General features: G+C 43.3%; 1 protein-coding gene across 1 annotated transcript; it reads left to right on the top strand.

The window, feature by feature from the left end:
- The first annotated feature begins 79,701 nt into the window (after positions 1–79,701).
- Positions 79,702–232,614, top strand: LOC121004184 (heparan sulfate glucosamine 3-O-sulfotransferase 1-like). The gene is made up of 2 exons (XM_040436327.1): positions 79,702–79,857; positions 231,310–232,614. The coding sequence occupies exon 2, from the start codon at positions 231,423–231,425 to the stop codon at positions 232,365–232,367; it is 945 nt and encodes a 314-aa protein (XP_040292261.1). The 5' UTR covers positions 79,702–79,857; positions 231,310–231,422; the 3' UTR covers positions 232,368–232,614.
- Positions 232,615–245,902: the final 13,288 nt, after the last annotated feature.

Genomic DNA, 245,902 nt, shown 5'->3' with positions numbered 1-245,902 from the left:
TTGGATCCCAGACTTCTTCTCAAGCTTTAGGCAGTAAAGCCAGGGCAGTAAAGCCAGTAGCCAGGGCAGTATAAATACCCAACATGTGACCCCATTTTAGAAAGAAGACACCCCAAGGTATTCAATGAGGGGCATGGCGAGTTCATAGAATTTTTTTTTTTTTTTGGCACAAGTTAGCGGAAATTGATTTTATTTATTTTTTTTCTCACAAAGTCTCCCTTTCCGCTAACAAAAATTTCATTCTTTCATGGACTCATGGACTCAATATGCCCCTCACGGAATACCTTGGGGTTTCTTCTTTCCGAAATGGGGTCACATGTGGGGTATTTATACTGCCCTGGCATTCTAGGGGCCCTAAAGCGTGAGAAGAAGTCTGGAATATAAATGTCTAAAAAATTTTACGCATTTGGATTCCGTGAGGGGTATGATGAGTTCATGTGAGATTTTATTTTTTGACACAAGTTAGTGGAATATGAGACTTTGTAAGAAAAAAAATAATAATTTCCGCTAACTTGGGCCAAAAAAATGTCTGAATGGAGCCTTACAGGGGGGGTGATCAATGACAGGGGGTGATCAATGACAGGGGGGTGATCAGGGAGTCTATATGGGGTGATCACCCCCCTGTCATTGATCACCCCCCTATAAGGCTCCATTCAGATGTCCGTATGTGTTTTGCGGATCCGATCCCTGTATCCGTGGATCCGTAAAAAACATACGGTCATCTGAATGGAGCCTTACAAGGGGGTGATCAATGACAGGGGGGTGATCAATGACAGGGGGGTGATCAGGGAGTCTATATGGGGTGATCACCCCCTTGTCATTGATCACCCCCCTATAAGGCTCCATTCAGATGTCCGTATGTGTTTTGCGGATCCGATCCATGTATCCGTGGATCCATAAAAAACATACGGACGTCTGAATGGAGACTTACAGGGGGGTGATCAATGACAGGGGGGTGATCAATGACAGGGGAGTGATCAGGGAGTCTATATGGGGTGATCACCCCCCTGTCATTGATCACCCCCCTATAAGGCTCCATTCAGATGTCCGTATGTGTTTTGCGGATCCGATCCATGTATCCGTGGACCCGTAAAAAACATATGGACATCTGAATGGAGCCTTACAGGGGGGTGATCAATGACAGGGGGTGATCAGGGAGTCTATATGGGGTGATCACCACCCTGTCATTGATCACCCCCCTATAAGGCTCCATTCAGATGTCCGTATGTGTTTTGCGGATCCGATCCATGTATCCGTGGATCCGTAAAAAACATACGGACATCTGAATGGAGCCTTACAGGGGGGTGATCAATGACAGGGGGGTGATCAATGACAGGGGGGTGATCAGGGAGTCTATATGGGGTGATCACCCCCCTGTCATTGATCACCCCTGTCACGAACTATGGATCCGATCGCTCCGGATCCCACAGCTGTGACGTAGTGGTCTGTGACGGAGTCTGCGCACACACAGAGACCTCACGTGACCGGGGTATTACCATTCGGCTAACACCCCCACACTAAACTTCGGTAACTGCCACCACGTGGGTTCCCGGTCCACGAGCCGACTATCCTGGTCATTCACTATCACACAGATCAGTGGATGAACCGGATATCACTTACTGACCAACCGCAGTCAATCACCCCCAGCTACAATTCCTAAATGCAATTTAACTAACTACCTGGTAACGTCTCTTCAAAGGCAAGGTACGTTGTTCAGCAGCTTAGAATATGGAAGACTTGGCCACTTAGATTTTATAATCTTTAATAAGAGGTAAAAAGCAGTGCATACAAATCTAATGAAAATGACTATAAATCTACAGAATAATAATAACAATATAAATAATCACGACAGTTCAAATGAAAGGGAAAAAGATGAAAGAATACTTAGTTTCTCTGGAGGGTTTCAGATGGTCGTTCATATGTACTTTTTGAATCCTTGCAAACCCAGTTCAGTATGTATCAGGGGAGACCCTCAAAGTTCTTCTGATACAGGGATATGCCATCAATGTCCAATTAAGTGTCTGGTGATGTTCCATGGGTCTCTCTCTCCGTCCTTGTGCACAGATCTTTATGAACTCTCCCATGGGCAGGAGACTTACTCTTGTCAGCCAATGGCAGCAGAGTGACTGTGAAGCCTAGGGATTGGCCTCCAAGTGTTTTATTACCCCATCAAAGTTCAGTTCCTACAATGAGGATTATACTTAAGCCTGTATCTCCCTGATACATCGGCATATTTTTATATAGAATACATATTTGCGATCCTTATTTATTTACATACAGAATGAGACCACACACGGTAATGCTGGGACCTGTAGTTCTTCTACAGAATCACATCCTCTGGTCATATTTGATACCCAATTAACCACAATACTCTGTAGAGCCTGGATCTGGTGTCAGAAAGGGCATAAGTTGATTCATAAATGAAATATGAAAGTGGACTGGTTTTATGCCCAGAGCTAATTAAGGGCTATTAGCTCTCCTCAAACCAGACCTGGAAATTAATGACGTCACGCTCCAGCCAGGCTTGACAGAAAGCTGATCTTTATCTTATAGGACAGGATGAGCTGGGCCTGGTATAGCCTTTATGACCTTTTATAGCCGGCCTCACAGAGTAGTGGTAATAAAAGTGTCCATCTATATCATACTTGACCCAGGCTTCAGGAAGATGAGAGTTCACTGTTCTTTTACATAGGCCAGAAGCATACAAAATGGCTACCCAGAGGAATTATGTATGTATGCCGGCACACCTCCCTCTTTTAAAAGGTTGCCTGGGGAAATGGCCACAAGCCTATTCTACAGCAACCCAGCCGTCTCCGGCCGATTCTCCCTGCCGCGACAACCCGTCGGCATTTCCATGTAAACTACCTTTTCTGTGCTGCACGGTGAAGTTGTACTGCTGCAAAATCAGGCTCCATCTCAGCAGTTTCGCATTGTCTCCTGCGAGACGTGCCAACCAGCTGAGGGGATTGTGATCGGTGATCACTGTGAAATTGCGTCCATACAGGTAGTGTTGTAGCTTTTGCAGGGACCACACAATAGCTAAACACTCCTTCTCTATTGTGGAGTAGCTGGTCTCCCTGGCCAGTAACTTACGGCTCAGGTATAGTACAGGATGCTCCTCCCCGGCCTGGTTCACCTGACTCAGGACTGCACCCAGACCAAAGGCGGAAGCATCCGTGTGGACCACAAACTTCTGAGTGAAATCTGGGGCCTGAAGCACAGGAGAACTGGCTAGTGCATCCTTCAGGGCCTGGAAGCCTTGCTCGCATTCCGGCGTCCATGACACCATCCTGGGCAGCTTCTTCTTGGTCAAGTCTGTCAGAGGCTTGGCCAGGGCGCTATAGTTCGGGATGAACTTCCTATCGTACCCGGCCGTTCCCAAGAAAGACATGACCTGTTTCTTGGTGAGAGGTGTTGGCCATCTCGTAATGGCTTCCACCTTCTCTATTTCAGGCCTCAGTGTGCCTCCTCCTACTCTGTGGCCTAAGTAAGTGACCTCATTCATGCCCAGCTGGCACTTGCTAGGCTTAACAGTTAGTCCAGCCGCAGCAAGTTTGTCCAGTACTTGCGACAGGTGCACCAGGTGCTCCTTCCACGTGGGGCTATACACGGCAATGTCGTCTAAATAGGCGACAGCACATTCTTCTAGTCCTTCCAGCAAGTCATTCACAAGCCTTTGAAAGGTGGCTGGCGCATTCTTCATCCCAAACGGCATTACAGTAAATTCGTATAAGCCGAATGGGGTGATGAAGGCTGACTTCTCCTGAGCCTCCGAGGTCAGGGGAATCTGCCAATACCCCCTGCTCAGGTCCATGATTGTCAGGTAGCTGGCTCCTGCCAACTTATCTAACAGTTCATCAATCCTGGGCATGGGGTAAGCATCCGAGGTTGTGATGGCATTCAGTTTCCGATAATCCACACAGAACCTGGTTGTCTGATCTTTCTTCGGGACCAGAACCACCGGTGAGGCCCAAGCACTGTGGGATTTCTGAATGACCCCGAGCTGCTTTATCTCCTCGATCTCCCTCCTGAGGTCTGCCTGGACCTCCATTGAGACGCGGTAGGTGGACTGCTTTGTGGGGGCATGTGTACCTGTGTCCACATGATGGACTGCAAGGTGTGTTCTCCCGGGTTTCCCTGTAAAAGTGTCACGGTGAGCCGTCAACACTTCTAAGAGCTGAGATCTCTGCTGGGACGAGAGTTGAGGGTTGAGGGTTAAGTCCACCTCCAACTCTCGAGTGTCAGCTAGCAGATCTAGTAGGGGGTCGGCCTCCTCCCTTTCGGGCAGGCTGCAAACCGGCATAACATGTGGCGTTCTCTCGTGATGCTCCTTGAGCATGTTGACGTGAAACGTCTTCTGTCTCCTACCTCCCTCTCCAAGGCCCACCACATAATTTACCTTACTCAGACGTTTGACAATGGGGTACGGCCCTTCCCATGCAGCTTGCAGTTTGTTTTGCCGCATCGGCAGCAGGACATAGACCTTCTGCCCCTCCTGGTAGATTCTCTCTCGGACAGTGCGGTTATACCACTGCTTCTGTTTGCTTTGGGCCTGCACCATATTCTCCTGTACCAGACCTACAAGCGACTCCATTTTGTCTCGGAACCTGAGGACATAGTCTACTACAGAGACTTCCTTTCCGGCAACCTTGCCTTCCCAAGACTCTCTGATTAGGTCTAGGGGACCTCTTACTCGTCGACCATACAGGAGTTCGAAGGGCGAAAACCCGGTTGACTCCTGGGGAACCTCTCTGTAGGCAAATAGCAGGTGAGGTAGATATCGTTCCCAGTCCTTCCCTTGCTCCTCCACGAACGTCTTCAGCATCTGCTTCAACGTCCCGTTGAAGCGCTCACAGAGGCCGTTTGTTTGTGGGTGGTAAAGGCTGGCTACGATATGGTTCACCTGTATTTTCCTACAGAGCCCCTGCATTAGTTCAGACATGAACTGAGGTCCTTGGTCGCTGAGAAGCTCAGCTGGGAACCCCACTCTCGTGAAGATCCCCAGCAGGGCATCCGAAACCTTGTCAGCCCTAATGGAGGATAACGCCACTGCTTCCGGGTAGCGCGTCACGTAATCCACCAGGGTTAATATGAACCGTTTACCCGAACTGCTGGGGATGGCCAGTGGACCAATGATGTCACGGCCACCCTCCTGAAGGGTTCATCAATTATCGGTAAGGGATTCAATGGAGCTCGGTGACGGTCTCCTGCTTTGCCAACTCGCTGACAGGTGTCGCAGGACCTGCAGTACTTGGCGACATCTGCCCCGAGGCCAGGCCAGAAAAAATTCTGCATCACCCGGGACTTTGTTTTGGTTATTCCCAGGTGACCAGCTAAGGGGATCTCATGAGCCACTTGCAGTAATTGTTCCCTGAACTGCACAGGTACAATGAGCTGCCTCTTGAGTGGCCCCACCCTACTGTCACTGTGGGAGATGTCCTCCTTATACAGTTTCCCATTGTCCCAACACACTCGGTATTTGTCTCCCTCAGTGGGAGGGCTGGCAGCTAACCCTCTTAGCTGCTCCAAGGTAGGGTCATCTCACAGGGCCTGCTCAAAGGCGGCACTACAAGTCCCAGCCAGCTGTCCTGTGGCGAACAGGGACAGTGGCTGAGGCTCTGACGCGGTTAAGTCCACAGGGTCCGAACCAGTGGAAGGGGACACTTCCACTTGCTCTTCCCCAATGGAGCGTTCCGCTGCGGCTTTTGCAGCCCTGCGAGTGACGGGCAACACAGGCACAATAATGTCATCACATTTAACATTTGCACAACTTGAATCAGTTAAACACATGTCCGCTACCTGTGTACATACACCCGCCATCCCCTCTACATCTCCTGTCGTAGGAGAACTGCTCCCACACACCCCACCTCCCACATCCCGCGGTCCATCCCCAAGGTTTTCTGATGTTACGCAAACCTCCTTGCACAGTACCTCGGTATGTCCAGGGACCTCCATAGGGACGGGTGAGTCCTGTGTGCTTCCAGGGGGCACGTAGCACGAGACCAATCGTCCTAGGTCAGTGCCTAATAAAACATTTGTGGGAATCTCCGCAGAGACTCTCACCTCCCTTACTCCACTCCCAGCCCCCCAATCAAGGAAAACACGAGCTAGGGGAACATTAGGGCTCACCCCCCCAACTCCCGTGATGGTGAGGCTTTTGCCGGGAATAAGGTCTGCGTCATCCACTAGTTCAGGCCGAACTAGTGTGACTTCGGCTCCTGTATCGCGGAAGCCTGTGGTGCACCGGTTGCCCACAGTAACCGACTGTAGGTTGACTGCGGTGTGTCTTGCAGCTCCATTCACCAACAGCACAGATGATGGGTTGCGGGCAAGCTTGCCAGGGAGTGCTGCCTTCTTCTCCGGGCACGAGTGGCTGAGGTGTCCTGGCTTGCCGCACGCATAGCACTTGCGCACGTCTGTCGGTGCTGGCTTGACTCCTTCAGGTCTTTGTGCAGGCCTGTGAAAGGGTCGCTGGACCGGAACAAACAAAGCTGGCCGGGAGGAAGAAGCAGATGAAGAGGTTCCTCCCAGGCGGGACAGAGTGTCTTTGAATGCCCGAGTGCTGGGCATGGCGACGTATTCATCGGCTAGCTCGGCCGCCTCTCGCGCACTCTTCGGCTTGTGCTCACATACATATTTTTGCACATCCGTGGGGCAATTGGAGACAAACTGTTCTCGGACCATCAGATCCGCCAGGGACTGCTTGGTGTCCTCTGTGAGGGGATCAGACCACTGTTGGAAGGTGGTCTGCAACTTGCCCAGATGGTCCATAAAAGTATCTCCGGGCCCTCTCCGCAGGGACCGGAACCGTAAACGGTAATTCTCTGGAGTCAGCTGGTACTTGACCAGAATAGCCTTTTTAATGACCGTGTAACTGGTACGCTCTGCTAATGGTAGTCCGACCAGGGCCTCCATAGCTTTGCCCTTCAGTGCGGACATTAGATGTCCCGCCCACTGCGGCTCTGGTACCTGGTACTGCTGGCATGAGGTTTCAAAAGCATGCAGGAAAAGATCAATGTCACAGTTCTCAGACTCCATCACAGGCAGTTTTGGCTTGACCATCAGGGATGGGCCTGTGGATGTAGCATGCCGGTCGGACCCCTGAAGCTGTACTCGGGCCAGGTCCAGTTCATGCCTGCGGACAGCTTCCCGTTCTCGTTCTGCAGCCTCGCGCTCAGCCTTGCGCTCTGCAGCCTCGAGCTCAGCCTTGCGCTCTGCCCGACGTGCCTCCAGCAGCCGAAAATATAAGTCCGGGTTACTGAGCATTAGTTGGTCCAGACCATTTTGGGATGGCATAGAGACAGAGTTATGTCCAACTAGAGGACTGCAAGCCCCAGCAGGCTGTCCTCCTCCCAGTTCATCATCCTCATTCTGGAAGGGGTCACCTGGCTCAGGGGCCCCTGAATGTCCTCTATTCTCTGAATCCTGCAGGGATGACTCTTGACTCTTCCGTGCACATAACTCCTGGATAAGGACAGTCTTATTTTTCTCATATACTGGGATGCCTTTGTGCTCACACAGAGCTGTGATATCAGACACGCTCATGACGTCATAATTCACGGATTCGGACATTATTGCCAAATAAAAGATAGGACAGGAAACAAGAGAGAGGGGAGGGTACTGTCGTGAATTATTATTCTATCAAAACTAATGCACTGTGCTTCGTCTTCCAGAATTTTTCAATCCTTTAGTACAGAGTTATGGACATAACTTCATGCACTAATATTCTAAGCATACAGAATCCCGTAAGCTGCCACCAGAAAATGTCACGAACTATGGATCCGATCGCTCCGAATCCCACAGCTGTGACGTAGTGGTCTGTGAGGGAGTCTGCGCACACACAGAGACCTCACGTGACCGGGGTATTACCATTCGGCTAACACCCCCACACTACACTTCGGTAACTGCCACCACGTGGGTTCCCGATCCACGAGCCGACTATCCGGGTCATTCACTATCACACAGATCAGTGGATGAACCGGATATCACTTACTGACCAACCGCAGTCAATCACCCCCAGCTACAATTCCTAAATGCAATTTAACTAACTACCTGGTAACGTCTCTTCAAAGGCAAGGTACGTTGTTCAGCAGCTTAGAATATGGAAGACTTGGCCACTTAGATTTTATAATCTTTAATAAGAGGTAAAAAGCAGTGCATACAAATCTAATGAAAATGACTATAAATCTACAGAATAATAATAACAATATAAATAATCACGACAGTTCAAATGAAAGGGAAAAAGATGAAAGAATACTTAGTTTCTCTGGAGGGTTTCAGATGGTCGTTCATATGTCCTTTTTGAATCCTTGCAAACCCAGTTCAGTATGTATCAGAGGAGACCCTCAAAGTTCTTCTGATACAGGGATATGCCGTCAATGTCCAATTAAGTGTCTGGTGATGTTCCATGGGTCTCTCTCTCTGTCCTTGTGCACAGATCTTTATGAACTCTCCCATGGGCAGGAGACTTACTCCTGTCAGCCAATGGCAGCAGAGTGACTGTGAAGCCTAGGGATTGGCCTCCAAGTGTTTTATTACCCCATCAAAGTTCAGTTCCTACAATGAGGATTATACTTAAGCCTGTATCTCCCTGATACATCGGCATATTTTTATACAGAATACATATTTGCGATCCTTATTTATTTACATACAGAATGAGACCACACACGGTAATGCTGGGACCTGTAGTTCTTCTACCACCCATAGGTGAGCTACAGAATCACATCCTCTGGTCATATTTGATACCCAATTAACCACAATACTCTGTAGAGCCTGGATCTGGTGTCAGAAAGGGCATAAGTTGATTCATAAATGAAATATGAAAGTGGACTGGTTTTATGCCCAGAGCTAATTAAGGGCTATTAGCTCTCCTCAAACCAGACCTGGAAATTAATGACGTCACGCTCCAGCCAGGCTTGACAGCGAGCTGATCTTTATCTTATAGGACAGGATGACCTAGGCCTGGTATAGCCTTTATGACCTTTTATAGCCGGCCTCACAGAGTAGTGGTAATAAAAGTGTCCATCTATATCATACTTGACCCAGGCTTCAGGAAGATGAGAGTTCACTGTTCTTTCACATAGGCCAGAAGCATACAAAATGGCTACCCAGAGGAATTATGTATGTATGCCGGCACAACCCCCCTATAAGGCTCTATTCAGATGTCCGTATGTGTTTTGCGGATCCGATCCATGTATCCGTGGATCCGTAAAAAACATACGGACGTCTGAATGGAGCCTTACAGGGGGGTGATCAATGACAGGGGGGTGATCAATGACAGGGGGGTGATCAGGGAGTCTGTATGGGGTGATCACCCCCTGTCATTGATCACCCCCCTGTAAGGCTCCATTCAGACGTCCGTATGTGTTTTGCGGATCCGATCCATGTATCCGTGGATCCGTAAAAATCATACGGATGTCTGAATGGAGCCTTACAAGGGGGTGATCAATGACAGGGGGGTGATCAATGACAGGGGGGTGATCATGGAGTCTATATGGGGTGATCAGGGGTTAATAAGGGGTTAATAAGTGACAGGGGGGATGTAGTGTAGTGGTGTTTCGTGCTACATATTACTGAGCTGCCTGTGTCCTCTGATGGTCGGACCAGGTAGCAGGTATATTAGACGCTGTTATCAAAACAGCGTCTAATATACCTGTTAGGGGTTAAAAAAAATCGCATCTCCAGCCTGCCAGCGAACGATCGCCGCTGGCAGGCTGGAGATCCACTCGATTACCTTCCGATCCTGTGAACGCGCGCGCCTGCGTGCGTGCGTTCACAGGAAATCTCGCGTCTCGCGAGATGACGCATATATGCGTGACTGTGCGCAGGGCTGCCGCCTCCGGAACGCGATCCTGCGTTAGGCGGTCCGGAGGCGGTTAATGCAGTCATTATTTGGTCAGTTATTTTCATCAGTGATTGTGACCCAAAACCAAGTTCGGGTTAAAACACAGAACAGAAGTTACAAATCTTTCCTATACCTTTTCTCTGTGTAGCCCCCACTCCTGGTTTTGGCTCACAATTACTGATGGAAATGACTGAGCTGCCAGCTTGAAATAAATCTAGACAAGCAATTGAAGCAATGAATGGGGGAACTTTGGATCCCTGTGATATACAAGACTGGTTCCAGCTTTGTTAAAAATACAACTTTGTTACAAAGTGTTATGTACTATATGATGTCTGATTTACATTTCTTACATTGATCATGAGAAAGGCTGCATGACAGAAAAAGCTAACCTGAATTCATGGAAATCTTATATCATAATGGACTTCAATGTGTTGTTGTTGTTGTTGTTGAAAAGCTACATATCTTATGCTGAGAGTTATGGATTCAAAGACTGGAGAATATTGCTTTATAGCATAGAGTTTGAGAATAGAGATGGCCTTGAGATTCACTGAGGGCTGCGATATACCTTCTTCCACAAAATCCTGGTTGAGGGGTGCTATATACCTGTTTCCACCAAATACTGATTGAGGGGTGCTATAAACCAGTTTCGCCCAAATACTGATTGAGGGGTGCTTTATACTTGTTTCCGCCAAATACTGATTGTGGAGTGCCATATACCTTCTTCCACAAAATACTGATTGAGGGGTGCGATACACTTGCTTTCTCAAAATATTGATTGAGGGGAGCCATATACCTGTTTCCACCAAATACTGATTGAGGGGTGCTATTGCTATATACCTTTTTCCACAAAATACTGATTGAGGGCTGCGATACACCTGCTTCCACAAAATACTGATTGAGGGGAGCCATATACCTGTTTTCGCCAAATACTGATTGAGGGGTGCTATATACCAGTTTCAGCCAAATACTGATTGAGGGGTGCTATATACCTTCTTCCACAAAATACTGATTGAGGGGTGCTATTGCTATATACCTTCTTCCATCAAATACTGATTGAGGGGTGCCATAAACCTGTTTCCTCCAAATACTGATTGAGGGGTGCTGTATTCTTGTTGCTGTCAAATATTGATTGAGGGGTGCCATATACCTTCTTCCACAAAATACTGATCGAGGGGTGCTATAGCTATATACCTGCTTCCACAAAATACTGATCGAGGGGTGCTATAGCTATATACCGGCTTCCACAAAATACTGATTGAGGAGTGCCATATACCTGTTTCCACCAAATACTGATTGAGGGGTGACATATACCTTCTTCCACAAAATTCTGATTGAGGGGTGATATATTCCTGTTTCTGCCAAATACTGATTAAGGGATTCTATATACCAGTTTCCGCCAAATACTAATTGTGGGGTGCTATATACTTTCTTCCAGCAAATACTGATTGAAGGCTGCGATACACCTGCTTTCACAAAATACTGATTGAGTGGTGCCATAACTGTTTACACCAAATACTGATTGAGGGGTGCCATATACCTTCTTCCACAAAATACTGATTGAGGGGTGCTATTCCTATATACCTTCTTTCACCAATACTGATTGAGGACTGCGATACACCTTCTTCCACAAAATACTGATTGAGGGGTGCTATATACCTTCTTCCACAAAATACTGATTGAGGGGTGCTATTGCTATATACCATCTTCCACCAAATACTGATTGAGGGCTGTGATACACCTGCTTTCAGAAAATACTGATTGAGGGGTGCTATATACCTGTTTCCCCCAAATATTGATTGAGGGGTGCCATATACCTTCTTCCACAAAATACTGATTGAGGGGTGCTATTGCTATATGCCTTCTTTCACCAATACTGATTGAGGGCTGCAATACACCTGCTTCCACAAAATACTGATTGAGGGGTGCTATATACCTTCTTCCACAAAATACTGATTGAGGGGTGCTATTGCTATATACCATCTTCCACCAAATACTGAATGAGTGCTGCGATACACCTGATTCCACAAAATACTGATTGAGGGGTGCCATATACATGTCTGTATGTGGGTAAGTAACTGGCTTAGGGCTCTTTCACACTTGCGTTCTTGTCTTCCGGCATAGAGTTCCGTCGTCGGGGCTCTATGCCGGAAGAATCCTGATCAGGATTATCCTAATGCATTCTGAATGGAGAGAAATCCGTTCAGGATGCATCAGGATGTCTTCAGTTCCAGAACGGAACGTTTTTTGGCCGGAGAAAATACTGCAGCATGCTGCGCTTTTTGCTCCGGCCAAAAATCCGGAACACTTGCCGCAAGGCCGGATCCGGAATTAATGCCCATTGAAAGGCATTGATCCGGATCCGGCCTTAAGCTAAACGTCGTTTCGGCGCATTGCCGGAGCCGACATTTAGCTTTTTCAGAGTGGTTACCATGGCTGCCGGGACGCTAAAGTCCTGGCAGCCATGGTAAAGTGTAGTGGGGAGCGGGGGAGCAGCATACTTACCGTCCGTGCGGCTCCCGGGGCGCTCCAGAGTGACGTCAGGGCGCCCCAAGCGCATGGATCATGTGATCACATGGATCACGTCATCCATGCGCATGGGGCGCTCTGACGTCATTCTGGAGCGCCCCGGGAGCCGCACGGACTGTAAGTATACCGCTCCCCCGCTCCCCACTACTACTATGGCAACCAGGACTTTAATAGCGTCCTGGGTGCCATAGTAACACTGAACGCATTTGGAAGACGGTTCCGTCTTCAAATGCTTTCAGTACACTTGCGTTTTTCCGGATCCAGAGTGTAATTCCGGCAAGTGGAGTACACGCCGGATCCGGACAACGCAAGTGTGAAAGAGGCCTAAGTCATAGAAAACAGAGGGTGGTTATTAACAGTACACACTCAGATTGGGTCAATGTCACTAGTGGAGTACCTCAGGGGTCAGTATTGGGCCCTATTCTCTTCAATATATTTATTAATGATCTTGTAGAAGGCTTGCATAGTAAAATATCAATTTTCGCAGATGACACTAAACTGTGTAAAGTAATTAACACTGAAGAGGACATTATACTACTACAGAGGGATCAGGATAGATTGGAGGCTTGGACAGATAAGTGGCAGATGAGATTTAACACTGACAAATGTAAAGTTATGTACATGGGAAGGAATAATGCAAGTCACCCGTACATAATTAATGGTAAAACACTCGGTAACACTGACATTGAAAAGGATCTAGGAATTTTAATAAACAGAAAACTAAGCTGCAAAAACAAGTGTCAGGCAGCTGCTGCCAAGGCCAATAAGATAATGGGTTGCATCAAAAGGGGCATAGATGCCCGTGATAAGAACATAGTCCTACCACTTTACAAATCGCTAGTCAGACGACACATGGAGTACTGTGTACAGTTCTGGGCTCCTGTGAACAAGGCAGACATAGCAGAGCTGGAGAGGGTCCAGAGGAGGGCACCTAAAGTAATAACTGGAATGGGGCAACTACAGTACCCTGAAAGATTATCAAAATTAGGGTTATTCACTTTAGAAAAAAGACAACTGAGGGGAGATCTAATTACTATGTATAAATATATCAGGGGTCAGTACAGAGATCTATCCCATCATCTATTTATCCCTAGGACTGTGACTGTGACGAGGGGACATCCTCTGCTTCTGGAGGAAAGAAGGTTTGTACACAAACATAGAAGAGGATTCTTTACGGTAAGAGCAGTGAGACTATGGAACTCTCTGCCTGAGGAGGTGGTGATGGTGAGTACAATAAAGGAATCCAAGAGGGGCCTGGATGTATTTCTGGAGCGTAATAATATTACAGGCTATGGCTACTAGAGAGGGGTCGTTGATCCAGGGAGTTATTCTGATTGCCTGATTAGAGTCGGGAAGGAATTTTTTTATTCCCCTAAAAAGGGGAAAATTGGCTTCTACCTCACAGTTGTTTTTTTTTGCCTTCCTCTGGATCAACTTGCAGGATGACAGACCGACCTGGATGGACAAATGTCTTTTTTAGGCCTTATATACAATGTTACTATGAGGGGTGCCATATACCTTCTTCCACAAAATAATGATTAAAGGGTGCTATTGCTATATACCTTCTTCCACCAAATACTGACTGAGGGGTGCCATATACCTGTTTCCGGCAAATACTGATTGAAGGGTACTACATACCTGTTTCCGCCAAATACTGATTGAGGGGTGCCATATACCTTCTTCCACCAAATACTGATTGAGGGCTGTGATACACCTGCTTCCACAAAATACTGATTAAGGGGTGCTATATACCTGTTTCCGCCAAATACTGATTGAGGGGTGCTATTTCTATATACCTTCTTCCACCAAAAACTGATCGAGGGCTGCAATACATCTGCTTCCACAAAATACTGATTGAGGGGTGCCATATACATGTTTCCGCCAAATACTGATTGAGGGGTGCTATATACTTTTTTCCACAAAATCCATATTGAGGGGTGCTATATACCTGTTTCCACCAAATACTGATTGAGGGGTGCTATATATACCAGTTTCCGTCAAATCCTGATTGAGGGGTGCCATATATCTGTTTCCGCCAAATACTGATTGAGGGGTGCTATATACCTTCTTCCACAAAATCCTGATTGAGGGATGCTATATACCTGTTTCCACGCACCAGAGTTGGTTGAGTGGCTCACTCAGCCTTCCACTTCTGCACCCTCCTCATCCTCTGTATTTGCACCCTCCTCACTCTCTGCTCTGTATACCCCCAAAGATACCACCACCACCATAGCCCCTCCTCTCGAGTCAGGAATTATTTTTCCATCCATTCCCAGACCAGACTTTCTTGGCATCGCATTAGGAAGAGGAAGTAGCAACGGCCGCCACCCAGCTGTCTGACGACAGTACCCAGATCAGCCCAAGGAGAGTGGTCCCCGCTGTTGCTACTCCGAGATCTCTAATGTCAGTGGTGGGGAAGGTTACGATGATGAAATATTGATGGATGTCATGTGTGTGCCCACAAGAGAGGAAGAGGAGGGAAGTTCAGAGGGAGAGATGGAGCAGCACATAGGGAGGAGAAGCAGGCAGAACTCGCAGTGCACAGGAGGCAAAAAGCAGACTGCAAATATATCTGGAGCAAGCCATCCACCATGCACGGTCACATCTTGCGCTTCCAGGATGCTGGCACATGGCTCCGCAGTGTGGGCTTTTTTTATTGTGTCAGCTGCTGACAATAATGTTGCCACCTGCAGCCTGTGCTGTCAACGCATAAGTCGCGGTAAGCCCAACACTCACCTAGGGACGACCGCCTTAATAAGGAACCTGGCCTCCCATCACTGAGCCCAGTGGGAGCAACGCTGTCAGAACCCACAAAGCCACACTCTCGGCGCTCCATGTCCTGCCTCTTATCCTACTCCGTGCCGTCGTCGCGTTCATCTGGCAAAAGGCAGGCTTCCGTGTCCCAAATGTTCGAACGTAAAAAGTTGATGACGCCGGATAACCCTCTTGCCCAACAGCCGACCGCTGGCTTGTCGCAACTGCTAGCCTGCCAACTAATGCCATATATACTGGTGGACTCGGAGGCCTTTAGAAAATTTGTGCCAATTGGCACACCGCAATGGAAGGTCCCCGCAAGGAAATATTTTCCCAGAAGGGCATTCCAGAGCTATATGGCCATGTTCGGCGCAAGTTAATATATCTCTGGCACACAGTGTCGGTACCAAGATACATCTGACCACAGACACGTGTTCTAGTAAACACGGTCAGCGAAGGTACATAACTTTTACTGCCCATTGGGTGAACCTTCTGACGGCTGTCTAGCATGTAACCAGTGGCACCTGTGTGGATTTGGTATTACCGCTATGGCCTGCCTCTTCTTCTGCTCCTCCTACTCCATCCTTCCGTCTCCTCCTCAGCTGACTCCTCCTTTTCCACTGCTACCGCCTCTTCCGCTGCACCCCCCAAGCTCCCCAGAACATATTTGACATGCCAGGTGAGACGTTGCCATGCTGTGCTGCGGCTGTTGTGCCTGGAAGCAAAGAGCCACACCGGTCCTACACTGCTTTCAGCTCTGCGGTCACAGGCTGATCAGTGGCTAACCACGCTCAATTTGACAGTTGTTAAAGTGGTGTGCGACAACGGTGCCAATCTGCTGAGCTCGCTGAAACAGGGCAAAATACATGGCACATGTCCTGAACTTAGTCGTGCAGCGATTCGTTGCCAAATACCCCGGGGTCCAGGCAAGGAAAATCTCTGACCATTTTAGAATGCTTGATAGGCTGCTCCAGCAGAAACGTGCCGTTAACGACTACCTGTACGAACTCTGCGTCAGGACTGGTTCTGGGGAGCTTGTTTTTTTTTCACCGCGCCAGTGGCTGCTCATGCACGACACATGCAGACTTCTGCGGCCATTTGATGAGATCACCAAACTGGTCAGTCGCAGCCAGGGTGCCATCAGTGACATTGTTCCTTACGTATTCTTTCTGGAGCGTGCATTGCGTCGTGTCATTGATCAAGACGTCGAGGAGCAGGAGCTGAAAGATGAGGAAGTCGCAATTCTGAATGAATTCCCAGGGAGGACTACTCCATCTGAGCAGGAGTCTGAAGAGGAGTCAGAGGAGGATGGTGGCTGGGGGGAGGAGGAGGAGGAGCAAGAAGAGCAGGCTTAAACTTTTCTGTGATCCCAGGTGTTGTCCGTGGCTGGGGGGAGGAGACGACATTCTCCTGGGCGATGAGCAGGAGCCAGGGCGCTCCAACGCATCCAATTTAGTGCAAATGGGGGCCTTCATGCTCCAGTGTTTGAAGAGGGACCCCCGTATAAAAAGCATAAAGGTCATGACCTGTACTGGGTGGCAACGTACTTAGACCCCCGGTACAAACACAAAATGGCGGACATGTTACCAGCATCACAGAGGGCTGGCAGAATGCAGCATTTCCAGGCCTTGATGCGAGAGATTCTGCATTCTGCTGTTGCGGGCGCTGGCAAAGGAATTTTCACCCAAAGCAAATCAGGTGCGGGTACCAATCATACCGCGCCTGAAAAAGAGGGCGGTTTGAAGATGTTTTGGTCACCTCGGATATGAGATCATTCTTGCATACAACCCTTCCACAGCCGCCCTCCGGATACAGCCTCAGGGAACGCCTAGACAGACACGTGTCCGACTACATCAGGTTAACGGCCGATGTGGATGCTCTGAGAAGGACATTCAGCGCAGCATGAGGAATCGTGACCAATAAGCGCATTCGCCTAGCTTATGATAGTGTGGACTACCTCACGTTTCTAAAAATGAATGAGGCATGGATCTCGGAAGAATTCAAATCCTGTGATGACCACGTTTAATTGAATTTTACCTATTATCATTTGGGGTTTATTCAAGAGGGGGGGATTTCGTTAGCCATGTTTTTAATCCAATTTTATATCTTTAGTTATTTTAAACCTATGTATTTGACATGTATTTGTACTGGCTTACATTAATTTTTTTATCCTGTGACTGCCTAATGTACCTCCAGCCACATAATCCAAAGTTCTTTGCTGTCAGGTGAATGCCTATTGCCTAATTTTTGGGGCCTATATTGACCGGCAGTTAAATTTTTTATTTCTAGCCACATAATCACACCCTTGTCTCTCCTCTGCCTCTCATTATGGTGGCATATGAACCGCATTCACCATAAGGACCTTCTAATGTCACAGGGTCATGTGACTGTGCCCCCCCACCCTGTACTGTGCCCCTCTCCTCATACTGTGCCCTCTTATACCTTGCATTGTGCCTTCTTACCACACCCTGTGCAGTGCCCCTAGTCATTCCCTGTACTGTGCCCTCTTATACCCTTTTATCTGGACACGGTATGGCGGTGTTATCCTGTCACTGTGCAGAGGTGTTATCCGGTCAATGTATGGCGGTGGTATCTAATATCTGGATGTCCATAATTGTATCCCTTTCCCTGCCCACGCCATTCTTTTTTAGACCTGGCATGAATGGGAAAAATATGCAGATTGCGGTGCTAAGGACCTTTGCGCCACAATCTGTGTCAGAAATATGCCTAACATAGACGTATTTCTTTATAATAAATGACCACATATTGTAATATTATTCGGGGGTAGGCCTAATATCTTTATATTATATAGATTCTAGTGTATTATATTGTGCCCTGTATTTCCCAGTAGAAAATGATCCTTTGGAAACACAGTCCTCATCCCTGACCACCAGGACCAGGTAGCGCTCTGTCAGTACATGGCGGCCTCCCCTCTCCGTCACGCTGCTCCGCTGTGTACTGGTGCTTATTCTGACACTAGGGCTGGGTTCACATCCTATTTTTGCCATCCATTTAATGCATACCAAAAATGTATGTGTTAATAGATGCCTCAGACTGATGCCGTACAGTTTTATTATAAGAAAAGATTCCCAGCAGTCGTGTCTTGATGCAAATCAGGTATCTTTTTATTCCATTAACGGAAATAGTCCTATAACCAGGACAAGTTTCGGCGATGTGCCTTCATCAACAGGTATATCCAAAAGTAATTCTAACAAGCTATATATACTATAGTCACCACCCACAGGGGCAGGAGGTCTATCCCATAAAGGGAGTGGCCCCAAAAAGACAGGTGCAATCAATATTAAGTGAACAGACCAAAAAGCAAAAAACACTTGGATACATATTCTATCTTACATATTGTAGACAATTTTCTTATGCATGTTCAGATATTCGACGTCTGAAAAATAAATGATACATATATTGTAAACACGTAACATAATTATTTCTTTACAAATGCATGACCTCATATTCCCTATTGAGGCCTCTAGGGTGTAATGTGTCCAACGTGTGGATCCAAAAGGCTTCCCTCCGTAACAGAATTTTCTTGATGTCACCCCCCCTCCGTGGTCTAGTCACCTGTTCTAGAACCTGAAGTTTCAGCTGGGCAATAGAGTGTCTACATTTTTCAAAATGGCTTGGTATGGGTAATAACAGATTTTTGGTTCTAATAGTTGATTTGTGTTTATTAATTCTGTCCCTCACTGCCTGCATTGTCTCACCAATGTACAGCAGACCACAAGGGCATTTGATAAGATAAATGACATTTGAGGACTCACATGTAAAAAAAACTTTTACTTCAAATGGATGTCCAGTATGTGGATGATGAAATGTAGGGCCCTTTATGATATGCGAACATTGGAGACAATGCAGGCAGGGGAACGTACCTCTACGTGGTGTCGATAGTACACTTTGGCGCAATCGATGTTTGGTACCCCCTATGTCTGCTTTAACTAACATGTCCCTATTACTAGGATTCTTCCTATTGCAGATTAGGGGTGGACTTTTAAATTCCAAGACCTCTGGATAGGCCTTACCCAACAAATGCCAGTGTTTTCTGACAATATTATCGATCTGTATATTGAAAGGGTGAAATTTATGTATAAATGCTACTCTAGCATCATCCCTTTTCTGGGGTTTTACTCTCACAGTCGATTGGTCAGCACCACTATTAGATAATATATCTAAAGGGTATCCTCGTTCTTTAAATCTATTAGTCATTTCCCACCAGCCTCATACAGAATCAAAGCGGATCCGAAACAATCCGCTTCACCCGCTAGTATTGGGATTTAGGTATTGATCTTTTTAAAGATGGGGGGTGTGCACTTGAATAGTGTAAAATGCTATTTCGATCCGTTTCCTTCCTATAGAGGTCAGTGGATAATTGACCATCCTGTTTTTTTATGACCAGTGTATCCAAAAAGCTAACTTTGTCTCTATCGCATGACATGGTAAACCGCAGACCCTCACATGTTACATTTAAATGATCCATAAACGCCAGTAGGGTCTCACGTGGCCCCGCCCATATGCAAAAAATATCATCAATAAATCTTTTCCAAATTAGGATATTCTCACCGTATAACTCATTAGTATAAACGTATGCTTCCTCGAATGCAGCCATGAATATATTTGCATAGGGCGGGGCCACGTTTGACCCCATCGCGGTCCCACGCTTCTGAAGATAATAACTATCCCCAAATAAAAAATAAATATCCCTCAGAACGATGTCCAACAGATGTAAAAGAAAATCACGTATAGAAGATGTATATTCGCTAGTTTCTAGAATCTTAGAAACTGCCTGAATCCCCTCCCTGTGACCAATCGACGTGTAAAGACTAACAACGTCGATGGTCACAAGGAGGCTGTCTTCAGGAACATGACCCAAATCATAAATCATTCTTAGAAAGTGAGGTGTATGTAAAAAAAGGACTTAGTATCTTTAACCAGTGGCGTCAGGGCTTTTTCTAATACCATGACCAATGGACTAAAGATAGAATCTACTGAGGACACAATAGGACGTCCTGGAGGGTCTTTAAGGGTCTTATGCACTTTTGGCAAAATATATAATACCGGGGTGATGGGGGATTGCTTAATCAAGAATCTACTCATATCTGAGTCAATAGTCCCAGCTGTTTCAAAACGCTTGACCAGGGTGATGATTTTCTCTTTGATTCTCCAAACCGGATCTCTGTCAAGCAATTCATATGTTTGAAAGTCAGACAGCTGTCTCATGACCTCATTAATGTATTTCTCCCTATCCATCACCACAATCGAGCCCCCCCTTATCAGCAGGTTTTATTATGAGAGTATTGTCCTCCATAAGAGCCCTGATCGCTCCTTTCTCTTCTCCAGTAATGTTTGGAGTCATGTACAGTCCACCATGCTTTATCTTGTCACAATGCTCTCTTATCTCTTTAAGTATCAATTGTGCATACGTTTCCACCGGATGATATACTTTCGGGGGCATGAATGTGGACTTATTACTGAGTCCCAGATCCTTCAAATGTAAGCATGTTTTATCTGATACGATATCAATATGTTGGACAGACAGGGCCGGTTGTGCAAAGTGTTCTTTTAGCCTCACCTTGCAAAGAAATTGTTGTATGTCTATGTCCATTTGAAAACTATCAAATCTAGGTGAGGGGCTAAACGACAGGCCTTTCTGCAGTGCTTCAACCTGCTGGCTGCTGAGGCACTGGGACGATAAATTTATAATCAGAGACTGACTCTTACCTGAGACCGAGTCTGTACTTGGTGCAGTCCCGTCTCCGATGCGATGCCGGCGATGTTTGCGGCCTGCTCGCCTATGCCTCCTCCGCTGCGTGGACGCCGTCTGCCTCTCTGAAAAGGGCGCGCCTCTCGTGCGCCTGTTGATTCGTTGCCAGAGCTTGACGTGAAAGATCCCGATCTCGCGGGTCTTCTGAATCCTGGTCGCTGACGGAATGACGTGTCTTGCCATCTGTAGACCTTGTTCAGGTGATAGTCCTCGCAATCTCGTAGGAACTTGGATCGTTTCTGTCCTCTGTCTCTCTCTTGTAAGTTGCAATATGGGTGTCTACAGTTTCTTTCAGTTTCTTAAACTCGTCGGGAGTTAATGAATCCTGTCGTTACCACTTGCTCTTTAATGTCACCAATCGCTTTTTGGATACGATTAATCGTGAGTAAGATCAGGTCATATGAACATTTGTTAATGATACGTTCAAAATCCTTACAATATTCACTGTCCTCAGCAAAGAAGGTAGGACATAAATGCACTCTGAGACCTCTTGGAATTCTATTCACTTTATAATATTCGGCTAGTGTAGTCGCATGAAGTTCATACGAGGTCAGTCTCCTTAATTCTCTTTCCAGGTGACGCTTTTTCAATTCACTTGTAGGAATATTGAGAAATTCCGATGTTGATGTTACCTGTGAGAGGATCCTGTCTGCTTCTGCAGTATTAAAACTCAGTGTAGAAGCCGCAGTACTCATTTGGAAATGGCGGTGCACGGTTCCAAAAAATCGAATGATGGATGTGGAAAAACCAGCACTCACTCAGGTGCACGCTGCCCGGGAGAGGACGTCAATCCACAGCAATATTATAAGAAAGGATTCCCAGCAGTCGTGTCTTGATGCAAATCAGGTATCTTTTTATTCCATAAACGGAAATAGTCCTATAACCAGGACGCGTTTCGGCGATATGCCTTCATCAACAGGTATATCCAAAAGTAACAAGCTATATATACTATAGTCACCACCCACAGGGGCAGGAGGTCTATCCCATAAAGGAAGTGGCCACAAAAAGACAGGTGCAATCAAGACAGGTTCACATCCTATTTTTGCCATCCATTTAATGCATACCAAAAATGTATGTGTTAATAGATGCCTCAGACTGATGCCGTACAGTTTTATTATAAGAAAAGATTCCCAGCAGTCGTGTCTTGATGCAAATCAGGTATCTTTTTATTCCATAAACGGAAATAGTCCTATAACCAGGACGCGTTTCAGCGATGTGCCTTCATCAACAGGTATATCCAAAAGTAATTCTAACAAGCTATATATACTATAGTCACCACCCACAGGGTCAGGAGGTCTATCCCAAAAAGGGAGTGGCCCCAAAAAGACAGGTGCAATCAATATTAAGTGAACAGACCAAAAAGCAAAAAACACTTCGATACATATTCTATCTTACATATTGTAGACAATTTTCTTATGCATGTTCAGATATTCGACGTCTGAAAAATAAATGATACATATATTGTAAACACGTAACAGAATTATTTCTTTACAAATGCATGACCTCATATTCCTTATTGAGGCCTCTTGGGTGTAATGTGTCCAACGTGTGGATCCAAAAGGCTTCCCTCCGTAACAGAATTTTCTTGATGTCACCCCCCCTCCGTGGTCTAGTCACCTGTTCTAGAACCTGAAATTTCAGCTGGGCAATAGAGTGTCTACATTTTTCAAAATGGCTTGGTATGGGTAATAACAGATTTTTGGTCCTAATAGTTGATTTATGTTTATTAATTCTGTCCCTCACTGCCTGCATTGTCTCACCAATGTACAGCAGACCACAAGGGAATTTGATAAGATAAATGACATTTGAGGACTCACATGTAAAAAAAACTTTTACTTCAAATGGATGTCCAGTATGTGGATGATGAAATGTAGGTGACATCAAGAAAATTCTGTTACGGAGGGAAGCCTTTTGGATCCACACGTTGGACACATTACACCCTAGAGGCCTCAATAGGGAATATGAGGTCATGCATTTGTAAAGAAATAATTCTGTTACGTGTTTTTTGTATCCAAGTGTTTTTTGCTTTTTGGTCTGTTCACTTAATATTGATTGCACCTGTCTTTTTGTGGCCACTCCCTTTATAAGATAGACCTCCTGCCCCTGTGGGTGGTGACTATAGTATGTATAGCTTGTTAGAATTACTTTTGGATATACCTGTTGATGAAGGCATATTGCCGAAACGCGTCCTGGTTATAGGACTATTTCCGTTTATGGAATAAAAAGATACCTGATTTGCATCAAGACACGACTGCTGGGAATCCTTGCTTATAATATTGCTGTGGATTGACGTCCTCTCCCGAGTGAGTGCTGGTTTTTTCACATCCATGATGCCGTACAGTGGCGTCCGTTCACCATATAGTTCCATGGTAGAGAAAAAAAATTACGTTAACGTATGCATTTTTTTTATGGACTCTGCAGGATACAAAAACGTGGAGTGCTGCACATTTGTATACATCAAACCGATAGGAAATAAAAATTTTCTAGGCTCCAGCAGGGCACATTTTTGAGCGTTTCCCTTTAAAACGCATTAAAATACATATGTTTTGTGGGAATTTTTGCCAATGATCCCCCTCTGGTAAATCACTGTCCATGTTGTGGGACTATTTGTGTACTTCTAGTAAGTGTTTGCTGGCTGCAAATATGACCTGAATCGCCTGCCATTAAAGTAAATGGGACCCGGCGCGAACGTGCGGTTCGCGAACATTTGATGGCGAACGCGCATTCGCGAATCGTCCCAGCCGATGTTCGTCCATCACTATTTGAGAAACCTCTGGGGTCAAGTCATCCTTGACAATATGACTACAGTGCAAGACCATATTCAACGACAATGCTGAACGAGTGAAGCTATGACGACAGCAGTTTTCGACTCTTGACTAGAGTGGACATTGATTACAAAGAGCATATCTTCTTCTGGAGGACCTGTTCTGTCCTGCATTAAACAGAGACCCATTGGTTTGAATGAGCACTGTGTAATTTGTCATTTCTCTAGTGGTGGGACTGTAGTGAAATTGAACACTTAGTGCCAGGTTTCCTTACAGATAGCAGCTGATTGCTGGGTGTCCCAGGAGCAGAACTACAAGTGATCAGCTTGCGATCAAGGAAATCTAACAAGTCAGAAATGCCCAACGAGAACTAACTTTTTTAAGAACATTTACTAAATTTAAGCACACCATGGAAAATGTATTTGTGTGAGGGAAGCTTAGGTGTCACCGAGCACAGCAATATAGAGCACTATTTTTATGCAATTAATTAACACCAGTAGATAATGGTAACAATGATCTCTTTAAATACATATCTGTAAATGTTGAGTCAGAGATTCTAGCACTTTTTCCCTCTGACTGCAGGTTAATAAATGACTAGAGAACAGCTTAAAGTGTGAAATAACATCAACACATATAAAATAGGATGTCGTTTGCATAACCACAATAGCTTCCGAGACACAGCACAATTCGGAATGATCCATAGATGTGTACCAGGTATCACTTAGAAGACAATGCCGTCATGGAAACAACAAAACATAAAAGAGCGTAGGAAAATATGAAAATGGTTTAATAGAAAACTGAATTACACTCCTTACAATTTAATTTGCTTTTAAATTTTTCCATTTTTTTCATACTTTTTTTAAACTTTTTTTCTCAAAAGAATAAGAAAAAAATTAAAATAAATAGTACAAAGAACAAGATAAGAAAAGGATGTAGTTATAAAGGTGATTAATGGTAAAATGTGGGAAGGAGGGGGATAGCAATCAGGGGGCAACACCATATGATCACACTAGGCACTCAGAGCAAGGATTCGTTTTATTACATCCAATATTTTTATATGTTACATTGACTTGGCCAAAGTTTCGATCTAAATGAGATGAATATACAGTGAGGAACAGAAGTACAGTATATATATATATTTATATACATACAGTCAAGTCCATAAATATTGGGACATCGACACAATTCTAACATTTTTGGCTCTATACACCACCACATTGGATTTAAAATGAAACGAACAAGATGCGCTTTAACTGCAGACTGTCAGCTTTAATTTCAGGGTATTTACATCCAAATCAAGTGAACGTTGTAGGAATTACAACAGTTTGCATATGTGCCTCCCACTTGTTAAGGAACCAAAAGTAATGGGACAATTGGCTTCTCAGCTCTTCCATGGTCAGGTGTGTGTTATTCCCTCATTATCCCAATTACAATGAGCAGATAAAAGGTCCAGAGTTCATTTCCAGTGTGCTATTTGCATTTGGAATCTGTTGCTGTCAACTCTCAAGATGAGATCCAAAGAGCTGTCACTATCAGTGAAGCAAGCCATCATTAGGCTGAAAAAACAAAACAAACCCATCAGAGAGATGGCAAAAACATTAGGTGTGGCCAAAACAACTATTTGGAACATTCTTAAAAAGAAGGAACGCACCGGTGAGCTCAGCAACAGCAAAAGATCCGGAAGACCACGGAAAACAACTGTGGTGGATGACCGAAGAATTCTTTCCCTGGTGAAGAAAACACCCTTCACAACAGTTTGCCAGGTCAAGTATACTCTCCAGGAGGTAGGTGTATGTGTGTCAAAGTCAACAATCAAGAGAAGACTTCACCAGAGTGAATACAGAGGGTTCACCACAAGATGTAAACCATTGGTGAGCCTCAAAAACAGGAAGGCCAGATTAGAGTTTGCCAAACGACATCTAAAAAAAGCCTTCACAGTTCTGGAACAACATCTTATGGACAGATGAGACCAAGATCAACTTGTATCAGAGTGATGGAAGAGAAGAGTATGGAGAAGGAAAGGAACTGCTCATGATCCTAAGCATACCACCTCATCAGTGAAGCATGGTGGTGGTAGTGTCATGGCGTGGGCATTTATGGCTGCCAATGGAACTGGTTCTCTTGTATTTATTGATGATGTAACTGCTGACAAAAGCAGCAGGATGAATTCTGAAGTGTTTCGGGCAATATTATCTGCTCATATTCAGCCAAATGCTTCAGAACTCATTGGCCGGCGCTTCACAGTGCAGATGGACAATAACCCAAAGCATACTGCCAAAGAGTTTTTTTAAGGGAAAGAAGTGGAATGCTATGCAATGGCCAAGTCAATCACCTGACCTGAATCCGATTGAACAAACATTTCACTTGCTGAAGACAAAACTGAAGGGAAAATGCCCCAAGAACAAGCAGGAACTGAAGACAGTTACAGTAGAGGCCTGGCAGAGCATCACCAGGGATGAAACCCAGCGTCTGGTGATGTCTATGCGTTCCAGACTTCAGGCTGTAATTGAGTCAAGTATTAAAAAGTGAAAGTTTAATTTATGATTATTATTCTGTCCCATTACTTTTGGTTCCTTAACAAGTGGGAGGCACATATGCAAACTGTTGTAATTCCTGCACCGTTCACCTGATTTGGATGTAAATACCCTCAAATTAAAGCTGACAGTCTGCAGGTAAAGCACATCTTGTTCATTTCATTTTAAATCCATTGTGGTGGTGTATAGAGCCAAAAATCTTAGAATTGTGTCGATGTCCCAATATTTATGGACCTGACTGTATATACATACATAAATGAGTCACGCAGGACTCTATAAGCATAGATACAAGTCAATAACTAAGTCAAAATAACATAAATGTCAGTCATAGGTAATATGTCATAAACACAGAGATATTCAAAAGCCCATCTGTCTTGTCACTATGCGGCAGCTAAAAACATATATTAGATTCCCATATAGTGCCTAGATTTTAATCCGAGTAAAGGAGAGGTCAGGGGCGGACTGACAACTCATGGGGTCCCCGGGCAATAGGAGATTATGGGGCGCCTGTGTCCCCGCCCACCCTCAAGCCACACCCACACACAGTCCCACCCACATATCGCATCGCCCACATCACCTACACTTGGTACAAAATTTCTCTTTACTATGTTCAAAATAATCTTTTAGCCATCTCTCATCTCTGCAGAGTTTGACAAACAGATATCTTAGTGTCCTACTTTTCCTCCCACCTTCTCAACATCCCATCATGCACCCCCAATACTGAGACGCTGTGCCCCCCAAAACTATACTGTAGAAACAGATAAACCCCCTGAGAATACTAGTTACACACAGATAGCGCCCCCTTCAATAATTATTGGAACACAATGCTCTAAAAAACACAGCACCCAGCAAATAGTGCCCCTGACACTAATAGTGTAACCATAATGTCCCCCAAAACTAACTGTGCTAAGCTGATACTGTGCCAGGGTGCCCTCACAGTAATAGTGTTCCCCAAAATCCCAGCAATAGCAATAATTCTGTGCCAGAGTGCACTTAGTAGTAATAGTGCTCCTACAGTGCCCCCAACAGTAATTGTGTCCCAGAAGTAATAATGCTCCCATAGTCCCCCAGTTGTAATAAAGCCCCCATATAATGTACAAAAAATGCCCTGTTGTGTGGCAGTAAAAAAAAAAAAAAAAAGATCCTCTTAGTGCCACCATTTGAGCCAATGTCCCCAGAGTGCCCTCATGTGATCAAATGACCCGTACTGTGTGCCACTACAAAAAACACTTAGTGCCCCCAGTTGAGCTAAGGTGCCCGTAGTGCCCCTATAATTTGTGCCAGTATAAAATACTCCTATATAGTGCCCCCAGAAGATGATCCCATAGTGCTCCTCCCCGTCCTACATTGTGCGCCCAGAAGATTCCCCCATAGTGCTCATCCCCCTGTCCCCATAGTGACCTTCATAATGTGCCAGTATAAAATGCCCCTATAGACTGCCCCACATAGATGCCCCCGTAATGCTACCTCTCCCCCCTTCCCCATAGTGGCACCAAAATGGGTGCCAGTATTAAATGCCCCTATATAATGCCCCCATAGTGCTCTTCACCATAGTGCCCCCCCATAATGCATGCCAGTATATATGGCCCCCGGTAGATGCCCCCATAGTGCTCCTTTCCCCCACACTTCTCCATAGTGCACCCCATAATGTGTGTCAGTATATAGGGCCCCCAGTAGAAGCCCCCATAGTGCCCCCCATAATATTTGCCAGTATATAGGCCCCCAGTAGATGCCCCCATTGTAATCCTTCTCCCCCGTCTCCATAGTGCCCCCATAATGTGCCATTATATAGAACCACCAGTAGATGCCCCGATAGTGCTCCTCCCCCCTTCTCCATAGTGCCCCCCCATAATGTGCCAGTATATAAGGCCCTCATTAGATGCCCCCATAGTGCTCAGTTTCCCTTTCTCCATAGTGCCCCCCCATAATGTGCCAATATATAGGGACCCCCAATAGATGCCCCCATAGTGCCCCTCCCATAATGTGCCAATATATAGGGGCCCCCATTTGATACCCCCATAGTGTTCCTTTTCCCCTTCTCCATAGGGCCCCCCCATAATGTGTCAATATATAGGGGCCCCCAATAGATGCCCCTATAGTGCTCCTTCCTCTTCTTCTCCATAGTGCCCCCCCATAATGTGCCAGTATATAGGTGCCCCCAATATATTGGGGGTGCATGATGGAAGTGGCGTTGCTAGGGCTGGTGTCACCCGGTGCGGTAGAAAATGCTATGGTGGTGCTACTGCCATAGGGGGCATCCGTTAGCTCAGCAGACCCCCCCTAGCAGTCAGAGCCTGGTCTCGGGAGCGGCACTTCCAGATTATTTTCTGTCTGCCGCCATAAAACAATGGTGCTTATAGAACAGACTACACATTGTAGAGGTATACTGTATATTGTGTGGCACAGTGTACGCTCACCTAAAGAATTATTAGGAACACCTGTTCTATTTCTCATTAATGCAAATATCTAGTCAACCAATCACATGGCAGTTGCTTCAATGCATTTAGGGGTGTGCTCCTGGTCAAGACAATCTCCTGAACTCCAAACTGAATGTCAGAATGGGAAAGAAAGGTGATTTAAGCAATTTTGAGCATGGCATGGTTGTTGGTGCCAGACGGGCCGGTCTGAGTATTTCACAATCTGCTCAGTTACTGGGATTTTCACGCGCAACCATTTCTAGGGTTTACAAAGAATGGTGTGAAAAGGTAAAAACATCCAGTATGCGGCAGTCCTGTGGGCAAAAATGCCTTGTGGATGCTAGAGGTCAGAGGAGAATGGGCCGACTGATTTAAGCTGATAGAAGAGCAACATTGACTGAAATAACCACTCGTTACAACCGAGGTATGCAGCAAAGCATTTGTGAAGCCACAACACGCACAACCTTGAGGCGGATGGGCTACAACAGCAGAAGACCCCACCGGGTACCACTCATCTCCACTACAAATAGGAAAGAGGCTACAATTTGCACGAGCTCACCAAAATTGGACTGTTGAAGACTGGAAAAATGTTGCCTGGTCTGATGTGTTTTTTAGAGCATTGTGTTCCAATAATTATTGAAGGGGGCGCTATCTGTGTGTAACTAGTATTCTCAGGGGGTTTATCTGTTTCTACAGTATAGTTTTGGGGGGCACAGCGTCTCAGTATTGGGGGTGCATGATGGGATGTTGAGAAGGTGGGAGGAAAAGTAGGAAACTAAGATGTTTGTCTGTCAAACTCTGCAGAGATGAGAGATGGCTGAAAGAAATCATCATGGTGGTCTAGTCTGAATGGAGAAGATGAAGAAAGAAAACATCTACATCAAAGGAGACGTCACTGGATGTTAGAGGTATGTGGTGCTGTATTAGGCTGCCTTCACATATGCGTCAGTGATTCTGGCAGGCTGTTCCAGCTGAGAACAGCCTGCAGGAATTTACTGTGTGTCATGGATGTGGAGAGCGGATGGCGTGCTGCAATGCTTCCTGCGCTATTTAAACCAGTGGGGTAATATTGGGTGGTGACATATTGCCAGCTCAAAGCATGTGTCTTTTAAACTTATGAGGCCCGAGAGTGAGAGAGGGGCTCATAAATTTTTGAGTATGTCATAGAGGCATGTCTAGCAGTCAACGATCTCTCACCAAGAGGTACATTACCCAAAAGTAGCCCCTGAGAGCCTTTTTTGTGCAGTACTTTTGTGGAAGTACTTGTGCCAACTTGCTGCAAGACTGAGTGATTAATTAAAGGGTTTCTATCACTTCGTTTCACCTATTTAGCTTTCAGACACTAGCGATCCGCTAGTGTCTGCTTTATCTAACCATCCTAATATAAGAGCTTATTGTCCTGCCGTTTAGCTAAAAAAATAACTTATATAGATATGCAAATGAGCCTCTAGGTGCTATGGGGGCGTGATTAGCACCTAGAGGCTCCATCTACCTTAACAAACTGCCGCCGCCCAGCGCGTCCCTCCAGCCCGCCCATCTCCTCCGGAATGCGATGCTCCTCGTATTCGGCGCATGCGCAGTGAATGTCTGATCGCTTCCCTGCTCAGACATCTCCACTGCGCCTGCGCCGATGACGTCATAGTGCTCCGAGGAACAGGCGCAGTGGAGATGTCTGAGCAGGGAAGCGGTCAGACATTCACTGCGCATGCGCCGAATACAGACGCGCACAAGGAGCATCGCATTCCGGAGGAGATGGGCGGGCTGGAGGGACGCGCTGGGCGGCGGCAGTTTGTTAAGGTAGACGGAGCCTCTAGGTGCTAATCACGCCCCCATAGCACCTAGAGGCTCATTTGCATATCTATATAAGTTATTTTTTTAGCTAAACGGCAGGACAATAAGCTCTTATATTAGGATGGTTAGATAAAGCAGACACTGGCGGATCGCTAGTGTCTGAAAGCTAAATAGGTGAAACGAAGTGATAGAAACCCTTTAAACCACATGAGATATCACTACATGCCAGGTTATGCAGCAATCCAGTATTTATTTTTTGGAAGCATTTGTTTTTGTCAATGAGTGTATTTTATGTGCAAAAATACAGAATAGTATTGGTTAATATTTGGAGGTCAGTCTTATATAATGAGACTTGGGCAATAATGCATATCAGGAATCTGTTGCTTCTGTGGTTCTTGAGCAACATGTTTCATTCGTATCATAATCATATTTGGTAATAGAGTAGCCTTACAGTGGATGACACCTCAGGGGTGAAAAGTGTATTCATAAATATTTTACCTTTGAAGAAGTTATGAACTTTTCAACTCTCCCTGTTAAATATTTAATCAATGAACATTAATATAGTGGGATTTCCTACACACTTTTTGGAACATTTTCTTTGTTTTTGACATGAAGGCTATTGAACTTTGGATAGTGCTCTGACCCATGGTTGCACTGGAGATGATGATACAACACATTGACCAACATGGAGAACGAGTTGTGTTTCCACTTTCTCTGACTTGATATTTTCAAAGTTATGGTTCTTCAGCTGAAAAATTGGCCCCTTCTGCCCAAACTAATTTATTTTATTTTTTACACAGCGCTGACATATTCCACTGTGCTTTACATACATAATACTCACTCACTGTGGGGCTCACAATCTAGATTCCCTATCAGTATATCTTTAGAGGGTGGGAGGAAACCAGAGTACTCGGAAGAAACCAATACAAACACAGGGAGAACATAAAACACCATACAGATGTTGTCCTTGCATGATTACTAACCACTGAGCTACATATTCATAAACAAGTCACTTATGTCTAAATTTGCGATTCCTTAATGATTCACATTGCTAAGTTTTATATATGACCATTCTGTTATGTAGGATGGAACAATATTTTAATTATTTTATCTATCTATCCTTATATATAAAATTCTGTTGGATTCCCATTAACAGAAAATTCACACAGTGCCCCACCTCCTTAAAATGGGACCTCCACAGCAGCCCACCCCCTTAACCTTGACCTTTACAGCAGTCTGCCCCTTTACCAGTGAGTTCCACAGCACCCACCCCCATGACAGTGACCTCCACAGGGGCCCGCCCCTTAACAGTGGCCTACAGCACCTTACTGCCCCTTTAATAGTGGCCTCCACAGTCCCCTCTTCTCTTAACAGTGACTTCCACAGTGCCCGCACCTTTAACAATGACCTTCACAGCGGCCTGCCCCTTTACCAGTGAGTTCCACAGCACCCACCCCCATGACAGTGACCTCCACAGGGGCCCGCCCCTTAACAGTGGCCTACAGCACCTTACTGCACCTTTAATAGTGGCCTCCACAGTCCCCTCTTCTCTTAACAGTGACTTCCACAGTGCCCGCACCTTTAACAATGACCTTCACAGCGGCCTGCCCCCTTAACAGTAACATCCACAGCGCCCTCCCCTTTAACAGTGACCTCCACAAAAGCTTACGCTTTATTAGTGACCTCCACAGTACCCAGTCTCCTTAACAGTGATTTCCACAATAACCAGCCCCCTTAACAGTGATCTCTACAGAAGATGCCCCTTTAATAGTGACCTCCACAGTCCCCCACCCACTTAACAGTAACCTCCACAGCACCCACCCCTTTAACAGTGAACTCCACGGCGGCTGGCCCTTTATTTGAGACCTCCACAGTGCCCCTTCTCGTTAACAGTGATTTCCACAATAACCTGCCCCCTCAACAGTGACCTCTACAGCACCCCGCCCCTTAACACTGACCTCCATAGCGAACCGTCCCCTAACTGTGACCTCCACCATTCCCTTCCCCCTTTATTAGTGATCTCCACAGTACCCCATCTCCTTAACAGTGATTTACACAACACCCCGCCCGCTTAACAGTGGCCTCTACAGCAATCTGCCCCTTAACACTGACCTCCATAGCGGACCCTCCCCTTAACTGTGACCTCCACAGCACTCCGCACCCTTAACAGTGTCATCCACAGCACCCTGCCCTTTTAAAACTGACCTACAGCCGTGAAGAAAAATGGCTGGGTGGTTATAGAAACCTGGTGTAAAACTGTGTGTACAGTAAGCGAATAATAAGGGCCTGCGAGCTTCTATTGGCTTATAATGGTCAAGTGACCGTGTGTAAGGCAGTTGGGATATGAGGAGAAAAACCTGCAGGCTTCTTTTGGCTAATGTAGGTCATGTGATGGTGCCATATTTGCATTTTTTTGGAATATGTCAGGAACGGTACGTGCTAGAGAGCTGAGACCCAGTCTAAAACCTTCCTGGACACCTGGTGTACCAAATTTCATGATTGTAAATGCGACGGTGCAGATTCCTTTAGCGGACATACATACACTCAGCTTAATAGATTAGATAGCTGTCTGTGACAATCAAAGCACACGTTCAGTGATCTACTTTAAAATTGCTTAGAATATGCACCTCAGTGTTTTGTTTAACATTTGTAGTCTAGAATTAACATATTATCACTCAATGGTGTTTGGACGCTTTATTCACTTAAGGGTTACACAATCTATTCATAATAATGGGTAGAGCAGGAGACTAGATTGATGTCAACTACTTATTTCTTCTCTACTTTAGGTTACAAGCTTTGCCTAGAGAAATTGCAAGTTATTTAAGTCCTGTGATTATAGCAGCATGGGCACATAGTTAAGAAAACAGTATCTCTCTTTGCAGTATGAAAGAGGGGATGGGAGGCATGACAAGCTGGTGGCCAGACTGCAGCTCCACTGTATTCGTAAGATGGACAGAGGATGTTTTTTTTTTGGAGGTTCACAAGTTATTTTCAGCGGCCTGATATTAGTGTGTACAATTTTGAGCTGCAATACGAGACACAGCCCATGGTATTGTTTCTTGAAGAAAGTAGCCATGGGTTTTGTCACTTAATGCAGATCTTGATGTTGGCAGACATCGAAGAAAAAGCACCACCTGTCTAATGCAACTTCTTCTCTACATCAGTCTTCATGACACAACTCTTTTAAACAGGACCTAAAACTTCGCTGAAATCATGTAGGTGCAGTATCTCTTCTCAGAGCACATTGCGCCTTTGTGTTTCATCTGCTCTTCTAGGTTTTCCAGAGTGTGAATATGGTATGGTCATATGGAGAGCCATTCTAAATTCACATACTTTAATTCAAGGTCATGGGATTAGGGGCTTTTGTTTTGCAATGAAGAAGCCTGCTTGACATTTTGCGAAGGACGTCCACATCTCAACTAACTGAATGGAAGCCTTACTGGCAAAAGCAATTCTTTGGTTGGAGGTTTTTATGGAAATATACTGTATGCCTTGATAGTCACACCACCTTAGATATTTAATACATGTGAAGAGTCTATGTGAAAATGTATTATCACAATGCCCTTTGTTAAAGTTTAGGGAACATTTTTTAACTTTATCATTAGATGTTACCCATTTTGGGTCTTTAAAAAAAAAAAATGTCAGCAGTTTCTCGTCTACAGCTTTCACTTTCATTGTATCGGAAGACTATTTTGCTTTCTGTTTTACAGAGAATCCATCAGGCAGCTGCTCTGACGGCTGGTGTGTAACCTTTATCTCTGAACTCCTGACAGCTTGTAAACACCCATTATAGCTAAATTCCTATTAAAACTGCTAACAACATGGCTAGAATGAGCTGTCAGGAGTTACGAGAGCAAGCTGCAGCATAAAGGATATACCCCATGAGCTCTGACAGGGAGACAACTGCACCAGAAAGGACACACCTCCCGAGATCTGATAGTGAGTGTGCTGCAGCAGAAAGGAAATGCCCTCAAGAAAGAACGCATCCCCTGAACTGCCAGCTTGAATAAATCTAGCACAGCAATTGGTGCAATGAATGTCGAGCTCTCTGAATCTATGTGCGGTACAGGGCTGGTTCTAGTTTTGTATGAGAGAGATTGTCATGTATTCTATGATTTCTGATTTTTATTTTTTTATGTTAGGCATGGAATACATAGTAACATAGTACATAAGGCCGAAAAAAGACATTTGTCCATCCAGTTCGGCCTGTTATCCTGCAAGTTGATCCAGAGGAAGGCAAAAAAACCCTGTGAGGTAGAAGCCAATTTTCTCCACTTTAGGGGAATAAAAAATTCCTTCCCGACTCCAATCAGGCAATCAGAATAACTCCCTGGATCAACGACCCCTCTCTAGTAGCTATAGCCTGTAATATTATTACACTCCAGAAATACATCCAGGCCCCTCTTGAATTCCTTTATTGTACTCACCATCACCACCTCCTCAGGCAGAGAGTTCCATAGTCTCACTGCTCTTACCGTAAAGAATCCTCTTCTATGTTTGTGTACAAACCTTCTTTCCTCCAGACGCAGAGGATGTCCCCTCGTCACAGTCACAGCCCTGGGGATAAATAGCTGATGGGAGAGATCTCTGTACTGACCCCTGATATATTTATACATAGTAATTAGATCTCCCCTCAGTCGTCTTTTTTCTAAAGTGAATAACCCTAATTTTGATAATCTTTCAGGGTACTGTAGTCCCCCCCATTCCAGTTATTACTTTAGTTGCCCTCCTCTGAACCCTCTCCAGCTCTGCTATGTCTGCCTTGTTTACAGGAGCCCAGAACTGTACACAGTACTCCATGTGTGGTCTGACTAGCGATTTGTAAAGTGGTAGAACTATGTTCTTATCACGGGCATCTATGCCCCTTCTGATGCAACCCATTATCTTATTGGCCTTGGCAGCAGCTGCCTGACACTGGTTTTTGCAGCTTAGTTTGCTGTTTATTAAAATTCCTAGATCCTTTTTCATGTCAGTGTTACCGAGTGTTTTACCATTTAGTATGTACGGGTGACTTGCATTATTCCTTCCCATGTGCATAACTTTACATTTATCAGTGTTAAACCTCATCTGCCACTTCTCTGCCCAAGCCTCCAATCTATCCAGATCCCTCTGTAGTAGTATACTGTCCTCTTCAGTGTTAATTACTTTACACAGTTTAGTGTCATCTGCGAAAATTTATACTTTACTATGCAAGCCTTCTACAAGATCATTAATAAATATATTGAAGAGAATAGGGCCCAATACTGACCCCTGAGGTACCCCACTAGTGACAGTGACCCAATCTGAGTGTGTACCGTTAATAACCACCTTCTGTTTTCGATCACTGAGCCAGTTACTTACCCACATACAGATGTTTTCTCCCAGTCCGAGCATTCTCATTTTATATACTAACCTTTTATGCGGTACAGTGTCAAATGCTTTGGAGAAGTCCAGATATACCGCTTTAAAGGAAAAAATGTCCATTGTACAAGGATAAAGCTGTGCTATGTGATATGTATAAAAGATGTATACAATATTACTAGTGTTCAGCGAATCGTAATGTCAGAAGTGGACTTCGATCTGAATTTCAGGGAAAATTCCTTGTGCTTCATGGAAAAGAACCCTGAAATTGCGTAAAGAAAAAATCATACTCACCTCATCCGTTTGAGCGTGAAGAGCCCACCGCCATCTTGATCGAAGATCCCGTGTGAAATCTCGTGCTCAATGATGCACAACGTCATCACGTACGCTAGACGTCGCACTGGATCTTCAATCAAGATGGCAGCAGCCATATAGACCTTAATATTAATGTCAGATTCCATGATCAGCGATGAACGCAGCATCTGAGGGGTACAATGACGGGTAGCAGCGCAATCGCCGTTCCCTGTCATTGCACCCACTATTTGCAAAGAAATGCGCTTTGTGACAAAGTAATTAGTCACAAAGAAAATTTTCTGGTAAAATTCGGTGAAGCAGCTGAATTTTCAAGAACTTCGGTCAACACTAAATAATACACTGAATTCTAACATCCCCTATGACAGAAATTGTTAGACTGGAAAGTAAAGCTAGTAATTGGAATAAAATTTACTTTGTTCATTTCAACCACACGTGCTGCTGCTACTTTTCACGTGAAAAAGCATTTTTATGTGACACACAATTTACAGTCCTAATTAGAACGCAGTTTATATATAATGTAGCTCACATCCGGGTGAAATATCAGTAATAAAAATTTAGTATCACAATTAGAATACATTGAAATATTATAAATGTAGCCAGACATTTAGTGGAACACACAGGGGCGTACATAGAAATCACTGGGCCCCATAGCAAGAATCTAAATTGGGCCCCCATTCCCCTTTTATAGCCCCTCCCACTACCCATTCCAGGCCTCTCCCTTTGTTCCATGAACTATTCTTGCTGCTGCGTTTTATAATTTATGCCATCAGGGCCGGACTGGGATTACAAAACAGCCCTGGCACACAATAAAGCTATAAATTATGCAGTGTGTACAGATGTATAGTATATACAGCAGTGTACTGATATGTGAGGTACACGGTATAATATATGCAGTTTGTGCAGTTATATAGTATATTCCCTAGTGTTCTGATATGCGAGATACAGGGTATAATATATGTAGTGTGTACAGGTATATAGTATATACAGCAGTGTACTGATATGTGAAGTATGGGGTATAATATATCTAGTGTGTACAGGTATATAGTATATTCCGTAGTGTACTGATATATGAAGTACAGGGTATAATATATGCAGTGTGTACAGGCATATAGTATATACAGCAGTGTACTGATATGTGAGGTATGGGGTATAATATATCTAGTGTGTACATGTATATAGTATATTCCGTAGTGTACTGATATATGAAGTACAGGGTATAATATATGCAGTGTGTACAGGTATATAGTATATACAGCAGTGTACTGATAAGTGAGGTACAGGGTATAATATATGCAGTGTGTACAGGTATATAGTATATACAGTAGTGTAATATGTGTGATACAAGGTATAATGGATGCAGTGTGTACAGATATATTGTATATATAGCCTGTACTGACATTTGAGGTACGAGGTACTGTATAATAGAGGAGGTGTGTACAGGTATATAGTAATTACAGCAGTGTATTGACACCTCGTACCTCACATATCAGTACACTGCTGTATATACAATATATCTGTACACACTTCATCTCTTATACCTCATACCTACCATATCAGTACACTGCTGTAAATAATATATATATGTTACAGATGCAATGATATCAAATATGTCTACTTTCTTTGTTTGTTTGTTTCAGTTTTTCCTAATAAATCATAAAAAAAAAAAAAAAAATGTTTTTGTGTCTCCATTTTCTGAATGCCATATTTTTTTTTGTCGATCATCTTGAGCAGGGGCTCGTTTTTTACAGGAAGAGTTGACGTTTATATTAGTACCATTTTTGAGTACATATGATTTTTTTGATCATTCATCATTATGGGGCTTTACGGGGCAAGGTGACCAAAAAATTGGTTGTTTTAGCACAGTTTTTATTTACTTATTTTTCCAGCATTCACCTGAGGGATTAGGTCATGTGACATTTTTTATAGAGTAGATCGATACCTAATTTGTCTACTTTTTTTATTTATTTCACTTTATCACAATAATAGCATTTTTGAAACAAAAATATGATGTTTTAATGTCTCCATGTTCTGAGAGCTATAGTTTTTTTTTGTTTTTGAGCTATTTTTTTATGTAGGGGCTCATTTTTTGCGGGATGAGGAGACTGTTTTATTGGTATCATTTTGTGGGACATATGCCTTTTTGATCACTTGGAGTTGCACTTTTTGTGAATTATTATTTTACATGTGAAACCTTTTTTTTTTTTCAAAACACTTTATTTTTTTATTTTTTATTTTACACTTTGCATCCCCCATAAGGTCATACAAGACCTCTGGGGGACATTTAGTTTCTTTTTTTTTTTCACTATTGATTTCTCCCATAACTGGGGCTGACATAGTAGCCCCAGTTACAGGGGAAATACAGCCCCCAGAGAGGCTGTACAGCAGAATACAACGCTGTACAACCTCAGTGCAGGGCTGATCGAGGTCTATGGAAGACCCGGCAGCTCCTGCACGCTCCTATCCCTGGGGTCACATGACCACCGGGCCGGGACAGGAAGCGGCATAGCGCTTCCTGATCTGTATACACAGCGCTCGTTGAGCACTGTATACAGCGATCTGGAAAGCAGGGACACCTGGGAACTGTCCCTGCCTTCTCTCTGGGTTGCCCTGCTGTCACTGACAGTAGGCCACCGCTCAGCAGCTGCACGACTAGCGTGCAGCTGCCATCTCTGTATAGACATTCCAGAATTTTCATTCAGAAATAAACATCCACCCATAGGATGTCAAATGGTTAACTTTTATTTTGTTCCATGAGAACGAAAAAGCAAACTGCAATACTGCCATTGTTTTTTTCATTATAAGTTTTGCACCAATCACCATGCGGCATAAATAATATTTTCCCTTTATTTTGCTGGGCATTTCAATTACAGTGATACTAAATGCACGTATGTTGTAAGTATGTTACTATTTTGGAGTACATATGACTTTTTCATCACTTTTTATTCTGTTTTATTGGGAGGCAGAAAGTACAGAAATAACAACTTGGGTGTTTTTTTTGTTTTAGTTTTTTCGTCATTCACCATGGGGGGTTAAATGATGCAATCATTTAGTAGTTCAGATCACCATTGAAGCAGAATTACCAATTATGTGAACTTTTTCTTTTTTCTTTAATAATTAAGCATTATTTAATGGGAAAAAGTATTTTTGTATTTTTATATTTTATTACATCCTACTAGGAGACTTGAATATCTGATGTCTTCGTCACTTTTATACTAGATTACAATAATTCTGTATACCTGAAGTATACTGTACCTGTTCATTACACCTGTCAGTTTTACACTGGGAGGCAGCCTACTGGACCCTCTCTCTGCTAGGGCCTAACAGCCTTCTGCCATTGGCCAACCTGGAGGCCATTGTTACTTTAATTGAAATTAGAGTGCATGTACACAACCAAATTCCAAAGGGCACAAAACCCTGGCTTCAGATCCATGGAATATTTTTGGCATGAATTGAAATGATTATTACAAGGCAGGAACAATATTGTTGTCCACAACACCTGATGCCCTTGTGGCTAAATGGACAAGAATTCCATCAGCCATATTCTAAGATTTAGTGGAAAATCTCCCCAGAAGAGTCGACACTGCTACTTCAGCAGAAGAGGTAGACCAACAATGAATATCCATTGATGATCTATCCATATGGGAGTCCAACCCTCAGACACTCACTATTCAGCAGAACAAAGAGGCGGTAACGGATTAGGTCAATTTATTCTTCTGATTGGTAGAGTCCAAGTGGTTTATAATCTCATTTTTGTTCTGATTGTATATGAGGATTTTATTTTATTTTTTCTGTAAGTAATTATTGGGGGGCATCCATCCTTCTTGAGCTAAAGTTTGGAGATTGGCTTTACAGCATCTGCATAGACATAAAATTCCTCATTAACAGTATTACCTAATAATGTCTATGGGAGAGCGTTGTGGACATGCTCTTTGACATGTGAAGAGATCACTGTGCAGGGAAGGAGAGAAGGTGAACTGTGATCATCAATTATTGTGAATGATGGGAAACTGTAGATCCCCCTTTAGCAGAAGTCTTCTCCCTGAAATGGGCCGTGTAGTCGCAAATAAGGTATGTACAACACCGAGGAGGAATTTATGCCATTTTTCCCTGCAAATGTGTTTCAGTTCATAAATATTTCTGGAATGTCTTGTGTGTACAATCCTCTTCAGGTCATGCCACAGAATCTTCTTTTTCAACTATTGTTTAGATGATTTACCACATTGATGAGGAATATTATGCCATTACTCCCTGCAAATTTTCTTCAGTTCATAAATGGTTCTGAAATGTCCCTCTTCAGGTCATGCCACAGAACAGAATATGTTGTCTTAGATTATTTGCTTGTGTGCTGTGGGTTATTGTTCTTGTTGTATCACCCAACGTCTCTTCAGCTTGAGGTCATGGATGACTGCTCTTAAATTCTCCTTTAAATGTTATTAGAGTTGCCCAACTCAGAATTCGCTGGGGCAACTGTATGAATATTTTTCTTGCAACTGTAAAAACCAAAACTGGCTGCAGCTGTAAGGGGTCATAAATTCTTCTAGTCATATGAATGTATGTAAAACGGAGATGTTTCTTATGTATGTAAAGTCCCGACTTTAGGAGAAAACTAGGAGACGGCAGAAGGTTGTATGGGCAATTTGATGATCTCTCGTCAGGATCACGATCACAAAATCCTTTGGTTCTATATCTCCCTGCTGGCAGTCATGCTGATGCAGAAATCATTGCTATAAACAGTCACTTCAACAAATTTGTGGAGATGTCTCCCTTTAGATCATTACACCGTACATCAAAAGTGTTATTGTAAACCGTGAACCGTGATTCTCTTGGGCAGCTTCAGACTGGGAGGTTGAAGGCTTTAGAAATGTTCAGCTGCATGACATTGTACCCAACAATAAATAAAACCTATACCCAAAGGCTGATTCTGCAGCTCTGATGTGGGAATATGTTTGCAAAACTGACAAAGCAGCTCGATAATGATTCATGTATCTTAATTATATCTCATCTCAGTTTATTTGTGACTATAGCTGTCAATTGTTAAAGAGGACCTGTCACCTCTCCTGACATGTCTGTAAATGATTGTATTCCCCATAAAATAACAATTATGGAGCATATCTTCTTAGAACTCTGTATTGTCCAGTTCCTCTTTTATCCCCACTGGAAATGTGCAAATAAATCGCTGCTGAGTGTTACAGTTGCCCCTGTCAATAAGGGTGTGCTCCCACGTTTTGTCACTGTCAGCACCTCACTGGACAGTGTAGGTAATCTAGTTGTCAGTTAAAAACTAGTTGTCTGTTTATTCATACACTTTCAGGAATAACAGATGAGGCTCACTGCAGAGTTACATGAAAAGTTGCTCCAGAGTTATTATACTTACTGAAATACGCATCTGGAGAGCTGACAGGTGTTCTATAAGTTAAGGGGATTTCACTCTGGTAGATAGGGGAAGCGGGCGCAGTACAGAGGAAAAATACAAGTTCTAAACTCCAAACATCACTGTTTATTCACACTTGAGGCAATTGCACCAAACAACACGTAACTTTGCAGTCTTGGTGTTAATTCACACACAATAGAAAGTTAATATAACATAAGTCACCTTGCTGGCAGTTCTGCCTCCAGTAGTCCACAGCAGGCTTTAGGGGGCCTGTTTCCCCAGCATGTGGCATTCAGCCCACCAGCACAGCACATAGCCTCAGATCCCAAAAACAGAGACATCTCTGCTGAGCCCAGCTGTCTATTTAAGGACAGCTAGGTGCTGTCAAAATCCAAATCGGCACTTAAACTCCGGTCCGGTATTTGACCTCACCTGGCTGGGAACCAGCCCAGCAGCACATGCTGGGAGGAAAATACCTGCCTTGCCAGACACAACCTCTCACTGTGTCACAATATATATATATTTTTATTTGTGGTCACGGCTACCTGTGTGACGAAGGCAACTAGCGATGTGACCATCAACCTGCCTAACTAACTAGATCTAAGCGGCTTGAATTGTGCCATAACTGCATGCGTAAGAGGGACGCCTAAAAGAGGTCATAACCTGTAAGATGTAACATGAAAAAGAAGGACGGGTTGGGAGGGTACACAGCACCGACGCTGAGCCCAGAGGGGAACACCTATGAGGTTAATGAAGGCTGCTGCCGCCCCTCCCACAGATACAGGCCAATAAATCGGCCTTCATACTTGTGGTCATGGCTACCTGTGTAACGAAGGCAACTAGAGATGTGACCATCAACCTGCCTAACTAACTAGATCTAAGCGGATTGAATTGTGCCATAACCGCTGCGTAGGAGGGATGTCTAAAAGAGGGCAAAACACCACAACTCAATGATTAGCAATACTTTATGACAAACCAACACTACATGACCAAATCCTGAAATGCAAGCAACATCTCTTGATTGGGCTGAGGTATATACCTATTAAAACACGAAGAGCGCCAACGACCTAGTTTGCGGATAATATGGGCCGGCACTCTGTTCCTGGAGGCAGCGAATGACCTATCCTGAAAGAGTGACCCGACACGGTTGCCGGGTTTTCAACCCTAAATTGGACACCAGCATACGGACATGACATACAAACTGAGAGGTGGTTCTGTGGGAAACGACAATAGAGGACTGTCTGGGTCTCGGTCTGCTAAGGCTGTCAATAACTGCTGAAAGACCTGAACCGGGCACCATGAATGAGACGTCGGAAAGAAAATGACCTGAGTGGGGGTCCTGTCTGAGATGTCTTGGTGATGGGTAAGGACAGTGTGTAACTGTCGGGGCTCAGGCTCAACTGGTTGAGGCTGACAAATCTTCTATTGGTGGAAGTGCACGTGAACTCGCCCGGCCTCATGAACCCGTAGAATGCTAAGTAGATGGCGGCTTTAAGCACTAAACTGGGGAGTACACAGAAAGGGGCTCTATCCAACGTGTCAGACAGGTCCCAAAAGATCTTACCAGTGATGGCCTGTCTGTGAGGCTGGCCTTCCAGACTACATTTACCCAAACCTCTCAAGGCGGCCTTGACATGAGCAGAAAACAGGGACCCCCGCTCCGGATGACTAATGGCGGAGAAATGTTGTACCCCAGCCAGGTAGGACCGAACAGTGTTGTGGGACAACTTCAATTCCGAGTGGCAGTATTCTATGAACTCCAAAATATAATCTATAACGCTAGTATTTCCCTGGGGGTATCTCTCCTGAAACCTGCCGAACAGATCCTAACCTGTGTTGTAACTCCTAGCCGTGTTAGATGACAGTGACCTGGCTACCAGGCTGTGTGCAGTAACCAGATTGTTTGCTAGTCCAGAACTAACGCTGAGTAAGGAGGAATCGAGGCCCCTGTGACGTCCGCTTCTGGCATGACCTGTGAAAAGAGGGAGAAGTTAGCCCATGACAACGTGTCAGCCGCCACGTTCTGTGTACCTCGGACATGGGAACAACAGTAGTAAAAGTTGTATTGTAACGAGAGCTGCACTAAACGTCTCATGAAAGACATAACATGTGGGGATTTAGATCTACCTTTTGTTAAAATGTCCACTGTAGCCGAATTATCTGAAATGAACACAACCGTGGAATTGGCCCATGAGCTACCCAAACGTATGTGGCAGCCACTATGGGGTACAGTTCAAACAAGGCTGAAGTCTGTAGAAAACCCGGGATCTATCTAACTTCTGCAGGCCATGTCCCGGCCATCCAGTGGGTGCCAAAAATGGCTGCAAAACCAGTGCCAGCGGAAGCATCAGAAAAGAACATGGGAGACGAACTAGAAAAAGCGGGGATGAAAAATGAAATCCCGGTCCACTGACTCAGGAACTGGTCCCATATGAGTAGATCTGCCACTGCCTGGCCATATAGCTGTACTGGGCTATCCTGATGTGGTGCCGCGGGAAGAAGAGCCAACAGACGGGAAATGAATGACCTACCCTGTGGAATAATACGCATAGCAAAGTTTAACATCCCAAATAACGACTGTAAGTCCGCCTTCGTCGCCACCCTCACTACTGTGAACTTGTGGATAACTTCCTTAATCCTCACCAGTTTGTCTTCAGGCAGTCTGTCTAACATGTTCCCTGAATCTAGCACGATGCCCAGGAACGTGATAACAGTGGACGGGCCCTCAACCTTCCTGGGTGACACTGGCACACCTAGCTGGGAGAAAACTGCTCGTAAGGTTTCAAGCGCCTGAGGTGTACATCCCAGACATTCAATCAGCAAAAAATCATCCAGATAGTGGATGACCTGTTCGCAGTGGAACTTGGTTTCCAAAATCCAATGCAGGGCCTGCACAAACTGATCAAACAACCAAGGGCTACTCTTGGAGCCAAACGTTAGCTTCGTGGCAAAATAGTACAGACTCCTCCAAATTATACCATGCGATTGCCAGAGCGCAGGCATGATGGGAAGGAGTTTGAAAGCATCGGATATGTCTGCCTTTGACAAGTAGTTCCCAGGCCCTAACTGCATGATGACTGCTATGGCCTGATCTATCGTAGAATACTTCATGCTGACTTCCTCTGACGGAATGAGGGAATTGAGACTGGCAATGTGAGAAGCATGCGGGGTTGAGAGGTCGTAGATCAGCCTCTCCTTTCTGCTAAATTTACCTGTGACTACCCCTACCGGGCTAACCCTCCAGCAGTCGAATGGAGACACCAAAAAAGGCCCTATGAGAAACCCTTTCTCTAACAACTTATCCACTGAAGTTGAGGCCCTTAAATTTAAATTCTTGCACTCGTATGTAACCTCTGACAGGGCGACCAGCATGGGCGTACTTAGAAATCACTGGGCCCCATAGCAAGAATCTAAATTGGGCCACCCATTCCCCTTTTATAGCCTCTCCCACTACCCATTCCAGGCCTCTCTCTTTGTTCCATGAACTATGTTTGCTGCTGCGTTTTATAATTTATGCCATCAGGGCCGGATTGGGATTACAAAACAGGCCTGGCACACAAAAGAGGTAAAATAGATGCAGTGTGTACAGATGTATAGTGTATACAGCAGTGTACTGATATGTGAGGAACGTGGTATAATATATGCAGTGTGTACAGGTATATAGTATATACAGCAGTGTATTGATATGTGCAGTACAGGGTATATTATATGCAGTCTGTACAGATATATAGTATATACAGTAGTGTAATATGTGAGGTACGAGGTATAATATATGCAGTGTGTACAGGTATATAGTAAATATAGCAGTGTACTGATATGTGAGGTATGAGGTATAAATTACAGCTCGTACCCCACATATCAATCCAATACTGTATATACAATATACCTGTACACACCATCTATTATACCTCGTACCTAACATATCCGTACACTGCTGTATATACAATATATCTATACACACTGCATATATTATACCATGTACCTCACATATCAGTACACTGCAATATATATTATATATCTGTACATATTGCATCTATAATACTGTTTAATATATGCAGGGTGTGTGTGTGTGTGTAGATATATATATATATATATATATATATATAAACGGTGAAAAAGGGGCAGCACTCCAATAGATAAAAATAAAAATAACTTTATTTACCCATAAGGCTGTAGCGACGTTTCGGCTCTAACACAGGAGCCTTCCTCAAGAAGGCAGTATAAATATATCAAGCAGTTCCACTGGAAAGTGCAGTGAAAAGGGGCGTCGTTCTCTTCTCTCAGGATAGTGTAAAGGAACAGGGGGCGCTGACTTGGCACAGCGAATCAAGGATAACCAGGATAGTCCATAATGATAGTCTATAGAAAATGCAGATATGACATAAGTTCCTGGAGGCTCAAAGAACAAAATGAGTCCGTACCCGGGTCTAGTAAATGGTTAAACAGGGGTTTCCCGTGAGGGGCTACCTGGGCCCATAATGTAGTCTCCAAATCTCACAGGTGGGTGCCCCTTGGTAGACCGCGTGGACCTCCTTACTGGCAAAGGTTCTTCCTGCCTTGGCTCAGGAGGGTCAGAGGAACTCACAGGCTCTGGAGCAGTTTCAGGTACGCTCTGGGACACATTGTCCTGGGGTTGAGGACTAGCAGGAACTGGAGCTGGTACCACCAAGTTCAACCAGGTCGTGAGAAACCAATTAAGTGGATCTTTGTCATGTATCAGGTTCTCAACAAACTGCATGGGATCAGCAGGCTGGGCTGGCAACTCGGGTTCAGGAGACTCCGGCTCAATGTCCACTGCTGCAGGTTCTCCTTCTATGCAAGGTTTTAAACGATTTCTATGTATAACTTGGGACCCTTTACCTTCTCTGGAGATTTGATAAATGTGAGCCTCAGTATTAGGGATGGCAGAAATGACATAGGGAATCCTTTCCCACTTACTGTCCAATTTACTGGTTCGATGGTTGTTCTTCAACCACACCATGTCTCCTAAAGCTAGAGGTTCCGCATGAGCAGCCAGGTCATAGTCTTTTTGCTGTCGTTCTCGGGCATTCTCCATGCGCTCTTGAACAATCTCCTTAGCATTGAGGAGATGTCTTTGATGCTCCACCACCCAATCAGTCTTTGGTAGTGGATTGATGACATCAGGCACTTGTACATCCAGGGAATGGTAAGCAGGTAACCTCCCTTGACGGCCGAACATCAGATAGAAGGGTGTGTACCTGGTGGAGCAGTGAATTGTGTTGTTATAGGTATACATGAGTTGTGGCAGCAGAGTAGGCCAATCACCCCTTGTCTTAGGGGGTACTGCTCTCAGCATTTCGATGAGAGTTTCATTCATCTTTTCACAGAGTCCGTTACCTTGCGGATAATAGGCGGTAGTCCGGATTTTCTAGCAATTGTGCAGCACTTGCACATCTCTTGGAACAGCTGTGATTCAAACGCAGACCCTTGGTCGGTGAGGATCCTCTCTGGGCAGCCGTAGGGCATGAGGAAATGCTTCCAGAACGCGTTCGCTGTAGTCTTAGCTGTCAGGTCTTTCACAGGCACTGCTATGACAAACTTAGTGAAGTGATCAATAATGGTCATGGCATAAGTATACCCTGAGCGACTCGGCTCTAACTTCACATGATCAATAGCAACAAGTTCTAAAGGAGTTTTACTCACGATAGGATGGAGAGGCGCCCTCTGGTCATGGCGTTCACTTTGCCCCACGGCACAGGCAGTGCATTCTCGGCACCATTTCTCAATGTCTTCTCTCATCCCTATCCAATAAAATCTCCTGCGAATGGTGGCCTCAGTCTTCTGCACGCCGAAGTGTCCGGACTGGTTGTGATACATTTCTAACACCAGACTGGCATCTCGACGGGGTCTGAGGATCTGATATATCCTATCACAGGACACTGGATCCAGGCTCCTTCTTAGCAACAGGCCTTTTTGAAGGAAGAGTTGGTGGCGATGTCTCCACAGTCTGATTAGTTCTGGGTCTGCACTCTTCCTGCGGACTCTCTCAGGAGTTCTCCCACTGGTAAGGAAGTCGAGCAGTTCACCGAGGACTCTGCTTTATGACTGGAGCTTAATCCAACTTTCTTGGTCGCCCCTGGACTCAGGAATATTTGATGAGGAAGGATCAGCAGCTGAGTGGTTTTCAGTGTGAATATTATCTTGCTGAGCAAATTTGTTGTAAAATGCTGGGATTTCCACTTCTTTCCAGGTATCCTTTGGCTCATCTGGTGCTTCTGTGGTGGGGAGCCGAGACAGGGCATCAGCATTATCATTGGAGCGGCCTGCCCGGTATTTCACAGTGAACTCATAGTTGGCAAGGCGGGAGGCCCATATTTGCTCCAGGGCCCCTAACTTGGCTGTATTCAGATGTGCCAGGGGGTTATTGTCTGTGAAGGCGACAAACGGTGTGGCAGCAAGATAGCAAGGAACTCCAGCTTGAAGGAACTGTAATTCTGATCGTTTTTCTCAGCTCCCCTCAGGGATCTGCTGGTGTAGGCAATCACCCTCTCTTTGTTGTCTTGCACTTGGGCCAACACAGCTCCCAGGCCTCTTTTACTGGCATCCGTGTAGAGGTGGAACGGCTTCTGATAATCCGGGTAACCCAGGACAGGGTCTTTCGGTCAGCTTCTTCTTCAGGAGCTGGAAGGCAATCTCCCGTTCTTCATTCCATTCAATAGGGATAGGAGTCTTTGGACTCTTCTTGGGATGCCCCCTTAGGAGTTCCTGGATCGGATCCGCAATTTTTGCAAAATGCGGGATGAAGCGTCTATAATATCCTGCAAAGCTAAGGAAACTTCTCACCTCTTTCACGGTGGTGGGAGTAGGCCAATTACGGACAGCAGCAAGTTTATCAGGATCAGGCTGGACTCCTTCGGCACTAACAACGTGCCCTAGATACTTTACTGCTGGTTTCAGCAGGTGGCACTTGGACGGCTTGATTTTGAGGCCATACTTAGTAAGCACTTGAAACACTTCGGCCAGGTGTTTTAGATGGTCCTCATACGTCTTGGAGTAGATAATGACGTCATCTAGGTATAACAATACGTTCTCAAAGTTCCTATGACCTAAACAACGCTCCATCAGCCGCTGGAACGTCCCTGGAGCGTTACACAGTCCGAACGCCATATAATTAAATTCAAACAGGCCCATAGGTGTAGTGAAAGCGGTCTTCTCACAATCTTCCGGGGCCATAGGTACCTGCCAGTACCCGCTAGTTCAGTCCAGAGTGTTGAAGTAGGCTGATGAGCCCAGGGCAGTCAAGGACTCCTCAATGCGTGGTAATGGATAAGCATCTTTGTGAGTGATTTGATTGATTTTTCTGTAATCCACGCAGAACCTTATACTGCCATCTTTCTTCCGAACAAGGACTAGGGGCGCAGCCAAGGGACTATGACTGTCCCGGATTATATTAGAGTCTTTCATCTCTTGTATCATCACTTTCACAGACTGATAGGTAGTCCGTGGAGTGCTTGCTAAAGGCCTTGTGGTGCTCTTTCACCAGATTCAGGACTCCCTCTATTTGCTCCTTCGGGGTGGATTCGTTCCCCACATGAAGTTCTTCCCACCAGGATACTGTAGAGGCGCTGGCAGGGGCGCTGCTGCTCTGTGCGGTCTGGAACGTCTCCGTGGCAGGCAGACGGATCACATCCTGGAAAGACACCTGGAAAAGCTGAGCAACGGGGCAGTGCTTAAAAAGAGTAACGGGGTGATCACCAAAATTAATCAAACGGACAGGCACTTTACCTTGGGACACTGTCACAGAGTCTCTTGGCTGTTCGTGCGAAGGGGTAATTCTCAATTTGGATAGGTTCCACTAGGGCTTGATAGTCCTGGCCCTGGATCCCTAACACAGCACGGCACCACAGGATGATCTGAGAATTTGGAGGCAGAATTACCAGCCGGTTATCCTGGATCCGGACAGTGCAGATTTCTCCTTTCCCGTTGGCGAACCTTTGCTGAGCACACAGCACACTGATAGTCTTTTGAATGACTCTTCTGGAAGCAGGTGAGGCCGAAGAGATAGTGGTTCAAAGCTTCAAGCACTTCGGAGTAACAATTTTTAAAGACGTTAGTCCCTAGGATCACAGGGTGTCATCCTTTATCTCCCGCTTGTACCACGATCACACCTTGCTGTGGTAAGGTGGCTTCTCCCACCTGAAGGGTAGGTTCCCAGTACCCATGGACTTTCACTGGCTTACCGTTGCTGGCGATGATATCCAGCCAGGACTCTGGTGGCTGGGTGAGGAGGCTTGAATCCCAGAACTTGTCAAAGGCAGGTCGTTGGATGGTGGTGACCTGAGATCCAGTATCCAGCAGGGCTTCAAAAGGATATCCCGTTGATACATATGTTAATTTTTGGAAGGGATCCTACGTATCTGGGCATCCAGCTTGGATCCTTTGGACCTACTGTTCTACCTCCCGAGGGGTGGTCCTCTGCCTCAGGGGTTGCCCGTTTAACTGCCAGCACATTGATTCAGTATGTCCATATTTTTTACAATAGTGACAGACAGGCTGTTTGCGATTTCTAGACCGGTAACTCGGTCGTCCATCAGGTTCCTTGGGTTATACATCTCTATATGCAGGTGGGAGCCTTGAAGGAAAAGGGCCTTCATCTTCCAGTAACAATGGCCTCTCCCATTCCTCTATCTTCTTGCACACTTTCTCTAGGCTCATAGTGAGATGGTTTACCTGCTCCATTAGTGCCGCTACCACTTCTGTTACTGGAGCCTGCGTGGCTTGACTGACTCCAGCCGGCCCCACATTGACAGTCTTTGGCTGACAGGCCGGGGGTTCAGGGGAGGCTGCTGGACCTGCAGCCGGGTTTTGGCCTAGGATACTGATGGCCAGTTCCTTAAAATCCAAAAATGCACAATTGGGGTGTTGAGCTGACAGCATCCTCAGCTGGCCCTTTAAGTGCTCAGTACTTATACCCGCAATTAACTGCTCTCTAAGAGTCCTGTCCTGGTCCTCGGCCTCCTTGGGGTCCACCTGGACCACAGCCCTCAGGGTCTCTTGCAAGGACAGAGCAAAATCGCGGAGCGACTCCCCAGGCTTTTGCTTTCTGCTGAAAAATCGCATTTTAACTTCGGACTCCGTTCTGGCCTCAAACGTGTTGCCGAGGCGATCAAAAATCTGCTCCTGGCTACTCTTTTCAGAACGGGGCCATGACATGACTTCCCTGCGGGCGGCCTTTTCCAACTAAGCTAGGAGGATCTCCATTTGTTGTTCAGCAGAGATAGGGTAGAGCTGGAATAAGGCCAGGATCTGGTTTCTAAAGTCCTTTAATTTATGGGCTTCCCCGGAATATCGCGGGAACCAGGGGGCCCCAAAATAATACGGCATGGTTAGTGGCATCAGGCTTGATGCTGCCGCGGCGGCAGGTGCCCTATTATCAGCTGCGGGCACTTCAGTAGGCACATCAGGGGCCGCCTGCCCCGCTTCCTCAGGCGCGGACATAGCGTTACTAAGGAGGCGATGGAATGAGTATGGCCCTTTAAGAAACTGCGGAGCGGACCGGAGCTAAGACGGACAGATTTTTCCCCCAGGTACGGACAGATTTTTCCCCCAGGTCAAGTCTCTTTTTGCTAGTGGGGGACCCTCCCCTGGTCTCCTGGCAAGGATCGGGACCTCCCCGGTACAGTTATATGAAGGGGCCGGTGAATGGTAAAGTTTGTACTTACTCCGGCGGTGCTCGCTCCAATTCTTGCGAGATGCGTGGCTACGTCAGATGGGAGTCCCACACACAGCGTCAGAAGGTAGGCGCGGCCTCTTGGAGCTCCGGGATTCCAGGTAGGCGATATCCTCTTTCCAGACAGGGCGGCGTTTCTCCTCCTTACAGGCTGGGCGGTCCCTTCTCTTTGTCTTTTTCGCGCCAAACGGGCACACGAGGTGCACTAATAATCCAGTCAGGTTAAGCAGCCATCTTTGAGCACATCGCTGTCTATTCACTGACAGCAAGCGGTGACTTAAATAAACGGTAAAAAGTCCATGCAATAAAATCTTCACACCACGATTATTACAGTACTTTGGCCCAGCAATTTTTCAAATAAACAATAGGGCTTAGTCACTTTATGGGCATATAAAGGCACACAGTTTTTATATTCCACAATGGCGCAGAAATGATCGAATCCTGTTTGTGACGCCAATTTATGCAGCACGCCAGACCTGCAGGGTATTGCGATTGTGAGGTCACGGTTAAAGGGCAAGCGAGGGTTACTCACAGTTTTGTAGGAGAACCCTGGGAAGGCGTAAAGCAGTGAAGGAGAGGCTGGCACAGGAGTCCTCTGGGGCACACTCTGTATTTAGGGACCAGGCCTGATGGTGGATGAGGTGCCCTGGATGTTGCAGGTGTTTTATGTGCCTAGAGCAAGGTCCCTTTAAGGTTCGTGACGCCAGTGCCTGTAACGGTGGCACACCGATTTCTAGTTGTAGTAAATGAGGAACACGATGGTATGGTGAACCAAACTTTGCTTTACTGAGAAACAGTTCAACTTTGTACAATTCAGGTTCAGTTCCACTACTAGCCACCTGGAATGCACTAACTCTCCCCTGTCTGGGCCTACCTATATATACTCAGGGCTCTCTAGCTCCCTCTAATGTCTAGGAGGCTGAACTACACCCTAATAGGCCTGACACCCAGATAACACAGGGAAATGAACATAACACATCACATTAATGCAATAGACATATTAACCCTTGTGTAGTGCCCACCTTTACCTAGTGGGACACTACATATGTCCTTCTTGATATTCGCGGGAATGAAATGAGCAGGTGTGACGTTGGGCACCGGGGACATTGTACCTGAGCAACCTGTGGCGGATGTGGAGGCGACAGGTACATCTGGTGGAGGGTGAGCGACAACTGCACCCCGAGACTCCACTGTCTCCAACCTCGCCTGAATATTGGTGATTGAGGACGTCAAGTTATTGATCATGACATGCAACTGTGAAAGAGAACTCTGTACTGTGGCCATAGACACCTCCTCTTGGCTAGGACCAGTTGTACCCGCCACGAGCAAGCGGTACAGATCCGCCTGCCTAGCAATGGCCGAGAAAGGGATACCCCTTTTCAACAACTCCGACGTGAGCTTGGGAACAGTCCAGCTTCGGAGCGATGGAACACTGCCACCCTCTGACATCCTTGCGACGTTCTCGCATCCTTGCGAAGCTTCCACTATGTCAAACGCATGTGACATGTTGCAACTGTTGATCACAGACATTTTGTACAACTCGAGTATGCGTGACTGATGAAAACCAACAAGTGCCACTTACCAAAAAGAAAGCTGACCGACGGCAGCAGAGGAAAGCCCTGAAATAACACGAGCTCGACTACTGCGGGCCCCCGTGACCGTTACTCACTGGCTCGGTTTAAACCGTGGAAGTAAGACATGCATAGGCACTGAATATGGTGAGGGTGTAGTGACGAACCAGAGTGACCCCTTGTCTACCACTGAGCATATGCTTTTATATAGAATTTTCTTATTTTTATTTTTCTCTGGGCACAAGTGAGCAAACCTGTGACCAACCATAAGTGAATTACCAACGGTTATCGGAGAGAGCGCAGCGGAGCTGCAGAGAAACATGCAAATGACGAATCCGCAGTGACAGACGTGACAGGTCAAACTCGTGACACCGTAAGTGAAACTAAATGAGACTTACCAGGAACCTGACGTAAATCAACCTGAAGAAAACGGTAAGCAGGTCAGTAACCTAATGAGACAATCCACCCATAAGAAGAAAACGTGTAAGCTAATAACAAACATCCCCCACCCCACCACTTTTTTTTTTTTTCTCTTCTACCTGATCCAAAGGCGTATTTGATAATCAACTGAAAATGGAGCGCTGACCTGAAAATAAAGACGACGTACTATTACCACCTTAGCTCTGGAGCATGCAGACTTCGACAGCAACCATATGGGACCACATAACTTAGGCTACTTTCACACCTGTGTTAGGTGCGGATTTGTCTGGTATCTGCGCAGACGGATCCGCACCTATAATGCAAACGATTGCATCCGTTCAGAACGGATCCGTTTGCATTATGAAGAACAAAGTCAAAATGGATTTGTCCTGACTTACATTAAAAGTCAATGGGGGACGGATCCGTTTTCGATTGCACCATATTGTGTCAGTGAAAACGAATCCGCTCCCATTGACTTACATTGTAAGTCAGGACAGATCCGTTTTCAATTGCACCATATTGTGTCAGTGAAAACGGATCCACTCCCATTGACTTACATTGTAAGTCAGGACGGATCCGTTTGGCTCTGCATCGCCAGACGGACACCAAAACACTGCAAGAGGTGGAACGGAGCCAAACTGATGCTTTCTGAATGGATCCTTATCCATTTAGAATGCATTGGGGCTGAACTGATCCGTTTTGAACCGTTTGTGAGATCCCTGAAACGGATCTCACAAATAGAATTCAAAACGCCAGTGTGAAAGTAGCCTTACATATAAGATGGACCAATGCTGCTGTAGTTGGGTAAGCTATCAGTTCGTATCCTCCAGCAAACGGGTGGGGGGGGGTAGGGCAGCATGGACCATACCGCCATAACCTAAAACAGCTGGTGCCGCTACGTGATGCAGAAAAGGAACCACTGCAACACGGGCTGAAAACCTTCCCTGTCTCAAGTAAAAAAGTTTCAAGGAAAAAAAACGTCATTTTCCCCAAATAAAGTAAAAAAAAATTGGTTAAATATAGGGGGGGAAAAAAAGTATACATATTAGGTATCGGCCACGTTCTTATCGACCGGCTCTATAAACATATCGCATGACCTAACCCCTCAGATGAACACCGTAAAAAATAAAAAATAAAAACTGCGCTAAAGAAACAATTTTTTTGTCACCTTACATAACAAAAAGTACAACAGCAAGCGATCAAAAAGGCGTTTGCCCACCAAAATAGTACCAATCTAACCGTCACTTCATCACGCAAAAATTTAGCCCCTACCTGAGACAATCGCCCAAAAAATAAAAAAACTATCGCTCAGAATATGGAGACACTAAAACATAATTTTTTATTGTTTTAAAAAAGCTGTTATTGTGTAAAACTTACATAAATAAAAAAAAAGTATACATATTAGGTATTGCCGCGTCCGTATTGACCGACTATAAAAATTTCACATGACCTAACCCCTCAGATGAACACCGTAAAAAAATAAATAAAAACTGTGCTAAATAAACAATTTTTTGTCACCTTACATAAAAAGTGTAATAGCAAGCGATCAAAAAGTCATATGCACCCCAAAATAGTGCCAATTAAACCATCATCTCATCCCGCAAAAAATGAGACCCTATCTAAGATAATCGCCCAAAAACTGAAAAAACTATGGCTCCCAGACTATGGAGACACTAAAACATGATTTTGTTTTTGTTTCAAAAATTATATTATTGTGTAAAACTTACATAAATAAAAAAATATACATATTAGGTATCGCTGCGTCCGTATCGACTGTCTCTATAAAAATATCACATGACCTAACCCCTCAGATGAACACCGTAAAAAAAACAAAACTGTGCTAAATAAACCATTGTTTGTCACCTTACATCACAAAAAGTGAAATAGCAAGCGATCAAAAAGTCACACGCACCCCAAAATAGTGCCAATAAAACCGTCATCTCATCCCGCAAAAATCATACCCTACCCAAGGTAATCGCCCAAAAACTGAAAAAATTATGGCTCTCAGACTATGGAAACACTAAAACATGATTTTTTTTGCTTCAAAAAAGAAATCATTGTGTAAAACTTACAAAAAGAAAAAAAAAAGTATACATATTAGGTATCGCCACGTCCGTGACAACCTGGTCTATAAAAATACCACACGATCTAACCTGTCAGATGAATGTTGTAAATAACAAAAAATAAAAACTGTGCCAAAAGAGCTATTTCTTGTTATCTTGCCTCACAAAAGTGTAATATAGAGCAACAAAAAATCATTGTACCCTAAACTAGTACCAAAAAAACTTCCACCCTATCCCGTAGTTTCTAAAATGGGGTCACTTTTTGGGGGTTTCTACTCTAGGGGTGCATCAGGGGGCTTCAAATGGGACATGGTGAAAAAAAAAACAGTCCAGCAAAATCTGCCTTCCAAAAACCGTATGGCAGTTTACGACCACATATGAGATGTTTCTGTAAACTACAGAATGTTGGCAATAAATATTGAGTTTTGTTTGGCTGTTAACCCCTGCTTTGTTACTGGAAAAAATGGATTAAAATGGAAAATGCGCCCAAAAATTTTAATTCTGAAATTTCATCTCCATTTGCCAATAACTCTTGTGGAACACCTAAAGGGTTAACGACGTTTGTAAAATCAGTTTTGAATACCTTGAGGGATGTAGTTTCTTAGATGGGGTCACTTTTTTTTGGAGTTTCTACTCTAGGGTTGCATCAGGGGGGCTTTAAATGGGACATGTTGTCAAAAAAAACAGTCCAGCAAAATCTGCCTTCCAAAAACATTATGGCATTCCTTTCCTTCTGCGCCCTGCCGTGTGCCCGTACAGTAGCTTACGACCACATATGGGGTGTTTCTGTAAACTACAGAATCAGGGCCATAAATATTGAGTCTGGTTTGGCTGTTAACCCTTGCTTTGTAACAGAAAAAAAATTAAAATGGAAAATCTGCCAAAAAAGTGAAATTTGGAAATGATATCTCTATTTTCCATTAACTCTTGTGGAACACCTAAAGGGTTAACAAAGTTTGTAAAATCAGTTTTGAATACCTCGAGGGGTGTAGTTTATAGAATGGGGTCATTTTTGGGTGGTTTCTATTATGTAAGCCTCGCAAAGTGACTTCAGACCTGAACTGGTCCCTAAAAATTGTTTTTTTGAAAATATCTGAAAAATTTCAAGATTTGCTTCTAAACTTCTAAGCCTTGTAACATCCCCAAAAAATAAAATATCATTCACATAATGATCCAAACATGAAGTAGACATATGGGGAATGTAAAGAAATAACTATTTTTGGAGGTATTACTATATATTATAGAAGTAGAGAAATTGAAACTTGGAAATTTGCAATTTAAAAAAAAAAATTGCTAAATTTTGTATTTTTTTATAAATAAAAATGATTTTTTTTTACTTCATTTTACCAGTGTCATGAAGTACAATATGTGACGAAAAATAAATCTCAGAATGGCCTGGATAACTTAAAGTGACACTGGTCAGATTTGCAAAAAATGGCCTGGTCCTAAGGTGAAATAAGGCTGTGTCCTTAAGGGGTTAATCCCTGGTGACCACCAATACAACTTTTTGCAGTGCTAAAATTACAGTAAGATGCTTTTTTCTACAGTGCCAAAGAGTAAGGCTGCGTTCACACGGGCGAGATTTCCGCGCGGGTGCAATGCGGTAGGTGAACGCATTGCACCCGCACTGAATCCGGACCCATTCATTTCAATGGGGCTGTTCAGATGAGCGATGATTTTCACGCATCACTTGTGCGTCGCGTGAAAATCGCAGCATGCTCTATATTCTGCGTTTTTCACGCAACGCAGGCCCCATAGAAGTGAATGGGGTTGCGTGAAAATCGCAAGCATCCGCAAGCAAGTGCGGATGCGGTGCGATTTTCACGCATGGTTGCTAGGTGACAGTCTATTCACTGTATTATTTTCCCTTATAACATGGTTATAAGGGAAAATAATAGCATTCTGAATACAGAATGCTTAGTAAAATAGCGCTGGAGGGGTTAAAAAAAATAAACAAATTAACTCACCTTCTCCTCTTGATCGCAAAGTTCCCGGTCTCTTCTTTACTTCTTTAATGATGAGTTGTGGGCTAAAGGACCTTTGGTGACGTCAGATCACATGCTCCAATCACATGGTCCATCACCGTGGTGATGTACCATGTGATTGGAGCATGTGATTTGACGTCACCAAAGGTCCTTTAGCCCACAACTCATCATACCGGGAACTTCGCGAACAAGAGGAGAAGGTGAGTTATTTTTTTTATTTTTTTTAACCCCTCCGGCGCTATTTTACTAAGCATTCTGTATTCAGAATGCTATTATTTTCCCTTATAACCATGTTATAAGGGAAAATAATACAATCTACACTACAACTAACCCAAACCTGAACTTCTGTGAAGAAGTTCGGGTCTGGGTACCACAGTCGGTTTTTTATCACGCGCGTGCAGAACACATTGCACCCGCGCGATAAAAACTGAACATCGGAACACAATCGCAGTCAAAACTGACTGCAATTGCATTCCTACTCGTGCGGGTTTGCCGCAACACACCGGGACGCATCCGGACCTAATCCGGACACGCCCGTGTGAACCCAGCCTAAGTGCTGCACAGGTAATGGTCTTCCCTGCAGCTGGTGCTAGGCTTGTACCATGCTTTCTGCAGACACTCTAATTCTGCAGACACTCTAATTCTGCAGACACTCTAATTCTGCTGACACTCTAATTCTGCTGACACTCTAATTCTGCTGACACACTAGGTCTCTTTTGCACTCCCGTGAGAAAAATCACGCATGTTTGGTACCCAAACCCGAACTTCTTCACAGAAGTTCGGGCTTGGGTTAGGTGTTGTGTAGATGTTATTATTTTCCCTTATAACATGGTTATAAGGGAAAATAATTGCATTCTGAATACAGAATGCTTAGTAGCTGATCAATTGAGGGTTGAAAAAAATAAAAAAATTAACTCACCTTCTCCTCTTGTTCGCGTCGTTCCCGGTCTCTTCTTTACTTCTTTAATGATGAGCTGTGGGCTAAAGGACCTTTGGTGACGTCAGATCACATGCTCCAATCACATGGTCCATCACCGTGGTGATGGACCATGTGATTGGAGCAAGTGATCTGACGTCACCACAGGTCCTAGCCGGTAGTTCATCATTAAAGTAGTAAAGAAGAGACCGGGAACTACGCGAACAAGAGGAGAAGGTGAGTTAATTTTTTTAATTTTTTTTTAACCCTCAATTGATCACCTACTAAGCATTCTGTATTCAGAATGCTATTATTTTCCCTTATAACCATGTTATAAGGGAAAATAATACAGTGAATAGACTATCACCTAGCAACCATGCGTGAAAATCGCACCGCATCCGCACTTGCGGATGCTTGCGATTTTCACGCAACCCCATTCACTTCTATGGGGCATACGTTGCGTGAAAAACGCAGAACATAGAGCATGCTGCGATTTTTCACGCAACGCACAAGTGATGCGTGAAAATCACCGCTCATGTGAACAGCCCCATAGAACTGAATGGGTCGGTATTCAGTGCGGGTGCAATGCGTTCACCTCACGCATCACATCCGCGCGGAATACTCGCCCGTGTGAAAGGGGCCTTATACTACTATAAAGGCCAGAATTAAAGGAACTCAGGGCAGTCTTCTTCTTGTCTCATGGACCACAAATCTAAAGACTATTGGAGACAATTGTCTCTGGCCAGGTCTGTGGCCTACACAGACATATACACCTCACGTTCATGCATTGCAGCCACAGCGCGGGTGGTTTTTAGTATGGCCGTCTGAATCAGGTGTGATAGTATTACTTTACAATCTGAAAAACAACTCAGGGTCTATACAACGAAAACATAAAATCACACACACAAATCCACAATGATGAAGAACACTAGAACTTCACTTACGCATAACGAGTCAAAATCTGTTTCCTGTACGCTGTCAGCAGATATTGGCAGTCGCCTCTCTACATAACAGACAATGCCGGCCAGATATACAGACAGCTTGCATCATGTTCATCCAACATTCATGCCGTGAAAACCTCACACTCCTGTCCTTGCTTCTGGAAGTTTACAAGCGGACAATATTGCGGGAGCGGTTCTAACGCTGGAGATACATGAAAATGTTACGTATGGAGCATGCTGTGCACTACATCATGTTAAAATCCGACTTACATGAGTAAAGTCATTGAATGAATATGGTACACACATGTAACATGGTTATAAGCGAAAATAATTGCATTCTTAAAACAGAATGCTTAGTACAATAGGGCTGGAGGGGTCAAAAAAAAATAAAAAAATATTTAACTCGCCTTAATCCACTTGTTCGCGCAGCCCGGCTTCTCTTCTGTCTTCATCTTTGCTGTGCAGTAGGAAAAGGACCTGTGATGATGTCACTGCGCTCATCACATGGTCCGTCACATGATCCATCACCATGGTGATGGATCATGTGACAAACCATGTGATGAGTGCAGTGACGTCACCACAGGTCCTTTTCCTCACAGATGAAGACAGAAGAGAAGCTGGGCTGCGCGACCAAGTGGATTAAGGTGAGTTAAATTATATATATTTTTTTTTAACCCCTCCAGCCCTATTGTACTAAGCATTCTGTTTTAAGAATGCTATTATTCTACCTTATAACCATGTTATACGGGAAAATAATACAATCTACACAACACCTAACCCAAACCCAAACTTCTGTAAAGAGGCCTTACTCTTATGGGACATTCACACAGTGGAATTTGATGGTGTCAAGATCCGAAGCACACTCTATGGCAGAAAATCGGTACGTTTCTGCCGTGGTTGAATGCTGTGGTTTAGCTCCATTGGCACAGTCGTGCCTTTATTCTGGCGGCATAAACTGCCATGTGAAAAGGAAAATTCACATTGATCAAAGACTAAAGGGAAGTTACACTTGTAACCATAATGTCCTTTCAGGCTAATATTTTATACTGATTGATTTCTTATCCATTGGATACAAACCTAGGACCCCAACATTGCAAGACACCAGTGCTAACCACTGAGCCACCGTGCTTTAAGTTTTTTGTTATGTTCTGAGACTTTTTCTCAGGTTTTTGGATTTTTTTTATGAGTGTTGAACCAACCTACCGTTTGTCCTTTATTGCCTGGTAATCTACACTAACTGACTTGCCTCTCATGGGCTTAAAGAGGACCTTTCACCGATTATTACCCTATGAACTAACTATACAGACATGGAGAGCGGCGCCCGGGGATCTCACTACACTTACTATTATCCCTGGGCGCCGCTCCGTTCTCCTGCTATGTCCTCCGGTATCTCCGCTCACTAAGTTATGGTAGGCGGAGTCTGCCCTTGTTCTTCTGTAGCGCTGGCCAATCGCATTGCAGAGCTCACAGCCTGGGAGAAAATAACCTCCCAGGCTGTGAGCTCTGCGCTGCGATTGGCCAGCGCTAGAGCAGAACAGGGGGAGACTCCGCCTACCATAACTTAGTGACTGGAATCTCCGCCTACTATAACTTAGTGAGCGGAGATACCGGAGGGCATAGCAGGAGAACGGAGCGGCGCCCAGGGATAACAGTAATGCTACTTTCACACTAGCGTTCGGAGCGGATCCGTCTGATGTTTCATCAGACGGATCCGCTCCGATAATGCAGACGTTCGCATCCGTTCAGAACGGATGCGTCTGCATTAAAACTTAGAAAATTTTCTAAGTGTGAAAGTTGTCTGAGCGGATCCGTTCAGACTTTCCATTGTAAGTCAATGGGGAACGGATCCGCTTGAAGATTGAGCCATATGGTGTCATCTTCAAGCGGATCCGCCCCCATTGACTTACATTGTAAGTCTGGACGGATCCGCTCGCCTCCGCACGGCCAGGCGGACACCCGAACGCTGCAAGCAGCGTTCAGGTGTCCGCTCACTGAGCGGAGCGGAGGCTGAACGCTGGCAGGCGGATGCATTCTCAGTGGATCCGCCTCCACTGAGAATGCATTGGGGCCAGACGGATGCGTTCGGGGCCGCTCGTGAGCCCCTTCAAACGGTGCGCACGAGCGGACACCCGAACGCTAGTGTGAAAGTAGCCTAAGTGCAGTGAGATCCCCGAGCGCCGCTCTCCATGTCTGTATACTTAGTTCATAGTGTAATAATCGGTGAAAGGTCCTCTTTAAGCCTACAAAATTCAGGGCAATGTAGGATCCAGCTATACTATGCTCTAATTAAAAGCCTTGGACCGATGGGTGGGAGTGTACTGTCCATATAGAGGCAGCCACTGCCCAAATGTACAATGCAAAAAACAAAGTTAGACCCTCCAAACAATATGAAATAAAGTACAGATGAAGCAGCACACTGCTCAATATGCTTTCTTGCAATACACCCTTATGAGCATGATTATGGTGTCCTGGGGCTAGCCGGCGACCAAACCGTGTGTAGATCAGTGCACACAACGTCCTGATGTTGGCTGGTGTCAGGACCCTGTGTGCAGTGGCACATGTAAGTAATGAGGACATGAGCCTGGTAAGGCTACTTTCACACTCGCGTTTGGTGTGTATCCGTCATGGATCTGCACAGATGGATCTGTTCAGATAAGACAACCACATGCATCCGTTCAGAACGGATCCGTTTGTATTATCTTTAACATAGCCAAGACGGATCCGTCATGAACACCACTGAAAGTCAATGGAGGACGGATCAGTTTTCTATTATGCCAGATCGTGTCATAGAAAACTGATCCGTCCTCATTGACTTACATTGTGTGTCAGATCGGATCCGTTTGGTTCAGTTTCGTCAGACGGACACCAGCGTTTTGGTGTCCGCCTCCGAACCGGAATGGCGATGGAACGGAGGCATTCTGTGCAGATCCTTTTCCATTCAGAATGCATTGGGACCGCTTGTGAGAGCCCTGAACGGATCTCAAAAACGGAAAGCCAAAACGCCAGTGTGAAAGTAGCCTAAGTAAATACAGGAGCCTGGTCTTGGGTCTGAACTGATTTCTTTATTTTTATCTGTTCTGGGGTCTGAATTAAATTTGGGATCTGATCTGGGAGTCCAAATTTATTTTAGATCTGATGTATGAATTAATTTTTCGATCGTTATCTGCACAGAATATTGGGCACATGTGGCAACATAGTATTCCTTACATATCTCATGGAGGCACAATATATATATATATCGGAGGCCGGAGGGGCACATGTGTTGCACAGGATAACTCTGGGACACATTAGTCTGATTATAGTCAATTGTCAGACCATGCTCAAAGTTTATTTTTTTACTATGACTGGACCTACAAGAGTGCCGTCACTAAAAAGATTTACCTGGAGAGGTATGGGGGGGGAGGACATTCAGAAGTTTGCATGAGACTAGAGTTGAGGGAATCAAAGTTAAAGTGGACTTCGATCCGAATTTCAGGACAAATTTGAGTAATCATGAAGCTAAATTTCCTCTTGCTTCGTGGTAACTAATAATTTTTTCCTGAAATGGCGGTTAAAACTAAAAATTACATGCCTACCTCATCCATTTGCTCTCGGGGAGGCTGTCGCAGCCATCTTGATTGCAGAAAATGCACCAAATCTGTGACGTCAGCGGCATCCTGGCCATCGTGATGACGTCATCACGTCAGTCAGCGTGCAAGAAATTTGGCATGTTTCTTCAATCAAGATGTCCACGACAGCCTCTGAGCGAGCAAATAGATGAGGTGAGTATGTATTTTTTGTTTTTAACGCCCTGATTAATCCCTGAAAGGTCTCAATGTGACTGTCAGATTGCGCGATCAGCTTTGAACACGGCATCTAAGGGGTTCAATGAAAGATAGGTGGCGCAATAGCCTTTCCCCCCCATTGTGCCCGCTACACACAATGGAACAAGATTCTTGATGAAGTAATTCATCATGAATCAAATTTCTTTGTGAACTTTGGCAAAGCAACTGAATCGAATTTTGATAACTTTGCTCATCTCTGCATGAGACCCAGCATTTGTATTATAGCCCCTCCCCAGACCAACGATAGCAGAACTGATAAATCTGCCCCAGGACAGGAGCCATAATCATTTCTTGCTCTGTAACCTAAAGCTCTTGGACTCCAATGCAAAATCTGTAACAGAACCCCACACGTGTCATGTGTCGTTTAGAATTCTGTGGCAGTGGGGTCTATGGGCACAGTCAGACATGAGTTATAGGTAAAGCTGATACCGCTACACCCCCTATAGCTTGGTATCCATCATATTTGCTAAAAAATATGAACCACGTCACAATACAGCCTTGTGAAAATAACTCCATTATGATTATTATTTTTATTTCTCTCTTTATAATGACAAAAAAATGATAAATAATAACCTAAAGGAGTATTCCAGTTGTTAAACCTTAACCCGGATTCATAGGATAGGGGATTAGTATTAGATTGGGGGGGTCCTACCACTGGGACCCTCACCGATCAAGAGAACAGAGACTCCCCAAAATGAACTGCTACTTCATTAATTTCTGTGGGAGTTAAAAAAATATCCGAGCAGTGTACTTACCGTACCGTAGAGATGAATGGAGTGGCAGTGCGCATGCTTAAACTACCTCCGAGGGGTACGGCATCCTCATTATTGTGATCCCATTTTCCACCGATAGGACCCCTACCAATCTAATTCTTATCCCTCATCCTATGGATAGGTGATAACGTTTAACAACCAGAATATCTCTTCAATAGTCCCTGATAGAATAAATAAAAACTATGAGTTTTCCTTGAATTTACAGAATTTTTCTTGAACAAGGCAATGTGATTACAGGAAGATCAGCCTGACATAGATAACTGCATCACTACAAGTGCTCTTACTATAAAGCTACAGAATACATAGCTTCATTTTATATTACAGGTGTCCCCTGTCATCTGCCTTTGTATAGCAGCTGCTTTGTCATATATTATAGGTCTGTCCTATGCAGTGGCGTAGTGTGGGTTGCCAGCACCCGGGGAGAGCCATGTATTGCGCCCCCCCAACCTGTGAACATGCCCCTTTTTACAGATAATATAGCAGTCCTATGTAACACCACAGATAATACAGTGATAATTCTCTGAGTACAGATAATGTAGTAGATGGGTGTGAGGCCCCAGAATTCAGAACACGCACAGTGTGACCTGAAGTCTGGGGCCAGGATGCGGCAGGGTGGGCCATTTTCTTAATCCACCCCCCCAACCCTACCGTGAAACAAATATGTGTTTGGACATTACATACATCACTACAAAATATACAGTATAATACAGCACCACATACCTCATCCATCCAGAGACATCTCCTGTGATGTAGACTTTCCTCAACGTCTTCATTTGGAGATAAGACCGCCATGACACCTTCTTTCAGCCGCATCTCATCTCTGCAGAGTTTTGTATATATAATGACCCCCTCTGTATAATATATAATGGCCCCTCTGTAATATTAGGTTATGTACCGGGCAATTATATATCCTAATAATACGGAGGGGGCCATTATATATTATAATAATACTGGGGGGATCATTATATACAGTGATGGCCAGTGCGCAGTGTTCGCCAACGAACACATGCGGGCTGCCATCTTAACTCACAAGTCCGGCGATGCACAGGTAAGACCTTACCTGTGCCTGTTTCGGGAGCCGGTCTGAAATCAAATGCAGTCACCAGGAGCAGGCAGTTCCAAGAACAGCCGCTGGGGGCCTTCATCGGGCTGTTCTCGGAACTGCCTGATCCCAGTGACCGCATTTGTTTCAGACCGGTTCGCGGCGCAGGCACAGTAAGGGCTTACCTGTGCATCGCCGGACTTGTGAGTTAAGATGGCAGCCCGCATGTGTTCGTTGGCGAACACTGCGAACTGGTCATCACTGATTATCTATACTAATAAAAGTCCTGTGTACGTGCTCAGGGCTGTTGTCCGTGCGTGTGTGCCGATTAGTGAAGTGCGCATGCGCAGCGCACAAACCAATCAGCACACACTCCACACACACAGCAGGGTGAGTGTGTGCCGATTATATACCATCGGATCGGAGTTTTCTCCAATCCGATGGTATTTTTTACCATCACCATGGGAACGCCTCTATGTTAGAATATACCATCGGATTTGAGTTAGATCGTGAAAACTCCGACAGTATACTCTAACACAGAGGCATTCCCATGGTGATGGGGACGCTTCAAGTTAGAATATACTAAGAACTGTGGACATAACGGCACCCTGCTGCCTGGCAGCACCCGATCTCTTACAGGGGGCTGTGATCCGCACAATTAACCCCTCAGGCGCCGCACCTGAGGGGTTAATTGTGCGTATCATAGCCCCCTGTAAGAGATCAGGTGCTGCCAGGCAGCAGGGGCCAGACCCCCCTCCCTCCCCAGGGGAGGGAGGGGGGGGGGGCCGCACTGGCCACCAATGCTTTTTATACTGGGGAGGGAGGGGGGGCCACACTGGCCACCAATGCTTTTTATACTGGGGAGGGAGGGAGGGGGGGACGCACTGTAACAGTGCTATCCACAGATCCCCCATAACAGTGCCATCCACAGATGCCCCCATAACAGTGCTATCCACAGATCCCCCATAACAGTGCCATCCACAGATCCCCCCATAACAGTGCCATCCACAGATCCCCCCATAACAGTGCCATCCACAGATCCCCCATAACAGTGACATTCACAGATCCCCCATAACAGTGTCATCCACAGATCCCCCATAACAGTGTCATCCACAGATCCCCCCATAACAGTGCCATCCACAGATCCCCCATAACAGTGCCATCCACAGATCCCCATCACAGTGCCATCCACAGATCCCCCATAACAGTGCCATACACAGATCCCCTATAACAGTGCCATCCACAGATCCCCCATCACAGTGCCAGCACTACTGTTCTAGCGCCCGTTATTGTAACGGGCTTAATGTCTAGTATATATATAATAATTATTACAGAGGGGCCATTATATATCCTAATATTACAGAGGGGTCATTATATATAATAATTATACATAGGGGCCATTATTATTGGGCGCTCTGTATAATAATAATAATAATATATAATGGTTCCTCTGTATAATATATAATGGCCCCCCTGTATAATTGTTATATATAATGGCCCCTGTGTAATATTAGGTTATATAATGGGCCATTATACACTCACCTAAAGAATTATTAGGAACACCATACTAATACGGTGTTGGACCCCCTTTTGCCTTCAGAACTGCCTTAATTCTACGTGGCATTGATTCAACAAGGTGCTGATAGCATTCTTTAGAAATGTTGGCCCATATTGATAGGATAGCATCTTGCAGTTGATGGAGATTTGAGGGATGCACATCCAGGGCACGAAGCTCCCGTTCCACCACATCCCAAAGATGCTCTATTGGGTTGAGATCTGGTGACTGTGGGGGACATTTTAGTACAGTGAACTCATTGTCATGTTCAAGAAACCATTTTTCCAGTCTTCAACAGTCCAATTTTGGTGAGCTCGTGCAAATTGTAGCTTTTTTTTCCTATTTGTAGTGGAGGTGAGTGGTACCCGGTGGGGTCTTCTGCTGTTGTAGCCCATCCGCCTCAAGGTTGTGCGTGTTGTGGCTTCACAAATGCTTTGCTGCATACCTCGGTTGTAACGAGTGGTTATTTCAGTCAACGTTGCTCTTCTATCAGCTTGAATCAGTCGGCCCATTCTCCTCTGACCTCTAGCATCCACAAGGCATTTTTGCCCACAGGACTGCCGCATACTGGATGTTTTTCCCTTTTCACACCATTCTTTGTAAACCCTAGAAATGGTTGTGCGTGAAAATCCCAGTAACTGAGCAGATTGTGGAATACTCAGACCGGCCCGTCTGGCACCAACAACCATGCCACGCTCAAAATTGCTTAAATCACCTTTCTTTCCCATTCTGACATTCAGTTTGGAGTTCAGGAGATTGTCTTGACCAGGACCACACCCCTAAATGCATTGAAGCAACTGCCATGTGATTGGTTGACTAGATAATTGCATTAATGAGAAATAGAACAGGTGTTCCTAATAATTCTTTAGGTGAGTGTATATCCTAATAATATGGAGGGGGCCATTATATATTATAATAATACTGGGGGGTCATTATATATAATAATTATACAGAGGGGCCATTATTAATGGGCCCTCTGTATAATTATAATATATAATGGCCCCTCTGTATAATATATAATGGCCACCCTGTATAATTATTACATATAATGGACCCTCTGTATAATATATAATGGTCCCTCTTTATAATATATATTGGCCCTTCTGTATAATATATAATGGTCCCTCTTTATAATATATATTAACCCTTCTGTATAATATATAATGGCCCCTCTTTATAACATATATTGGCCCCTCTGTATAATATGTAATAGCCCCCATTCTTTCCCCCACCTCCATAGCGCCCCCAGTATGGCCCCTAGTACTTACATTAAAAAAAAAGATATATATTCACCTGTCTTCATCGCCTCTTGTAGCCTTTGCTCGGGCGTCCCGGCGCAGGCGGTCAGGAACACATCACCCTGCCCATCTGCGCCGTGTCATCACGTCATCTCGCGAGACCAGGCGCAGGAGATCAAGGTGATCTCCTGAGCTATTCTACTGCTTCATAGGCTTCAGGCCTGGCCTGAAGCTTATGAGGCAGAACGGAGGGGATGGGAGCCATAGGCTTCCATCACCCTCATTATACTGCCTGCTGCCTGGTGCCCCCTACAATTTGGTGCCCGGGGCCCCCCCACACGCTACGCCACTGGTCCTATTGTCCAAACTGCTCTCACATTTTTAAACACAACTCGCCTCAAGCATTAGTGGGGACAGGGTTTGGTTTTCACGCCAAATGGTACTGGACTGATTTGCCAAACTCCATGCAGATGTTGTCCTTGGTCGGTTCAAACTTGGGACTGCCAGGCACCAGTGCTAACCACTGAGCCACCGTACTGCCCTAGATGGTATAGAACAGAGATGCCCAACCTTCAGGCCTCCTGCTGTTATAAAACTATAACTCGCACAATGCCCTGCTGTAGACCAATAGCTGTAGGCTGTCCAGGCATGCTGGGAGTTGTAGTTTTGCAACAGCTGGAGGGACGCAGGTTGGGCATCCCTGGTATAGAACATAGGCATGGGTTATGAGCAGGCAGCAGTTCAGAAACCAAAGTAACCAAAGATTGAGGCACTTGCATCATTAGGAACAGACAATAGTCAAGTAGTACGACAAATGCCAGGAACAACTCCTTCACTCCTGTCTGTACACAACATGATGCAGAACCACAGCAACCAGTATCATAACGAGGATCAAATCAACTAGTTTCTGGTGAATCCTTGTTTTGCCACATGTGTCTCCATGGTTACAGACTACAAATAAACCCTGTGTAGTCTGGTCATTCACTCATCTGTCCCCTATTACTTTCTCATTTATATTCTGTAAGTTAGCAAGAAGTAAATGACGAATGGAAGGGAGTGTGACTGCTTGTTTGTAATCTGTAGGCATGGGGCCATGTACAGCAGGTCTGATTTGGAGCTGTATACTCAAAATTTGTTAAATTAGATATGCTGAATCAATAAAGCAATGGTTGGAAAAATGTACATAGCCCATAACAGAATATCTTTGCAATAATTTTTTTTTTTTTAAAAGTCATCTTTGGGTTCCCATCTCCATCATGGGAACAGAACAGTAAAAATGACTGCAGTGTCAGATCTGTCACATGATGGACCTCAACATTCCCCACTGCGTCCCACTGACTGTTATTTATTTATTTATTGGATGGCATAGACACTAAAAATATCAACACATAAAAATGCATAAGCGCATCCATAGACATATACACATGCATAAACTCAACACAGCAAAAAAGGTGACAATGATGAAGCAGAGTGAATATGTAGATGTGGCAGGGTGGAACAAAGCAGGCTTTGCCCGTTTATAGACAAACATACAATTTGTCTAAGTATTCAATCGCTTCAGTGATCGCCTTGACGTTCGGCAGACGGGCTTAGAAGGTTTTGTACAAAATGCATTGTCCAATCATCACGCTTTTAAAATTAAGCGTAGTATTAGCACCATAATTTTTGTAAGCATTGTTGTACTTTGTCTGATTTGCAGAGTGCTGCTGCATTGTCTTTTTTTTTTCCTCAATCGCTTCAGTGGTCGCCATCAGGAAATCTTCTGGGCTGCCATCATAGGACCTTGTCGGACATTCTTCTATGATGTGTTTTATAGTCTGGTTATTTCCGCAATCACAAAGTGGGGATGGTTGTTTGCCCCATTTGTGTAGGAGGTATGCGCACCTCCCATGCTCGGTTCTGATCCTGTTTAGCGTTGACCAGGTTTTGCGTGGCAGGTTGAAACCTGATGTAGTTTGTGTAATGTATGGCATAGGCATGTTGTTTTGATGCATGTTATGTACTTGGATCCATGCATTGGTGAGGTTGTACCCTTCCTTGATGATAATTTTTGCCGTTTTGGTAGGTGATTTACGGGATCGGAGTCAGCCACAATTGGTATCTTCTATGTCCATGTGTATTGGCAGGTTTCTGTTGTCCATTATCTTTTTGTATACTCTCTTTAGAGCATTTTTTCCTCCGCAGATGTGGTGGAGGGATATGGCTTAATGTTGGCAGCCAGTACGTGGGGGTTGATTTGACAGTCCCTGATATCATGCACCTAGTGTTGTTCAGTTGGGTGTCTATTTTTTGTATATGTCGGCTGTTAAGCCATACTGGGGCGCAGTATTCAGCAGGAGAGAATACAAGACCCAGAGCCGAGGAGCGCAGAGTGGAGGCCGATGCTCCCCAGATTGTTCCACACAACTTCTGGATGATATTGTTTCTTGTTTTTAGCTTCTTAGCTGTTTTTGTTAGGTGTTCCTTGTAAGACAGGGTTCTATTTGGGTTACGCCTAGGTATTTGGGTGTTTAGTTGTGCTTTAGAGGTGTTTTTAAATTGTATATTAAGTTCTCTATTAGCTAATTTATTATTAAGGTGGAAACAGGTTACTTCTGTTTTAGTGGCATTTGGTTGGAGTCTCCATTTTTTTAATATTCTCCCAGCACTTTTAGGTCGGCTGTTAGGATTTCTTCTGTTGTTTCCAGTGATGTGCTTCTTGTTGCCGGTACCCAGTCGTCAGCGTATTCCAAACTTCCTCAATCTAGTTTGAGGTATATCCCCGATGTACAGGCTAAAGAGTAGTGGTGCAAGCACTGACCCTTGTGGTAGTTCATTCTTTAGCTTAATTTTGGAGCTGTCGTTTGTTTCTATGATTACTTGAAATCTGCGATCATTGATCATGTTGTCTATTAGGCGGGATATTGATTTGCAGGGGATTACACTGAGAAATTTAAGTATTATTACCTTTCTCCATACTGTATCATAGGCTGCGGACAGGTCTATAAATGCAGCAGAGGTTTTCAGTTTTCTTTGGAATCCCGCCTCGATATATGTAGTGAGTGATAGGACTTGGTCTGCGCAGCTTCTTTTGGGTCGAAATCCGGCTTGTTTGATGGGTATTGCTTCAAGTATTTCCAGGCTGATTCGATTATAGATAGGTCTTTTTAGTAACTTGTACATAGCAGATAGCAGGGAGATCGGCCTGTAACTTTTAGGATTATCTGATGGTTTGCCAGGTTTTAATATGGCTATTATCTTAGATTTTTTGAATTCCTGAGGAATATTTACTGTTTGCATTAAGTTTGTAAAGAAATCTGCCATCCATTTTCTTGTGTACTTGCCACTATTCATATGAAACTCTGGGTGGATGTTGTCAAATCCTGGGGCCTTTCCCAATGTCACGTCTTTAAGAGACTGGGAGATGTCTTCACTTGTAAAGGGAAGTGCGTGTGCAGTTTCTGTGGCTTCCGCCTTTATCGATTTCAGGTCACGCTTCATTTTTATTGTATGAGCCTTGTCTATTGTGCTTTGGAGGTCGCGACTATGTGTAAGGCCACTGAGTTCGGACTTACAGCGGTCTTTTCTCTTTGTATGCTGTGGGGGTTTTAACTCCGTCACTGTGCACACATACACACGCGTCAGTTTAGTCTTCACCACAGGCAGTGTTTATTTCAGAAAACAAAAGTAAACATGTCCAAACTTTGGCTTCAAGCTTTCTTCAGCCCACACATATTGCATAACATAAAGTCCCACATTTTGTGTTCAGTTCAAATCATTTAACAAAACAATATAATCTCACCACTCTCCGGGTCTTTCAGAGACCAATTCCTCCCTCTTAGCTTGTTCAGCTTTCAGTTAGGCCTCCTGCACACGACCGTTGTGTGCACCCGTGGCCGTTGTGCCGTTTTCCGTTTTTTTTCGCGGACCCATTGACTTTCAATGGGTCCGTGGAAAAATCGGAAAATGCACCGTTTTGCAGCCGCATCCGTGATCCGTGTTTCCTGGCCGTGAAAAAAATATGACCTGTCCTATTTTTTTCACGGCCAACGGTTCACGGACCCATTCAAGTCAATGGGTCTGTGAAAAATCACGGATGCACACAAGATTGTCATCCGTGTCCGTGATCCGTGTCCGTGATCCGTTTTTCCTATCATTTCAATGGCAAACTTGACTTAGATTTTTTTTTCATTTTTCATGTCTGTGGATCCTCCAAAAATCAAGGAAGACCCACGGACGAAAAAACGGTCACGGATCACGGACCAACGGAACCCCATTTTGCGGACCGTGAAAAAATACTGTCGTGTGCAGGAGGCCTTAGCCTGTGCACACTTGATCACCCCAGCTGAGATTCCCATAGCCTTTTTAACCACACCGTAGGAAAACCCTTGATGGAGTACGGGAGTGACCTGCAGTGATGGCCAGTTCGCAATGTTCGCCAGCGAACACATGCGAGCTGCCATCTTAACTCACAGGTCCGGCGATGCACAGGTATGTCCTTACCTGTGCGTGTGCGCGAGCCGGTCTGAAACAAATGCAGTCACCGGGAGCAGGCAGTTCCGAGAACAGCCCGATGAAGGCCCCCGGCGGCTGTTCTCGGAACTGCCTGCTCCCGGTGACCGCATTTGTTTTAGACTTACCTGTGAATCGCCGGACTTGTGAGTTAAGATAGCAGCTCGCATGTGTTCGCTGGCAAACACTGCGAATTGGCCATCACTGGTGACCTGTCCCACCCAATCTCTCTGGTCACTCCTAAAACCCGGACCCAAAATCCACTTTAATGAAAACCTCCCAGCAACCTAATGTTACTGATATACTTATTTTCGGGAATTATATCACTGAGGCATACATTCTCAGTGAGACGTACCGACCATCCACGATTCTCCCCTCTAGGTTACTACATACCCTCCCCCTCTGCCTAAAGCCGAGGGGCTGGGCACCTGTTATCATCAAACAACATACCTTCGATAAAGCATCGGCATTCCCATGCAACTTCCCGGGCCTATGTTCTATATAAAAATTGAAATCCTGTAACGTCAGAAACCATCTCGTTACTCTGGCATTACTCACTTTTTTCTCAGACATCCACTTTAGTGGTGCATGAACTGAAACTAATCTGAACCTCCTACCCAGTAGATAATATCTAAGTGAGTCCAGTGCCCACTTTATCGCCAAGCATTCTTTTTCCACAATAGAATAATTTTTTTCGCAGGGGGTAAGTTCTCGGTTCAGGTATAACACAGGGTGTTCTTCCCCCCTAACCTCTTGGGACATCACAGCGCCTAGACCTACCTCTTAGGTATCTGTCTGCACTATGAATTCCTTACCAAAATCTGGGCCCACTAACACTGGCTGCTGGCACAACCGTAGCTTAAGCTCGTTAAATGCCTGTTCTGCTTCCGGGGTATCTGGTTGCAGAGTCTACTACCAAAATATACTGATGACCTCTAGCTGACTTTACTAGGGGTCCTACGAGATCTATTGCAACCCGTTTAAACGAAACTTCAATGATTGGCAGAGGGACCAAAGGACTTTTGAAATGAGGGACAGGGGCTGATACCTGGCAGGTGGGACATGACTGGCAATTGTGGGCTATTTCCTTGTAGCACCCCGGCCAATAAAATCGCTGCAGAATGCGTTCTTGGGTTTTAGCTGCCCCCAAGTGTCCCCCTAAAACATGCGAGTGGGCCATCCTTAAATACCACTTGTCGATAAGAACTGGGTACCAGCAGTTGTTCCACTACTTCATCCCCCCTTTTGGTCACTCTATACAACATATCATTGTTTATGGCAAAGTGGGGAAACTGATTATCAGCCCCTGGACTTTGGGCAACCCCATTCAGAACTGATACATTCTCCCGGGCATATTTCAAGGTAAGATCCCTGAGCTGTGCCTCTCCAAAATTGTCCAGAGACACCTCAAGATCCAGGACATTGGTCTCAAGGGTTAATTCCTCATCCTCCTCACTTAACATCACCGCTAATGAAGACCCTGATACAGCCCCAGGACATTCCAATACCTCTCCCACCACATCACAACTAGAACGCTCAGCACTTGACAGTCTCATCGGGAACTTAGCGTTAGCCCACAGGTCCCAGAACAGCGGGAAGTCTCTTCCGAGTATCATCAGGTGCAGTAAGTCCTTCACAACTCCCGCCTCATGCTGTACAGTACCACACATAGTGTTTATGGACACCTGAGCGACCCGTTAATCCCGGGTGTCTCCATGGATGCACAACACTCCCGCATGCTTTTCAGGGTTTAATACGTGAGGCACCATGGACGTCATCAAAGTAACTAAACTGCCGAAGTCCAGGAGGGCAGTCAATTTAACACTGTTCACGGTCACTTGGCACATCTGGGGTCCTTCCTGGGCTTGGGTAACTGCACTGCACACAGGATGTGCAAAAAGAGATTATGGTTGGCCAACACCCCACTCCATGGGCTCGGTAGACAAAGGGCAGTGCGCTGCTATATGTCCAGGAGCCTGACATCGCCAACAGATAATGGGGCCAGTCTGGACTCGGGTTCCAGTCTCCAACTTTTCCTTGAACTGGGAGTGGGTGGTACAGTAGTCCTTTTTTGGGGAACCCAGTTCCGTTTTTGGAGCCGCGATATGGCCGTCTCAACCCCCCTTATTTTCCAGGAAGTCCTCCACGCTGATATACCTTTCTACAAGGCCCACCAATTCATCCGCAGTCTGGGGGTTTCCCTGGTCAACCCAACATTGTATGGGCTTTGGCAACTTATGGAGGAACGGGTCCATCACCACTTTTTCCATCATTTGAGCTGGGGAGTAGTGTTGATCACGAATATTCGAATTTCGAATTTTTATCGCGAATATAGGTACTTCGAAAATTCGCGAAAATTTTGAATATAGTTATATATATTCGTAATTTTGAATATTCAATTAAAATTTTTATTTTCTATATATATATATATATATATATATATATATATATAATTTTTTTTTTTTTATCATTACACATGATCCCTCACTGCTTCTAGCTTGTGGGCCAATAAGAAGGCTGCAATATACTTGACTTTAGGAGTAGTAGTGTTTGCGAATTTTGCTCTATATTCGTTTTTTTTTTTATATTCGCTATATTGCTATATATTCTTGTTTTAGAATATTACGAATATTCGAAAAAACTAAGTTATAGCAATATAGAGAATATTCGAAAAAAATCGAATAGAGCAATTTAGCTAAAATAGTGCTATAATCTTCTTTGTCTAATAGTTGTAAGTTGAAAAATTCGCAATAAAAAATTTGAATCCGAAAATTCGAATTCCGAAAATTTGCATATTACACAATCATTACCTTTCCAATTTTTCGAGTAAAAAAAAAATCGTGAATTTGCAAATTTTCAACGAATATTCTACAAAATATTCGCGAAATATCGCGAATTCGAATATGATCCCTGCCGCTCATCACTACTGGGGAGGATGATTCTGGCTGTAACCATTTTTGTACCAGGTGGAACAGATCGAACATTTGGGACCTGGGAGGCTTATCTTGGTAAAACTCCAAGCTGTGAACACGCTGCACTCGGACTGCATCAGTCACCCCCTGCCAAGCAAGAATTTCTGCTTCTAGCTTGCCGTATTCTTTAGCATCTTGCAAGGTTAAATCATAATAGGCTTTCTGAGGTTCTCCTGTTAAATAAGGCGCCAACCCTTCTGCCCACTGCTCGGGTGGGAGACTCTCCCTTTCTGCCACCCTTTCAAATACGGACAGATACGCCTCCACGTTGTCCTCAGGTGTCATTTTTTGCAAAGTTTCCCTCACATTTTTTCGGGCTTTAACACTGCCGTTTTGACTGGGAAGGCTCAAGTCACCCCCTCCTGAGATTTGATGGCCTCAGTCAATACAGACATCTGTCGTATCAGGAGCTGATTTGTCTCTTGCTGGGCTTGCATGGCCTCCATATGGGCTTTCTGCTGTTGAGCAGTAGCCTGTTGCTGCAGCAAGTTAGCCTGCACCAATTGCTTTACTAAATCCTCCATGGTTAGATGTTCAGACTGTAATTTCGCTGCAATTTTTACCCAGGACATTTACCTCCTACAACTGCCAGTGGCTGCGATTTCTAGGAGCGTTGTGCCCGCATCCGACCACCAATTGTGAGGGTTTTAACTCCGTCACTGTGCACACATACACACGTGTCAGTTCAGTCTTCACCACAGGCAGTGTTTATTTCAGCCAACAAAAGTAAACATGTCCAAACTTTGGTTTTAAGCTTTCTTCAGCCCACACATATTGCATAACATAAAGTCCCACACTTTGTGTTCAGTCCAAATCGGGTAACAAAACAATATGATCTCACCACTCTCCGGGTCTTTCAGAGACCAATTCCTCCCTCTTAGGCCTCATGCACACGGCCGAGAGCGGTCCGTGGTAACCCGGCCGGGATTCCTTCTGACAGCAGGAGCGCATGGCATCCTTGGTGGCTATGACGCCGTGCGCTTCATGCCGCTGCTGCTGTACAGTGATACACTGGTATGATCTATACCAGTGTATCACTGTACAGCGGCGGCGGCATGAAGCACACGGCGTCATAGCAACCAATGACGCCGTGCGCTCCTGCTGTCAGAAGGAATCCCGGCCGGGTTACCACGGACCGCTCTCGGCCGGGGAACACGGCCGTGTGCATGAGGCCTTAGCTTGTTCAGCTTTCAGTTAGCCTGTGCACACTTGATCTCCTCAGCTGAGATTCCCATAGCCTTTTTAACCACACCGTAGGAAAACCCTGGACGGAGTACGGGAGTGACCTGTCCCACCCAATCTCTCTGGTCACTCCTAAAACCCGGACCCAAAATCCACTTTAATGAAAACCTCCCAGCAACCTAATGTTACTGGTTTACTTATTTCCGGGAATTATATCACTGAGGCATACATTCTCAGTGAGACGTACCGACCATCCACGATTCTCCCCTCTGGGCTGCTACAATGCACACAGCGCTTTCTAGTTTTCTTAGCAGCGACCATGCTTTTCTGCTTGATGTCTGGAAATTTAGCAATTCTACGGTTGCAGTCCATTTTTTCTGTCTCGCGTTATTGAGGCTGTGTAGAAGCTCATCTGCTATACCATGGTTTTCAGTTTTGAGGTAGTTTTGATACAATTGTTCGCTTTCTTGGGACCACCCTGGGATATATTCTTTGCGGTATCCTCTGGGTATGCACTTTGTTGCAGTGCACTTTACAGCGCCGACGAATCTGTAGTAATTCCTGCTTTTGGGGGGTATCCATCCTAGGCATTTGTCCAGTTCTATAGCGAATTCATGCCATTTAGCCTTTTTGAAATTCCATCTTGGTCGAGGGATACAGCTGATAAGGCGTATTTGGATTCCCACCTCAATTATGACGGGCAGTGTTGGCTGTGTGGAGTTTTGTCATGTTTTCCTTCATTTTACCAAAAGTAGCGCTGCAGGCTATGACTTTTTTCCACCACATTTTATGGAATTTGTAGAGGAGGTTCCTAATGGAGCCTCCATGTGAACAGAGCCTTAGGCTACTTTCACATCTGCGTTTTAAATTCAGGTCTTGAGATCCAGCAGAGGATCTCAAAACTGAATTAAAAGGATCCGTTCCATTTATTACATCCTGATGGCTCAGTTTTGGCCACATCCGGTTGTATTAAATCAAAATTGAGCAAACCTGATCAGGCATGAAAATCATTGTAAGGACTCGTGCACATAAATGTATTTTTCTTCAGTTTCCGTTCTGTTTTTTTACAGATCCGTATGCGTAACCATTCATTTCAATGGGGCTTGAAAAAAACTGAAATGACTCTGTGTGTATTCCATTATCGTATGTCTGCATGTCTGTTCTGCAAAGAAATAGAACATCTCCTATTCTTGTCCATTTTGCAGACAAGGACAGGCATTGTTACAATGGATCCGCAAAAAAAAAAAATGGTGCAACACAGGCCTCACATGGATGTCATCCCTTTTTTTTTTTGCGGATCCATGTTTTGCGGACCGCAAAATACATACGGTCGTGTGCATGAGCCTTAAGTCAATGGGTGCCTGATCACCATTGACTTAGGCTACTTTCACATGTCTGATGCAGGAAGTCCGCCTAACCCCATTCACTATAATAGGGAAGGGCAGGAGATTGCGGCCGCAGCACGGCAAACATGCCGAGAGGTGCCCGGACAAAAAAACGCATGTTTGCTATGCTGCTGGATCCGGAAATCCGTGTGCAAATGGATACCATTTATTTCCGGATCCGGGTGCGGATCCGTTTGACAAATGCATTGGAATACCGGATCCGTCTCTCCAGTGTCATCCGGAAAAACGGATCCAGAATTTATTTTTTTCACATTTTTAAAGGTCTGCCCATGCGTTTTTCCGGAACACTTGGTACCGGATCCGGCATTAATACATTTCAATGGAAAATAATGCCAGATCCGGCATTCTGGCAAGTGTTCCGGAATTTTGGCTGGAGAAAATACCGCAGCATGCTGCGGTATTTTCTCCGGCCAAATACCGTAAAAGTGACTGAACTGAAGACATCCTGATGCATCCTGAACGGAATGCTTTCCATTCAGAATACATTAGGACAAAACTGAAGCGTTTTTTTCCGGTATTGAGCCCCTAGGACGGAACTCAATACCGGAGAATTTTCACACTGGCGTCCCTATTATAGTGAATGGGATTGGGTGGACTTCCGGCAGCACACATGTGCAAACGTTAGTACGGATCAAGCAGGCTGTTCCCCTGCCGGACAATCCTAACACCAGTGTGAAAGAAGCCTTTCATTGATTTTCATGCCTGATCAGGTTTGTTCAGTTTTGAAAACCGGACACAAAAACGTTGCTTGCAGTGGTTTTGTGCCCGGCCAACTGAACTGAACTGATGCATCCTGATCAGTTTTGTCCCCATTGACAATGAATGGGGACAAAACTGATCAGTTTAAAGTCTCATTCACACGTCAGGGTTCCACGGACGTGTGCTGTACGTGTTCTCCATGGACAGCACACGTCCCCATTCATTTTAAATGAATCAGTCTTTTACCACGGTCCGTGGGTGAGTGTTTTTAGCACGGAAGCATGCTCTATTTTGTCCATGTTCACGGATCCATCACGCCCATTATAGTCTATGGGTCCGTGAAAACCACAGATGCAACACGGATGCCATCCGTGTCGCATCCATGTTTCATGGATCATTAGGAAAAGATGCTTTGAAAATTATTTTTCAGCTGTTCAGTGTCAGTGAAACACGGACGGCACGCGGACAGCAAAAAATGGACACACGGATCCAACACGGATCCTTCACGGACAGCTTCACGGATGCATCACTGACCCCCTTCTCACGGATTTGAGCACGGACGTGTGAACCAGGCTTAATTCAGGTTTTTGAGATTCTCTGCCGGATCTCAAAACCTGACTTAAAAAAACACAGATGTGACTTGCCAAACGACATTCTTTAGGGTTGGTCGGAAGTAAAGCACAAATGGAAATCAGCGGCGTGACTGCTTGTCTGTAGTGTAAAAACTATGGAGAAAGGTCTACATGGAAAATGTATACATAACAAAGAGGAATGTATATATATTATTGTTTTGTTAACGAAGACTAGTAAAGCAATAAAAAATTGGTTAGGAGAGCGGACATAGAATATATGTGCGCAAAAGCATAAATAAAGGGTAATATGAAAAATGAGGCATGTTTCCATACAGCACTAGATTCTGCTCCAGCTGTGAAGAGAGCCCTGCCATCTAGTAACTCTTGCACTTGACTATCTCGCCATCTGTTATCAAAGTCAAACATTTTGCATCTTCCCCTTTGACAGAACCAAATGTAGATAATGTATCCAGCCCCCCTCCCTGAAACACTGACTATACATCTCTCCTACCTGCAGAGAACTACTGGACTTTCTTCTTCATAAGGCAAGCTTCTACAGAAAGCAAGCGAGTCAGCCAGCTAGCTATCTTGTCACCAATAAGAAAACAATGCTGGCTGGCCAATAGGCAGATCCTGGTCTCTCCAATCAGGCTTTGCATGCATCACAACTCCTGCTGAACTGGTTAACAGCTTCAATTGCCCTGGTAAAACCCAGGAGCTGAGTGTGCAGAGAGTGTGATGCTGCCACTTTCCTCTGTGAGCTTGCAAGAAGCAGAAGGGACGATGAATCCAGAGGAGAGAGAAGCTATAAGTGAACTGGCTGCTGCTGCTGCTGCTGCTTTTTGCATCCTTCCACCCATGGTCTGCCTATCTTCTTTCCTCTTCTACTCTGGTCACTGGGACTGATTAATTAGTCATGAGATGGCTGCTGGTAATGCATATCTGTGGAGCAGGCTCACACTGGAAGAGGACAGTGACTGAGATCCCAACAGTTTGTCTGGCTCCTGGTCTGTTGTCAGATTTCTGCCATCTCTATGGAGACTTTGTACATTGCAGTTCTGCTCCTTTCACATGGTTGTATCCAAGGTACAGTACTTCTATAGAGATGCCCATAACTGCTGATGTGGATACTTTGTATCACTTCTGTATCTCTCTCTCTCTATTCAGATTCATATAAATATTTACTGTTACCTATTAACTTGTTCCATACAACTTGAGGTCCATCTTTGTATTTTGAAGTATATCTCCCCCAGGGTCTAAGTGAGGGACTTTTAGAAGAGGTTTATACCTATAGCATTGTATTGAAATATTCTGTTTTTATACATCATCCATGTATCATAGAAAATCATTATAGTTCTATCGTTAGTGAGATGTGTGATTTATCTGCCCTGAATTCTATGTAGAAATATATAGATCTGGTACAGGTAAACTTCACTCAAGGGCAGATGCTGAAGGGGTTTAATAGCATAGATGTGATGGGGATGATACAATGTATACTACGCTATTTTTATATCTGAATTGTTACTTTTATTGTGTGTCTGTGTGTGTGTCTATATGTCAGACACATGCATGTTAATGGTAGATGACCGAAATGGGACGAAGGGTGTAGGGGGATAACATGTAACCTCCATGCAGATATCCTTCAGATAAGATTTCAGCCAAAAATAAAATTGTTGCAAGTCAGTTATACCCATTGAGACCCCCCCCCCTTCCCCCCAATACATTTTTCATGCAGTTTATGGCTGGTGCTGCTTTTATCGCTGTGACTTTGATATTTTTATATGCAAAGTAGACTGCGTGTGTTTGTGGGGGTCATGTGTAAAACTTGTTTCTATGGCAATTTTTTAAAAGGAGGAACAATCGCCATCGACTCTCTACCATCTGTGCGAGGTAACGTCGCATGGCATAAGGTGGAATACGTCACACGTGGGACACCTTATGGCAATTCCGTGTTTCCTAGAAAAATAACTTTGTCCAGTTTAGAAATGTCACATTATGATTGGGACCTTAGTCATGCCCCCTGCTGGAAAGTGGTTGCTGTTTTCAGGACCACTCAAAAAAGAGGACATTTTGCTCCCTATATTTGGCACACCACTGTGTCATTTTTCATGATGTCTTTCTGTTAATTTGCAGCTCTGATAGGTGATCTATATAATCCTTATACATTGTAATATAAAAGTACTACCATATACAGTGTGGTCATGTAACTCATCTGCATTGATCTGTATATGACTTTCCAAAGTTATTTGCCATCCCACCTTTTAACTTTTTTAACGTTGAACACGCTGCTTGTGTTCAAACCTTATGGTCCAAACCAGAGGGTCCAGTTTCAGGTTGGGGAAACTCTCGATGGTCAGACTACTGTCTATATGATCTGCTGTTATCTGTAGAAGGTGCACGCTAAAGACATTGATCATCCATCCTGCCTGTTGTCAGCAATAAATTCGTTGTGCCCCCCAAACCAAATAGTTGTGGTCTTGGATGATTGAGACCCTTTTTCATCTCAACATGTCATCATATGGTTTCGGTACAGCAGACACCCTTTTAAAGGGGGTTGTCCCAAATTAGAAAAAAAAAAAGATGCTTTTCTTTCATAAAACAGCACCTGTCCTCTCCAGCAGTCGTGTGAATTGGGCTGAGCTGCAGTACCACACACACCACCGTGGGCTTAAAGGCTATGTACACCTTTTGGGGCAATTTTTATTATTATTATTATTATTATTATTATTATTATTGCATTGTAGCAATTATTATTGCATTTTGAGCTAAAAGTCTTTTTCAATCGGTCTTTATTAAAAATGTTGGGCCCCTTTCTCTGTACAGCCTTAAGATTCTGTAGTAGCAGGCTCTGTATTTTTAATGTTTCTCATCAGCCAGCTCAACTGAAGACTCCTTATCTCTGATCTCCCACAGTATAAATACTCCTTGTAGCTCAATTCTTATCTTAATGATAATAATGTGGCTTAAATAAGTGTTTATTATGACCTTTAAGTATTTTTACAGATAAGGGTTATTAGATGACCGGCATAAAGTGAAGATGAAAGTACCCTTCACACAGCGAGACAAACAGTTAACCCTTTGTGACAGAGCAGCTGAATATTTTTTTAGTAAAGAGCAATTAAAAATATAGATTTTTAGCCCAAAATGAATAAAATGCAATCATAAAAAAGGTGAGGAAGAAGGTGAACATAGCCTTTAAGAGTCCAGTAGATGGTACAGTCTGTGATTATGTATGTACAGTCATACAGGGAAGGCTGTAAGTCACTAAAAAGGACTGACTACTGGACTCCTATGCGTAGAAGCAGAGATTTAGATTAATAAATCCCAGGTTATACTGAATCTTTTCCCGTAAAACTAAATACATCCATCTGCTCAGCTCCTCCAGCTCTATATTGTGCTGCCCATTGATAGGACTGTCTTAAAGGTGCCCTTTAAGAAATAATAACATGGGTTTTATTCCTATTTGATTCGAATCGTACATTTCATAGGAGCCCTAATGATTCCATCAGAAATAATAAGCATGAGAGACTTTGTATGCACCAGGGACACGGCTACACGTGCTCGTAGCACACGGAATCTGGTCCATTAATTCCCAGCGGTGAGTCCTGAGCATTTGATGCTATATGTGCATCTGGTCGGTCTGTCTTACCTGAACCGCTGAAGAAGAAGAAGAATGCCCAGTTTGACACAGTCTGTTTAATGTGGTGAAACAAGCTCCTTTCTCTATCCTCCCAGTTTTGCTCATTATGTATCATACAGTGGAGCAGAGACATTTTTCCTCCACAGTATGAAATTGAAATGTCTGTCTGTTGTGTGATGGAATAAAAGCAGGTCAGTACAACAGGGCATCTTTTGTATATTAAGGTAGTAAATGTCAGAGCTGACGAGTTCAGCATAATGGACTTATTATGCCGCTTCTATTCCCTCGTATGCATTATTTGTGGAGCTGTTAATAAAGTAAGCATCCATTAGTATTATATGTCGTTATCATCAGGAAGAGGCTGGGAAACAGTTATTGCAAGCTGCAAATCATTTTCATAAAAGTCCTTGGATTTTTCACTTTTATGGAGCCTCAAACATTTAGCCCATCTATAGGTCTATAAGGTAATAATCGGTAAGTGGCAACCATTAATGGCAGCCATACCCATGCCGATGGGGGTTGTCGAACAACTTTCCACTGATCCTGAATGACACATTCATCTGATAAAAGGTTAGTAAGTCATAAGAGCGGATCTAAACATAGCTGCGTTAACCTATGGAAGTACATTACAAATACCCTTGGAGACCATTAACAGTATATAATGGGGAACTGCCTAAACAGTAAATCCTTTGTACAGTAGTTTTATTGGAATGGCATCTGGGATGACGACAGCTTTCCTGAAGATTTCGGGGGGGGGGGGGGGGGGAGAAGAAAATACATATTTTTCGGCAGTAAAGATATGCCTTCCTTTATCTTTGTTAAGGCTCATTCACATAACTGTAGTAAGGCTGTGTGTGGTAGTTTATTGACCCTCCATATGGGGGCGTACTGAGTGCCCTTGGCTTGTTACCATGTCACTGAAGAACCTTTGCTGCCTCCATACTGGTTCCCTGCACATGGCTCTGGCATGTACTTAGGTCAGTTCTACCATGTGAAAAAAGGCTTGTTAGGCTGGGTTCACACGAGCGTGTCCGGATTAGTTCCGGATGCGTCCCGGTGTGTTGCGGCAAACCCGCGCGAGTAGGAATGCAATTGCAGTCAGTTTTGACTGCGATTGCGTTCCGATGTTCAGTTTTTATTGCGCGGGTGCAATGTGTTTTGCACGCGCGTGATAAAAATCCGACTGTGGTACCCAGACCCGAACTTCTTCACAGAAGTTCAGGTTTGGGTTCGGTGTTGTGTAGATGTTATTATTTTCCCTTATAACATGGTTATAAGGGAAAATAATAGCATTCTGAAAACAGAATGCATAGTAAGTGATCAGTTGAGGGTTAAAAAAAATAAAAAAAATTAACTCACCTTCTCCGTTTGTTCGCGTAAGTCCCGGTCTCTTCTTTACTTCTCAAAAGATGAACTATGGGCTAAAGGACCTTTGGTGACGTCAGATCACATGCTCCAATCACAGGGTCCATCACCGCGGTGATGGACCCTGTGATTGGAGCATGTGATCTGACGTCACCAAAGGTCCTTTAGCCCATAGTTCATCTTTTTAAAGAACTAAAGACCGGGAGAACTACGCGAACAAGAGGACAAGGTGAGTTAATTTTTTTTATTTTTTAACCCTCAATTGATCACCTACTAAGCATTCTGTATTCAGAATGCTATTATTTTCCCTTATAACCATGTTATAAGGGAAAATAATACAGTGTATAGACAGTCACCTAGCAACCGTGCGTGAAAATCGCACCGCATCCGCACTTGCTTGCGGATGCATGCGATTTTCACGCAACCCCATTCACTTCTATGGGGCCTGCGTTGCGTGAAAAACGCAGAATATAGAGCATGCTGCGATTTTCACGCAACGCATAAGTGATGCGTGAAAATCATCGCTCATCTGAACAGCCCCATTGAAATGAATGGGTCCAGATTCAGTGCGGGTGCAATGCGTTCACCTACCGCATTGCACCTGCGCGGAAATCTCGCCCGTGTGAACGCAGCCTTACACACACACACACACACACACACAACCATACACACACACACAACCACACACAATCACTTACACAATCACACACAATCATACACACACGCATAATCACTCACACAACCACACACGCAGCTATTTTGCTGTAAAATGCCATGTTTATGGTGTTTTTTTGCATGACATGGTTGTGCGCAGCCAGGTGTTACATTAAATGCTATAGTTAAGTATAAAACACATAACATTAAAGCGGTTGTGCAAAAATCTCAACATGTCATCATATGGTTAAGGTACAGCAGACTCCTCTTTTAAAGGTGTTGTCCCAGATTAGAAAAAAGGATGCTTTTCTTACATAAAACCGCACCTGTACTGGCCAGCGGTTGAGTCTGACATTGGGATGAATTGGGATGAGCTGAAGTGCTAACAACACTTAAAGGCTATGTGCACCTTTTGGGGGTAATTTTATTATTATTATTATTATTATTATTATTATTATTATTACATTGAAGTCATTTTGAGCTAAAAGTCTTTTTTATTTGGTCTTTATAAAAAATGTTGAGCCCCTTTCTCTGTGCAGCCTTGAGTTTCTGTAGTAGCAGGCTCTGTATTTTTAATGTTTCTCATCCGGCAGCTCAACTGAAGACTCCTTATCTCTGCTCTCTGACCTTGTAAACACTCATTATAGCTCAGTTCTTATCTTACTGATGAGAATGTGGCTTAAATAAGTGTTTATGACCTTTTAGTAATTTACAGATAAGGGTGATTAAATGACCAGCATAAAGTGAAGGTGAAAGTGCGATGCACACAGCGAGACAAAAATTTAACCCTTTGTGGCATAACGCAGAATATTTTTTATAAAGACCAATTGAAAAAAATGATTTTTAGCCTAAAATGAGTGAAATGCACATGGGGGACGGGGAGGGTTGGCAACCCCCCTGACACACTTTTCTGGACCTGCTTTACGGTGTCGGCTCCCCACTAATTCTCCTATAGGCCTGCGATGCACCTCTGGTCTCCCGCGCTATAAACATCCAATTTAACATTGCTGCAGCCAATCACTGGCCGCGGGAGTGACTGGGTGACTGGCTCCCCTTACATCATGAAAAATAGTCACATGACGCAAAGGGATCGGGTCTCCACCATGAGCAGTAATTTGCTGTGGCGATGTCAAACCTGATGTTTACAGCAAGGGAGCCCAACAGAGAATGGCAGGAATGAGGGAGAAGCAAGCAAACAAGTAGCCAGTTCCGGGAAGCATATGAGTAAACTTCCATATACAAATGGGGGGGTCTAGGGTTGTCAAAAACATTCCTCCCCCTCCATCCTTGCACAACATTTTTTCATAGTCTTCTCAAAAAAAAAGACATTACATGTAACAAAATAATAAAATGCCACTCCAAAAGCTTGAAATTGATCTGTGAAAAACCTTATGCCCTTCAATGACATCTATTCTGTATCTGGTTAGGATTTTTTGGGGTGGGGGACTTGACAAACAGCACTGAAGAAGCCTAACAGCCTTCAAATGTTCAATATAAAGTATACATAGTACGCCCTATGCACATGACCATAGTTTCAGTCTGCACACAGACCCATTCATTTCTATGGGTCTGCAAAAAATGCGGACAAAGGATGTCATCCATGTGCTGTCCACACTCCATTCCGCAAATTATAGAACATGTCCCATTCTTGTCCATTTTGCAGACAAGAATCGGCAGGTCTAGTGAAAGTATTGAGAAAACTGTGCATTCACATGACTGGTATCCGTATTTTGCAGATCTGCGGTTTGTGGACCACAAAATGGATACAGTCTTGTGCATGAGGCCTTAGGCTACTTTCATATCTGCATTTTCCTTTCTGGTTTCGAGATCCGGCAGAGGATCTCAAAACCGGATGGAAAACGCATCAGTTTTATCTTCATTCATTGTCAATGAGGCAAAACTGAACAAACTGGAACGGCATGCACCAGAATGTTTTCTGTTCCGTTTTGTTGTGTTCTTATGCCCGACACAAAACCGCTATAAGCAGCGTTTTTGTGTGCATCATGGGATAATGATCAAGATGGATCCGGCATAAAACACAATGTAAGTCAATAGTGCCAGATCCGAATCTTGTTAAGTTTGGAGTTAATACAACCAGATCGGTTCTGAACGGATGCAGACAGTTGTATTATTAACCAGATGCATTTTTTCTGATTCCCTGCGGGAACCAGCAAACACACAGATGTGAAAGTAGCCTTAGAGCGAAAGCCCCTGTGATAGTTTTTTTTTTTTTTTGGATGTGGGACCCCAGCTCAGGTTTTAAGCTCCAGTGTCCGTCCCCAGTCACCCGTTACATGGATTGCTAAGCAAATGAGAGGGAACAGAGATACTGTAAAGAGCCCTCTAAGAATAAAGTAACATGGGTCCACCTGTTCTGTACCAAAAGGGGACCTTTTCTGTTCCTAAAAATATAATTAAACCATCTGAAGCACCCTTGTTCTACCTCATAGTTTTTTGGGTTTTTTTTTGCCTTCCTCTGGATCAACTTGCAGGATAACAGTCTGAACTGGATGGTCTTTTTTCAGTCTTATATACAGTCCTGATCAAAAGTTTAAGACCACTTGAAAAATGGCAAAAAAATCATATTTAGCATGGCTGGATCTTAACAAGGTTCCAAGTAGAGCTTCAACATGCAACAAGAAGAAATGGGAGTGAGACAAAACATTTAATGAAAACATTGAATAAACTGAAACAGGCTGTTTTTCAGCTGATCAAAAGTTTAGGACCACATGCCTTAAAAAGGCCAAATCTGTGCAAAAATGTGGATTCATTGTAATTTTCTGTCAGGTAGTCACACGTTGTGATGGCAAAGGCAAAAAAAACTCTCCCTTTTTGAACGTGGTTGAACTGCATAAGCAGGGTCTCTCACAGCGCGCCATCGCTGCTGAGGTGGGACGCAGTAAGACAGTCATTTGGAATTTCTTAAATTCTAAAATGATCCTGTGGGTTATGGAACAAAAATGTCAAGTGGAAGACCCAAAAAAATGTCATTAGCACTGAGCCGGAGGATCCAATTGGCTGTCCGTCAAGACACTGGACGATCCTCGACCCAAATTAAGGCCCTCACTGGTGCTGACTGCAGCCACATAACCATCAGACGGCATCTGAGACTGAAGGGCTTCAAAAACGTCTTCAAAGACCTCGTCTCCTTGAACGCCACAGAACTGCTCGTTTGGACTTTGCAAGAGAGCACCAAACATGGGACATTCAAAGGTGGACGAAAGTTTTATTCTCTGATGAGAAAAAATTTAACCTTGATGGTCCTGATGGTTTCCAACGTTACTGGCATGACAAGCAGATCCCACCTGAGATGTTTTCTACTCGCCACAGTGGAGGGGGCGCCATAATGTTCTGGAACAATGGCGTTTCAGGAAGTGCAGGGGTGTCAAACGGACGCTGGCTATGTCCAGATGTAGCAGAGAGCATTCCTCATGACTGAGGGCCCTCGTCTGTGTGGTAACGACTGGGTTTTTCAACAGGACAACGCTACAGTACACAATGCCCGCAGGACAAGGGACTTCTTCCAGGAGAATAACATCACTCTTTTGGCCCATCCTGCATATTCCCCTGATCTAAATCCAATTGAGAATCTTTGGGGATGGATGGCAAGGGAAGTTTACAAAAATGGACAACAGTTCCAGACAGTAGATTGCCTTCGTGCGGCCGTCTTCACCACTTGCATCAAGCATGCCGAAATGAATTTTTGAAGTGATAAACAATAACGGCGGAGCTACTCATTACTCAGTTCTTGTTTGGAAGTTGGATTTCTGTTTTGGGGGGGTTTAGTTTTTTTTTTGGAGGTGTGGTCCTAAACTTTTGATCAGCTGAAAAACAGCCTGTTTCAGTTTATTCGTTGTTTTCATTAAATTGAATGCTCAAAAAATGTTTTGTCTCACTCCCATTTCTTCTTGTTGCATGTTGAAGCTCTACTTGGAACCTTGTTAAGATCCAGCCATGTTAAATATGATTTTTTGCCAGTTTTCAAGTGGTCTTAAACTTTTGATCAGGACTGTACTAAGATACTATGTTCAGCACAGACGTACCGCAGACTTCACACTGTGAAAAAAAAACTTTGTAACATTCAAAGTAAATACGATTTATCCAAAAGTGAAGCGGTGGGATCGAAATCCAAAGAAAATAATCATTGATTTGTAATCCCAGTTGGTCAGATCTCTACTTTGTAAAACTGAAATAATCTCCTGAAAAGGCCACTCGCAGGATATGTTAATCTGCGCTCTGTATAAACCTTGCAAACAGCCGTTAAATGTTTAATTCTGTAGTTCTGAGTATGTGAATTACAATACGACATTTACAAAAAGTGCATCAAAGATCCGAAACGTAGAGCTGCAAGGACTGAACCAGCGGGCACATGCAATTAGTAAGAAGCCCTGATGAATGTGCTTTGCTAGAGCGTGACTCATAAGTGCAACATTATGCAGTTGTCATCTCTCTCCCATGTATTTCCAGCGACATGACATGCTACTTTACAGGGACATATTTAAATTTCACACATTTTCATGCTATTTTAAGCATTCATTGCATTGCAGATGGAGTGATCAGTCGGCGATTTTGGCTTAGAACAAAAATATGTTCTTCTTTCGTGAAGTCAGCATAGGTAACTGGGTTATAGAAATTTACAGAAATTTGCAAATTCCAATACAGCAATTGTGCTAAATCTACTGATCATGGTATATCTACATAAATTGGGAGAGCTTCTATTTTCCCATAGTTCATTTTTTTCTGTAAACTTTTGGAGCAGACTATACTAATATACTATAAATGGTGCACGGTGGATCTTACATTTCATTTAATTTTCATTTGATGTGGTCAGAAGAGCTTGCTAATGACAAGGTGGAATCAAGCACAGGTACGGTCATGGATTAGTTTATGCAGCAGTATCGGGAATGGGAGTCTAGCATTTAGGTACCAGCTAATTTTTTGGGGAGGACACAGATAAGGTCATCCCATTCGGAGCAGGTATTTATTTTGATTTGTGACTTTTCAGGGAGGGTGTTCCTCATGGGCAGGTACTTACCACCTGTTAAAATTATAGCTCCAAAATTATACTGGAAATTTTTTTTACTTTTCTAATAAAGGGTTTGTCTGAGATTTCGATATTGATGACTAGAGATAAGCGAAGTATTGCAAAATTCGATTTGGCTGCTTTGCCGAATTTTGCAAAAAAATTTGCTTTGTGACTACTTCAATAAGAATCGCATTTCTTTGTAGTTGGTGGGTGAAATTACAGGAAATGGCAATTGCGCCCCCCCTCCCCCCCGTCATTGTATCCCTCAGATGCCGCATTCATAGCTGATCGCAGCATACTTCGGCCAATACATTCCCTAGGTGCCAGAACATGCTTGATAAAGGCCGATTCCTTTGTTAGCCCGAAACGTTGCTGCTTCATGTATCTAGAAGAATACTGACCCCCGGGTGGAAAAAAGTGGACTTGCACTGAATTAGGGTACTTTCACACTTGCGTTGTTTGGATCCAGCAGGCAGTTCCGTTGCCTGAACTGCCTGCCTGATCAGGCAAACTGTATGCAAACGCATGTCATTTTTCTGACTGATCAGGCATTTTTCAGACTGATCAGGATCCTGATCAGTATGAAAAATGCCTGATCAGTCAGAAAAATGCATTGCAATACCGGATCCGTTTTTCCGGTGCCATCAGGAAAAACGGATCCGGTATTTATTTTTTTCTCATTTTTAAAGGTCTGCGCATGCGCTGACCGGAAGGACGGATCCGGCATTCCGGTATTTTGAATGCCGGATCCGGCACTAATACAGTTTTTTTCGCTGGAGATAAAACCGTAGCATGCTATGGTTTTCTCTTTTGCCTGATCAGTCAAAATGACTGAACTGAAGACATCCTGATGCATCCTGAACCGATTACTCTCCATACAGAATGCATGGCGATAAAACTGATCAGTTCTTTTCCGGTATAGAGCCCCTAGGACGGAACTCTATGCCGGAAAATAAAACCGCTAGTGTGAAAGTACCCTTAGCCAGTTTTGGATGTGTGCTGTGGCCGCTTCTAAATAACCATCTGATAGTAATAGCAGAGTGTACCTCATCCATTTGTTTGCGATGGGCCGGCAGCTGCCATCTTGCTTGAAAATCAGGCTCAAAATCTTGCGCAGCCCATGATGATGTCATCAAATCGAATGTATCCTTATATATTTATTGGTACATTATATTTATCGGTGGACTTTGATTCACTGAACACTACTGATGACCTATCTGGAGGATAGGTCATCAATATCAAAATCTCAGAAAAAGACTTTAAAGAATAAATAAAATACTAGTCCCCCTCTGCCCAACAGAATAGACTACCAGTAAGCACCCACTGCAGCATCCAATCGCTGTAACCAAAGGCCATTTCTTTAATTTCCCCCTTTTCCCTTCACCAACCACAACTGAAGCAGCTATCCTGGAACGGTGCTGCATGGTGCCTATGACACGCCGTCAGCCTGCCAGAGATTCTGCTGCTCCTATCATCCACATTATCCCTACAGTCACAAAAAGGTCAAAGCATTAAAAAGTTTAGTCATCAATTTATTCTCTCTGTGTGTATATTGGTTTGCTGTTCGATTCATTCACTATGTGTAGGATCGGCACAGGGCCCCAAAATGGCACCAAGCTATTATAATATTTTTTTTTTTCCACGAGGCATGATAGTAGCTTGCACGTCTGCTGTGGCCCATTGGTACAAAATGACTGAAAAAAGTCCAGCCTTGCGATTATTGAACGGTACACTACAAGCTACATCCGATACATAGGGATGTGCATTATGACTTTCTTCCGTTGTTCTTCCTGGAAATATGGATGCATGGAATTATGAGTAAATGGACAACTGTATGTTACCATTCCCTTTGTCAACCCATGCTGATGCTGTCCAATCGGTCTTGACAATGTCAGTGTGTAGGGGCACGCCCACTTCAACGTGGGGAATGTATCTAGCTAGCTGTCAATTTTTTATACATTTCCAGGTGGAATAATGGGGGGACACAGGAGAATGCAAAATTCTAAGAAAATATGCTATAGATGTGGTTTTATGTGCAATGTGTTTACTAAAACAGACAAGTCAGGGGTGCAGACAGGCGCTCTTTAAAAAAAATGTATAACTACGAAATACAGTGCAATCTGCAGGCAGCATGTTATAGAGCAGGAGTAGCTGAGCAGAAGAATATATAATTTTGTGGGGGGGGGGGATCAATAAAACTTGTAATTGTTTACATTTAAATGTCAGCTCTTTGTGAGCTCAGTTGTACATGGAGGCATCTTATTAGTGTCTGTATACACACTTACACAGAGAATACTATTGATCACTCATTAGATGTCCCATTCATCTTATGTCAGTGATTAATAGCATTGTGCGTGCAAGTGTGTATACAGAGATAGCTGTCAGTCACTGATAGCTGTACACAGGGGAGGTGTTATCAGTGATTAATAGCATTTTCTTTGTAAGTGTGTATACAGAGATAGCTGTCAGTCACTGATAGCTGTACACAGGGGAGGTGCTATCAGTGATTAATAGCATTCTCTGTGTAAGTGTGTATACAGAGATAGCTGTCAGTCACTGATAGTTGTATATGAGGAGGTGTTATCAGTGATTAATAGCATTGTGCGTGTAAGTGTGTATACAGAGATAGCTGTCAGTCACTGATAGCCGTACACAGGGGAGGTGTTATCAGTGATTAATAGCATTTTCTTTGTAAGTGTGTATACAGAGATAGCTGTCAGTCACTGATAGCTGTACATGGGGAGGTGTTATCAGTCATTGATAGCATTCCCTGTGTAAGTGTGTATACAGAGATAGCTGTCAGTCACTGATAGCCGTACACAGGGGGGTGTTATCAGTGATTGATTCCATTCTCTGTGTAAGTGTGTATACAGAGATAGCTGTCAGTCACTGATAGCTGTACACAGGGGAGGTGCTATCAGTGATTAATAGCATTTTCTGTGTAAGTGTGTATACAGAAATAGCTGTCAGTCACTGATAGCTGTACACAGGGGAGGTGCTATCAGTGATTAATAGCATTTTCTGTGTAAGTGTGTATACAGAGATAGCTGTCAGTCACTGATAGCTGTACACAGGGGAGGTGTTATCAGTCATTGATAGCATTCCCTGTGTAAGTGTGTATACAGAGATAGCTGTCAGTCACTGATAGTTGTATATGAGGAGGTGTTATCAGTGATTGATAGCATTCCCTGTGTAAGTGTGTATACAGAGATAGCTGTCAGTCACTGATAGTTGTATATGAGGAGGTGTTGTCAGTCATTGATAGCATTCCCTGTGTAAGTGTGTATACAGAGATAGCTGTCAGTCACTGATAGCTGTACGCAGGGAGGTGTTATCAGTGATTGATTCCATTCTCTGTGTAAGTGTGTATACAGAGATAGCTGTCAGTCACTGATAGTTGTACACCGAGAAAGTGTTATCAGTGAGCGATAGCATTCTCTGTGTAAGTGTGTATACATAGACAGCTCTCAGTCAATGTCAGTCACTCTCGGCATGTTTGCCCTGCTGCGGCCGGACCTCCAGCCTGCCGGAAAAGGCTGCCGCTAATGTGAAAATAGCCTGTGTGCACATAGAGATAGTCAGTCCCCATGTACAAATGAGCTCAGAAAGAGCAGAGAATTTAATGTATACATTCATGCTCTATAATATGCTGACATTAAGCATTATAAGGCACATTTACCAATTTTATCTAAAATGTAGACAGTGTACAGTTAGTCCAACAGTCTGAAAATCCGTCAGTGGCCCAGGCTGCATTATAAATATTGCGCATCCTCAGACACTTTTGCCTAACTTTGTATCGCCTATAGGTTAGCTTTCTTTATGACAGAATGGTTTACAAAGCTCAGCGGATTCTTCTTTTTCCTCTTACTTGCCTCAAAAATATGTCTAAAATGAGATGTGCCCAATTTTTGGAGCAAATTCCAATAGAATTCAGGTGCAGCCACAGTAGTAAATATGGGCTAATGTTATTTCTTTTGCACACAATGGGTTCTTGAGCAATACATGATTGCTGAATTTAGCAAGCTGCATCTGCCTATTGCTCTTACTATTTCTAGCTGTTTTGATGGAGACCTTTTTCTGCCAAGTTGCTTGGCATGCCATTGATAGATGTTACTCACTTTACATATGTAATTACTCCCTGGAAATCTTTAACCAAAAACTTGTGTAAAGCCTCATGCAGACATCCGTGAAACACGGTCCGTGAAATACCGGACTGGTATTGCAGGAGCGCAAGGCGTCATAGCAACCAATGACACCTTGCGCTCCTGCAATGCCAGTCCGGTATCTCACGGACCGTGTTCCATGGACGTCTGCATGAGGCTTAAGGCTGGAATTACACACTCAGTTTTTGATGCAGTTTTTTGTGCTAATGCCAAAAGTGGATGTACGTAGCTGGAAGGAGAAGTAGAAGTTCTTTCTTTTTATTTCTCATGCTTTTTTTAATACACTTCTCGCTTTGGCTCAAAAAAACTATGTCAAAAACTGCAAGTGTGACTCTAGCGTAATTAAATATGACAGATTGGTGCAGTGGGTTGACGTTTCTAAACAGTTGTGTTCAGTGTAACAGCAATTGCACACGTCCATTGCCGTTTTTACGGTCCGCAAACTGCAGATCCGCAAAACACGGATTCTGGCTGTGTGTGTTCCACATTTTGTACAATGGAACGTCCTGCCCTCTATAGAACTGTCTTATCCTTGTCCGTAAAATGGGTGTGCTTTCCGCATCTTTTGCGGCCCCATTGAAGTGAATAGGTCCACATCTGACCCGCACAAAATGTGGATCAGATGAGGACCAAAAATACATTCATGTTTATGAGCCCTAATAAATAAATTCTGTATTGGAAAATCAATTTCCCATTTTTTATTATTTTTAGGTTTCTCATGTTTTATAGAAGGAACTAACACCAGCTCTGTTATTCTGCAAATGACATATTTTCTGCATATGTCCTGTTAAAATAAGGTTTTTACTTTTACTGAGAGCAGATGGAGTTGTTTCAGACACATTCAAAATATCTGCAGCAACACATTGACAGTTTCAAAAGTGAGGATTTTTAGTCCAATGTTTTTCTAAACAGAATTATTCAAAGTGATCATCCATCCCTAATGATGACCAATCCAGGTTTTGCATATTCGATACAGAAAGGTTGCACGGGATTAAAAAACAAAACAAAAACCATGACCGCTTAAAGGGAGTCTGTCAGCTGCTGACAGCGCTTGATAGGTAAGGTATAACTAAAGCAGTTAAACTACCTAGGTGGATGGTCATACTGTTTGGAGTTTTAATCCATCTCACGTATGACGTCATCACGCCGGCCGGTGTGAGATTTCGCACCAGATCTTCAAGCAAGATGGAGGTGGCTGGCCCGTCGCGAGCACATGTAGGCGCTAAGTATTATTTCATTTTTCTTGTTAATTTTAGGCCTCATGCACACGACCGTTTTTCGGGTCCGCATCCGAGCCGCAGTTTTTGTGGCTCGGGTGCGGACCCATTCACTTCAATGGGGCCGTAAAAGATGCGGACAGCACTCCGTGTGCTGTCCGCATCCGTTGCTCCGTTCCGAGGCCCCGTAAAAAAAATATATAGCATGTTCTATAGCATGTCCTATTCGCAGTGTTCGCCGACGAACACATGCGATCTGCCATCTTCACTCCCAAGTCCGGCGATGCAGAGGTAAGTCCTTACATGTGTCTGCGCCACGAGCCGCTCTGAAAAACATGCGGTCATAGGGAGCAGGCAGTTCCGAAAGCAGCCTTCATCGAGCTGTTCTCGGAACTGTCTGCTCCCGGTGACCGCATGTGTTTCAGAGCGGCTCGCGGCGCAGGCACAGGTAAGGACTTACCTCTGCATCGCTGGGCTTGGGAATAAAGATGGCAGATCGCATGTGTTCGTCGGCGAACACTGCGAACTGGCCATCACTGCTCAGGAGCTAGTCAAAGCTAAAATTGATGATGGATTCAAGAAAGGCTTAGATGATGCCTTAGAACAAAATAACATCAATGCTTATGTAAATGTATAGAAATCTGCTTTGAATGCTCATCTGGTCTCTATTAGGGTAGACTCTTGACTTGAGGGTTTTTCGTCTTCTTCTATATCAGTAGGTGGAAGAGAAGTGATCCTTTTTGATTCCAGAGGGGAAGCAAACCAGGCTGGTGCAGTGAGCTGCATTTATATTAATATAAGCAGATATATAACGCGAGTTTGACCGCGACGCGTGGTTGATTAAGTGTGGTTGTGTAAGTGTGTGACTTTAGATTCAGGGACTTCTGTGGGGGACTGCAATTAGCCTGTATCTTATTACTACATTGTATTGTATTTTTTGCTTTTGTGGTGTAATCCCCATTTAGTATGTGTTGCACAATTGACAACGCAGTCCAGTGCACATCTTGCATGATGTATGCAGTCCTGGAACAGCCGTTCCAGGGTGAATTTCTTTGTTCAAGATGTGAGCAAATTACCCGTTTGGAATCGCTAATCGAGTCTCTAAATGGGCAAGTTGCAACACTGAGAGGCATTGACAATTTGCAAAAAAGTTTGCTTCTCACCGAGCAAGCACTCTTTGGGGTAGATGAGGGAGAGGGTGACAGAGAGGAGGCTGAGGAAAGTGAGGTAGCTAGCTGGGTAACATTTAGAAAGCGGGGTAGAGGGAAGAGTGCCAGGGAGGCTAGCCCTGATCTGACACACCCCAACAAGTTTGCACGTTTGGCAGATGAGGGGGATATCAGTCCAGGGACGGCACTGCCGCAGCCGGACACTTCCTCTGCCAGTCAGGGGAATGTCAGCTCCGGTAAGCAGGGGACCAGGAGAGCAGGGCAGGCCAGACAGGTGCTGGTAGTGGGAGACTCAATTATTAGGGGAACAGATAGGGAAATCTGTCACAAAGACCGTGATCGCCGAACAGTGTGCTGTCTTCCTGGCGCTAGAGTTCGACATATCGCGGATCGGGTTGACAGATTACTGGGAGGGGCTGGAGAAGATCCAGCGGTCATGGTCCATATCGGAACCAATGACAAAGTTAGGGGTAGGTGGAGAGTCCTTAAAAATGATTTCAGGGATTTAGGGCAAAAGCTTAGGGCAAGGACCTCAAAGGTAGTATTTTCCGAAATACTACCGGTACCACGGGCCACACAAGAAAGGCAGCGGGAGATTAGGGAAATTAACAAGTGGCTCAAGAACTGGTGTAGGATGGAGGGGTTTGGGTTCCTGGAGAACTGGGCCGACTTCTCTGTCGGCTACAGCCTCTATCGTAGGGACGGGCTGCACCTCAATGGGGAAGGAGCAGCTGTGTTGGGGAAGAAGATGGCTAGAAGGTTGGAGGAGTGTTTAAACTAGGGACTGGGGGGGAGGGTAATTACACTATAGAAGGGGAAGATAGTGCAGATAGAGACCGGGGGCAAGGTAGTGGGACTGGGGGAGAAATGGAAGGAGGGACAAGAACAGTTCAGAAGGAAAGGTGTAGGGTAAAAAATATACATAAACCTCTCATATGTATGTATACTAATGCCAGAAGCCTGACTAATAAAACTGGTGAACTGGAATTAGTGATGTGTGAGGAGGACTATGACATAGTGGGAATAACTGAGACATGGCTGGATGATAGCTATGACTGGGCAGTTAATGTACAAGGTTACAGTCTGTTCAGAAAGGATCGTCAAAACCGGAGAGGTGGAGGGGTCTGCCTTTATGTAAAATCTTGTCTAAAGCCCACACTCCGTGAAGATATAAGTGAGGGACATGAACATGTGGAGTCACTATGGGCAGAGATACATGGAGCTAAAAACAACAATAAATTACTAATAGGAGTCTACTATAAACCACCTAATATACCAGAGTCCACAGAAAATCTACTACTAAACGAGATAGACAAGGCGGCAAATCATAATGAGGTGGTTATTATGGGGGACTTCAACTACCCAGATATAGACTGGGAAACTGAAACTTGTATATCTCATAAAGGAAACAGATTCTTGGCAATAACCAAAGACAATTATCTCTCCCAACTGGTTCAGGACCCGACTAGAGGGACGGCCATACTGGACTTAATTTTAACCAATAGACCTGACAGAACAACAGACGTGCAGGTTGGGGGACACCTGGGAAATAGTGACCATAAAGTAATAACCTTCCAATTATCATTCAAAAGAGCGTTTCTACAGGGAGAAACAAAAATACCAAACTTCAAAAAAGCTAAATTTAGCCAACTAAGAGAGGCCATAGGCCTAACTAACTGGGACAAAGTCCTCAAAAATAAAAATACAGCCAAAAAATGGGATATCTTTAAAAACATCCTAAAATCTCATTGTGAGAGGTACATACCGTATGGGAATAAAAGGTTAAGGAACAAAAAGAAACCAATGTGGATAAACAGAACTGTAAAGAAAGCAATAAATGACAAAAAGAAAGCATATAAAACCCTAAAACAGGAGGGTGGCACGGAAGCACTGAAAAACTATAAGGAAAAAAACAGAACATGTAAAAAACAAATAAAAGCGGCCAAACTAGAGACCGAGAGATTAATTGCCAAAGAGAGTAAAACTAACCCTAAAATGTTCTTCAATTATATAAATGTTAAAAAGTATAAATCTGAAGGTGTCGGCCCTTTAAAGAGTAATGAGGGGGGAGTCGCAGAGAGCGACGAGGAGAAAACAAAGCTGTTAAATATTTTTTTCTCCAATGTATTCACTGAGGAAAATAAACTGTCAGATGAAATGCTGAATGCTGAAATAAATTCGCCATTAAAAGTGTCCTGTCTGACCCAGGAAGAAGTACAACAGCGACTTAAAAAAATCAAAATAGACAAATCGCCAGGACCGGATGGCATACACCCCCGTATCCTAAGGGAATTAAGTAATGTCATAGCCAGACCCTTATTTCTGATATTTGCGGACTCTGTACTGACAGGGAATGTCCCACAGGATTGGCGCATGGCAAATGTGGTGCCAATATTCAAAAAGGGTCCAAAAACAGAGCCTGGAAACTATAGGCCGGTAAGTTTAACATCTGTTGTGGGTAAACTGTTTGAAGGTTTTCTGAGAGATGCTATGTTAGAGCATCTTATGGGAAATAAGCAAATAACGCCATATCAGCATGGCTTCGTGAGGGATCGGTCATGTCAAACTAATTTAATCAGTTTCTATGAGGAGGTAAGTACTAGACTTGACAGCGGTGAATCAATGGATGTCGTGTATCTGGACTTCTCCAAAGCATTTGACACTGTACCTCATAAAAGGTTAGTATATAAAATGAGAATGCTCGGACGGGGAGAAAACGTCTGTATGTGGGTAAGTAATTGGCTCAATGATAGAAAACAGAGGGTGGTTATTAACGGTACACACTCAGATTGGGTCACTGTCACTAGTGGAGTACCTCAGGGGTCAGTATTGGGCCCTATTCTCTTCAATATATTTATTAATGATCTTGTAGAAGGCTTGCATAGTAAAATATCAATTTTCGCAGATGACACTAAACTGTGTAAAGTAATTAACACTGAAGAGGACAGTATACTACTACAGAGGGATCTGGATAGATTGGAGGCTTGGGCAGATAAGTGGCAGATGAGGTTTAACACTGAGAAATGTAAAGTTATGCACATGGGAAGGAATAATGCAAGTCACCCATACATACTAAATGGTAAAACACTGGGTAACACTGACATGGAAAAGGATCTAGAAATTTTAATAAACAGCAAACTAAGCTGCAAAAAACAGTGTCAGGCAGCGGCTGCCAAGGCCAATAAGATAATGGGTTGCATCAAAAGGGGCATAGATGCCCGTGATGAGAACATATTCCTACTACTTTACAAATCACTGGTCAGACCACACATGGAGTACTGTGTACAGTTCTGGGCTCCTGTAAACAAGGCAGACATAGCAGAGCTGGAGAGGGTCCAGAGGAGGGCAACTAAAGTAATAACTGGAATGGGGCAACTACAGTACCCTGAAAGATTATCAAAATTAGGGTTATTCACGTTAGAAAAAAGACGACTGAGGGGAGATCTAATTACTATGTATAAATATATCAGGGGGCAGTACAGAGATCTATCACATCATCTATTTATCCCCAGAACTGTGACTGTGACGAGGGGACATCCTCTGCGTTTGGAGGAAAGAAGGTTTGTACACAAACATAGAAAAGGGTTCTTTACGGTAAGAGCAGTGAGACTATGGAACTCTCTGCCTGAGGAGGTGGTGATGGTGAGTACAATAAAGGAATTCAAGAGGGGCCTGGATGTATTTCTGGAGTGTAATAATATTACAGGCTATAGCTACTAGAGAGGGGTCGTTGATCCAGGGAGTTATTCTGATTGCCTGATTGGAGTCGGGAAGGAATTTTTTATTCCCCTAAAGTGAGGAAAATTGGCTTCTACCTCACAGGTGTTTTTTTGCCTTCCTCTGGATCAACTTGCAGGATAACAGGCCGAACTGGATGGACAAATGTCTTTTTTCGGCCTTATGTACTATGTTACTATGTTACTATGAATCTTAGAACTTCCTTATTTTATCCACGTCCTCTCCGCCTATATGGTTGAACTTGACTGACATACTACATGTTGTTTTCATCCATTCTGACTACATGTAACTATCTAATGATGAACAGAATAGTCTATTGCAGGAAGTCCGAAAGAGAGGGGACAGTTGCCTCTTCTTCCCAGGTGTATGCCTTTTATCTGTGTATGTTTTCATACTGTACAATAATGTTGGGCGCGAATATGCGAATCACGAATTTTAATCTCGAATATCACCACTTCGAGAATTTGCGAAGATTTAGAATATACGAATATTCTAGATTTTTTTTCATCTGAACCCATGATCCCTCCCTGCTTCTTGCTTGTGGGCCAATGAGAAGGCTGCAATGTCTTTGTCTGAGCTTAGCAACATCCCTAGCAACCAATAGAAAAGTTCCCTACCCCTCACTATATAAGAACCTCCCCAGCAGCCATTTTCTGCAGAGAGTGCATTGCTGTGCTCTGTGCATTGCTGTATCATTACATTAGTTAGTTAGTTAGTTAGTTAGTTAGTTAGCTCATATATATAATACAGATAGTTAGTGGGAGATGTCAGTGTAAGTTACATAGTGATACAGTGTAGCTGACAGGTTCTGCTGTCCATACATACATGTTACATACATAGTGCTGTGATGTCACAAGTTCACAACAATACTTAGTGCATCAATCACTAATAAGTAGTCAGACCTGCTAAAATGTGAAGTTTCACATATTGCGCTAAAATATGCGCATCATTTATTGCCGATTTACGCAATCACTAATATATTGGAGCACTCTATCTGCATATAAAGCTATTGTAATGTTCTGCCATGCCAACCAGTTTCTCCAGTCTCAGGAAACTTCTAGCAGCTCGAAAAATGTAGCAAAAGTGACCCACGCCTGTATTGCGTGCGCAATACGTGCATATTATTTAGCTGATTTTCGCAATCAAGAAAATAATGGCAAATTCTCGAATTTGCAAATTTATGATGAATATTCGCCCAAATATTCGCAAAATATCGCGAATTCGAATATTGCCCCTTCTGCTCATCACTACTGTACAATAAAAAAAAATCTAGAGGTAAATATTTTTTGAGATTTTCTTCCCTGGAACCAAAAATCAAAATATTAAAATAGAACAATACAGAAATTGTAAGGCTCCATTCACACGTCCGTGGTGTGTTGCGGACCCGCAAATTTCGGATCCGCAACACACCCGCCCGGCACCCCTATAGAAATGCCTATTCTTGTCCGCAAGCTGCGGACAAGAATAGGACATGTTCTATCTTTTGCGGAGCTGCGGACCTGAAGATCGGGGCCGCGCTCCGCAAATGCGGATGCTGACAGCACACTGTGCGCTGTCCGCATCCATTCCGTCCCCATAGAAAATGAATGGTTCCGCACCCGTTCCGCAAAATTGCGGAACGGATGCGGACCCATTTGCGGACGTGTGAATGGAGCCTTAGGCTTCAAAACCATCCTCTGCGTACTTGTATGAAAAAGATCTTTTCTGAGCAAGGATAACTCTAAATGGTCCCAGAACTCGCGAGCTACTATTGTATTGCTGTGTTTGTCATGCTGTATATTGAATAACTGTCAGAAATTGTGTTCCAGCAAAATAACGCATTTAAATTTAATAGTAGTTTACATAACCTCTTGTATCACTCGTAACCTGCTTTTATCAAGGTGTTTTCTGCCTTTTGTGTGTGTTTTTTTTTATAGTTTTAATTTTTTTATTTTTATCAAAAACATTTTTGTTTCTGGATGCACCACATTGTTAAGTGAGCTTACATGCAGCACGCAGTCTCCTGTGCTCTTCTAGGGCATTCAGAAGTTCAGCATTTGACATGTTTACTCGAGAATGAAGCAGGAGAAAAGCTTTATTATTTTCATACTCTGCTGAATTCTCACGCTATCTCCAGCATTCTAGCTGCATAGGGAAAGCTAGCAGTGAACTACACAGCAAAATAACTATTTATCCTTTTGAGATGCTTATGTTAAAGGGGTTGTTGCATATTGCTAGGATAGGCCCTCCCAAAGTCAGATAGGTGCAGGTTCCACCTTTGTGACCAGCACCTTTCTCCAGAATGGGACCTCTGAAGTGAGTGGAGAGTAGCTGTGCATGCTTGGCTGCCCTCCATTTATTTCTATGGGGCTGACGAAAATAGCCAAGCACACTCAATTGTCTATTTTTGGAGCTCCCATAAAAATTCATAGAGAGCACGCCACACATGCATGGTGTGATCTCTTCACTTTTGGGGGCCCATTCTGGAGATAGGTGTGGGTATCAGAGGTTTGATTAGTGATGAGCAGCATGGGCAATATTCCTTTTCATGATATTTCGCGAATTTTTGGCCTAATATTCACGATAAATTTTCGAAATTCGCAAAATTCTAGAATTCGTGATCTCCAGTCATATTTTCTTAAATGCGAAAATTGGCTATGTACAGTAATATGCACGTATTGCGCGTGCGTACAGTACAGTAATCCCTATCACATTACCTCACTATCTAACCTACACTGACTATCTCCCACTAACTATCTGTATTTTATATATATATATATATATATATATATATAAAAGGCGAAAAAGTGGGACTGCACTCCTGAGTAGTAGTGAAATCAAAAAACTTTTATTCACCCATGATCTGGCAAAGAAAAAAACCTCCCAGGCTGTGAGCTGTGCCCTGCGATTGGCCAGCGCTGCAGCCTAGGAGAAGGAGACGCCCACAGGACAAGGGAAGACTCCGCCTACTATAACTTACAGAGCGAAGATACCGGAGGGGATAACGGGAGAACGGAGCGGCGCCCGGGGTCAATAGTAAGTGCAGTGAGATCCCCGGGCGCCGCTCTATATGTCAGCATACTTAGTTCACATTGTTTTTACAAGTGAAAGGTCCTCTTTAAAACAGCCGTAACTAAGGAAAAAACTCAAGGAAAACATTGGTACGTGAGGAAACTAAAGATTGGTTTGGACAACAAAACATGACAGTTACACTTTAAGTAAAGTATACTTTTTAGTTTTGTGTAACAGTTTTTTTTTTGTATTGATTTGGGTTTTTGATGCCTTTTTCTGCAGGTCACAGCTCTGGACTGGTATTAAAGAGGATCTGTCATGTATTCTAAATGTGTGCAAAGCAATATCTTTGAATAATTCGCATTGTTGTGCCCATATAGATTTTATCTGTTTTGCCGGCAACATATTTCTTAAAGAAAAAAGTAACACCTAACTTTCTATTTGATCCGCCTATTATTCCAGGATTAGAAAGTTTGATGGCATTTTTCCAAAACTAGTATCACACCTGTTCATAGGTTGTGTGTGGATTTTCAGCTTCTCTCCATTCAATTCGGTGAAGCTGAGCTGCAGTACCACTCATAATCTATGGGCAGGCACGGCACTTTGTGGAAGAGAGCTGCCATTTTTTTCCTAATCCTGGGCTGCCCCTTTAAGGCTCAAAAAGTGTAGAATGAAATTTGAAAAAGCCTAGCATTTCATGTGAGTCATATATGCAATACCGTAAATCCAGCTGCCATTTCTAAAGCATTTTAAAATGTTTTCTTTCTAGCCAGGCTTGGATATGATTGTGGACACATGACTTCTAAGTAAAGAAAAGTCTGTTCAAAAGTTGCTGACATTTTCTGCTGGGGGATGTGGATATATGCTAAGGATATAATAATGTAGAACCCATTCTGTAACAGTGAATACAGGGAGTACACAGCCTTACAATGTACAAATAGAGAGTAAGTATGGTTTACAGATGTAGTAAACATTAACATTACGCTGAACACATCAAATATAGTGATGAGCGGCAGGGGCTATATTCGAATTTTCGATATTTCCCGAATATTTTGTAGAATATTCGTCATACAGTCAGGTCCATAAATATTGGGACTTCGACACAATTGTAACATTTTTGGCTCTATACACCCCCACAATAGATATGAAATGAAACAAACAAGATGTGCTTTAACTGCAGACTGTCAGCTTTAATTTGAGGGTATTTACATCCAAATCAGGTGAACGGTGTAGGAATTACAACAGTTTGCATATGTGCCTCCCACTTGTTAAGGAACCAAAAGTAATGGGACAATTGGCTTCTCAGCTGTTCCATGGCCGGGTGTGAGTTATTCCCTCATTATCCCAATTACAATGAGCAGATAAAAGGTCCAGAGTTAATTTCAAGTGTGCTATTTGCATTTGGAATCTGTTGCTGTCAACTTTTAAGATGAGATCCAAAGAGCTGTCACTATCAGAGAAGCAAGCCATCATTAGGCTGAAAAAACAAAACAAACCCATCAGAGAGATAGCAAAAACTTTAGGTGTAGCCAAAACAACTGTTTGGAACATTCTTAAAAAGAAGCAACGCACCGGTGAGCTCAGCAACACCAAAAGACACGGTAGACCACGGAAAACCACTGTGGTAGATGACCGAAGAATTCTTTCCCTGGTGAAGAAAACACCCTTCACAACAGTTGGCCAGATCAAGAATACTCTCCAGGAGGTAGGTGTATGTGTGTCAAAGTCAACAATCAAGAGAAGACTTCACCAGAGTAAATACAGAGGGCTTACCACAAGATGTAAACCATTGATGAGCCTCAAAAACAGGAAGGGTAGATTAGAGTTTGCCAAACGACATTAAAAAAAAGCATTCACAGTTCTGGAACAACATCCCATGGACCGGTGAGACCAAGATCAACTTGTACCAGAGTGATGGGAAGAGAAGAGTATGGAGAAGGAAAGGAACTGCTTATGATCCTAAGCATACCACATCAGTAAAGCATGGTGGTAGTAGTGTCATGGCGTGTGCATGTATGGCTGCCAATGGAACTGGTTCTCTTGTATTTATTGATGATTTGACTGCTGACAAAAGCAACAGGATGAATTCTGAAGTGTTTCGGGCAATATTATCTGTTAATATTCAGCCAAATGCTTCAGAACTCATTGGACAGCGCTTCACAGTGCAGATGGACAATGACCCAAAGCATACTGCAAAAGCAACCAAAGAGTTTTTTAAGGGAAAGAAGTGGAATGTTGTGCAATGGCCAAGTCAATCACCTGACCTGAATCCAATTGAGCATGCATTTCACTTGCTGAAGACAAAACTGAAGGGAAAATGCCCCAAGAACAAGCAGGAACTGAAGACAGTTGCAGTAGAGGCCTGGCAGAGCATCACCAGGGCTGAAACCCAGCGTCTGGTGATGTCTATGCGTTCCATACTTCAGGCTGTAATTGACTGCAAAGGATTTGCAACCAAGTATTCAAAAGTGAAAGTTTGATTTATGATTATTATTCTGTCCCATTACTTTTGGTTCCTTAACAAGTGGGAGGCACATATGCAAACTGTTGTAATTCCTGCACCGTTCACCTGATTTGGATGTAAATTCCCTTAAATTAAAGCTGACAGTCTGCAGTTAAAGCACATCTTGTTCGTTTCATTTCAAATCCATTGTGGTGGTGTGTAGAGCCAAAAATGTTAGCCAAAAGATCTTATGTACAGGAGGGACCTTTGTATATGCCTTTAATGGAAGAAATAAATATTTTATTTTATTTTATCCGCTGGATCCTATATCTGTTTCTGGAATTACTGCAGGGTGTGAATACCACCCAGATCCATGCTGAATCGGTCAATTGACCTCTCCATCCGAGAGCTGGACACTACTGCTTTCTCTAAAGGCTTATGACATGACTGATTTATCAACACAGCCTTGTATTCAGCAGCAAATGTCTTTGGACATCTTTAGTACCATTTTGGGGGGTTTATGTATAAATGGGCCAAAAATCTGATGCTGATTAATTTCGTAACAAACCTTTGTAGAGGTCAGCGCTAAATTTTTTCAATAAAGAGCTCCAAAATTCCTGGTATAGACTTAGATAAAAAATATAACAAGCTGTCTACATTCAGCCATCACTTGAGGGAGCTTAGGCCCCTTGCAAATGACCGGTTTTATTTTTCCTGAGGGACATCCGTTGTTTGAACTGACGTCAATTGGATAGCAATAGAACCAATGCATTTTAATGGCATATTGTACACTACAGTTATTTTAACTGATCCATGTGTCCATTACGATATTTTTAGAACATGTCCTATTTATGTCCATTTTCATTGATCCGAGCCACCCATTAAAGTTTATTAAAGGCTATTGGATCAGTGAAAAACTGAATACACTCGGTTGGAACTAGAATGCAAAAAAAGATACGGATCGGATGGAAAACTGAAAAAGAAACCATATTGGTCATGTCCAAGAGGCCTTACTAAATACTGTCTATTAAGGATGAGCGAATCAATTTGCTCCGAATTTCTCAAAAAGTTTGGATTCACACAAAGCCGATTTTTTTTTGTGATTCATTTTGGGAGAATGAGAGTGTGAGAGAGAGAATGAGAGATATTTCCCCAGAAATCAAGAGGAGTGTTGCCTAGTCTACAGTTGTCATCACGTATATCAAATTGTCTCCATGATAGAAATAGTACCCACCCAGAGGTTCTTCCCGAGGCCTTACAATTAGAAAAGCTTTCTATCTGCTTTGCTCTGATAAAGAGCTTTTTGTCCTGAAAGAGCTAGTTGCAGTTATGAGGCTGGCTAAGCTATTAGAAAAAGTAGATAGAAACAGATTTTCTAGTTGCAAAGACTTGGGAGAACCTCTAGGTGGGTACTATTTCTTTTTGGGCCTTCTGTATCTTCCTGTGACACAGAATTAAGTCTTGGTTTGTTTTTAAAGGGTTTGTCAACAAATGTTTCAGACCCCCCAGAGTGACTAGACCCTCGGTGGTGATTCCTGGAGCCAGGTTCCAGTTCCATTTCTCCACCTACGGCTCTGCAGCTCCTGAGTGTGCCATAAAAACATTCTGTTTGACACAGGTCATGTGACCACTGCAGCCCATCACTGGCCCCAGCAGTGACCAGCTCCCCTTGGATCATGTCAAATAGTCATGTGATGCAAGGGGAACAAGTCACGTCGGGGTCAGTTATTTTTATATTGGGCAGACTAGATGGGCCAAATGGTTCTTATCTGCCGACACATTCTATGTTTCTATGTTTCTATGTCACCACTACAGCCTGGGATTGACTGTAGCTGCAGCCGCATCAAACAGGATATTTACAATGAGGGAGCCGAGAAAAGCAGTAGAGGCTGGGAGTGAAGGAACCTGGACCCTATGGCGTCTGCTCATGGTGGGGGAAGTTGCCACCCTTCAAGGCTGCACAACCCCTTTAAAGGGATTTGTGCCATGTTTTAATGTTATCTTCTTTACATAACTGATCAGTGCTATCTCTGTCAGTCTCATACAGACTAAATGGAGTTTCAGTATGCATGCCCAACCTGTTACTTCTCCAGGTAACTTAAAATTTACTGCCACATTGAACTGAATGGAAGCGTTGGCCGCAAAAGTCCGGTGCGCGACCATTCATTTCTATGGGGCCAATAGTAATAGCCGAGCCAGCACTGCCCATCTAAAAATTCCGCAGGTAACCCAATAAATGAGTGAAACGCTGGAAGTAGCCATTGATCATCCTCATACTGTGGAGGTGACTGTTGCATGTAAATTCAGCTCTTCACCTCTGCTAACGAGCAGACAGTTGTTGAGAAGAAACATGCCTTTAGTCATTTACAAAGCTCCCCTCAAGGATATTACTTCCTACGTCTTAACCGCCCAATTAACCTCTGCTTTCTATTCCACAAATAAACAATGTCTTCCTCCATTATCACAACTTGTTGCTCCTGTCTAAGACTCTCTCTAGCTGTACTCATAGTATGAAAAGTTTATTTTGGATTGTCAGATTTACTTCTAAAATTCATAGAAAAATATTCCTGGGGGCAGTACAAGAGATCTGTCATTAAATCGTCTGTAAACATGAGTTGACTCTGCTGACCTTGCCTTATTCTACACAGCAGAGCTGATAAAAGGGAGCTGTAGAAAACCAAAAATATCAAAAATATCAATCTATTATATAGTTCTTTTTCCCTCCTTTTCTTTATTTTGTTATCTTTTTTTTCCGCTAAGTTGTGTCATATAATTTACTAAATTTTATGAGACAACCATCTGGCCTTCTGGTTAAATATCATGACACTCATTAGAGCATTTTATTATGGAATTGCCATTTATTTTACTATATATTCTTCAGGGTGGCTCTAGAAATGGAGCTTCATATTAAAAGCTAAATTGAATTAATGTTATGTATGTAGTTCTATGACATATAGGAGAATGTAGGATAAATAGTTACCGCTAAATTGTGTTCCTTTGTAAACAGAACACCTTTCCCTATTATCGCAGAGAGAAGATGAAGTGTCATTCCCTGGGGATGTGTTACTGGCTTCTATAATGAAGCAGATTCCTTTAATCAAGTGAGAACCAATAGGGATAAGAGGGGAACGAACCAGGCGTATTTTGTCTTTAGGGAGATATGTACATTAATGCTGGTGTCCACATATAGTAAATGTGAAAGGAGTTTTTCATGGCCATATGGGATAGGCATTTGCTGTTATTTTTGTAACCTATTGCACCTTGATATATAAATATTTTTTTTGTTATTTTTTTTGTATGTTTAAAGAACATACCCAATACTCAATGGCGACACAGGGACATGCTTTCCAGAGAAAAATTAGTGCAGTTTCTGCACTGATCACATGGCACAAAATATGTTAGGACTTCCTGTTGTGCACAGGTAACTTTTCAGCAACCATCACGTTGTCAGGCAAGATTGAAATGACAGATATCACCACTGTACAGATAACACAAGATCCACAATTCACAATAGGTGATATCCCAGCTAGTGTTGGGCGAGCATGCTCGTCCGAACACCATTTCTACTCGAGCATCGCGATGCCCGGCACATTGCGGTGTTCGGACGAACACCACTTGTGCTCGAGCGCAATGCTCAAGTCTCCTCCCCGCACGTTTGTTAGCTGCTGCGCAGCGCATAAACGTGCAGGGAAGTACTGGCACTCACTGTAATGCCGTAGCCATGTTGGTTTATGGCATTACAGTTATTGAGTGGCCAAAAGGCGTCATCGGGTGCTATATAGCACCCTGTGACACATGGTTTGGCTCAGTCTTAGTCAGGGAGAGCTGCAGTAGAAGGGAGAGATAGTGTAGGGACAGGAATTTTTTAAAATTGTTTTAGGCAGGGTTTATTGTTGAAAGGTGTTAGAGACCCAAAAGTCCTTTTAATGACTATTGTTTTATCTGGCTGCAATATATATAGCGCAACCTGCGCTAAATTGCGTGCAATTGTTTGGCCGCTGCTGACAGTGACACAACCTCTGCTACATCTGTTGTGTTACATTTGCGCATCCTAAATATCTGTGATATTCAGCGCAATTGTTTGGTCACTGCTGACAGCGACATTACCTGCGCTACATCTCCTCTATAATGTTTGCGCATCCTAAATATCAGTGACATTCAGTTTAATTTATTTGCACATACACTTGCAAAACCTGTGCTACTGTACGTGTGACATACTTGCAAGCATATATACCATGTAATATGCTCAAGGCGAGTAGTAAGGTACGGGGAAGTGGCCGTGCTGCTGATGGTGCACGCAAAGGCCGTGGTTCTGGGCACGGTGAAACTGAGCCTGCTGCCAGAGCACAAGAGACACACACACCCACCCACATTACCTATCTTAATTTCTAAGTTTGCAACTGTTCCCCGGAGCACCCCCCTGCGGCAATCTCCCTTGCCAAGTGCTAGGTGTTCCGCAGTTTGACGCTTTTATGAGGAAAGTGCGGACAATAAAAGAATTGTCATTTGCAACCGTACCAAAATGATCCGCCACATGGCATCAAAGCACCCTAATAGGTGAGCCGAATGCCTGGTTCCACAATCAGTGTCTGCGGGTCACACCACTGCCTTGTCTTCCCCTGTCCAAGACCCATACCCGGATGCCTCCCGCCCTGCACCTGGACCTTCGCAAGCACCATCATCTAGCACATCCACTTCTGTGTCCCAGCGCAGCATACACATGTCCATACCCCAGGCCTTTCAATGAAAGCGCAAATACCCACCCACCCACTCACAGGCCATAGCACTAAATGCACACCTTTCCAAAGCCGCCCCGGCCTTACATCACCCGTGCCCTGACCAAAGCAGTTATAGGGAAGGTCCACTTAACGACTGACACATGGACAAGTGCTTTTGGCCAGGGACACTACATTTCCCTGACGGCACACTGTGTGAACGTTGTGGAGGCCGGGAGTGAGTCGTACCCTGGGATGACACAGGTGCTACCGATGCCTAGGATTGCGGGCCCTACTTCCATCAGGATTTCTGCCACCACCTACATTAGTCGCTGCAACCCCCCCCCCCCCTTCTCCTCCTCCACCTCCTCCACTTCCACCTCTGAATTCTCATCTTGCAGCACCAGTCAGCCATCAGTCAGTAGCTGGAAGTAGTGTAGCACTGCAGTGGGGAAGCGGCAACAGGCCGTGCTGAAACCAATTTGCTTAGGTGACAAACAGCACTCCGCCGCAGAGCTTTGGCAGGGTATAAGGGACCAGACTGAGCTGTGGATCTCGCCACTCAACCAAAAACAAGGCATGGTTGTGTCTGATAATGGCCGTAACTTGGTGGCGGTTTTGGAGCTCGGCAAGCTCACACACATACCATGCCTCGTCCACGTGTTCAACTTAGTGCTTCAGTGGTTTCTCAAAATCTACCCCAATTTGCTAATGGTGAAGGTGCGCCTCGTGTGTACCCATTTCCGAAAGTCATCTACAGCTGCCGCCGTCTGACAACACTGCAGCAGTGCTTGCAATTGCCAGATCACCGACTGTTGTGCGACGTGAGCACACGCTGGAACTCCACGTTCCACATGTTGGCCAGGCTTTGTGAGCAGCAAAGGGTAGTAGTGGAATACCGGATGCAACATGGTCGTCGCCTTTCCAGTCAGCTTCCGCTCTTCACAAGCGATGAGTGGGCATGGATGTCTGACCTCTGTGACGCTTTGCATGTAGAAGAGGTGGAAATGGAGGAAGACAGTACACAAGGTGGTAGCCAGACCTCCCTCAGTTCGTCTTCTCAGCGTGAATTGGATGATGATGATGAGGAGGAGGAGGAGCAGGAGACGGTTGCCTCTGCTACAAAGGTTAGTACCCATAGCAGGTTTATTCCATCTATTCAGCGTGGATGGGCCAAAGAGCAGGAAGAGGATGAGGAGATTGAGAGTCATCCTCCTGATGAGGACAGTGAAGTCTTGTCTCTTGGGACTCTGGCACACATGGCTGACTTTATGTTATGCTGCCTTTTTCGTGACCCTCGCGTTGTACGCATTTTGGCCAACACCGATTACTGTTTTTTCACCCGTCTCGACCCCCGCTACAAAGAGAACTTCTCATCTCTCATTCGTGTGGTGGAGAGGACTAGTAAAATGGTGCAATACCAGAAGAAAAATTGCTTAAAAAATTTCCAGCTGACAATGCTGGTGGCAGAGTACGTAGTTCCTTGGGCAACCGAGGAGGGGAGACGAGGGGAACACACAGCAGTTCCAACAGAGGCAGGGCAACACTCTCCAAGGCCTGGGACAGTTTTATGACACCCCGCCAGCACCCTTACCCTGATGAGCGGCCTAGTGTAACAAGGATGGAAAAGTTTTGGAAGATGGTGAAGTAGTACGTAGCAGACCGTGTCAGCTTCCTCAGTGATCCCTCTGTGCCTTACAACTACTGGGTGTCCAAGCTGGACACGTGGCACGAACTGGCGCTCTACGCCCTGGAGGTGATGGCCTGCCCTGCCGCCAGCGTTTTGTCAGAGCGGGTATTTAGTGCTGCTGGGGGCATAATAACCGATAAGAGCATCCGCCTGTCAACTGAAAATGTGGACAGGTTGACTCTTATCAAAGTGAACAAGGCCTGGATTTCCCCTGACTTCTCTACTCCACCAGAGGAAAGCGGCTGAACATAAAGGCACTTTAAATGTGGCTTTTAGGTGTATTGAATACACTGTATTCGCATGCACCCCTTCCACTGCAAAAAAAGGGTATATGGTTCAATCATCCTTTTCTTGTCCTAATCCTCCTGCTCCATCATATCAACATGCTTATTAGGCTGCCCTCACTCCTAATGTTTTAGAGGGTCAACTCATCAGCAGACCCTCACTCCTGATGTTTTAGATGGTCAACAGCAGGCCCTTGCCCATAATGTTTTAGATGGTCAGATCAGTAGCAAGCCCTCACCTCTAATGTTTTAGATGGTCAGATCAACAGCAGGCCCTTGCCCCTAATGTTTTAGATGGTGTGACACAGTGAGGGGTTGTGTCTGGCAAGGCAGGTTTTTTCCTCCAGGTTTTTCAGCCAGGTGAGGTCAAATACCGGACCGGAGTTTAAGTGTCGGTCCGGGTATTGGCAGCACCTGGCTGTACTTAAATAGGTAGTTGGGCTCAGCAGAGAGGTCTTTGTTTTTGGGGATCTGAGGCTTTGTGTCGTGCTGGAGGGCTAAGAGCCGCACGCTGGGGAAACAGGCCCCTTAAAGCCTGCTGTGGAATACAGGAGGCAGAACTGCCAGCAAGGTGACTTATGTTATCTGAACTTTCCATTGTGTGTGAATTAACACCAAGACTGCAAAGTTACGTGCTGTTTTGTGCAATTGCCTCAAGTGTGAATAAACACTGATGTTTTGAGTTAAGAACTTGTATTTTGCCTCTGTACTGTGCCCGCTTACCCTATCTACCAGAGCGAAACACCACAATGGTCAGATCAGCAGCAGACCCTCACCCCTATTGTTTTAGAGGGTCACCAGCAGGCCCTCACCCATAATGTTTTAGATGGTCAGATCAGCAGCAGGCACTCAACCCTAATGTTTTAGATGGTCAGATCAGCAGCAGGCCCTCGCCCCTAATGTTTTAGAGGGTCACCAGCATGTCCTTGTTCCTAATGTTTTAGATGGTCACCAGCAGACCATAAATCATAATTTTTCAAGGGGGTGTATGATGCCCTTATTTATGTGTTATAAAGGGTGCATTAGAGTGTCGGTTCCTTGTAATTTTTGGAAGCCTTTGAACTTAGTGCATAGTAGGGCTGCACGATATATCGCAAAAGTAATCGAATCGCGATAATCGGCAAATGCGATATGGCGATTCGGCCGACCCGAAAATGCCGCAATTATATATGAAGGGGCCCCTATTGATAAAATGTCCTCTGTCTTATTGATAAAATAGCCAGCCTACTTACTTTCACGATAAATGCACTGCAGCGAGCGGGAGCGAGCGAGGCGGCCGGCCGGAGCGAGGCGGCCGGCGCGTGACTGACGTCACTTAGTCATGCTCCTGCTTCCTGAAATAAGTGGGAGGAGCATGACAGTGACGTCAGTCACGCGCCGGCCGGCTCGCTCGCTGCCGCTCTCTGCAGTGCATTCATAGTGAAAGTACAGAGGCTGGCCATTTTATGAATAGGAGAGTTATGTGCGCAGTTTAGGACACATGAGGGGACACATAGGGCCATGAGGGGGACCAGCATAAGATGCTATATGTGTGTCTTATGCTGGCCCCCCTCGTGGCCCCATGTGTCATAGCACACATCCCCTATAACAGTGCCCTCCACAGATCCCCCATAACAGTGCCCTCCGTAAATCCCCCATAACAGTGCCCTCCGCAGATCCCCCATAACAGTGCCCTCCGCAGATCCCCCATAACAGTGCCCTCCGCAGATCCCCCATAACAGTGCCCTCCGCAGATCCCCATAACAGTGCCCTCCGCAGATCCCCCATAACAGTGCCCTCCGCAGATCCCCCATAACAGTGCCCTCCGCAGATCCCCCATAACAGCGCCCTCCGCAGATCCCCATAACAGCGTCCTCCGCAGATCCCCCATAACAGCGTCCTCCGCAGATCCCCCATAACAGCGTCCTCCGCAGATCCCCCATAACAGCGTCCTCCGCAGATCCCCCATAACAGCGTCCTCCGCAGATCCCCCATATAACAGCGTCCTCCGCAGATCCCCCATAACAGCGTCCTCCGCAGATCCCCCACATAACAGCGTCCTCCGCAGATCCCCCACATAACAGCGTCCTCCGCAGATCCCCCACATAACAGCGTCATCCGCAGATCCCCCACATAACAGCCTCATCCGCAGATCCCCCACATAACAGCCTCATCCGCAGATCCCCCACATAACAGCGCCATCCGCAGATCCCCCACATAACAGCGCCATCCGCAGATCCCCCACATAACAGCGTCATCCGCAGATCCCCACATAACAGCGCCATCCGCAGATCCCCCATAACAGCGTCATCCGCAGATCCCCCACATAACAGCGCCATCCGCAGATCCCCCATATAACAGCGTCATCCGCTGATCCCCACATAACAGCCTCATCCGCAGATCCCCCACATAACAGCCTCATCCGCAGATCCCCCACATAACAGCGCCATCCGCAGATCCCCCACATAACAGCGCCATCCGCAGATCCCCCACATAACAGCGCCATCCGCAGATCCCCCACATAACAGCGCCATCCGCAGATCCCCCACATAACAGCTCCATCCGCAGATCCCCCACATAACAGCGCCATCCGCAGATCCCCCACATAACAGCGCCATCCGCAGATCCCCCACATAACAGCGCCATCCCCAGATCCACCACATAACAGCGCCATCCCCAGATCCACCACATAACAGCGCCATCTGCAGATCCCCCACATAACAGCGCCATCCGCAGATCCCCCACATAACAGCGCCATCCGCAGATCCACCACATAACAGCGCCATCCACAGATCCCCCACATAACAGCGCCATCCACATATGGGAAAATCCAAGCAAATAGACCTCTAGCACAATTCCCTTAAAATATCGCATCGCACATCGTTATCGCAATTTTTAGGGCCCTAATCGCAATCGCACAAAATTCCCATATCGTACAGCCCTAGTGCATAGGCTTTATAAGTGTAGGAGTCCCACTAGCTGAACAATTGTACCACAATGTCAATGAGGCCCTCCTTTATGTAATATACAGGTTCTATTGGAGTGCCTCTTTCTTGTAATTTTTGGCAGCACTTGCAAAAGGAAAGAATGTTACCTAACAATTTTTTCTCTAAAATAGATTTTATCTTCGGTTTTGTGCATATTATTGTTAGTCTGTAAAAGTGGTGTACTACTCGGACAACATGGTTCCCAGCAGTGACCTGGGAGTCCAAGATGCATCCAGACATCCTCCCCATGCTGTTCCCGAACCATTTCAGTGGTGTTTCCATCAATTTCTGCCTGGTCTAATGCTCGGGTTCTCCCATTGACTTCCATTGTGCTCGGGTGCTCTAATCACAGCTTGTCTACTCCATCCTGACCTCTGCGCAGGTCACAGAGCATGCATAGAAAACCCCCCCATATAAGTCAATAAGGTTCCCTCCTGTCACTTGTGTCTATGGCTCATATGGCTGCTTCCAAAAAACAGGACATGATAGTCCTAGTGGCTGGTGTGAAAACCACTTTTTTTTACAGATTGTGACGTGGAAAATTTAAAAACAAATTGTAAGGAAAAAAAAGTTTACTATAAAAATTTTATTTAAAGGGAATGCGTCATCTATATATATATATATATATAATTATTTTTTTCCGGCCAGTTAAAACCAAATAGTGACACATATCCGTTTTTATAATCTATTTTTATTTTTTTAATTGTAGATTTATTTATTCTATTCATGAATATGGGGGCGGCCTGAGCTGTTACTAACAGCATTTACAGATATGCTTTATGACAGCCACAATGGGCCACAGACACAATAGACTGGATAGAACTATCCTATGGGAGAGTTTTCTGGGCCTGCTCTGTGACCTGTGCAGAGGTCATTGTACAAGGAAGGAGTAGAAAAGCTTTGAAAATAACCTATTGTGAATGGCACAGCTTATGTTCTATCCATCTATCTAGGTAGTATCTGTCAATGTAATTCTGTCTGTAACGATAAGCAGATAACTGCAGTAAAGTGACCTGTACTGAACAAGAAGTGCCACCTATTATTGGGTTTTGTGGCAAAATTATACACTGCTCAAAAAAATAAAGGGAACACAAAAATAACACATCCTAGATCGGAGTTAATTAAATATTCTTCTGAAATACTTTGTTCTTTACATAGTTGAATGTGCTGACAACAAAATCACACAAAAATTAAAAAATGGAAATCAAATTTTTTAACCCATGGAGGTCTGGATTTGGAGTCACACTCAAAATTAAAGTGGAAAAACACACTACAGGCTGATCCAACTCTGATGTAATGTCCTTAAAACAAGTCAAAATGAGGCTCAGTAGTGTGTGTGGCCTCCACGTGCCTGTATGACCTCCCTACAACGCCTGTGCATGCTCCTGATGAGGTGGTGGACGGTCTCCTGAGGGATCTCCTCCCAGACCTGGACTAAAGCATCTGCCAACTCCTGGACAGGTAGCGCCTCCATGCTCTGGACACTACGCTGACAGACACAGCAAACCTTCTTGCCACAGCTCGCATTGATGTGCCATCCTGGATAAGCGGCACTACCTGAGCCACTTGTTTGGGTTGTAGACTCCGTCTCATGCTACCACTAGAGTGAAAGCACCGCCAGCATTCAAAAGTGACCAAAGCATCAGCCAGGAAGCATAGGAACTGATAAGTGGTCTGTGGTCACCACCTGCAGAACCACTCCTTTATTGGGGGTGTCTTGCTAATTGCCTATAATTTCCACCTGTTGTCTTTCCCATTTGCACAACAGCATGTGAAATTGATTGTCACTCAGTGTTGCTTCCTAAGTGGACAGTTTGATTTCACAGAAGTGTGATTGACTTGGAGTTACATTGTGTTGTTTAAGTGTTCCCTTTATTTTTTTGAGCAGTGTATATAGCATCATCCAAAAATGTTTAATATAAAAAACTTGATTTAAACAATAGGTCATTCTCTTTAACCTTCTCAGGACCGCCGTACGCAGGATTGCGTCTTTGCGGCGGCCCTGCTCTTCTGGGTGGACGCGCCGGCGCGTCCTCTCGCGAGACGCGAGATTTCCTGTGAACGCGCGCACACAGGCGCGCGCGTTCACAGGAACGGAAGGTAAGAGAGTGGATCTCCAGCCTGCCAGCGGCGATCGTTCGCTGGCAGGCTGGAGATGTGATTTTTTTAACCCCTAACAGGTATATTAGACGCTGTTTTGATAACAGCGTCTAATATACCTGCTACCTGGTCCTCTGGTGGTCCCCTTTGTTTGGATCGACCACCAGAGGACACAGGTAGCTCAGTAATATGTTGCACCAAGCACCACTACACTACACACCCCCCCGTCACTTATTAACCCCTTGATCACCCTTGATCACCCCTGATCACCACATATAGACTCCCTGATCACCCCCCTGTCATTGATTACCCCCCTGTCATTGATCACCCCCCTGTAAAGCTCCATTCAGATGTCCGCATGATTTTTACGGATCCACTGATAGATGGATCGGATCCGCAAAACGCATACGGACGTCTGAATGGAGCCTTACAGGGGCGTGATCAATGACTGTGGTGATCACCCCATATAGACTCCCTCATCACCCCCCTGTCATTGATTACCCCCCTGTCATTGATCACACCCCTGTAAAGCTCCATTCAGATGTCCGCATGATTTTTACGGATCCACTGATACATGGATCGGATCCGCAAAACACATACAGGCGTCTCCCTGGAGCCTTCCAGGGGGGGTGATCACCCCATATAGACTCCCTGATCACCCCCCTGTCATTGATCACCCCCCCTGTCATTGATCACCCACCCTGTCATTGATCACCCCCCCCTGTCATTGATCACCCCCCCTGTCAGGCTGCATTCAGATGTCCGTATGATTTTTACGGATCCACTGATACATGGATCGGATCCGCAAAACACATACGGACATCTGAATGGAGCCTTACAGGGGGGTGATCAATGACAGGGGGGTGATCACCTCATATAGACTCTCTGATCACCCCCGTGTCATTGATCACCCCCCTATAAGGCTCCATTCAGACATTTTTTTGGCCCAAGTTAGCGGAAATTATTTATTTTTTTCTTACAAAGTCTCATATTCCACTAACTTGTGTCAAAAAATAAAATCTCACATGAACTCGCCATACCCCTCACGGAATCCAAATGCGTAAAATTTTTTAGACATTTATATTCCAGACTTCTTCTCACGCTTTAGGGCCCCTAGAATGCCAGGGCAGTATAAATACCCCACATGTGACCCCATTTCGGAAAGAAGACACCCCAAGGTATTCCGTGAGGGGCATATTGAGTCCATGAAAGATTGAAATTTTTGTCCCAAGTTAGCGGAAAGGGAGACTTTGTGAGAAAAAAAAAAATCATCAATTTCTGCTAACTTGTGCCAAAAAAAAAAAATTATATGAACTCGCCATGCCCCTCATTGAATACCTTGGGGTGTCTTCTTTCCAAAATGGGGTCACATGTGGGGTATTTATACTGCCCTGGCATTCTAGGGGTCCTAAAGCGTGAGAAGAAGTCTGGGATCCAAATACCTAAAAATGCCCTCATAAAATGAATGTGGGCCCCTTTGCGCATCTAGGCTGCAAAAAAGTGTCACACATGTGGTATCGCCGTATTCAGGAGAAGTTGGGCAATGTGTTTTGGGGTGTCATTTTACATATACCCATGCTGGGTGAGATAAATATCTTGGTCAAATGCCAACTTTGTATAAAAAAATTGGAAAAGTTGTCTTTTGCCGAGATATTTCTTTCACCCAGCATGGGTATATGTAAAAAGACACCCCAAAACACATTGCCCAACTTCTCCTGAATACGGCGATACCACATGTGTGACACTTTTTTGCAGCCTAGGTGGGCAAAGGGGCCCACATTCCAAAGAGCACCTTTAGGATTTCACAGGTCATTTACCTACTTACCACACATTAGGGCCCCTGGAAAATGCCAGGGCAGTATAACTACCCCACAAGTGACCCCATTTTGGAAAGAAGACACCCCAAGGTATTCCGTGAGGGGCATGGCGAGTTCCTAGAATTTTATATTTTTTGTCACAAGTTAGCGGAAAATGATGATTTTTTTATTTTTATTTTTTTCCCTTACAAAGTCTCATATTCCACTAACTTGTGACAAAAAATAAAAACTTCCATGAACTCACTATGCCCATCAGCGAATACCTTGGGGTGTCTTCTTTCCAAAATGGGGTCACTTGTGGGGTAGTTATACTGCCCTGGCATTCTAGGGGCCAAAATGTGTGGTAAGGAGTTTGAAATCAAATTCTGTAAAAAATGACCAGTGAAATCCGAAAGGTGCTCTTTGGAATATGGGCCCCTATGCCCACCTAGGCTGCAAAAAAGTGTCACACATCTGGTATCTCCGTATTCAGGAGAAGTTGGGGAATGTGTTTTGGGGTGTCATTTTACATATACCCATGCTGGGTAAGATAAATATCTTGGTCAAATGCCAACTTTGTATAAAAAAATGGGAAAAGTTGTCTTTTGCCAAGATATTTCTGGTCAATGTGTAGTTGGTAGCTTTCTGTAATTAATATATTGAGGAGCGCCAATTGTGTTTCCTTGGTTTTAAAACTTGCTAAGGCTACTTTCACACTAGCGTTCGGGGCTCCGCTTGTGAGTTCCGTTTGAAGGGGCTCACAAGCGGCCCCGAACGGATCCGTCCAGCCCTAATGCATTCTGAATGGATGCGGATCCGCTCAGAATGCATCAGTCTGGCTCCGTTTGTCCTCCGCTCCGCTCAGCAGGCGGACCCCTGAACGCAGCTTGCAGCGTTCGGGTGTCCGCCTGGCCGTGCGGAGGCAAACGGATCCGTCCAGACTTACAATGTAAGTCAATGGGGACGGATCCGTTTGAAGTTGACACAGTATGGCTCAATTTTCAAACGGATCCGTCCCCCATTGACTTTCAATGTAAAGTCTGGACGGATCCGTTTGCATTATCTGGAGCGCGGCCCCGATCTTCAGATCCGCGGCTCCTGAAAAAAAATACATGTTCTATTCTTGTCCGAAATTGCGGAAAAGAATAGGCAGGTCTATGGGGGTGCCAGCAGGGTGTATTACAGATCCACAATTTGCAAATTCGCAATACACTACGGACGTGTGAATGGACCCTAAAAATGAGAATATGAGGCCCCCAATAACACTGGAGCACTTTGTAAACCGTCCTCCATTCTCACTCTGAGTGCAGCAATGTTTAGAAAAATGTTAAAATATGTTGATAAATGGAAGAACGCTCTGCATAACTCTACGCACTTTCACACTTTTGCACTATTTGTCAAAAAATAATAATAATTATGAGGTTTGGCCTCAATGCCAAATGTTTCCAAATATGTGCATTTTAAAATTATTATTAGATATGAGCGAATTTATGAAAAGTTCGATTCGGCTGATTCGTCGAATTTTACTAAAATATTTGCTTTGTGACAAATTACTTCGATAGCGCCGCCCCCCGTCCTTGTACCCCTCAGATGCCACGTTCATACATGATCCCGGCATCTGAGTGTAAAAACTGTGTGAAATGAACATTAAAAAAAAAATGATTATCAAACTTACTGCCTCCATTTGCTCGCGACGAGCCGGCCGCTGCCATCTTGCTTGAAGATCTGGTGCGTAATTTCACGCGGATCAAGATTACGTCATCACGTCGGCCGGTGTGGTGACGTCATACGTCACCACGCACAGGATTTCAGCCGAGATCTTCAATCAAGATGGCGGCTGGAGGCCCATCGCGAGCAAATGGAGGAGGTAAGTATGAATTATTATTTTTTTACACTATTTCAGGTTAAATTGATTTGCTAACACGAAGCACAAGGAAATTTGGATTTGAGGCAAATCGAATTTATACTGAAATTCAGATCGAATTCCACTTCGTAGGATTCGATTCAATCATCTCTAATTATTATAAATACACTAGCAGAAGGACCCGGCTTTGCACGGGTATATTTAATATACAGGGTGGGCCAATTATATGGATACACCTTAATAAAATGGGAATGGTTGGTGATATTAACTTCCTGTTTGTGGCACATTAGTATATGTGAGGGGGGAAACTTTTCAAAATGGGTGGTGACCATGGCGGCCATTTTGAAGTTGGCCATTTTGAATCCAACTTTTGTTTTTTCAATAGGAAGAGGGTCATGTGACACATCAAACTTATAGCGAATTTCACAAGAAAAACAATGGTGTGTTTGGTTTTAACGTAACTTTATTCTTTCATGAGTTATTTACACGTTTCTGACCACTTATAAAATGTGTTCAATGTGCTGCCCATTGTGTTGGATTGTCAATGCAACCCTCTTCTCCCACTCTTCACACACTGATAGCAACACCACAGGAGAAATGCTAGCACAGGCTTCCAGTATCCGTAGTTTCAGGTGCTGCACATCTCGTATCTTCACAGCATAGACGATTGCCTTCAGATGATATGAGATGTGCAGCACCTGAAACTACGGATACATGGAAGCCTGTGCTAGCAGTTCTCTTGCACCTGGATCTGAATACTTTTGCAATTGCAAGCAATTAAAAATGTATTATAACCACTGAGCTATTCAATAAAAGGTATCTGTATAGCACCACCTGCTGGTTGTTCTTTTCCTATTATCTCCATCCACCTCATGGAGGTGGTCACACACACACTATCTTCTGTTACAGGGAAAGATCTAGAGCAGGGGTCGGCAACCTTTTTTGGATGGAGTGCCGATTTTGTAAAAAATATCAAAGTTGAAGTGCTCAGCGTGCCGGGCAATACAGAAAAGTCATATAACACAAACTGTATGTGACAAAAAAAAAATAATCAGTTTAATTTACCACTCAATGCGACCCTTGTTCCTGAATTTCTTTGCAAAGACGATCCAGCTTTAGTTCATATGAGAAGACTTTTAGGTCCCTCTGGCAGTTACATATAGGCTCACTTTCCTCCACACCCCCTAAAGTTATCAGAAGCTTGCAGGCTCACTGTCCTCCACTCTGCTGTCACCTGTGCCACTACTACTCCTAACCCTCTGCTGTCACCTGTGTCACTACTACTCCTAACCCTCTGCTGTCACCTGTGCCACTACTACTCCTGCAACAAGCAAAACATATGCGGCTGCCATGGAATTGTAGTTTCCCAGGCGGCTGCAACATCCAGTCACACACACTATAATAATGGTACCTGGTGGATGACAGTCCGCTTCCAGGCTGCACATGTGGGCTCAAGTCACTAACAGGAAGTTCCAAGGGGAGACAAAGAGACATCCTGCTGCACGGGAACCAATGTCACAGTCAGAACAGCCCCCTGGAAACAACATACTGTTTCTCTAGTTCCACAGAAAGGAGTTCCCAGTAGCTGGTTGGCACTAGTAGCTAGTCTGGTAGCTGGTTGGCACTGCGGTAAGCATGTGGGGCGGGCCTAGTAGACATACCCTGTGTAACACGTCTGAATTTTAAAAAATTAAAGGTGCAGTGCGTCGCGGTGTGCGTGCCAGTCAAATATGGCCTGGCTGCCGACCCCTGATCTAGGGCATAAAGGACACATCCCTTGAGAAAGGACATTCCCTCGAGCTGCCAGTCTGAAATAAATGTTGTTGAACATTTGGAGCAATGAATTGGAAGATATCTGGTTTCATGTAAGGTATAGGGATGGGTCTAGTTTTGTCAGAAAAAGATTGTCTTGTACTATATAATGTTTGATTATTATTTTTTTTTACATCAATTATGGCACAACCCCTTTAAGAGGGTGTTCTCTTGATGATGTTGTGGAAATTCTATTTTATGGAATTATGCAGACATTTTATCTTAGGATGTGTGTGTGTGTTTTATAGATTGTCATCTGTCTCCGTGTGTCGGATTTAACCAAGGAACGCTCTAGCAGATGGTACTTGGGTTGAATTGGGACCAGCGGTAAAACCGTCAGTAGGAAAACCTTCTCATTGGCTTGGAGACATGTTCTCAGTGTGTAGGGGGGCGTTTGCCGGTTTGTGAGCACTAAGTGCAATGCGCTGGCCTTCTTGCCTTCAAATGTCTATACACATTAGAGAAGTGAAGTCTGCATAACGAGAGATGCATACTATACCTCTACTGCGGCTTCGCTATCCCTTTCTGGATACATATCTGCTTTTAAGACATGCATATCTGCCTTGTCGGTATACTCGTACCATATACTGACAATAGCCGTAGCAATGTCCCGCAGATAGTCCCAAATCTATAAGAACCAGTAGAATAATCTTCACTAGATACTGGTCACTCTGAGCAGTATTGAATGGGGTCCATGCTGACAGTGATGGGGAATGGGCAGCCACCTGGCTGATCAGACAATGGACATGACTCATCCTTCCTTATACAGGGATGGGGTGTGTGCATTGCACTGTTCGGCCATGTTGATGCCCTCCCCTGTCCTTTTGATATGTACCTGCACTTTCTGGGCTGACTGGCTGAAGTTGTAAAGCCATCTCCCACTGGGCGTTGTTCTATTGCCTTAATAAAGAAGGAGTCTGGGGTCTATTGAAAGGCTTTTTACACTGACTCCAGCTTGAACCAGCATTGTGTCTGACTCTTCCTGGGCTAAATAAGTACTTCATCCCTTATACAGAAAGAACTGAATAATAGCTACAGAATTGGTTGTGCTGGGCGCACTTTAATACTGAAGTGTACCTTTTAGTGCACAGGAGATTTGTGCGCAAAGTCCAACCAAATTATCCATATCAATGAGACCTCTGCTTTAAACCAGATTCTTATTTTTATCTAGGAGGAACCTAATTGGTACACTGCATTGTTTTGAAATCCTCATGTATTTTACACTGCAAATTGTAATTATTAAATCTCTTTTGAAGAACCTTTTTATGACTTTTAGTGCCTTTTATGCTTGTGATATTTCTGGTTGACACATAACTTTTGTAAACTGCCCTGTTATAGTAGAGAACGTTATCCTCTGATAAAGTAGGAAAAAATTACCTACCTTATTCCTCACTTTATTGTTTAGTATAATGTGATAAAATGAGATTATATATCTTCAGCTTGTCTCGTTTTGTAGTCCTAAGAAGAGAACAAATAAAAATGATTATATGGGATTTGAATTCTAATGTTCTCGGCTATAATAACACTGATAAAAACTCACAATTTCTGTTCTCAGCTTGAGAACATTTTCTAATAGGTACTGTACACAAATCACTATCATTAACTTGACTCAAATGTAAAGAGTCAACTTATTCCTGGTGACCTTTAACTGCTTCATTCAGCAGAGTTTGATGTCTTTATATTGTTTTTAAAGTATAGTATGATTATTTTGTTTTTTTGCCATTTTTTTTGTCCATCCAGTAACTAAACTACACAAACAAGTTCAGGTCTAGGCTTGCTATGTATTGTTTTAGTACTTGCACTTTTTATTGCTATGAAATGTTTCTGGTAAACCTGTTTTATGTAACTTTTTTGATAAAACAACTTAATCCCTACTGAACACTATGTAGACCTTAGTTCATGTCTACTGTGAGGGGTAGGAATTAAAGGCATGTGCTTAGGATGCCACCGCAGGTGGGCAAAATGTATGGATTAAAAAGTAATTAAATAATAAACTCAGACTTTTGAACTTCTTTGTTCAGCCAGTCTAGCTTCTGATAATGTGGCAGGTATCACTTATGACACAGTCCTCCTTAGTGCATTGACGAAGAAATGGTGGCTATAAATATATATGATTAGTTGGGCAGCGATCCGCATATAGAAGAAATGATGCACTAAGAGGTTAGGAGCAGGTTCAATACTCCTGTTCACACTGTATCAAAAAAAGCAAGGAGGCCTTCTTACCCTCAATCTCTTCTGAGGTGGTGGAGGTGAGTCCCCGAGACCTCTGGGTTACATTTGGAAGAGATGTTTAGAGCCAGAGATACTTTAGCTTTTTGGGAGAAATGGTGCCTGTCACACAAGGTTAGTCTTTAACCACATTGATAACTGGTTCTTCACATTCAGTAAATGTCACTTGATTTTTGACAATTATTGTCAGTGCGTGATCAGACAAGAGTCTACAACAGTAGTATTTATTTTTGGTAAGGAAATTTAGGAGAAGGACACCGATATGTCAAAGGCAAAACATAAACCTTTAAAAAAAAAAAAAAACACAGATTTGGGAGCTCACAGAAAAAATTCTTAAAGTTTTCCTTGGAGACAGAAGTTTAGAGCCACCCTGCTGACAGATATGTGACCTACCACCTAGCTTTTTATCCTCTCAAATCCCACAATGCACTGCTCTCAGGTAACTAAAATAAAAAAAAGAATTACGTTTCGGACCTCAGAATATGGAAAGAAAAAAAATATCCTGTAATTTTGCTTAGAAACCAAGGGTTGGACAGCCATATTACTCAGAGGGCTGTTGATGTGAAGGGGTAAGATGTAGTTAATACTGTTTGAGAAATGAAACAATAAATTACAGAAAACATTTAAATGATATTATATGTTAACCATATTTTTTATTTTATTTTATTTTCCATGTTAATATCTATATATATAAAAAAAAAATAATCTTGATAACCTGTTGTTTTTCCACTGAATTTTGTAATAATCTAACACTTCCTGTTCTGTACAGATCTCTTCTCAGCAGTCATCTAATTATTATCACAGGGAGATTATAATGACAAGTAACACATATATAGATAGCACAGGATTTTCCACTATTTGCAATAGATCGTGGTAACAGTTCGCCCCCCCTTTCCCTCACAATGACCTTTGCACAAATCACAGAGCATGCCCGCTACATTTTACCGTATAAGTCGATGAGTGATTTCCAGACACCAGGTTCCCATGGTCCATATGTAAAGCAGAGCTCTAAATGCTGTTAAAAGCAGATCAAGCAAGATGGCCACATCTCTAATTATGTGCAGAAAACAGAATAAAAAACTGCATTCAGAAAAATATATAAAATATATAGATGCAGAACAAGAGAAAAAAGGAAGAGAGAGGGGACGGCGCCTCATGTGTGGTATTGCTAACAATATTATTATATATGCTTAAAAGATTCGCTTACCAGATGCGAGGTAGTCACAACAGCTGTATAGGCTCCTGCTGGTGTATATCCCGACCAGCAAACGGGGTCTTGGCTGCAGCCTGGGTTCTTGCCTGCGCCCCAAAAAAGTACGGGTGCCGGAGTAGAAGCATGCGTTTTTGTAATGTTTTAATGTCCTGATGAAGGGGGTTATTCACCCTTGAAACGCGTAGACAAATAAAAGCCATTTAAACTATACGCTTCATTTGAATGGTATCCTTGGCAGCGCCCGCAGAAGAGGTTCATCTGTTTTTATCTTATCCACGTCCTAAAATATATAGATGCCACATTCCAAGCCAGGTTTACCTAATATAATAAGGGTTCCAGGAACCAAACATTCTTTAATCGACTTTGAGCGGCCCTTTTTTTATTATTTTAAAAAGGCATTGTTGAAAGTGGACACCCTTTCAAGTAAAAAATATGTGAAAGCTGAGTATTTAAAGGCTTTAGGGCAATTTTTTACGATTGCATTTTACTTACTTTTGGGTAAAAATCATTATTTTTTTCTGCAGGGTTAAGTTTCATTTTATTTGCAGACTGTTCAGGTGAAGAATTTATCTCTGGACTCCTGGTAGCTCATAAAAACTCAATATAGCTAAATTCTTATCAAACTGATAAGAATATGGCTTAAGTGAGCATTTACTAGCTATCAGGAATCCAGAGATAAAGGCTATACATCCAGCCGTCAGAACAGCAACATAACGGGACAGTCTGAAACGTGACCCTGGAGGACAAAAACTGCAGAAACTTTTTGAAATACACCAAAATTTGTAAAACGCAATCATAAAAAAGTGCCCCCCCCCAAAGGTGTTGAAAGCCTTTAATAGGCATGCGTTTTTGTATTCATTGTATTCCTTTATCTTTCACACTTGCTGTGTTTATAACTTTTCATAGATTAGTTTAGTACTTACTAAATTTCCTTTTTAAATTGTTCTAATAAATCTTGCCATGTATCAGCTTAGCGGTTTTATTGTTTGGCTCTATAGGAGGAATACACGCTGCAGATACCCTTGTAAGGCTTTTTCTTTCTTCCTAGTCTATCACTGTCAGTCATGAAATAATGACAGCATATGGTAGAAACTCGCTTCATTATTTCTTAATGATCCATAACAAAATTAAATGTGTATGCGATCTGAAAGCTGCTCTCTTTTCTCTAAGTAGTCGATGGCACAGATATTGTATGAACAACACAAACTGCTGTCACAAGATGTAAATCCGTGTAGATCTCTCGAGGGCTGCTATTTACATAACATATTTTAGACTTCTGATTTCTGTCTGTGATGAAAGCCAAGGTTCATAAATAAATGGCCTGATTGCAAGAGCGCTGCATGGAATTCTGATATTGGAGACGCCAGTGCTCTCGTCCTCATTTATTTTCTTAAGGTTTTCAAGAAAACTTTCATATTCTTCTGTTTGAATGATATCTTTGTATCTGCTCATTGTATATCACGATCAATAAACATTTTTTTAGAACTGTGAAATAAATTGCTTCTATAGGTTTCAAGGCTCCGTTATACATGTAGTGTCAGCGTTGTATCAGCATCCCGTGCAGCCGCCGACCCACTTTCCTGGGCAAGCACAGCTCTGCTCACGTTCACTCCCCTACTAGACTTGCCGAACTTCCTCTGCTCCTTCACAGCAGGCCTGGCTGCCAGCGTTGCTTGAATGTTCTACCTATCAGGCCGAGCCTGCTTCCTGCCATCAAGGCCCCTCTCCTCTGCCCATGGGGAGTGCACACTCACTCCACCCAGCTTAATTCACACCAGCCAGAGGTGGGACTCACACTTACACTGAGAACGGAGCCCTAAAAGTTGTGGAGGGTACACTGCGCATCCTCAGCCATGACAATTAGCTAAATCGCTCTATATTCGTGTTTTTTTTCCCGAATATTCGCTATATTGCTATATATTATTGTTTTAGAATATTACGAATATTCGAAAAAACGAAGTTATAGCAATATAGCGAATATTCGAAAAAAATACGAATATAGAGCAATTTAGCTAATATAGTGCTATAATCTTCTTTGTCTAATAGTTGTAAGTTGAAAAATTTGCATTACAAAAATTTGCATTACGAAAATTCGCAAACAACACTACTCCTAAAGTCAAATATACTGTAGCCTTCTCATTGGCCCACAAGCTAGAAGCAGGAAGGGATCATTTGTACTGATAAAAAAAAAAATCGAATATTCGAGATTTTTTGAAGTACTAATATTCACGATAAAAATTCGAAATTCGAATATTCGTGATCAACACTAGTGTAGAGAAGACAAGCCTGGGAATGCGAGATCACCCATAATGCTGTGCAGCCAGCCAGTCCTCAGATATCCATCCCCTGTCACAGTCCTATAAAACCCTCATCCCGCGTGGTCTTCGCCGGTGTCCTGTGAGCCGAGCATAGGGAGAAACGTGACAAGCGCTCATGCGCTAGGGACAGTTTTACTGAAAACGATTAATAGAAGAATATTGGAAAGGGAGACTGCATTGAGAGTGCAGGGAGACTGCAGGGAGACTTATTCTGCATCAGTTTTATTTATTTATTCCTACATTTACCTATTCCTACATCAGCCGTAAATGTAATTCAATACCAATAAGATGGAAGCCTTTATCATTCCTGTGCCAACAAATACAATCCAGTCTGCCCCCTTAGGAGTACCAGGTCTTAATGATGACCATCCTCATCTTTTGCTGGCTTTACTTCTTCTAAATCATCCTACAAAGGCTCCATGTCCTAGAAAAGTCCGCTGCAGAGAGAGGAGGAGATGGATGTTCCCGATGACATATTCTCATCGATATTAGATGATGTGGAAAAGGAGGAAAAGCAGATGGCAGAAGACGGGCTTCTACCTGTAGGGCAGGAGAGCGCTGGGGTGGAAAAGTGGTTATGGCAGCTTATTGTGCCCACACCTAACCAGCCAAACCCCATACCAGCAACAGCCCATGTTTAAAGTTGCCTTAAAGGTGCCACACACCCATTAACAATGCAGAAGGACTATACAGTGCAGTCTTCATTATTTAATAAAAGGCAGCTGCAGGCTAATATGCTGTGCGTTTCTTCACCGCAGCATGGCTGAAACCCGCCCAAAGTACGCCCGCTCTGTGTGGCCGTACCCTAAGGCAGAGTGGCCTGGGTATACCTGATTTATAGCGATATGCGATATAGCGAACTAATCAGATTTCTTGGCTAACCTCGGCGAAGTTGCAGAATCAAATTTTTAAAAACTTTGATTATCTCTAATTATGATACAGGACCCCATTTAGTGTTATTGAAACATCAATAGTCAGGAATTCATATGAATACACTTCAATTTATTGAATAGTATATTAGATTTTGTAGCATCCCATTTCCAGCCAGTTCAATGCTCTTATAAGTCTTAACACTTCCATCCAAACTGTAAAGGTTATTGCTCAAGTGAATCTACCCTATTGGATGAGGGGTATAGAAATCATCTGTTTGCTGGACTAGCTTTCAATGTAGTTTACACAGTGTTTTGGTCAGTGATTGTGAGCCAAAATTAGGAGAAGATAGATAGATGCATATACTTTTGACCAAAAGTGTTCGCATATACGGTACTTTCAATTAAAATTGATCGTGGTTTTGTGACCAGTAGTTTGGTTGCTATCTTGATTACCTATGTGTTTACTGTTTGTGCGATTTCCTTCTGATCATACATGTAGAACCTTTACGATTTTTCTAGATCGCGTTGACTTCCGATAAAAATTGATAGTACTTTTTTTTTGTTTTGTTGCGTTCCACGATTATTTTGTGATGGAACGCAGGGCACGTCTCGCGAGAAGGGTTCACATGATCGGGAGCTGATTGCGTGACCGGAATTACGGCCGCGCGAGTTGGCTTGCGATCATGTGAATGCGATCATGTGATCGTGTAGCCCGGAAACTTGACGTATCCATTCGAAATACTTGGGGCATGCGCAGTAAGAAACTACACACGCCATTATCCACATGGACCGGATCTTCGCAGAATCTATGGCCGCCCTCTTCAATGTTTTTAATTGTCACACCTGCACTGAGGTACTTTATGAATTTTGTAACAGGTGTCCTGTACTTTGTAATTATGAGGATAATTAGTCAGATATGCACTACTGAGGGATTTTAAATATGAATTATAATATGCACATATTTTTATTGGAAACACAAATGAATTATTGCACTCTGTGATGTATGAATGATATGTAATATCACATTTTGTGTGTACAGTTTTTACTTTGTTGTTTTGGATTGTTTAATTATGTTGATTGATCACTAATTATGTATATCAGTATAAATATGCACATGGCACTATTGCACTTTGTTAATGCTTGAGAAAGGTTCCAGCAAGTGGACCGAAACGTCGCTGTTTAGTGAATAAAAGGAAACCATTCTGCTTTTACGCCTTGGATGTGCCGTGGAATTTTTTCTTCTATTTGATTATTTTGGAGGTGGATCGCCTCCACAGCTACTGGCACTCCACGTTTACAGTTTTGAAACCGCTGTGTTGCCCAGTATCATTATCTATCTAGATAGAGCACATTTTCAAAAATTTGTTTCAGTCCGATTAATCAGAATTGACTTAAAAATTTAATTTGAGTACCAAGCAATTCTATCAGAATCAAAAGTATTTGTAATGCCTGGAAAATCTCTCTCCATCTCAATTTCCTCATCTCTAATATAGATAGATGATAGATATTAGATGGTAGAGATAGATAGATTATATATATATATACATAAAATAAAAATTTCAGTTTTGCAGATTACTATAGAATTGGAGTTAAAGGCCACTTAATTGAGCAGCGTGCAGATTAGCTGGCCTGGTATATATTTTTACCATCTTTTGTGAGTCTTTGATTAACATGAGACTGGTCTAGCATGTTCTCTGAGAAACTGCTATTTGAAAATGAGGGCTTTTAGATCCTTTGCACCAAAGATTGACCTAATTTTCTTCCATTAAGCCAGTTTGAAGGCTGCTTATTAATTCAGCTGAAACACATAGCAGGAGATCTATCACACACTTAATCTGCCATTTAAAAACTTGCATACAGAGTAAAACTGCACTCTGCCATTGTCTGTACTAAATACCTTCAGGTTAAAGGATATTTAACTATATTTACTAAGTATGAGTTTGATTAATAAGCTGAATAAGCGTTCTGGCCGTGAGTCTACGCGCCTCCGTACTATACTGCCATACGCTGCTCTGTAAAGCACTGTATTACAGAGATATGAGCTACAATATGCTTGTCCTAGATCAAAGATGTCCTCACATGCCTGATTAGCAGCCCCCAAAACCTCAATAAATTACCAGATCATACGGTGCCTAATGCTGATCCCTTCCCAGGATAATAATCCTCGAAGGAACCAGTTCAGTACACCGGCCACGAGGTCAGGTTTCCTGATTCAGTTTTGGAAGCCAAAATCAGGAGTGGATCCTAAAAAGAGAAAATATGAAGGACAGATACAACTTCTCCTCTTTTTTGAATTTACTCCTGGTTTTGGTTTCCAAAACTGCATCAGGAAACCTCACAAAGGATTGTACATGTCCTATCTTTTCCCGCATATTGCGGATCACAGACCCATTGAAGTCTATAGGTCTGCACCACAATGCGGAGTTCACATGGCCGGCGGTCCGCAACATGGGCACAGCGACACTATGATCGTGTGAATGGGGCCTTATGCTTAGGATTTATTTATTTGCGTGTTTTCTCCTTTATGTATTTTCTAAAAACAAGAACAGCTCTTGGAATATCTGCTAATTATTCATTTTGCTGACTCCTGAGAAAATGTTGACCAGAAATATAGCTGTATTACAACAAAAAACGTATGCGCCAAAAAGTAGCCATCATTTCTTAGATTTCTACAATGTGCTTATCCCTCTTAGAAAGGTATGAATAAGGCTGGGGTCACATCGCCGTTTAGTTTTCCATTGTTTTCATCCATCAGTAGTACAGAAAATAATAAAATAAAAAAAACGGACTCCTTATTTTGAGCATCGGTTGTGCTTATTTTGCATTATTTCCGTTTGCAATCCGTTATTTTTGACGGGAGGAAAATGACTTTTTCACCAGTATAAATAATGGATCTCAGAAGTAAATGACTAAACCAGAAGCAAAATAAGCACAGCCGATGCCCAAAATAAAGACGTTTCTTTTTGTAATTTTCTGTTGTTCTAGTAGATCAGAAGAATGGAAAACAAAACGGTGATGTGAACCCGGCCCAAATTGACAGCTGGGTGTTACCATTTGAGGGCTCTTACACTTTCCAACACTGTCCAGTCAATGTTGCCGGTATCAAAATGTGTGGGGACATGCACCTTTGACAAGGGGAATGTTAACACCCAGTTTTAAATTTATTCACACATTTCCAGGAAGTATAACAGATGAATGCAGAGATCCAAAAATATGCTGTATAATTATTTTATGAGGAATATTAGCATTTGCTAAAATAGACATGTTGGGAGTCACAGTTCCTCTTTAAGGTCCACAGTTGGGTGGGGGCCGTTATAGTATGTACAGATGACCCCCATAGGGTTGCTGTTTCCGGAGATATTCTCTCCTAGAAGGTCCCAGGGGTGAATACCTTCATCACTTGGCATCCAGTAGAGCTGTACCACAATTTTGTTCTCTGTCTGATATATTACTCTGACAAAAAACAAACCTCTACATGGAGTTTTGAACAACCAAGACATTATAAAAGTAAAAATATCAAAATATTATAAAAGTATAAACAATTAAAAATACTGATTAAATTTGTATGTAACTAGGGATGAGCGAACCAGAACTGTATAGTTCGGGTTCGTACCGAATTTTGGGGTGTCCGTCACACGGACCCGAACCCGAACATTTTCGTAAAAGTCCGGGTTCGGGTTCGGTGTTCGGCGCTTTCTTGGCGCTTTTTGAAAGGCTGCAAAGCAGCCAATCAACAAGCTTCATACTACTTGCCCCAAGAGGCCATCACAGCCATGCCTACTATTGGCATGGCTGTGATTGGCCAGTGCAGCATGTGACCCAGCCTCTATTTAAGCTGGAGTCACGTAGCGCCGCACGTCACTCTGCTATGATCAGTATAGGGAGAGGTTGCAGCTGCGACGTTAGGGCGAGATTAGGCAGATTAACTCCTCCAAAAGACTTCATTCTGTGATCGATCTGCAGCTGTGGATCATTGAAGTACTATTATTGACTTGCTCACTTTTTTGAGGCTGCCCAGAGCGTTTTTAGATCACTTTTTTTTCTGTGGTGATCGGCGGCCATTTTGTGACTTGTGGTGCGCCAGCACAAGCTATCACCAAGTGTATTTAACCATCGATGGTGTGGTTATTTTGTGCTATATCCTAACATCAGCTGCAGGCTGAGCCTGTGTCACCGAAGTGCATTTAACCATCAACAGTCTGGATATTTTTTGGCCATATACTACATCAGCTGCAGGCTGAGCCTGTGTCACCGAAGTGCATTTAACCATCGACAGTCTGATTATTTTTTGGCCATATACTACATCTGGTGCAGGCTGAGCCTGTGTCACCCAAGTGCATTTAACCATCAACAGTGTGGTTATTTTTTGGCCATATATTACATCAGGGGCAAGTTGAGCCTGTCACCCAGCGCCTAAAAAATAGACCTGACATTTCTATTCAACCAAATCTGTACTGTTTTAGCTGGTCAAGTTATTTGTAGTGACCGTAAAAGCACACTTTTTTTTCTGGGTTGAAAAACCATTCCCAAATTTGCCATTCTCAAAATAACTAGTTTCTGGTATTTGAGGCCTACTTGAAATCTATCCCAAAAAGAATATCTTACATTGAAGCTAGTGATAGTGTCATTCAGAAAAACCTAATACACACGCTAGCGTGCTGATAGAAATCTGATTCTGTGATTAAACCTATACCTGTCACACAGCGCAAAAAAAAACAGGCCTCACATCTCTATTTAACCAAATCTCTACTGTTTTAGCTGGTCAAGTTATTTGTAGTGACCGTAAAAGCACACTTTTTTTTCTGGGTTGAAAAACCATTCCCAAATTTGCCATTCTCAAAATTGTGGTGAACGGGAACAATGAGGAAAACATCTAATAAGGGACGTGGACGTGGTGGTGTTAGTGGACCCTCTGGTGCTGGGAGAGGACGTGGCCGTTCTGCCACAGCCACACGTCCTAGTGAACCAACTACCTCAGGTCCCAGTAGCCAGCAGAATTTACAGCGATATTTGGTGGGGCCCAATGCCGTTCTAAGGATTGTAAGGCCTGAGCAGGTGCAGGCATTAGTCAATTGGGTGGCCGACAGTGGATCCAGCACGTTCACATTATGTCCCACCCAGTCTTCTGCAGAAAGCACACAGATGGCGCATGAAAACCAAGCCCATCGGTCTGTCACATCACCCCCATGCATATCAGGGAAACTGTCTGAGCCTCAAGTTATGCAGCAGTTTCTTATGCTGTTTGAAGACTCTGCTGCCAGGGTTTCCCAAGGGCATCCACCTAGCCCTTCCCCAGGGGTGGAAGAGATAGAATGCACTAACGCACAACCACTTATTTTTCCTGCTGATGAGGACATGGGAATACCACCTCAGCACGTCTCTGATGATGACGAAACACAGGTGCCAACTGCTGCGTCTTTCTGCAGTGTGCAGACTGAACAGGAGGTCAGGGATCAAGACTGGGTGGAAGACGATGCAGGGGACGATGAGGTCCTAGACCCCACATGGAATGAAGGTCGTGCCACTGACTTTCACAGTTCGGAGGAAGAGGCAGTGGTGAGACCGAGCCAACAGCGTAGCAAAAGAGGGAGCAGTGGGCAAAATCAGAACACCCGCCGCCAAGAGACTCCGCCTGCTACTGACTGCCGCCATCTGGGACCGAGCACCCCAACGGCAGCTTCAAGGAGTTCCCTGGCATGGCACTTCTTCAAACAATGTGCTGACGACAAGACCTGAGTGGATTGCACGCTGTGCCATCAGAGCCTGAAGCGAGGCATTAACGTTCTGAACCTTAGCACAACCTGCATGACCAGGCACCTGCATGCAAAGCATGAACTGCAGTGGAGTAAACACCTTAAAAACAAAGAAGTCACTCAGGCTCCCCCTGCTACCTCTTCTGCTGCTGCTGCCTCGGCCTCTTCCTCCGCCTCTGGAGGAACGTTGGCACCTGCCGCCCAGCAAACATGGGATGTACCACCAACACCACCACCTGCGTCACAAAGCATCTCAACCATGTCACACGGCAGTGTTCAGCTCTCCATCTCACAAACATTTGAGAGAAAGCGTAAATTCCCACCTAGCCACCCTCGATCCCTGGCCCTGAATGCCAGCATTTCTAAACTACTGGCCTATGAAATGCTGTCATTTAGGCTGGTGGACACACACAGCTTCAAACAGCTCATGTCACTTGCTGTCCCACAGTATGTTGTTCCCAGCCGCCACTACTTCTCCAAGAGAGCCGTGCCTTCCCTGCACAAACAAGTGTCCGATAAAATCAAGTGTGCACTGCGCAACGCCATCTGTGGCAAGGTCCACCTAACCACAGATACGTGGACCAGTAAGCACGGCCAGGGACGCTATATCTCCCTAACTGCACACTGGGTTAATGTAGTGGCGGCTGGGCCCCAGGCGGAGAGCTGTTTGGCGCACGTCCTTCCTCCGCCAAGGATCGCAGGGCAACATTCTTTGCCTCCTGTCTCCTCCTCCTCCTACTCAGCTTCCTCCTCCTCTTCTTCCACCTGCTCATCCAGTCAGCCACACACCTTCACCACCAACTTCAGCACAGCATGGGGTAAACGTCAGCAGGCCATTCTGAAACTCATATGTTTGGGGGACAGGCCCCACACCGCACAGGAGTTGTGGCGGGGTATAGAACAACAGACCGACGAGTGGTTGCTGCCGGTGAGCCTCAAGCCCGGCCTGGTGGTATGCGATAATGGGCGAAATCTCGTTGCAGCTCTGGGACTAGCCGGTTTGACGCACATCCCTTGCCTGGCGCATGTGCTGAATTTGGTGGTGCAGAAATTCATTCACAACTACCCCGAAATGTCAGAGCTGCTGCATAAAGTGCGGGCCGTCTGTTCGCGCTTCCGGCGTTCACACCCTGCCGCTGCTCGCCTGTCTGCGCTACAGCGTAACTTCGGCCTTCCCGCTCACCGCCTCATATGTGACGTACCCACCAGGTGGAACTCCACCTTGCATATGCTGGACAGACTGTGCGAGCAGCAGCAGGCCATAGTGGAGTTTCAGCTGCAGCACGCACGGGTCAGTCGCACTGCGGATCAGACACACTTCACCACCAATGACTGGGCCTCCATGCGAGACCTGTGTGCCCTGTTGCGCTGTTTCGAGTACTCCACCAACATGGCCAGTGGCGATGATGCCGTTATCAGCGTTACAATACCACTTCTATGTCTCCTTGAGAAAACACTTAGGGCGATGATGGAAGAGGAGGTGGCCCAGGAGGAAGAGGAGGAAGAGGGGTCATTTTTAGCACTTTCAGGCCAGTCTCTTCAAAGTGACTCAGAGGGAGGTTTTTTGCAACACCAGAGGCCAGGTACAAATGTGGCCAGACAGGGCCCACTACTGGAGGACGAGGAGGACGAGGATGAGGAGGAGGTGGAGGAGGATGAGGATGAAGCATGTTCACAGCGGGGTGGCACCCAAAGCAGCTCGGGCCCATCACTGGTGCGTGGCTGGGGGGAAACACAGGACGATGACGATACGCCTCCCACAGAGGACAGCTTGTCCTTACCTCTGGGCAGCCTGGCACACATGAGCGACTACATGCTGCAGTGCCTGCGCAACGACAGCAGAGTTGCCCACATTTTAACGTGTGCGGAATACTGGGTTGCCACCCTGCTGGATCCCCGGTACAAAGACAATGTGCCCACCTTACTTCCTACACTGGAGCATGATAGGAAGATGCGCGAGTACAAGCGCACGTTGGTAGACGCGCTACTGAGAGCATTCCCAAATGTCACAGGGGAACCAGTGGAAGCCCAAGGCGAAGGCAGAGGAGGAGCAAGAGGTCGCCAACGCAGCTGTGTCACAGCCAGCTCCTCTGAGGGCAGGGTTAGCATGGCAGAGATGTGGAAAAGTTTTGTCACCACGCCACAGCTAACTGCACCACCACCTGATACGGAACGTGTTAGCAGGAGGCAACATTTCACTAACATGGTGGAACAGTACCTGTGCACACCCCTCCACGTACTGACTGATGGTTCGGCCCCATTCAACTTCTGGGTCTCCAAATTGTCCACGTGGCCAGAGCTAGCCTTTTATGCCTTGGAGGTGCTGGCCTGCCCGGCGGCCAGCGTTTTGTCTGAACGTGTATTCAGCACGGCAGGGGGCGTCATTACAGATAAACACAGCCGCCTGTCTACAGCCAATGTGGACAAGCTGACGTTCATAAAAATGAACCAGGCATGGATCCCACAGGACCTGTCCATCCCTTGTGCAGATTAGATATTAACTACCTCCCCTTAACAATATATTATTCTACTCCAGGGCACTTCCTCATTCAATACTATTTTTAATTTCATTTTACCATTATATTGCGGGGCAACCCAAAGTTGAATGAACCTCTCCTCTGTCTGGGTGCCGGGGCCTAAATGTGTGACAGTGGCCTGTTCCAGTGGTGGGTGACGTGAAGCCTGATTCTCTGCTATGACATGAAGACTTATTCTGTGCTGACATGAAGCCAGATTCTCTGTTACGCGACCTCTCTCCTCTGCCTGGGTGCCTGGGCCTAAATATGTGACAGTGGCCTGTTCCAGTGGTGGGTGACGTGAAGCATGATTCTCTGCTATGACATGAAGACAGATTCTGTGCTGACATCAGGCCAGATTCTCTGTTACGGGACCTCTCTCCTCTGCCTGGGTGCCGGGGCCTAAATGTGTGACAGTGGCCTGTTCCAGTGGTGGGTGACGTGAAGCCTGATTCTCTGCTATGACATGAAGACTGATTCTGCGCTGACATGAAGCCAGATTCTCTGCTATGGCATGAAGAGACTGATTCTCTGCTGACATGAAGCCAGATTCTTTGCTATGGCATGAAGAGACTGATTCTCTGCTGACGTGAAGCCAGATTCTCTGCTATGGGACCTCTGTCCAATTGATATTGGTTCATTTTTATTTTTTTAATTTTTATTTTAATTCATTTCCCTATCCACATTTGTTTGCAGGGGATTTACCTACATGTTGCTGCCTTTTGCAGCCCTCTAGCTCTTTCCTGGGCTGTTTTACAGCCTTTTTAGTGCCCAAAAGTTCGGGTTCCCATTGACTTCAATGGGGTTCGGGACGAAGTTCGAATCGGGTTCGGATCCCGAACTCGAACATTTCCGGGAAGTTCGGCCGAACTTCTCGAACCCGAACATCCAGGTGTTCGCTCAACTCTATATGTAACCTGTAAATACAATACTGTAAAGGAAAGTGCTGTGCTTCCCTTCTTTTGGTTTCATATTCCTTACCAGTAATGAGGCTTTTCCCCCCAGAGTAGAGTATTTATGTAGTCTTATGGCGTCGCCTTGTTATTTGTTCATGTGCATTAGGATTGGCGGGAATTTGGTTCTACATTTGTTTAATGATGACTTTCAGGTTTTCTTTCGAGGACACAAGAAGCCTGTTCCTACGTCAGATGCAATTATCATCAACACTGCTTCATGTAACAACAGACTGGTAGGCACAGTCTTCCTCGTCCACTGCTGTAGTGTCCTTCAAATGCATCTATGGCTAGATGGATGAATAGATTAGATGAAGAAGTAATTACATCTAAGGCTATGGCCACACTGTCAGGTTTCCTGATGCAGTTTTGGAAGCCAAAATCAGGAGTGGATCAGAAAAGGAGAGAAAGTATAAAGGTCAGATATGCCTTCTCCTTTGTGAATTCACACCTGTTTTTGGCTTCCAAAACTGCATCTGGAAACCTGTCCGTGGGGCCATGCCCTAAGAGTTCAGTTTCATAATTATCTTACAGCAGGGATACTCAACCTGTGGCCCTCCAGCTGCAAAACTACAACTCCCAGCATGCCCTAATAGCTGATGGCTGTCTAGGCATGCTGGGAGTTGTAGTTTTGCAACAGCTGGAGGGTTTTAGGTTGGGCATCCCTGTCTTACAGCAATTATCTGGACCAGGACCTTTTCTTTTGGTGGTAATTAGTGATTAGCAAATCGAAGTCCATGAAATTTCAGGCTAAATTTGATTCGCTGCAAAGCCGAATTTCCTCCTGCTTTGCGGTAGTGAATTGATTTAACGGACTGCCCGCCGACATCTTGCTTGATGATCTCGGCCGAAATCTTGTGCACAGTGATATATGACGCGAGCAAATGGATCAGGTAAGTATTTTTTTGTTTTATATTTTTTTTAACTCTGTTATTAATATCAGATACCGCAATCATGTATGACCATGCCATCTGAGGGGTACAATGATGGGGAGCGGCGTAAACCGCCGTTCCCTTTCATTGCACCCACTAATCACAAAGAAATGCGCTTGGTGACAAAGTAATTTGTCACAAAGCTGGTTTTTTTGCTAAAATTCAACGAAGCAGCCAAATCAAATTTTTAAACACTTCTACACAACCACCACTGATGGATTGCAGGGTGGTCGTAGCCATGGAAATGAACAGAGTATAATAATAAATAATAATAATAAATCTAGCCAGCAGAGGAGGCAATATGGACAATCACAGTACATTAGTAACTGCTGTGTGTTAACTTTATAAATGCAATTTGCTGAGGTGAGACAACTCCTTTAAAGGGGTTGTCTCGCATCAGTAAGTGGCATTGATCATGTAGAGAAAGTTAATACAAGCCACTTACTAATATATTGTTATTATCCATATTGCTTCCTTTGCAGGCTGGATACATTTTTTCATCACATTATACACTGGTCACTTCCATGGTTACAGACCACCCTGAAATCCAGCAGCGGTGGTTGTGCTTGCACAATATAGGAAAAAGCACTAGCCTACATGCTGTCCCATGGTCCTGGGCACTAGAGAGGCTGATGCTTTTTCCTATTGTGTGCAAGCACGACCACCACTGATGGATTATATTAACTTTCTCTACATGATAAATACAACTTACTGAAGAGACATAACCCCTTTAATACAGATGGTTGATGCGCAGAGGACAGCAGGCAGGACTGAAAGTGTTAAATAAAAAGAACAGGCCGGACTGGGTGGCAGAGCCTTTAGGGGAGGCCAACATGATGGGGGGTTAGTACAGGGAAAGCCTGGTGGGTGTGGGGATTGGATGATTTAATTTTAGGGGCGGGTGAGCGGGGGGTTTAAGTTGGCAGGAAAGGGAGAAGAAGTTGCCATTTTAGGTTAATCCAGCTAGGAACACTTACCCTTTGAGATGGAGCTGGAAGCAGTAATTGGAGAAATGAGGGCAGCTGCAGGGGTCCAGGGCATCAGGTGGGTGCAGGAGCAGCGTTCAGGAGTTGTTAAGGGGGGAGGCTGAGGCATCTATATCGCCCTCAGCCACTGTCACGCCTCAACCCGGAGCAACTCCCCCCCCCACCCGAGCTCGGTGACGTATTAGTAGCCCCTCTAGGGACCCTTCATACTTGTTGGCGGTGGGGCAGGCTCCTTCCCATGCGCCCAGGTGTGGAAGGAATCCTGCAAGCAGGTGGAGCTCACGAGGTGGCTGGGACAGGTCTACTCATGTGGCAGCGTGGAGTCCGGAGCAGGTAGGCCCCCCAGCGTGACCAAAATGGTGGCCGGGCTGCTGGGAGCCATGTGGCTGGGAGCCATGTGGCTGGCTTCACAGCAACAGGAAGATAGCTCCGCATTGGATATGGAGAGCAGCTTTAACGTCCCGGGCTTGATGGCAGCTGGGGAACAGTTACTGGACATTTCTTCCCCTGGATCTTCAAGGTCGGCGCAGAGGACCAGTCAGCAGGATTCAGGAGCTGCGGCAGATGGGGCCACAGCACCCAGGCAGCCATGTGGGATAATGTGGGGACCTTTTTCATTGTCATTGGCGAGTTCGGGGATTGGGGGGGGTCAGGGGCCCTCTGACGGATTTAGGTGGGGGTTTTGGGCATTTATTAGGAGGCTTAGCTGGCTTATTAACAGGTGGGGGCACGGCGGGGGCATCATGTTGCAGGCGGGGGTTAACGGGGGTGCCCACGGGAGCAGGTGGAGCTACGTTAGGCATAGAAGGTAAAACGGCATCTGTTCAGATGCAGGCGGGGGGTTCGCCCAAGGAGGATATGGTGAGGTTGGATGATAAGGCAAAGGGGGATGTGTACGTCTGTTTTGAAGGCCCCTTTAGGGGCGCATTTAAAACAGAAGGTTAGAGAGCGTATTTGGATAGGGGAGTATGTGGAAATTTTTTTCCTTGCTCCCCTTGGAAAAGTTTAATTTGGATAGAAGTAAAAAGGATGAGGGTAAGAAGAAAGATGAGGAAAAGCGCAGATATTGCTTAATCCCGTGGACTTTTCCGAACTGGTTACAGGCATTTGCGATATTAGCGAGTGTGATGTGGAAGGTGGTGCGTCCAAACATTAGATGGGATCACAAAGATATTGTTTTGTGGTTTAAAGTAACGGCACCAGTTAGGTCGGGTCAGTCCGTTCGGGGGGAATCTGGAAGCGGGGGCTAATCCGGTTTTGCGTCAGCAAAGGGATTGTGCTTCTTATTTAATGAAGGGGGTTGCAAATTTGGAGCAAAGTGCAAGTTCAAGCAAGAGTGCTTCACATGTGGTGGGGCCCACGGAGACATGTGTTGATTTAAGGGTAATAGGCAAAAGGGGGAGAATCCAATAGCAAAAGGGGAGATGCTGGTTCATCTGGAAAAGATGGAACTGTTCTTAAGTAGATACCCAGATAAAGGAGCGGCGGAATTGTTGAGGGAGGGGTTTTTGTTTGGTTTTCGAATTTCGTTTATTCTGTCGGGCGCTGTGTTAGTTAAAAAGAATTTGCTTTCAGCCCTGGAGCATCTGGAGGTGGTGTCTGAGAAATTTGAGAAAGAGGTCAGGTTAGGTGGAATGGCCGCCCGTTTTTTGGAGTCGTCGCTAGCTGATTTGCGTTTGTTTCCATTGGGGGTGGTTCCAAAGAAGGAGTTGAATGAGTTTCGGCTTGTTTGCCACCTGTCCTTTCCGACAGAGTCATCCGTCAATAACGGTATTGATCTGGCTTTATGTTCCGTGTTTTATACCTCATTTGATGCGGCAGTCGAGTGGGTGCGTAAGTTTGGAAAAGGGGCATTGTTAGCCAAGACGACTATTTAGGTGGTGTTTAGGTTATTTCCGGTACATCCAGACAGTTTACACCTGTTGGGGTGTTTTTAGGAAGGTTTTTTTTTCATTGATTGGTGTTTCCCTATCGTGTGCGTATTTTGAGACTTTCAGTTCATTTTTAGAATGGGCGGTGGCGGATGCGTCTGGGTGTAAATCTATAATTCGCTATTTGGATGATTTTCTTTGTATTGGCGGAGTCGCGTGTTACTTGGTGTTACTGCACACGTTGTGCACGTTGTTCAGTAAATTCGGGGTTCTCCTGGCGGCAGAAAAGACAGTGGGTCCGGTGAAGGAGTTCCGTTTTTTTAGGGAGAGTGATTAATATGGTTTGTATGGAGTGTAGGTTGCCCTTAGATAAACTGGAAGATTTGAAGAGAGAAGTGGAGAGGGTGCTGCATTTGCAGAAGATTAGGCTGCGTGAGCTTAAATCACTCCTGGAAAAGCTTAATTTTGCATGCCGGATTATGCCCATGGGGAGGGGTTTTAGTAGGAGGTTAGTGGGGGGACGTCAGGAGTGTCTGCACAGCATCATTATATTCGGTTGGGTCGTGAGTTGAGGGTGGACTTGCATGTTTGGGGTTAATTTTTGGATAATTACAATGGTCGTTCGCTATTCATGGGGAAGGTGTTAGACTGATTTAATTTTGAACTGTTCTCTGATGCAGCAGGGAGGTGTGATTTTGGGGCTTACTGTGGTGGTCAATGGTGTGCGGAAGTTTGGCCGGATAGTTGGGTAGCAAGAGGCTTGGTTACGAATTTGGCTCTGTTGGAACACTTCCTTATTGTTGTGGCGGTTATGCTATTGTGGTTTAAAGTAACGGCACCAGTTAGGTCGGGTCAGTCCGTTCGGGGGGAATCTGGAATTTATTCTTCAAAATAAAAAGGTTCACTTCCACTGTGATAACCTGGGAGTCTTTCAGGCAATTAACGGGTTGTCGGCCTCATCGCCGTCAGTGGTACGGCTGTTACTGCGGCTGGTCTTGGTATGTTTATCACTCAACACGTGGGTGGTGGCGGTGCATGGGGTTGACAATTGTATTACTGATGCTATCTCTCGTTCACAGTGGGAAAGTTTTAGGCAGCTTGCCCCAGGGGCGAAAGAGGCTGGGCTGGCGTGCCCGGGTTGTCTGTGGGATCTACTGGAGGCACCATAGCGGGGCTTATTCGGTCGTCACTAGCGCCCGGTACGTGACGTTGTTGGGAAGAGTGGTGTGGAAGGTTAGGAGTTGGGGGCGACGACTTAGAGGTGCCTTTGCTGTTGTTTGTGGGACACTGCAGAGATGAGGGCTGGTCAGTTTCTAAAATTAATAGTTATGTGGCAGGGCTGGCTTTTGGTTTCAGATTGGAGCCGCAATGGAGGCTGCACACTGGGGGCTGGGAGATAAGGTTATAAAAAGGATTGGGTGTTGGGAATCCATTCATTTTCGGTCTTATGTTCGGCCAGATCGAGTGTGACGTACACGTTTGGTGTTTACCTTGGAAACTTATTTTCTCTGTGTCCCTTGTGTTTTTCTTTTCTTGGTTTGGATTATGGGACATTCATACGTCTTTTGGAGTACCGTGCGAGCTGTGGTTCGGCCTGATGGGCAACAATTCAGCTTTGCTCGATCAGTGGCGGTGGTTAAGTGGTTGGGTCGTCAGGGGATGGTTTGGGGTGGAGGTCATTCCCGAGGTTCATCGTTTTGTTAGGCTAGACAGGGCTCCGGATGTGTTGGTGTTACAGGTAGGGGGCAATTGGGAGTGTGGCCTTTCAGGGAACTAGTTAGGGATGTAAAGTTTGACTTATTAAGGTTGTGGTCCTTGTTCCCAGGGCTGGTTACAGTTTGGTCGGATATTATTCCGCAGCAGGTTTGGCGGGGTGCTCGTTTGGTTGAGGGTCTGAACAGAGCATGTGTGAAGGTCAATTGGGCGTTTTATGGCCCGGAATGGGGCAGTGGCAGTGAGGCACGTTGAGCTGGAGAAGGGTGTTGGGGGGGTTTTAGCGTGAGGATGGGGGTTCATTTGAACGCGATTGGGATAGATATGTGGTGTTTGCCCTGCAGGAGGGTATTGAGACGGCCATCTGGGTGTGGAGGGATGCACAGACTTAAGGTGTCAAGCCTGCATGTTGGTGGCAGTGGGAGGTCCTTGAAGTTGGAAAATTCTCAGGTGGGGATGATGGGAGGGCTCCACAGTTGGGGCTGGACTTCCATGGTTGGCGGTTGGTTGTGGCAGAGTGTGGGGGCCATCAGTGGTGCCTCCGAGCTGGCGCTCATCGGCTGGAGGCAAGATGGCTCACCCCGGATGGGGTAACTAATTATTTGGGGCTTCAAGGACCTCCCCCATAATTAATTATATGTTATACATATGGAAAATTGGTATTGTGCATATGCCTTTGCATATGGGTCTTTGTTATGTTATGCTAATTAAATGGTTTATATTTCATGGTAATAAAACGGCTGCTGTGGCCGATAAAATCCAACCCTGGTGTCCGTGTTTTATTGGGGTCTTAGTTATTTATGGAGGTTTTTGGGTTATGGGGTTTTAGTGGGGAAGGCATCCAAAAGGTCAGGTAAGTAGGGTCGAGCGGAAGGTAACCAATACCTCCGTCATGATGCAATATGTTTGGCACAGAGGGGTCATTTAGAGAATAAGAAAATCAAAGAATTTATTAACATAAAAATCCATATGAGATATTTGAAATCCAGCAGGACGACCCCTTGAGGAGCCTTCCTTCTGAAGAATACTGTACAATAGTTTTGTTTCTTTGATATTCCACAAGTAAATTCTATGTAATGTAATATCTCTCAGTACAGTGTAGCACATGTATGCATGTACACGTGTCTATCTCTCTCTTAGTATACTCTGATAATCAGAAGGGAGTTGTCCTCTCCATGTAAATCGGTAATGGAAACATTATGAAACTTTTTAATATTTTAAATTCAGTACTTCGAAGTTTAGAAGATCTATGATAGGTGTCAGAGAGAAGACTCATTCATGTTTAGATTAAGAAAGTGAAAACTTTCATCCTGATCTGGTTCTGCTGACACAACTGATAAATGTCTAATGGCCGGAGACTCCACCCCTGGGACTCACCAGTCACTAGGAGTCCTGAGCCTACCTACCGTTTCTATTGCACGACTGCAGTAAGGAGGAGTTTGAATTGAGCGGTGGGTGTGCATGCATGCTGCCGCTCCATTCAAAGTCAATTGGACAGATGGAGATGGCCGAGTACAGTGCTTGGCTGTTTTTGGCAGTGCCATAGACTCTGACTAGAGCGGCAGTGTGCATGCATGACCACCGCATCTAAACTCCTCCTTACTATGGTCGCACAGAGAGAAGGAAAGTAGAGGCTCAGGAGCCCTGCTCTAGTGATCGATAGGTAGTCCAGTAGTGGGGCACCTAGCAATCAGACATTTTTCACCTAGTCTGCGGGTAAGTGATGTCATTTTTGGCAACCCCCCCTTAAAGTAGTAGTCTTCATCCTGCGGCTCTCTGACTGTTGTGAAATCACAACTCCCATCATGTCCTGACTGCTGCAGGGTGATATGAGTTGTATTTTGTGCAGAGCCTCAGGTTATATAAGAGCAAGATCTCGAAAAACCCACCAGATCAAAATGAGATCCATGAGATGAATGCTCTTTAGAGGCCTTGTGTTAGCCTGGTTCTGGTGTACTATTTCTATGAAGGTTAGATTGGGGAACATGAATGTTATTACCTGTGATCTGACTACCCCGGAGAACAGTACATGTCCATATGTCCTATGGAGACATGTGTACTCTCATCAGCTTCCATTGAGAGCAGCTGAAAGTTTTAATGAACTGATAACCAGTGGGTTCTCATTTATGAAAGGGGCTGTCAAGATGGGCATTGTAAAGGCATTGTCCCATGAAAAATATAAAATATTTTTTCAAACCAACACCTTGATCTGAACACTTTTGTAACTGTATATGATTAAAAATGTATTGTAGCCAGTGAGTTATACAATTAAATCTGTGGCGCCACCTGCTGTTTGTTCTTTTACTTATGTCTCTGTCCACCTTTGGGTGATTGCACATGCTCATTCCGCCCTTCAAATGCCACGAGCTGTATCTACTTTCAGAAGCTGTTAGGGTTACTGGGAGAGAGCTGCTGCAGAAAGTACACACCACCTGAGAATGGACACAACCCCTGAACTGACAGCCTGAAATAAAGGCGGTATTACACCACACAACGTTACAGGCGATTGTTTCCTTCCCGACAGTTGGCTGCTCGTTCAGTGAATGAGAACGCTGTGATCCCTCGGGATCACTATTGCGATTGCTCGTCCACATACAGCTGAACAGTTTCTGGACAGTTGACCACACGATCTGCTGCCCATAAACGATGATTGATGCGCCTGCATGAACGACAGTATCGCCTGATGAACGAGCATTTTGCTTATTCATCAGGTGATCGGCGGCATATTTAGGTTACTTTCACATCCGCGTTTTTGCTGGATCCAGAAGATCAGCAGAAACACATCCGGTATATAATACAACTGTCTGCATCCGTTCAGAATGGACCCGGTTATATTATCTCCCAAATGAAGAAAACACTGGCACTAAATCCATTGTAAGTCAATGGGCACCAGATCCATTTTTTTGGGTGTCCGAAAAAAATTGATCCTGCACCATTGACTTACATTGTGTTTCATGACATATCTATCTTGCTCAATATCCCATGACGCGCTCAAAAACGCTTACATTGCTTTTGTGTGCGTCAAGGGAACGTAATGGAACAGAATGCATTCTGGTGCACTCCGTTCAAATTCGTTCAGTTTTGTCCCCATTGAAAACGAATAGGGGAAAAACGGAGGTGTTTTTGCTGTGGTTCTGAGATCCCGTGACGGATCTCAATACCGGAAAAGAAAACTCAGATGTGAAAGTAGCCTTAGATGGGCAGATTGTCCGGAACGAGCATTCGCAAGGTCATTCGCAATGATCTGCCTGAAAATCGGGCAGTGTAAAGCCACCTTAAGTCTAACAAAGCAATTGGAGCAATGAATTTGGAGATCCCTGGAGATCGCTGGTTCTAGTTTTGTCAGAAAGAGATAGTCATGTACTATTAGTACTGTACGGATTCTAACTTTTTACATTAATCATGGGGTAAACCCGTGAATAATATTAGTATTGTAACAAAATGCAGCTGTGGGAGCAGGATCATGGGCATAGAAGCAAAACTACTTGGATTGGATTCAGGGGAACTAAAAGTGGCCCTGGAAAAAAACATAAAAGTGGCCCCGTGTTGCAGGTGGGTCCAAATTGACAGAAGGCAAGGCAACATAATTAGGCAGGGCCAGCAATATCATAGTGCAGAGCAATATACCGCCCCAGCAGAACCAAGTACCACAGTGCAGCACAAAATACTGCCACCTGTGCCACAGTATTGAACTGTACTGCTGCCCTGAAGAGGTCAATACAGTTGGATTCAGGAGGGCATCTGCAGCTGCTGGCCAGGTGCATAGGAGAAAATCTCATCACCCAGCTGGCGGCAGTGAAGAGGGCTTGGGTGGCCCTCCTAGGCATCAGCCCACCTGGAAATTTCCCTGGGGGGTCTATGGCCAATCTGCCCCTGATTGAACTGAATTACAATTCTATAACAATCTTCTTCATGACGATGAGTCAAGTGGAGCAAACCAGCACATATACTTTTAGATTTTACCATAGCTGTTCCTCCTATGAGGCTAGGGTCCACTGTGCCCCCAATTCACTATGGAACCCTAAGCCTATGGATGGATATAAAACCTTTTCACCTGTACATCTTTTTGTCAGTGCCTTTTTACAATTTTAAAGTTGGGTAATGGATCAGATTCTAGTACATCACAATGGCTTGACAGGAATATGGGTGACATAAAATTACATTTATAATAAGGCTTCATATTCTCTATACCGTCATCGCTGAAATAAAACTAATAAATAATGTCAGTGCGAAGAACGAACAATCCGGCAATTTCACTCTTGCCTCTGTCCATTCTCCCAAGTACTGTTAATATTTCATTAACCCCAGAGACTATAATGCTCTTTTTTATTTGTAAGTTTGTCTTTTTTAATCCATTTGAGCTGACACATATATAGCATATCAGTTCACATGACCTAGATGTGCAGTGGCCATCTGATTTCAACCCATTTTGCTCCGTCTCGATCTGTGGCCCCATTGCAGAGTTATTTATGTTTTATCTCATGCAAATGAATTCTTTAGCGCAACAAGGGCATCAACTTTGTATCTCCTTGCACCTAAATGGGATAAGATCCCAAGCAGTCTGTATAAAATTAACTACCCTAAACATATAAAAGATATATATATATATCCCCCTGAGGAAGCTGACGCAAAACACGTGTTGGGGTCTGCTTGGAGGTACTACCAACCGGGTCTGTACTTTTACATGTCAATAATTGTAATTGTGCTATTTGGTAGGGTGAACCATATAGCTTGATCATGTATTTTCATGCAACCCTACTTATATTATACTAGTGCTCCCTGCTGCCGTGAACATTTGACCCTTTGGGTTGGTTTGGTTGCCTCCTTGTGTTTGTGTCTGTCGTGCCAATTCATTTTTGTGTCTATGTATTTTATCAATTTTAATACAGATATATTTTATATGTTTTGGGTAGTTTATTTTATACAGTGCTTGGGATCTTATCCCATTTAGGTGTTTGTGTTCTTTAGCTCCTGCTTTTTAAATTTGTTTTATATTTTGGGACCCTATGTAGGCCCTGGTTTTCTTTTCATTTGTATTTTATCTCCTTGCACCTAAAGCTATGCTCTCTTTTCCTAATTGCCACAACCCCACTGCTTGGAGTCACAAGGCCAGGCAACGGCGACGGAATCTCACCTAGTTCTGTATTCTCACCACTGCGTGTTTGCCCCTGGGATCGACACACACACAGAACAGGGCTGATGTTTGCAGGGAAGAAGTAGTCTGTACTGCGCATGCGCTGATGATTTCGCTCTATGCCCAGAAGAGATGGTCTTTGGTCTTTTCTAGGTTGAGAGTTACATCATCAGCACATGTGCAGTACAGACGACTTCTGCCTGGCAAGAATCATGTTTGTACTATAGTTACAAGTTTGAGAATACAAGGCCAGGGATGATGACGTTGCCAATGCCAGGCCCTGTCACTCAAAGCGGAAGAGGGGGGGACATGACCAGCAGGAAAAGTAAGCATAGCTTTAGGTGCAACGAGGTGCAACAGCAATGCCCTCGTTCCACCAAGAAGCTCAATTGCCTAAAATAAAAATGTGACTATCTCTGCAGTGGGTCCACCAATCGAGATGGGCAGACTGCATATCTAAAAAGTAATTTTGATTGATATGCAGGTATGTGGTGACAGATAGCTCTTAAAGACAGTCTCTTACCAGATCGACCTCTGCCAGAAGTTAGTAATGGAGCCCAACAAATTGAGCACCCTAGACTTCAGGATGACATTTAAAAGCCTACACCATACACATTCTTGGCCAAAAGACACCACATCTTACAGGGTTCACTGAATAAAGTCTGAATGATTCCTCTGAGCCAAGGACTTCGTGAAGTACTGTAATCATTACACGCCTTTCAATAGCACCCTGAATTCCTGTTTGGGGCACTATGCTGTGCCCCAAACAGGAATTCAGGGTTTGGGGCACAGCACAGGTGCATATACAGGGTCACAGTTATTTATTCTTGCCAACCTTTAAGTTGTGACATCTAGGAGATGTGTTACGGACCACACACTTTTTTTCACATGCTCTTTTTTCCAAATCACTAGTAGTGTACATGATCTCCATGATCACACCCCAAAATGAATACAGACATCAGTTCATACCTCTGACCTAACAAATATTAGTTATAGGTCCTGTCCATGTAGTGCTTAAACTACAGTATGCTGTAGGGGAAACATAAGCTATGTAACATCTCTGATGGATTTCTATTAAGGCTTCCAGAAATACCTCCTTGCTTGAAAATGGCATTTTACAGGGCATGCTCGGAGTGCTTTTCTACATACCGAAAATTTAGTTTTAAAGCATTTGAACTTCACCATTATAAATGTATAATCTATAAAAATGAATATTAGGCGACTTCACTCAACGCTTGTTACAAACAATTTATAAAATACATCTGCAAGCTCTAAATTGATGGCTGCTCCATAAATATTGATAAGCACTAAAGATGCTGTAAAAAGTAATGCTAACACAAAAAAAGTATTTACATTAGTCTTCTGCTCCATTACCCGGTTAAATGAAGAATTGATTTAGCAATGAAGCTTGAATGAATCATAAAATGAGAGATCTCTATGAAAGTATCCATTAGATGGAAGCAAGGTATTCCTGTAATGTCTCAAACGAAAGATTCAACTGTCTAATCAGATGTGTTTCCAACCAGTAGATGTTACAGTAGCAGCTCTAATAGTCATTGACGTAGAGTAAGGTATGTATAGTAGGGGGTTTCTGTACTCCCATAAAATTTTTGACCGCGGTCAAACCCCTCCTATGGGTGGGTCCACATCAGAGTTATTGATTCCGTTTTTGTTTTCCGTTATAACATGGTTATACTGGAAAATAACAGAATCCATAAGACGGAAAACAAAACGGAAACCGATAAGAGGCATTCCATTTTGATCCGTCATAATAGAAGTCTACGGGAATCATAACGGATCAGTCTGGTTCCCGTTATGCCAGATGGAAAACAAAGTCCTGTCGACATAACGGGAACCAGACAGATCCATTATGATTCCCATAGACTTCCATTATGACGGAAAGCAAAACAGAATGCCTTTTAAAGGAAAACAAAAACAGAAAACAAAAAAACTAAATCCATAACACTGATGTGAATCCACCCTAACAAAGATAAGGGCACATTTGTTGGTATGGGGCACAATTGGATGTAATATTGACATAACAGTGCCAGCCCTGTCTTTGATCTTCCATAATGTTGCCAGTGACCTTCTGAGTTTATTGATAATAGGATGAGCCACTTTCTGTGCTCCCCACTTAACAGTGCTATCCACTATTTCCCCAACCCCCATAATTTGTCCAGAAACTGTTTGTTGCCCACGTAACCTTGCAAAGGCTCAGTATAAGGAACTCACCCTTCCATGCCTCTAGACTCTCCTCTGGAGATACATGCATGTAAGCGCCCAAGGGTAGAGTCCCCCTTCTTTGAGTATATAAAATAGCTTTTTATATAGCTATGTACACATCCAGTGAGTATACTCTGTTATTTGCATCCAGTCAAGGATTTATTAATACCCCTTTAAATTGATATAGACTTTCCAAATTGGCCAACCATGCTTAACCAATGTCAGCATGTCAAAATAATGCATATGGGGTTAATTTGACAGCGGCTTCAACATCTTTATCTTATTATAATTGTATTCAAATGGTTTAGTTTGCTGTTTTACCAAGGTCGGCCATGGGATAGGACTTTCTTGTACTAAGCATTAAATACAGCATTGATGTTATGATCTACTTCGACTTATAAAAAGTCTTACTGAAACTGTTTAGAGGTATGATGCGACTCAAACAGGCACAAGATACGTTTCTTGATTTGTTTCTAAGGCTCAGGCTCGGACTGGGGTTCCTTGGACACACCAGTGGAAATTATTCTCAATGCCCACCACCTATCAATGATGTCTAATAAGTTGGGAATCAAATTCTACCTAGTGGTAGTTGACTGGCTCTAAAGACAGCCAAATGTTGTTGTTTTTTCTTCTCCTGGACCTTTAGGGTCTGGGGCCACGAGGATCCTTTGGTATTCTAGTGGGCCAGTCCAACCCTGGTAAAGCCATACACATTAGATTAATGTTGATCTAACCCTACAATTTTATTTGGAGAGGCCAACCATCTAATCTGTATGGGGCCTTCTTTTTGTCGGCCCATTGGGTTTCAACATGGCTGATCCTTTTGCTTCTGGCAAGATAATAAGACAATGCTGGAGGTATTTAGCAGCAGTTTGTTTCTCCCTTATCTTTCAGATCACCTGCACACACGACAGAACTGAGCATTTCTATGTATAGGGGTGGGAGTCCGGAAGAGTACTGGGGGAACGAGTGACTGACAGCCTTCTGAAATATATAGTCAGCTTATGTATGATAACTTGTAGACTGCAAGAAGTACAATGCAACTAAATGTAAGAATAATCCCTATTGCATGGTAGAAAAATATATCGTAGAATGAAATGAAATAAAATGTTAATAAATTAAAAAAACTAGAGCCAAGTGACCACATTGGCTTGTTGAATCGCATCCTCCATTATTGTCCAAAGGCATTTTCTGGTTTAGAAAATACATATCACACCCCTTTTAGGGCATTCCGAATTAAAAGAGGTGCCCCCTATTCAAACCATTCATCTTTTAGACTGTGGAGATCAGATAGGAAATCTTGTTTTTGAAAGACCCAGCATGATTATGCATGATATGGACTGCATATTGATTTCAATGGGTAAATTATAATGCGGCTTTTCCCCTGTGGTGGCGCTGTAGGACAATTGAGCACTATCTAAGAAATAAAAAAAATAAAAAAATTAAAAAAAACATAATACCATTTTTAATCTTTTTGCATGTTAGAGAAACAAAAATCTCATTGTGCAAATATTTGAATCCCTAATTGACTGGAGTTTCGAAGTCTCCCTTGTAAATATTAACATATATTTCCAATTCTGTGCTCAAGAACAGATTTATCTTGCTAATTGTGCACCTGAAACTCTGGCAGTACAGCTCCGTTCTTCCCATTTTTCCCCCCATCAAAACTCAAACAAACATTAGCAAATGCCTGGAACACATAACGCAACAGATTTATTTACAAAAAATACTTAACCAGCTTCCTCGCTGCCAAAATCCACTCTTGAATGAATAGATAAGACGGCTCAAGCTGCATGCGTGGTGGCGCACAGTTGAACTTAGAGTTCTTTCAAAGGACAAGAAGACCCACTGTCGCTGTAGTATTCTCATTTAACAATAGGCATCTTGGTAGTTTTACAAAGTCAATAAAAAGTCACATCACTACGATGTTAAATCACATCAATATTCTCATGTTTGATCAACGAAGACACGAGGATAAGATGTCACTCCAATGGAAATAATCACACTAGAAAACAACACTTGGCTTTTATCTAACATACTGCATATAAAAGGAAGAGACTTACAGGTTTAGTGCTGCCTAAGGGTACTTTCACACTAGCGTTAAAGTTTACCGGTATTGAATTTCGTCACAGGGGCTTAATACCGGAAAAAAAACGCTTCAGTTCTATCCTAATGCATTCTGAATGGAAAGCATACCGTTCATGTCTTCAGTCCAGTCCCTCTTACGGTATTTGGCCGGAGAAAATACCGCAGCATGCGATAATTCAAGAAGAAAGATACGGGTAAGAAACTTAACAGCACAGCAATTTGCCAAATGTAAATTACAAACCAACCAAACAAACTGGAAACTTTCCCTGAAGTTCATCTATGACTATTAGTATTAATATACAGCTCTGAATCTAAATCTTTCTATATTGTGCTAAAGATCACCTGTCAGCAGGATCAACACTATTAAACTAGGTATAATACTTGTTAGTGTTGACCCTGCTGATACTTGTGAAATGTGTCTGCAGTGTTCACAAGAGAAGCAGCATTTTATTATTTATGCAAACAAGGGCTACCTTGAACCTAGGGGCAAGACCTAGCTACTTGGTGCTCCTCAGCTTCCCTGCACTGATCACACCCTTTGGCTGATTTTCACAAGAAAGTTATAATTTTGATCAGCAGGACCAACCCTACAAGGTACTATGTCTGACAACAACTATATATAAAAGATAACAACATTCCTAATAAAAAGGGGCAAAATATATCACAAATCTGGTCATTTATACAATATCGTTACAACATAATAGCAGTAGATGTAAGTACAAACCAAAATAGTATATAACAATTAGACAGAGCAAAAAGTAAGCGCCTCCCAAACACCCCAACACGTGTTTCGTGTCAGCTTCCTCAGGGGAACAATGAACAATTGGGGAACTATTAACAATGAATAAATGGGGCACTATTAGTAACATAGTAACATAGGCCAAAAAAAAGTCATATGTCCATCTAGTTCGGCCTAGATGGACATATGCAAAAAAAAAAACTGTGGGGTAGAAGCCAATTTTCCCCACTTAAGGGTACTTTCACACTTGCGATGTTGAATTCCGTCAGGCAGTTCCATCGCCGGAACTGCCTGCTGGATCCGGAAATCCATATGCAAACGGATATCATTTGTAGACGGATGCGGATCCGTCTCACAAATGCATTGCGATACCGGATCCATCTCTCTGGTGTCATCGGGAAACCGGATCCGTTTTTCCGGAACACTTGGTGCCGGATCGACCATCGCATTTCAATGAAAAAGTGGCAAGTGTTCCGGAATTTTGGACGGAGAAAATACCACGGCATGCTGCGGTATTTTCTCCGGACAAATGCCGTAAGAGTGACTGAACTGAAGACATCCTGATGCATACTGAACGGATTGCTCTCCATTCAGAATGCATTAGGATAAAACTGATCAGTTTTTTTTCCGGTATTGAGCCCCTAGGACGGAACTCAATACCGGAAAAGAATAACGCTAGTGTGAAAGTACCCTAAGGGGAATAAAATTCCTTCCCGACTCCAATCAGACATCAGAATAACTCCCTGGATTAACGACCCCTCTCTAGTAGCTGTAGCCTGTAATATTATTACACTCCAGAAATACATCCAGGCCCCTCTTGAATTCCTTTATTGTACTCACCATCACCACCTCCTCAGGCAGAAAGTTCCATAGTCTCACTGCTCTTACCATAAAGAATCCTCTTCTATGTTTTTGTACAAACCTTCTTTCCTCCAGACGCAGAGGATGTCCCCTCGTCACAGTCCTGGGGATAAATAGATGATGGGAGAGATCTCTGTACTGACCCCTGATATATTTATACATAGTAATTAGATCTCCCCTCAGTCGTCTTTTTTCTAAAGTGAATAACCCCAATTTTGATAATCTTTCAGGGTACCGTAGTCCATCCATTCCAGTTATTACTTTAGTTGCCCTCCTCTGAACCCTCTCCAGCTCTGCTATGTTTGCCTTGTTCACAGGAGCCCAGAACTGTACACAGTACTCTATGTGTGGTCTGAATAATGATTTGTAAAGTGGCAGGACTATGTTCTTATCACGGGCATCTATGCCCTTTTTGATGCAACCCATTATATTATTGGCCTTGGCAGCAGCTGCCTGACACTGGTTTTTACTGCTTAGTTTGCTGTTTATTAAAATTCCTAGGTCCTTTTCCATGTCAGTGTTACCGAGTGTTTTACCATTTAGTATGTACGGGTGACTTGCATTATTCCTTCCCATGTGCATACCCTTACATTTGTCAGTGTTAAACCTCATCTGCCACTTATCTGCCCAAGCCTCTTATCTATCCAGATCGTAGTATACTGTCCTCTCCAGTGTTAATTACTTTACACAGTTTAGTGTCATCTGCAAAAATTTATATTTTACTGTGCAAGCCTTCTACAAGATCGTTAATAAATATATCGAAAAGAATAGGGCCCAATACTGACCCCTGAGGTACCCCACTAGTGACAGTGACCCAATCTGAGTGTGTACCGTTAATAACCACCCTCAGATTTTTATCACTGAGCCAGTTACTTACCCACTTACAGACATTTTCTCCCAGTCCGAGCATTCTCATTTTATATACTAACCTTTTATTTGGTACAGTGTCAAATGCTTTGGAGAAGTCCAGATATACGACATCCATTGATTCGCCGCTGTCAAGTCTAGAACTTACCTCCTCATAGAAACTGATTTAATTAGTTTGACATGACCGGTCCCTCATGAAGCCATGCTGATATGGCGTTATTTGCTTATTTTCATTGAGGTACTCCAAGATAGTATCTCTTAGAAAACATTCAAACAGTTTACCCATGACAGATGTTAAATAGTGTTAATTAAGCATGCTCGGCTTAGGGCTCTTTCACACTTGCGTTCTTGTCTTCCGGCATAGAGTTCCGTCGTCGGGGCTCTATGCCGGAAGAATCTTGATCAGGATTATCCTAATGCATTCTGAATGGAGTGAAATCCGTTCAGGATGCATCAGGATGTCTTCAGTTCCGGAACGGAACGTTTTTTGGCCGGAGAAAATACCGCAGCATGCTGCGCTTTTTGCTCCGGCCAAAAATCCGGAACACTTGCCGCAATGCCGGATCCGGAATTAATGCCCATTGAAAGGCATTGATCCGGATCCGGCCTTAAGCTAAACGTCGTTTCGGCGCATTGCCGGAGCCGACATTTAGCTTTTTCTGAATGGTTACCATGGCTGCCGGGACGCTAAAGTCCTGGCAGCCATGGTAAAGTGGAGCGGGGAGCGGGAGAGCAGCATACTTACCGTCCGTGCGGCTCCCCAGGCGCTCCAGAGTGACGTCAGGGCGCCCCAAGCGCATGGATCATGTGATCGCATTGGACATGTCATCCATGCGCATGGGGCGCTCTGACGTCATTCTGGAGCGCCCCGGGAGCCGCACGGACTGTAAGTATACCGCTCCCCCGCTCCCCGCTCCTACTATGGCAACCAGGACTTTAATAGCGTCCTGGGTGCCATAGTAACACTGAAAGCATTTTGAAGACGGTTCCGTCTTCAAATGCTTTCAGTACACTTGCGTTTTTCCGGATCCGGAGTGTAATTCCGGCAAGTGGAGTACATGCCGGATCCGGACAACGCAAGTGTGAAAGAGGCCTAAACACCAGTTCTGCTTCAGCATCTCGATGCTCGGCACATGGCGGTATTCGGCGATGCTCGAGTCTCCTCCCCACACGTTTCTTATAGCACCTATATAGCACCCGAAGTCGCATGTTCAGCTCAGTCTTAGTCAGGGAGAGCTGTGCTGAGGAAGGGACAGACAGTGTAGGGAGTGATATAGGAATACTTTTATTAGAAAAACTTTTCAGAGACCCAAAAGTCCTTTTAAGAACTACTGTTGTGTGTGGCAGCAATATCTATTTTTAGCGCATCCAGCGCTAAATAGCGTGCAGTAGTTAGGCTGCTGCAGACAGCGACATTAGCTGCACCATATCTCCTGTGTGACGTTTCCACATCCCAAATACCTTTTTAAATTTGTTTTTCCATACACATCCAAATCCGACGCTACTGTACGTGTGACAGACTTTCAAGCATATTTAACATTTAATATGAAGAAGGCGAGCAGTAAGGGACAGGGAAGTGGCCGTGATGCTGATGGTGCATGCAGAGGCCGTGGCCCTGCGTGCGGTGAAACTGTGCCTGCTGCCAGAGCACAAGAAAAACAATCATCCATGATACCTAGCTTCATATCCCAGTTTGCAGGACGGCACAGGACACCACTGTGGTCGCTTGGATTGCAGTAGATAATGCTTCCAGTCGCTTAAGCACCACCCTGTCTTCCACCAAGTCCAGTCTCAGTAGCCAAGAGTCTGCTCAACACAATCCTCACGCTGATCCTCCTTCTTCCCACCATGGAGAGTCTGGGAAAAGCTCTTTTCATCATCATTTCTTGATTTGGCCCTCTCGTCAACCCCGCTTGAAGAGGGACAGATCTTTCTCCCTGATTCCCAAACTCTTGAGCATCCACAGTCACAAGAAGATGACGGTGGGGAACGGCAATAACTATTAATGAGGTGGATGATGATGAGACACAGTTGCCAATAAGTCAACGGCAATTAATGTCTCAAGAGGTTGATGAACAGGATGAGAAACAGTTGTCAGTCACTGAGGTTATGGTTAGGTCAACAAGTCAGGAGGATGAGCAGAGTGAGGAAGTGGAAGAGGAGGTGCTGGGAATGTGGAAAGCTGAGCGAGGACAGCAGTACAGAGGGGGAGGGATCTGCTGCACCGCAACAGGCTGGAAGAGGCAGTGGGGTGGCAGAAGGGAGAAGGCGGGCCACACCAAACAGGCCCGCAACTGTTCCATGGAGCACCCCATTGCGGAAATCTCCCTTGCCAAGGGGTAGGCGCTTTTTTGAGGAAAGTGAGGACGACAAAATAATAGTAGTTTGCTACCTGTGCCGTACCAAAATGAGCCGGGGCGTGAACACTAGCAACCTCACCACCACCAGCATGATCCGCCACATGGCATCCAAGCACCGTAATAAGTGGGACGAACGCCTAGGTCCACAATCTGTGTCTGCGGGTCACACCACTGCCTCCTCTTCCCCTGTGTTACATGCTGGCCAATCCCCTGTCGAAGGCGCAGGCCTGGATGCCTCCCGCCCTGCATCTGGACCTTCGCAAGCACCATAAGCGACCACATCCACTTCTGTGTCTCAGCGCAGTGCACAAATGTCCTTACCTCAGGCATTTGAACGCAAGCACAAAAATACCCAGCCACCCATCCACAGGCTATAGCACTAAATGGCAACTTTCCAAATTACTGGCCCTGGAAATATTGCCATTTAGGTTTGTGGACACTGCGGCCTTCCGCAGACTGATGTCGGTGGTCGTCCAGCGTCACGCATTCCCCAGCCGCCACTCTTTTTCAAGGTGTGCTGTGCCCGCTTTACACCAACATGTGTTCCATAACATCACACGTGCCCTGACCAACGCAGTTACTGGGAAGGTCCACTTAACCACAGACACATGGACAAGTGCATTCGGCCTGTGACGCAACATTTCCCTGACGGCACACTGGGTGAACGTTGTGGAGGCCGGGAGCGAGTCATACCCTGGCATGGCACAGGTGCTACCGACGCCAAGGATTGCGGGCCCTAATTCCATCAAGGTTTCCGCCACCACCTACGTTAGTAGCTCCAACCCCCACTTCTCTTCCTTCACCTCCTCCTCTACTTTCCCTCCGAATAATCCGCGTGCAGCACCAGTCAGCCATCAGTCGGTAGCTGGAAGCAGTGTAGCACTACAGTGGGGAAGCGGCAACAGGCCGTGCTGGAGCTGATATGCTTAGGGGACAAACAGCACACCACCCACAGAGGTGTGGCAGGGGATAAGAGACCAGACTGAGCTGTGACTCTCGCCACTCAACCTAGAACTTAGGCATGGTTGTGTCTGATAATGGCCGTAACTTGGTGGCAGCTTTGGAATCCCATGCCTAGCCCACTTCTTAAACTTAGTGGTTCAGCGGTTTCTCAAAACCTACCCCAATTTGTCTGAGCTACTAGTGAAGGTGCACCACGTGTGTGCACATTTCCGCAAGTCATCGACAGATTCAGCCAGTCTGTCAACGCGGCAGCTCACCGGCTGTTGCCTTTCCAGTCAACTTCCGCTATTCACAAGCAAGGAGTGGGCATGGATGTCTGACCTCTGTGAGGTTTTAAGAAACTTTGATGAATTAACACAGATGGTGAGCGGCAATAAAGCTATTATCAGCGCAACCATCCCACTTCTGTGTCTAGTCAAACACTCACTGCTCACAATTAAGGACGACGCTTTGCATGTGGAAATGGGGGAAGACATTACACAGGGTGATAGCCAGATCACCCTCCGTTTGTCTTCTCAGCGCGAATTGGACGATGAAGAGGAGGAGGAGGAGCAGGAGACGGTTGCCTCCGCCATATAGGGTAATACCCATGAATGTTTACTTCCATCTGTTCTGCGTGGGTAGGCAGAAGAGGAGGAAGAGGATGAGAAGATTGAGAGTCATTCTCCTGATGACGACAGCGAAGTCTTGCCTGTTGGTACTCTGGCACACATAGCTGATTTCATGTTAGGCTGTCTTACCAGCGACCCGCGCGTTATACACATTTTTGACAACACGAATTACTGGTTGTTCACCCTTCTTGACCCCCGCTACAAGAGAACTTCTCATCTCTCATTCCTCTGGTGGAGAGGACGAGCAAAACGGTGCAATACCAGAAGGTCCGCTGGTGGCAGACTCCGTAGTTCCTTGGGCAACCGAGGAGGGGAGACAAGTGGAACACATAGCAGTTCCAACAGAGACAGGGCAACACTCTCCAAAGCCTGGGACAGTTCATGACACCCCGCCAGCACCCTCACCCTGATGCACGGCCTACTGTCACAAGGAGGAATTTTTTTTGGAAGAAGGCAAAGAAGTACATAGCAGACTGTGTCAGCATCATCAATGATCCCTCAGTGCCTTACATTTACTGGGTGTCCAAGCTGGACACATGGCATGAACTGGCGCTCTACGCCTTGGAGGTGCTGGCCTGCCCTGCTGCCAGTGTTTTGTCTGGGAGGGTATTTAGTGCTGCTGGTGGCATTATAACAGATAAGCATATCCGCCTGTCAATTGAAAATGCTGACAGGTTGACTCTCATCAAAATGAACAAGGCCTGGATTGACCATGACTTCTCTACTCCACCAAAGGAAAAGCTGATAAACATAAAGAGACTTTAAAAGTGTTGTTTATAATGTACTGAAACAGTTTTACCATGCACCCCTTCTACCACAAACAAGGGTATATGGTTTTCCCATCCTCCTCCTCCTCTTCCATCATATCAACATGTTTATTCGTCACATATAATGCCCTCGCATATATGCCCCGCATATAATGTTTTACAGGGTCAGCTCACCTGAAGGTCCTCACATATAATTTTTTAGAGGGTCAGCTCACCTGCAGGCCCTCGCATATAATGTTTTACAGGGTCAGCTCACCTGCAGGTCAGCACATATAATTTTTTAGAGGGTTAGCACACTAGCAGAACCTCACCCAAAATCTTTTACAGGGTCAGATCACCTGCATGCCCTCGCATATAATGTTTAACAGGGTCAGCTCACCTGCAGGCACTTACCTACAATGTTTTAGTGGGTCAGCTCACCAGCAGGCCATGAATCATAATTTTTCAAGGGTGTATGATGCCCTCCTTTATGTGTAATAAAGGGTGTATCGGAGTGCCGATTCCTTGTAATTTTTGGCAGCCCTTTCACTTAGTGCTGTCATGGTAAGTGGGGAAAAGGGAAGAACACCAAATAAAAAAACTACAACAGTAACACAGACTAGGCCCCAAAGCTAGTGAGGAGGGGGATGGTAACCTCCTAGTTATTCCTGAGCCTCTCCCTGACTGCTGACAGTATGAGCAAATCCTAATGGTGGAAGAACTCATACACCAGAAATTAACATCTGCTGAAACTATCACAAACCCTAAATTTATTGAGTGGGAATGAGACTACTGGAACATTCCACCGTGAAGGGACCAGCAGCTCCCAGAGACCAAGCCACAACATACACACAAAGTAGAAACAGGAGGACTTAGCTCGAGATGAGTAAGAAGCAGGAGAACCTCTAACAACCAGCTTAGAACTCCAGAAGGAAATAACAACCGCAAGGTCTGCAGTGAGAGGCGGGCATAAATAGAGCCACTAAACAGTAAATGAGCAGAACCTGAAGAGAGGTGAGATCCTGCCCACAACAACAGAAAGACCTGTCAGATAGACTCACGTGCTACAAGTCTATCTGATCTTCTCAGACCTCTCACAGGGCAGGCAGTGACAAGTGCATAGGCTTTATGAGTGTAGGAGTCCCACTACCTGAACAATTGTACCACAATGTGAATGAGGCTCTCCTTTATGTGATATACAGGTTGTATCGGGGTGCCTCTTCCTTGTAATTTTTGGCAGCACTTGCACTTTATATACAAGTAAATACACAGGAAAGAATGTTTCCTAACAATTTTTCCTTTAAAATCGATTTTATCTTTGGTTTTGTGCGTATTATTGTCAGTCTGTAAAAGTGGCATACTACTCGGACAACATCATTCCGAGCAGTGACCGGGGAGCCCAATATGCATCCAGACATCCTCCCCATGCTGTTCCCGAACCATTTCAGTGGTGTTTCCATCAATTTCTGACCTTTTCATGTGAACCAGACACCCTCCCCTCTTCAGAGCAGGGGGTGCCTGGTTTAATGCTCGGGTTCTCCCATTGACTTCCATTGTGCTCGGGTGCTCGGTAGAGCATCCAAGCTTTGTGAGGTGTTCGGCCCGAGCACCAGAGCACTTTGGTGCTCGATCAACACTAATGTTAAACTTAGAAGTCACAGAAAGCTAGGAATAAAACTTAACTTTTAATCGCCAAATTAATATTGAATCACTTCATATTCATCTAAAAAATAGCCAACATAAATCATAGTGGACCAAATTATAACAAAAAATACAAAAATACAAAAGGGGGAGAGCAGGGATATTGAAAACTAGTTTTCAATATCCCCGCTCTCCCCTCTTTGTATTTTTTGTTATAATTTGGTCCACTATGATTTATGTCGGCTATTTTTTAGATGAATATGATGTTATTCAATATTAATTTGGCAATTAAAAGTTTTGTTTTTTTCCTAGCTTTCTGTGACTTCTTTGAAATACTGCAGGAATTTATGTATGAGTATCTAACTAGTATTGGACTATTCTGTGTTGTTTTTTGCATAATGTTAAACTTACCGGGTTATAGTTTCCGGGCTGTTTTTGAACCTTTTTTGGAGCGCAAGAGAACCAGAAATGCGTTCCATGGTGGAACGCATTGAAACCGGAAGTACGCGCCAAGCTTGGCACGGCACCGGAACTGAGAACCAGCGCACGCTGCCCTTGCCCTGAGCGACGCCCTCTTCGATTTGGCGGCATTTTTTAACAATATATACCAAGGTATGTGTGTTCACCACTATTTTATATATGTATAAGCTCCTGATGAAGGGGTCTCCATCTGTGTACCACAAAACGCGTTGAGCTGAATTCTACAAATAAAGGAATTGATTTGAAGCTACCTGTGAATTGGCTGCCATCAACACCTGTCATTCTACAACCGATTCTGGCTAGGGGGGTTAGGAGGTTCTGCTGGTGTCGTGAGCTTATCCGGCAAACCACCCCCCAGTGAAGTGAGTAATATTATTTTGGATCAATAATTAAACACTTTTTATTTCTTTTTTATTACTTCCTTTTATTTCTGTGTGGACACTGCGACCTACTCTAATCCTCGCTTTAACTCCAATTTTATTGTATTGTGGTCACCCTGAAAAAACCCTTAAGCTTATAGGTGGGCAACATCCAAAATATAATCTCCACCTTTCAGTTTGTGATCCCACCTCTTTTACATGTGTCAACACCTCAATGCTATTTAATTTTGGGGTCTGGCGCTTTCATCTGGGACAAATACTGGCCAGGTCTGCTTCTTGGGTGCATTTTTATTGAATGAATCCACAAGCTACCAACCCTCTCTACACAACCTTTATAGAGTAAAGGCACCGGAGTAGCAGTTGGACAGATGGAGTTTAGTGAGGGTAAGACCAATTAGTTATGAGTTACAGTAATAAAGACAAGAATGAATCAGGGCAAGAATGAGGGTTAAAGCTGTCTGCACAGAAAAGGGTGGATTCTGGACATATTTTAACAAAAAACGATGAAAACTTTATACAAAGCCATTTCATTTTTTATCATAGGTCCGTTGGCGCAATGTTTCTTCACGTGCACTAATCCTTAATAGCTAAACTTATACCACTATCCTATATTTTAATCTTACTAGAAGCTCGCCTTTAAGAGTCTTCGTGTCAAGCATGAAAGAAAATACCTCTTTTGTTGGGCTGTAAAATGTAAAACCTCAGAAGCAGAGATGTTTTCCCCCCCCTGATTCTCTGTTGGCAAGTAAAACACTGAACTATCCTACTCTAATCTGAAGCCACTTTGACAACACATTTGATATTCCATCCTCTTTCTGTGAAATATGCATTGAAATATTTTTACTGAATTGATAACGCCAGGCTTAATTAGAGAGTGCTCCACAAAAAACTGCAAACATCTAGCAACAGAGAGCAGCGGGTGTTGACAAGGATGCCAGGTTTTATATGGCAGGTATGCTTTTAGAAGATGAGGCACCTTCTTCCTGCTTTTGTGTTTTTCTTTCTTTCACCTCTTGATTTTATCAAGTTGAAAAAGATTTGTTATCCTTCAGGATATCAGGAGGCTTCCTGCAATTAATGCTAGAAATATGTATTGAAATGATATTGAATGTCTTTAGGAATATTGCTTTATTTTGTGTGATTGATGTCATTTAGTATTTGAATCATTTAGGTTCCTTTTTTTGGGGGAATGGCTGTGAAGTCAGTATCTGTTTATAGGGAATAAGATTCCAACAGTGCATTACAGTGGTACTGCTGTCAGGGACCCAAGAAAATGAGCTTAATAAAGGGTCCTACCTTCTCCGATCAATTTGCCTGTCAAGCCCATGAGAAGCTGGATTGGAGGATAGGAGTGGAAGCGACTTTAGCTGCAAAGGTCAATAACAGTGGCTCTCCTCAAACCATCACTCCCTAGGGCCATGGTAATGATAGGAGGGTGCCCCGTTTCTTCCCATGGGGCACATCCTGATTGGGGCTCCTGCCTGTAGTTGGGGTGACCATGGCATTAATGTTTTAGTGTGGGTGCTAGGCAGGAGATGTTGGTGCTGTGGCCGGTGGAGACAGTAACCAGGACAGATGTAGCAAAATAATCATCTCTCTTTACTGAAGTGCAAAATTAGGTTTGTAGTACATCCAACAGTATCAGAACACAGTCTCAACAATACACAGTGCAAATCTTCCCAGATGAGTATAGGCTAGGCTTAGGATTGACATACTCCTACCCTCTCTCTTTGCAGAATTTGAGCCTGGAATGTATTACTGTGTACTGTGGCGTACAGGGCTTAATATAAAATGGTCAGATTGTGTTCCAGTGTGGATGGTGTCTTATCAATTTTCCCCTCACAGCAGTAAAGTCTTTAAGCTTTTAGGCTGCAGTGTACCTTACTGACTTAAAATTGCACCAAAGGGTATTTTTTACATTTTACTTTTTACATTTGACTCGGGAAGAATAATAATTCAGCAGCAGGAAGGAAGAAAACAGGGAGACATACTCAGGAAAAGGCAAAAGGGGGAGACATAGTACTTAAAGGGGATTAAGAAATGAGTATAGGGTAAACTAATGTGCTGTTGGTGTTGTCCTTTCAAGCATATTGGTTGACTTGGGCCAGGTGCTCTCTTCTTATTAACATGGTTGTCTTGTTTCATGATGTATTTTTAAAATGTCATCCCGATTTCAAGACCTCCATCTTTCAGCCAGACAAGCAAGCCTGCTACTGAGAACGCTTCTTGCTCTGGAGGACTCAACACAACTGTGCATTACATAGACGGCCCATTGATTTCAATTGGAACAGTGCAATGCTTTATCTAATGTGTGGTGTTGGTGCAACCCCAAGCTTCTAGTGTCCTTATTAAGCTAATAAACCACTAAATTAAAGGCAGCTATTTAAAGTGTAACTATCATTTCAGTTTATTTTTTATGTCGTGTAGGGACAGGAATGTTAAACATTTCACATTATACTTTATTAGGGAATTTTTTTTCTTTGTACTAGTAAACAGTGTAAAGAGTCTTAGCAAAACTTAGTCTGAGCGTTAATAAGAAGAGTCTGTCTTCACTCTTCAGTTCTACTGTCAGATAGGCAGGGTGATGGGCAGTGATAGGACACTGGGGTAGTGACCAGGCTGGAAGCCTCTCTATGTTTCACACATGCAACTTCAGCGCTGAGTAAACCACTGAAGTCTGAAGATACAGTAGACTTTCCATAGAAACACCCAGTTACCACTTTGATAAGAAGACTCTTTACACCATGTTTTCTAGTACAAAGAAACATCTTTCCCTAATAAAGCATGTTACAAAAATGTTTAACAACCCTGTCCTTACATTAAAAATAAACTGAAACGACATTTACAGTTTAACCCCTTAAGGACTTAGGACGTATCGGTACGGCATGGATCCCGAGTCCTTAAGGACCCATGACGTACCGGTACGTCATAACTTGAAATCTGTATTCCGGCGCCCGAGGGGTTAATCGGAACGGGATTTCGGCTGAAATCATTCAGCCGGCATCCCGTAACAATGCAGGGGGGGGTCATTTGACCCCCCCGCATCGGCGATCGCAGAAAACCGCAGGTCAATTCAGACCTGCGGTTTGCTGCGCTTTGTGCAGTTTCTGATCCCCGCGGGCCCTGACCGCGGGGATCAGAAGCTTTAGTGTCCCTAAAATATATATTTTACACCCCCCCCTGCACCCCTGCATGATTTTTTGCCGGCGGGTGGTGCAGGGGGGGAGTTGTGGGCGGTGGGGGCGGTGCGGGAGGCGGGCGGTGCGGCAGGTGGGATCGCTATCCCCCGCCCGCCTCCCCTTGTATAATCGTTGGTCTCTAGTGGGTATACCAGGGTGCCAGCACATTGCTGGCACCCTGGTATAAACGGCTGACATCGATGATGCGATGTCAGCCGTTTAACCCTTTCCATACAGCGGTCCGTACGGACCGCTGTATGGAAAAAGTTAACAGTAAGAGGGAGCTCCCTCCCTCTCCGATCGGGGGGCTGCTGTGCCTTTGCAGCCCCCCGATGGAGAGGGAGAGAGCCCCCAGACAGCCCCCCTCAACCCTGTGCTTACCCTTCCCCGTCTGCGAAGTTCTGACAACTACTGAGCAGACGGGGAAGGTTCCCATGGCAACAGGACGCCTCTCAGGCATCCTGCTGTCCATGGTGCTGAACAGATCTGTGCTAAAGGCAGAGATCTGTTCAGACAAAGTGTAAGTAAAATACAGTACTGTACAATATATATTGTTCTGTACTGTATTATACAGACATCAGACCCACTGGATCTTCAAGAACCAAGTGGGTCTGGGTCAAAAAAAAAGTGAAAAAAAGTGAAAAAAAAGTAAAAATCCAAAAACACATTTATCACTGATTAAAAATGAAAAAAATTAAATTCCCTACACATGTTTGGTATCGCCGCGTCCGTAACGACCTGATCTATAAAACGGTCATGTTACTTTCCCCGCACGGTGAACGCCATAAAAATAAAAAAATAAAAACTATTAGGAAATTGAAATTTTGCCCACCTTACTTCCCAAAAAAGGTAATAAAAGTGATCAAAAAAGTCGCATGTACGCCAAAATAGTACCAATCAAACCGTCATCTCATCCCGCAAAAATCATACCCTACCCAAGATAATCGCCCAAAAACTGAAAAAACTATGGCTCTTAGACTATGGAGACACTAAAACATGATTCTTTTGGTTTCAAAAATGAAATCATTGTGTAAAACTTAAATAAATAAATAAAAAGTATACATATTAGGTATTGCCGCGTCCGTATCGACCGGCTCTATAAAAATATCACATGACCTAACCCCTCAGATGACCACCATAAAAAAATAAAAATAAAAACGGTGTAAAAAAAGCAATTTTTTGTCATCTTACGTCACAAAAAGTGTAATAGCAAGTGATCAAAAAGTCATATGCACTCCAAAATAGTGCCACTCAAACCGTCATCTCATCCCGCAAAAAATGAGACCCTACTTAAGATAATCGCCCAAAAACTGAAAAAACTATGGCTCTTAGACTATGGAGACACTAAAACATTTTTTTTGTTTTAAAAATGAAATCATTGTGTAAAACTTACATAAATAAAAAAAATTGTATACATATTAGGTATCGCCGCGTCCGTGACAACCTGCTCTATAAAATTACCACATGATCTAACCTGTCAGATGAATGTTGTAAATAACAAAAAAAAAAAACGTGCCAAAAAATCTATTTCTTGTTACCTTGCCGCACAAAAAAGTGTAATATAGAGCAACCAAAAATCATATGTACCCTAAACTAGTACCAACAAAACTGCCACCCTATCCCGTAGTTTCTAAAATGGGGTCACTTTTTTGGAGTTTCTACTCTAGGGGTGCATCAGGGGGGCTTCAAATGGGACATGGTGTCAAAAAAACCAGTCCAGCAAAATCTGCCTTCCAAAAACCGTATGGCATTCCTTTCCTTCTGCGCCCTGCCGTGTGCCCGTACAGCGGTTTACGACCACATATGGGGTGTTTCTGTAAACTACAGAATCAGGGCCATAAATTATGAGTTTTGTTTGGCTGTTAACCCTTGCTTTGTAACTGGAAAAAAAAAATTAAAATGGAAAATCTGCCAAAAAAGTGAAATTTTGAAATTGTATCTCTATTTTCCATTAAATCTTGTGCAACACCTAAAGGGTTAACAAAGTTTGTAAAATCAGTTTTGAATACCTTGAGGGGTGTAGTTTCTTAGATGGGGTCACTTTTATGGAGTTTCTACTCTAGGGGTGCATCAGGGGGGCTTCAAATGGGACATGGTGTCAAAAAAACCAGTCCAGCAAAATCTGGCTTCCAAAAACCATACGGCGCACCTTTCCCTCTACGCCCTACTGTGTGCCCGTACAGTAGTTTACAGCCACATATGGGGTGTTTCTGTAAACTACAGAATCAGGGCCATAAATAATGAGTTTTGTTTGGCTGTTAACCCTTGCTTTGTAACTGGAAAAAAAATATTAAAATGGAAAATCTGCCAAAAAAGTGCAATTTTGAAATTGTATCTCTATTTTCCATTAAATCTTGTGCAACACCTAAAGGGTTAACAAAGTTTGTAAAATCAGTTTTGAATACCTTGAGGGGTGTAGTTTCTTAGATGGGGTCACTTTTATGGAGTTTCTACTCTAGGGGTGCATCAGGGGGCTTCAAATGGGACATGGTGTCCAAAAAACCAGTCCAGCAAAATCTGGCTTCCAAAAACCATACGGCGCACCTTTCCCTCTACGCCCTACTGTGTGCCCGTACAGTAGTTTACGGCCACATATGGGGTGTTTCTGTAAACTACAGAATCAGGGCCATAAATAATGAGTTTTGTTTGGCTGTTAACCCTTGCTTTGTAACTGGAAAAAAAATATTAAAATGGAAAATCTGCCAAAAAAGTGAAATTTTGAAATTGTATCTCTATTTTCCATTAAATCTTGTGCAACACCTAAAGGGTTAACAAAGTTTGTAAAATCAGTTTTGAATACCTTGAGGGGTGTAGTTTCTTAGATGGGGTCACTTTTATGGAGTTTCTACTCTAGGGGTGCATCAGGGGGGCTTCAAAAGGGACATGGTGTCAAAAAAACAGTACAGCAAAATCTGGCTTCCAAAAACCATACGGCACACCTTTCACTCTGCGCCCCGCTGTGTGCCCGTACAGTAGTTTACGGTCACATATGGGGTGTTTCTGTAAACGGCAGAGTCAGGGCAATAAAGATACAGTCTTGTTTGGCTGTTAACCCTTGCTTTGTTAGTGGAAAAAATGGGTTAAAATGGAAAATTAGGCAAAAAAAAGAAATTCGCAAATTTCATCCCCATCTGCCAATAACTCTTGTGCAACACCTAAAGTGTTAACGAAGTTTGTAAAATCAGTTTTGAATACCTTGAGGGGTGTAGTTTATAGAATGGGGTCATTTTTGGGCGGTTTCTATTATGTAAGCCTCGCAAAGTGACTTCAGACCTGTAGTGGTCCCTAAAAATTGGGTTTTTGTAAATTTCAGAAAAATTTCAAGATTTGCTTCTAAACTTCTAAGCCTTATAACATCCCCAAAAAATAAAATATCAATCCCAAAATGCTACAAACATGAAGTAGACATATGGGGAATGTAAAGTAATCACAATTTTTGGGGGTATTACTATGTATTACTGAAGTAGAGAAACTGAAAGTTTGAAATTTGCTAATTTTTCTAAATTTTTGGTAAATATGGTATTTTTTTATGCAAAAAAATTAACTTTTTTGACCCAATTTTAGCAGTGTCATGAAGTACAATATGTGACGAAAAAACAATCTCAGAACGGCCTGGATAAGTCAATGCGTTTTAAAGTTATGAGCACTTAAAGTGACACTGGTCAGATTTGCAAAAAATGGCCAAGTCCTTAAGGTGAAATAGGGCTGAGTCCTTAAGGGGTTAAAGGGGTTGTGGGGGTTCAGAGCTGAACCGAGACATGACCAGATTTTTACCGCTCCGGCCCCTCTAACATGAGATCTCCCTTCCCTGCACTGAATCGCGCAGGGCAAGGGCTTCTTTGTTTATATTTTCACATTGCTAGGCAGAGACTTCCGCCTAGCAGTGTCACCGGTGACGTCACCGGCACTGATGGGCAGACTTTAGCGCTGCCCTAACCACTGCTGGGCGAAAGCCTTTGCCTAGCTTACCCATGGAGAACCCAGTACGTCACCGGATCTCCATAAAAAGCCTTCCCCTTGTGCAATTCAGGAGAGCAGGAAATACTCCGATGCTCATATCATGGGGGCTGCCTGGGTGAGAACCCACACAACTCCTTTAAGCTAATATCATAGGTTTTTTATATGAACATAGTTTACGACTATATACAGTATGTGTATACTGGTCTATTCTCAGCTCTACTAAAACCTATCTAAGTCACGTTGCTTCAGAACTTGCCTATTTGCATAGCTTTGCCCGAAGGGACTTTCTTAATCAAATCAAATCTCACCAATTCATAATGTATTAAGGGGTAGGACCATTGTGCAGAGATTGCTTTACTGAAAAATGCAGAGAATGTCTATTCTCAAATAAAGTATTAATAAGATGAAATACATAGACAGGAGTTTGAAGGTTACCTGGTAATAAAAAATAAATTGAATTTAAAAGGAACATTTTTTAGCGGTTACAGATAGGACTTGCAGTGTAATATTCAGCTCCTACTGATTAGCAAGGACCGCGGTGCTCGGCTTCACAACTCTTTATGTCACCGTTACTTGCTTGAACGCTCGATGAAGAGTTAAACTTTCTGCAGCTTTTCCTTTTTGGGTCAAGCCTGCATTTTTCAGCCCACACTATATTCTGATTGCTCGGAAGGTGGTCTGCGGGAGGCCAGATATCCTTTCTTCATTTCCATGTTGATGACCCACTTTAGATTAGCTCTTGCTGTCCTTAATTTTTGGTTTTAGGTTTTGTTCCTTTGCTCTCCTGCACATTTCGGAGGAGACCTATGATTGAGGTGTCAGTTCATAATTAAATGTTCTTTCTCAAGTATGTTTCCTCTTGACAAGATATGTCATTATTGCTCTGCAGGTAGGAGAGCCTTTTGCAAATAGAGGACCAGTCTTGTGATCCTGGCTACAGTATATATCGGTACCAGATTAGAAACAGTAATAAGGAAGATTTCCTTAGGCTACTTTCACACTAGCATTTTTGCTGGATCCGGCAGGGTTCAGCAAAAACGCTTGTTACTGATAATACAACCGTCTGCATCAGTTATGAACGGATCCGGTTGTATTATCTTTAACATAGCCAAGACGGATCCGTCATGAACTCCATTGAAAGTCAATGGGGGACCGATCCGTTTTCTATTGTGTCAGATTATGTCAGAGAAAACGGATCCGTTCGCATTGACTTGCATTGTGGGTCATGATGGATCCGTCTTTCGCCGCATCTCAGGCGGAAAGCAAACCGCAGCATGCTGCGGTTTGCTCTCTGGTATGAGAACGGAATGCATTTTGGAGCATTCCGTTCAGTTACATTTTGTTCCTATTGGCAATGAATGGGGACAAAACGGAAGCGTTTTTTTTCCGGTATTGAGACCCTATGATGGATCTCAATACCGGAAAATACTAACGCTAGTGTGAAAGTAGCCTTAAAGGGGTTGTCCCACAAAAAATATTCTACAGTTTTTAAACCAGCACCTGGATCTGAATACTTTTGTAATTGCATATTCAAAATTTAGCATAGCCACTGAGTTATTCAATAAAATGTCTCTGTATAGCACCACCTGCTGTGTGTTTTTTTTCTTATTTCTTTGTCCGGCTCACTAAGATGGCCGCACATGCTCAGTTTCATCCTTCAACTGCCTCCTGGGTTGTGATAGGGAGAGAGCTGCAGCAGAATGGACACGCCCCCTGAAAAGACACTCCCTTTGAGACACCAGCTTGATATAAATCTAGCAGAGCAATGAATAGGGAGATCTCTGGACCCATGTGAGGTACAGGGCTGGTTCTACCGTCTTTCCCCGAAAATAAGACATCCCCCGAAAATAAGACCTACCTCTAGTTTTGCCTCTTGCTGAAATATAAGGCATCCCCCCGAAAATAAGGCCTCCCCGATAATAAGGCCCCCCGGAATATAAGGTCCCAGAAGTTACTGCAAGGCATCTGACTCCTCCCGATCGTAGCGGCGGGCGCCGCCGCGCAGCTCACTGATTGGCCGCAGCACAGCCAGAGCTGTTCAGGCGGTGCGAGGTCTCTTTAAATCAGAGAGCCCGCGCCACTGCCAGGACAAGCTGCCGCCTGCTGCTCGCTCTGCCCTGACGGAGTCTGGCTGACTCACTGTCTAAATGTGAGTGAGTTGCGCAGGGTAAGAATCAGGCACATTGTGTGGAATCTGGCCGGCACGGACATACAGGGGTGACTGAGGTATGGGGGGGGGGGGGGAATGTCTGATAAAGTGGTGGGGGATGTCTGGTGAAGGTGGGAGGGGGGAGAGACTAAATAATCCACTGTCCGCTGACACAGGGGAGGGGGATTACTTAAAATGACACAGGGGGATCAGAGGGGGGAATCAAAATGACACAGGAGGATAAGAAAGGGTACTAAAATTGTAATCTTCCCTCAGATTCTCCTGTGTCATTTTGATTCTCCCCTCTGATCCCCCTGTGTCATGGAAAAATAAGACATCCCCTGAAAATAAGACCTAGCGCATCTTTGGGAGAAAAAATTAATATAAGACACTGTCTTATTTTCGGGGAAACAGGGTAGTTGTGATAGAATGAGATTGTCATGTATTATATGATGTCTGATTTTCATTTTTTTACATTTGTCATGGGATAACCCCTTTAAATATACCTGCTCTGAAATACTGAACTGGTGCTATGCCTATATCGAAGCGAGTTTCTTATCACGTGTGAGCAGGTATGACATGTGAAGCAGCAGTAGCGGTGATCGTAATTGTTTCTATGTATCATCAATTAATTTATTTCTTTTCTTGGAAACTTTGGGAGAGATTTATTAAAACTGGTGTAAAGGGAAACTGGTTTAGTTTCCCATAGCAAACAATCAGATTCCACCTTTCATTTTTTAGAACTCCTTACCCACGCTAGTGTTTGGCTCTTCAGGATTCTCAATATCTGTATAGGATTCTTGTCCATATTATTGCTGGTCGTTCCCTTCCACTTTCCCCCACAACTTTTCTGAACTGGGTCTTCCTAAAATAAGGTGCTATCTGTCTCTAGTTTAAAAATAAAAAATCACATTAAACGGATTTTCTAAGAGTTTAATATTGATGACCCATCCTCAGTATAGATTATCAATACCTAATCAGCGGGGGTCCAACACACATCACCTACAACAGCTGTTTGAAGAGGCTATGCTGCTGCGTGAGTGGTGCGGCCTCTTCCTAGGCCAGTGATGTCACGTTCATCAGTCACATGACCTAGACACAGCTCAGTCTCATTGAAGTAAAGGGAGCTGAGCTGCAATAACAAGCACAGCCACTTTGCAATGTCAGTGCTGTGCTTGGAAAGAGAAGGCCACTCATTCACTGGAGCAGCGCAGCCTCTTAAAACAGATGCTGGGGTGCTGGGTGTGGCTCCTCCAACGATCAGGTATTTATGACCTATCCTGAGTATAGGCTATCAGTATTAAACACCTAAAAACTCCTTTAAATGGGTTATGCCATAAATAATGTAAAAAATGAAAACCAGACATCATATAGAACATGGTAACCTCTTTATAACAAAGCTAGAACCAGCCCTGTACCTCACATGGATCCAGAGATCTCCCCAGTCATTGCTCTGCTAGATTTATATCAAGCTGACAGCTCATGGGGAGTGTCCTCTCTGCTTCAGCTAAGGGGGCGTGTCTCAGCTCTCCCTATCTAAGCTCAGGGGGCGTGTCTCCGCTCTCCCTATCACAGCCCAGGAGGCAGTTGAAGGATGAAACTGAGCATGTGCGGCCATCTCAGTGAGCAGGTCAAAGAATTAAGAAAAAAACTAACAGCAGGTGGTGCTATACAGAGACATTTCACTGACTAACTCAGTGGCTATGATTATTTTTAATTACATACAATTACAAAAGTATTCAGATTCAGGTGCTGGTTTGAAAACGGTAGAATATTTTTTGTGGGACAACCACTTTAACTGAAAAATGAACAGTACATTTACCTACTGCCTTCCTTTTCATCTTCTCAGCTGCAGATACACCAGTTCCTGGGCTCCTCTTCTGCCATTCAAGATGGCTGCACACCTTCTCAGACTACCTGATTTATACTCTGTATCAGTAAGCCAAGAAACTCTGCTTGTCCAACCCTGCTCTTGTATTAGCAGTGAGCAGTGCTGGCCAATCCGAGGGCTACAGTAAGTGTCTTGGATTACCAAATGCACAGTGAGCACCTGGTAGACTGGGAAGTGATGCAGCCATCTTGGATGGCAGTAGATGAGCCCAGAAATTAGTGGATCTGCTGCTGGAAAAGAGGGTAGTCATTTTTTTCTCAAGCCAGGGGGTCATTTTAAGTGAATTCTCCATAAAAGCAACCCCTGTTCATATGAAGGTGCTGTATATGAAAGTCGTAGAACAGGTCTTCCACACAGGGGACCTCCTTCTCTGTTGACCAAGACAGAGACCCTTATTGTAAGGTTAGCTCTCTCTTGGGAGCTAGTCATGTATTACATGAGGGCCAGTGTTAACTGAATGGACATCATGTAATACTACTACATAGTCCCTACACCATAGCCATGTATTGCATGATGGCCTGTTTAACATAATGAGCATTATTCAACATATTCCCTACAGTTGACAAGAATATTTTTGAGAAAAGCTTGTCTTGGTGAGACAAACCCTAAAGAGTGTGTTGTGAGCGAAGCATATTTTCCTATCCTTGATCGTAGCATCGATAATTGTCACTTTTGTGAGTATACAAAGGGCCCTGCTGGTTGTAACTCTGGTAAGTGGGTCAGATCTAGCTTAGAACTAGATCATTTTAGTTGAGCTCATGAAGAAAGCAAGAGATGGTTTCAGTGGAAGCTGAAGAAATGTACTGATATTTATTTTCATTACTATGCAATAGTAGATTGTATGTATGAAATATCAATGGTGTATTTTCTAGTCATTTTATATTAGTGAATGAACACCAAAAAAACTATTAAAATCCATTGATTAGTGTAATAAAAATAAATTATGTAATAAAATGGCTTGAACAGTCGTATTTCCCAACACCCTGGTTTATTCTCACGAAAACATTGCTCTTTAGCTGATTTTTTTTTTTTTTTGTGCACTTTTTTTGGACATAAAATTTATATTGCATTAAAAGTATGGGATGATTGTAGTGGACACAAGGGCATGTCCATGTGAACAGTTGGCTACCTGTACTAATTGGTACGGTGGTGGTCAGTAACTTGCTGCTGGCAAATCTGCTTGGAATATAGATTTCTGCATAATGAAAAACACAGGTTTGCAATTAAGGGCGAGCATTTCACATAACGAACTGTAACTGAACTTTAATTACTTTTTTAGTGTTATTCCTCCCTGGGTGGAAATCTTCTTGTGGTGGATAACAGAGGTCTCACTAAGAAATGCAATCACAGATATTCCCTTGAAACTAATTAGAGCAAATTTAATTCTACTGAAGTAAGAGAGGCTAGGACTAGAATGAGGATGGTGAAACCTACTGGTCTATGGGTGATGGTGTGCAGTCAGCTTAGTAAAGCACAAGGCTCAGGATAGTAACATGTTTTAAGCCATTACAGAATGGCTTGTGGATAAAACACAGAGATAATTTAAAGTGAATCTCCAACTCCAATATATCTTAAAAGGGTTTTCCGAGATCTTTCTACTAATTGCCTTATTGGCCTATCCTCTTGTTAGGTCTTCAGTATCTGATCGGTGGAGATCCTACACCCAGGACCTCCACCGATCAGCAGTTTGAGATAGCGGCTGTGTTTGGTATCGCAGCTCAGCCCAATTCACTTCAATAGGGGTGAGCTGCACCTAGGCTATGTTACGAATAAACGTAACGTCACGGGGCTTAGGAAAATCTGTAAGAAGGCCTCAGCGCTACTGCATGTGCCGGTGGCTTCTCCAACAGCTGATCGGTGGGAGTTATGAATGTTGGACCCTCACCAATCAGATACTGATTGCTAGCCCAGCGGTCCGTGCCGGCGCTGCTGCCCCTACCCGCGGGCACAGCCGCAGGGCTCCCTCTTTCCCTCCTGCTGCCATGCTCTGTGCTGACAAGCAGGTAACTTAACTGTTGCATCTGTGCTCCATGCCAGAGTTTACTTCCTGCTGGAGACCTCTACTGTTTGTTAGGGCTTGCATGGGTGTGTCTCTCCTCCCTTGTGAGGCAGCATGTACACGCCCTCGGTCTCACCAACCGATGGCTGGATTGCAGGATGAATTTAAAGGCGCTTCCTACCCCAGGAAGATGCCTGAGAAACTCATGGTCACTACCTTGTCTAGTTCCCTGTGTGAAGGTGTTTTAGAAAGTTCTGCTTTGCTGTGTACCGGACCCTGCTTTTGGATTTATTGGATTTTGCTTGTTTGCCACCTGCCTTTGACCCCGGACTTCCTGACCACGTAATTGCCCAAGGTACTTGCAACAGTATCTCTGACCCCCTGGTCAGCTGCCACTGACTCGGAGACTATTCTGAAGTGGCACCTGGCAACTACCCAAACGGCCCAAGCCTATCCTCACCATCAGAGGCTCTAGTAAAGACCAGGTAGTTGCTTAGTCATGGCCCTCCAGAGTATAGCCAGTCAGTGGCGCAGTGGGTCCACACCAGCTTGCATAATACTGATGATCTATCCAGAGAATAGGTCATCAGTAAAAAAGATCTTGGAAAACCCGTTTAATGGTAGAATCACACAGGTTTTTTTATATATAAGATTTTAAGACAGAATTTCCTGCAGGTTTTTCTGCAAAAACCAGGAGTGGATCCTGCGGGAAGGTGAATTATAATTCCTTCATTTATATTTCCGAATCCTTTTAAATTCTCTTCTGGCTTTGGCTGAAAAAACTGCAGAAAAATCTGCCTCCAAAAACTCTTTGATACCTTGATACCTGCATAGGCATAACAAGGACCTTTCATCTCTCCTGACATGTCTGTTTTAGTAAATTATTGTATTCTTCAGGAAATAAGAAATCTGGAATGTCTTTTCTTATATCTCTATGTTGTGCCATTTCTCTGTTATTCCTTTTAAAAATATATAAATAACTGATTGGTAGACTATAGTGTGCATATGTGTGGATAATGATGATTAATTAACAGGGGTGGGGGGGACCATTTTGGCATGGCTTATAGATCCGTGCCTGGAAGAACATAACATTCTGTGTAGCCTGACATATGAATAGAGTAGACCTTTTGTTTTGGCAGATTTCCTGTAATGGACAGTGTCAAAGGTGTTCCATCACATCATAGTTCCCCTTATACATTATAGAAACTGGTTGTCCAACACTACAATCCACCATTGTGATCTTCTTACATGTACGTATCGGAGGATACTTTTATCAGGATTTCGCCTTTAAGTAATTGTTTTTATTTGACTAATGTTTTGCGCCTTGTGGTTATTCTCATTTACAGTGAAACCTCTTAAAAAAACACTTCTTTGAAAAGATCACCCCTTTTTTAGATCATATTGATAGACATTTACTGATCCCAAAACATACTATGCATCTCGGTCATCTTCTTTGAGAGCACCTCCCCTTTCCAGAACCAGTGTTAGTAGCTGTTTCCAAAAGGTTTCATTATACTTTTTAGAGGCTTGTCCAACTTTAGAACTTTAGAATGTAAAATGATCATAAAACACACAAACATTATAGCAATCCCTAATGATAAGATGAATGGTGATAAAACTATGAAAAAAACAAAATTTAGCTTCTATAGGTTCTTAAAAGGTTAAGATGTTGAAGATGAAAGCCCAGGGGAGTAGAGTCCCTGACAAATGGAACGTGACTAGAGATATTACTGATGAAACATGCATACTTTCACCTGGATGAATAATCTTGAGTGCCAGGTGGAAGGCACAGTATCCTAGATGAATGCAAATCAAATGGAGGATTGAAGTGCTGAGAAATGGTTTGTGCTTTAAAATTCGTTCATATAGCGTTTAGATTTACTGTGCCTTTATCAATTTATTCTAAATGCTTCGATTCCGCTGGAATGAAGCCATTTGTGTGCAAATAAGGCAACACTGTACGCGTGTGTTGTAGTGTTGAAAATGCGTTGAAGAAATAGAGTGGTATAGCCAAAATGTTGGTGGGAACCAACAAGTATGATTCTTTTGCAACCATATAGAACATCTGACCAAAATCTTCTTGAATATGCATCTCTTCTGCTGGTTCTCAGTCCCATCCTACAGTTTACCCAGGGTCGCAACTATAGGGGGTGCAGAGGTAGCAGTCGCTACCGGGCCCAGATGCTTAAGGGGGCTCAAAGACCCTTGTGCCGCATAAGAAGACACTGGTATTATAGAAAGTGCATGCTGGTCAAGTTACACCTCTGGCTGGAGGGAAGGGGTTAGGTCAAGAATTTGACATGGGGGGGTGCCGTTTCAATTTTTGCCTCAGGCAACAGGAAGGCAGTGTGCTTCCCTGGCCGCAAACCACTGAGGGAAGGTGGGCCCCAGCTGAACTCTTGCACCAGGGCCCGTGACCGTTTAGCTACATCCCTGAGTTTACCTGTAATGAAAATGAATAAGGGGGCAGAGCCGTATGCAGAGCTAAGCAGAAGCAGCATAGCTGAGCTCCAGCAGCCACAGCCGAGTACAGCATTATAAAGCGCCCCAGAGGTACCCAAACTGCGTTGGAGCAGACCCCTCTCCACCCACTCACCCCCAGAAAGACACTGGAGATGACGAGGATGAAGAAAAACACTGGTTCCCCCAAAAACTTACCTCTTTCTTCATAGCAGCACCTATCCAAGATGGCCCCCGGCACATGCAGGAGGCAGCACAGACACCTCCAGCAACAAGTGCACCACGAGGCAGCAGGTCCATGAAGAGCTGGTAGGACATATTTCCCCTGCAAGTAAAACTAGTCATGTGGGTGGGGGGTCTGCCCAAAGCTCTCCAGCAGGGGCAAAGACTGACTTTAACATGAGCCCTAATACAAGCTCTGAACATGATAGGATCACCCTGTCTGCTATGCAAGATTTAATGGCAGACCTGAAAAGTACTATACACTCAGATATTCATCGCACTGCGTACCTTGAGGAAAAGATGGAGGAATTTAAGGAAGCACACAACTCCCTGGTGGATTCCTATAATGAGACACAGGATGAGGTTGCTGCCATGAAACTTAAATTAGCAGACCTTGAGGATAGGTCTAGAAGGAATAATGTCAGACTGAAGACATTAAAGAGGACTCTCTCCAGGATTTTCTGATAGATCTCTTTACATCAATCCTGTCGGACACCCCAGAGAGGAATTTACTTATAGATAGGGCGCACCGAGTCCCAAAACCCAAATCTATGCCGGCCAGTACGCCAAAGGATGTACTAGCTCGCCTTCACTTCTTCCATTTTAAAAACAAGCTTCTCAGGGAAGCAGGAAGAAAAAAAGACATTCCTGAGCATTTTAAACAAGTTTCTTTCTATGCTGATCTCTCTCCAGCAACTCTAGCCAGGAGGAGGGAGTTTGCTAAATATACCACAATCCTGAGAGAATGGAATCCCATATAGCTGGGGTTTCCCAGTGAAACTTATTGTCAGTAGAAATGGCACTAACTGTATTTTACTTTCTCCATCTCAAGCTGCAAATCTTCTGGAGAGGTGGTCCTTACTCCAGCCACAAGAGAGAGACAGATCTCCAGGGAAACAGAAGCCACCCACGCTGACCCAAGAACGGACTGTGGTGAAATCCACCAAGTGATAACCTTCATAGGTGCCAACCATATAAGGTGCCTCACCTGCCTACACCATTCTACTTTGGGTCTGCTTTCCTCCACTTTTGACCAATCTATATATCTCAAAACACACAAATGTTATAGTCCTTGACTTTCTCATCTACTTCGGAGACTCCCCCATATGCGAACTGTTGGTTACCTGTTGGGACATCCAATAAGTTATATCTTGGTGGTGGCTGTTGGACATCCGCTATTAGATAAAATTCAGATTTTTCGCCACATATTTTTTTTTTCGTTTTTGCCATTTTTGTTCTTCTTTTTCTCAGCCGATGTAGTTGTTTTTACATCGCGAACTGGATCTCCCCCTCTCTCTCCAACCCTACACATGGCAATTGTGACTAGGTTTGGAGATCTACTAGAGACTGTATGGTTTCTTAAAAATTTCACTTTCCTTGTTGTTAATTCAGTTTTTTTTTTTAGGGTGACATGTCATTACCTGCTTCTGATTTACTGACGCATCTTTGCACTCTATTGTTCTATGTAGCATTGTACATTTTTTTTATGGCATTATAGGGGTTTATGGGCATGTTCTTAGGTACCTGATATGGCATTAAAGATCTGATCCGTAAAGGTCAAAGGGTTGAACAGCCCTTTTAATAGAGCATGCTTATGGAAAGAAGTATCTAACTTACATTGTGACATTATAGGTGCCCAGGAAACTCATTTATTGCCTAAAGATAGTTTCAGGATTCAAAATAGGCGCATTCCCCATATTTTTCACTCCCACCCTGAAAAGAAAAAAGCAGGGGTGATGCTAGCCATTAAAGATAAGGTCTCTTTTAAACTTATATCTACTACTACAGACAGCCAGGCCGCTACATTATCATTTTCTGTCTATTTAATAATCAGCTTTACACTATAGCATCCATACATGCACCTAATAAATCACAGCTTCACTTCCTTCACCGCTTCTTCAACAGACACCAATAAGACAGGGGTTTTAATACTCCGCGGCGACTATAATAAAGTTATTGACACTACGATTGACAAGACACCCGTGGACAGAAGTGATGAGCGGCATAGGCAGTATTCGTTTTCGTGATATTTTGCAAATTTTTCGCATAATATTCGCAATAATTTAGCGAATTCTAGAATTCGTGATCTCCAATCTCCAACTTCATATTTTAGGGTACTTTCACACTTGCGTCAGAGGAAAAACTGAAAAACGGAAACGGTATTTTTTTTTTCTCATTTTTAAAGGTCTGCGCATTCTCAGACCGCAAAACCGGATCCATTTTGCCGGAACACTTTAGGACGGATCCGGCATTAATGCATTTCAATGTACATTAATGCCAGATCCGGCATTCCGGCAAGTGTTCACGATTTTTGGCCGGGGAGAAGCGTGTTGCAGTATTTTCTCCGGCCAAAAAACGTAAGAGGGACTGAACTGATGCATACTGAATGGAATGCTCTCTATTCAGAATGCATTAGGCTAAAACTGATCAGTTTTTTTCTGGTATTGAGCCCCTAGGATGGAACTCAAGACTGGAAAAGAATAACGCTAGTATGAAAGTACCCTTATGGACAGCAGAGAAACAGTAATTCCTATCACACTACCTAACACCCTGCACTGGAACGTGCTACACTATATCACTATCTATGCTACACTGACTATCTCCCACTAACTATCTGTATTATATACAGAATATAAGCTACCTAACTATCTAATGTAATTGGATAAGGAATAGGATCCAGATAAAAGCACAGAGCACAGCAATGTCACTGCTCTCTCTCTCAGAACTGCAAAAAAAACAGCAGAAAATGGCTGCTGGGGAGGTTCTTATATAGTAAGGGGTAGGCAACTTTCCTATTGGTTGCTAGGGATGTTGCTAAGCTCAGACAAAGACATTGCAGCCTTCTCATTGGCCCACAAGCAAGAAGGGAGGTTACTGATGAAAAAAAAATCTTGAATATTCATGATTACGAATATATAGCACTATATTCTACATCTTCGCAAATTCTCGAAGTGCCGATATTCGCAATAAAAATTTGCAATCAGCATATTTGCGTTTAACACTAGTGAACAGTAAGGACAGAGACTTCTCATTAAGAGAGTTATTGCACAAGGAAGAGATTTTTAACCCATGGCGCATATTCTATGCGTCTGAAAAAGACTTTACTTTTTTCTCAAGCCCCCATCACTCATACTCCCGCATAGATATGGTATTAGTGGATAAAGACTACTACAAAATATAATTTCATCAGATATCAGTACCATAACTTGGTCCAACCATGCCCCTACCTCTATACTCATTAACCTACAATACTCTCCCTCACGAGCCCCGCATGGAGATTGAATAATTCCATTTTGAATAACCCTGAATACTTACCTCTATTCCACACTGCTCTGCAGGAATATTTTACTCTTAATAACTCATCTGAGGTCTTGTTGTCCACTATCTGGTGCGCTCACAAAGCGGTCATGAGGGGTATCTTTCTAAAATGCTCTGCTTTGGAAAAGAGAAAGAGAAATGAAAAGATCGAGCTACTCATAGGCCAGATTAAACAGGTAGAGCGTGACAACCAAAAATCTCCCAAAATTACCTTCGCAAGATCTAAGGTACATGCATTAATGCAATCAAGATTTGAGTTCTACATCCGCAAATCCAAATCCATGTATTACTATTGCGGAAACAGAGCTAATAAATCTTTAGCAAACAGGATTAAGGCTAAATCTGCCAAATCTAGGATCCCCTTTTTATATGGCAGAGCAGGTAAGAAAATTATGAATCCACAAGAAATAGCTGATGAATTCGCCTCCTACTACTCTAAATTGTATAATCTGGCCCTAGACACCGATACTCCTCAATCTACTGAAGAGATAATTAACACCTTCCTGAATAAAATCTATCTTCCCCAATTATCGTCAGAACAATTAGATATATTAAATGCAGATATCCATATTAATGAAATCACTCAAGTAATAACCTCTCTCAAACTAAACAAATCAACAGGGCCAGATGGGTTAACCAATGATTAATAGGACATTTTCCCCGATCCTCTCTCCATACCTGAAGAGATGTTTCCAGCAATTCTTTTCATTATGGAAGCGCTCACTAGTATGCTTTAGGTGCCGGGAGTAGGGAGTGAAGCGCAGCAATTGCTTGTAAAACTCACCCTCACGGTCTTCATTCCTGGGGCGTACAGCGTCAGGACGTAGTGCAGCGCACTATTACCTGATGCTGCACGCAGTCAGGTGACAGAGCAGCGTAGGCCGGAAAGATAGGGGAGCGCGACTTCTACCGGAGGTGGAGAGGAGCCGCAGCGCAGGACAGGTAAGAGATGGTTTTTATTTTAATCTGATCTTAGGTCTGATAGGGTTCTCACTTTGTGGGCTGATATAAGGTCTAATGGGGGTCTCACTATGTGGGCTGATCTGAGATCTGATGGGGGTCTCACTATGTGAGCTGATCTGAGGTCTGATGGGAGTCTCACAATGTGATGTCCTGATAAGGGGGTCAGATGTGATGTCCTGATATGGGGGCCTGATATTTATGGGGGTCTGATCTGAGGATCTGATATGAGGTCTGATGAAAGATATTTTTTTCTTATTTTATTCCTCTTAAACCTGGGGTGCGTCTTATCATCGTCTTATAAAGCGAAAAATACGGTATATGGGTAACACATAGGGGTGAAAGGGTGAAGAGATCCTGACCCACATGTTCCACTGCCTCCTAGTACAGCTACATCAGAAAGATATATTATTTATTTTTTTCTACAAATAATTGCACATGGAATTTAATTTAAAAAAAGATATTGAATTTGGAATGTCTAAAAATAATGACAGACACGGGAGTATTAAAAGCCTTCACCCATTTTTCTGCTTGGAAATACAGTCCCAAGAAAATAAAATAAATTTTCCTACAGTGCCTCTGCCATAGAAATGCAAATCTGAAATTCTGTATGGTTTACTATATAAAGAATGTTAATAATAGAACATTCCTTTCATCTCGGAAACCTTACAACCTGCTCACTTGCTATGTTCCTGAGCAGATTAAATAATTGGTCTCCCTTGTGGTTTAATCTCATTACTAATCAGATCATTTTTATGGCATTCCAATTTATTATGTTTAATTTTTAGTTGCCAGTAATTAGTTTAATTCCAGTGTTGGTCCAATTTCTGTAGCGCCCACTGATTGTGATCTGAACAAAAACATTCTGGCAGTGGCAGTGTTTAATATAGAGAATTTTTTGTTCCATTTTTTACTTTTGCCTTGTTTTCCGAATGTACATAAGCTACATAGTCTATTATGGTGTATGAAACAAAGAGGTTCCTCATTTGCTAATGACCACTCCAAAAGATGTAATCACCTGTGGCTGTTGTGACATCACAAGTACTAGGCACGCACAGAGGGGAAGGGGTTACATATTTTGTAAAGCTGAAAAACAGTCAACCAGGGGTGTACATAGAAATCATTGGGCCCCATAGCAAGAATCTGAATTGGGCCCCCTAACTCTGCCCATTACCCACGCCTGGCCCATCCCACCACCTGCCCTGGGTCTTTCCCTGCTAAACCCCCGTTGTATTTCTACTGACCCAAAGGATGAAAGGCACATGTCAGTTTTGCCGCAAAGGGAATTCCACCCCATTGGGAATTTTTTGCCCGCTTCCCACTACATTGTATTCCATATTAAAGTACAACTTGTCCCGCAAAAAAATAAGCCCTCATATGGATATGTGAACGGAAAAATAAAAAATTTTATGACTCAAGGAAGATAGGGAAGAAAAATGAAAATGCAAAAAAGAAAAAGCCTCTGGCATCCTAAGGATTAAAGAGGTTATCCAAACCCTATTATGCCCCCCAAAATGCCCGGCCACCGCATACAGGTTATAGTTATGCCCGGGTGGGGGGGGAGGGGCAGTCAATAGCAGGCCACAAAGGAAGTGAGCCTCCCTAGCATCACCCGCGATGATAGAGAGGCTCGTTCCTATTGTGGCCTGCTATTGACTCCCCCTCCCCCCCATGCCGCCAGATGTTTTCATTCACGTGACGGTGGAAGTTTGCAGTGGCGACCGTGCGGGCATCAGCGACGCGGGCTAAGTAGAGGTGTATGGGCATTTTGGGGGGCATTATATTGATTGGATAACCCCTTTAACACCTTGCTGCTGATACTTAGTTTACCATGAGAAAAATTGGCACTTATCATGAATAATGACTTTAGAGTATAAGTTGATACTGCTGTCATAACGTGCAAAAAAAAAAAAGGCGTGAACATCATACGTTATACACAAAAAATATGAGCTATTACACGGTACACACCAATAATGTTGTTAAGCCTTGCACACACCAGTAACTCCACCATATAGTGCTTCTCCTCTGTACTATGCACAAATAATACCATAATATGATAATAATCCTGTTTATACAATGTACACAGATAAAGCCACCATATGTACTGTGGCGATCAGCTCAAATGGTGACTTCATATATAGTTCAAACAATAGTCTTTTTATTTTGTCCAAAATGGATTCAACAAATACTTGCTTACTTCAGCATGCAAACACACAAAAAACACCTGGCTTCCACCACCAGCTTGAGGGGGAAAAGACTTCTCCGGCTTCTCCGCTGAAATACTCCACACAGCAGTACTCCCAGTCTATCACACTTCCAGACTAGGAACCAGCTCTCCTGGACTTCCTAGCTTATATAGGCCAGCCAAAACCTGGTCTGGATACATCGGAGTAGTCATCTCATCCTGCTCTTTGACAACTCCAATGAAACCCAGCCCGGATCAGCTACAGCCAGCAGCTAAACTACTACTAGCAAGTGTCAGTAACCTAGGGTTACTGACAAAACGTTAGCGGTTCATTTCACCGAGGCCAGGCACCTCAGTGACACGTATCTATCGTCTACTATGGCACCTTGTGCTTTCTCACAGTACACAGTGGGACAGGGCAGCTATTAGCAATTTTTTGTCCCATAACTGCCACAGAGTCAGTGCCACGAGGCACTGTTAGAGGAGGCAGATGTCAGGGACACTTAGTGGGTGGGAGACTAGAAGCTGCTAGAGGCTCTATGAGGGGAGTGAACATAAAAGACAAAAGGTGGTGGAGATCTGTTATTAGAGGGAGGATAGCAGCAGCTGGCATGGACTCTTTTATAGGAAAGGGGAAAGAAGCAGGTAGCGCGGACTCTGTTAGATCAGGGGGCAGAAGTTGCCAAGGGCTTTGTGCTAAGGGATTGGGCACATCAAATCCAATAGGTAATAGGGGCTGAAGGATGGACAGAAACAGATGGTAGGAGGAAAGAGGGTTCCATGGGCTTTGTGAGTGGGTGGTGGTGACAAGGAAAACAAAAGGTGACAGGGGCTCTGTTATGAGAAGGGGGCACAGAAAGTAGTACAGGTTCTTTGGGTCACAGAAGGTGGCAAGGAGTCTCTGGGGACTTCAGGGAACATAGAAGATGATAGTGTCTGTAGGCCACAGATGGTTGCAGCTATTCTGTGGGGAGAGTAGTAGAGGGGCATACAAGAGCAGTTATCTGGGGGCCAGGAAGGAGATAATAGGTTACAACAGCAGGATAGAAATCGCGCGAGAGCACAATGCCAGTGCGTTCCACAGCTTTATTCCCAGTAGGAAGCTTGATACGCAATAACGTGCGCATGCGCCACTCGGGAAGACGCGCGCTTTTTAAAGAGACGCTGCTCCAAAACACAAGGGGCTCATTCGTTTGCTATGCAGACGCACGCCTTTCCTTTGAGAGCGCAGACTCCATAACCTACATCTATCTACCCCTATTCCAACAGCGGCACCAGGTATTCCCCTATATTTTAGCATATATTTACATTTGTTACATCTATGTTTTTGACGGCTGTCACCTCTGATTTTACCCTGTCTACTACATGTTCATTGATGAGATCTTCATAACCCCAAAATTTCTTTCATATGTTATTCAGCATCATTAATTTCCATTGCTATTTCTGTGTACGTCATTCAGTGAGTGTCTGAGTGCGTGTCTGTCTGTCAGTGTGTGTGTGTCTGTCAGTGAGTGAGTGACATGAGGGGGCGGCAAAATGGATCTTTGCCTGGGGCAGCAAAAATCCTTGCACCGGCCCTGGGCCTACCCATTGAATAGGTCACCAGTATCTGATTGGTGGGGGCCCAGTGGCTCCCGGCACACCGTTGACCAACTGTTTGAAAAGACACGGACATGGGCAGGTGACAGATGAACATGACGTCAATGGCCTAGGACAGTAGTGGCAAACCTATGGCACGGTTGCCAGAGGTGGCACTCAGAGCACTCTCTCTTTGTGCACCTGTGCCCTTGAAAAAGTCTAAGGTGAACCAATATGCCTTAGAATTGTCCTGCCGTTCATTAGAGTAGGGCGCGCTATGAATGGCACAGGCAGCGCATTTAATGCAAGAAGGCTATTATAGCTAAATGATAAAGTACATGGAAGATATACTCTACTGGACTGTAGCATTCAGGTTAAATTGCCATGTTGGCACTTTGCAATAAATAAGTGGGTTCTGGGTTGCAATTTGGGCACTCGGTCTCTAAAAGGTTCACCATCACTGGCCCAGTAGGAGACTAAAGCGCTTACCAGAAAGCTGTGGCCCCTTCAAACAGCTGATTGACGGGAGTGCCGGGAGTCGGACCTCCACTGATCAAATACTGATGACCTATCCCTTTAAAACAATAATGCCTGGATTTAATTATCAAACATGAAGATCAGGACCGCTACATCTTGCTGTGTAAATTCAATAGGGGAGGAATGCCCCTTTAAAAGTAGAGTTGAAATGGAAGCCAAATGTTTTCATATACTGACAGTATCTATTTTACAGCAGGTAGATTTCAGAAAGATCCTGGAACTGTAGCAGTTCTAATAAAATATTGAAGTGCATCACACTTACTATGGAAGGTTTTAAGAGCATCCGAGTAGCATTAAATGTAACAGTCAGTTAAAAATGGCTGTGTGGAGTACAGCGTCTCATAATGCAGTCTGTTCTGGCCTTTCTCTACTCCCCAAGAATTATAGGCGCATTATCCCATATGCATCATTTATATGTACAAGGATTGTCTCTCTCCTCCTTGTCACGAATGCCCTTATTATCACATATCTTGAAATTTCATTCCAGAACCCTTTTAAACACAACACCTTGTGAAATCCGCCTGAATTTCTAATTAAAGACCGTTTAAGAAGTCTAATAAAAGACACTTACCTTTTTATGAAGTTCTTAAATATTTTATTAAGGAAATTTGAAAGTCCATTTTTAAGTGAAGACTTTTAACTTAGGCTAAACTTTTTCTTTCTTTCCGGCAATAGAAATGATTATGATTATTATAATCGTTTATTACAATATCATCATGTCTTACAAATCAGGGGTAGGACTAATACAAATGCAATTATCACAGCAATTTCAGATCTAATAGTAACAATAAAAAATGGAGCCAAATCTAAATGAGCTTGCAATCTTTAAAAATAAAGATGAGAGATCAGGATTGCTTGTGATTAAATAAGGCTCTGTTCACACCAGCATCATTTTTCCATTTATAACTAAGCTATGCCAGATCCATTTTCATACAGATCCTAATAAAAATTGATGGGCCCATCACATAAGAATGGGGACCCTCACATTTCCACAAGTGATGCGGCCTCTTATTAGTATATGAGGCATAGTGCTATACATTGTATAGTGGCTGTGCTTGGTATTGCAGCTCAGTTTTATTCACTTGAATGAGACTGAGCTGCTTAAAGCCCCTATGACCTATGGACTTGATCTCACAGGCTGAGGAAGAGGCTGTCTGAGTGTTGAAGTTCAAACACCTGATCGGCTGGGTTCCAGGAACGGTCACCAAATTGATTTGATATTGATGATCTATCCTGAGGATGGGTCTTAAATATTTAACTCATGGAAAACCCCTTTAAGTAAGTTGTTTCAATACTTATGAGGGCATATGAATTTCATAGAAGGGGTTAGTTTCTGGCAGACCCAGGCCTACACAGTAGTCCATTCATGTCCAGATTTTAATATGTTTCTCCTGTAGTGGCTGATACAGACAATGTGTGTGGCCCAATGTTCCCCACATGATGTCATCTGATCACTTGGAGTATCAGGAGAAAATCTATTGCAGTCCATTGATCGCCAAGGTGTCTTCCTTTCCTTTATTGAGTCAACCCTTTTATCGGGGTTTGCCCAACTTCATCATTCCATTCACCTATACAGAGTTGTTTTTGGAACTCTTATAGACTATAATAGCCGTTAGCACAGTAGGCAGGAACATACAGACAGTGTGCCTTAACTGGAACACAGCCCACTTTCCCTGCTGACTTGCCGTGCAAACCCTAGGCGGCAAGTCCGCAACTGGTCGACATTTCCTACTCTGCAGTGCAGGATAGATACACATAAAACTACACAAAGACGGAGTCATACAGGAATGCGTTGGAACCGGGCGGACAATACAGTACTAAATCAGATGACAGAGGGTAATCAGAATAGCCAAGCCAAAGTCAGAACCAGATGGTAAACACAGTGCCAAATCATGAGACAGAGAGTGGTCAAAGGCGAGGTCAATACAATAATCAATCCAAATGCACACATAATAGAACCGGGAGTACACCTAGGGTGTAAAAACCTATAACTGGCATGGTATCTGGCCAGGAAGGGATTTAAATAGAGCACAGAGTCCCAGGATCAGAACCTGATAGGTCCATTGACTCGGCCCTGCTAAAACACAAAGGGAAAGAAGCCTGAATTGTGCATGAAGGTCTCAATTCTAGTGATCTGCTGGGATCCTAGTAGTCAGATAAATCTAACATTTATTATAAAACCTATTGAATAAGGAACAAATGTTAAATTTGAGAAAACCCCGTTCAATACTAGGAACATCAAGAAGTAGTCGTTGTAAGAAATTCATAAAAAATAGAGAGGTATAGTAGCTGTCCTGGGGGATGACTATTAGTGGATTGCAAGAGGACATTTGAAGGTTATGGCTAGAGTGGAGATTGCATTTGGGCTTCTATCTAAAGCATAGTGAAGGGATGTAGCTACAAGGATCCAGGTCAGAGAGAGATTTGTATATTGGTGTATGAGTTTTAGATTGTATTCTCTGGACAACGGCTGGATTAATGGATTTGGCCGAGATTGATGAATAGCTGCAGGTAGGAGGATACATTTGAGGGGGTGTTAGTCATATTCTTTCTCCTTTTTTCTTTGTTTACACATGATTTTCCATCTGCCCAATGGAAGTATTTTTAGAACTTGTGTCTCTCACAGTTTAGGTCCATTGTACCACTTCACATTTCCATTACTCATGCATTTGGGATTTTTCAATAAGCCATTTTAGCCTACGCTTATCTGCATTTACCGTAATTACAAATTATTACTTTGAAAACCTGAGTGATCTTGGTGCTGCTGGAACTGACATCCCTATTATTTGCTGTTCCTCCAAAATTACTATAATCTACCAACTTTTATTATTTTAGTTTATTTTTAAAAATGAAAAAGGCCTGTAAGAAACTATTTGGAAGCCTAATTATGAACTAATCTGGGGAGCATAGTGGTGATTTGTATTTTAAGGGTTGTTTGTAAGAGCTGAATATTCTTAGCTCTGTATTAATTGGATTGTTTGACTAAAAGAGGCTTATCACTTTACAAAATTTATTATAGCTCAGGCCTAAAGGGTCACTAACTTTCTACAAAGAGACATCTCAAAAGTTGATTGGTGGGGGTCTGAGTGCAGAGACCTCCACCGATCCCGAGAACAAGGGGAGAGAGAACACACATATTGTGCTCTGTCTCTTCACTGCATGAGACAGGCTCTATAGAAATCTATGGGTCTGTTTTGATTCTGTCCTCGGCAGAGAGGAGAGAGAGTGTAATATATGATCACTTAATTCCCCTCGTTCCAGGGATCGGTGGAGATCTAAGCATTTAGGCCCCACCAGTCGCAACTTTTGACATATCAAAAGTTTAGTGAAAAGTTAGTGACCCTTTAAAAAAAATTGGGATGACACATGGTGGTTAGAGATTACTTGAAATTCTGTACCCATGGTGCCATTTGACAAATAGAAATTGTATTCTAACTGTATAGTGCAGGTGTATATATTTTATTTTATTATTTTAATTTTGCCATTTTTTTTACTTTATATCAACGGGGCTATGTACAGTGCTTTCTCATATTGGAGCATTGAGGTATTTACTAGGAGTAAAGCATGTATCTTAAATCCCAAGCCAGAAAATACGTTAGGCCCTGATTTGTCAAGTCCGGCATCTGCTATGTGATAAATCATAAATGACATGGCTCCTATGGCAGTCCATGCACCAAAACGCAATCTACGGCATCTCCAGTCATTACTTATGCAATTTCTGGCTTAAATAATAAAGAGTGACCCGGGATCCATAGCCGTGCCCATACTCTGCCCTCACAATGCCCTCTTTTCGTAAAATTGTCGAGTCGTGTAAAATGCCAATTATGACCATAAAAGTCACAATGGTATTGAAAAGTAAGTAGTAAAGCTGATGGATTTGCGACTTTTCTACACCAAAAACAGTCATAAGGGGAATAATGAATTTCCCCCACAGTATTTATTTGTATTATTATAAGGGTCCATTCACACGTCCGTTTTTTCTTTCCTGATCTGTTCCGTTTTTATGCGGAACAGATCTGGACCAGTTCTGTACCCATTCATTTTCAATGGGTCCTGGAAAAAATCGGACAGCACAATGTGTGCTGTCCGTTTCCGTTGTTCCGTTCCGCATGTCCGAAAAAATATAAAACTTGTCCTATTCTTTTCCGCAAAAATCGGATCCTGGTACAATACAAAGTCAATGGATCCGCAAAAAACGGAAGACATTCGTATGTCATTACGTATGTCATCCGTTTTATGCGGATTCCGTTCCTGGAAATTAAATTTTTATTTTATAAACTTTTATTCACTTTTTTTTTTTCAATTTTTTTCAAAGAAATCCAAACAACTTTATTTGCTTATTGAAATTTATACATGTTTCCGTTTTTTGCGGATCCGCAAAAAACGGATGTCATACGGATGACATACGGAAACATTTTCAGGAACAATTGATCCGCAAAAAACGGACTTTTCACTAAACTTTTGATATGTCACACTGACGTGTGAATGTAGCCTTATTATTATTATTTGTGATTGCAATTTATTATCTACAGCCACAATTTTTATTTGTACATTGCATATAATGCCCAAAAAGCAACCCTATGATGAAGGTAGAGTCGACTTTAAATATAATTTATCCAAAGGAATAAAAAGCTGAGAACCTTTTAAATTTACTGTAAGGCCCTGGTATCACATGCATATCCAGACTTATTTTTATTTGAGTTCTTTTACATGTCAGTGAATCACGGATGTGTACTGTTTAGATATGTTCTCCACATACCAATCACTTATCCAATGACTTTAAAGTGTATACTTACACATCAGTGATTTTCCACGTACCGTGAGTCTGCAGTGACACGAAGGAAGCATGCCTTATTTTGTCTGTGATTATGGATCCCTCTCGCAAATTATAGTCTATGGGTCTATGAAAACCATGAACACAACATCGATGCCATCCATGTTTGGTCTGTGATAGAGATGAGCGAATCTCCAATTTTTTAGGCACTGAATCAAACCCGAATCTTTTCTGGTTCGATTTGAACGAACCTTGGAAAACGGCGTCCAGTGCATAAGCAATCAATAGCGTTCTGTCACCAACAGGCAAGAGGTAATTGCAGTCAGTTGCGGCCAAGCAATAGCCGCAGTTTGTAGCGGCAACGATAAAAGTAGATACAGTTATGCCTAACGCTGTATCAGACCGAGGGGAAGGGCGAAGGAAAATGAAAAAATTCATTAAAAAATTATGAAACGAGATAGGAGCTTTTCATAAAAAAAATCTGTGTTTTAGAGGATTAGAGGGGGTTATATACCAATTTCCAGGGCAATTGGAGCAACTTTGGTTTGGAACGAAAAAATTCGGACCCGAACTGAACTTTTTGAAAAATGTATTGAATCTGAAACAAACCGAATCTTGGAAGATTCGCTCATCTCTAGTCTGTGGTTTTCACAGATCATTGGTAAATGCTCTGGAAACTAATTTCTAGCCTAGCAGTGTCTGTGGAATATAAATTACATGCAGAGGGCAAAAAGTGGACACATGGAGCAAACACAGATTCTTCACGGACATCTTCATGGGTGTACCGCTGACCATCTTGTCACAGAAGTCATCATGGACTTGTAAAGAGGTCGTAACATGGTTATTAGCCAACTCTCTCCCGATGCCAGATATCAGGGGAAGAAAGGATTGTGAATATTCTATTTTATCCAACCTGGTCTTTTGTAGGCACTCTCCAAATACATAGAGATAGGTTATCTGACATTCTGTTTCCTAGTCCTAGTGTATACTTGTATGGTTGCATTATTTTATAAAATTTCGTGTGTGTGTGGAGTTAAAAACCTTTGAGTCCTGGCACTTACTGAATGAGATGTCTTGCCAGTGTGGTTGTGGCTCTTTACATCTCACCTTGTTATATTTTGCTCTGAGTCTCTTAATTATAGTCTCTAGACATGATTTGTGGTATTCTGGTGGTGACGTTTTTTACGCACCCTCAGAGTCCTCCAGACATTTAGAACTTTTTGGCACAGACTTGGGGCTACACTGGCCTCTTATTATACTGCATCTTTAATTCATGGTGTGAAAATCTTCCTGTAGAAATGGAAGACTCCTTAAGTCGCTAATTATGTTTTTGAATAAAATATTTTCATGTCAAAAGCATAAGCCTTTCTAAAACTCTAAATCCATGCTTCAAAAGAATGACTTGAGGCAATGTATGCAACATATAAATTCTGAACTGATTCACAGGAACCTGTCATAAAATTAGAACATATTCATATGTTAAAAATGACAGGGCCTTCTCTGTACAATTTTTTTAATACATTTTTTTACATAAAGTTTGCAGAATTAATAGAGACCAGTTATCATTGAGGCTGCAGTCTTTAGGTTGATTTAAAATGCATCCACATGGGGCAGAATTTCTACAGCAAAATCAACACATTTTACATGCACATTTTTCAGGGATTTCAGTCCAGATTTGCTAAAGTTGTCACCCTATATATTGCAAAAAGTGGAATTCATCTCACTATGCTATGCAAGAATGTCCAAGATGGGACAACCCCTTTAAACTATGGTGCAAGCAGAAGCATAATTAATGCACTTTATGGATATTTTTGTCATATCCAGAATCTGATCGGTGTAGGTATCTCCTCTAGCTGGTGTAGTCTACCTCATCAAGTGGAAATGAGGTCAGGAGACTCTCATTCTGGAGTCTCCGGGATCTACACCTATCAGACATTTATGACATACAGAGTATACCATTAGAATCTATGGGAATAACCTTTTAAATTTATCATAGGATACAGAAAGAGTTTAAACACAGAGACAGAGCACAATGACTTGCATATATCAAAGCTATTACAAAAACTTCCTTACCTTTCCTCTTGGTGCAATATACAGTTGCAAGAAAAAGTATGTGAACCCTTTGGAATGATATGGATTTCTGCACAAATTGGTCATAAAATGTGATCTGATCTTCATCTAAGTCACAACAATAGACAATCACAGTCTGCTTAAACTAATAACACACAAAGAATAAAATTTTACCATGTTTTTATTGAACACACCATGTAAACATTCACAGTGCAGGTGGAAAAAGTATGCGAACCCTTGGATTTAATAACTGGTTGAACCTCCTTTGGCAGCAATAGCTTCAACCAAACGTTTCCTGTAGTTGCAGATCAGACGTGCACAACGGTCAGGAGTAATTCTTGACCATTCCTCTTTACAGAACAGTTTCAGTTCAGCAATATTTTTGGGATGTCTGGTGTGAATCGCATTCTTGAGGTCATGCCACAGCATCTCAATCGGGTTGAGGTCAGGACTCTGACTGGGGCACTCCAGAAGGCGTATTTTCTTCTGTTCAAGCCATTCTGTTGTTGATTTACTTCTATGCTTTGGGTCGTTGTCCTGTTGCAACACCCATCTTCTGTTGAGATTCAGCTGGTGGACAGATGGCCTTAAGTTCTCCTGCAAAATGTCTTGATAAACTTGGGAATTCATTTTTCCTTCGATGATAGCAATCTGTCCAGGCCCTGATGCAGCAAAGCAGCCCCAAACCATGATGCCCCCAACACCATACTTCACAGTTGGGATGAGGTTTTGATGTTGGTGCGCTATGCCTCTTTTTCTCCACACATAGTGTTATGTGTTTCTTCCAAACAACTCAACTTTAGTTTCATCTGTCCACAGAATATTTTGCCAGTACTGCTGTGGAACATCCAGGTGCTCTTGTGCAAACTGTAAACGTGCATCAATGTTTTTTTGGGACAGCAGTGGCTTCCTCTGTGGTATCATCCCATTAAATCCATTCTTGTTTAGTGTTTTACGTATCGTAGATTCACTAACAGGGATGTTAGCATATTCCAGAGACTTTTTTAAGTCTTTAGCTGACACTCTAGGATTCTGCTTCACCTCATTGAGCAGTCTGTGCTGTGCTCTTGCAATCATCTTTACAGGACAGCCACTCCTAGGGAGAGTAGCAGCAGTGCTGAACTTTCTCCATTTATAGACAATTTGTCTTACCATAGACTAATGAACAGCAAGGCTTTTGGAGATATTTTTATAATCCTTTCCAGCTTTATGCAAGTTAATAATTCTTAATCGTAGGTCTTCTGAGAGCTCTTTTGTGCGAGGCATCATTCACATCAGGCAATGCTTCTTGTGAAAAGCAAACCCAGAACTGGTGTGTTTTTTATAGGGCAGGGCAGCTGTAACCAACACCTCCAATCTCATTTCATTGATTGGACTCCAGTTGGCTGACACCTCACTCCAATTAGCTCTTGGAGATATCATTAGTCTAGGGCAGTGATGGCGAACCTTTTAAAGGCCGAGTGCCCAAACTGCAACCCAAAACCCACTTATTTATTGCAAAGTGCCAACAAAGCAATTTAACCTGAATACTATAGTCCAATATAGTATATCCTCTATGTACTTTATTATTTCGCTATAATAGCCTGCCTACATTCAGTGCGCTGCCTGTGCTGCTCATAGTGCGCCTGCGCTGATGAATGGCAGGAAAAGTCTAAAGCATATTGTACACCATAGACTTTTTCCAGAGTGCGGGTGCCCACAGAGAGGGCTCTGAGTGCCGCCTCTGGCACCCGTGCCATAGGTTCGCCATCACTGGTCTAGGGGTTCACATACTTTTTCTACCTGCACTGTGAATGTTTCCATGGTGTGTTCAATAAAACATAGAAACATAGAATGTGTCGGCAGATAACAACCATTTGGCCCATCTAGTCTGACCAATAAACTGAATACTATGAATAGCCCTTGGCCCTATCTTATATGAAGGATGGCCTTCCATGCCTATCTCATACATGCTTAAACTCCTTCACTGTATTTGCAGCTACCACTTCTGCAGGAAGGCTATTCCATGCATCCACTACTCTCTCAGTAAAGTAATACTTCCTGATATTACTTTTAAACCTTTGCCCCTCTAATTTAAAACTATGTCCTCTTGTAGCAGTTTTTCTTCTTTTAAATATTCTCTCCTCTTTTACCTTGTTGATTCCCTTTATGTATTTAAAAGTTTCTGTCATATTCCCTCTGTCTCGTCTTTCTTCCAAGCTATACATGTTAAGGTCCTTTAATGTTTCCTGGTAAGTTTTATCCTGCAATCCATGTACTAGTTTAGTAGCTCTTCTCTGAACTCTCTCCAAAGTATCAATATCCTTCTGGAGATATGGTCTCCAGTACTGAGCACAATACTCCAAATGAGGTCTCACTAGTGCTCTGTAGAGCGGCAGGAGCACCTCCCTCTTTCTACTGGTAATGCTTCTCCCTATACACCCAAGCATTCTGCTAGCATTTCGTGCTGCTCTATGACATTGTCTGCCTACCTTTAAGTCTTCTGAAATAATGGCCCCTAAATCCCTTTCCTCAGATACTGAGGTTAGTACTGTATCACTGATTTTATATTCTGCTCTTGGGTTTTTACGCCCCAGGTGCATTATCTTGCACTTATCAACATAAAATTTTAGTTGCCAGATTTTTGACCATTCCTCTAGTTTTCCTAAATCCTTTTCCATTTGGTGTATCCCTCCAGGAACATCAACCCTGTTACAAATCCTTGTGTCATCAGCAAAAAGACACACCTTACCATCGAGGCCTTCTGAAATTTCGCTGACAAAGATATTAAACAATATGGGTCCCAGAACAGATCCCTGAGGTACCCCACTGGTAACAAGACCATTGTCTGAATATACTCCATTGACTACAACCCTCTGTTGTCTATCCCTCAGCCGCTGCCTAATCCATTCAACAATATGGGAGTCCAAGCACAAAGACTGCAATTTATTGATAAGCCTTCTATGTGGGACAGTATGAAAAGCCTTACTAAAGTCTAGATAAGCGATGTCTACTGCACCTCCGCCATCTATTATTTTAGTCACCCAATCAAAAAAAATCAATAAGATTAGTTTGGCATGATCTCCCTGAAGTAAACCCATGCTGTTTTTCATCTTTCAATCCATGGGATTTTAGATGTTCCACAATCCTCTCCTTGAGTATGGTTTCCATTAATTTCCCCACTATTGATTTCAGGCTTACTGGCCTATAGTTGCCCGATTCCTCCCTACTACCTTTCTTGTGAATGGGCACAACATTTGCTAATTTCCAATCTTCTGGGACGACTCCTGTTACCAGTGATTGGTTAAATAAATCTGTTATTGGTTTTGCTAGTTCACCGCTGAGCTCTTTTAATAGCTTTGGGTGTATCCCAAATAGCTTTGGGTGTATCCCAAAGCTGGTAACATTTAATTCTTTGTGTGTTATTGGTTTAAGCAGACTGTGATTGTCTATATTGTTGTGACTTACATGAAGATCAGATCAAATTTTATGACCAATTTGTGCAGAAATCCATATCATTCCCAGGGGGTTCACATACTTTTTCTTGCAACTGTATTCTGAGACATGAGACTCGAGATAACCAGCTTTGCAAAAAACAAGATTTTTTAATAATCTGACTGGAGTTGTTTATGCATGGGTATGTGTGCTGCCCTTCCCCAGAGGTTGTGATGTGAATTGTGGCCTTCAAGGGTTTTGCTTACATGTTACTGTTTACAGTAACAGTATAAAAACTAGTCCAAAAGTAGAGTAATTGGAAAACTTTTTCATTGGACTATTACTTATAAAAGTCCATATGTAGTATTCCAGACCTGGGAGTACTACAGTTGTAAATGGTTTTGTATTATAATGTTATATATGGTTTTATATGTATTTGGCTGTTTGTTCTAGCAGGGCAAATGGTTGGCAAAGAACAGGGCTAACCACCCTATTCCTTCTCTCTTGGTAGGAGTGGGCTGGTCCTGCTTTCTGCCAGGAGGGGAATGCCTATCCAGATAGAGAGGAGGAAGGAAGCACACTGCAGAGCTCCTGTTCCTAAAAAGGTAATCTAGTGAAATTAATCTGATGAAGCCCTCAAATGAATCCTTGAGAAGAAAGACAACAGAGTGAGCCGCTATATCAGCATTTACAGACACTGCTGTGAGGTGAGGGACTACAGCTAAGACACCCATCACCAGATTAACACTAGGCCAATGCTACTTAGTGCTAAACTACAGTCATCCAACCTTCCTCCATATTAATTATCGGTGCCTGAGAAGATTGCATTTAAAATCTGCTGCTACTGAATGTATTTGAAGTTTTACATCTAATTAGTTAAAAAAAAGACTTTTAAATGCGTTTAATTCTGGCCTTTTTCTCCAACGCTACATTTTCCACTGCATTGATCCCCAGGGAGCAACAGCCTGTGGGAGTACATCATGACACAACACTTCATCAGGGCCCCTACAATCCCATACTCTGCACTGGCTCTTCGGGGGCTTGAAGCATATACATCAGCTCAATCTCCTCAATGAGAACCTGTAACTCCCCAGAGCAAATGTGATGGTGAAATTGGACTTTTCCATTCATTGGTCCATTTTCTCAAACCATGACTAAAACAATAGACTTTCAATCTTAAAGCTATGCATATTCTATTTCTCCGCATCTCGTCACTTAGCATCACATTTATTAAGACCAACGTTTTAGCCGCCGGTCTTAATAACCCCCTGCGCTGGCGGTGGATCCGCTGGAGTTATGAAGAGGCGTCGGCTTCTACATAACTTCCGTGGATCTACTCCTAATAGATGACCCCCTTAGACTTTTTACACAGAAAATCTAAACAAATGATCCATCGTAGTTTAGGTCGTTCTGACCATGAATGTGCGTTGACACATTCCGTGTTTGCTTCACTAGCGGAACCTTAATGTGAAAGATGGAAAACCGAATTAGCCTAAAAAACAGTTTGAATGCAAATTTTATCTAAAAGACCCTTTTATTATTGCTGCTATAAGACGCATTTGCAAATACATATAATTAATGATCCATCAGGCTTCCAATATTTCAAAAGTACTTTCTGCAGTAAAATTGTCCATGACATCACTCTGAAAGAGTAAACACATTTTTCACGGTGCTTATCTGCAATGTTAATGCACAGGAATTTTGTACCTAACAGCTTACATTAAAATGACAAAATATTGTGGCAAAAAGGGAGAAAATAAAATGGGTTTGTAGGGTGTGATCGATGGCACAGATTTGAAAACAGCCATTTACATGTGCATATATTTCCCATCCATCTTTCCACTGTGAGACATGGCTGAGGTTGCATGAATAACGTCTTCCCATAACTCACAATATATCAGATTTTACAATTACACAGAGAAAATACTATGATCTTTCTCCAACTACATCCATAAATTCCAAGTCTCGCTAACTACTAACTTTGAGCAATTGAATCATTGCAATATTTAAAGAGCCAGTAAAATTGCACATTGACTTTGCACTATCCAGTATTACTATATTACTATGCCCGTGGGCTGCCATTTTGCTGAAACTGGAAGGCAAAGGCATGGAGGGGAGGGGGGGATTGAATGTGGCATGAGCTAGAGTAGGTGCCAACAAGCCACTCTGCCAGCGTATTAAGATAAAGAGTTAGGGAAATGAACTGGAGGCACTATGCATAAATTGTTAGTGATGCACTAAAGGGGTTATCCCTGTGAAAAATGAAAATAAGACATCATATAGTACATGACAATCTACAGGGTGGGCCATTTATATGGATACACCTTAATAAAATGGGAATGGTTGGTGATATTAACTTCCTGTTTGTCGCACATTAGTATATGTGAGGGGGGAAACTTTTCAAGATGGGTGGTGACCATGGCGGCCATTTTGAAGTCGGCCATTTTAAATCCAACTTTTGTTTTTTCAATAGGTAAGGGTCATGTGACACATCAAACTTATTGGGATATTCACAAGAAAAACAATGGTGTGCTTGGTTTTAACGTAACTTTATTCTTTCATGAGTTATTTACAAGTTTCTGACCACTTATAAAATGTGTTCAATGTGCTGCCCATTGTGTTGATTGTCAATGCAACCCTCTTCTCCCACTCTTCACACACTGACAGCAACACCGCAAGAGAAATGCTAGCACAGGCTTACAGTATCCGTAGTTTCAGGTGCTGCATATCTCGTATCTTCACAGCATAGACGATTGCCTTCAGATGATACGAGATGTGCAGCACCTGAAACTACGGATACTGGAAGCCTGTGCTAGCATTTCTCCTGCGGTGTTGCTATCAGTGTGTGAAGAGTGGGAGAAAAGGGTTGCATTGACAATCCAACACAATGGGCAGCACATTGAACACATTTTGTAAGTGGTCAGAAACTTGTAAATAACTCATGAAAGAATAAAGTTACGTTAAAACCAAGCATACCATTGTTTTTCTTGTAAAATTCCCAATAAGTTTGATGTGTCACATGACCCTCTTCCTATTGAAAAAACAAAAGTTGGATTCAAAATGGCCGGCTTCAAAATGGCCACCATGGTCACCACCCATCTTGAAAAGTTTCCCCCCTCACATATACTAATGTGCCACAGACAGGAAGTTAATATCACCAACCATTCCCATTTTATTAAGGTGTATCCATATAAATGGCCCACCATGTATTTCTAAAAACGTTAGAACCAGACCTGTACCTCACATGGGTCCAGAGATCTCCCCATTCATTGCTCTAGTTGCTCTGCTAAGATTTTCTTCAGGCCGGCAGCTAAGTGGTCATCTCCTTTATCAGGCAATATGTTTTTTCACAGCGGCATTTCCTTTCTGTTGCAACTTTTTCTACATCAAAGCTCAGGGGGTGTATCCTTTCTTAGGAGGTGTTTCCCTTCTCAGAGGGTGCGTCTTTTCTGCTGCAGCTCTCGCCCTGTTAGGGCCCATTCGCACGACCATATATTTGTGTCCGCATTGTGGAACGGACGTGGAGCCCTTCATTTCAATGGGGCCAAAAAAAAGATAAAATGTGTCCTATTCTTGTCTGAAATTGGCATTTCTATCATAGGGCTGGCGTTTCTGAAAAATGTGGAGTGCGCACGGCCGGTATCCGTGTTTTGCGGACCGCAAAACACATATGGTCATCTGAATGAGCCCTTACTGTCACAGCTTTTAACAGAAGATCCAGCTGGTGGCAGTTGAAGAATGTAACTGAGCATGTGCGACCAAGTCAGAGATGTTATTGAGGGGGACAGAGAAATAAGGAAAAGAACCAACAGCAGGTGGCACTCTATAGATACATTTTATTGAATAATTCAGGAGCTATACAAAATTTTTAACTACATGCAATTACAAAAGTATTCAGACCGCTTTAATAAAGATATGTCATATACACAAGAAAGAGAGACATCAGTCGTGTTAATATTTTGAGGTATAGAAATGTCTTGTACTTTCTTGCCAATAATAGACTTTTGCCATCAACGACACCAAAAAGTCTCTAGTTGCCTGTTGTATCCTTCATTCCGTACACAAAATTGTCTAAAAGGAAAAGTGTCTTTGTTTTGTTGCCCATAGCAACCAATCACAGTGCAACTTTCATTTTTCAAGACCAAAATTTGAAACTAAAGTGTGATTGCTTGCTTTGAGCAACAAGGACAGTTTTTAGACAGTTTCCTAAATCTTGTCAAAGTGTAGTAATCTTGTCAATATTTCAGTTCTACTATTTTGATGGTTTTAGGGAATCATGTAGCCCTACTATAATCCTGCTTTTTCACTTGACCACAGAGGTTGCAGTTTAGTCTGATCTCTTCCAGTCCTCTGACCACTTGCTGCATGTTGGTTAGATACAGTATGCAGTCCATAAGATATGCCATCAGTGTCTGAACTGTGGTGGTCCGACTGCTGAGATCCTACCAGTACCCATAATAAATGGGCTGTGGCTGCTTTGACTTTTTTCCCCAAAATGGTGTCATTTCTGACATAGCACCATGTCAGAATTGGCATTAGAGACCCATTTGAGTAAAGACTCACCTGACTCACCTCTCATGACTTGTCAGGTCATAAAGCTGGGTGGGGGACAATGTGGGTGTTCGGTTCCGGACTCCGACTAGCATCTGAAGCAACTAGCAACTTGAAGCTCCTGGGCCCCAAAGCACAATCTTCAACGGTCCTCCTCACTTACTATGTGTCTTTTATAATACTTATGTTTTATGTAGCAGAGGGGCTTTTGCGCTGCTGCCTCTGCACCTGTATAGCTATATCCCTAACCTCTACTGAGAAAGAGAAACCCTAAATCCCTGTTCTCAATCGGAGAGTAGAAGGAGCATGCATATGTCCTGTCTATATACAGTAGATGCATAGAATTGTCATCAAATCTCCCTCTTTATGGAATACCATTTTAAAGGGGTTGTCCCATCGCAACAACTTTTCCCCTATCCATAGGATAGGGGATGTGTCTAATTGGCATGGATCTGACCCCTGGGGCTCCACTAATCACAAGAACAAGGTACCCAATTTGAATGGGGTGGCAGGCACACATGTGAGCTGCCGCTCCATTCTTTGTGGTTGCCGGATATAGCCGAGTGCTTGTATCTTCAACAATTCCATAAAACTGAATGGAGCAGCAGACAAGCAGGCCTATCTGCCATTCAAACAGGAATGCAGCCCCCGTTCTTGTGACCGACCAAGACCCCAGTGGTTGTACTCCGCTGATCAGACACATGTCTCTTGTCCTATGGATAGGGGGAAAGTTGTTGCAATGGGATAAGCTCTTTAAGTAATAATATAATAGTAATAATAAATACTTCTAGAATCTCCATTTCCAATTTTCTGCTAGGGTTCACATAACTTTTCTATAGATCTGCCTCTGGTAAAAAAATAAAATAATGCAGAAGCATCTGTAGCTGTTGTCCAAGCAGCTGCTCTAGGGAACTGAATCCCTACCTAGAGTATATAGAAAAGTGTGAGTGCCTTATTTGCTGAACTTATAAATGTAATTTGTAAGTCCCATGGGACCCCTTTCTACCGATATGGAAGGAGGAATACTATACCGCCAGGAAGACTTAATTACGTATTGGCGTTAACAAGCTATTCTATTCTAGCTGAACAAAAGAATATACAAGGTGAATTCAAACACGGCAAATCTTTGCAGAAATTTTTAGACATTTTTGTGATTGTTCGTTTCAGCTAAATAGATCTTGCAGATTTGCTTGCCACTAAAACGGCCACATTAAGATTTTTCATTAGCAGAAATATCTATGTGAATTCAGCCCTATATAGTCATTTTCAGATGGTTATAATGTGGAGTTTGCGTTGTTCATACAGAGCCAAACTTGGGTCATTATTGACAATGGAAGCATGACTTCCAGGTGTTACTCCCAAACTACAGACACTAAAATGTGGCCGTATTAAAGTGTTTTGGAAATGTATGTGACCTTTCTTTACCTTCTGATTTCATATTAGAATGCTAGTTGTACACAGACCGCAGAACTGGGCTTCACCTATAGCAGTCACCTATCCCACGTCCTAAGAGTGACTCATGATACCCCCAGGACCTACAATAGGACTTAATTCCATGACAACAACCAATTTTGCACGAAAACTGTGTAAATGAAGCATGTATAGTATCAGTACTGGCAGAAATCAGGATATTTAAACAAACTGGAAATAAATAGACAATCAGTACTCCACCCTAATCAACAAGACAAGACTAGATGATAACCAAACCCGGCATCAAATATTTAGTAACCAGGTGAAGGTAAAGTAACATGCAGACCCTTGTTGCTTGAAACATTATTGAGGATTGTGTGGCATGTGTAGTGTCCCACTAGATAAAGGTGGGCACTGCACAAAAGGGGTTAATGTGTCTTTATTACCTTTAATGTAAGGCTACTTTCACACCTGCGTTTGGTGTGGATCCGTCTGGTATCTGCACAGACGGATCCGCACCTATAATGCAAACGCTTGGATCCGTTCAGAACGGATCCGTTTGCATTACCATGAACAAAAAAAAAAAAAAAAAAAATTTTTTTTTTTTTTTTTTGTTCATGATAATGCAAACGGATCCGTTCAGACTTTACATTGAAAGTCAATGGGGGACGGATCCGTTTGAAAATTGAGCCATATAGTGTCATCTTCAAACGGATCCGTCCCCATTGACTTACATTGTAAGTCTGGACGGATCCGTTCGCCTCCGCACGGCCAGGCGGACACCCGAACGCGTGGTGTCCGTCTGCTGAGCGGAGCGGAGGACAAACGCTGCCAGACTGAGGCATTCTGAGCGGATCCGCCTCCACTCAGAATGCATTAGGACTGGACGGATCCGTTCGGGGCCGCTTGTGAGAGCCTTCAAACGGAACTCACAAGCGGAGCCCCGAACGCTAGTGTGAAAGTAGCCTTATGTGTATGCATTTCCCTGTGTTAGCTGGTGTCAGGCCTGTTAGGGTGTAGTTTAGCCTCCCAGACGTTAGAGGGAGCTAGAGAGCCCTAGATATATATAGGAAGGCCCAGACAGGGGAGTGGTAGTTCATTCCAGGGGAATAGAGGAGTTACTTCGTCCACCTGAAGCTCCTGAGGCTAGGATTAGCTCAGTAGAGACACCCCAGTTGCAGGATAGAACCTCCTGGGAGAAACCTACAGTCATTATCAAGACAAGTCAGGATACTACAAGCAAAGATAAGTAACACTGATAGGCAGATGCTTTAGGAAGAAAAGCAAGGATTTAATACGAGAGGAAGATATATATATATATACCAAGGATATAAGTCACCATTTAGGCATCCGGGCCTTGGGATTGAAACCAGACAGGAGTTCTAGAAAGAACAGTGTACACTATTTCTGAGGAAAGGTACAACCTGATTCTGAGTGCATTGTGGATTTACCCTCTGAGTATCTTGCATAATTAATACCTGCCATCTTGTGGAGTAAGCCTGCTTGTGAAGTACTTGATCTAAAGGACTGTATTACCATCTGCATGTACAAAGTTGGACTGCTAAGTAAAGCAACGTTTGGTTCACTATACCACCTGTGTACCTCACTTATTCCAACTATAAATCGGTGTGCCACCGTTACAGGCACTGGCGTCACGAATCCAAAAGGGACCTTGCTTCAGGCACTCAAAATACCTGTAACATCCAGGGCACCTCATCCACCATCAGGCCTGGTCCCTACATAGCAAGTGTGCCCCAGAGGAACTGTGTCTACCTCTCCTTCACTGCCGCATGCCTGCCCAGGGTTCTCCAATACAGTGAGCAACCCTCGATTGCCCATAACCGTGACCTCGCTTCGCTATACCCTGCAGGTCTGGCGTGCTGCACATGTTTCATACGTTGTATTACAGAGCTATTATCCTCTATAAGCACCATATGTAGGCTCGAACTGGCCTACAGGGGTACAGGTGAATCCCACGGTGGGCCCCTGAGCAAGGTGAGTCCCTAGTCTCCCTCCCCCTGTACAAGTGGCACATAACACAGTAGACATACTGCACTACATACATATATTCACTGTACAGCCCCTCAACCAGCCTATGTTCATATAAAAAACTTGATAGATTATTAAAGAAACTCCCCAGTTTATTACTATAGACACGATCAGAGCTGAGATGACTTCTAGGTATAGAGGAAAGCTGCCAGTCACCTCCTCTCCCCAGGACCTACCTTCTCAGAGTTGCTGCAGGGACCCTTATATTCAATCATCTGGTAGCGTCTTGCTGCTGTATGAGCAGGTAATATTTAAATGTATCCGTATGGTGGGCCCCCAAAATAAATTTTACTGGTGGGCCCTAGGCACCCCAGTACGACATTGACCATATGGCATTTTGATGAGGACACACATACAAAATGGTTGCTGTGTACAAAATAACTTATCTTTTTCCTTAATTGTCTATACTGTAGCGCACATTTTTAAAGTGTTCCCATCATGTATCAGTGTACTATGGCCCAGATTCTAACTATACCAGCTTGTGGGTGGCTTACTTTTAATTACACCAGAATTGTGGCACAATTTCTGCTCAGAATGTCATCTCAGGCCATGCCCTTTCCTATGATGCCCCGCTGCTTCCCACTAAGCCCTATCCCCTTTTTGAGCAAGTCAGAAAAAGTGTAGAAACCCTAGTTGTGCCACGTTGCGCTACTTTGTAGAGCCATTCAAGTTACAGACACGTTGGTAAATCTGGGCCTATGTTTTTGCGCAGCACTAAGATCAAGGAAGAGTTTGGATTTTTGCAACTTTCCTTAGTGTTTTTTTAGGCAGATAAAATACTTAATGCAGAATATAAATGTGATGTTTGGCGATGCAACTCTGGGCTCTAAAATGCTAATATAATGTACAGTAAGAGCTTTCAGGCTGTCATGGTAACTTATGTTACTGGTTTGTAAAATGACAAAAATTAGCTTTTAGCTTCCTATGCCCGAGGCACATAGCATGACTTTGCTGAGCTGGTAGGGAAGACGAAGAACAGATGGACCAAAGAGCAGGTATCTGATGTTTTGCAGTTGTCTGTAGACTGACGTGTCATGATTGAATAACTTATATATTTAACTTTGTAATATAAAGTATTAGACAAGGCTTTGATGTTCCGTGCACTGGAGACTGCAAAGTGTAATATTTATGCAGAAGGATTCTCATATGGGAGCATATCGTAGAGCTCAAAAGCGGTTTTCTACACATCGATCAAGCGGATCGGGCCAAGCTGTAGTATCAGGACCAGCTGTGTGGATGGAAATTACTATGGGCCCTTCATTATGCAGATTGGTTGGGATCCCAGGGTCAGCTCACCACCAACCATATATTGATGGCCTATGAGTGAGTATTTATAGGGGGGGGGGGGGGGGGTTACAAGAACATGGCTGTTTCCTTTATAAAATTGCCCCAAACCTGTCTATCTTAGGTTTGTGTCTTGTCCCCAGTTTTGAAAGAAAGCAACATGTTTTGTTTTTTGTTTTTTCATATTGTTCAACTCCTTAAAGTGGTTGTCCCACCATAATAACTGATCACTTATCTACATTATAAGTATCTGGTGGGGATCCAACCACTGGAATGCCTACTGATCATGAGAATGGGATCAAAGATTCTCTGTAGTGAATGAAGCAACTGGTACAGTACAGAGTACAGTGTTTGGATCCATAGAGCTGAATGGGGCAACAGGCCATGTGCATGTTACACCATTCACTCTGGAGACTCGGAGACCCCATCCGTTGGACATCTACCCTTTAAATGCTCATCATCTATTCTGTAAAACGTTCTTATAGTGGGAAATCCCCTTTAAGTCCTGTTTGTATAGATATTGTGCCTGAAACCAATGAAACATAAGTATTAGGGCTCATTCAGACGGCCATATGAATGAGTCCGCATCCGTTCTGCAATTTTGTGGAACGGGTGCGGACCCATTAATTTCAATGGGGCCACAAAAGATGCAGATAGCACACTGTGTGCTGTCCGCATCCGTGGTTCTGTTCCACGGCTCAGCGGAAAAGATAGAACATGTACTATTCTTGTCCGCAGACAAAAATATGCATTTTCGATTATTGTTGCGGCCATGTGCTGTCCGCGAATTGTGTAACTCACACGGCCGATATCTGTGTTTTGTGGATCCACAAATTGCAGATCCGTAAAGCACTACGGCCATCTGAATGGGCCTCTAGTAAAATGTGCCTCATGAAAATGGAGACAGACAGTGAATATGTTACAGCAATGGCCCCTGGCCAATGCTGCTCTATTGTGGTGGATCCGCTTTCTGCTCTCCCTGTCCTGACGGGTTCTGTTCCTCCATCCTCCATGCAGGCTGCAGCCTACTTGCTGGCTAGGCCTCTACACCTCTGCCCATTTTTAGCGTGGTCTTTCCTGCTTCTAAAGGACTAGCCCTCCACCCTAATCTGCTCCAGCCTATGGTGAGCAACCTTACTACCTAAGGTACCTTCTCCTCCTGGAAGGGTTCCTGAGCAATATGTTTCTAGTCTGCTAGTATCTTGCAAAGGTATTGTCACAGCCAGACCGTTGAGAAGCTCTGACAGGAGCCTTTCAGATCCTCCTCCTTGAATTTCTTTGTTTTGGTTTAGTTTCTCATCTCGTTAGTCTATCTCAGCTGTCATGCTGTTGGACTGATTGCTGCCCTTTAAGTTCCTCCCCAGAATGCAGTAGTGTGCGGCTTATACAACTTCCTGGAGTGTGTGTGCATGCTGTTCCTTGTTCCCAGTCCACAGTCCCCAGTCGTCTGCAAGATAAGTTCTGTTTATGTATTTATGATTTTCTGTTTTCTGGATCCAGGTGACCCTGACTCCCTCAGTGTCTGTGTAGGGAGCCGGTGGTCGTGTCCCCTCACTATTGTAGGGTCTTCAGGTGTAAGATAGTCGAGGTACGTGGATATGCGCCCATCCACCTTTGGGGTGGTCGCATAGGCTGAGCAATAAGGGAGAGCGGCAGGTCTCTTGCAGGGGTCTCCCCTTTTGTTCCTTAGTTGTGGATCCAGTGAGTCATTGTTTATATTATTGTCTTGTTTCCTGTACACCATCCGTGACAGGTATGTTGTATTGTTGTCTGACCATGTACCAACTTTATGACCACTACCTGGATTATGACTCCCCGCTATCTTACCTTTTCCTAACCTCCATATTCCTAACCATCCTGACCTTGAACCATTTATCATATTGCACAAATTCTGCCTGTCATAATCTTGGTTGGCTTGGTTGTTCCTGACTATGATTCTTCCCGACCCCTCAGTGCCCTGCACCAGTGTCTCTGACTATAGATAAGTGAATCGAAGCTGACGAAGTGGAATTCGATCCGAATTTCAGGAAAAATTTGATTCGCACCGAAGTTGAATTTTCTCACGGTTCGTGAAAACGAATCACATTTTTTCCTAAAATGGCTGCTGCAGGTGTGAGGACATGGAGCAAAGAACTCTGGGAACGAGGGATCATCCACAATGCCATGCATGCAGCCAATCAGAAGCCACCCTGTGATGTCACAGCCCTATAAATAGCCTCAGCCATCTTGGATTCAGCCATTTTTCAGTGTACTTAGTGCAGGGAGAGAAGTCAGCAGGCGCTAGGGACAGTGCTAGTAAAAACCTTATTGTGCTGAAAAAACAATTTATAAGTTCAGGGAAAGATTATTCAAGATGTGGTGAAAGGATAGGGAAGCATCATCTACACTATAAAAGGAGAACGGAGTGCAATAGGGGAGTGTACAGCCTGGGTAATAGGAGCGATTCTATTACACCTTGCTGCACTAATTGTGGAATCGAATTGGTGTTATACTGCTGCTTTTAGGTTGTTTTCAAAAATAAAAAAGCGAACAATATATGTCATAATTGCCGTTCAGTGGTGAAGTTACATTGTACTACAGACATTACTGCATGCATGTTACTACAAGTCACAGTGTTCTACACCACTATACAGGCTCTCTGCTGCCAGGAAGTGGTTAAGTGATTTTTGGAACATTTGAAAAACCGACCAAATCGAATTTTTTAGAAATTCATCTCTATCTCTGACCTCTGTGGATCAGCTGTCAGTCATACATAGACTACTCCAGTAGGTAGTGGCCCGGTGGTTCCACTGCAGCAAAGTCCTGATCCCTTTAAAGGGAGAATACCAAATCTGTTGATTGACACAGTAGTTCCACACCCACTACCATAACAGAATGTTGGTTGTGTACTTACCTATACCTCTGACCCATACCTCAGACAATGCCATAGCCTACATATATGCAAGTTTATCTGCTATAAAATGATATTACAGGTTTGTAAAATGTGGCAACTAACATAGCAATTATTACAGCTCTTCACTGAGCCTTTACCTACTCTTCTACCACTACATACTGCATACCCCACACCTACACAAACAAAGGATAAACTGAGACTAGACGGGTATAGTAGCAAAATATACATATACTTTATTAGACAATACATAAAAAAGTTTATTATATGTGATGTATCACATCAGCTAAAAAGGTGGACTAAACCTGAGGGGACATAACATAGTTGCATAACAATTAAGGGAAGAGGGCAGTGAGGCTACCAAAAAGCTAAGATGTACAACAAATGCACTAACGTATACGGATGTCTCATACAATTGACACAAATGTCCAGAAAAAATGCAGATGTATATCTCCAAACATGTACATATATATACACGCATATAGGACAAGACCTGTTCTATACAGTACAGACCAAAAGTTTGGACACACCTTCTCATTCAAAGAGTTTTCTTTATTTTCATGACTATGAAAATTGTAGATTCACACTGAAGGCATCAAAACTATGAAACTATGTGGAATTATATACATAAACAAGTGTGAAACAACTGAAAATATGTCATATTCTAGGTTCTTCAAAGTAGCCACCTTTTGCTTTGATTACTGCTTTGCACACTCTTGGCATTCTCTTGATGAGCTTCAAGAGGTAGTCCCCTGAAATGGTTTTCACTTCACAGGTGTGCCCTGTCAGGTTTAATAAGTGGGATTTCTTGCCTTATAAATGGGGTTGGGACAATCAGTGGCGTTGAGGAGAAGTCAGGTGGATACACAGCTGATAGTCCTACTGAATAGACTGTTAGAATTTGTATTATGGCAAGAAAAAAGCAGCTAAGTAAAGAAAAACGAGTGGCCATCATTACTTTAAGAAATGAAGGTCAGTCAGTCAGCCGAAAAATTGGGAAAACTTTGAAAGTAAGGGCTATTTGACCATGAAGGAGAGTGATGGGGTGCTGCGCCAGATGACCTGGCCTCCACAGTCACCGGACCTGAACCCAATCGAGATGGCTTGGGGTGAGCTGGACCGCAGAGTGAAGGAAAAAGGGCCAACAAGTGCTAAGCATCTCTGGGAACTCCTTCAAGACTGTTTGAAGACCATTTCAGGGGACTACCTCTTGAAGCTCATCAAGAGAATGCCAAGAGTGTGCAAAGCAGTAATCAAAGCAAAAGGTGGCTACTTTGAAGAACCTAGAATATGACATATTTTCAGTTGTTTCACACTTGTTTGTTATGTATATAATTCCACATGTGTTAATTCATAGTTTTGATGCCTTCATAGTCATTAAAATAAAGAAAACTCTTTGAATGAGAAGGTGTGTCCAAACTTTTGGTCTGTACTGTATGTCAGGGATGTCACAAGTGTCCACAATTGTGCTGGTATACACGTATACCGTATATCTCCACATAAGAAGCTGCCAGTGTGCATAACATTCATTTTTTTTCACCTCTATACTTCCCATGGTCCACAGTGACTGGCATACGAGCAAGAAGAGAAGCTAAATAAATCACTAACTGTCATCCTCCTATTATATGGACTGAACACTACATGGATATATTTCGAGATTCTTGAACTAAGGGATCTCAGAACGATATTTCGCCATTGGGTGATTAATACTATATGGTAAAAGTGATCACAGGCTGATCAATTTGCCACCTATACATCTATATATCCCCATACCTGCAATCACCCATATTAACTATACGTCTGACAGACGAACAGTGAAGATATCTAGATTCTTGATACAGATTCCTGACGCAGGACTGCAAATACAAGGAAACTCCCCTTCCCCTAAAAGGGTGAAAACAAGATACGCATCTCATGCACCCCATGCATGTACATTTTTTCTAACTCTTAATTAATTAATCTTTTTTCTTACACTAACTAATTTACCCCTTTTTCTACAAAATAATTTTTATTTTTACCTGGAATATATCGATTTTTTATATACTTTTTATATATACCTTATACATGTTTTATTATCTTTGCAAATGTATGCACTTTTACAACATACCTCTATAACTATAGTCTAAACAAACAAATAAATATACTATATACCCTATATCGCTCTCAGTGTGGTTAATCAAGTGAAGAGTGCCGGTTTTACTACATTTATTTCTATATTCCACTTTTTCTGATTGGGTGAATCAGCTAAACCTGAGCACCTATACATGGTATTGGTTGGCTGAGCCCCCCGTTACCCACAATTGTCTAACCTCTTTAATGTGATTTATAATTGTTTGCCTTGTAAGCATTTTATGCTTTTTTTTTAACCTTCCTTTTGTCATATGCAGTTCAAATAACACTGCCATACAGAACATAATTACCACTGCCACACAGTACCCAAATAATAAAGCAGTGCGCAGCCCAATTGATACCATCATATAGATACATGAAACAATGAATGCTATCTCTGCTGGGATTGCGTATGAGATGAGTTATAAATAAGTTAATACAAAATGGATCATATTAGATTGGATATTCTCTCTGGCTAAATCACATAAGCAACAGCTCAAACACAAATTGTAGAAGCAATCCTTATTTTTTGTAAACGGGGGAGAGAAAAAAAAACAACCCAAACTGTCATTAGAGTCTAGATGTTGCAGGATGACAGTATTTGCTGGGCTATGGCTGCAGGCTGCTCCTCATTATGAGGATGGTGCCTTGTGTCTAGCAGATCCCAGATAAAAGTACAGATTGCAGATGCAGGTCAGCAGATGTACGCCTCAGGTGCTGCGAGTTCAGTGAGAAGGGAAAATGCACAATACAACATATGACAGAGCTGCAAACGCTGTCCAATTTAGCCCCGGCCAAGTTGTTTTCATATGCAGATGATGTTTTAAAGGGGTATTGTCAAACCTGCAGGACGGCATGTGATACAGGCTTCTTTGATCTGTTTGACATATCCTGCAGGCAACATGCTGGGTTGTTATCCATGCCTGCTGATCGCCTATGTTATACATTAATTTCTTAGTTCTTAGCATTAAACAGTCTGTGGTACAGAAAAACTGTCCAAAAGGTGTTTGGTTCCCATTAGATTTTTTGATACTGACTTATACAGGGTGGGCCATTTATATGGATACACCTTAATAAAATGGGAATGGTTGGTGATATTAACTTCCTGTTTGTGGCACATTAGTATATGTGAGGGGGGAAACTTTTCAAGATGGGTAGTGACCATGGCGGCCATTTTGAAGTCGGCCATTTTGAATCCAACTTTTGTTTTTTCAATAGGAAGAGGGTCATGTGACACATCAAAATTATTGGGAATTTCACAAGAAAAACAATGGTGTGCTTGGTTTTAACTTAACTTTATTCTTTCATGAGTTATTTACACGTTTCTGACCACTTATAAAATGTGTTCAATGTGCTGCCCATTGTGTTGGATTGTCAATGCAACCCTCTTCTCCCACTCTTCACACACTGATAGCAACACCGTAGGAGAAATGCTAGCACAGGCTTCCAGTATCCGTAGTTTCAGGTGCTGCACATCTCGTATCTTCACAGCATAGACGATTGCCTTCAGATGAACCCAAAAATAAAAGTCTAAGGGGGTCAGATCGGGAGACCTTGGGGGCCATTCAACTGGCCCACGATGACCAATCCACTTTCCAGGAAACTGTTCATCTAGGAATGCTCGGACCTGACACCCATAATGTGGTGGTGCACCATCTTGCTGGAAAAACTCAGGGAACGTGCCAGCTTCAGTGCATAAAGAGGGAAACACATCATCATTTAGCAATTTCGCATATCCAGTGTCCTTGGGGTTTCCATTGATGAAGAATGGCCCCACTATCTTTGTACCCCATATACCACACCATACCATAATTTTTTTTTGTGCCAACAGTCTTGGAGGGATCTATCCAATGTGGGTTAGTGTCAGACCAATACCGGTGGTTTTGTTTGCTAACTTCACCATTCACATAAAAGTTTGCCTCATCACTGAACAAAATCTTCTGCGTAAACTGAGGGTCCTGTTCCAATTTTCGTTTTGCCCATTCTGCAAATTCAGTGCGCCGATCTGGGTCATCCTCGTTAAGATGCTGCAGTAGATGGAGTTTGTAAGGGTGCCATTTGTGAGTAGCTAATATCCGCCAAAGGGATGTTCGACTAATGCCACTCTCCAGTGACATGCCGTGAGTGCTACGCTGTGGGCTCTTGCTGAATGAAGCTAGGACAGCCACTGATGTTTCTTCATTAGAGACAGATTTAATGCATCCACATTTTGGCAAATCCAACACTGAACCAGTTTCACGAAACTTAGCAAGCAGTTTGCTAACTGTAGCATGGGAGATGGGTGGTCTAGTAGGGTGTCTTGCAATGAAATCTGCTGCAATGACCCGGTTACTGCGTTCACCAGACATCAACACAATTTCTATCCGCTCCTCACGTGTTAACCTCGGTGACATGTCAATGGCTGTAAACAAATAGAAACTTGTAAATAACTCATGAAAGAATAAAGTTACGTTAAAACCAATCCATTTCTTGTGAAATTCCCAATAAGTTTGATGTGTCACATGACCCTCTTCCTATTGAAAAAACAAAAGTTGGATTCAAAATGGCCAACTTCAAAATGGCCGCCATGGTCACCACCCATCTTGAAAAGTTTCCCCCCTCACATATAGTAATGTGCCACAAACAGGAAGTTAATATCACCAACCATTCCCATTTTATTAAGGTGAATCCATATAAATGGCCCACCCTGTAGAATGTTGAAAAAATACATAAGTCCATCAAGTTTAACCAAGGGATAGGTGGGGACGTGAATCCCAGAAGGAAATGAGACTCAGATTTCTACACATTCTATCTGACCAATTTCTGTCCAATCAGACCAATAGTTGGTGAGTAGAACAAAAGATCTGTGTGTGTGTAAACGGCCATCTGACCAATGATTGGTCAGACAATCTGTCAGATTATAATCTGTTGTTGTAATGCAGCCCTTAGATGTTCCTGCTTGACCAACAGTAAAAGAGACTCATGAAGATAGTGTTTTTAAGATTTCCTATGGAAGATACAGGAGGATATCCATAAAACTATGAAAAGCAAACAGTTTTAGGCATCCTCCGGTGGGCTCAGGTTCACACTATAAGTCTACTAATACAACAGAGTCCCAAAGTACCAAGAGAAGACAACCCCCTTTGGAGCTGATTTGGGAGCTAATCACTTACCATCGGGGGTCTATTTCTTATGTCTTAACACTAGACCATATTACCATCATTGTAGATTCAAGACAAAGATAAAAATGTAAAGAAAATTGGAAATATGGAGGCTGAGTCTTCAGAATGACCTCTGGTGGACCTAAGTCCAGCACTGAAAGTTCATGCATTTCTTGTGCTGAAAAAGATGGATGGGTGATGCATAAAGATTGATATAACCTTATATACTTTTATATAAGGGTACTTTCACACGTGCGGCAGAGGATTCCGGCAGGCAGTTCCGTCGCCAGAACTGCCTGCCGGATCCGTCAAAACGCATGCAAACTGATGGCATTTGTCAGACAAATCAGGATCCTGATCTTTATGACAAATGCATTGAAATGCTGGATCCGTCTCTCCGGGGTCATCCGGAAAAACTGATCCGGCATTTATTTTTTTCACATTTTTTGCGGTCTGAGCATGCGCAGACCGCAATGCCAGATCAGTTTTTCCAGAACACTCAGCATTAATACATGTCAATGGGAAAAAATACCAGATCCGGCATTCCGGCCATTTTTTCCTGAATTTTGGACTGAGATATAACCGCAGCAGTATTATCTCCGTCCTGAAAAGTCAAAAAGACTGAACTGAAGACATCCTGATGCATCCTGAACGGATTGCTCTCCATTCAGAATGCATGGGGATATACCTGATCAGGTCTTTTCCGGTATTAAGCCCCTAGGATGGAACTCTATGCCGGAAAAGAATAACGCTAGTGTGAAAGTAGCCTAACAAAATATGATTTTTGCAAGTTTTGACTGAAGGAATTATAAATCTGTAAGGCCCAAATAGAAGTCAATTGAAATGAATTCTAACTCTATAGGGACATGCCTGAAATTATGTCATGCTTTGGGGCACCTTGCAGCCAAATAGTGGAGCGTTGATTTACAGTATGTTAAGTAATCTGAAGGAAGGCTTCGTTTTATATGCAGACATTTTCCTATATTTTATCTATTTATAAACTAAATTCCCCAAGATTGCCTTGTCTTGATCGCAAAGAAGCCCTAGCAAACATCTGAGTACATATTTATTCGTCTGATAAATAATTCACAATGCCGCATTTCTGATCTGCTTGTCTGACAGTAGATTTATTTGTATAGTACAGGGAATGATTTATACAAGTTTTTAATTTAATCGGCGGGAGAATGATAGAATGAGTTCAAGGTCTTTAATCTGTTTATATATTATAATTTGTGATAATATAATTTTACGCTAAACGTGATAACTGGATTCCTTATTCCTGTCGTCTTATACTCAAGGAATTTTTAAAACTTTTTATATTTTCTGACCCTATTTATTTTCACATTTATGGACCTTTTGGGTTTTAGATTAAACATATTCTTTGCCCAGCAGATGGCACTGGACGCTAGGGAGGCTCTTCCCCGTCCCCGCCTGCCATTGGCTGCTCCCCCCGACACCGGATGTTTTCATCGGCGCACGGGGAGAAGCAGCAGCGGCAGTATGGGGACCAGGAGCGCCGCAGGGAGCGGGGTAAGTATATTCCTTGTGAGGGGCCCAGCACATGGGGAGGCAGTTTATGATTTGGATAACATCTTTAAGGAACATATTTTGGTGTTGGAGAGCTTTGATGAAGACTACAGTAATTTTTCTGACGCTTGTATTATTTAAATAGTTCAGGAGAGAAAATGTCTGATTCCAAGTCATGGCTACCTCCAGTAACCCTTTAAGGCTAAATGCACACGATCAGGATTGCATGCGGATTTCCGCACCGTAGGTCATGTACATTGTATTCTATGAGAATTAAAAATTCTCAATGCGCACAATGCGGATTTTGACCTGCGTTGCGGATTTTAAAATCCACAGCATGTCAATTTATTTTATTTTTCCTGACCGGATTTTCTTCATTCACTTAGTAAAATCCGCACTGAATCTGCACCAAATCCGCATGCAAATCCGCACCAACTGATGCGGATTGACCGCACAGATTTGCCTGCGAACATCTGTGGATCTTAGTGCAGATTCTCCGCACATGAATCAAATATATTTACAAAAATGATTACTGTCAAATCCTTAACAGATTTAACAGTGATCATTATGATGGGATAACCCCTTTAAGTAACCCAGAAAAAAGTGCTCTATTTCCTTACAGCGCTACTACAGGCAAAATGAAACATTACACGAATCCCACAGCCCTGAACAGGAGTCTTCATTGTCACTGCTGCTTTCACTCAATTATGAAATCTGCCTGCTCGTGGTATAAAAAAGATGTAGTTGTTACCCTGGCACCACTTTCACTTAAGCTACGTATGTGATTTGGTCATCTGGGTAGAATTGGGCTAAAAATGTTTCCAGCGAGACACAACTAATATACATGGATTTGGTGCTTCTTAAGCCCAATTTGCTTACCCAGAGATTTAAATTTTTTCTTACCATCAACTTTTAGTTTTTGTTAGACATGGGACTCACTGTGAATCCGTTTCCCAAGGGATCACATACACGCAGAGATGGCCAAAGATTTAAAGCTTACCTCCAGTTCTACACCTGGCACTTTTGACTCTATCTGTTCAGAGTCAGGTAATAGGTAGCACTCTAGCTGGCTGCATCCTTCTCATCTCTCCTTCTCTCGCCATAGACTTTTGTATGTGAGACTGGGGGCGGAGATGGGAATTACTAGATATTAGAGGATGAGTGAAGGGAAAGAGGAGGAAAGCAACCTCAGAAGCCCAGGAGGAAGCAAAATTATCGAGTAAGATATATTACAAAGTTTCTTATAGTCACCTATAATATTTATTTTTGGAAACTTGTTCATAACTAGAGATATACTTTAATTTATCTGAGGGCCAGCAGAATTTAGATATGGCCTTTTCCTTTCCTACCTTATTTTGATTACTCAAATAACCTTGCTTGGAATAATTGCATGTACAAGTATGCACATATCTGCCCAATGCCCCTTTCATAGAACTTTCCAGATCCCAAAGTAGTAATCAATAAAGTATTGCACGCATACTCCTAATTCAAGATTTCAGGACTGGATTATATCATGGGCACAAGCAGAGTCTTTTATTAAGGAGAGTCTGGGCTTGCTGGGGTTTTTTGTGCTTACCAGAACATAAGCATTGCAAACATCAGGACCAGTAAAATAAACTTCAAAAGCAATTAGCTCAATGTACTGCTGTGGCACATTAGCACAGAACAGATTTAGCTTTCCTCAGATCATGGTCCCCTGTTGTATAAATTTTAGCTGGTGCTTAGCCATGGATCCCATGGCTGGTCAGTGACTGCTGGGTATCCATGATGGGAGCTTAGACACTGAAGAATGTGTTCTCAGTATGGATATAAAGAGTGTGGTCTCTGTTCACACTCTGTTTGTATAATGAATCCAAACAGTGGCCAATAAAACCTATAGACCTAATGAAGTCTGTCACTAGTGCTAGACCAGTCTTGCTGTTGAAAGTGATCAAACCCCAATGGATTATAATTGTGTTAGAAAAGTTCCAATATATCCTGTATATTATTCCCTAAAATCCTGACTCATTCTAGGCTCAGGAGTCCAGTGGGTGGTCCTGCTCAGTGATTGACAGCTATATCTGGATATACACTCATGCATGGACCACCCACTGGACTCCTAAGTAGAGAAAGAGCAAGGATTTAAAAGAACAAATTACTCGTTTTACTGAATCTTTTCCCATAACACTATATCTCAATCTGCTCAGCTCCTCCTGCTCTATTACTTGCTGCCAGCAGAGTGCTATGCATTGTCATGGTGACAAGTTTTCTTTAAGAATTCAGATATACCGACGTGGTAAATGCAGGCTGACATCAATCATGTATAGTAGAGATAAAATAGATTTTTTCTTTTTCTGAAGAGGAACATTTGTGTCCTTTGTTGTGGTCATGTGACCTCATGCCAACAACTGCTGCATTTTTGTTGGTCACCCTCCCTATTCATTGTTCCTGAAACCTTTTCATGACCTGTTGAAATTGAAAATCTAACCTTCCCTAAATAACAGATGAGGGATTCTACAAGCTGACATTTTCTATACGACTCTGTGTGCATTCAGTTTTGACCTGAAGCACTGAAACATCTCACCAGCCTCTCCGTCTGCACCTGCAGTACTTGTAAAGATCTGCAATCCAACATCACTTACAGTATAAAAGCCTGACTTACTAATTAGCGCCGAGCTTGTTATTAGTGCAGAAACTCTATTTCACAGTGTACTCGTGCCAGTCAGTGTGATTTCAAATTATTAGCATTTTTTAGGATATAGTAATTCTATTGAAGTCTAAAAATACCATTTTGGGTCAGTGGCGTACACAAAATCCATGGGGCCCTGGTGCGAAACTGATCCATGGGGCCCCCTCCCTGACGCCACCCCCCCCCCCCCCCAACCCATCGCAAGAATTTACTTGGGCCCCCTGGATTGGGATTAATAATGCTCCGTGCCTCTCTGTGACCTTTTTACTACAAAATCACAGTGAGATAAAGTTGTCACTGTGATTTTGTAGCAAATAGGTCACAGAGAGGAAAAGAGCATTATCAATCATGTTAGTGCTCCGTGTCTCCGCTGTCCAGTACGGGGCTTGGCTCTTTCACACAGTGGATTACCTGCACAGGATCCGCTCATGTGAAAGAGCCCTGAGCCCAATGCATGGCTACACTCACCCAGTCCAAACTAATAAAATCTGGTCCTACCTCATCCAGGGTGTCGGTGGCGTCGGCTGGATCCAGAACAAGGTCCCTGTGGTCATAGAGAAAAAAAGAATAATCACATAAGGAAGGAATGGGGACTGCCCCTGTGAAATCACCAGCAGGGGGCGCTGTGCTGGCCTGTAAGAGTGAGCCATGCCAATGTATAGCATACATTTCCCCTAAGTGCTACTACACAGTACTAATCGTAGGGACGGGCTGCACCTCAATGGGGAAGGGGCAGCTGTGCTGGGGAGAAAGATGGCTAGAAGGTTGGAGGAGTGTTTAAACTAGGGACTGGGGGGGAGGGTAATTACGTTATAGGAGGGGAAGATAGTGCAGATAGAGACCGGGGGCAAGGTAATAAGAATGGGGGAGGAATGGAAGGAGGGACTAGAACAATTCAGAAGGAAAGGTGTAGGGTAAAAAATATACATAAACCTCTCAAATGTATGTATACTAATGCCAGAAGCCTGACTAATAAAACTGGTGAACTGGAATTAGTGATGTGTGAGGAGGACTATGACATAGTGGGAATAACTGAGACATGGCTGGATGATAGCTATGACTGGGCAGTTAATGTACAAGGTAACAGTCTGTTTAGAAAGGATCGTCAAAACCGGAGAGGGGGAGGGGTCTGCCTTTATATAAAGTCCTGTATAAAGCCCACAGTCCAAGAAGATATAAGTGAGGGACATGAACATGTGGAGTCACTATGGGTAGAGATACATGGAGCTAAAAACAACAATAAATTACTAATAGGAGTTTACTATAAACCACCTAATTTACCAGAGTCCACAGAAAATCTACTACTAAACGAGATAGACGAGGCGGCAAATCATAATGAGGTGGTTATTATGGGGGACTTCAACTACCCAGATATAGACTGGGAAACTGAAACTTGTATATCTCATAAGGGAAACAGGTTCGTGGCTATAACCAAAGACAATTACCTCTCCCAACTGGTTCAGGACCCGACTAGAGGGACGGCCATACTGGACTTAGTATTAACCAATAGACCTGACAGAACAACAGACGTGCAGGTCGGGGGACACCTGGGAAATAGTGACCATAAAGTAATAACCTTCCAATTATCATTCAAAAGAGCGTTTCTACAGGGAGGAACAAAAATACCAAACTTCAAAAAAGCTAAATTTAGCCAACTAAGAGAGGCCATAGGCCAAACTAACTGGGACAAAGTCCTCACAAATACAGACACAAAATGGGATATCTTTAAAAACATCCTAAAAACTCATTGTCAGAGGTACATACCGTATGGTAATAAAAGGTTAAGGAACAAAAAGAAACCAATGTGGATAAATAGAACTGTAAAGAAAGCAATAAATGACAAAAAGAAAGCATATAAAACACTAAAACAGGAGGGTTGCACGGAAGCACTGAAAAACTATAAGGAAAAAAATAGAACATGTAAAAAACAAATAAAAGCGGCCAAACTAGAGACCGAGAGATTAATTGCCAAAGAGAGTAAAACCAACCCTAAAATGTTCTTCAATTATATAAATGTTAAAAAGTATAAATCTGAAGGTATCGGCCCTTTAAAGAGTAATGAGGGGGGAGTCGCAGAGAGCGACGAGGAGAAAGCAAAGCTGTTAAATATTTTTTTCTCCAATGTATTCACTGAGAAAAATAAATTGTCAGATGACATGCAGAATGCAAAAATAAATTCCCCATTAAAAGTGTCCTGTCTGACCCAGGAAGAAGTACATCAGCGACTTAAAAAGATTAAAATAGACAAATCGCCAGGACCGGATGGCATACACCCCCGTATCCTAAAGGAATTAAGTAATGTCATAGCCAGACCCTTATTTCTGATATTTGCAGACTCTATACTGACAGGGAATGTCCCACAGGATTGGCGCGTGGCATATGTGGTGCCAATATTCAAAAAGGGGCCAAAAACAGAGCTTGGAAACTATAGGCCGGTAAGTTTAACATCTGTTGTGGGTAAACTGTTTGAAGGTTTTCTGAGAGATGCTATATTAGAGCATCTCAACGGAAATAAGCAAATAACGCCATATCAGCATGGCTTCGTGAGGGATCGGTCATGTCAAACTAATTTAATCAGTTTCTATGAGGAGGTAAGTTCTAGACTTGACAGCGGCGAATCAATGGATGTCGTATATCTGGACTTCTCCAAAGCATTTGACACTGTACCGCATAAAAGGTTAGTATATAAAATGAGAATGCTCGGACTGGGAGAAAACATCTGTATGTGGGTAAGTAACTGGCTGAGTGATAGAAAACAGAGGGTGGTTATTAACGGTACACATTCAGATTGGGTCACTGTCACTAGTGGGGTACCTCAGGGGTCAGTATTGGGACCTATTCTCTTCAATATATTTATTAATGATCTTGTAGAAGGCTTGCATAGTAAAGTATCAATTTTCGCAGATGACACTAAACTGTGTAAAGTAATTTACACTGAAGAGGACAGTATACTACTACAGAGGGATCTGGATAGATTGGAGGCTTGGGCAGATAAGTGGCAGATGAGGTTTAACACTGATAAATGTAAGGTTATGCACATGGGAAGGAAAAATGCAAGTCACCCGTACATACTAAATGGTAAAACACTCGGTAACACTGACATGGAAAAGGACCTAGGAATTTTAATAAACAGCAAACTAAACAGCAAAAACCAGTGACAGGCAGCTGCTGCCAAGGCCAACAAGATAATGGGTTGCATCAAAAGGGGCATAGATTCCCGTGATATGAACATAGTCCTACCACTTTACAAATCGCTAGTCAGACCACACATGGAGTACTGTGTACAGTTCTGGGCTCCTGTAAACAAGGCAGACATAGCAGAGCTAGAGAGGGTTCAGAGGAGGGCAACTAAAGTAATAACTGGAATGGGGCAACTACAGTACCCTGAAAGATTATCAAAATTAGGGTTATTCACTTTAGAAAAAAGACGACTGAGGGGAGATCTAATTAATATGTATAAATATATCAGGGGTCAGTACAGAGATCTATCCCATCAGCTATTTATCCCCAGGACTGTGACTGTGACGAGGGGACATCCTCTGCGTCTGGAGGAAAGAAGGTTTGTACACAAACATAGAAGAGGATTCTTTACGGTAAGAGCAGTGAGACTATGGAACTCTCTGCCTGAGGAGATGGTGATGGTGAGTACAATAAAGGAATTCAAGAGGGGCCTGGATGTGTTTCTAGAGCGTAATAATATTACAGGCTATAGCTACTAGAGAGGGGTCGTTGAATCCAGGGAGTTATTCTGATTGGAGTCGGGAAGAAATTTTTTATTCCCCTAAAGTGGAGAAAATTGGCTTCTACCTCACAGGGTTTTTTGCCTTCCTCGGGATCAACTTGCAGGATAACAGGCCGAACTGGATGGACAAATGTCTTTTTTCGGCCTTATGTACTATGTTACTATGTTACTATGTTACCTTGTGGCCCCTCACAGTAATTAAGGCCACCTTGTGGTCCCTTCAAAATAGTTATGTCCTCCTTGTGGCCCCTCACTGTAGTTATGGCCAGATATATGCCCCCCTTACAGTAGTTATGCCCAGATATGTGTCCCCCTCACAGTAGTAGTTATGTCCAGATATGTGTCCCCCTTACAGTAGTTATGGCCAGATATGTGTCCCCCTAGGACAGCGGGCAAAATTTAATATATATACAGCGGAGGCAAAAAATGGAATACATACACAGGGGACAAATGGAATATATACAAAGGGGCAACATGGATATATATACAGGGGCCCTGTATAATATATAAATATATATAAAAAGAAAAGACAATGGCAGCACCGTCCTTGATGCAAGCTAGTGGGTGCAACTGGCCCAATGCGGATCAAAGCCAATCCAGAAATACAAAAATAGAAAAAATGGGCAGCACTCCAGAAAGTAAAAAAGTACAAAAGTCTTTATTTACTCCAGTGGGACATGCGCAACGTTTCGGCTCTAGACAGGAGCCTTTCTCAAGCGCTTGATAATATCCAATGTAGTAATTAGAGGTGAGCGGAGTTCGTAACAATTCAATTCGGCTGATTCACATAATTTTACAAAAAATCTCTCTTTGTGATGAATTACTTTGTCCCAAAGCCTATTTTTTGTAAGTAGCGGGTTCAACAGTATTTGCGTCTCCCCGTCATTTAACCCCTCAGATGCCGCATTCATGGCTGATCGCAGCATCTGAGATCAATATTAAAGCATTTTAGGGGTTGTAGTCCACTTCGTTAACTTCAATTCGCTCAACACTAGTAATAAGTTATATACTTATATGGCATTATTAGTGCTATTACAAGCACTCTATGTCCCACTATATGACCCCTCCATACAACACCAGGTTACTGAGGTGTTACTGCTAAGAAGCAATTCTGGACTACTATGGGTGCCGTATTATACCGATAATATAGTTGTGTGCATGGGTCTTAAACCTGTAGTTGAGGTCTTAAAGGGGTTTTTCAGTTATAGATATTGATGATCTATCTCTAGGATACTTCATCAATATCAGACCAATGGAGGTTGGACACCTGTAAATTTCACTGATCAGCTGCTCACTGCCACCGCCGTCGTTGGAAAGAACACAGAGAACAGAGCCGGAAGCCCAGTTCCATCCACCGTGTAGGGGTGGACGTGCAGGGTTACTGCAGCTCAGCTCCCATTTGGCTCCATTTTGTGTGTGGCAGACTGATTAGTGATTAGTGAAACAGCTGATTAGTGTTGGACCCCACCAATCTGAAATTGATGGCCTAGCCTAAGATAGGTCATCAACATCTATAACCTTGAAATCCGCATTAAGGCAACATCCACACAATCATATTTTTGATCTACATCCGATCCACATTTTTTGTGGATCGGTTGCGGACCCATTTCAATAGGAATGCAAAAAATGCGGACAACACACCCTGTGCTGTCAGCATCTGTATGTCTGTGCCGTGGTCCCACCAAAAAAATAGAACATGTCCTATTCTTGTTCATTTTGAAGACAAGCATAGGACATCTCTGTAGAAGGCATAAAGAAAATGGTGGCATGCACACGGCTGGGATCCACCATTTGCAGACCGCAAAACAGATACGCTCATGTGTATGAGACCTTTAGCAGTATACTCAGGCTATACGATTTACTTTTCCTTACAAGAGCAGGGCAGGAATATTCCATCTGCCAGACCCATGTTACCAAAGTAAAAGGTGGAAATCTAAGTAAGATGGCGGCAATTTGTGATTTGGGAATGCCCACAGATAGGTGACAAGGAATCCCATCATTCACCGGAAAAAATCCAAATAAAGCTATATATAAGCAAAGGCCTGTGATTTTAGTAAATTTTATATGCTTCCATGACTTCTTAGATTTCTGAGCATAAAGTTTCCAGTGCCCCAAGGAAGTGAATATCCCTAGAACTCCACATTTCCTAAATACTTTATGTGCAAAAAGGGTCCTGGCTGAGATAAAGGCAAACAAAGCTAATTCTGGCTCGACAGATGAATGCGCCATGTTTTCACTTTAAATATTAATTAATACCAGGCTATAAATAGTTGATGTGGTTGATGATTATAAATGCAAATGTCAGCTGTAGATATTAACTATGCAAAATAGCTTTTATTTACATGCAAATATGTGATGAGGACACGACACAAACATTTGGAAAGTTAATCCGCTTTTATACATATATATTAATTGTTCATTCAGTTTACATTGTGGCTTAAAAATGAGAAGCTCAGAAGCTGACTACTGTACCTTTTGTATTACATTATTGGTTTATAAATAAGACTAAACTTTTAGGGTAATTTAACACGTAGCGGCCAAGGTGCACTTGTGCTGAGGGCAAAAAAAAGATGCCATCATGCTGCTTTATCACAGATCGCCACAGTTTTCCAACTGATTATTAATGGCCTCACATTTTTTTAGGTAAATGACAGTTTTACCTGCAAGACTGTGTGACTGTGTCCCTTGTAGACCTCTGCACAGGTTCTGATCAATAGACTGGGCCCACTGTGCATATCATTTTATTTATTCTACTAATACTGGTCCTACATATGTAAAGCTCACAGTAAGGGCTCATTCAGACGACCATATAAACGGGTCCGGACCCATTAATTTCCATGCTGTCCGCATCTGTAGCTCCGTTCCGCGGCCCCGCAAAAAAAGACAGAGCATGTCCTAGTCTTGTCCGCAATTGCAATAGTGCCGGAATAGTGGGATTTGTCGTGATTCCTTTCAGCACTGAATCCTACCAAGGGCAACATCTGCATGGAGATCGTGTGTTTGCATTTTGCATTTTTTTTTTACGCCCACTTCTAAAAATACACTGAAATTGGCCCTATTGTGTGTTTGAGATGGGGCAGTTAGAGTGTCAGGGACCGGCGTGAATAATGATCAACAGGACCTGAGTACAGTAAATTCAGAAAACTGATGACTGTTCTATGAATAGAAACCCTACTGTATACTAATCACCAGACATTGAGCCTGTCATTTACTATTTGATAAACGCCACTTTTTGGCATATTTAGGCTGCAGATTTTGTCACAAAGATGTTTTTCAACAAAATCTGTGACTTTACCCTGCTCACCCCACTTTTGCGAAGTGTTGGAAAGAGAGGGGGCGTGGTGTGGGCGGTGAGGGGGGTGGGCCAGCTGGTCCTTCTCATTCATCATTTCCCACGCCGGTTTATAGCCTGGGCCTCTACATAAATTAGGTGCGTCCACCGGTAGTGCACAGGGATGAAGACCTTAAGGTCTTAATAATTGTCCCCCTGAATCTTTGTTGTACACATCACCAATGTGGCTCATCAGGTGATTGATGGGTAACTATAAGGGTCTAAACATGAACAAAAAAAAGATCCAACATAGGTACCTTACCTGTAGGAAAAACCCAAAATGGAACCCTCTGCTAGTGCTGTTTCATTCCATCATACCCCAATATCCAGGTTCAGGTAGTGTCAGACTGGGGTTCCTTGGGCACACCAGTGGAAATTATTCTAGTTTTAAAAAAAATAAAAAATAGACCCTAGTGGCAATTGATTAACTCCAAAGGCACATCCAATTTGTTTTCCCTCCTGGACCTTTGAGGCCCACTATGGCTTCAAAGACTGGGCCCACCGGAGGATCCTCTAGTACTCTGATGTGCCAGTCTGACCCTGGGTACAGGAGAGCCTCGAGCTTGTTGCTCCCTTGTGCTAGGTTTACATCTGCTCCTTTAGGAGGGCATCATAGCAGCTGCATTGGCTGCATCTATGGTACTTATACCCTTGCTATAAAGTGCTTCCTGGGAAAGAAATGAGTAAGTACTCTGTGACAGTTTTAGGCTGGAGGGTTCTGGGAGCAGAAGCTATAGTTTCCAATGTTTATATTGACTCAAGTCCGTCTACTGTCGCAGTGTCAAATATTCTCTCTGGTGTCAAATGTTCTTTAAAAAACTGTTGCACATAACTAGTTTTGAAAACTGCACCTATTTTCTAACACTGCTGTAAAAATCCCTTTGGAAATGTACTAGATGCATTTTAGCATAGGAGGAGATGTGCGGAGGTGTGAGCTGTAAATCACTGTTTGCTACCAAGCAGCTTGCATGGGACCTGTCAGGCAGAATTTAGAAGAATTAAAGCTGTCCGCCTTTCCCTTCCTAGTTGTCAACTACACTCGGTATATAGTGCTCTGACGGGGAATAAAGTCAGGAGGATTTGCCCATTTTTGAATCTAGTCTAGAATGTTACAGACGGAGTACTTAACAGCACTTTACCATGTCTTCAAGAGGCAAAAAATTTAGGTGCATTATTGCTGCTTGTTGTGCAGACAGTTCTTTGCTCTGGCATTCAGGGCTCTGAGGTCTTTGTCCAAATACTAAGGCATTAGCTAAGTTATTATAGTACTTTAAGGCCACTAGTCAATTCCGTTGGAACGGCAGCAGCAGGGAATCGGTACAGGTGAGTAATGCTTCTTTGTTATTTTTCTGGCCCATTTTTCTTTTTTGTGTAGCAAGGATATATTAGGATGTCTGCCTTCAGACATTATGTAAGGTGATTGATGGGATATATTAGGATGTCTGCCTTCAGACATTATGTAACAGATTATAAAATGACATTTTACGAAGAGCATATATGCTTTATACTAACCTCAATGCATTATTTATCTTTTACTTATCCTGATTTATACCATGTGTTGTATTTAATGGTTGCATTCACAATTCTGCTGGCTTCGGAGCTGAAAGCCCCCATTATTTATTACTTTGAAAATAGGGATGTGTAGGGGCAGAACAAGCTCACTTAGTGCCCAAGCCGGTGGTTTAACACTGTGTCCCACCACCCCAACCCCTGAAGTTTAAAATGATAATTGCTAGATGGACAATCATTCATAAAATTTTCCTTTGCTGCACTTTTAACCACAAATCCATAATCGTCCTTTTTATGTAGAGAAACACTGAGTGTTACAAAAAATGTAAGGTTATATTTTGCTATTATGTTCCCCTCAAGGACACTATTATGTTCCCCTCAATGGCGCTTGTCCACTCTGTCTAACCTCAATCTAGCCTTGGGGAACTTTAGTCTTTAAACTGGGCATCATGCAGTTATCTGGTGTAGATGAGTCTAAGAGCAGCCATACACATTCAATAGCTGTAAGCCAAACCATTGTTCAGCTGACATCTATCTGTTATGGACAGTGGGCATGGACCCACTGTGCCAACTAACTGGTTTGGCTTTGGGATAAAGCTAGGGGCATTGTCCTGGCGGTTCCCTGGTATTCATCCTTTAACCCATATACAGGGATCTAGACTTCGCTGTAGGCTACCAACTAAGCCGCTGCCTATTAGAATAGTCCCAGTGTAGTTGGCAGTGCACCAACAGGGTCAGAGACAACGGTGCAAAGCACCGAGGGGGGAGGCAATACTTGTGCTTAAGAGACAGGCCAAGGTCTGTCTCTTAAAGCTTAGGCACCCTCATACTGGAAATGGTGCCTTAAATAGTCAGAGACCACCAGCCATTGGCTGGAGAAGGGTTTAGATGCACACGCTGGCCCTTTAAGAGTGTGAAAATGAATACATGTATGCCCTAATGAAGCAGGAGAGGCAGCCTGCAGAGGGTGTCTGTGGCCAGAAGCACTCTGAGGCCAGGGAGAAGGAAAAGGGACTGGACATTGGGGTGTCACTGTGGCGCCCATGTCCACAGGAAGAAGCCAGCACAACACTGTCTATCCCAGCATCCTCCTGGCTCCCCCATACAAATACAGGGAGAGGGAAAAAGCCCCTGCCAGACACCATTGGTGGCTTATCTCCTGGAAGAACAAAAGGATTGGCTGAAAATGTTCACTTCATCCGATCCTTCTCTCCTCTAAAATCATCTGTCGGAGGAAAGTCAACAGCTCCCCCGCAGTTGGTCTAATCATAATTTTCTTGACTCTGATGGCAGCCTGCAGGATACCGAGTGCAGCTCTAGACGATCATTCAATCGGTGTTAGTAATTTAGTATATATATTTTATTGCTAAATTTTCATGTGGAATATATATAAACTGTAAAATACTCTAAAATATACCTACAGATAATGGGGAAAATTAAGTACGTGGCTCTGAATTTGTTCTTAAAAATAATGTTCATAGTAAAGTTAAAAACTAGAAGAGAACAGCTAAAAGTTTTAGAAACAAATCTTTTAGTTTACAGAATGAGAGCAACAATGTAGTGTAATGTGGTATAGAGGTTTCTGCATCTCAAATAGTTGCTGTCACACAGTTTATCTTTTTGATTGACAGGTGGCGAGGTGGAAGAACATTTAATGTGAAGGAAAAAATAGACAGGGTTTGACAGGTAATGGTTGACTTAGTCTGAATAATACAAGGCAGCAGTGGCCACTTTTCTGCCAAAGTCTAAAGTTGAAATTGATCCCTTGGTGGCTGTGTTTTCCTCTGATGTTGAGTTTTAACCCTAACTTATGTAATTCTAAATATAGTGCATATTAAGAAGAGTGAAAGGTAGCAATGCTCCCAATTTCAAATAAATAAAAATAGGCAACCATGATGTGTCATTTATTCTACTGGTCTTATATTGGACTGAGGGACTTTTGGGCCCTACCATGGCCCAGGTTCTGCTTTAACCTCTGCACCCACTATATAATTTCAGCACCACCTAAAATTATGCTATTTGAGGTCTCTTTCACACGTATCCATTGACTTTTATGTGTGCATCCACACATCACTGGTTTTCAACACACCGTGAGTCTGTAGTGATACCACAGAAGCAAGTCCTAATTTTTATCTGTGATTATGGATCCCTCATGAACATTTTAATCTATGGCTCTGTGAAATCCAAGGACACTACATCAATTTCAGACCCAGAGGAAATTACTCTCAGGGCCCAGCCCCTATATTATTGATAAAGTCTAATTGATTCAGAACTTAAGACATAGGGGCACATTTTTTAAGACTGGCAGTGGCCTCTTCTTAACTTCGGTGGATCCACCGCAGCTTCCAAATGTAAGACAGCTTCCTCATTCACCATTTTCTATGCATGTTATAGGCATAGAAAATGGTCTAAATGTAACACAGCCTGAGCCTCTTCATAACTTCGGCGGATCCACCGCCAGCACAGGGTCTTTATTAAGACCGGCGTCTAAAACAATGGTCTTAATAAATATGCCCTTATGTCCAGAAATCTATCCACAAATTTTTTGTTAAAACAAAATTAATAACAATACATAGAATATTCACATATAGGTTGCTTAATATGTGATACATTTTTTTTTATAGTAGTGTGTGTTTAACTCTTGGGATAGGTTTATGTATAACTGTATATATAAAAATCTAATGGCTTACAATAGAGCTTGAATTTTTGGCTTTTTATACAATGTTTAAAAATTCTTCTTATACTGTTCCTCTAGTGTTGCTAGCCAGTTTACATTCTGTGAAGCGCTAAAGAGGTACCTGGAACTGTACTTGTTCCTGTTGAAGGGGTTGTCCAGCCTAGAAAACCTATTTAAGGTGGAATTACACGAAAAGAGGAGCATCCAATTATGTGTTCCTTCCTGACAGTCGGCTGCTCGTTCAGAGGAGGTGAAGAGCAGCATTTACATGCAGCGATCACCTCCACAAAATAAGAACGAGCGTCCTCATACAGCTGAATCGTTTCTGGGCAGCAAAGTGCTTTTTAGACTACATGATCTGTTGCCCAGCAATTATAATTTACTTGCCAGCACTAATGACAGTTTCACCCGATGAACGAGCATTTCACTTGTTCATCGGGTGATCAGTGGGACCTATAGATGGGCAGATTGTTTTTTTATTTATTTAACTTTTTTGGGAACGAGCGTGAGCAGGAACATTCATAACCGATAATCTGCCCAAATATCGGCACTTGTAAATCCACCATTACTGTTAAGGACCTTTATCTAATAGCCTGAGCAGAGAATGGCTATAAAGAGCATCTGTTGCTGTTGAGGATCAGGCCTATCCAAATTGCATGGTTTCTTCACAGACAATAGCTAATTTATTTTGGTGTTTCAGCAGTAGGACAACCTGTGATCAGTTTATTCTCAGTCGACTCTTCTAACATTAGATCCAAAACAGTTTCTTGTAATATTGTTTGTTGACTCTGAGATTGTTTGAATACTGTCTTGGTGGATTTCTATATCTTTAGGAAAAATGTCTAATACTTCTGTACTTTTATATTTCAACAGATGTATCAGGACACTTGCAGTTCCCTTGAATTAATATCTCCCAATTCTCTTGAGTGGATGGGTTCACCAGTCAAACTTTGCATCTCCTGGAACTGACATCTGTTTCCCTCTACATGGCCGTATATTTGGTCTCCGTGTTCGTCCTACTGACCCAGTGTCAGGCGGTTCCCTTTGACTACCTATCTCCTACCAATAGCTCCCTTACAGAGGGTCTTCAGATGGAAGTGGGGGAAAACAATAACGCAAGTGAACAATTCTTATTCTCTACTCAGCCTCCAGGTACAACTCGTCGAACACCACAGACTATAATTATTGGAGTACGGAAAGGTGGGACCAGAGCTTTGCTAGAGATGTTGGACATTCACCCCAACATTGCAGTGGCTGCAACTGAAGTACATTTCTTCGACTGGGATGAGAATTACATCAAAGGGATTGAGTGGTACAGGAGTCTTATGCCATACTCATTTGAAAATCAAATTACTATTGAGAAAACGCCAGGCTATTTCACATCTCTGCAGGCACCGGAAAGGATTCATAGCATGAACAGCTCAATTAAATTGCTTCTCATTTTGAGAGATCCAACCGAGAGGGTCATATCGGATTATACCCAAGTATACTACAACAGGCTTGAGAATCACAAGCCCGTACAACCCTTTGAGGGCATGGTGATTAAAAATGGTGCACTTAATACCAAATATAAGGCAATCCAAAGGAGCTTGTATGACGTACATATGGAGAGATGGCTGAAATACTTTAATTTGAATCAGATTCATATAGTGGATGGTAATACTTTAATAAAAAAGCCTCTGACCGAACTGCAGAAGGTAGAAAGGTTCCTCAACCTCCCTCCTAGAATCGTGTCTTCAAATTTCTACTTTAACCAAACCAAGGGATTCTACTGCATTCGAAGTGATGGGAGAGAGAGGTGTTTACATGAGTCCAAAGGGCGCCCCCACCCAGTAGTAAATGAAACTGTCCTGGAGCAACTTTACAATCACTTCAGAGAACACAATCACCGGTTCTACCAAATGGTTAATCAGTCTTTTGACTGGCACTAACACTATGGATTATGTTAAGAAAAAGACTCTCGAGAAAATGCTAAACTGTGAATATCTACAGCAACAATAAGTTTTTAAAACATTTTGTGGAGGAAAAACTTAACGGGATGTAAAGTATAATCCCAAGTTCTTTGTAGTCAATGAGATCATAATGCAGACATCTACATTGGATATCATTTTGTTTACAGCAAATATGGGACCCTAAGTGATCTCTTTTCCATGTTGTACATACAGATCTATGAATGCATCGTTCTGATATATATTTTTTTTGTTTCTATATGTGTGTAGATACCTATATAGGCCTTGTGCAGTAGAAATTGTTTGCAAAACTTTGATAAATTACTAATCTTTGCTATGGTAATAATAAAAATGTTTCATATAATGTGTTTCAATGGTAAAGTAATTAATTTTGTATAATGATTATATTATTGTCTTTAAAATAGTTTTTTTTATTTTTTATTTTTATTACAACTTATTGATACAGGTCTCATGGTATAGTAATGGAATGTGAAGCACTTTGGTTATTAGTTGGACTGATATATTTTGCTTTGTACAGACAATTTTACAGATTAAAAGAACATGGCTGCTTTCTTCCAAAAACACCACCAATCCTTCCACGGATTGTGTATTGCAACTCAGCCCCATTCCCTTTAAAGGGACACTTCAATCAAATTTTTTTTATCACATATTAAATTAAAAAAAATTATATTAGAATATTCTCGATTTTATTAAAAAAAAACGGGTGGATGGGGTTTCTGGAAATAACTTTTTGAAGTCACTCCATGTATGCTAGTTCCTTTCTTTAAAGGGGTTTTCCAGTAGTTCAATATTAATGGCCTATCCTCAGGACAGGTCATCAATATCTGATCACTGGAGGTTTCGACTCCTGGCTCCTCAGCCAATCAGCTGCTTGTAGAAGCCATGTTGCACCAGTGAGCACTGAGGCCTCCTCACATCATACTAAGCCGAGCGCCATCCATTGTATAGTGTCTGTGCTTGGTGTCGTAGTCCAGGCCCATTCACTTGCATGGTAATAAGCTGCAAATTGGCCATGTGATGAATGAATATGATGTTATTGGCCTAGGAAGTGTCTGTTGCGCTAATGGGGTGGCTGGAGACGGACCATCTCAGATCAGATATTGATGACCTATCGTGTGGATAGGCCATCAGTGTTGAACTCCCGGAAAACCTCTTTAACTTTCTCCATTTCGCAGCACAGAGTTTTGTTTAACAGTTTTTGTCAGACCAGGGAGGAGTAAGGAGTAGTTACTAAATTTGAGTACTACAATTCCTATATGCTGTCCCAGTAATGTGGCCGTTCAAGGCTTTTCACATTACATTAATTAGTGCACTGCTTCCGCTTGTTTATCTATCAAGTGAAGAATAGAGCTATCCTTCGGTCAGTCAGTCTTGTCCTTCGCCTACTATACTAATGAGGAATACCTTGTGGATAGAATCATAAACTGGGATTACTTGATTCTTACTTGTTATATTTTCAATAGTATTAAAAAAAAAACAGCCATAAATTAGTTTTCTATGAATATTGAGTTAAATGTATCTCTTTCTGATGGAGGCGTGCCTTTAATATCTGACACATCCCATGGACACAAGCTATGGTGTTTCGGAGGGAAAGCAGTCATATTTCTCTTACTGTTTAAAAACTATTTAAAAGGGTTTTCTGGTTTAGAAAATCCATTTTAAAATACCCCATTAGGGAACCTGGAGTTTATAGAGCGAGGTCCACCTTTCGGTATCTTCATAACTTTACCAGAGCAGAGAGTAGCTTGAAGGCTTGTCTGTCGCTCTGGAGGACCTAGCTTGCCTGTGCATCACACACGCAGCCCAGTAATTTCAATGGGCATTGTGTAATTCTTACTTTCTTCTGTGGTGGCACTGCAGAGAAATGTAACACTTGCTGCTGAGTTCCAACACAGATCACAGCTGAATGCTGGGGGTCTCAACATTGAGTCTCTCCTGATACAGGGGTCCTTACAATATAAGGATATCTTTCACACACATGCAGCACAAATGCTGCAAAAAAATTATGTGGCTGATAATTCCTTCCATTGAACAAAATGGGGTCATTTTGGCAGCCTGCATGCAACTTTATACCAAGGCACAATTATGACCATGTTAAGTGCATTCATGTTGCATATATTTTTTAGAAGCTATCTATCCCCCGTTTAAATAAAAGGAAACACCATATGGGTAATGTCTGGCTTGAAGGGGTATTCCGTTTATAACAAGGTTTCCCCCATCCACAGGATCGGTGGGGTCCAACGATCCTACTGTTCACTACAAAGTGGAAACCCATACCCCGCCTGACCCCCTGAAGTAAATGCAATGGCAGATCTGGCATATTTCACTGCATTCATCATTATGGGATCAAAGGAATTAGGCAAGTAAAAGTGCTCCCTTCAAGAGTCTTCAATGGTTCCAGTCCTGCAAACTTCCGGATGAATGAGATCACAGGCTCGGCTGCAGCAAGTGACTGACCTCAATAGTGACATGTCCCCAAGCAGCACGTCACTGCTTGGTCATGTCTGTGCCACTTGGAGACATGTCAGCGCTGAGGCCAGTCATTGGCTGTAGCAGTGCACTTGACCTTTTCTGGAAGTTTACAGGACAAGAACCAGAAAACTGCTAAAGGTAGCCAGAGACCAGGTAGTAGAAAATAGGTACAACAGGCTGGAGTTGAAAGTTAAAAAAATGTCCACACTGCTTGAAAACTCCTTTAAAGGGAAGGTGTCATCAGAAAATAACCTATTGTTTAAATCACTTTTTATGTTAAACAATTTTAAAGAATTTTTGGTAATGTTATTTTAAATTTTCCATGTCACAATCTGCATGAAAAAAATATAAAATCCTGCAGTTTTCGCACTGGCCACTAAGCATAAAAATAGGTGCCACTTTTTGGTCTGTACAGATCACTTTACTGCAGTTATCTGCTTATCATCACAGACAGGATTACAATGACAGATCACCTCTAACTATAGATAAAACGGAATCTGCCATTCACAGTTCTGCCATTTTTTTTGGTTCCATATTCCCTTTAAAGAGATTTTACAAAATGTATAGGGATATATAAAATGTATTTTTTTTTTAAATTACTTTTATACTTCCCTTTACTCTCTGACAAATTTTATCAAATTTTGGAAACCTCTTTAAGGCCATGGCCAAAATCTGTATCCATACTGTATCTTGATGTGCCTACAAGTTGATACTTTTTTTTCTCACTGATTCAGAAGGAACCAATGAGAAAAATCAACTTTGCCTATTCCATCACATGCCGTATCACAGAGATACTCTCCCTGGAAGCTTTTTAACTAGGGTACAATATAGTGCTCCAACGAGGCATCATGTATTGTTATTTGGATTGCCTAAAGCTCAGTAATAGAGGTGACCAATGGGACTATATTCTGCTTTATAGACTCGTCCATGAGGCCGGCAGAATAGACAGCTAGTGATAGCGCAGCAATAGCGCTGCCCCCCTCATTGTACCCCTCAGATGCTGCATTCATACATGATCACGGCATCTAAGTGTAAAATTAACAATGAAAAAAAACTTCAATCAAACTTACCTCCTCCATTTCGTTGCGACGGGCCGCCAGCCTCCATTTTGCTTGAAGATCTCGGCCGAAATCCTGTGCGGCGCGAGATTACATTATCACACCAGCCGACTTGATGAAATAATCTCGCGCCGCACAGGATTTCGGCTGGGATCTTCAAGCAAGATGGCGGCGGCCGGCCCGTCGCGACCAAATGGAGGCGGTAAGTTTGATAAAAAAAATATGTTATTGTTAATTTTACATTCAGATGCCGTGATCATGTATGAATGCGGCATCTGAGGGGTACAATGAGGGGGGCAGCGCTATCGCAGCTCCCTGTCATTGCACTCGCTACTTACAAAAAATGCGCTTCGTGACGAAGTAATTTTTTTGTGAAATTCGTTGAATCAGCCGAATCGAACTTTTAAGAAATTTGCTCATCTCTACCTATAGCATTCAAAAAATACCTATTTATTGAACAACATTTTACCATAATTTTAAAGGGGTTGTCTGGGTTCAGAGCTAAACCCAGACATATCCCCTTCTTCCCCCACTCAGGCCCTCTGACATGAGCATTGGAGCATTTCATGCTCTAATGCTCCCCTTCGCAGGGCAAGGGCTTTTTCTGGAGATCCGGTGACGTACCAGGCTCTCCATGGGTAAGCTAGGGGGAGCTTTCTGTCTAGCAGTGAGCCTAGTGACGTCACCGGCCCTATTGGGTGGGCTTTAGTGCTGTCATAGCCGCTTTACAGGCTAAAGCCTTCCCATCAGTGCCGTTGACGTCTCTGGGAACACTGCTAGATGGAAGCCTCTGCCTAGCAGTGTAAAAATGTAAACCAACAGCCCTTGCCCATGAAATGCTTATGTCAGAGGGGCTGAGTGGGGGAAGAAGGGGATATGTCCGGGTTCAGCTCTAAACCCAGACAACCCCTTTAAGCTGAGTTGCAGAGTTGGCATTCTTTCTAACCAGGGTGCATATGAGTCTTCCCATCTCTGAGAAGAAGTCTTTTTTTCATTTATTACAAATCAACATAAGCACAATAGATACAACAGCAAAACATTGGGAATAAAAGACTCAATATTAATAGAGGATAATGAGGAGGCGTCTGTGTATACTTGTATTCAAGTTCAGTGACTGGATGACCAAAAATAATTCTCCATTGCCTCCAATTTCACTGACAATGGTTGCAACTATCCATCCTCAATTACAACAGAAAGAGGAGACTGCTACTCTAAGGTTACAACCACACTGAGCAGTCGGCATCCCTTCAGGTCACGGCCAGCTGCGGTCAAGAACCACGCGGCCATTTAGGCCACAGTTGCCTGATGCTAACTAATGAAGACCGCACTATATAGGTGGTCTGAATCCGGATTGGCCATGTGGTTCTTGACCACAGCTGGCCATGACCTAACCGGATTACAGCTACGCTGTGTGGTCATATCCTAATAGTAGGTTCACACAGCAGATTTTAACGCTGCCAAAATCTGCCGCGTCCTTCTCTGCAGAAACTCAGCAGCAGTTGTTCACTTTAGATGCCGCGGACGCCCTTGCGGCTTAGCTCCATTGAATGGAGCCAAACTGGAAGCAGATACCGACCATGGCTACAAACGATGCCTGCCCAGACACCAGGCGTATTTCTGGTGCAGATTGGGGTGCGAAGGTTATTTGAGCCGCAATCTGCAACTTTTCCACTCTCATGCCAGGTCTAAAAAAGTGGCCCGTCTCATTCATAATTTTCTACTCCTGTTTTAGATGTAGAAAATTGTCTAAATGTAAGCCAGCAAAGGAAGCTGTCTTAAATTTAGACCGGTGCTGGATATGCTGAAGTTATGTACACGCCGGCGCCTCTACATACCTTCAGTATAAAACACCGGTCTTAATAAATGACCCCCTGAGTCTTCTCCTCTGTTTGAATCCACTCTTGGCTTCAAAAACTGCATCAAGAAACATGAATGTGAAACCCAACCTAGTGCTGTGCTGGCTAAACGAGCAATAACCATTATGAGCACAATGATGCTTTTGTTTTGGGGAATTTTGATGTATTGAATCAAAATACTCTTTTTGTATATATTGTTCTCAACAAACCCCGAAACTAGGCGTTATATAGGACTATGTTGGACTATTGGTCTATTGTTTTATTCAGCCATATCCAGCCTAACAAAGTATTTCCCAATAACATATCTTTTGTGGGACCTTTGATCACTTTGTTTCCTATTCTGTTCTCTAAATAGTTCAGTTCTCTATAGAAGATGATCAAATGGACTTTTCCTTTTAAAGCAATTGATGACTTAGAGTAGGCCATTAATGTTTGGCCACCATTGCCCTCTTCATTCTGATCATCAGTGGTGCACTCGCCATGGCACTGCTATTAGGCCCTGTGGTGAGAATGTCTCCAGCTCCTTCTTTCACTCCCCAACACAAATTCCTGCAGCCACCACTAAGGGGAGACGAAGGCAAAGAATTTTTTAACGTTTTTGTTGAGTTCAATGGTAATTTGCTAAATTGGTTTGTGCTGGGCTTCCCCTTGTGGTGACTACAGGCAGCCATTTTTTTTATAATATATTGTTCAGGGGAAGTAGTGAGTTTGATCTGTTTGGGGACATTTAGCAACATAGTTATTCCAGCAGTCTGGCATATTCAGAAAGTATGTCCTATTTATAAAGCACCTGTTCCAATTTTAAATTCAGGTAAGGGGGGGGGAGCATGGCTTTTTTAGTTTATTTTTATTTTAATTAAAAAATTCATGCACTTAATTAAAAAAATGTAAATTTGTCTGAGAGTTCGATGGGGCTGGCAGTTTTGCTATGATTTCTGTATTTAACCTTGCTTTAGGGTCCTGTGTTTGGACCCCCACTGATGAAATATTGATGGCTAATGCTAATAATAAATGATCAATCTTCTAGTCCAGAATAACTGAATTCAATTATTATTATTATGATGATGATATTATTATTTTTGCTACTTATAAACCAATGTCTTTTACATGCTGTAGGGTGCTCTAGGGTTAACGCACACTTGTATTTTTACATTTGCACTTGCATTTCCATAGCAGATTTGACGTGCCCTCGTTTCTATTGTAAATTAGCCCTTCAATGAAAACACAAAACCATGGTAAAAATTGTGTGAGGTTTTATATCTTTTTTTATTTCATCAAACCTGTCACCTCTTACTTCTTCCCTGTGACTTTTCCTGCGCCCTGCTCGCTGTTAATTGACTTGTTTTATGCCCTCGCCTCTTGCGAACACAGTGAAAGGCATTGCACAATGATGACTTTCCGAAGCTGAATAAAGCACAGCTTTCCTCCATCATTACCCGAGCCCACCGTCTGGTTTATGCACCTTGTTCAAGCGTTGCTTTCTTCTGTAAATCACGTTAAAGAATATAGATTTTGAATTATTGACTTGAATGGAATTAACATGTTTGTAACCAGTGTAATTATGTTCTACCGCGTCCTTATGCAATAATGTCATGGCAATGGTTCCTCTTTAATTGAATACAAAAGTACATTTCTTAAAAAAAAAAAAAAAGGGTATTTGTCCTTCTTGCATCGAAGTGGATGTTACTGCTGCTGCGTCTTATTTGCACTCCCTTGTTCGGTTTCCATACAGCGCTGTGAGTAATGGCTTTAATAGTAAACTGACACAGATAATTACAGCAATCCACAGTCTACAAGGCAGCTTGCAGGGAAATCTGCTCATTTCAAGCGTTTTTTCGAACAAAGCTAAAACTCTGCTCCAGAATCACCGGTGAAATATATCGCCTTTCATGTCTCTCCTCTCTCCATGCTCTTTACTCAATATTTTTTGTGTCAGCAAAAATAAATCTATAAAAAGATTCAGAGGGTGGTGAGGGGGATGTTGAATGAATAAAACATAGCGGGTCATTAGTCGTTACATATATATATATATATATATATATATATATATATATATATAGTGATTGATTAATTATTAAAATGAAAGCAATGGGGATAATGGGTCTAAATGAAATCTATAATACTTCTGGAGCGTTAAGTCGTACAATCCTATGCAGAAGCCAAAATCTAAAAAGTTTTATGTGGACGTGTTCCGGTTCTCTGCTCCCTGTTTATGTGATCCTGGATTTCCTTCAAGACCATAAAACACTGTCCCGTGCGCCCATTAAAATGGGTCGTTTGGTTTTGTCCCTCGCTCAGGATCATCTGTTAGCCTCTCTGGAGGACATGGCATGTCTGTGTATTAGGTGAAGTCCACCCGGGACGGATATGCTGGAAATTTTCTGTCCTGATTTGCAGATAGAACATCTCGAATGGTATACAGCAGCAACAAAGTTTCAGAGGTTTGAACAAATATCATATTGACCTGCTGTGCAGATTTAAAAAAAAAATCCAGATCAGGTCAATTTATGTTATGATGAATTTGGTGCAGATTTTCCCCCATTGAGTTCAAGACTGGACCAGCAGCACAATCCAGTCCAGACACGTTAAAAAAAGCCCCACTATACTCAGGGGTGCACCTAGCCTTTCTGCTGCCTGAGGCGAAAACTGAAATGGCGCCCCTCCCCCCCATGCCAATTTTTTAACCTAACCCCTTTGCCACAATGAAAGCGCTCATTGCCCATGGCCCTTCCGCTGCCCCCCTCTTGCTCCTACCTGGTGCTGCCTGAGGCGGCCGCCTCACCTGGCCTCATTGGTGGTGCACCCCTGACTATACTCCCCTCCCCTGCCACTCTCTTAGCAATTATTCTCTTTTATTATTATTATTATTTATTATTAAAATGCCATTGATTCTATAGCGCTGAACATATGATAAGGGGTATACATACCGTATATTCCGGCGTATAAGACGACTGGGCGTATAAGACGACCCCCAACTTTTCTATTTAAAATATAGGGTTTGGGCTATACTTGCCGTATAAGACTACCCCTGAATGCCCAGCCCTCCCTGTCTTCAAGACGATCTTCTCCAGTCCAGGGAACTGACTGGGATCTGTGGATGGCACTGATATGGGGAGGGGGATCAGTGGATGACACTGCTATGGGGAGGGGGATCAGTGGATGACACTGCTATGAGGGGATCTATGGATGACACTATATAGCATCTTATGCTATATGTGTCATCCACAGATCCACCCCATGACAGTGTCATCCACAGATTCCCCCTCCCCATAACAGTGCCATCCACAGATCCCCCTTAAACAGTGCTATCCACATATCCCCCTCCCATAACAGTGCCATCCACAGATCCCCCTCCAAACAGTGCCATCCACAGATCTCCCTCCCATAACAGTGTCATCCACAGATCCCCCCATGACAGTGCCATCCACAGATCCCCCTCCCATAACAGTGCCATCCACAGATCCCCCTCCCCATGACAGTGCCATCCACAGATCCCCCTCCCATAACAGTGCCATCCACAGATCCCCCTCCCCGACGCTCAAAGGAGTATACATTTATTAACTGTAATCTGTAACTTTAACTTTAAATGAGCGCTCATCTCTTTACTAGGGTACCTTACTCTCAGCTCTGACGTCACACGCCTGCGCCGCCTAGTGGGAGGAGCAGGCACGTAACGTCAGTGAGTGAGCGCCGCCCGCACTGCCTGTTAGCGGAGCTGAGAGTAAGGTACCCTAGTAAAGAGATGAGCGCTCATTTAAAGTTAAAGTTACAGATTACAGTTAATAAATGTATACTCCTCTGAGCGGCGGGGCCCTGTGTATTCTAACCCCCAGGCAAGCGTCCCCGTCCCCATGGGAACGCCTGGGGGTTAGAATATACCATTGGATCTGAGTATATCCGGCGTATAAGACGACCCCCGACTTTTGAAAAAAAAATTTAGTGTTAGAAAGTCGTCTTATACGCCGTAATATACGGTATAATACTGACAATTGCAATAGGCATGAACAAGGCGAGTTACAAACTGATGCAGAAGAAGAGAGGGCCCTGCCCATGAGGGCTTACAATCTACAAGGCATGGAGGAAGGACACAGTAGGTGAGGGTGAAGCTGGTCATGGCGGTATAGCAGCAGGGTCACTGGTTGTAGGCTTGTCTGAAGAGGTAGGTTTTTGGGTTTCTTTTGAAGGATTCCACGGTAGGTGAGAGTCCGATATGTTGTGGTAGAAAACTCCAGAGTGTGGGGGATGCACGGGAGAAATCTTGGAGGTGATTGTGGGAAGAGGTGATAAGAGGAGAGAAGGAGGTCTTGTGAGGATCGGAGATTACGTGTGGTTATGCATCGGGAAAGTAGTTCAGAGATGTAGGGAGGGGATAAATTGTGGACGGCCAGACTCTGTAAATTCAGCCTGCAGAGATATTGTGTCATCACATGTGGACGCAGCAGCCAATCACAGGCTTCAATGTTTATATGTGACGACACATCATCACTGGAAGTTTGGTGTACAGAGACTGGCCTGAATACCAGAGAAGAGATACTGTGGAGGTGCAAGAAGAGGTGAGGATAGTGGTTTTATTTTTATTTTAAATGCTGAAATGTTTTTCGCAGGGAAATCTGAAAAAAAAAATCTGCACCAATGATTTGGTGCAGATTTCTCTGTCTTTTTTGGGTGAAATTGGAGCAAATAGAGTACTTGTGGACATACCCCTACAAACTTAGCCCACTGATCTGAATGAACATCATGTAATAATTTGTTTGTCCTGGGGTGGCACTGTAGGGAAATTGAACACTCGCTGCCAGGTTGTCCCACTGATTACAGCTGATCGCTGGTCTGCCACTAAAGGGACACCTTATAATCAGTCTATAGTTGAGTTAACCTTCTATGACACAACCTGTGGGTCAGTAGAGCTCTTTCTCAGTACTCGGTGCGATAGACAGGCCAATGGCACTCATATTCTACAGTCTATAAGGGTCATTTATCAAACCGGTGTAAAGTAGCTTAGCTGCCCAAAGCAACCAATCAGATTCCTCCTTTGATTTTTGACAGTTCCTTTGGAAAATGAAAGGTGGAATCTGATTGGTTGGTTTGGGCAAATAAGCCAGTTCTTCTTTACACCAGTTGGATAAATGACCCCATATATTTCATTTGGACTATAGGCGATGTATCTTTGCTTCTGTAAGACTGTAGCGTGTCCAAGTGTTAGATCCAAAATGGTACAGTTCCCCTGTCTAAATGAGGCCTTACTCAGATCAGATAGGAAAGGTGGAGAAGTCTACAGTAGTCTTGAACACAAACTGTCCTAACTATTGCAAGGAACCCCCATACCACCTCATATGAAAGCTAAACTAAATACATTTTCATATGGACTAAATGTCTATCAGTGAGTGGCAGCAGCTGAGACATCTCCTCGGGTGTCATGTGCCACGGTGACACATGGGGGACACATCACGCTCGCTGGCTGCAGGGGCCACGTGACCAGAGATAACATGATGTTGAAGAAGGGAGACCAGAGAGCTGCAGAGGAACAAGGGGGAGCGAAGGAGCCGGGATCAGATAAGTATCGTTCTCTCTGCAGGTCCAGACACACTGGCTCTGCCTGAAATGCCCCTGAGAATGAACAACCCCTTTAATGATAAAGGCCTTGCAAGTCAAGAACTAAAGAAGATCTCAACTACAGAGATGGATCTGTGACAACCTTCCAGTCCCAGCAATGCTTACTATATACGTAGACGTTTTAAGACTGGATGAAAAAAGTTAAAAATGGCTACAAATTTTAAGTATATCAGTGATAAAGAAATAATGATCACCTTCACATGAAACCACATTTTAAAATAATAGAAACAAAGCAATAAGGAGCCTAATGCAGATCAGGTGGAGCTACCTTTTAAAAAGAAAAACTCTTCTTTCATATTATTTTCTTTTTCCGGTGCTGATGAGATGAAGAACTGGTCATAAATCTGAACATATAGGCTTTTCTTTCCTCCACTCTCCTGTATAATCCTGGTATATAATTGGCAAACAATTATTAAGACTAGTACCCAATAGACAATGCTGCCATCTACAGCTTTCTACTGGTAGTGCACTGTATCTGTTGCAGTTTGTCTTGTTTGACTGGTAAGTGCAATTATTGAATAAGGATATAAAAATACATTAAATAACACACAGCACATATAGAAAAGGCATGGACTCCATTGCAGTGCTTCTGTGTGCTGCATGTCTGCTGCCTACTTCAATTTAAAGCCCAACTCCACTCAGACACTCTTAGTACTTTTGCTGGTAGTACAACATAGAAAGTCCTATGCCAAATAACTGCATTAGGTTATGTTCACACATAGTACATTTCAGGAGCCTACACAGATCTTATAGATCAGGCAAACTGTGGCCCTCCAGCTGTTGTAAAACTACAACTCCCACAATGCCCTTCTGTAGGCTGATACTTGTAGGCTGTTCGGGCATTCTGGGAGTTGTAGTTTTGCAACAGCTAGAGGGCCGCAGTTTGAGGATGCCTGCATAGATCCTCAGAGCAAAACTTCATATGGCCACAGTGAGAATTGTGCCAAAGTTACAATTTTTTTTATTAAAATAAAAGTGTCATCAGAAAATGACCTACTGTTAAAATCATGTTTTTATGTTTTATGTTTCATATTTTTAAAGAATTTTTGATGATGTTATTTTTAACTTTCCATTTCAATATCTAAATTTAAACAAAAACAATAAACTCCTACAGTTTTCACACTGGCCGCTAAGCCTAATAATAGGCGTCACTTCCTCGTCTGTACAGATCACTTTACTGCAGTTATCTACTTATCTATACACAGAGGTCATATAATTACAGGCCAGATTAGAATGACAGATAAGACAGGATCCACCATTAACAAGAAGTGATTGTCAAAGCTTATCTATTCTTCCCTTGTTACAATGACTTCTGCACAGGTCACAGAGCATGCCCAGAAAACTCTCCCATAAAAGTCAATGACCATTGTGTCTATGGCCATGGGACTGCCGTAAAGTAATTTTTTAAATACTGTGTAAATGCTGTTAAGAACAGACCAGGCAAGATGGCCGCCCCCATATTCATGTTCAGTAAATAAAATTAAAAGAATCTACAATCAGAAAATAAAAAACAATGTGTTACTATTTGGTTTTAACTGGCAGATAAAAATTTTGGTGACACATTTCTTTTAAGTGGGAAAAAAGTTTTGCCCTGCGTCACCCACTTTACCTGACTTTTGTGTCGGACAAAGAGGAACAGTTGCTGTAATTATAAAGGAACTGTTCTACAGGGTGGGCCATTTATATGGATACACTTTAATAAAATGGGAATGGTTGGTGATATTAACTTCCTGTTTGTGGCACATTAGTATATGTGAGGGGGGAAACTTTTCAAGATGGGTGGTGACTGTGGCGGCCATTTTGAAGTCGGACATTTTGAATCCAACTTTTGTTTTTTCAATAGGAAGAGGGTCATGTGACACATCAAACTTATTGGGAATTTCACAAGAAAAACAATGGTGTGCTTGGTTTTAACGTAACTTTATTCTTTCATGAGTTATTTACAAGTTTCTGACCACTTATAAAATGTGTTCAATGTGCTGCCCATTGTGTTGGATTGTCAATGCAACCCTCTTCTCCCACTCTTCACACACTGATAGCAACACCGCAGGAGAAATGCTAGCACAGGCTTCTAGTATCCGTAGTTTCAGGTGCTGCACATCTTGTATCATCTGAAGGCAATCGTCTATGCTGTGAAGATACGAGATGTGCAGCACCTGAAACTACGGATACTAGAAGCCTGTGCTAGCATTTCTCCTGCGGTGTTGCTATCAGTGTGTGAAGAGTGGGAGAAGAGGGTTGCATTGACAATCCAACACAATGGGCAGCACATTGAACACATTTTATAAGTGGTCAGAAACTTGTAAATAACTCATGAAAGAATAAAGTTACGTTAAAACCAAGCACACCATTGTTTTTCTTGTGAAATTCCCAATAAGTTTGATGTGTCACATGACCCTCTTCCAATTAAAAAAACAAAAGTTGGATTCAAAATGTCCGACTTCAAAATGGCCGCCATGGTCACCACCCATCTTGAAAAGTTTCCCCCCTCACATATACT

The sequence above is a fragment of the Bufo bufo genome, chromosome 6, assembly GCF_905171765.1.
Source record: "Bufo bufo chromosome 6, aBufBuf1.1, whole genome shotgun sequence".
Lineage (NCBI taxonomy): Eukaryota > Metazoa > Chordata > Amphibia > Anura > Bufonidae > Bufo > Bufo bufo.
The sequence above is the reverse complement of the archived record's forward strand: the minus strand, read 5'-3'. Positions and strand labels throughout refer to the sequence as shown.

Bases quoted from the DNA above. Each gene is read 5' to 3' on its own strand.
- LOC121004184 (XM_040436327.1), top strand. From the start codon at position 231,423: ATGGCCGTATATTTGGTCTCCGTGTTCGTCCTACTGACCCAGTGTCAG.